This window comes from Aquarana catesbeiana, linkage group LG02, assembly GCF_042186555.1.
Source record: "Aquarana catesbeiana isolate 2022-GZ linkage group LG02, ASM4218655v1, whole genome shotgun sequence".
Lineage (NCBI taxonomy): Eukaryota > Metazoa > Chordata > Amphibia > Anura > Ranidae > Aquarana > Aquarana catesbeiana.
The window spans coordinates 70,450,057-70,738,414 of record NC_133325.1 but is presented as its reverse complement, the minus strand read 5'-3'; the positions used below and the strand labels follow the sequence as shown (position 1 = coordinate 70,738,414).

The following is a 288,358-nucleotide window of genomic DNA, read 5'->3' as shown; positions in this document are numbered from 1 at the left end:
GGTTACTGCACAATATTACCATTCAGTGATTGGTTGCTAGAGGTTACTGCACAGGTTTGGCATCTTAGGCTATCTTGATTGACTGGCATAGATAGAAGTTAATTCATCCTAACACACGGAAGGTGCTGGCATTGTAAACTGAGCTGTGCATGCACACCAAAGAAAATAGTGAAAAGAAATGTAAGAAGCTTTTATTGCAAAAGAAACATAATATGCATCTTCTGCAATAAGGTAAAAATCTAGACTCTAGATTTCTCAACATTTTCAACCTATAGCATGACATTTACCCGGGGTTCTTGTCTTCAGAATAAAGTCTGGTTTCTTTAAAATTCGCTGTTATTTATAAAAAGAACGATGTTACATTCCCCAACAGAATTTGCCCATTAACACCCAACCCCAGGGGTGCCATTTAGAATGAATAGCACTGCATCGCACACCACATAGAGCAGGTGCATTGCCATGCATTATGACAATGCATGTTAATGCGTAGAACACATTACCACAATACACAAATGTAAATGGGGCCTAAATGTTCTCTCTGTTGTGTGGATTTAGATCATTATCGCTCACCCACTGGTTGCTAGAGGTTACTGCACATGATTACCACTTACTCATTGGTTGCTAGAGGTTACTGCACATCATTACTGCTTACTGGTTGGTTGCTAGAGGTTATTGCACATTATTACAGCTCACTGATGGATTGCTAGAGGTTACTGTACATTATTACCGCTCACTGATGGGTTTCTAGAGGTTACTGCACATTATTATCGCTCACTGATTGGTTACTAAAGGTTACTGCACATCATTACGGCTTACTCATTGGTTGCTAGAGGTTACTGCACATCATTACCGCTCACTGATGGGTTGCTAGAGGTTACTGCGCATTATTACTGCTCACTGATAGGTTGCTAGAGGTTACTGCACATTATTACTTCTCACTAATTGGTTGCTATAGGTTACTGCTTATCATTATCACTCATTGATTGGTTGCTAGAGGTTACTGCACATTATTACCACTCACTGATTGGTTGCTATTGGTTACTGCTTATCATTATCGCTCACTGATTGTTTGCTCACTGGGTGGCAGAGCACTATTATGGTGTGTGATGCAACTATTAGGGTACAGTTGGTTGGACGACAGGATGCAGTTTGGGATGGCAGTATTGGGGAGAGGCTGAGATCATATCTCCCCTATAATGATAGGGGTTAGGGTGATAGGATGCCAGAGGTTGGGTAGGATGAGGATGACAGGGGGTAGGGTGGTAGGATGCCAGAGGTGGGGTAGAGAGGGATGATGGGGATGTTGATTACAATAGGTGCAGTGGTAGGATGTCAGCAGTGGGGTACGGGGGTGATGATAATGTGGGGTGGTAGGCAGCTGACAGTCGGGTATAGGGGGATGAAGATAAGGATGATGATAACAGGAGTAGGGTAGTGGATGCTAGAGGTGGGGTACGTGGGGATGATGATGACAGAAGGCAGGGTGGTAGGATGTCAGAGGTGGGGTATGGGGGGATGATTACAGGGGGTGAGGTGGTAGAATGCTGGCAGAGGGGTACAGGGGGATGGAGATGATAGGGGGTTGGGTGGTAGGAAACCAGGCACAGGGGGCACGGGGGGTAGGTTGGTAGGAAGCTGACAGTGGGGTACAGGGGGGATAAAGATAAGATAAGGTAGGGTGGTGGATGCTATAGGTGGGGTACATGGGGATGATGGGGATATTGATGACAGGAGGCAGGGTGGTAGGATGTCAGGGTTGGGGTACAGACAGGATGATGATGACAGGGGGTGGGGTGGTAGGAAGCTGGCAGTGGAGTACAAGGAGGGATTAAGATGAGGATGATGACAGCGGGTGGTAGGATGCCAGAGGTGGGATACTGAGGGATGATGGGGATGTTGATGACAATGGGTGAGGTGGCAGGATGTCAGCAGTGGGGTACAGGGGGGATGATGAAGTGGGGTGGTAGGCAGCTGACAGTGGGGTACAGGGGGGATGCTGATGACGTGGGGTGGTAGGCAGCTGACAGTGGGGTACAGGGGGGATGAAGATAAGGATGGTGATAACGGGGGTAGGGTGGTGGATGCTAGAGGTGGGATACATGGAGATGATGATGACAGGAGGCAGGGTGGTAGGATGTCAGAGGTGGGGTAGGGGATGATGATGACAGGGGGTGAGGTAGTAGGCAGCTGGAAGTGGGGTACAGCAGAGATGATGGTAGGGTGGTGGGATGCCAGGAACAGGGAGAATATAAGGATGGAGATGATGATGACGGGGGTAGGTTGGTAGGAAGATGACAGTGGGGTACAGGGGGGATAAAGATAAGGATGATAACAGGGGTAGGGTGGTGGATGCTAGAGGTGGGGTACATAGGGATGATGGGATTGTTGATGACAGGAGGTAGGGTGGTAGGATGTCAGGGTTGGGGTACAGGCTAGATGATGATGACGGGGGGTGGGGTGGTAGGAAGCTGGCAGTGGAGTACCAGGAGGGATTAAGATGAAGATGACAGGGGGGTGGTAGAATGCCAGAGGTGGGGTACAGAGGGATGATGGGGATGTTGATGACAATGGGTGAGGTGGTAGGATTTCAGCAGTGGGGTACAGAGGGGATGATGATGACGGGGGGTAGGCAGCTGACAGTGGGGTACAGGGGGGATGATGATGACATGGGGTGGTAGGCAGCTGACAGTGGGGTACAGGGGGGATGATGATGACGTGGGGTGGTAGGCAGCTGACAGTGGGGTACAGGGGGGATGATGATGACGTGGGGTGGTAGGCAGCTGACAGTGGGGTACAGGGGGATGAAAATAAGGAAGATGATAACATGGGTAGGGTGGTGGATGCTAGAGGTGGGATGCATGGGGATTATGATAACAGGAGGCAGGGTGGTTGGATGTCAGAGGTGGGGTAGGGGATGACGATGACAGCGGGTGAGGTGGTAGGCAGCTGGCAGTGGGGTACAGCAGAGATGATGGTAGGGTGGTGGGATACCAGGAACAGGTGGATTATGATAAGGATGGAGATGATTATGATGGGGGTAGGTTGGTGGGAAGCTGACAGTTGGAAGTATTACAGGAGGTAGGGTGGTAGGATGCCAGGAACCGGGAGACGATGAGGAGGATAATGATGATGGCATGGGATCAGTAGGTGGCATCATATGCCGGATAGCATGCATATCATCACTCAGGGCTGTGTGTGAGGTCACGGGCGGAAGTCAGCGGTGATTCTCCAGGCGCCCTCAGTCAGGAGGTTATGTCACGGGATGTGTCAGTGTCGGGTAGGGGCAGGACCGTCATGCTGTACCTTTGAGGCTGTTGCAGACTGGCTCCTGGATGATCGCCAGGCACCAGCTCTGGCAGGTCCTCAATTTCAGATCGTCCATCCTGCAGAGGAGATCAGGGAGCTGCTCAGCCGCTGCGGGCATTATCCAAGCTCTGCACATAGCCGGAGATCCGTGGTGCACGGCAGGAGGGGAGGAGCCGAGAGGAGTACATGGTGCCACCCACTGATCCTGGGATCTCGGGCAGTGGTCAGTGACAGTCCGCCCCTGGGCGGGGAAAACTAGTTGCAGCCCCGGAAGGGGACACCGACCGAGGGACATTCCCTGCAACTCCCACACACGTTAGACAAATTAGTCAGCCGCGAGGCTCCTGGGAGTAGGAGGCCTTAGGCGGCCGCCTAATTTGCCTAATTTGAGAGCTGCCTCTGGTTGACCATGGGTATATATAGGAGGCCTGCCCCCTGCCAATCCTAGTTGGGGGATTGGTCAGGGCTCCCAAATACACCCCATGTCACTCCAGCACTCTGCCCTGCCTCTTTTCCAGAACTTTCTCACTGGAAACAGAGGAGGCGCCCAAGAGCTGAGGCACATGTCAGTCACCTGCTGCTACACTAAACCACTCCCCTGCCCCCAGATCAAAAACAAACAGGCCTAGCTCACAGCCAGGCCTGCCTAAATTTACCTGCACTGGCAGAAAAAACACAAACACTACACTAGCACCTACCTACCTAAGGTAGAGCGTGCTACACATGCAAGACAAAAAAAAGAACAGGGCTTGTAACAGGAGATGAAGAGGAGTTCAGGAGAGAATGCTACCATGCTCTGCACTCCTGTGACCCATTTTCAGCTGATACCAGGTTAAAGTCCACTGTCTGCTGACATCACAGAGCAGGTCCAGGTACGGGCAAGATCGCGACAATAGGGTTGGAATCCACTCATATGCCTGGACCCGCCCATGGCTCAGCCTCTCAGTGAGCCGCTGAGAGCCTCAGCCGGCAACTCCAGCCCCCTCCACAGCCCAGCGCTCCAGTGAGCGAGGGGGGGCAGAGCAGAGAGTGGTGACTGACAGTCCGAACCTCTGTGCTCAGCAAGCTCTGAGAACCAAGTGATCCACCTAGGTAAGTACAATTATAAAATAAAACACATTCTCTTTTAAGCAAGCGTGCAAAGTGAACTGCAGTTAATTGCACGAGAGCTAGGCTCACTTCTAAGTTTGGAGTACCGCCTTAATGCAGATTTCTCATGACCACGGTCCTAGCCTGGTCATCTGGGCATTAGAGAGCATTGTTTTTCAGTGTCCCTGATTGGGTGTGTTAAGCCCTGCCCACAACTGTTCTGTGACCATTATTGTTCAAATGAAAAGGTTGAAAGCGCACACAAATCGCACAGGAATAGCAGAGGAGTGTAAGCGTGTTCCTGTGCAATACCTGGTGCAATACCTGGTGTGAACTGGTAAGAGAGCATCATACAATGCGTTTAAATTCAAGATGGTGCTGCTATAAGACCATTGGAGCAGTAGGTCTTATAGCAGCACCATCTTGAATTTAAACGCATTGTATGGTGTGCCCCCCAAATATGTTCTTTTATATTGTAATAGGCCCTGACCAGGCTTTTTGGGCTGGAGCACTCCTCCCCCTCCTCATTACCTCCTATTTAGTGGCCACCAGTGTTTAGGATGTATCCCCTTCAGTTCTCCCACATAGAGGAGTTTAGCTCCCATGGTTGAGACAAAGGATCTTCCATTCTATTACTAGTGTAGGACCCACTAATTCGGGGTACTTTGTCGCAGTAAGTGGGCTTAGCACTATATGAACATATAGTGTGACCAAACCCCCGTATTTTTGAATATGTTCAGGTGTTTTTAACTAGCCCTGCAAGAAAAGTCATTCTTGTATGTGTGCGCTGTAAAATATTTTGTAATGTCAGAAGCTACAGTCTGTCATAGGTATCAATTGTTTCCAACCACAAAGATGGTGGCGGTCGGCACGTACAGCGCTGTGACGTCAGAGCTCCACCCTACGTGGTGTTTCATCCAATAGGAACGTCGTCAGGGGCCTAGTCTTCAACATGTTCGGTCAGGCTGTCCGCCGATTCGCGATGAGGAGGGTCCCGGCAAGAACCTTCCCTTTTCTGTGGAAAACAAATGGAGGCTTCTAGCTTTAATGACTGCCCCTTCCTGATTGTCAGACACCAGTTTCTGAAAAAGTAAACCTTGAGAAGAAAACCTAAGGTTCAGTGGACCGTCTTGACAAAGAATTTCCTAGCCATGAATGGATTGTAAATAAATACGTACATATGATATTTGTCTCTGTTGATATGTTTCAACCATCCTATATAAATATATAATTTATAAAGAAGCAGCTGCTAAAACCATACATGGATACACAGATACACATAGAAAAGACACCCTAAAACAATGTAGCAGCGCTAATACACATGAAAAAATCAAAAATGAATAAGTCCAAAACAATAATTAAATGTGGCTAGCATGAATAGTAAAAAATCACAGCCCAGGGATGGCACATAAATGAGTGCTTAACCAAAACCTCTTGACAAATAGTGCACCACCACCACATAGATAATGCGCCTACCAGAGGCAAGCTTATAGAGAGCCTGCGGCTAACACCCAGCCAGGGCCTTTTCCACACAGAAGATGATATGCACACAGAAGATGATATCCCACCAATGGTAAAGGGAAGAGCTCGTACTCACTCCAAATTGCTCAAGGTTAACTGAGCATCAGCCACCGGGAATCAATAAGGATATTGCCCAGAAAATATAAAAGAGAACTCCATAGTGTATACTGTACCACAACGAAATTTATTGGAATAAAAGTAATGCACTTACAATTCAGAAGATAAAAGTAATCATATAAAACAGCCGGCCAGCAAGCGAACAGCCCGTCCACTGAGAAGCGCGATGACGTCAGTACGTCCACCTCCCTGCGCACGTTTCATCACATCAGATATCGTCTCGGGGATCAGGTGATGCACTGAATCATTGCGCTAAATAGTGTATAAATGGAACCAGGCCTCGATGTGAATCTTGGGAGGCAGGAACCCGGAAATCTAAAATTGTGGAAACCTCAACCTAAAAAAACTTTATTGTAAAATTTAAGATAAGCTAATGAAGGGACAGAGAGCAACATGTTAGTAGATGAGAAATCGTCAGATGGCGCCAATTAAAAAAATTACATAGTTAATATATAAAATTCCAAGCGCAAAAAGGAGATTGGTCATGAATGACCAAAAAAACTTTTATAAAAGTATCCATAACTCAACCCATAAAAAGCACATAGACAGTATTAAGACATAATGTATCCATATAATGACCAATGGAGGCATCAAAAATGGATTAAAAATAAACAAATTAATTAATTAGGAAAAAGTTCTTTAAGAAAAATTCCGCTATAAAAAGTGTAAAAAAGAGGATAACAAATAAATTAATAACTTGGGCAGATGAACAAATTAATTGTATAATTTCCCAAAAAGCAATTAATTGGCTCATACCATAGAGGAAAAGTTCAAAAAGAACTATCTGCCCAATGAGCATCAAATTTATAAATTCTAAGTGAAGAATAGGGTAGGCTCCCCAGGATTCACACCAAGTGTACAATATGGCTAAATACACATGAAATCAAGCATACATGTCTATAACCATACATAATATCATCAAGAGTTATCAATAAAAGCATTGACATCAATGTCAACATTGAGCCCAAATGGAGGGTAACATTTCATCTTATGTATCTACGCCATTTCTACCCTACTAATATCACGCACCAAAGAACTGCCTCGCCACTGGGGGCGAAATTTATCAATCCCCAAAAATATTGTTTTGGCTGGATTTCTATCATGAACTAATGAATAGTGTTTGGAGACTGAATGTTTTTGGAACCCATTTTTTATATTGGTGATATGCTTATTGAGGCGCACAGAGAGGGGGCGCTTAGTCCTGCCCACATACTGTAGGCCACAGGGGCATTGGAGCAGGTAAACAACCCCCTCGGTGCTGCAGTTAATAAATGGTTTGATTTCAAATTCAATGGAAGTACTGGTTGAGAAGAATTTCTGTGTTCTTCTTGGCTACAACCATTGAGTGAGCACACCCTACACCTCCTGCATTGATAGAAACCAGTGAGGTCTTGAAAGAAGCCCCTCCTAATGGGCGGAGGATCAAGAATGTTCGGTGCCACTCTTGCAGGGCAGGTGCTCCCTTATAAATGACCTGAGGCCTGTCCGGTAAAACTGATCTCAAAACCTGGTCATTGCCCAATATATGCCAGTGTTTAATGATAAGTTTTTTTAATGTTCATGTGTTGAACAGAGTAAGTTGTAATAAATGGTACTGAAGGTACCCTATCATTACGGGGGCTTTTGCTTGAATAAATCACCTCTACCTATCACCTAACCTGAGGGAGGAGGGGGAGGGGGACCTCCTATCACAATTCGGATTAGCAGCAAGGATGGGAAGTGTTATCATAATGGGGGATTTTAATTATCCAGGCATAGACTGGGCGGAGCGAACCACGTATTCGTCGAAGGCTCGCCAGTTCCTAAATGTCTTGCAGGACAATTTCATGGGTCAGATGGTAGATGCACCAACTAGAAACAAGGTGATACTAGATCTATTGATTACCAACAATACAGACCTGAGTCCAGAAAGAGTGTTATGCCCTGTACACACGATACGACTTTCTGACAACAACCGTGGATTTTTTTCCGAAGGATGTTGGCTCAAACTTGTCTTGCATACACACGGCCACACAAATGTTGTCGGAAATTCCGAACGTCAATTCCAATAGTCAGTGCGGCTCTTCTGCTTGATTCCAAGCATGTGTGGACTGTTGTGCGTCGGACTTATGTACACACGCTTGGAATTTCCGACAACAAGTTTTGTTGTCGGAAAATTTGAGAACCTGCTCTCAAACATTTGTTTACGGAAATTCCGACAAAAAATGTTCTATGGAGCATACACACGGTTGGACCTTCCAACAACAAGCTCACATCCAACATTTGTTGTGGGAAAATCCTATCGTGTGTACAGGGCATAACACCGCTCAGACTGTGGATAAATATTTCCCCATGGGTGCTGGCCCCGGCTCACCACTGTCAATAGTAATTGAAGAAAAAGAAAATTGGTTGCACGCCATGGAAGGAAGAACTTCTTTAGAATAGTTACTTTATTGTCAAGGTGCCAAAGGACGTAGACAGGATGTTACAGGAACATTGGTAGACCAGTTTCACATGGATAACTCGTGCTTGTTCACTTGTCTACATCCTTTGGCACCTTGACAATAAATTAACTATTCTACAGAAGTTCTTCCTTCCATGGTGTGCAACCAATTCTCTTTTTCTTCAAATACAGACCTGATCACGGATGTGGTAATATGGGACAATTTAGGAAACAGCGATCACAGGTCAATTGGCTTCAGTATAAATCACACAAATAGGAAACACTTAAGGGGAACAAAAAGACACTGAATTTCAAAAGAGCCAACTTCCCTAAACTAGGAACATTGCTAGAAGATATAAATTGGGATAAAATCTTAGAAACAAAGAACACAGAGGTGAGATGGGTTTGCTTCAAGAGCATATTAAATAAGGGCATTAGCCAGTGCATGCCTTTGGGAAATAAATGAAAAAGAGCGAACAAAAGTCCTGGATGGCTTAACTCCAATGTAAAAATGCATATAAAAGCAAAGAAGAAGGCCTTCAAAAATACAAGACTGAGGGATCAGCATTCAGACTTTACAAAGAATGCAACAAGATATGTAAGGGTGCAAGTAGGGTGGCTAAGATAGAACATTAAAAACACATAGCGGAGGAGAGCAAAAAAATCCCAAGAAATTCTTTAAGTATATAAACAGTAAAAAAAGGGAGGACAGACCATATTGGCCCCATAAAGAATGAAGAAGGACATCTGGTTACAAGGGATGGGGGAGATGGCGAAAGTATTGAATTTATTCTTCTCCTCAGTCTTCATTTGGGAATCAGGGGGCATCAGTAACCAAAATTGCAGTGTTTGTCCTCATGACACATCACAGGAAGCACCCAGAGGACAGAATTAGAAATAGACTTGGGAAACTTAACATTAATAAATCACCTGGACCAGATGGCTTGCACCCAAGGGTACTTAGGGAACTCAGTCAAGTAATTGCCAGACCATTGTTCCTAATTTTTATTGGCAGTCTACTGACTGGAATGGTACCAGCTGATTGGAGAAAAGCCAATGTAATATGTAAAATTAATAATAAGAAAGTCACGCTAAAAAATGTGAGAAATGGCAAAGAACAAGTGCCTATAACCTCATAGAGGGATATGAATAAAAGTGATAATCACTGTGCAATTTAATTTAGTGATAAAAAATTAAAGTCGTGCGACACAAGAATTATTCCTGTGTCTACAGAAAGTGAAACAGTATTGTGATGTGATACAGGCAGCAGATAGATGCCTCAAAACACCATGACAGAATATGTCAAACAAAAATCACTGTGACAAATGAATACCTCCAAAAACCATGACAGACATGAATAAAAAATATATATAGAAATTATTCAATATATAATGTGAACAAATCTTTAGAAGCGCAGATATTGTCCCTGGTTTGTATACATAGAACAATATTGGTGATAGTCCATATGCTATATATAACTCAAATACAGAAAAAATAAAAAATTAAAATTAAAATAAATGAAAAATATCCCCAGGTGACAAATGAATGTTGACAATCTTGCTGCAGTGAATAGGGTGCATTGGTAAACCTCCACCTTCAAAAACTGCTGCCTCTTACCAAAAAACGTTGGTCTCTTAGTTATAGGAGACCTTACTGGGCGGATGGCTGCAACCCCAGCCCGGGATCTGTGTGTCAGGCACTGGATGTCATCCGGTCTGCAAGAACCACCTCAACCGACCGCACCAGGATGGTTGGATATGTCACCATAAAAGAAATAAATTGAATAAAAAAAATCAGGAAATATACTTACAAACGTCAGTAGTATATAGGCGTACAAAGAAAGCCGACCACCTCCAAAACAACCCGTAATTTCCAGGTACTCGAATCGCGGTGTCGTCGGGACGTGGCTCCTCCTCCCTACGTTGTTTCGTCACATCAGGACGTGGTCATGGGATACGAGCCATGTCCCGACCCACCGCTTATATACACACAGCAGTATCATCTCATTCCTGCAAGAGAAATTGGCGCGCCATCTTGTCTGAGGGAAACAATGAGGGCAACCACATAAAGTTACGTCCATAATGGGCGTTCTAGGCATGATGACAGTATGCCATAGGTCACTATCCAAAGTGTTGTACCAAAGCCAGATACTTACAAACCAAAAGGTTGCTGTTGCAAAAAATTTGCTGCAAATAATAACCTATTAGGTGTAGTCCGATGGAAAATCAGTTATAACTGATAGAGGGTTATATATATAATACGGCAACGGCACCATTAGTATGCACTCCATGGCTGATCATTAAAAGGCATGGTTCAAGGGGCCCAGATAATTAAACCCAGAACCAGTTTTAAGTCCCGTGGGGATAAAAAAAATCAAAAATATAGATGATAAACACATTTTATTAATTATAAACATTTTCAATTTTCTAAATAATTGAAAAATATTGAAAAATATATAATAAATTAAATTAACTAAATAAAAATCATGACTGGAATGACATGGGTCACCAAAAATTTGGTGAACCCATATTTCCCAGCCTCCAAATGTCTAGAGTATGTGCATAAAAATCCATCCCAAGGGCAGCTCATATTCAAAAATAAATGAAAAATTAATAATCAAAAAAATAAATATGAAATTAATAAGTAAAATTGAAAAATATATAAAACATTATTAAAATCAATTATCTCCCTGAGACGAAAGGGCTCACCAAATACAGAGGTTCATATATGCACCTATAAACGCCAATAAATCAAATAATAATCATAATAACCTCACAAATAAGCAATATGATTCTCTACAGACTGAAAAAAATTAAAATTAAATTAATAAAGGGAAATATTATACATTTTTCCTTTATTTATTTAATTTGAATTTTTTCAGTCTGTAGAGAATCATATTGCTTATTTGTGAGGTTATTATGGTTTTTGACTATATAAGTTATTTTGATTTATTGGCGTTTATAGGTGCATATATGAACCTCTGTATTTGGTGAGCCCTTTTGTCTCAGGGAGATAATTGATTTTAATAATGTTTTATATATTTTTCAATTTTACTTATTAATTTCATATTTCGTTTTTTGATTATTCATTTTTCATTTATTTTTGAATATGAGCTGCCCTTGGGATGGATTTTTATGCACATACTCTAGACATTTGGAGGCTGGGAAATATGGGTTCACCAAATTTTTGGTGACCCATGTCATTCCAGTCATGATTTTTATTTAGTTAATTTAATTTATTATATATTTTTCAATTATTTAGAAAATTGAAAATGTTTCTAATTAATAACATTTGTTTATCATCTATATTTTTGATTTTTTATCCCCACGGGACTTAAAACTGGTTCTGGGTTTAATTATCTGGGCCCCTTGAACCATGCCTTTTAATGATCAGCCATGGAGTGCATACTAATGGTGTCGTGGCCGTATTATATATATAACCCTCTATCAGTTATAACTGATTTTCCATCGGACTACACCTAATAGGTTATTATTTGCAGCGAATTTTTTGCAACAGCAACCTTTTGGTTTGTAAGTATCTGGCTTTGGTACAACACTTTGGATAGTGACCTACGGCATACTGTCATCATGCCTAGAACGCCCATTATGGACGTAACTTTATGTGGTTGCCCTCATTGTTTCCCTCAGACAAGATGGCACGCCAATTTCTCTTGCAGGAATGAGATGATACTGCTGTGTGTATATAAGCGGTGGGTCGGGACATGGCTCGTATCCCGTGACCACGTCCTGATGTGACGAAATGACGTAGGGAGGAGGAGGCACGTCCCAACGACACCGCGATTCGAGTACCCGGAAGTTACGGGTTGTTTTGGAGCCGGCCGGCTTTCTTTGTACGCCTATATACTACTGACGTTTGTAAGTGTATTTCCTGATTTTTTTATTCAATAAATGTAAGGTTTTACGCTATGTTGAGCTGTTTATTTCTTTTATGGTGACATATCCAACCATCCTGGTGCGGTCGGTTGAGGTGGTTCTTGCAGACCGGATGACATCCAGTGCCTGTCACACAGATCCCGGGCTGAGGTTGCAGCCATCCGCCCAGTAAGGTCTCCTATAACTAAGAGACCAATGTTTTTTGGTAAGAGGCATTCACTTGTCACCTGGGGATATTTTTTATTTATTTTAATTTTAATTTTTTATTTTTTCTGTATTTGAGTTATATATAGCATATGGACTATCACCAATATTGTTCTATGTATACAAACCAGGGACAATATCTGCGCTTCTAAAGATTTGTTCACATTATATATTGAATAATTTCTATATATATTTTTTATTCATGTCTGTCATGGTTTTTGGAGGTATTCATTTGTCACAGTGATTTTTGTTTGACATATTCTGTCATGGTGTTTTGAGGCATCTATCTGCTGCCTGTATCACGTCACAATACTGTTTCACTTTCTGTAGACACAGGAATAATTCTTGTGTCGCAGGACTTTCATTTTTTATCACTAAATTAAATTGCACAGTGATTATCACTTTTATTCATATCCCTCTATGAGGTTATAGGCACTTGTTCTTTGCCATTTCTCACATTTTTTTAGCGCGACTTTCTTATTATTAATAGATTGTGTGGTTTACTACTTTTTAGTCGCAGCTCACGTAGGTTTAGTTTTTTGTTAGCGCAGTATTTTATTTTATACTTTTCCTAGCTTGTACATTCGCCTACTTCTTCCACCATCTACCCCACCTTCTCGGTCTCAATCACTTTCGTCTCATCTCCTTAATTCGAATTTAGGTAGTACACTTGGTGATCACAATGTATCTTCTCTTAATGAACCACGGATGTCCACAGGCTTCACAGCAATCAATGCAACTTCTTAGATACCACTTACCTCTCATGCATCAACAGGGCCTCTTTGACCTTCAATCAGTCACATGCCTCACTCGACCTCACACTATAATCCTTCTTACAAGGTTTCTTTTTCAGTTTTTCCTTCACATGATTTAAATACCATAAATTTATCCAAACACGATTTATCCTTGGAGGAAGTCCAGGTCCTACAAAACGGATTGAATTTCTGTCCAACTCACAATATAGCTAAATTTGAGGTGGTCAAGGATCTCCAACTTTTTGGACGTTAATTACTCCTGAAGACCATGTATGGTCCTAAAACTACCCCATTAGATAAATCTTCTTCTTTGGAGCAAGACGCCCTGGATAACCTTGTTAGACTTTTGGATGAAAATGAACCACCCGATCTTATTGACAATATTGACCTGGACTCCCTCCTTTCGGAAACTCATGCTACTTCAGCAGGTAAATCATTTTTGAAAAAAAAATCTGCCCCCAGTTCTAACTCTAATTTGGCAGCATTCCATAAACTTACCAGTAGAGACATCAGCGTCCTTAAAATTAACTCTCATGATGATAATTTATCATCAGAAGAAAGACAAGCTCTTATCAATCTAACCACTCAAATGGAAATTACAGTGCAACCATCCAACAAACGTTGTAACACCGTAATAATGGATAATGATCATAAATAAGAATGTGCATGAACATTCTCCGTAATAAAGACTGTTATCGCTTCTATTCCTGCTACTTATATCAAAAAATGCAATGTAAACTTTTATGAAATGGTGGATTTAGCCTACCTCAATAACATCATTCCCAAACATATCTGGGAATTCATACGCACCACCTATCCTGTCACCCCTAACTTTTATGCTCTTCCAAAAGTGCATAAAAACAAAAATAACCCTTCAGGCAGACCCATAATATCGGGCAACAACTCTCAAACTGAGAATGTCAGCCGATATGTTGACTAGCATCTTAGACCTTTTGTCTTGGCTCTCCCTAGCTATATCAGGGACACCCTACATCTTCTCCAGATCATTGCTGGACTACACATCTCCAAGCATGCATTTCTAGTCTCAATTGATGTGGAAGCCCTATATTGTTCTATTCCGCATGACAAAGATATTGCAGTCATTAAACATCTTTTTCAGCAAACAAATCAAAATGGAGACTCAATGAGTTCATCGTTGCGGCTTTGGAGTTTATACTTACTCACAATGCTTTTTTGTTTTAAGGATCCCACTTCCTCCAGGTGCAAGATGTGGCTATGGATACGTGCCGCGCACCCTTATATGCCAACCTGTACCTGGGGGAGTGGAATTTTTTATCGTCTGACAATTCACTTGAATTTTCAAGCTATATCAAGCTGTGCATAGAGCCAGTGAGGATTGCAATGTCATGGGCAGTGAAGTCAGGCAGCTGCAGCCAGGAGGGCTGGCGGGGCCTGAAGAGGGCTTACTGGGAGCAGTAGCCCACCTAGGACAGCTAGCACTAAAGACTTCCTATTTCTATTTTTGCTACATTAAAGGGGCCCGCAGTCCCTGCCTGCAAAGGGCAAGTTGCTTAGGCCTGGCTGAGTCAGTGTCGGGCATAAACATGTGCTAGCTGTGCCTGAAAAGTAAGTGATGTGCTGGAGAGAGAGAGTAACAGTCTGCAAGCAGTTATGTGCTGGAGGAGACTCTAGTAGTAACCAAATGAATATAATCATCCCAACTGATTGCTGTACAGTCAATCAATTGTTCATTCCACTGGGCATCCCATAAATTCCCTTACCCATCCAAGTTAAATTCCCTCAATAAAATACCAAAAAACAAACATATGGACTGTTCATTGTCTCCAAGGTATTGGGAAGTGAATGCCGGGCTGGGCAGAGTGACAGGTGGGCGACATCACTTAGCAGCCCCTACGGGGGGGGGTACCACTTCATATATATAGAGTTCGCCCACACAAAATAACTGATCCCGAGTCATAAAATAATCTGAAAATCAACTTTTACAAGTTCTCAAACAGGTAGTAACATATGCAAATAGGTGCCTATCATGATAACTGTAAATTATATTTTCACAATATGTTGTCCATCAGGTTTTGTCAAAGTGAACATAAACATATAAACAGTCTAAAATTCATAGTGTAGTAATCATAAGCCTGTGGTAAAAGTAAAAAAGAGAAGAAAAAAACAAACAAACTGTGAACGATTCATATAGTGCATGCTTTTACTCCGTATAGATGTGTAGACATCCATACGAGTATAAGTGTGTCCAATTCCTCCACCTCCCATGAATCTCTTTTGCATGCAAATCTTCAATTAATATCCTAATTGATCCTCTTGGTGACTTTTCTTGCATTTTTTTTCAAAGGGGATGTGGTTTATGTGTGTACACATGTGTATGAGCATAGCTGTGTGCAGCCTATAGCATTAAGGTGTGCACCCCAAAGCTCAAACACACATGCCTTTCTCTGCAACCTCAGCTGCACGGGGGAAGTGAATGAATGGGAAATGCCGAATGACTTCCTGTTCATTCACAAACTGAAGCACAGTAAATACAATTTACTATGCTTCAGTTATGAATGAACACAATGAGTGAGTGTGTTAACTGTGTTCATTTAGAAAGGGAAGGCACCAGTAAATGACATATGTACTAGCCTCTTCTCCCGCTCTCCATTACGGGAGAAAGCCCAGGCAGTAGGGGGAATCTTCACTGCATATAGTGATTGGGTGTGCCCACGCCTATGTGTATGAGTATTCAGGAGTGCACATGAAAAATACTGACCAGGATTTATTTATTTTTTATAGATCTGCATGCAGTGCTAGGAGATGGAGATCTGCACAGAAAGCGAGAGTCGTATCATATTAAGTGTGTAATCACCCGATTGTTAACTGCTTGCCAACAGCTGCTGTCATTATACTGCGGCAGCTCGGCACAATCCCGCGAGCCGTCGTAGCTATACATCGGCTCGCAGGATCAGGATAGCAGGCTCGCGCACGCGCCCGCTGCACTGCGGGGGTGCCAATGCTCATGGCCGATGGTCGCATTGACCACCGGCCACGAGCGATCGCGGGCATGAGAGGCAAAACCGGGATGTGTGTGTGTAAACACACAAATCGTTGTTCTGTGAGGAGTGACAGATCGTGAGTTCCTAATAGCTAGGAACCACGATCTGTCATTTCCTCTAGGTCCGTCCCCTCCGCCTACAGTTAGAAACACACACTAGGGAACACAGTTAATCCCTTGATCGCCCCCTAGGGTTATCCCCTTCCCTGCCAGTGAAATTTTTACAGTAATCAGTGCATTTTTATAGCACTGATAGCTTTATAAATGCCAATAGTCCCAAAAATGTGTCAAAAGTGTCCGATGTATCCGCCATAATGTCGCAGTCCTGATAAAAATCGCAGACCGCCGCCATTACTAGTAAAAAAAAAAAAAAAATAATAAAAATGCTATAAATCTATCCCCTATTTTGTAGACGCTATAACTTTTGCGCAAACCAATCAATATACGCGTATTGCGTTTTTTATACCAAAAATATGAAGAAGAATACATATCGGCCTAAACTGAGAAAAAATTTGCTTTTAAAAAAAATGGGGATATTTATTATAGCAAAAACGACAAAATATTGTGTTTTTTTCAAAATTGACGCTCTTTTTTTGTTTATAGCGCAAAAACTAAAAACCGCAAATACCACTAAGAGAAAGCTCTATTTGTGGGAAAAAAAGGACGTCAATTTTGTTTGGGTGCAACATCGCACGATCGCGCAATTGTCAGTTAAAGCGACAGTGTTGAATCGCAAAAAATGGCCCGGCCATTCAGCAGCCAAATCTTCTGGGGCTGAAGTGGTTAATATGATCCAGATCTGTAGCTCCCCCACCCCCCATTTTTTGGGGGTTAAAAGCACCCCGCTAGCGGCTGCTAGAACGAGCTGCGCTTTACCGCAAACGCATGGGCGGCCCCAGTGTGAAAGGGAACTAAAAGGGGGGGGGGTTGACTGCAAGGGGCACTGTGATGGGGGCTGTGATTGCTAGGGGCACTGTGATGGGGCTGTGATTGCTAGGGACACTGTGATGGGGGCTGTGATTGCTAAGAGCACTGTGATGGGGGCTGTGATTGCTAGGGGCACTGTGATGGGGTCTGTGATTGCTAGGGGCACTGTGATGGGGTCTGTGATTCCAAAGGGCACTGTGATGGGGTCTGTGATTGCTCGGGGCACCGTGATGGGGGCTGTGATTGCAAGGGGCATTGTGATGAGGGCTGTGATTGCTAGGGGCACTGTGATGGGGACTGTGATTGCTAGGGGCACTGTGATGGGGACTGTGTTTGCTAGGGGCACTGTGATGGGGTCTGTGATTGCTAGGGGCACTGTGATGGGACTATGAGTGCTAGGGGCACTGTGATGGGACTATGAGTGCTAGGGGCACTGTGATGGGGGCTGTGATTGCTAAGGGCACTGTGATGGGGGCTGTGATTGCTAGGGGCACTGTGATGGGTGCTGTGATTGCTCGGGGCACTGTGATGGGGGCTGTTATTGCTAGGGGCACTGTGATGGGGCTATGATTGCTAGGGCCACTGTGATGGGGGCTATGATTTCTAGGGGCACTGTGATGGGGCTATGATTGCTAGGGGCACTGTGATGGGGCTATGATTGCTAGAGGCACTGTGATGGGGGCTATGATTGCTAGGGGCACTGTGATGGGGGCTATGATTGCTAGGGGCACTGTGATGGGGGCTGTGATTGCTAGAGGCATTGTGATGGGGGCTGTGATTGCTAGGGGCACTGTGATGGGGGCTGTGATTTCTAGGGGTACTGTGATGGGGGCTGTGATTTCTAGGGGCACTGTGATGGGGGCTGTGATTTCTAGGGGGGCTGTGATTGCTAGAGGCATTGTGATGGGGGCTGTGATTGCTAGAGGCACTGTGATGGGGCTGTGATTTCTGGGGGATGTGATTTCTAGGGGCACTGTGATATAAGGGGGACTGCACTATAAAGGGGCACTGTAATCATTACAGTGACCTTTTACAGTGCAGTCCCCTTTGTATCACAGTGGCCCTTTACAATACAGTGCGGAGGACTAACTGCGCACTATCCATGTCACCAACCACTCCAGGAACGCCTGACCAAACCCCCCTTTAGTCCTTGCAAAAATTGGCTGCTCAGTCTAAAATGCCCGGGCCTATTTCTTGTCCCAGTCTAGGCCTGCTTCACAGTAAAGAGGTTCGTAATTATTTTGGTTGTGTGCACACAGCAGCTGTACCTACAAGGCATACAGGCAAGTATGCCATAAGTAAGAGACGTTCTTTATGGGCAAATGCATTTATCTTCTACAAACACACCTGCAGGTCAGATTCCAGCACCCACCTGTCTAGCTATCATCACTCCTCTCCTGTATAATATGGATGCAGTATCTTTATTAGAGTGAATCATTACCTGCAGAAAAATAGCAGACCTTCACATTAAACCCAGAAGGATTACATGCATGCTCTGAAAGAACAAAGCTCACACGATCGCTCTCGGTTGAACTTTTGTAAAAAAAACGACAAGCAGATTACTTGACAACCCAGGATTGTCATAGTCTATGCACTTCATACATAATAATAACACATTTTTATTACTTCTATCAGTGGTGTGGCTAGGCCATCATCGTGGGCACAAATAACTGATATTCACTAATGAAAGATGCTCAACCACAAAATATACAGTACAGTAAAACCTTGGATTGTGAGCATAATTCGTCCCAGAAACATGCTTGTAATCCAAGCACTTGTATATCAAAGCGAATTTCCCCATAAGAAATAATGGAAACTCAAATGATTCGTTCCACAACCATTTATTCAAAGGTCCTTCAGTTTATAGTCCATATAAAAAGATTATAGCAATGTAATAGGTTGTGTAACCATAAAATGTCCATCCACAAATGGAAACCTCCACTAGGGAATTAGAAGCAAAATCCAGCAGGAGCTACAGAGTATAAAAGAGAAGAGAGGCGCCTCCAAGTGTAGCAATATGTTGCTAAATGTTGTACTTTCATTAAATGTAACCAGGGGTGTTGATAGGTCTACAAAAGATCTGGGGCTAGAGCCCATAGCAGCAAAGTAAAGAAAGCCATATGCAAATATTTATTTACTTTTCTAACACACCTGGGTGGGGTCTGAGTGCAATGCTCTGCGCTCCGAGTCCACCTTATTTGAAACATATTAGAGCCTATGGTTCTAATCAGGTGCTTCAAAAAACACCCCCGCAACTGTAATTCAGGCGCCCGGCATCCGAAAAGGGGACGGACACCTGAATAGGGGGTGGCGAGAGAGAGAGAAAGAGAGAGAGAGATTTTCCAGAAGCATCCCCTGAGCACCTTAACTCTTCCGCCCCAGCCATGGTCATTCTCCTGCTGCCCTCAGCCATAATAACAGCGTGACTCTGGAGGCAGCAGACTATCGAGCATCGCCACCTCGGCTGGATGCAAGGAGAAATCCAGCATAATGGCCGTTCTCCCATTCTCCTGCTGCTGCCCTGCATATCACTCCGCAACCTGCAGGTAACAGTGCAGTGGACGACGCTGCGCTGGATCACACAGAAGGTAGAATGCGCCTGCAGCCACTGCTGACTGCAGCCACTGCTGACTGTCCTTTCGCTTTACTCAAAAAAGCTGCACCCGCTAAGACACTCAGAGCTATGGACCCCACATTCGGGGCTATAGCCCCAAAAGCCACCCCCTAGCGACGCCACTGAATGTAACCATAATGCTACACTTAGAGGCGCCTCTGTTCTCTTTTATACTCAGTTGTGTTATGACGCTACTTGTATATCAAGTCAAAATTTATTTAAAAACTTTGCTTGTCTTGCAAAGCACCCTCAAACCAAGATTTTAGTGTATATACAAATCAAAAATATCTTCTATGGGATGGAAGCACTAAATGGTGAAAACTGTGGCCAGGCTATGGACATTGAAGTATTTATTTAGCCAAGCAGTTATTATTATATGCAGCCTATTTACATCTAAGAGGTCAGTTCCAATGCGGCAATGAGCGTCACAATTTGCAAGTGTGTCATGTTAAGGTGGCCCATTCATAATGGATGGACCGCACTTCAACAGACCGATTAAATCCGGCCATAGATGCTGCGAATTTTGGCTGGTTCAGCAGGGACCAGCCGAGATTCGATCTATCTATGGGCAGGCTGATTGTACCCAAGTCCATCCATCGACAACCAGCATGTTGGATATCTAGCATGTGATTATTGCCAGTGGCTAGAGCCCTATATACAGTATAATTAAAGGCAACACTTTTTTAGTTTTGGATAGAGTGGAGTGGAGTTAGATTTGTATTGCTGTCTGTACCCCCTGAGGGAGATCCACCCTCTCTATCTGTCCTGTTTATTTGACATGTGTGGTTTGTTTCGTTCCGAATAAATATTCGGACCTGTTTTTCGTTATTCGGAGATTCTGATATATCCGAAAACCTGAATTACAGTATAAACAAAGTTTACTGAAATGAAACGAAATTCGTCCAAATTTCCAAAATTCGAAATGAATTTTGAATCAAATTTTACATCGATTTCCGGTCGAATTCGAACTGTAAACATATTTCTGAAATCAAAGACTGTGTGTGTTTTTAGAGTACCATTTCGAAATAATGCTGTTTTTGTTAAGCCAAAGGTGATTTAAAGAGTCCTTGTAATCATTTGATGAAGATTTTTCTTTTATTTGTTCACATTGCCACATTCGAATTGAAAAAAAAAAATATATATATATCGCTTTCGATTCGACCGATTCAAAATTTATCGATTCGAACGTTTTGAATCTAGAGAAAAAAAAAAATCGCTAAATTTGAAAAAAACATAAAACGAATTTCGAATTTGAATTCTGAATACGAAACCCGTATACAAATTGAACGAATCACATGAATTTAACAAAACTGAATTACTAGTTTAACCAATCGAAACGAAACAAAACAAATTTTTTCGTCATACACATGTCTACTCTTTTCCATTATGATTAAAAGTAAAAGAAAATCCCAAATTTCGGGTTGTTCCTAGTAAAGGAATAGTGGGGACATCTTCCAATAGGGACACTAGTTCTGGTGACCTGGGGGGCCCCCAAGGGATTTCCTTAACCACTTGCCCTCCAAAAAGGTTTTACCCCCTTCATGACCAGGCCATTTTTTGCTTTTTGACACTGTGTTTAACTGACATTTTCGCAGTCATGCAACACTGTACACCAATGACATTTATATCTTTTTCTTCCTCTCAAATAGAACTTTCTTTTGGTGGTATTTGATCACCACTGGGTTTTTATTTTTTACCCTATAAACAAAAAAACTACCAAAAATTTGAAATAAAAAATAAACTTTCTTTACTTTCTGCTATAAAACATCTCCAATAAAAAACAATTTAAAAATCAAACTTCTTCATAAATTTAGGCCAATATGTATTCTGCTACATATTTTTGGTAACATAAGATCCCAATAAGCGAATATTGATTGATTTGTGCAAAAGTTATAGCATCTACAAACAATGGTATATATACTAGATTTTTTTTTATACTAGTAATGGCGGCTTTTAGTGGGACCACAATAGTATGGCGGACAATCTGACACTTTTGACATTTTGTGGGAACCAGCAACACAATACATTAATACAGTGATCAGTGCTAAAAATATACACTGTCACTGTACTATTGACATGGGCTGGGTAGGGGTTAAACATCTAGGGTGATCAAAGGGTTACTGTGTGCCTAACCAGTGTTTATGTGTGTACTGAGGTGTTTTCTCTACGGGATGTGATGGTTTTTATTCCCTGCTCTCTAGGGAAACAAAAACCAGCACATCCCTGCTGACAGGACAGAGCTCTGTCTTGTTTACATACAGTAGACTGAGCTCTATCCCGTCTTCCCCTTGCCAGCGGTCATCCATTGGCTGGCACTCGCTGATCGGCTTGTGCTGTGACTAATCGCAGCGCAGCTGGCGTGCCGGTGGTGTGCCCGCTAGGCTCGCCACCTCATCCCTTTAAAACCGAACACATATTAATTACACAGGTTCTGTGGCTGATTAAGGTGATAATTAAACTCACTTAGTGCCTTACCTGCATTCAATTAGCTTCAGAATCTGTGTAATTCATATGTGTTCACTTTTAAAGGGATGAGGTGGAAACCCTAGTGCCCCCTACCCGGAAAATATACACGTGATTCTGCACAGCCGGCCCGCGCTGTAGCAGTAAACCTATAGTGCGCGGTCGGCAAGTGGTTAATTTGCAGGGATTTCCTCTCACTTCCTGTTTTGGCTATGGGACAGGAAGTGAAGTAAAAAACCCCAATGGGACACAGATGGCACAAAAAAAAAAAATCACAGGGGTTATAACCCTCCCTTACTCCATCCAAAATGAAAGAAAAAAGTTTTGCTTATAGTTCTATTTTAAGGGCCTTGGCATCTTGGTACATTTTTTTTTTTTTTCACATATTAATGTGCGTTACGTTAAAGTGGAAATAAATTTCCACTGTCACAAACTGCAAGCAGGCAGGATAGGGTTGCCACCTCATCCCTTTAAACCCAAACACATATGAATTACACAGGTTCTGTGCCTTTGGGGAGCGAGCGCCCGCCAAACGCCGCAGGAGCGTGCCCGCAGGTCTAGGGAACTTGATGTTCTCCGGCGGCCTGCGATTGCATTGTGGAGAGGTAGAACGGGGAGATGTAAATAAGGCATTTCCCCGTTCTGCCTTGTGTCATGACAGAGATCACTGCTTCCTGTCATCGAGAGCAGTGATCTCTGTCATGTTGTAGTGAGCCCATCCCCCCTACAGTTAGAATCACTCCCTAGTACACACTTAACCCCTTCATCGTCCCCTAGTGGTTAACCCCTTCCTTGCCAGTGTCATTTACACAGTAATCAGTGCATTTTTATAGCACTGATCACTGTATAACTGTGAATGGTCCCAAAATAGTGTCAAAAGTGTCCGATGTGTCCGCCATAATGTCGCAGTCACGATATAAATCGCAGATCACCGCCATTACTAATAAAAAAAATTAATAATAGAAATGCCATAAAACTATCCCCTATTTTGTAGAAGCTATAACTTTTGCGCAAACCAATCAATATACGCTTATTGCGATTTTTTTTTTTTTTTTGATCAAAAATATGTACAAGACTACATATCGGCCTAAACTGAGGAAAAAAAAATTATATATTTTTGGGGGATATTTATTATAGCAAAAAGTAAAAAATATTGCGTTTTTTTTCAAAATTGTCGCTCTTTTTTTGTTTATAGCGCAAAAAATAAAAAACGTAAAGTTGATCAAATACCACCAAAAGAAAGCTCTATTTGTGGGGGGAAAAAAAAGGACATCAATTTTGTTTGGGTACAACGTCGCACGACCGCGCAATTGTCAGTTAAAGCGACGCAGTGCTGAATCACAAAAAGTGCTCTGGTCAGGAAGGGGGTAAAATCTTCCGGGGCTGAAGCGGTTAAACTCACTTGGTGCCTTATCTGCATTTAATTAGCCTCAGAACCTGTGTAATTCACATGTGTTTGGATTTAAAGGGATGAGGTGGCAACCCTAAGGCAGGCCCTTTTTTGCAGAAGAAACATGCAATGTCTCTTCTGCAATAAAATACACCTACCTGTCTGCTCACAGTGTTCTCTGGCATGTACACTGAGCTCGGCTTACATCGCCGGCGCGGTGACATCATCCCACGCCAGCCAATTAGGGCTTCCACCTTTTCTTCCAGCCAAACCTGAACACTTTAGCGGCCTGGGACACTTTTGGGTGCCCCAAGGAGAGGAGTAATGCGGTGCGCATAGCGTGCCGCAGCTAACGTTTGGTGTGGCCAAATTCCTTTTGCTGACTTCATTGCCCTGCCCCCCCAGTGATGCCGAACCTGCCTCCAGACAGCCGCCTGCAGCTCCTGGACAGCAACAGGTTTGTGTGTGACTATCTTGGTTACTTGGGGTGCCACAGCCCGGTCTAAATAATGTGTCTGGGTTTCAGTCTGTCTGAAACCTGGACACATGATTCAAAACCCGAACTGTCCGGGTGAATCCCGGACAGGTGGCAACCCTAGAGCCAATGAAGACAGACGATGACCAGCACCCAGAAGAAGATGTGGGCACCAGTAAGGGACTGGGACTGTCGAAGAAAAGGTACGTTTGCCTCTGCTTTAACCGGATGTTTTGCTAATATGCTTCATACTTACTTTAAGTAAGCAGTCCTGATTTAGTTCCCTTCGGTGAAGTGAGGCTTTTCCCATTCTCTTCAGTGTTTCTTTATGACTGCCATTTCTGTCTGGAGCCCCCCTAGCATCCTATAGACTGCACAGAGACAGCAGATTTATGTTCTTATTTGTTCTGAGAATCCCAGTCTCCTCCACAAACCAAACAAGCAGTAACTTTTCCTCTTATTCAGTATGTCGTGTCATTTTCCCAGGCAAGGCTCAAATCTTTCCTCTAGAGCAGGGGTCTCCAAACTTTCCAGCTGGAAGGCCACATTGTATATTTTACAGATGTACAATGCCACAGCACCATGCGGTTCCACGTGACTGCGTTTTAAATAGGGGTCAGGGACTTTTTCTTCACATTACCCGCAGGTACAGCAGTCTGTTCAAATGAATGGGATGCTGTGCTCCTGCAAACACGGCATGCAGGTTCCTCCGTCAAATTCCCCCTTTAATTAGGGTCCCCTTCAGAGCCCCACCCCCTTTACATCTGCATTCCCCTTACATCTCGGGGTCCTGATCAGAGTCCCCATCAGAGCCCCCTTACATCACAGTACACCTGTTACATCAGGGTCCCCATCAGAGCCCCACCCCCTTTACATCTGCATTCCCCTTACATCTCGGGGTCCTGATCAGAGCCCCCTTACATCACAGTACACCTGTTACATCAGGGTCCCCATCAGAGTCCTGCCCCCTTTACATCTGAGCAACCCTAACATCGGGGTCCTGATCAGAGTCCTCATTAGGCCCCCCTTTGTAAAATCTATCGTTTTTACGGTAACAATAACGATATATCAATAATTCATATTGATGAGAAAAGTTCCAAGAAAATTCGGTCAGTTCTCGTGTAAAAACTCAAAAATTGATTTAATAATGAAAAAAGGCAAAATATTACAAAAACAATGTCAAAATATCATTAATAATGTATTCTATTCCTAAGATGAAGATGAAATCAGATATGTGTGTATGTAGATGTGTGAGAATAGCTGTATTAGCATCCTTCAATGTCTCATGGTGCTGGGGTGAGTGTCTGCTGCAGAATCTGCCTGTCTGCCCTTCTAGCTTTTTACTACTCAAATCAGCCCCCATCTTTCTAGATTGTACACCCTTACATCAGGGTGCCCATCAGAGCCCCCTTTTATCAGGGTCCCCATCAGAGCCCCCTTTTATCAGGGTCCCCATCAGAGTACCCGTTACATCAGGGTGCCCATCAGAGTACCCGTTACATCAGGGTGCCCATCAGAGTACCCGTTACATCAGGGTCCCCATCAGAGTTCCCCCCTCTACATCTAAGCAGCCCTAACATTAGGGTCCTGTTTAGAACCCCCATATATCAGAGTACACCTGTTACATCAGGGTCCCCATCAGAGTCCTGCCCCCTTTACATCTGAGCAACTCTAATATCAGGGTCCTGATCAGAGTCCCCATTAGGGCCTCCTTACATCAGGGTGCCCATCAGAGCTACCTTTTATCAGGGTCCCCATCAGAGCCCCCTTTTATCAGGGTCCCCATCAGAGCCCCCTTTTATCAGGGTGCCCATCAGAGTACCCGTTACATCAGGGTCCCCATCAGAGCCCCCTTTTATCAGGGTGCCCATCAGAGCCCCCTTTTATCAGGGTGCCCATCAGAGTACCCGTTACATCAGGGTCCCCATCAGAGCCCCCTTTTATCAGGGTGCCCATCAGAGCCCCCTTTTATCAGGGTCCCCATCAGAGCCCCCTTTTATCAGGGTGCCCATCAGAGTACCTGTTACATCAGGGTGCCCATCAGAGCCCCCTTTTATCAGGGTGCCCATCAGAGTACCCGTTACATCAGAGTTCCCCCCCTCTACATCTAAGCAGCCCTAACATTAGGGTCCTGATTAGAACCCCCATATATCAGAGTACACCTGTTACATCAGGGTCCCCATCAGAGTCCTGCCCCCTTTACATCTGAGCAACCCTAACATCAGGGTCCTGATCAGAGTCCCCATTAGGGCCCCCTTACATCAGGGTGCCTGTCAGAGCCTCCTTACATCAGGGTGCCTGTCAGAGCCCCCTTTTATCAGGGTGACCATCAGAGTACCCGTTACATTAGGGTCCCCATCAGAGTCCCTACCCCTTTACATCTAAGTAACCGTAACATTGCTTACATCAGGGTGCCCATAAGAGTCCCCATCAGAGCCCCTTACATCAGAATCTCCCTTCAATCGGAGCCCCCCTTACATTTGAGCTCACATTAACATGACAGTCCCCATCAGAGTCCCCTCTTACATCAGAGGTCCAGATGCAATCTTGCAGAGAGGTGGTAAATTCTTACCTAAGCACTTGCAGTGCTTACAATGCTGCTGGCTCCTGTTCTCTCAGCGCTGCTTCCCTGAACTCCCATTCCTAACAGAAATGAGTTAAAGTGTTTGCAAATGTTAAATTAAAAAATAAAAATAAAATTACAAAAATGCCTGTACTCACCTGCTCTGTGCGATGGTTTCGCACAGATCAGCCCCACTCCTCTTCTTCTGTGGTCCCCCGCAGGCGATCCAGGCCCCTCCACTTCATCGGGTGCCCCCACGGAAAACCGATTTCCCTTGGGGTGCCCATGCTCGATCGCTCTCTCGCAAGTCCTGCTGCTGCTCGGCCCTGCCCCCCCACCCCCCTCCACTCTCATGTCACAGGATTTGATTGACAATAGCAGGAGCCAATGGCTCCTGCTGCTATCAATCTGTCCAATGAGGAGAGCGACATCGGCTGGAGCTGCTGCACTTGAGCACATTGTTGGATCGGATCTGGCTCAGATAATAAAGAGGGGGGGGTCTGGGGGGTGCTGCAGCACAGAAGAATTTTCACCTTAATGCATAGAATGCATTAAAGCGGAGTTCCATCCAAAAATGGAATTTCCGCTTTTCGGATTCCTCCCCCTCTCCGGTGTCACATTTGGCACCTTTCAGGGGGGAGCAGATATCTGTATAATCCAAGTATTTGCTCCCACTTTCGGGCATAGATCGCCGCATTATCCGCGGCTATCTGGGTGAGGACATCGTGGGCGCCATTGGGCAGGTAAGTGTCCATATATTAAAAGTCAACAGCTGCAGTATTTGTAGCTGCTGACTTTTAATTTTTTTTTTTTTTCTGACGGAACTCCGCTTTAAGATGAAAAACCTTAAGGCTTTACAGCCACTTTAACAGTGGACTGTGCAGTCTTGAGTCGCTCTTTTAGGAAGGGGAAGAAGGGGAGTAAGGAGGAGCAGGGAAGTGCCTTGCCGTCCTAGGCTATGAGGTTGTGTGTTTCTACTGATGCACACAGTGTAAGGAGACATAAATCTAGTCCCTGCATGCAAGAGGGCTTCATAGGATGCTGCAAGAGAAAAGAGCCACTCTAAAACAGGAAACCTGGGACATCAGCCATGACACCAGCTAAAACTGGAACATAGGCAAGGATTAAAAGATAAAGACACTACATACTCAGTAAGTGAAAGTGTTGAAAGTGCATAAAAACTGGGGGTTAATACCACTGTAGTGTAGAAAATATGAATAATTCTAGGTTCATATTAAGGCGGAACTTCAGTCATTTTTTTTCTTTAATCATCACGGCACCATGGTTAATATGGTGTCAGGATGATTGAAGCGCATTATTTCTCTTATCACATTGTAATATAAAATGAAATAGTTCAACTCACCATAATGCAGAATCAGTGGGAGCCCTGAGTGTGTCACTTGCCACCGTCACCTGCCTTCAGATGGGGCTTGTTACTTGCTACGTCGCCTGTTATCAGATGCAGATTGTCACTGCCAGTGGCCAGTGCCAGTGTCCCTGTTGTCCCAAGGTGAGGCTTGCACAGTAATGGCAGTCTTTTAGATGCAGAAATGCGGCGATGCAGGGGGGCGGTGAGAGAAAGTGGCGTCTTCAGCTTTCATATTTAGGGGGGGGGCACATGGGGGGATAGGGACAAAAGTAGGGGGCCAACTATAAAATGCAATTATATATATACACACACATATAAATATACAATGGGGTTGATTTACTAAGGACAAATCCACTTTGCACTACAAGTGCACTTGAAAGTGCAATCGCTGTAGATCTGAGGGGGACATGCAAGGAAAATAAAAAACAGCATTTTAGCTTTGACATGATTGGATGATAAAATCAGCAGAGCTTCCCCTCATTTCATATCGTCCCCTCAGATCTACAGCGACTTCACTTTCAAGTGCACTTGTAGTGCAAAGTGGATTTGCCTTTAGTAAATCAACCCGAGTGTCTTGAAAAAGTATTGGTGGTTCCAGCCAGGTGGAGGGGAGGACAGAGTGGGAGCAGCCAGGTGGAGGGGAGGACAGAGTGGGAGCAGCCAGGTGGAGAGGAGGACAGGGTGGGTGCAGCCAGGTGGAGGGGAGGACAGGGTGGGAACAGCCAGGTGGAGGGGAGTAGAGGGTAGATGCAGCCAGGTGGAGGGGAGAAAAGGATGGATGCAGCCAGGTGGAGGGGAGGACAGGTTGGGTGCAGCCAGGTGGAGGGAAGGACAGGGTGGGAGCAGCCAGGTGGAGGGGAGGAAAGGGTGGATGCAGCCAGGTGGAGGGGAGGAAAGGGAGGATGCAGCCAAGTGGAGGGGAGGACAGGGTGAATGCAGCCAGGTGGAGGGGAGGACAGGGTGGGAGCAGCCAGATGGAGGGGGGGAAAGGGTGGATGCAGCCAGGTGGAGGGGAGGACAAGGTGGGAGCAGCCAGGTGGAGGGGAGGACAGGGTGGATGTAGCCAGGTGGAGGGGAGGACAGGGTGGGAGCAGCCAGGTGGAGGGGAGGAAAGGGTGGATGCAGCCAGGTGGAGGGGAGGACAGGGTGGGAGAATCCAGGTGGAGGGGAGGAAAGGGTGGATGTAGCCAGTGATAAGGTCCTGTAACTCTATGGAAGCCTGCATCCCGACCCCTCTCATCCCTCTCGCTCCCCCCACCTAGAGGTAAGTTCTTACCTTGGAGGATAATAATAGAATCACTGGCTCCCTCCACCCGACAGCCTCATGGTCCCTCTTCTCTTCTCTTCCTCTTCCCATTCAGCATGCTGGGGGCTGCAGTCCTCTCAGGGAATCATCCTGGGGCCTGTTGGTATCCGGGACTACATGTCCCATAATCCTCTAGCTGCTAGTTTCCCAGCTTTTGGCCCTGAATGTAGCCAATAGGAGGGCATTGCCAGGTGAATGCTCAAGGAGGAGAAGGAGGGGTGGAAATACCCCACAGCTGCGGCTCTGCCTGTGTCACTCCATTCACAGAGCCTGTCAGTTTCGGCACCACTGCCCTGTGTCAGCAACGGCTGATGGGGGTCGGCATCAGCACAGCCTGCTCACTATTTTCTCGGGGGGGAGGGGGGGCAGTTGACCCATTGCCCCCCCTGGAACTGCCCCTGGGTTTATTGCTGTTGTAGGCCTGTTGCATTCCATTGTGTTAATGTTAATGTTTTGGAAACAGTGTTGTCCAATTTTGCACAGATAATTTGTTGCACATTTAAAGCAGTGTACAATACAGAAGGCTTAATCCCAAAATAAAATAATTACTTTAACTACTTCAGCTCTGGAAGATTTACCCCCCCCCTTCATGACCAGGCCATTTTTTGCGATACAGCACTGCATTATTTTAACTGACAGTTGCGCTGTCGTGCAACGCTGTATCCAAATAAAATATATGTCCTTTTTTTCTCACAAATAAATCTTTCCCGGTGCATCATGGCAGCATACAATGGGTTGTGGCTTCGCCCCCACAACCTGATAGGACTGGTTAACTGTAAATCAAAGACAGACTCGGCTCACAGCATTCTCCTTTTTTTTTTTTCCCTCACCTGATCAGGACTGGAGTCACGAGGTATCCCTTACCGTTTGTCGCCCCAGCCAGGTTCAGCCTCTACTGGGTGGAAGTCCTTCCTGTACAGTCTATAAATTGGTTGGAGCCCCATTCTGGTGGTCCAGGCCTGTCAAAGAAAGCTTTAAACAAGCTTTGATGTAAGTGACAGCGTTTCCCTTTGCTTTCCATATGCTTTTTACTTATTATCTCTGTTTTATGGGTGTTTGCCATTTCCAAGATGGCGGCAGCAGTGCAAGTACAGTGCAAGTACACTCTGAGCATGAGGGGCAGGGCCCCTGTGTCCAGTTTCCTGGCTAGAGCTTTTCCGTGCTTTTTGCATGCTCAGGCACTGATACCATCACTAATGGCAAAATGTGACCAATTTAAATGGTTTCATGGCATTTTTGAGCAACAAATGGTGGAGCTCTCTACTCATGCATGCTGGATGCTTATGTGGTCATTGTTTGTAGGTATGTTTTTCCTTTTTATGGCATTCACTTGGGCTTTTCCTAACTCTTTCTCGGTGTTGCTCTGGGATCATTGAGCTCTTTATTGCATTTACCTGGGCTCTTCCTATCTCCTTCTCGATGCTTGCTCTGGGATCGCTGTGTTATGCTGTTTTTCATTTCAGTCTGCTGCTTTGCTCTGTTTCTATGGGGAACGCTGCTCAGTCAGACCACCCATTGCTTTTAAGGTATAGGGATTAGGTAAGTAGTGAAGACTGAGAAAAAGAGAGTCAATATCTATAGTCCTGTAAGGACCACAATATGGAGGGAGCCTTCTAAAGGTCAAGTCACCAACTAAGAACAGAGATCCAGGCAATGTTGATTAAGGTCATCATCTCACCCCTCATTGTAATTTCTCCCCGTTTACAAACATTACAGGTTACCAGCCCTAATTTTCACTGCATTTGTGGTGGAAAGTCATTGCTTGCCAAGCTAGTTTGTCAAATCTGCCTGGAACAAGCAGGATACAGCCCTGCAAGGACCTCAAAATGGAGGGAGCCTTCTAAAAGCCAAAACAGTCACCATTCAGGTAAAGAGATCTAGGCAACATTGATTAATGTCATCATCTCACTTCTCATTATTATTGCTCCCCGTTTACAAACACCACAGGTTACCAGCCCTAATGGTTGCTGCATTTGTGGTGGAAAGTCATTGCTTGACAAGCTAGTATGTCAAGTCCGCTTGGAGGAAGTGACAACTGACAAGGAGGATGTCTGGAAAGTAGCCGCCTTGATTAAAGAATCGGTCAAGAGTTGATACATGAAGCCTGTACTCCTCAGTCGGCTGAATTGCCTAGCACTTCCAACCAGAGCCAGTAGGTGGTGTCCAAATTGGAAAGCTTGCCATGGAAAGAGTGTTAAAGGGGCCACAAGCTTTGAAGATTGCCCAATAGAGCCTTTTTGCAAGGGCAGTTAAAGACGCAATTGCCTGGGGTGAAGTGGAGGAAACTCTCCACAAGGTTAGAAAGTACTCATTCCCTTCACTGAACAACTGGAGGAGTTAATCGAGGGAGAATGGAAAGGGTCAGAGAAAAATGCCCGCATAAACAGGCTGTCAAAGCTGTATACCCTAAAAAAGCTAAAGGTCAACCTGCTACAGTCTCCTCTGATGGTGCATGCATCATTAATGTAGCTGGCAAGACATGTCACCTTGCTGTTAAGTTCAAGGAAGCTCTAGTCTGAAAATTAGATGTAGCTCTGAAGTGCTCCTACATATTGTAGCATCTGCAGGTGCCGGCAGACCAACAATAACCAGCCCATGTGCTGAGTGAGTCTAATGGGAGTGGTTTCATAATTGTCAACCAGCTGCTGCACCTGCAAGAAAGCGTTAGGGTTTCCATCCCTTTAAAAGTGATTTCCTATTGGGAGTATTCTACCGAAAACGACATTTTTGTTGCAGTGGATGCCAAAAATCTGACTTGTATCTTGGTGCAAACTTCTGGTAAAATCAGTGAGCCAGTCATACAAGCAGGAAATTATGTTTCAGGGGGGTGTTCTGTGCACACTCTGTGTACAGAACACCTCCAGATAGTCATATTGCATTGCATTTTACAGAACATTACAGCCCTGCAGACTGAAAAAATAAAAATAAAAGTGGAGTAACCCTTTAAAGAAGCCCTTCTGGAAGAAGTGAAGCGACAAGGTGGTAACAGCTTTGTAAGAGCTGAAATTAGCAGCAGACTCTGTGGTGGATGTGTCAGTAGACGTCAATTGATTTTTTTCAAGAGCGGTCACGGCAAGCAGGACATTATGGCTTAAGCCATGGTTGACGGATCCCGCCTTTAAAAAAAAAAAAGAAAAAAGAAACTAGTGTAAGATACCAGACACCGGATCCAATCTATTTGGGAGTAGACGGGATATAGCCAAATCAAGGGTGACCACTAGCAGGGCAGGGCGAATATGATCTGACAAAAAAAACAGAAATGATAAAATTGATACAAGAAGGCAAAATCCTATGGACCTGGAAAAAGATTAGTAAAGGAACTGGAGAAGAAGTACCCAATCTTCATTTATTGAAGCCCTAAAAATCAAAGGCACCTGTCTTGGGAGAACAGCAGAAGTCCTTTTAGGGGTTCACTCATCCAGGGGGTGCCTGTGTGAAGCTTTGCGCACACACCTGGATGGAAAATATTTAGGATCAGTGGGCCATATCAGCTATATTGGCGTGACATTGGTGGAAGTTTAAGGGATGTCCACCTTTCTGGTACAATAATTTTTATTGAAAATGTATAACATGACAAACATTCACCTATGCAGGGGCATAATTTTATGAGCATAACGATCATATACCATTGATAGGTGGGAAGTCCACCTTTCAATCTCTTCCAGTCAGCCAGGCTACCAGAGTTGATGGAAAAGTAAAAAAATTCTGGTCCAGTTTGTAGCCGGATTAAATAAAAAAACAGGCAATCATGAAGGTTCCAGTTGCTCAGAGGAGATGAGAATTAGGTTCACCTCCGTTCCTAGCGAAAAAAAAAAAAAAATCTAAAATGGGTAATCTGTGCCCAGTGCTAAAGTTGAATAAAAAACTCAACAAGCACAGGAAGTTGGAGTTGTGCAAGATAGAAAACCTCCAATCAATTATATTATTGATAAATCTAAGAGACTGGATGCTCTGTAGGTTTATCACCTACTTCATCCTCAGGTTTATCACCTAATTCATCCTCAATTCCTCTACCAGTTTCAGTGCCTCCCCTTCGGTCTGTACATCTCCCCCAGGGCATTCACAAAGGTCTTACTGTCTGCAATAGTGACGGGAAAAATTCAGTATAACCTCCACAAGGGAATATCTGTCATCTGATAAAGAAAGTCAAAGGTGCTTTGGGAGTGAAGTCTCTTCCAGCAGAACAGTGCCAGAGTATGCTTGGTTCTTCGTAACTGATCAATTGTTTTCGAATGGAACATTATCACATCAGACCCCAGCTAGAAATGTTGGGGGATGCATTTAAAAGAACAGGCTGCTTAAGGTCATGGGAGGTTCAGTTTATGAGGCATAGTATTGAATGCTCTTGAACTGAGAGTAGTGTTCAAAGCACTTCTGTCATTCACTCCTTTAAGAAGAGAAGCAAGACTTGTACTGTGCCTAGCCAGCAGTGGAAGAGTAGAATTCTTAGGCTGTCAGGGGAACTTCCTGTATCAATAATTGCAAATATACCATTTTGGCTTAGACTCTAGTGTCTGTTTCTTCTATACTGCCTCTTCCAGTGATGACGGATTTGCTCCCTCGATCCAGATCCAAGAGATTATTTTGGCATGGCAGAATATGGCATGGAAGTTGAGAGGCGGAGGCTACAAAGTCAAGGGTGCTCAGTGCAGGTAGTGCCTACCTTGTGTCAAGCCAGAGAGCTCTTCATGAATAAGACTTACCAAAGAATATGGGAAAATTATGCAGATCTCATACAGCAAAAGTCTGGAGTCCTTTATCACCTAAACCAGCCAAGGTTCTACGGTTCTTACAACTAGGGCCGAACAGGGGCCTTGGTTCAAATATGTTTACCCTTTCATGACTAAGCCTATTTTTGAAATTTGGTGTTTACAAGTTAAAATCCATATTTTTTGCTAGAAAATTACTTAGAACCCCCAAACATTATATATATTTTTTTAGCAAAGAATCTAGAGAATAAAATGACGATTGTTGCAATACTTTTTATCACACGGTATTTGTGCAGCGGTGTTTTAAACGCAAATTTTTGGAAAAGTGACACTTTCATGAATTTTAAAAAATCCAAACAGTAAAGTTACCCCAATTTTTTTGTATAATGTGAAAGATGATGTTACGCCGAGTAAATAGATACCAAACATGTCACCCTTTATAATTGCACGCACTCGTGGAATGGCGACGAACTACGGTACCTTTGAATTTCCATAGGCGACGCTTTAAAAAAATTTTACGGTTACCAGGTTTGAGCTACAGAGGAGGTCTAGGGCTAGAATTATTGCTCTCGCTCTGACGATCGCGGCGATACCTCACATGTGTGGTTTGAACACCGTTTACATATGCGGGCGCGACTTCCGTATGCGTTTTCTTCGCTGCGCGAGCTCGCGGGGACAGGGGCACTTTAAAAAAATTTTTTTTTTTTTTTATTTAATTTATTTATTTTTGTACTTTATAAATTGTGTTTAAATTTTTTTTTTTTTTTTTTACTTTTATTGCTGTCACAAGCAATGTAAACATCCCTTGTGACAGTAATATGTGGTGACAGGTACTCTTTATGGAGGGATGGGGGGTCTAAAAGACCCCCCATCCCTCCTTTACACTTCAAAGTATTCAGATCGCCAAAAACGGCGATTCTGAATACTGTGTACTTTTTTAAATTCGGCGCCATTGGCAGCCGAGTAAACGGGAAGTGACGTCATGACGTCGCTTCCGCATTTACAAGAAGAAGGCTGGAACGAAGCCGCTCGCAGCTTCGTTCCAGTCCGCCCCCAGCCGCCAAAGGCAGCGGACCGGACACCGGGCCTCCCGATCGCACGGGAGGCCCGGTAACAGCGGCGGGAGGCGGCGGGAGGGGGGGGATGTCCCCTCCCGCTCCTCCGGTATAACAACCGAGCGGCTTTTAGCCGCATCGGTTGTTATATTCGGGTAGCCGATCGCCCGCTGAAAACAACGGTACCGGGATGATGCCTGCAGCTGCGGGCATCATCCCGGTATAACCCCGGAAAGCCAAGGACGCATATATGCGTTCGGTCGGCGGGAAGGGGTTAAAGTTCAGCCTTGTCTGCACTAACAAGGGTTTAAGGAGTACTTAACCCTTTTAGTGATGCAATTCTTAAAAGGCTTGCATGAAGTTATAGACCTGCCAGGAAACCATTGTTCCCTATGTGGGTCTTGCTTATAGTCCTCATCTCTATCAAGGCCTCATTTCTATCCAACAGAATTGGCTACACTCTGCAATCTAACCCTGGAGACCGTATTTCTGGTTGCTACAACCTTTGTGTAAAGGGTGTAAGAGCTGCAGGCTTTGTACTCTAGGAGCCTCCCCTAACGTTCTACCCAGACAGAATAGTCCTAAAACTCCAGACTGCTTTTATCCGTGGTGTGTCTTTCTCCTTCCACTTTGACCAGGAAGTCAATTTACCATCTGTCTTGGTTGAGAACCACATCCCCTGGATGTTGCTCTAACTCTGGTAACCTGCTTGACAGCTACCTTTTCATTCAGGAAAGCTGAAATCTGTACTTGGTTCTAGCGTGGCTTAAAGCAGGGTCAGTCAGCATCAACACGTACAGTCACCTCCTAGATTGTTAAGACCATTAAAAGAGCCTACTCTTCACAAGGCCTTCTTGTTTCAGAGGTCTTAAAGCGGGGTTCCACTCAAATTTTTTACTTAATCTTACCCCCTTCAGTTAATTGCATAGATGTTCAAATGCAAATTTCAAATGAAATTTTTTTTTATCGCTGTAATTACCTTTATATTGTACTTTGCACTATTGTGGCACTTCCTGTCTCTCCTTCCATGGGAGTAGGCGTGTTTATTGCCTTTCCCCAGCGCCGCACTGTCTCCTGGGAGCTTAGTGTCAGGCTTCCAAAGATTCAGTGCGGAAACAATGATCATGCGTTTGAACAAGCTGTGAATGAACAGCATTCACTGCATCCTGGAAATCAATGCTTGTGGGCTTCACATGCCCACAAGCAAGATGGAAACAGCCAGCATCACATTATTAGTATTATTTTGGGATTAGCAAAGTGTCTCAATGGCCTAAAAAAAAAAAAAAAAAAAAAAAAAAAAAGATTGGTCGCCTAGCACATTCAACTAGGGCAGTGCCAGCTCTGTGGACAGCTCAGTTCTGAGTCTCCTGAGGCTATTTTCAAGTCAGCATTATGGTCCTCCCCACGACACATTCATTACACTGTAATAGGTGAACCCAACTCATGACAGAAAAATCTGGAAAATTCATGGTGCATACTTACGTTACTGATTACAAAAAATTTCTTGCACCCTTCCATATGGCGAGTTAGTTCCCATTGTATGTTGCCATGATGCACCAGGAAAATGGAAAATTGTATACTCACCTTTTCGTAATTTTCCTTTCCTGGTGCATCTTCATGGCAGCATACAGATTCCCACCCAAATGGTGAAAGTTACAGAGAATGCTGTAAGCCGGCTCTGTCTTTGATTTATAGTTAACCAGTCCTATCAGGTTGTGGGGTCGGAACCACAAGCCATTGTACGCTGCCATGAAGAAGCACCAGGAAAGGAAAATTACAGAAAGTGAGTATACAATTTTCTGTTTTATTTTGGTGGTATTTAATCATCTCTGTGCTTGTTTTTTTTATTTTTTCGCTATAAACAAAGAAAAGTCTGCCAATTTTGAAAAAAAAAAATGTATTTTTTAACTTTGTACTAAAAAAAATATCCAATAAAAAAAAAAAGTGTAAAAAAATCTAATTTCTTCATCAATTTAGTCCAATATCTTTTCTTTTTTGGTAAAAAAAATCCCAATAAGCGTATATTGATTGGTTTGCACAAAAGTTATAGCGTCTACTAACTATGGGATATATTTATTTCTTTATTACTAGTAATGGCGGCTATCAGCGACTTATAGCGGGATTGTGATATTGGGGCGGACAATCGGACACAAACTGACACTTTTGACACTATTTTGGGAACCAGTGACACTAATACAGTCATCAGTGCTAAAAATATGCACTGTCACTGTATTAATGACACTGGCTGACAAGGAGTGAACAGGGGCAATCAAATGTGTGCCTAGCCTTTTTTTTTTTTTTTACTGTGGGGGAGGCACTTTTACTAGGGGAAGGCATAGATCCTAGTCCCTGCTTTGCAGAGACACAAGATCAACACCTTCCCTCCTGTCAGAACAGCAATCTGCCTTGTTTACATAGGCAGACTGCCGTTCTGCAACTCTGCAGAATGATTGGCGGGTGCCAGCAGACATCGAGTCTGCGGTACCCGCCAACCTGCTCCTGCTGTGTATATTCACAGCGGGAGTGCGCCGGCGGCGTAACGCATTTCGTGCCCCCCCCTTCCTGGAAGTGCGGGATAGCGTATATCTTGCGCACAGTGGCCGCTCTGTAGCAGTAAAACTGCTATAGGGCAGTCGGCAAGTGGTTAACAAACATAAAAATATATACCGTCCATAAACTATATCCTAATATATGTACATACCAGCACAAGGTTACTACTTGTAGCATTTGTTTGGCAATGATAGCAGGCCCGTTGCATTCTATATTATCTTTATACATACATACAGTGTAGCAGAGAAAAAAATGACTTTTTCTGTTGTACTACAATGTTATACCAGCTGTAGTCAGCTGTGTGTTGCAGAATTTATCCCTATGGTATTATTGCATACCTCAATGTCATCCTGCCCAACTGTAAGTGCTTATGTATGTGCGTCTCATGTGTTACTCTCAGTCTGGCCCTTTTCTGATCCTCTTAGTCTAACCCCCCTTGAGTCTCTTTAGTTTGGCCACCATGTCTCCCCTTCAATTTGGCCCCATGTGTTCCCCCATGTCTCCCTTTCAGTTTGGTCCCTTTGTGTCCCTCTCAATTTCACCTACATGTCCCCCTCAGACTGGTTACAATGTGTTCCTCAGAGTCTGGTCTCTGTGTGCCCCCCTCAGTTTGGCCCTCAAGTATCCCTCTCAGTTATGTCCCAGTATGTCTCTCACAGTCTGGTCTCTGTGTGCCCCTCTGTCTGCCCCCCTGTCTGCCCCCCATGTGTCCCTCTCAGTCTGGTCCCTGTGAATCTCCTTTAGTCTTGACTCTGTGGGCTCAATTCACAAAACAGTATTTACTGATTTAAGAACTGTGTTGAAATACCACTTATGCCCCGTACACACGGTCGGATTTTCCGACGGAAAATGTGTGATAGGACCTTGTTGTCGGAAATTCGGACCATGTGTAGGCTCCATCACACATTTTCCATCGGATTTTCAGACACACAAAGTTTGAGAGCAGGATATAAAATTTTCCGACAACAAAATCCGTTGTCGGAAATTCCGATCGTGTGTACACAAATCCGACGGACAAAGTGCCACACATGCTCAGAATAAATAAAGAGATGAAAGCTATTGGCCACTGCCCCGTTTATAGTCCCGACGTACGTGTTTTACGTCACCGCGTTTAGAACGATCGGATTTTCCGACAACTTTGTGTGACCGTGTGTATGCAAGACAAGTTTGAGCCAACATCCGTCGGCAAAAATCCTAGGATTTTGTTGTCGGAATGTCTGAACAAAGTCCGACCGTGTGTACGGGGCATTAGTGTTTTGCAAACATTTTAATGTTAGACAAGAAGGGGGGGAGGCATGACTGCAAGGGGTACTGTGATGGGGGACTGTGATTGCTAGGGGCCCTGTAATGTAAAGGGGCACTGTGATATAATGGGACTGCACTGTAATCATTACAGTGCCCCTTTGCAGTGCAGTCCCATTCGTATCACAGTGCCACTTTACACTGCAGTCAGTGTTACATAAATTTAAAGGGGACTGAACTGTAAAGGAGCACTGTGATGTGAAAGGGAACTCAGGACACTGGCACAACTGTGGACCGTGAATATTGGCTGCCACTAAACAGGTCCCTGGTGCTGAAAAGTTTGAGGACAGCTGCTTTAGTTAATTGAGCCCTATGTGTCCCCCTTCAGTCTGGCCCCTGTTTGTCTCTCTCATCCTGGACCCATGTGTCCTTCTCATTCTGACACCAGAGTGTCTCCCCTAGTCTAGCTCCCAAGTGTCCCCCTTTTTCTGACACCTGTGTATCCTCCTTAGTCTGGGTCCTAAGTGTCCCCCAAGTCTTGCACCCATGTGTCTCTCGTAGTCTGGCACCTGTGTGTCCCCTCAGTCCACCATCCTTTTTGTTCCCTTTAGTTTGGCTCCCAAGTGTCTCTCTCAGTTTTGCAACTGTGTCCCCCCCTCAGTCTGGTTCCTGTGTGTCCCCCTCAGTCTGGCTCCTGTGTGTCCCCCTCAATCTGGCTCCTGTGTGTCCCCCTCAGTCTGGCTCCTGTGTGTCCCCCTCAGTCTGGCTTCTGTGTGTCCCCCTCAGTCTGGCCCCTGTGTGTCCCCCTCAGTCTGGCCCCTGTGTGTCCCCCTCAGTCTGGCCCCTGTGTGTCCCCCTCAGTCTGCCCCCTGTGTGTCCCCCTCAGTCTGCCCCCTGTGTGTCCCCCTCAGTCTGTCCCCTGTGTGTTCCCTCCTCAGCCTGTCCCCTGTGTGTTCCCTCCTCAGCCTGTCCCCTGTGTGTTCCCTCCTCAGCCTGTCCCCTGTGTGTTCCCTCCTCAGTCTGTCCCCTGTGTGTTCCCTCCTCAGTCTGTCCCCTGTGTGTTCCCTCCTCAGTCTGTCCCCTGTGTGTTCCCTCCTCAGTCTGTCCCCTGTGTGTTCCCTCCTCAGCCTGTCCCCTGTGTGTTCCCTCCTCAGCCTGTCCCCTGTGTGTTCCCTCCTCAGCCTGTCCCCTGTGTGTTCCCTCCTCAGCCTGTCCCCTGTGTGTTCCCTCCTCAGCCTGTCCCCTGTGTGTTCCCTCCTCAGCCTGTCCCCTGTGTGTTCCCTCCTCAGCCTGTCCCCTGTGTGTTCCCTCCTCAGCCTGTCCCCTGTGTGTTCCCTCCTCAGCCTGTCCCCTATGTGTTCCCTCCTCAGCCTGTCCCCTGTGTGTTCCCTCCTCAGCCTGTCCCCTGTGTGTTCCCTCCTCAGCCTGTCCCCTGTGTGTTCCCTCCTCAGCCTGTCCCCTGTGTGTTCCCTCCTCAGCCTGTCCCCTGTGTGTTCCCTCCTCAGCCTGTCCCCTGTGTGTTCCCTCCTCAGCCTGTCCCCTGTGTGTTCCCTCCTCAGCCTGTCCCCTGTGTGTTCCCTCCTCAGCCTGTCCCCTGTGTGTTCCCTCCTCAGCCTGTCCCCTGTGTGTTCCCTCCTCAGCCTGTCCCCTGTGTGTTCCCTCCTCAGCCTGTCCCGTGTGTGTTCCCTCCTCAGCCTGGCCCCTGTGTGTTCCCTCCTCAGCCTGGCCCCTGTGTGTCCCCCCCTCTCAGTCTGTCCCCTTGTTGCTTTCTGCTGTAACGATGTGATCGCTGATGAAAACTTTGGACTAATTTTTGAAGATTTTGGTGTGCTGCTGACATTACTCTCTCCCCCTCAGTCTGTTCCCTGTGTGTTCCCCCTCAGTCTGTTCCCTGTGTGTCCCCCCTCAGTCTGTCCCCTGTGTGTGCCCCCCCCCTCAGTCTGTCCCCTGTGTGTGCCCCCCCCTCAGTCTGTCCTCTGTGTGCCCCCCCTCAGTCTGTCCCCTGTGTGCCCCCCTCTCAGTCTTTTCCCTGTGTGCCCCCCCTCAGTCTGTTCTCTGTGTGTCCCCCCTCAGTCTATCCCCTGTGTGTCCCCCCCTCAGTCTGTCCCCGGTGTGGCCCCCCTCAGTCTGTCCCCTGTGTGTCCCCCCCCCTCAGTCTGTCCCCTGTGCCCCCCCCCTCAGTCTGTCCCCTGTGTCCCCTCCCCTCAGTCTGGCCCCTGTGTGTCCCCTCCCTCAGTCTGTCCCCTGTGTGTCCCCTCCCTCAGTCTGTCCCCTGTGTGTCCCCCCCTCAGTCTGTCCCCTGTGTGTCCCCCCCAGTCTGTCCCCTGAGTGTACCCCCCTTAGTCTGTCCCCTGTGTGTCCCCCCCCCCTCAGTCTGTCCTCTGTGTGTCCCCCCGTCAATCTGTCCCCTGTGTGTCCCCCCTCAGTCTGTCCCCTGTGTGTCCCCCCCCTCAGTCTGTCCCCTGTGTGTCCCCCCCCTCAGTCTGTCCCCTGTGTGTCCCCCCCCTTAGTCTGTCCCCTGTGTGTCCTCCCCTCAGTCTGTCCCCTGTGTGTCCTCCCCTCAGTCTGTCCCCTGTGTGTCCTCCCCTCAGTCTGTCCCCTGTGTGTACCCCCCTCAGTCTGTCCCCTGTGTGTCCCCCCCTCAGTCTGTCCCCTGTGTGTGTCTCCCCCTCAGTCTGTCCCCTGTGTGTACCCCCCTCAGTCTGTCCCCTGTGTGTCCCCCCCCTCAGTCTGTCCCCTGTGTGCCCCCCTCAGTCTGTCCCCTGTGTGTCCTTATCTCAATCTGCCCCCCTGTGTGTCCTCCCCTCAGTCTGTCCCCTGTGTGTCCTCCCCTCAGTCTGTCCCCTGTGTGTCCTCCCCTCAGTCTGTCCCCTGTGTGTCCTCCCCTCAGTCTGTCCCCTGTGTGTCCTCCCCTCAGTCTGTCCCCTGTGTGTCCCCCCTCAGTCTGTCCCCTGTGTGTCCCCCACCTCAGACTGTCCCCTGTGTGTCCCCCCCTCAGTCTGTCCCCTGTGTGTCCCCCCCCCCCAGTCTGTCCCCTGTGTGTCCCCCCCTCAGTCTGTCCCCTGTGTGTCCCCCCCTCAGTCTGTCCCCTGTGTGTCCCCCCCTCAGTCTGTCCCCTGTGTGTCCCCCCCTCAGTCTGTCCCCTGTGTGTCCCCCCCTCAGTCTGTCCCCTGTGTGTCCCCCCCCCCTCAGTCTGTCCCCTGTGTGTCCCCCCCCTCAGTCTGTCCCCTGTGTGTCCCCCCCTCAGTCTGTCCCCTGTGTGTTCCCCCCCTCAGTCTGTCCCCTGTGTGTTCCCCCCCTCAGTCTGTCCCCTGTGTGTTCCCCCCCTCAGTCTGTCCCCTGTGTGTTCCCCCCCTCAGTCTGTCCCCTGTGTGTCCCCCCCCTCAGTCTGTCCCCTGTGTGTCATCCCCCCTCAGTCTGTCCCCTGTGTGTCATCCCCCCTCAGTCTGTCCCCTGTGTGTCATCCCCCCTCAGTCTGTCCCCTGTGTGTCCTCCCCTCAGTCTGTCCCCTGTGTGTCCTCCCCTCAGTCTGTCCCCTGTGTATCCCCCTCAGTCTGTCCCCTGTTTGTCCCCTGCGTGTCCTATTCTATGTCTATTTAAAATGCAAGATAAACTCCCTTGAAAGGTCTCGACTTCCCTATTACTCACTTTATAAAATAATGAAGGTGCTTGATTTTCAGCTTCCCCTATATCTGACATTTATAGGAGTGCTCATTGTTTCAGCCCTGTTTTAGTACATTTGCTGTGACCAAGCAAAAACATCCTGTCATTATTAGGCATGTATGAAGATGGGTTTAATTCCCCAACTTGGATTATCCAGATTTAGGACAATACAAGCTGTTGACGAGCACATATCACGTCAGTCCCCCCAGGGCAGAAATTGTTATTATGCACACATCGGCGTCTGTGGATTTCAGTGTCAGTGCGGAAAATAATCAGCATCAAAAAGACAGAAGTGATTTAATATCCAGTGAAGGAATTCGTACAAGTTTAATATTGTAGTAACACCTCTTATTAGCCTTTAAACAATCCCCAAACCAATGAAAAGTAGTAGTAGTCATCTTAATAGCACTTGAGCTAAGGGAGGTAATACTTTTGATTGATGAACTCTATTTTTATTTGCATTAGTTGTGAAACACAGCTAACCAACTAAAAACACTTAAAGTGGATCTAAAACCAAAAGCAAACATTTATTATATTGCAGATTACCAGTTCTTAGATATGATGGCTGCATTAGATGTCTTTTTTTAGGCTTTCTATCCCTTATTTTCTCCTGATGATCTGGCCAGTAATTTTGTTGTGTTTAAAAAAACAAGCTCTCTTGCAGATGTAACAGTTAGATGGATCAACCCCACCCCTATGTTTATCTGTCATTCAGAAAAAACACTCGCCCAATTTTTTTTTTTTTCGCTTGGGTCTGCATTTTTTTTTTTTAATAACTGGTGACTGGTGTTGTGTTTTTATTATGTGTTTTTATGAACCCTTTGAGTACTTTTTGGTAATTGAGTAAGGGTATGTACCCCCTACTCATTCACATGGGGGGGGCTGGGATCTGGGGTCCCCTTGTTAAAGAGTTTTAAAATAGAGGTATGGCGCTTCCTTATAAAGTGTGTACTAAATAATAATGTGACCGATATGAACTATACCATACACAAACAGTGATAAGTGATCATATAAGTGCCCCCATAACTGGTAAAATATATATGTGATACGAACCAGTTACCAGTTACCAGTTACCAGTTATGGGGGCACTTATATGATCACTTATCACTGTTTGTGTATGGTATAGTTCATATCGGTCACATTATTATTTAGTACACACTTTATAAGGAAGCGCCATACCTCTATTTTAAAATTTTATGTATATGTTAGTCCTCTTTGAGGGCTTAACTAAAGGTGGCAGCATACCTTTCTTTCTTTTTTCTTTTTCCTTCTCCCCCCTTTCCCCCTCCCCCCTCCCCACCCCCTTGGTCTTTTTCCTCCTCCCTCTTGTTTCCATATCTTGCCCCCCTTTTTCTGTCCTAAGCGCAGAGGTTTTGTGTTTTTTGCCCTTGTTAAAGAGGGCTTCCAGATTCTGATAAGCCCCCTGACTGCAGACCCCCACAACCACGTGCCAGGGTTGTGGGGAAGAGGTCCTTGTACCCATCATGGGGACAAGGTGCTTTGGTGGAGCAGAGGCTGGTATAGTTTAGGAGAGGGGGACGCTCGCTCCTCCCCCCCCCCCTGTTCCTGGCCTGCCAGGCTGAATGTTTGGATAAGGGTCTGGTATGGATTTTGGAGGGGGCCCCATGTTGAAGGGCCTGGTGTGGAAGGGCGGGGTACCCCTACGCTGTTTTTTTTTTTTTTTTTCAGAATTTTCTATTGCCGGCATTCTTTTGTTTACATTTCAGCTCTCAGTGGGGAAGCCCACTAACAGCTAATGACTCAACAGTTGTTAAGGACGTGGCGGCACACGATTTGGAGGACAAAATGATGATCCATACATAGTTGTGACTGTAGAATAAGATGAAATTGTTCTCAAAGGTTGGTGGAATGCCCACATCTATTTTATAAAGAGTAAACCTATCAATAACAACCATAATTGACACTAAACTCTGGTTTTAAAAAAAGAACATGTTATTTAAGTGTGTATTCTTAACTTACAAAAGTCCTTTCTATTGCTATCAGACTGCTCTAAATCTCCAAATACCTTTGTTATCTAACTTCCTGTTAGAGGGTGACTAGATTTGTTCTTCATGGTCCCACTGTATGTAGCCCCCATCTCTTGCTCATTCTGGAAATAGACTATTGACTATGGGATGTATATGTACTGTACATATAGCAATGCACATGGAATGCAATAAATCTTTTTTTAAGTAATAAACTTGCATGTAATTCTTATTACAAGTGCTTGTTTCAAACCAAAAAGATGGCCGCGCCGTCTGGTGTGCTGACGTCATACGTCGTAGGTCCCGACTTACGCATTTCATCACAATTTATATCATCAGAGGCGACATAATTTCATGAAACATACTGTAGATTATAGGGTCATTAAGTAGTGGAAGCATATGGATTAGACAACAAACCTTTTACTACAGTTACCGTTTACAGGGCTACCAAATAAAAGAAAAAATCTCTCAGGCAAACATAAACACAACCAGCTTTTCATATTACAATTTTTATTTAATGAAGTAGACATTTATTAAAAAAAAAAACAAAAAAAAAAGCAAGACAATACAACATTTGATATACCATCTAAAAACATGTTACAAATGTTAAAAAAATATGCTACCATTGGTCAGCCAATAAACACAGCTTCTTGTGGTCAGGCTGGTGCTCTGGCTAAAGTGTGTCCACGCTCAAACAACAGGAAAGATTGTTTGTTTCAGCCAGCTACTCTGCATCATCTAATAAGTATAAATCTTTCTTCGCTACATGGTAAAATGTAAACATGCTAACGCATTTCAGCTGTAGAAGCCTTTCCTCTGTGTGTTGTAGAGGGTCCCCTCCAGCACCCGAGCCAAAGGCCTAAGGGGCACCCTCAAGGGCCACCGACAGCCTCCTCAGCACTCCTCCTCCATCTTCCACCCAACTGCCCCTGCTGGCATGACCTATGAGTATTTGAGGTTATTTTGCTGGGGATTGGCTGGGGCCCTCATCACTACTCCAAGCAGCTCCTCCTAAACCCCAACCTCTATTTCCGGAAGCTTCTCCAAGGTTCCAGAGAGCTGGGGGAGTTACCAGAGGTGCTGCTTGCTGAGTCAACCAGCCTCCCTGAGTCACTCAGCCCTGACCCAGATTCAACCCAAGTTTTCCTACACTGCAACTACTGTATGTACACTAGTACCTAACTAGAGGGTGCTACATTGGTATACTCCAACAAATTATATTGCATATGCCAAGCACATGTACAATTTCTTATCTTTAGTACAGCTACAATGCTGCAGTACAGTTTACATGCTTCATACTTAGGAGACCAGTGATGGTTTGCTCTAAAAATGGGAAAGAAGGACAAAATAAATGCGCCTTGTTGAATGGCTGTTTTTACCATGAATCATATAATGCATTGCAGTAAGCTTTTACTCAGGGTTTCCGATTATTGAACCAAGACAGCAGAATATGTACGCTTCATATTCATTTTTATTTGAATAGATGCTTTTCATTTTAAAGTTAATTCCCGTATTGTGGTCCATTTTAAACATAACATTTGTCAGAAGTAATGGAATGCAACTAATGTCCATAGTAATTCAATTAAAACAACCATATATAACATAACAGAAGTTCTTTGTTATCAATGTGTAAACACTGGGGAGATCTGGCAAAGGCAGGGGCCATGTTACCTCCTTGTGAGTACAAAGCCTGAGGAGGATGAGATACAGGCCCATTTCCATAGACATACAGTAGCTCATAGCTGAGATAGGTTATTATTTGGTGATGGGTGGTGAATGAAGACACTTGCCCGTAAACAGGTTTCAGAGCTTGATCTACTACACTAGCAATCCATGCAGCTGCTATGGGGCCCAGGGTGGAGAAGAAAGGGGTGAGTGACAAAGTCCACCAAAATGCTGCTCTCCTTATCTGCCCAGCCTGAATTATAGTACCTTGACTAGCATGTAAGCAGGTTGGAACGGTTAGTGGGTGCTGTCCCAAGCTGGGAGGGTTAAAGTTAATGCTTTAGACGCTCTCCTGATGTTTTTTTTTTTTTGCTTGTTTTTCTGTCTAGGTCTGGGCTACTTGCTTGTGTGATATATTGTAAATATCAAGACAGTGGTCCAGTCTGAGGGAGTCCCCTGTGGAAGTTCGGGGCGTTGTCAGTGGTTCCACAGGAGACACTTTGCATGCATAGTACAGCCCTGGGTTGTGAGACCCGTAGGGGATGGATACAGAAGAAGAGCCCCGTAGGAGTAGGAGGAACACACTCGTTATGGCCCACAGCAGAGACTTTTAACTTGGGGTTCGCTTGACGATACCAGCTTTGGATTATGCCTCCAAAGGATCTACAATTGCGTGAGAGAGCCTGTAAAGGACTATGGACACAGGAATGCACTTTAACAGGTATGCCAGGGCAGCACATTAGCCTGTAGCTATAGTTAGAAGTAGGGAAGCATCATGTTTTGCCTGTTGGACTGTAAAATGTCTTCTTTTGCACCTTTATTAAGTAAAGCGTTCAAAACTTTGTCCTTGCCTGGTCTGAAGTTGTTATAGAGGTATATTGCAAGTAACCGGCACACATACAGTTAACACGTGGGTCTTTAACACATTTTGGTATGAAGACATTAGCGTGACGTAACGTGAAGGCATAAGTAGTTGACAAAAGTAATATAAGTGTAACAAGCAGCCTGTCGATAGCGTGTACTTGTTATAGGTGGCACGGCCTCTAGCAGCGAGGGAGATGTTGTCAGCACTCCTTCTGCCAGTGGTCTGTCTCCCATAGCAACGGGAACGGATTGCACCGCAGAGGTTCCCCATCCTGTATAGGGGTACAGAAGGTTCAAGAGTCAAGTTCAGGGCTGGTGCAAGGACTTTTGACACCCTAGGCAAAACCTCATTCTGCCGCTCCCTTGGCTACGCCAATGACTCCCGTCCTTTGCCCTGCTCTTGTAACATGTGACCTACCTGACCCATACACTGACCTACCTACCTGACACATACACTGACCTACCTACCTGACACATACACTGATCTACCTACCTGAGATATACACTGACCTACCTACCTGACACATACACTGACCCATACACTGGCCCACCTACCTGACACATACACTGGCCCACCTACCTGACACATACACTGACCCACCTATCTGACACATACACTGACCCACCTACCTGACACATACACTGACCCACCTACCTGACACATACACTGACCCACCTACCTGACACATACACTGACCCTCCTACCTGACACATACACTGACCCACACACTGGCCCACCTACCTGACACATTGACCTACCTACCTGACATACACTGACCCACCTACCTGACACATACACTGACCTACCTACCTGACACAGACACTGACCCACACACTGGCCCACTTATCTGACAGATACACTGACCCACCTACCTGACACATACACTGACCCACCTAGCTGACACATACACTGACCCATACACTGGCCCACCTACCTGACACATACACTGACCCACCTACCTGACACATACACTGACCCACCTACCTGACACATACACTGACTCACCTACCTGATACATACACTGACCTACCTGATTCCCATTTCCTGCATTATTCACCCCCCCATCCCCTACATACTTCTCGATGTAGATGAGGAAGATCCATCCTCCTCCTTACCTCTGCGCTTCATCGACCATCACATCAGGGCTCTCCTCAGCGCTGGGCAGGCAGTATTGCTTAGGTGTCCCTGAGATATACACTGACCTACCTACCTGACACATACACTGACCCATACACTGGCCCACCTACCTGACACATACACTGGCCCACCTACCTGACACATACACTGACCCACCTACCTGACACATACACTGACCCACCTACCTGACACATACACTGACCCACCTACCTGACACATACACTGACCCACCTACCTGACACATACACTGACCCTCCTACCTGACACATACACTGACCCACACACTGGCCCACCTACCTGACACATACACTGGCCCACCTACCTGACACATACACTGGCCCACCTACCTGACACATACACTGACCCTCCTACCTGACACATACACTGACCCACACACTGGCCCACCTACCTGACACATACACTGGCCCACCTACCTGACACATACACTGACCCTCCTACCTGACACATACACTGACCCACACACTGGCCCACCTACCTGACACATACACTGACCCACCTACCTGACACATACACTGACCCACCTACCTGACACATACACTGACCCTCCTACCTGACACATACACTGACCCACACACTGGCCCACCTACCTGACACATACACTGGCCCACCTACCTGACACATACACTGGCCCACCTACCTGACACATACACTGACCCACCTACCTGACACATACACTGACCCACCTACCTGACACATACACTGACCCACCTACCTGACACATACACTGACCCTCCTACCTGACACATACACTGACCCACACACTGGCCCACCTACCTGACACATTGACCTACCTACCTGACATACACTGACCCACCTACCTGACACATACACTGACCCACCTACCTGACACATACACTGACCTACCTACCTGACACAGACACTGACCCACACACTGGCCCACTTATCTGACAGATACACTGGCCCACCTACCTGACACATACACTGACCCACCTACCTGACACATACACTGACTCACCTACCTGATACATACACTGACCTACCTGATTCCCATTTCCTGCATTATTCACCCCCCCATCCCCTACATACTTCTCGATGTAGATGAGGAGGATCCATCCTCCTCCTTACCTCTACGCTTCATCGACCATCACATCAGGGCTCTCCTCAGCGCTGGGCAGGCAGTATTGCTTAGGTGTCCCCACCAGCACCGCCATCCACATCCAGCCGCTCTATGGTGTCCCCCCTGGCTGGGAGGTCAGCTAACAGACGCTGCGTCTTTCTCAAAGCTCCTATCTCCACCGAGCCCCGCCCCTCCGCTGCACTCACACAGACACACAGCGCCACACCAGAGGCACACGCTGGAGCAAAGTGAGATATTCCTGTGTGAGGAGATGTGACAGCAGACGCTCAGCGGGACATTGGCGGCATGCAGCGGATATTTTCCCGGGACAGCCGGCCTGGCATTGAACAGGGGCAAGCTCACACGCGCCTGGAGATTCACTGAGACAGAGGCCGTGGCTGCGCCCTGGGTGGTAGTGCGCCCTAGGCGGGTGCCTACTTCGCCTAGTGGTAGCACCTGCCCTGGTCAAGTCGAGTGCACGTGTGGAGCCCACGCAGAGTGCACAGCAGGGCCCATTCCGCCACTTGGGAGTAGTAGTGGAAAATGCTAGATAGGTGATTGTGGACATTGCCTCAACATGTCTCTCCAAAATGCAAGTTAATGTGAAGGTGTGCTTTGTCACAGGGAACCGAGAGTTAGCTGGAGAACAGTTGCATTGCAATGTACATGGTGTATGTTCATCTCTGAGGGGTAGAGGCCCATCTTAAGATTAAGTAGTCTCCCGCGGCAGCCTCAGCCTTGTCGCAAGGTATTGAGAAAATTACACAAAGTAAAGACACCCTTTGTGTGTCTACCCACGGGAGGTGGGCCTCACATAAGACCCAGTACTTGGCGCCCAACAAGTTAATGGGGAACATGGAGGACGTGACTAGTAACCACACAGCAGCTACCCCTGTAGGCCCTACCAGCCAACCTACAAGCGCTACTTTGAGTGTAGATGGATCTGATGCCTTACAGAGCCTGTTCTGGCAAAATGTCACTTGGCAGAGCCAACAGTAATACCAGAGTCTCTTCTCCTTCACCACAAGTAGGTTACCACTGATACCAATGGTCTTCTTTCAGTTGCCCAGTGCCCACCAATGTAAAGCAGCCCTTCTCTCTCACTGACCACCAAGGTAAGGGGATCCCTCCTTTTCCCATGTGCCACCAATTTATGGGAGCAGTGTCTTCTACAACGACCATCAAAATGAGGAAACCACCAAAGAAAGTGGATGGGCATCTACCCTGACTGGGGTGGGAGAGTATAGAAAGACAGAAAGCCTAAATGAGAAGAAAGAACTTAGAGTGGTTTCCTAATGAAGATCTAAAACTAAATATTGTTTGGGAGTACATCCAGTGATATGTATTCTTTTTATATTTAGAAAACTGCAAAAAGTTGGTAACTATCGACGCTGCTTTGCCTGAACACCACAAATTGGATGCAGCCAGAAAAAAAATATGCATTGCACCAAAATATTGCTCTTAATTAGGCCATGGCCGTCTATAACCAATTAGTGAACTGCTGCATATTCAAGAGTGGTTTTGTTATCACTTACATCCTTTGAAGTAGTATCCCCATGAATGACTAGTTAGATAAATTCCTCTACAGGAATGCAACACAGTTTTTAAAATAGTATTTGATGAGTCACGTGACCCATTCCTTTCCATGTTTCTCTATGTCTTCCAGCTTGCAAATTAACTGTTGAAAGGAGATGTCAAAGCATGCTATGGTACAACACAATTGAGTCTAAAATGAACAACTAAAAATAACTACTGTTTATCTCATGAGATGTCCAGATTATATACACCCGGAATATGTCGTCCTTGACCATAGAGATATCTATATATTTTATATTAAGCTTGTTTCTCTATACCATCTATGTCATAATTTAATCTGATAGGACACCTGTTTAATTTGTGAAGTTTGATTTCACCTGCTTGTCCATATATACACTATATTACCAAAAGTATTGGGCCGCCTGCCTTTACATGCACACAGGGGCGGACTGACAACTCATGGGGCCCCCGGGCAATAGGAGAAGATTATGGGGCCCCCGGGCAATAGGAGATTATGGGGCCCCCAGGCAATAGGAGATTATGGGGCCCCCAGGCAATAGATTATGGGGCCACACAGTATACACACACACACATACAGTATACACACACACAGACACACAATATGCACACACAGTATACACACACAGAATACACATACACACACTGAAAAGGTACTGGAGTGGCGGGGCAGCTATAATCTTGGGATTTTTAAAAAACACAGATTTTTACATACTGTCCCTGGTTTTATTGAGGCTGGCAACCCTGATGGGACCCCTTAGTGGCATGGGGCCCTCGGGCAGTGCCCGAGTGCCTGAACGGTCAGTCCGCCCCTGCATGCACATGAACTTTAATGGCATCCCAGGTTTAGTCCATAGGTATCAATATTGAGTTGGCCTACCCTTTGCAGCTATAACAACTTCAACTCTCCTGGAAAGGCTGTCCACAAGGTTTAGGAGTATGTCTATGGGAATATTACTAATCGATTGCTTCCTCTAACACTACACCAGAAGTACCGGTGTAGTGTTAGAGGAAGCTAGTGATAAGTGGCGTAAGAGCCAGCAGAAGAAACAAGGAGTCTGACGCTTTGTGAAGTATATTGGGTGAAGAGGATTCTCTGCTCTCTTCAAGAGTTGTGGTGCCCAATGATTGGTGGGGGGTACTGCTTCTTTTCTCATGTTGATTGCAGTCCCATTGGAGTATTATCTGGATAAGGAGTACAGCCTACACTTTTATCCAGAGCGGTGGGAGAGTCCTGTGATTACCCCAGTCAGGGTATTTTGCCATATGCGCATCTGACCTCTCTTTAGTTAGAGGGTCCACAGTTTTTGGTAAGCCTACATCCATATTAAGGTGGTGGTGTCACACTTTGAAGATCTACTGGTGATTGGATGTTTGAGCACTACATGTGAATATTCACGAAGAGTCACTTAATCTATATAAACCTTATGAATTTATATGTGAGCTATGTCACTGTATCAGTGTGCTGGTGATTTTGGCCTTTGATTTTGTTACATGTGGGTGTTTTTCTAATTATTAATATAGCATGTTGGCACATCTGGGTATAGATGGGAGAAAGATCCAGCTTCCAGATCCAGATTTATATTGCTGAGTAAAAAAACGAAACTGTGATTTCTATCTGCACCTTCAAGGGGTACCTATTCAGTTGCTGAAGTTGTTCTTGTTCAAGAGGCACCTTGGGTGCCATTTTAAGAAGTTACTTTGTGGAGGAAAGACTCCTGTTAATGTATTGTTGTTGCCAGTTTCAGGCCTTTAACAGGGGTAACCCCCTTAATCCCTAAAAAGAAAAAAAAACTTCTCCTTCTATCCTTGCAAAATTTGGAAGGCTGTTTCAAGGGGTCTGCTTCAATGCTCAGGAGAAAAGGCTTCTTAATAAGGACTATTCCAAGCAAGTTATCCGGGACTACAACCAGAAAGGGGTGAACCCCTTGCTCTAAATCCCTTTCTTTACTGTATACAAGGAGGGTGCTTTGGCACATATTCACATATGTTGTACTGGGGTAATGGAGACTTAAAGATTCACTTAAAAAAAAAAGGGACATTTTGCAAAGATTTGTTACATACAAGAACTGAACTGTTGCCCAACATAGGGGGCAACCTGATTTGTTCCTGCCAAACAGGGAAGGATTCCCTAGTAAGTTTGTTTCATGTTTGAGGTTCATGGACTTTGAATAGCAGTGCCTAGATCCTGAAGAATTCTTTGGGGACTTTTGTGTTATTGCCACTTTGTACTCAGTATGAGTCATGTTCTGCAGATACCTGGATAGTTGCAAGGTAGTTAGGATGTCTGCATGTGCTTTCTTTTCAAGAGGGATTGCAATATTCTTTGTGGCAAAATTCACTCTACGGTCACAATGTTCTTTTGCTAAATATTTTTATGCCCAGTAGGGGGAGCAATGGACTCTTAAGCCACTGACTAGGGGGAACTTTTAAGGAAAAAAAGTAGATTGCAGATTTTTGCTTAGTTTGGTCTGCATTGAAAGGTCTTTCTCAAGGGAATGGAATTTCAATGCTTTACTTATTTTATTTACTTTATTTATACTTTTTTTTTTTGCCTGTGTTATTTGTTTTCTTCCAGGTGAAGATTGCCAAAATTGACCAGAGTATTTAATTTGTTGCTATGTATATGTGTATGTATAGTTAGCAGCAGGAACTGGTTGTGTATATTTTGGCTGCCCCACCAGTTTTTTTTTTCTATGTTTTTTTTTTTTTTTGGGGGGGGGGGGGGTGCCATTCACATGTATATTGTACATACACTATATTAGTAAAGGTATGGGGACACAGGGCTGAATATTGAATTGTCCCACTCTTTGCAGCTATAACAGCTTCAACTCTTCTGGGAAGGCTGTCCACAAGGTTTAGGAGTGTCTATGAGAATGTTTCACCATTCATCCAGAAGCACATTTGTGAGGTCAGGCACTGATGTGGACAAGAAGGCCTGGCTCGCAGTCTCCGCTCTACTGCATCCCAAAGGTGTTCTATTGGGTTGAAATCAGGACTCTGCGCAGGCCAGTCAGGTTCCTCCACCCCAAACTCATTCATGTCTTTATGGACCTTGCTTTGTGCACTGGTCCAAATTATTTGCTGGAGGGGGGACTATGGGGTGGGGTTGCTTTTCAGGGGTTGGGCCTGGCCCCTTAGTTCCAGTGAAGGGAACTCTTAAGGTGTCAGCATACCAAAACATTTTGGACAATTTCATGGTCCCAACTTTGTGGGAACAATTTGGGGATGGCCCCTTCCTGTTCCAACATGACTGCACGCCAGTGCACAAAGCAGTGGAGGAACTTGACTGGCCTGCACAGAGGCCTGACCTCAACCCGATAGAACACCTTTGGGATGAATTAGAACATCAGTGCCAAACCTCACAAATGCACTTATGGAAAAATGGTCAAACATTCCCATAGACACTCCTAAACCTTGTGGACAGCCTTCCTAGAAGAGTTGAAGCTGTTATAGTTGCAAAGGGTGGGCCAACTTGATATTGAACCCTACGGACTAAGACTGGTATGCCATTAAAGTTCATGTGCGTGTAAAGGCAGGCATCACAATACTTTTGGTAATATAATGTATATCTTATACAGAGTCTATTTTTGCACTATTAATTTATTTGTACATATTAGGTCATATGCAGAATGCCACGTGGCCCTGTTCGTTTGTTAACCTTCCCCTTTTTTTTTTTGTAGGAGCTGTGCTCAGGCCAGTGAGGACGTGGCCGTTTTTGGTAGGGGGAGAATGTAGCACCCTCCTAGGTAGGTGCTAGGATTAGATAAGTTATTATTAGTTGTGTTTTTGATAGGTACATTTAGTTTCCCACACTGTATTCAGTGTGGCTGCATTTATTGGCTAGGCAAAAAGCATATTCTGCTCACTGGATCCAGTGAAGCTGTAATCTAATAGTAAGGTCTGCTCAATGTGTACAGCTGCTGCCAATCTGGCCTATAGATTCCTCTTGTATCCAGAAAACTTGAGAAGTTTCTGGATAATAGGTGTGAAGCTATGCAGATGGCAGCATAAATTCTGATACAGCCATGGCCGATCCCAGAGAGACAGGCTCTGATGGCATGCTGGGTAACTGTATGTACTCAGTAAGCACACTAAGCTGAGCCAGGACACAGTATAATATGGCAGAAACATCCCTTCAGGAGCAGAGCTCTAAGCTGGCATGTCTGCTCAGTCAAGCTCCACCCATGCACAAAAAATATCTGTTTCTTATGAGCATATTATTATGAAGGTGTTCTCCTCTAATTGGTTAAGATGGTGTTACAGTATAAGAGAGATGTAAAGCCCTTGGGAACAGTTCCATCTGTGCAAACAGTCTCAAAAAAGAAGCAGCTTCAATCAAAAAAATGTTTGAGAAGCCATCTCAGCGGGTGTTAGATATGTGGATATAGGTATAAACAGTGCAGCGCTAAACATAAATCATATAAATATAAATGAATATGAATCATTAAAGTGAAAAAAGTATATATAAATGAAAGAACTCATGAACAGCTCATATTTGAAAAAAGTGAGTCCATATATTCGTTATTCAAATAGTGGTAGTCAATCACCCAAGTGAAAAGAAATCATTGCTGTGTGAACCTTCTGCTACCAAATAGAGTATAAGGAGGCTTACAGGAACAATTGGACCCTATTTAGCATATACCAAATGGGTCAAGCGGGCATTGGTGATCTTCGCGAATGGACCTTGTGATGTTATGAAAATACAGACAGCCACCGTAGCCAATATAATGGTATGCAGACTTGTAGGGCCTTTCGGAGTCTGGAGTCTTCTCATCGATACCCTGTTAGGACATGAATCCAAAAAGAAAGGATAGAAGGCTCGACATAGTATAAAACCATAGATAAAATGTATTTAAAAAAAAAACGGTAAATCACTCACATTTCAGTAAAACATCAAAAGCATGGAAAGTCAAATTGTAGTGGGATAGACAGAACAGTAGACCCGACGCGTTTCGTCTCAGACATAATCTGGGGTGTCCTAATGTCTCTGCCACCATAAATTTATAAACTTATGTAACCCCTAAAACAAATAGCCACGCTGTCTAACGCAGTGTTTAATCTGACAAACGTTTCCGGGGTCGTCAGCAAAATGGCGCCGGAGCGTGCACATCAAGCCTCAATGTGAAAGTGAGGTGTGCACGTCAAGCCTTGATGTAAGAGCAAGGCGTGAAACCGGAAATGACGACATCGCTGAAGCTGGTCAAGCCTCTCTTAGAGACCGAGGCATAGACCGGCCGCCGTAACGTCAAAAGCGCCCCATTACACATCACTCTAGCCCCATGTGGAAAGACAAGATAATGCAACTGGCGGTATCAGATAAACAGGTCAAACCTCGTCTAGAAATCAGGGCAGAAACCAGTCAGAATGACGCCTCTGCTGCAAAATAAGCCTTTATAAGAAACAATCATACAAAATTTATATATAGAAACAGTTTTGAATATAAGTCCAAAGAGAAATCTAAACAATAATAATATTTTATTTTATGCTTGATTAATAAAGGCCTTAATACCCCACTCCACGTTCATCCCGAATGGGGAGTAAGAACGTAATTGATAAATCCAGAATGTCTCAAGTCTCGAAACACCCCTAGTATATGCCCCTTCACGCCAAGGTGGTATGTAGTGGTCGATAACCAAAAATTGTGTGCCACTGGAATCCTGGTTATGGTATTTATGTTAATGCTTGGGAACACTATGATTAGTTAATCCTTTTTTATATTGGCTATATGTTCAGTAACTCGTACAGAGAACGAACGGATGGTTCTGCCAGCGTATTGTTTGCCACATGGACAGGTGATTAACCCCTTCCTGCTGACCGTACGCAGATGTAACTCAAACCTGGTAACCGTAAAAAAAATTTAGTAACTTTACTGTTTGGATTTTTTAAAATTCATGAAAGTGTCCCTTTTCCAAAAATTTGCGTTTAAAACACCGCTGCACAAATACCGTGTGATATAAAATATTGCAACAATCTCCATTTTATTCTCTAGATTCTCTGCTAAAAAAATATATATAATGTTTGGGAACTCTAAGTAATTTTCTAGCAAAAAATACGGATTTTAACTTGTAAACACCAAATTTCAAAAATAGGCTTAGTCATGAAAGGGTTAAATATACAATATGTTTAGTGGCCCAAGTAAACTGCTTCATATCATAAACCCGATTGGTGGCTGTATATTTGAATTGTGTTTTCTTTTTACCACCTGTATTAGGTAGGCAAATGTTGCATTTTTTAAATCAGCAATAACCTACAAGTTTATGAAAAAATGTGGGCTTAACTGGAAGGGTGATAATATAAGGGGCAATTTTACTTTGTAATGATGGGGCACCTTTGTATATAATCTTGGCCCGATCTGGCAATAGGGGGCCCAAGATTTGGTCATTTTTTATAACATTACAGTGTTTATCTAGAATCTGTTTTATCTGTCTATGTTGAGTAGAAAATGTGGTAAACATAGACCATTTAAAGGTGTCATCCTTATTTTGGCAGGGTTTGACCTCTAAAAGTGAGCTTCGATCTACAGTGCAAATTCTATGTAGTTCTGAATCTATATCTGCCTTGACGTAGCCCTTATTAAGAAATCTCTGAGTACAGAGGCTTGTTGAATAAAGTCCTGTGTATCAGTACAATTCCGACGTAAACATAGGAATTGACTCAGAGGGATAGACCAGGGGTGTCCAAACTTTTTTCAAAGAGGGCCAGATTTGATGAAGTGAACATGTGTGAGGGCCGACCATTTTGCCTGACATTCTTTGAACCATTAAAATTCGGCCTAATGCCCTGTACACACGGTCGGATTTTCCGACGGAAAATATGTGATAGGACCTTGTTGTCGGAAATTCCGACCGTATGTGGGCTCCATCACACATTTTCCATCGGAATTTCCGGCACACAAAGTTTGAGAGCAGGCTATAAAATTTTCCATCAACAAAATCCGTTGTCGGAAATTCCGATCATGTGTACACAAATCCGACGCACAAAGTGCCACGCATGCTCAGAATAAATTAAGAGACAAAAGCTATTGGCTACTGCCCCATTTATAGACCTGATGTACGTGTTCTACGTCACCACTTTCAGAACGATCGGATTTTCCGACAACTTTGTGTGACCGTGTGTATGCAAAACAAGTTTGAGCCAACATCCGTCGGAAAAAAATCCATGGATTTTGTTGTCGGAATGTCCGATCAATGTCCGACCCTGTGTACGGGGCATAAGTGTGTTAGTTCGAGCACTAATACACTGCCCAACAAGAATTCTCTTTGTCGCGCTCGTTCCTGACACACAGACGAATGCTCTGCTCTTTAGGGGTACCGTTAATTCTTAATGGTACCCCACACATTGGAAAACGTGGGGTGCTTTTGATGCAGTGCAATTTAAAAAAAAAAAAGGTTGGGGACTTCTTTCCTTGCATTTTTGTGGGTAGGGAAGCCCATTGAAATGAATGGGCTGCCCTACATGCAGCCACACAGATGTGAACCAAGGGCTTGTTCATATGTCATGTTGGGGGGGCAGTAAAACCACATGGTTAAGCTGTTTTTACTACTCCCAACTTCTCCCCCTTTAGCTACAGAGTGAGCAGCTGTGGGTGTACACATGCTGTGGCTGCAGCTGGAGGTATACCCAGGCTGAATGGGGCTGCACTGCAACTATCCCGCAACTGTGTGCATTGCACGGTTGCGGTATAGTGATACTGCATTTACAGGCTTAAAACAGGTGGTGAGGAGGCAACATAATGCCTCTTTACCGCCTGTCAAATGCCTCTGAAAAGCGATCTGTGCATGGATTGCTTTTCAGAGGAGCAGCAGTCCTGGCTGCTATCACAATCAAGCCCTACAAAAGCAGTTCTGATGGTACAGGAATGGGGGGGGCAGATTAAAAGTAACATACACGCATACATACACACAGACACATGCACACACATGCAGACATATACACACATGCACACACACATACAGACAAATGCACACATACAGACACATGCATACACATACAGACACATGCACACACATACAGACAGACACATGCATACACATACATACAGACATACATACAGACACATGCACACGCACACACATACATACAGACACATGCACACACATACAGACACATGCACACACACACATACAGACACATGCACACACATACATACAGACATACAGACACATGCACACACACACACATACATACAGACATACAGACACATGTGCACACATACAGACACATGCACACGCACACGCACACACACACAGACACATGCACACACACATACATACAGACATACATACATACGGACACTTGCACACACATACAGACACATGCACTCACATACATACATACAGACATACATACAGACAGACACATGCACACACATACATACATAAAGACATACATACATACAGACACATGCACACACATACAGACACATGCGCACACACATACAGACACATGCACACATACAGACACATGCACACATACACACATACATACTTACATACAGGCACACGCACACACATACACACACACATACAGACACATGCACACACATACATACAGACATACATACAGACACATGCGCACACACACACACACACACACACACACACACATACAGACACATGCACACACACACACACATACAGACAGACACACATGCACAGATACATGAATAAAGCCCTTTTAAAACGAATCTAGCTTCTAGCACAGTACTGTACCTTTCCAGCTTCCTCATTCAGCCGGGTACTGCACTGTAGGGGGAAGCAGAGAGCACAGCACACTCCCCTGCACTTTACTTTAACTTTTGATGCTGACGGAGCTTCTCACAGTGCCGATGTACAGTTCGGCAGGGGATCGGGCTCATCTGACAGCCCTGAACCCGCGGCACACTGGCTGAGAAAGGCTGGTTTAGATAACCAGGCGGGCCGTTCAAAACCGGACCGCGGGCTGGACTTTGGACATGCCTGGGGTAGACTGTAGCCAAGACTTATAGTGACATCTAGAGATATAAGACCGTTGTGATTGGTCGGCTTAAAATAAGTCTTAAATTTAAATTCTCGGTTTAATTAAACCGATATCCAGATCTAAAAAGTGTATTTGCTCTCTACTAGATTTATGTGTAAGCACAATACCTCTATCTTTTCTATTCAATGACACAAAGAACTAATCAAGGCAGCCAGAGGTACCATCCCATAGGAGGAGGATGTCGTCTATATATCTGGCCCAAAGGACCAAATTTGAGCTCTTTGAAGCATAGACGACATCCTCCTCCCACTTGGCCATAGATAGGTTGGCCAACCTTGGGGCAAATTTAGCCCCCCATTGCCACACCTTTCTGTTGTAAATAATATTTGCTGTCAAACCAGAAAAAGTTATGCCTGGTAGCGAAATTAAAAAGTGCTATAATATATTTAGAGGGAGGCCATTATATAATCTCCTTGAATAATAATTTTCTAACAGTCTATTAGTGTCTTTAAGATAGGGCAGTTTTTTTTTAACAAGTGATTGCAAGTACCGCCCTATACGTGTGGTAATGGAGTCAATTCCACTTACTATAGGGCGGCCTGGTGTGTGTAAGGGATCCTTGTAGACTTTTGGTAAATAATACATGGTTGGTATTCTAGGAGCAAGTGGCACCAGAAATGCTTTTTATTTTCTATTCAATATATGTTCATTAAAACCTCTCTCAATAATGGCATTTAAATCCCTTTTATATAGAGAGGTGGGATTGTTAGCCAATTCTCTATAGGTATCTTGATCGCTCAAGATTTTGATCATCTCTTTCTGATAATCCTCTTTGTCAAGGACTACAATCCCATCCCCCTTATCGGCGGGGCAAAAAACTAGATCCTTCCTTTCACACAAGGATTTGAATCCAATATTCATTCTTGTTTGACCGAAAGTTTTCTTTAGAGGTAGTGAGTCTAAATCTTTGAGAACTAAATCCCTAAAGACATTGACTGCCGGAGCCAAAGGACCTGCAATGTTGGATAGACCGGAATGTATCGTTCTTGATGAAATGCCATGTGGACATGTCCCAGTTGGATTTTAAATTAGATAACGTTGGATGTTTAATTTGTGAATATATTTATGTATGTCTATAAAGGTACCAAATTTGTCCAACTTTTTAGGAGGGGCAAACCTAGGACCTCTATTTAGGAGTGATTGCTCTTGTTCATTAAGTTCCTTATTACTAAGATTAAATACTCCTTGGTTGATTACACTCTACTTTTTTTTCCCTCTGAAGTCGCCTCCCTCCTCGGAAGCCTCTCTTTGGTCTGGCCCACCTTTTTCTCTCCTGAGTATCCCTGGGAAAAACCTGATTGTCAATATTGGGATTGTGTTGGTTGTAATTATAGGGTGAGCGATCACAGCCATCAAAATCCCCTTCCATGTATGAATATTGTTCATCATGGTAAGTGTCTCTTAAAGGGGAGTATCTTTTATAAATATAGGTACATCGGGACAGTTAGAATAGTGTTGATTAGAGTTGTATGATGTTTGATGACTGTCATACCTTGTGGAGGAGTCTCTCCCACAGTGACCATTGTCCCTATAATGGCTACTGGGATTACATTGATGGCCCCTGTGGGAGCCCTCACCACCTCTCCTGTTGGAATAGGAACCTCTACCCCTCTGTTGGTTGTTGGGGGTTCAAAAACTGGGATGTCGTCCTCGTTGGAAGGAGGAACTATCCCTCTGATTGGGTCTTCCTCCTCCATGACCCTGTATAGGTCCATTGTTGGAAGGGGGGCCTGTGCTAATTCCAAGCATTGCAGCATCCAGAGGAATAATTTAGAATAGTTTCAGAAGAGATCTTTTTTGCCAGTTAAACACTATTCCCGATTTATAGTCTCCAACGTCCCTAGAATATTATTTCTGTTTTTCATTTCATATATATATATATATATATATATATATATACACAGTATTTAGCGCTGCACTGTCAACACCTATTCCTCTTGCACAAGCTGTCTCTTGTAATGCTGGCTGCTTTGTACTTATCACTATTTTATATGTTTGAACACTAAGCGCGGTTTAACACTATATCAGATATGTGGGTATAAAAATATATATTGGAACAGGGAAGCTTATACTTGGTACCGAGTTGTTGTTAACTAACAAATTTGACAGGTAGATTTCATTTGTGATTTCCAGTGATGCCATCTGGCAGATTCTAGGCCCTGGGGGAAATCCATAAGTCTAGAGGAAACAAATGACTCTTTAGTTAGTACTTGGTGAAGTGTATAGAAGGAGCTCTTAGGCACACTTAGTTTCTGTTGGCGTAAAGCTACAAGTGTGAGTTTATATCTGAGCAACCTAAATCTGAGCAACCTAGGACCAGTGCAATGAAAATCTGCTTCATCAGAAATTTAGCTGGCTACATAAATTAGCCATTAATCTGGAATTGCATTGCTCCATCAGTATGAGAGGTTTCCAAAATTTTAGATGTAGTTTAGAGGTTTATTTAAGAGACCAGACATAGGACACCATATTATTTTTGAACCTATTGACTTTGAGTGTAAGCAAGTGATTGGGAGTGTCTGGAAAAGGAATGTTAAATGGGGTAGTTGGCTTATTTTATTGGATTCTTCCAATCTAGTAAGCCATCAAGCACTTTTATCCCTCTTTTTGGGGAGGGAGATATGATATGACAAATAAACCTGCCCAAACAGGATGTTGTGCTAAACCTGTAGGTCAGGGGTATTGAATTAAAATTCATGGAGGTTCTGTCAGCAAATTTTATTCCAACAGAAGTCCGAATCACATGTTTGTTTCTTAATGGCACTTCCGGGTATTGGCAAACGAGACGTGTTTTCATGAACGCCAATCTGGTACCATGCTGTTCGGTTTGGCCCTATTTAAAAAAGGGACAGGGACTTCTTTGTGCGTTTCTGTGTATATGGCAGCCCACTGATATGAATGGGCTGCCTACACGCAGAACACAAGATGCAATGATGTGAACCTAGCCTCAGATCCTTCCAAACACAATCCCATTATTACATCACTGTTCACAGTCCCCCCTGCACATCACAACCTCCCTTCTTTTACATCACAGTCCCCCACTTCACATCAGTTCCCCTTCACAGCAGTGTCCTCACTCCCCTTTTCACATTACAGTCTTCAGCCCCCCTTCACATTCCTGTCCTTGGTCCCCCTTCATAAAATTCCCCTTCTTCACATTGCAGTCCCCAGCCCCCCTGAATATTACCCCCTTCACATTCGTGTCCTCACCCCAGGCTTTCTTCCCCCTATCCTTCATAGCAGTGACATAGCCTTTCCTTGTCCTACCTTACCTAGGGTGGAGGGTGAGAGGTACAGCAATTCTAGAGCTGACATCAGGGAGCAGGACAGTTCTGGTTGGAGGGCTGGAGTTGCACAACGTTACCTGTTAACCAGCTTGTGATTGGTTGCTAGGACCACCCTGCATCCTAGCATTCCAGCACTGTGCTGCCTTTCGATGTCAGCTCTGTGAAGGTAACAGCGCTAGCGGCAGCTGAGGGGAAGAACTGGCCGCTAAATGGTGCGACTGCGACAGATCAAGATGGAACAGTGACCTGGTGCAGATCCAGACTAAGGTCCCCCATTTAGTGATGCCTGCTACAGGTAAATAAAAGAACTAGAACCTTTATTAAGTGGAAGTGTGGGTCTGATAGTAAAGTTGGCAATGCCTCCACCTCGGACAGGGCTTCTGTAAACAATAGGGTTTCCCTTACTGGGAAATTAATCAGTAATCTAATCAAAGTAATTGAAAGCAGAAGAACTACTATGGTTATAACATTAACCATAAGCATAAAGATGCCAACCAGTATAGAAATAATAGAAGCTTTATGTAAGAAAAGATTAACAACAGTACATAGATTAACAACTTCAGCCTGGAAGGTTTTACCCCTTTAATGACCAGGCCATTTCTTGAGATACGGCACTGTGTTATTTTAACTGACAACTGTGCGCTCGTGCAACGCTGTACCCAAATAAAATGTATGTCCTTTTTTTCCCACAAATAGAGCTTTCTTTTAGTGGTATTTGATCACCTCTGCGTTTTATTATTTTTTTTATGCGCTATAAACAAAAAAAGAGCAACAATTTAGGAAAAAAAAACAATATTTTTTACTTTCTGCTATAAAACATATCCAATAAAATCTTAAAAAAAACTCGAATTTCTTCATCAATTTAGGCCAATATGTATTCTGCTACATATTTTTGGTAAAAAAAAATCCCAGTAAGCGTATATTGATTGGTTTGCGCAAAAGTTATCGCGACTACAAACTATGGCGGCAAGCAATATACATGGCGTATATATATTTATATATATATATATATATATATATATTTATTTACTATTAATGGTGGCGATCATTGGTTTTTAGCGGGACTGCGACATTGCGGCGGACAGATCAGACACCTAAGGACATTTTTGACACTTTTTTGGGGAACCAGTGACATTATTACAGTGATCCGTGCTAAAAATATACACTATTATTGTACTAATGCGACTAGCAGGGAAGGAGTGATCAAAGGGTTAAATGTGTTCCCTCACTGTGTGGGGGACTGTATGATTGGGGAAATGCACAGATCTGTCTTCATGCATAGCAGAAAGATGGGATCTGTGTGATCTCCCCTGTCAGAATGGAGATTTGCCTTGTTTACACAGGCAGATCCCCGTTCTGTCACTGCGGGGAACGATCGTGGGTGACTGGCAGACATCGAGTCCGGCGGACCCGCTGATTGGCTCCCCCCAGCTGGCCAATGAGAGCGCGCACCTCCAGCGAGTGCGCGCACGCCCACAAATCGCTGTGTACGAGCCGGCGTTCCCCCCTATGGCGATTTGCGGGATCAAGCCTCCTTGCCGCAGTATAATGATGGCGGCTGGAAGTGGTTAAAGAGGAACTTGTCAAAAAGCTCAGTCTACTTAGCCATAATGATTACTATTTGCCATAATAATGATTATTTTCAGCAATCTCCTTGAAATAATTATAGCAAATGACAAATGTGCTATATCTTACTGTTACGGAGTCATGAAGACCTTTGATCTGTAGGATTAGTTCTGCATGATCAGCTCTCTAAGTTGTCACTCACTTCTCCATGTGTCATAACTTGTTTTGTAGTGCCAAAATCCTGTCACTCTAGCAGTTAGAATTATTGATTGATTTTAATGCAGGAAAATTTAGGGTCACTCAGCATAATTGTTGTTTATGTAGGCTGTTTAGAGATGACAAAATTAATACATGCAAGTCGCAAATTGAAGCAAGTCCAGCCAGTTCCCTTTGAGCCAGGGTTTAATGGGAACACAACTTCTTCAATGTAACTAGTAAAATAGTCCAAGAGAACACTTACCAGGTCCATCGGCTTACATACTTCAAAGCGTGTTGCCCTAAACAGTCACCCTTTGTGACATCACTGACCTAGTTAGGAATACATCCTCATAAGGAAAGCAGTTAATAAGAAAATGCGCTACTGCTATCTTAGGTCGCAGAAAGAAGGGATTCCTACCTATTTTTTATTATTTATTTTATTTACTACAGGTACTTCTATAGCGCCGACAATTTGTGCAACACTTTACATATATAATGTACATTCACTACAGTCTCTCCCCTTAAAGGAAAACTTCACTCTCTCAATCTTCATTGACTATTTTTAATCCATATGCTGCTAGCATTAGCAAATAGAGTGGAAGGTGTGTTATATTTACTTGTTTTCATTTTTTTTTTATAATTCTTCAGTTACTTTCTGGTTTTTATGCCTAGGCAAATGATGCCATACATGCCAAGCGTCTTCAGGAGGGGAGGAGGGGATTTCTCAACTAAGCACACCCTCCTGCCTGCATGTCTGAGCTAAGGGCAGATGGATTCCCGGAAGTAAATGCTACATAAATCATCTGGCCTTACTAAAGATGGCTGCTGCCAAAAATGCTAGGGGGTGTTTTTGAAACTTATTTTCCCAGGAAAATAAAGCATGGATGGATGGATGGGTGGGTTTGCTTTGCTTTTTTACCTGCAAAAAAAATGTGCATTTATTTATTTTTTTAAGTTAACTTATCCTTTAACCACTTCCCGCCGAGCCTATAGCAGAATGACGGCCGGAAAGAGGTTCAGTTATCCTGACGTCCAGCAGGATAAGCCACGATCAAGGGCTCGTAGGGGCGCACAGCGCGGCGATCGGTGGTGTGGTGTGTTAGTTTGACACATCGCATCACCGATATCGGTAAAGAGCCTCTGACGGAGGCCCTTTACCACGTGATCAGCCATGTCCAATCACAGGAAGAGCCGTTTATTGGCTTTTCCTCACTCGCGTCTGACAAACGCTAGTAGAGGAGAGCCGATCGGCAGTTCCACTTACAGGGGTGGTTTGTGCTGATTGTTTAATGGTGATGCCCTGCCCAGAACCACCAGGGATGCTGTCAGGACCATCAGGGATTCCAACAAAGGAACCCCAACTGGTATGCCACACTAGACCACCAGGGATATGCCAATCAGTGCCCAGGCAGCTGCCAATTAGTGCCCATTAACCACTTGCCGACCGCCGCACGACTATATACGTCGGCAGAATGGCACGGGCAGGCAAAAGGACTTACAGGTACGTCCTTGCCTGCCCGCGGGTGGGGGGTCCGATCGGACCACCCCCCCCCCGGTGCCAGCGGCGGTCGGATTCAGGTCAGGGTCGATCGAAGGTGAGGGGGAGGCCACTCATTCGTGGCTCCCCCCTCGCGATCGCTCCTGGCCAATGATGGGCTTCCTCGGCTTCTGTGAATGTAAACAGAAGCGGAGGAAGTGATGTCATCTCTCCTCGAGCCGGTCTTTTTGATCCGGCGCCGAGGAGAGAAGACATCCAAGTAAGTGCACCAACACTACACTAACAGTAGAACACGCAGGCACACTTGTCACCCCCCTGTCACCCCCCAGTCACCCCCTGATCACCCCCCTGTACCCCCACACATACTGACACCAATAGCAGGTTTTTTTTTTTTCTGATTATTGCATTGGTGTCAGTTTGTGTCAGTTATAAGTGTTAGGGCAGTTAGGTTAGCCCCCTTTAGGTCTAGGGTACCCCCCCTTAGGTCCAGGGTACCCCCCTAACCCCCCCTAATAAAGTTTTAACCCCGTGATCACCCCCCGTCGCCAGTGTCACTAAGCGATCGATTTTCTGATCGCTGTATTAGTGACACAGGTGACGCTAGTTAGGGAGGTAAGTATATAGGTTCGCCGTCAGTGTTTTATAGCGACAGGGACCCCCATATACTACCTTCTAAAGGTTTTAACCCCTTGATTGCCCCCTAGTTAACCCTTTCACCAGTGATCACCATATAATTGTTACGGGTGACGCTGGTTAGTTGGTTTGTTTTTTGTAGTTTTTTATAGTTTATTATAGTTTTAGGGCACCCGCCGTTTATTACCTTATAAAGGTTTAACCCCCTAATTGCCCGGCGGTGATATAAGTTAAGTTTTTAGGGTCAGATAAGGTTTGCGTCGCCCCAGGCAGCGTCAGGTTAGCGCCAGTACCGCTAACACCCACGCACGCAGCATACACCTCCCTTAGTGCTATAGTATCTGAACGGATCGATATCTGATCCGATCAGATCTATACTCCCCAGCAGTTTAGGGTCCCCCAAAAAAACGCAGTGTTAGCGGGATCAGCCCAGATACCTGCTAGCACCTGCGTTTTGCTCCTCGGCCCAGCCCTGCCCAGCCCACCCAAGTGCAGTATCGATCGATAACTGTCACAAAACACTAAGCACACATGACTGCAGCGTTCGCAGAGTCAGGCCTGATCCCTGCGATCGCTAACAGTTTTTTGGTAGCGTTTTGAATCAGTTGCTGACAGTCAGGAGCTTTTTTGCCTGTGAGTCTCACTAGTGTACCCCTAAATTTAGAGCCCAAAATGGCAAATCGAAGGTACACTAGTGAAGAGGCCTACACGTTTCTGAGCATGACAGATAGTGAAGAGGAAGTCACTCATCTGTCAAGTTCAGGCTCAGAATACGATCCTGTAGAGGACAGCGGCTCCATGACAGATAGCTCTGACGACAGAGTTGTGGTCCCTGCTAGGGTCAGGCGTACCAGACCCCGAACTTCTTCTTCTGTCCTTGAAGTGCAAGAACCGCAGGTCCCTCGTATGGAGCAGAGCAGTACTAGTGCCGCTATTCCTTCTGGTGAACTGGCAAGCACCAGCGGCCTAGTACACCCTGGTCGTACATCCAGCACTGCAGTATCACGTGGTGACGTGGCGAGTCCCATAAGTGCAGTTCAAGCTGGTGAGGTGGCAAGCACTAGTAGGGTCCCGCTGCCACCAAGAAGACGAACACAGGCCCGTCGTGCCCATAGTGCCCTTCCTGCTGCATTCGCCAATCCGAATTGGGTACCCACCACTTCTGCAGCACCCGTATTGCCCCCATTCACTGGCCAACCCGGAATTCAGGTGGAAACAGTTGATTTTACGCCACTGGATTTTTATTCACTGTTTTTCACCAAAGATCTCTATAGATCTATTGTGGACCAAAGCAATTTATACGCTGGTCAACACGTCGCCTCTATTCCCAGTCCTCCCTTGCCAGAGATTGGAGACCAATTACGGTCTCCGAATTTAAGATCTTTCTGGGCCTTTCCCTCAACATGGGCATAACCAAAAAGAGTGAGTTGCGGTCATATTGGTCCACTGACCCAATTCACCATATGCCCGTGTTCTCTGCCTCCATGACCAGGGCACAATACGAGCAGATTTTGCGGTTCATGCACTTCAACGGCAATGAACTCTGTCGTCCTCGTGGAGACCCTGAATACGATCGGCTCTACAAAATTCGGCCCCTCGTAAACCACTTCAACCAAGGTTTTGCAGACTTGTTTACTCCCCATCAAGTTGTCTGCGTTGATGAGTCCCTGATTAAATTTTCTGGCCGCTTGTCATTCAAACAGTACCTTCCCAGCAAGCGTGCCAGATACGGGGTCAAGATGTATAAGCTCTGTGACAGGGCCACAGGCTATACATGTAGATTTATGGTTTACGAGGGCAAAGATAGTCACGTAGAGCCGACAAACTGCCCTGACTACATAGGAAGCGCTGGCAAGATAGTGTGGGACTTGGTGTCACCCTTATTCGGAAAGGGGTACCACTTGTACGTGGACAATTATTACACGAGCGTGCCACTTTTTAGTCACCTTTTTGATCATCAAATTGGAGCATGTGGCACCGTGCGACCTAATCGCCGGGGCTTTCCTCAGCGGCTTGTAGATTCCCGTCTTAGGTTGGGGGAGAGAGCCTGCTTGCAGTGTAATAACTTGCTCGCTATGAAGTGGAGGGACAATAAGAATGTTTTCGTTCTTACCTCCCTTCATGCAGACACGACGACCCAAATTACTACAGCGACTGGTGTTGTGGAGAAACCCCTCTGTGTCCACGACTATAACCAAAATATGGGAGGGGTGGACCTCAACAACCAGTTGTTGGCTCCGTACCTAATTGCCCGTAAGGCCAGACGCTGGTACAAAAAAGTGTCTGTATACTTATTTCAATTGGCTTTGCTGAACGCTCATGTGCTATACAGAGCTTCAGGACGGACTGGATCCTTCCTTAAATTCCAGGAAGAGATCGTCAGAGCCCTTCTGTTTCCAGACGGTGCTCCACCTCACCTTTCCCAACCAAATGCAGTAGGCCGGCTGCATAAGAGGCATTTTCCTTATGCCATCCCGAGTACCCCTACCCAACGAGCCCCCCAAAGAAAATGTCGTGTCTGCAGCAAGCGCGGATTTAGGCGTGACACCCGGTATTATTGTCCCTCCTGTCCTGGCAATCCTGGTCTTTGCATTGGTGAATGTTTTGAACGCTACCATACACTAGTTGAGTTTTAGCGTAGGGTACAGCACTGCACAGACTAGGACACACTTTCACAGGGTCTCCCAAGATGCCATCGCATTTTGAGAGACCCAAACCTGGAACCGTTACAGTTTTAAAAGTTACAGTTATAAAAAAAAATGTAAAAAAAAGTAAAAAAAAAAAAAAAAAAATACACAAAAAAAATATAAAATAAAAAAACCAAAAATAGTTGTCGTTTTATTGTTCTCTCTCTCTCTATTTTCTCTCTATTGTTCTGCTCTTTTTTACTGTATTCTATTCTGCAATGTTTTATTGTTATGTTTTATCATGTTTGCTTTTCAGGTATGTAATTTTTTTATAGTTTAATGTGTTTTAACCATTTTTTTGTTTTCAGGTACGCCATTCAGCTGCAGCGCGGATTTATTTATCTTGACAGCAACAGCGTTTGCTCCCACGATACATAAAGCCGTGACTCCAGCGCTGTCGGAGGTGATTTCACCACCACAGTTACATACTTCAGCATATATGCCGAAGCGTGGGGGCAGCAGTGGGTGGAGGAGCGATTTGCTCCTGCCTTTTGTGGGAGGATGCCCCCATGCTTCGGCATATATATATTTTAGGTAGGCACAGGTTGCGTTAAATGTTTTATTTTTTACTATGTTTTTTTTTTGTATTTGCTTTGCAGGTATGGTAAGTATTACTGTTATACTGTAATGTTACTTTGTTTTTTGTTAACCATCATTTGCTTAGCAGGTACGCCATTCAGTTGCAGCGCGGATTTATTTATCTTAACAGCAACAGCATTTGCTCCCACGATACATAAAGCCGTGACTCCAGCGCTGTTGGAGGTGATTTCACCACCACAGTTACATACTTCAGCATATATGCCGAAGCGTGGGGGCAGCAGTGGGTGGAGGAGCGATTTGCTCCTGCCTTTTGTGGGAGGATGCCCCCATGCTTCGGCATATATATATTTTAGGTAGGCACAGGTTGCGTTAAATGTTTTATTTTTTACTATGTTTTTTTTTTTGTATTTGCTTTGCAGGTATGGTAAGTATTACTGTTATACTGTAATGTTACTTTGTTTACCATCATTTGCTTAGCAGGTACGCCATTCAGTTGCAGCGCGGATTTATTTATCTTGACAGCAACAGCGTTTGCTCCCACGATACATAAAGCTGTGACTCCAGCGCTGTCGGAGGTGATTTCACCACCACAGTTACATACTTCAGCATATATGCCGAAGCGTGGGGGCAGCAGTGGGTGGAGGAGCGATTTGCTCCTGCCTTTTGTGGGAGGATGCCTCCATGCTTCGGCATATATAAAACGGTGCATGTATGCCCATCATTAGAAGTAGGTGGATGAAGGGAGGTATTCTAATGGTGGGCATACCCACCGATCAAGATCTTTTTTTCGTTCAGCCCACAGGCTGCATGAAAAAAAAGTTTACAATGTATGCCCAACAAGGACCAGCAATGTACTGGTATGTTGCTGGACTTTGAGTGGTTATACCAGAATGATGCCTGTAGGTTTAGGTATCATCTTGGTATCATTCATTTCAGCCAGCGGTCGGCTTTCATGTAAAAGCAATCCTAGCGGCTAATTAGCCTCTAGACTGCTTTTACAAGCAGTGGGAGGGAATGCCCCCCCCCCACCGTCTTCCATGTTTTTCTCTGGCTCTCCTGTCCCAACAGGGAACCTGAGAATGCAGCCGGTGATTCAGCCAGCTGACCATAGAGCTGATCAGAGACCAGAATGGCTCCAAACATCTCTATGGCCTAAGAAACCGGAAGCTACGAGGATTTCATGACTTGGATTTCGCCGGATGTAAACAGCGCCATTGGGAAATTGGGAAAGCATTTTATTACACCGATCTTGGTGTGGTCAGATGCTTTGAGGGCAGAGGAGAGATCTAGGGTCTAATAGACCCCAATTTTTTCAAAAAAGAGTACCTGTCACTACCTATTGCTATCATAGGGGATATTTACATTCCCTGAGATAACAATAAAAATGATTAAAAAAAAAAAAAAATGAAAGGAACAGTTTAAAAATAAGATAAAAAAGCAAAAAAATAATAAGGAAAAAAAAAAAAAAAAAAAGCACCCCTGTCCCCCCCTGCTCTCGCACAAAGGCGAACGCAAGCGTCGGTCTGGCGTCAAATGTAAACAGCAATTGCACCATGCATGTGAGTATCACCGCGAAGGTCAGATCGAGGGCAGTAATTTTAGCAGTAGACCTCCTCTGTAAATCTAAAGTGGTAACCTGTAAAGGCTTTTAAAGACTTTTAAAAATGTATTTAGTTTGTCGCCACTGCACGTTTGTGCGCAATTTTAAAGCATGTCATGTTTGGTATCCATATACTCGGCCTAAGATCATCTTTTTTATTTCATCAAACATTTGGGCAATATAGTGTGTTTTAGTGCATTCAAATGTTAAAAAGTGTGTTTTTTCCCCAAAAAATGCGTTTGAAAAATCGCTGCGCAAATACTGTGTGAAAAAAAAAAATGAAACACCCACCATTTTAATCTGTAGGGCATTTGCTTTAAAAAAATATATAATGTTTGGGGGTTCAAAGTAATTTTCTTGCAAAAAAAAATAATTTTTTCATGTAATCAAAAAGTGTCAGAAAGGGCTTTGTCTTCAAGTGGTTAGAAGAGTGGGTGATGTGTGACATAAGCTTCTAAATGTTGTGCATAAAATGCCAGGACAGTTCAAAACCCCCCCAAATGACCCCATTTTGGAAAGTAGACACCCCAAGCTATTTGCTGAGAGGCATGTCGAGTCCATGGAATATTTTATATTGTGACACAAGTTGCGGGAAAAAGACAAATTTTTTTTTTTTTGCACAAAGTTGTCACTAAATGATATATTGCTCAAACATGCCATGGGAATATGTGAAATTACACCCCAAAATACATTCTGTTGCTTCTCCTGAATACGGGGATACCCCATGTGTGAGACTTTTTGGGAGCCTAGCCGCGTACGGGACCCCGAAAACCAAGCACCGCCTTCAGGCTTTCTAAGGGCGTAAATTTTTGATTTCACTCTTCACTGCCTATCACAGTTTCGGAGGCCATGGAATGCCCAGATGGCACAAACCCCCCCCCCCCCAAATGACCCCATTTTGGAAAATAGACACCCAAAGCTATTTGCTGAGAGGTATAGTGAGTATTTTGCAGACCTCACTTTTTGTCACAAAGTTTTGAAAATTGAAAAAAGAAAAAAAAAAATGTTTTTTCTTGTCTTTCTTCATTTTCAAAAACAAATGAGAGCTGCAAAATACTCGCCATGCCTCTCAGCAAATAGCTTGGGGTGTCTACTTTCCAAAATGGGGTCATTTTGGGGGGTTTTGTGCTATCTTGGCATTTTATGGCCTTCGAAACTGTGATGGGTAGTGAGGAGTGAAATCAAAAATTAACGCCCTTAGAAATCCTGAAGGCGGTGATTGGATTTCGGGGCCCCGTATGAAGCTAGGCTCCCAAAAAGTGCCACTCATGTGGTATCCCCATACTCAGGAGAAGCAGCAGAATGTATTTTGGGGTGTAATTCCACATATGCCCATGGCCTGTGTGAGCAATATATCATTTAGTGACAACTTTGTGCAAAAAAAAAAAAAAAAAAATTGTCACTTTCCCGCAACTTGTGTCAAAATATAAAATATTCCATGGACTCAACATGCCTCTCGGCAAATAGCTTGGGGTGTCTACTTTCCAAAATGGGGTCATTTGGGGGGGTTTTGTGCCAACTTGGCATTTTATGGCCTTCAAAACTGTGATAGGTAGTGAGGAGTGAAATCAAAAATTTATGCCCTTAGAAATCCTGAAGGCGGTGCTTGGTTTTCGGGGCCCCGTACGCGGCTAGGCTCCCAAAAAGTCCCACACATGTGGTATCCCCGTACTCAGGAGAAGCAGCAGAATGTATTTTGGGGTGTAATTCCACATATGCCCATGGCATGTTTGAGCAATATATCATTTAGTGACAACTTTGTGCAAAAAAAAAAAAAAATGTCACTTTCCCGCAACTTGTGTCAAAATATAAAATATTCCATGGACTCAACATGCCTCTCAGCAAATAGCTTGGGGTGTCTACTTTCCAAAATGGGGTCATTTGGGGGGGTTTTGTGCCATCTTGGCATTTTATGGCCTTCAAAACTGTGATAGGTAGTGAGGAGTGAAATCAAAAATGTATGCCCTTAGAAATCCTGAAGGCGGTGCTTGGTTTTCGGGGCCCCGTACGCGGCTAGGCTCCCAAAAAGTCCCACACATGTGGTATCCCCGTACTCAGGAGAAGCAGCAGAATGTATTTTGGGGTGTAATTCCACATATGCCCATGGCCTGTGTGAGCAATATATCATTTAGTGACAACTTTGTGCAAAAAAAAAAAAATTTGTCACATTCCCGCAACTTGTTTAAAAAAATAAAATATTCCATGGACTCAACATGCCTCTCAGCAAATAGCTTGGGGTGTCTACTTTCCAAAATGGGGTCATTTGGGGGGGGTTTGTGCCATCTTGGCATTTTATGGCCTTCAAAACTGTGATAGGTAGTGAGGAGTGAAATCAAAAATGTATGCCCTTTGAAATCCTGAAGGCGGTGCTTGGTTTTCGGGGCCCCGTACGCGGCTAGGCTCCCAAAAAGTCCCACACATGTGGTATCCCCATACTCAGGAGAAGCAGCTGAATGTATTTTATTTATTTTTTTTTTTTTTGTCATTATTCATTCACTTGGGACAAAAAAATAAATATTTAATGAGTTCAACATGCCTCTCAGCAATTTCCTTGGGGTGTCTACTTTCCAAAATGGGGTCATTTGGGGGGGTTTTGTACTGCCCTGCCATTTTAGCACCTCATGAAATGACATAGGCAGTCAGAAACTAAAAGCTGTGTAAATTCCAGAAAATGTACCCTAGTTTGTAGACGCTATAACTTTTGCGCAAACCAATAAATATACGCTTATTGACATTTTTTTTACCAAAGACATGTGGCCGAATACATTTTGGCCTAAATGTATGACTAAAATTGAGTTTATTGGATTTTTTTTATAACAAAAAGTAGAAAATATCATTTTTTTTCAAAATTTTCGGCCTTTTTCCGTTTATAGCGCAAAAAATAAAAACAGCAGAGGTGATCAAATACCATCAAAAGAAAGCTCTATTTGTGGGAAGAAAAGGACGCAAATTTCGTTTGGGTACAGCATTGCATGACCGCGCAATTAGCAGTTAAAGCGACGCAGTGCCAAATTGTAAAAAGTGCTCTGGTCAGGAAGGGGGTAAATCCTTCCGGGGCTGAAGTGGTTAATATTGCCTGGCAGTGCCATCAGTGATGCCTATCAGTGCCACCCATCAGTGCCCAGTAGTGCTGCCTGTCAGTGCCCAGCAGTGCCGCCTATCAGTGCCACAAATAAGTACCCATCAGTACAGCCTTTCAGTGCCCATCGGTGTCGCCTATCAGTGTCCATCAGTGCCACCTATGAGTGCCCATTAGTGCTGCCTATCAATGCCCAACAGTGCTGCATCAGTGCCACCCATCAGTGCCATCTCATTGGTGCCACCTCATTGGTGCCACCTTATCCGTGCCCGTCAGTGAAGCTTATCAGTGCCCATCAGTGGAGAAAACTTTTTTTTTTTTTTTTTACAAAATTGTATAACAGAAACAAAGAAAAACGTTTTTTTTTTTTTCACAAAATTTTCGATATTTTTTTATTTGTTTAGCAAAAAATAAAAACTGCAGAGGTGATCAAATATGACCAAAAGAAAGCTCTATTTGTGGAAAGAAAATGATAAAAATTTTGTTTGATTACAGTGTAGCATGACCGCGCAATTGTCATTTAAAAAGTGACAGCGATGAAAGCTGAAAACTGGCCTGGGCAGGAAGGGGGGTAAGTGCCTGGTATTGAAGTGGTTAAAGTGGAACCAAAGTTCCACTGTAATGAGCAGCCAGCAATCAGCCTTTCATTGCAGAAGAGACATGCAATGTCTCCTCTGCAATAAAATGTCCCTAACTGCCAGCTTGCTGTCTTCTCTAGCGATGTGAACTGAGCTGTGCATACGCAGCTCAGTTTACAGCACCGAACAGTTCATTTTGTGCCGGGATGGGTCACTCCTGCACATGCACAGGAGAGAAGTCGGTCTGCGCCGGCTAATGAATATGGCTGAAGACTGGCACACAGAAGAAGATGCTGTCACCAGAAAGGGACTGTAGGAAAGGTGAGTAATAACCCCTTTAGTGCTGCTTTAATTTCATGGTAATGGTTGTTATATGTACTGTATAAGATATTTTTAATTATTCATGAATAAACTATTTTTAAAATTTAAAAAAAAAACAGTATTTTACAATATCTGTAAAGTTCACCAAATCTTCTAAATTGATATGTATTGGCCTAAATAGGGATGTTTATACAGATTTGTAAAGCACCTGGAGGGGACAGCGGTTCCTGCCAAGCTGGCCCAGGTCCTGCCCCGCTTCTCCAGGTAGGATAAGTACATACCTGTCTCTACGGAAGCGCACATACCTGTCTTTTGGAGAGACTCCACCATATTGTGTAACAGAAACTCTAGGCCCGAAGCCCATACTCTTCACAGCACCTACATGTTGCCGGCTGGAGGCCTGTTTCCAGAATAACGAATGTTCACACAAAATGCCTTTTCATAAATCTACTAAAAAGAACAGCTCACATTACACGCTGGTATAATGACATGTATTCCTCTTCACCGTGCATAGCACAACAGTTCCATTAAAACAACAGCAGCCACCTTCCCAAGCTTTTTATTATGAGTTCCTCAACCATGGGTCCTCCCTTGGGATTTACCACCGGGCCCAGGCGCTGAAAGCCTCCATACTCCAAACCTGCAGGATGTAGGTCAGGGATATCTGATTTCCTTCCGCTTTCTCCCTTGTGTGTCCCCCTAACATGGGTCCTCATCTCCAGCCTCCTGCCAGTCCTGCCCCATAGGAGGTCTCTTTCTGGCACAGATCACAGACCTATACTATGTTGATCAGGGGTGACCTATTCCCATGCTTCCTTCTGCCTGGACCCCCACTCACAGCAGATAATAAAGGGCACAGGCTCCACCCACTAACATCATCAGGGGAGTGGGGTGTCTAAAAAGGCACCACATCTGCCAACAGACTGATTATAATTAGAAACAACATTCTGCTGCAGTATATATATTTTGGATGTATACAATATCTTAACTTAGGCTTTAACATTATAACATTGTCCAAACACCAACCTTCACCATAAGATTCCGACAGACAGCCAACAACCAATACACTCTTATTGCTTACAAACCTGAAAGATTTACCACTGGCAAGGTAAGAAAGTGCCAATAAAGCTATGATGAAACTTGAAATCAGGAGGACAGATGGTAACTTACCCGAAGGATGGTTGTCTCCAAATTGACTCTCATGTGCATGTTCCTGACTTATGTCATTCCATCACCGGTCAACCAAGTTGACCAAAGACCCTGCACCCGGAAGAAGTCAGGGGAAAGATGTTGGTGCCAACGAAGGAGCTCAGTTAAGTATTTTCGGACTTTAGTACCTCTTTAACCCCTTCGCGCCTAAGGGTAGAACAAATTTCAATTTTGCAACTTTGACATGTGTTAGTAAAATCCTTCATATCATCACAACTACTTTGTGTATCCAGGTGGATTATACTGTTTTTTTTTTCAGGACAGATTGGGCTTTCATTTGCTGGTAATGATAATGGATTTCTCCTGATTTTTTTTTTTAATTATCATAGTAGGGTATTTTTTTATTTTTTATTAATATTATTATATTATTATTTACACACACTTTTTTTTTTTACTCTGCAAGGAGAGAGAGAGAGATACAATGTATCGCTCTCCTCCATTCACCTAGAAAAAACATGGAGGTGGGCTTCACAGTGACTGATCACTGTGATAGCCAATCAGAGGCTAGCACAGCGATCAGGTGAGCCAGAATCGGGAGTTCCAGGTCCCAAACTTTAGTATGGGGCTCTCCATGAGACCCCGGTCTCTGTGCTGGGAGCGTGCCATGCAGCGCGCTCACAGCACAAGGGGAGATATGCAAATATGCGGCCCCACGGAAAAAGCCCGTTCCAGTGGGGCCGCATATTTGTTTTAGGTCGGCGTGAAGCGGTTAATTTGTTTGTCTCCTACTTAAATTCCATTCAAAACGGCATGTCCATCAAAAAGACGACCCAGTCCACAGTACAACAACACTGTTGTGTGAATTCGCTGTAGAACAAACAACATTGTCACCCTGTCACAGGAAATAGAAAAATAACAGATCTGGTAATAAATATTGGACGGTCTCAGAACATATAAACATCTGTATTAAAGCTAGTAAAAGACTGCATTATATATGTCATACTTGTATTTTGTCTCTAGTTGCACTTTAAGACCAGGCCTTTTTCTGACATTTGTTGTTTACAAGTAAAAGTCTGTATTTTTTGCTACAAAAATTTCTTATAACCCCCTAATATTATACATATTTTTTTTAGCAGAGACCCTAGAGAATAAAATGGCGGTCGTTGCAATATTTTATGTCACACTGTATTTGCGCAGCGGTCATTCAAACACAATTTTTTGGGAAAAAATACACTTTAATGAATAAAAAAACCCCAAAAAAACAGTAAAGTTTGCCCAATTTTTTTGTCATGCTTTAAAATTGCGCACACTCGTGGAATGGCGACTAACTACGGTACAAAATCTCCAAAGGCAACGCTGTAAAAATTATTACATTTTACCTGTTTAGAGTTACAGACGAGGTCTTGTGCTAGAATTATTGCTCTCGCTCTAATGCCCCGTACACACGGTCGGACTTTGTTCGGACATTCCGACAACAAAATCCTCGGATTTTTTCCGATGGATGTTGGCTCAAACTTGTTTTGCCTACACACGGTCGCACAAAGTTGTCGGAATTTCCGATCGCCAACCACGCGGTCACGTACACCACGTACGACGAGACTAGAAAAGGCCAGTTCAGAACCAAGCACGGCACCCTTTGGGCTCCTTTTGCTAATCTCGTGTTAGTAAAAGTTTGGTGAGAGACGATTCGCGCTTTTTCAGACTCGTGGCTTTCAGATCGTTTTCTGCCGTTCAGTTTGTGCTTGTGGGTTTGTATTTGCTCTTCAGTGCGTGCAGTCAGTTCGTATCGGAGTTTTCTGTGCGATCTTGTCCGCTTGTTGCTGTTTTTCAGGTCGCTCTTCACAGGCCTTGCTGTTCTTCAGTGCGTTCTGTTACTTCGTTCTGAGCAGCCGACCGTTTTCTAGCCATGTTTCGTATGCGTACTCCTCATACAGTTCGTGCTGTGCGGGGGCTTGGTGTTGGGGTCCAGACCTTGACACAAGTCCAGTCCATGAACAGGGTGGGGAGGAGTTCATGGACCAAGAATTGGTTGCTTCAGCGTGACCAGTTCTCTCATATGCCTTTGCTCCGTGAGATCCGTGAGAATAATCCTGATGATTTCAGGAACTTTCTCAGGATGACGAACCCCGTATTTCACCGTTTGTTGGCTTCGCTGACCCCCTATATCAGCAGGCAGGATACCTGCATGAGGCAAGCCATCACTCCGGAGCAGAGGTTGGTCGCTACCTTGCGGTATTTGGCCACAGGGAGAAGCCTGCAGGACCTCAAGTTCTCGACAGGCATCTCCCCCCAGGCTCTTCTTTGTGGACATTTACTGCTTGTGTTTGTTTGAGCTGACCCTGACAGAAATGTGTGGAGTCCAGAAAATGTCGTGATTGTGTAACCTTATACAAAGCACTGTTGGCTGTTATTTACTAAATGCAAAGACACTTTTCACTACAAGTGCACTTGCAACTGCACTGAAACTGCACTTGTAGTGCAAAGTGGATTTTCCCTTAGGAAATTACCCCCATTTTCTCATAAAACAACAATTACATCACCCCAAAAGTGTTGTAGCGTTGAGACAATAATCCACACATTCTTGATGAACAATCTTTTTAATACCTGCACAATCACATGTGCATTTACCAAAGGTTTTTCTGACAAACCAACATGTTTGTTGTATAACAATTTTTGTGGTGTCATTATCCAAAATCAAAATGTGCATTTTATAGAAAACAGGCCTGTGTAAAACCAACAAGAAAGACACAAATCTTGATCTTACAAAGTTCACATTTGGTAGAACTGGAAGGCAATATCAGACATGAGTATTTAGGAACTGTGTTTGATATTGCGTTCAGATGGGGTGAAATCACCCCTGGAAAAGCCAAATTTGGAAGATGCACACAAATTTCCCAATGTCAACATGTGCTATCTGCCATCAGGGGGGATCAAGGGACGTGTTTTGGGGGAGAAAGCCCTTCCTCACCGCTACTTTATTATTGAGGAAGGGGTTGCACCCCCAAAACGCGTCCATTGATCTCCCGTGATGGCAGATAGCACATGTTGGCACACTGTGTGCATCCTCCAAATTTGGCTTTGGGAAAAATCACAAAAACATTTCGCACATTGTAGCAAACAAAAGAAGAAAGTGATTTGGAGGGGCTTTAAACTCGCCCCAAAACATCAATGATGTTTTTATATTTTGGAATAACATCATTGATGTTTTGCTTGATGATTTCCAATTGTAAATTACACCCCATGATCTCCCCGATCAGGATCTGGGCACTTTCGGATGTGAAAGGATCTTCATCCACAACCTCACGATCACCTAAAAAGAGAGGAAACACAAAATAAATTAGGTCTAAAAAAAATGCCGCCATCCATCTCTTATCTGAGCCTGTGGTCACAGACACTCACCTGTTGTGGTGACTACTTCCACCACGTCTTCTTCCTCCTGCTCATCTTGTGTTGGGGGGATTTCACCTTCTTCCAGAGGGGGGGGGGGTCTCTGGTCTCCTCGGATGAGGGGTGTCCTCCGAGTCTTTTCTCCCCTATGTAAAACAAAAATGGTATAATTAGCACACAGATATTTGATGGCAGAACTCTAAAGATGAAACATTGCTTGGAAGTGGGGTACAATTATCTATTTTAGCAGAGTTCCAAGATGTATATTTTTTATTGTCCTTTGTCAAGCTGCAATACTTTACCTGTTTAGTACAAGCTTCACCGATGGAGACCCCCCTATAGTATACACTGGAGCACCTGTGTGGCCCCCCTAATAAAAATGGTGTTCTTGTGTCCCACACTAGTACTCCAGTGTCCAGATGTGAAAACAGCTGCTGAGTGTCCTCTCCTTACACACAATCTAGTTTGCATTTCATTCTAGTAACAAAGCCATCTACACAACCCAATTCTTTGAAGACAAGTATAGGGCCTCAAAATGGTGGCCAAATGCATATGGGCTAAACAATGGTATTTTATAGTCCGAAAAAAAAATGTGTGATCCGAACGAATAATGTGCCCATGAACATGAAAGTTGCCATTTTAAACTGTACAACAGTCCCTAAAAGCACATGGAGCAGCACGAACGTAATAAACACAAAAAGAATAGGAACACAGCACAACTACTTACTTTTTTGCAGCACTCTCCGGATCTTTCTGTACTGCTCATGTTCTCGTAATTTCAGGTCCGACCACCGCTTCCTGAGCTGATCTTTCGATCGTCGTACCCCGAATTTCCGGTGCAGACTCCTGACCACTTTCGCCATGATCTTGGCCTTTCGGACATTGGGGTTGGGGTAAGGCCCATACTTTCCATCATAGTCGGCCTTCTTCAGGATGTCCACCATTTCCAACATCTCCCCAAAGGACATATTTGAGTCCTTTAATCTCCTTCTGGATCGGGACGTTTCAGGCTCCGGCCTTTCCTCCTCCTCCTCGTTGCTGTAATTAGCACGATCCTGCTGTCTATCCGCCATGTGCTCTTCCTCCACTGTGCCGAACGAAAAGGGGCGGGGAATAGAATAGAAAGAACGTCAGGGGCGGGCGGAGTTATACGCATGCGCAGTGTGTATAAATCGTAACGCGCGCGTCTTACGTACGATCTGTGAGCGGAGGAAGGAGCATCGGAGACGCCGATCGTGCTAACGAAGGTAGGATCTAAACTTGGGCCTATACTGCTTCGAAATGGAAGCCTATATTGTAACAAGATTAGGGGAGTTTGGCCTTACATTAGGGTTTGTCTTGTGTTGTGTCTTGCAGAGAAAATGGATGGGTTCAACGACCACAATTTCCTGCCCCTGTTTATTGACAAGTACAGGGAGCTGCCCTGTCTGTGGCAGGTGAGACACCCCCACTATAACCACAAACAGAAGAGGCAGGCAGCGCTGGAGAAACTGCTGGAGTTGGTGAAGCCGGTAGTCCCCACAGCAACCATCCCCTATTTGAAAGCTAAAATTGGTGGCCTGAGGAGCACTTATCTTAGGGAGCGCAAGAAGGTCACAGATTCCCAGAGGTCCGGAGCTGCAGCAGATGACGTTTATGTCCCCAGACTGTAGTACTATGAGAGACTGCGATTTCTGTCAGACCACACTGAAGTCAGGGAATCCCTCTCCACTCTTCCTTCCACGCTTCCTTCCACTCTTCCTTCCACCCCAGCTGAGGCTTCCGATATCCAACCTGGGCCTTCCAGCCAGGAAGAAGTGGAGGAGCCCAGCTTGAGTCAGGTATAGCATTCTTCTACAGATTTCTGGTCAATCAATAAATGATGTTTATTAGATGTTATTATTGATCACTAATTGCTGATTGAAAAAAGTGTTTTACATATCAATAGACAGTAGTGGGCACCCAAAATTGGGACAAGAATGCAAAATGCTGGGCTCAGAAGGATAGTCTGTTATATTTGTTAACATTGAATTTGCAGCAGTCAGGGGGTGAAAATTGTGTGTGATTGATGAAAACAATACTAAAACTATGTCCCTTTTTCATACACAGGAAGACCTCAGCCAGGAGGAGGCTGTGGAATGTGGCAGCCAGGAGGAGGCGGGGATTAGTGGCAGCCAGGAGGAGGCGGGGCTAAGTGTCAGCCAAGAGAAGCCAGGGACCAGTCGCAGCCTGACTGAGTCTCAGGTCCCTCCCCTCCGCCTGCCATATAAAAGGGCCAGGAAGGCCACTCCCAGTCCTGTGCAGGATTCAGCGTACAGGCTGATCCAGGAGGCTTCGGCGTCCCTCAGAGCCTTCCCCAGTCCTGAAGAGGCTTTGCCTGCATGGCTGCCACCAAATTGCAGGGCATGCAGGAGGGCCAACGCAAGATTTCTGAGGACCTGATTTATAAAGTCCTACGTAAGGGGGAGAGTGGGGAACTGACACACAAGACGGATGTCATGGAGAGGGACGATCCTCCTCCTCCTCCTCCTCCTCCTGCTGCCACAACTCCACCACCACAGCCAAAGCCTGTAAGGAAGCGTGGAAGGAAGACCAAAGAGTGATGACCCTGGGTTCAGTCTGGTCTGACAGAAGCTGCAGTCTCTCGTATGACCACAGCCTGGGGACACAGATGTCATCTGCTGCTTTCCGGATCTCTGGGACTTCTGGACCAGACTGCACTCCCTTAGATATGGACTCCTCAGGCCACCAATTTTGCTTTTAAATAATTGATGTCTGCCCCGGGGGTCCAAGGCTTCGCCCACTTCTGCAGTTTCTCCAGCGTTGCCTCCCTCTTTGTTTATAGTTGTGACCCCTTAATAAAATATTTTTAGGTAAATTCTACTCTCCTGTGTGTGTTTTCATCCAAAAAGGACAGTTTGTTGGTGAGTATTCAGGTACATTTCTAAAGTACAATGTGAAATTAACAAGGGACAACAACACCAAATAATCTCCTACAGATTAAATAGAACAACATATCAATGGTGTTGTGGGAACTTGTCACAAAAAACACACAAACATTTTCGGGAGTACAAATCAAAATCACCAAAAAAAATAAAAATAAAAAGAGAAACACAAAAAAAGATTCTACATTAAAGTAAAAAAAACAAAAAAAAAAAATATGTTGTCAGATGTGAGAAATCAAAATATATTGAGGGAATCCCGATAAATAGTAACGAAAAAAGTTTGTGAGAAGTGTGTGTGAATATGAGCATCAAAACGACTTAATTCTTGTCACATTATAAAGAAGAAGAGAGTGCGCTGTATTAAACCATTTTGAACATTGCAGCGTGACGAAAGTGCTTTATCCATTACGAACGCTAAGTTTACCAGAACGAGCTGTCCCGTGTCGGAATTTCTTCTGAGCATGCGTGGCACTTTGTGCGTCGGAACACGCCACACACGGTCGGAATTGACGCGATCGGATTTTGTTGTCGGAAAATTTTATCTCCTGCTGTCCAACTTTGTGTGTCGGAAAATCCGATGGAAAATGTCCGATGGCGCCCACACACGGTCGGAATTTCCGACAACACGCTCCGATCGGACATTGTCCATCGGAAAATCCGACCGTGTGTACGGGGCATAACGATTGTGGCGATACCTCACATGTGTGGTTTAACACTGTTTACATATGCGGGCATGACTTATGTATACGATCGCTTCTGCATGTAAGCTCGGAGGGATGGGGTGCTTTAATTTTTTTATTTTTTTTTTTCTTATTTATTTTACTTTTTATTTTTATTTTTACATTGTCCCTTTATTTTTCATTTTTTTGATCACTTTTATTCCTATTACAAGGAATGTAAACATCCCTTGTAATAGACATAAGCATGATAGGTCCTCTTTCTTTAGAGATCTGGGGTCAAAAAGACCCCAGATCTCTCATTTACCTTTGAAAGCAACAAAAGAAATCCTTTCTGTCTGCCTGAGAACAGGAAGTAACGTCAGACATCGCACTGGTCCTCCAAGGGCATGGAGCCAAGTGGGGACTATCCTTGCCCTCACTCTACTTCCTGCCTAGCCATCGGCTGGATCAGTTCCAGGTTTACTGACTGCTCTGGTAAGCTCAGAAACGACTGGGAAGCGGTGGGGGGAGGGGGCATCTCTCACCTATAAAAGTGATCCTGTGACAAATCTGCCGCTGGTATCACTTTTATAGGTAAGCTGGTCACCTAACAAAATTAAAAAAAAAATACCTAGCAGCCATAACCCCTGTAATGTCAAAGTAATGATGTACATTTACAGTTGGGTGGTCGGCAAGTGGTTAAGGGGTCCATTTATAAAGCAGTGAATGTGACTTTCACCAAACATTTACTAGCAGAGAATCTTTTAGGTCTATGTGTTTTAAATGAGAGTGATTGATTCTCCAATGGAAAAGGTACAAAAGCAGCGTTCAAGTATTTACGTCCATTATTTCGTTTACTCAGGGCTTTTTTTCTCGGAAAATAGGTACAAGAACTGAATCACGACCCCCCGTCCCTTACACACACTCTCCAAACCGCATCAAATAGTGGGTGTGGTCAAATTTCACTAACAGTGGGAGGGTCTTAACAGGGTCATTAAATACCAGGAGTGCAATATGCACAGACTGCAGAGTTCAGGGTGTTCTACGTAAATAGTGCAGAGTTCAGGGGTGCGCTGCATACAGACGGCAGAGTTTAGCGGTGCGCTACACACAGAGTGCAGAATTCAGCCTTCTTCCACAGCTGCTTCCCTCTGCACCCCACATCCACATCTCACAATGACCCCTCTTCAGCTCTGACCTCTGCATACAACCCCCCTCTAATGCCCCCATCTTCTTAAAAGATCCACCATCTTCCTCGTGCCTTATTTTTGTTGCTGTATTGAGCTGAAGCACCCAGCCAGCTCTAGTACCTCCCTGCATACTATAGTTGGCTCCACCTCTCTCACTTGCGGAGAGATCATCCAGTCCTAATGTTGGCATTTGCACTGCACCCCGTGTACCTGCATCTCCCTTGTCCCCATCCTTCACTCAGTGGGAGCCACTTGGGAGATCTGATCTGTGGGAGCTGTTGGGGAACAAGCTGTCACTTGTAAGCATAGAAGCTAGACTTTTGTGTTTTCAAGTTATAGTGGTGAGCAGGGAGCAGAGGGCCTGAGCCAGAGGTGGTGGAACTGAGTTCCACCAAGATCCAGCTGAAAAAAAGCCCTGAGTTTACTCAAGCACAGCTCTTACTCATACTCACAGCTAGCATACATCTACTCATTACTATGGGTGGCTCTCTATGCTGCTGCTGTCTATCCCAGGCACATAAATATGCAGGCAATTTACGTCTGATTTCTCAAACTGCCATTGTTCATGAGATCTTAGTGTCAAACTGATGTTCAATGATATGAAATAAAGAGATACCAAGATACAGAGACAAATGGGGGAAACAAGAGCTAAAACCAGATATGGGGACTTGAATAATTTTCTTTTCCAACCTTTGTCTCTGTTGCATTTTCTACCAACAACAGTTGTGCCTATCTAACCTACCTCTCCTGCAACCTAACCTCCTAACTCTGCAATGGCAACAAACAAAAAGCATGGAGGCAAACAAGATAAAAGTAGGCCTTAAAGAGTAACTCCCTTTGGTGGAGAAAAAAACATTCCCCTCTGGGTGAAATTAATGCCAATTGCAGGTATTTTAAAACACTTTGTAGCAGATCCCCACCTTTTTCTGCTCTAACGAAATAGTTGTTTGTTTCCGCGTGTCCTGTGCCGACTGAATCTGATTCAGAGGGTTCATTATAATTACCTAGTGCACTCTCAGTGCTCTGATGAGAAAAGTCAGTGAAATTTCTTTTGCAGAGGATGCCTACAATCTGACCTGTATCTTAGTGCAGACTTCTGCGAACATCAGTGAACCAATCGAACAAGCAGGAAACAACATTTTTGAAGGTGTCCTGTACATCAACAGTATACAGGATATCCTCACGCTGCTATATTACATTGAGTTTTATAAAAACAATTATAGTGGCTGCAGACTGAAAATGAAAGATAATTTACATCAACATTAAATTAAAAAAATATCTTATGTAGCTGTATTGTTTTCATGAAGATGGAGTTGCCCTTTAGACACTACCTAACTAAACCAGTAAATCACTAACTGTCTACCTTTCCTACACCTCTTCTTGGTAGCATTATGTGTACAACTAAATTACAGGTTCAATTTAAAGACTAAGTTCACCTTTTGAACATGTTACACCCCTATTTAGGGTGCCAGATTTGCTAGGTACATCACAGCAGATAACGCTTATGTAGCCCCATTTTAGGCAGTTGGTGAGTCAGGCACACACTTATGGTCCTACCAGTGCTCAGATCACAGCAAGGGCGGAGTGATGTGGTTTCATTCCTGCTTCTGATTGGCTGGAAGTGGGGCAAAGGGGGCAACCATACAACCCTTAGCTGTGATTTCCATAGTATTATGGTTTCTGTTGTGTGACGCAGGAAAGAAAAGGCACATGCACCCTCCAAGGTAAGCATTTGAACCCTTTGAGATAATCACTCCACTCCACTCTACAGACCTAGGGCATCTGCACATGGATCTCTATTAAGATAATCACTCACACTTCTCCTCCCTGGTTTAAGGTGGAACTCCTGAGAGAAAAGCCTCTATTCCTAGGTTCATTTTTTGCTGAGTAGCCAGACTTCATTATTAGTCTCAGCTGTGAAAAGACCTTTAACTATGCAAGCTGACTAGAGACATAGAAAAGTGACGGCGGAAAAAGACAGAGTAGTCCATCAAGTCTGCCCTTTTTCTTATTTTTTTGTAAACTTTTCTGTCTGAGTATATATCTATGTTTATCCCAAGCATGTTAGAAGCCATTTACTGTTGACTGTCACCCTACCTCTGCTGGAAGTTTTTTCCAAGCATCAACTACCCTTTCAGTAAAATAATACGTTCTAAGATTAGTTTTGAACTTCCCTCCACTTAGTTTGAGATCATGTCTCTGTGTATTTGATTTTGGTTTCATATTGAAAAAACTGCCCTCCTGAACCTTATTCACCACCTTGTTTTTCTTAAAGGTTTCATTCATCTCTTCCATTTCCCTTCTTTCCTCCAGACTGTACATATGAAGTTCCTGAAGTTTGCTCTCGATATGTTTTATCCCCCACACCCTTCACCATTTTTGTTACCCGTTTCTGGACTTGTTTTATCTTATCAATATCTATCTGTAAGTGAGGTCTCCAGAACTGGACACAGTATTCTAAATGAGATCTCACTAAAGATCTATATAGAAGAATCAGGACCTCCTTCCTCCCGCTGGTGATCCATCTAGGGAAATAAAGATCTATATAGAAGAATCAGGACCTCCTTCTTCCTGCTGGTTATCCCTCTAGTGATATAAAGATCTATATAGAAGAATCAGGACCTCCTTCTTCCTGCTGGTTATCCCTCTAGTGATATAAAGATCTATATAGAAGAATCAGGACCTCCTTCCTCCCGCTGGTGGTCCCTCTAGTGATATAAAGATCTATATAGAAGAAACAGGACCTCCTTCCTCCTGCTGGTGATCCATATAGAGATATAAAGATCTATATAGAAGAATCAGGACCTCCTTCTTCCTGCTGGTTATCCCTCTAGTGATATAAAGATCTATATAGAAGAATCAGGACCTCCTTCCTCCCGCTGGTGATCCCTCTAGTGATATAAAGATCTATATAGAAGAAACAGGACCTCCTTCTTCCTGCTGGTTATCCCTGTAGTGATATAAAGATCTATATAGAAGAAACAAGACCTCCTTCTTCCTGCTGGTGATCCATCTAGAGATATAAAGATCTATATAGAAGAAACAGGACCTCCTTCTTCCTGCTGGTTATCCCTCTAGTGATATAAAGATCTATATAGAAGAAACAAGACCTCCTTCTTCCTGCTGGTGATCCATCTAGAGATATAAAGATCTATATAGAAGAATCAGGACCTCCTTCCTCCCGCTGGTGATCCCTCTAGTGATATAAAGATCTATATAGAAGAATCAGGACCTCCTTCTTCCTGCTGGTTATCCCTCTAGTGATATAAAGATCTATATAGAAGAAACAAGACCTCCTTCTTCCTGCTGGTGATCCATCTAGAGATATAAAGATCTATATAGAAGAATCAGGACCTCCTTCCTCCTGCTGGTGATCCCTCTGTTGACATAAGGATCTATATAGAAGAGTGAGGACCTCCCTCTAGTGATATAAAGATATATATAGAAAAATCAGGACACCCTGATTAAAAAAAAAAAAAACCTTTGCACTCTAAAAACATGTTTTCCTGCAGCGGTACTAGTTTGCTGTGTTGGTTATGATTAAGCAGCACCTCGGGGCTCTGTAGTCACACCCGTTGTTTTGCTGAGGCATGCTTAACATGGCCCTTACATGTGCCTCTTTCATGTTTTGGAAACATAGGCGGTATGACAAAGCAGAGAGTTACAGACTGTCTGATTCAATGGCTTCAGTGCTAGGAGCTATAAATAAAGATGTCTAAACTGCCCCACATTTATGTAGTCACTTGAGAAAGAGATCATAAACTGCTGGAAGAAGGCAGCGCCTGCATACATTTTAGTAAGCCCATCTCATCTATCACCCTAGAAAGTAGAAAGCACATCTAAAGGAATCCCTGATACTTTCCTTATTCTCATTCCTGGTCTGAGGCGTGTTGCTGCTGTCTGCACTATACAATGCATACAGCAAACATGCTGGAAGTAAACAACGCAGTTTTTAACAAGAGGTCATAGAGGATTCCAGATCCTTTACTACGCCTGCTCAGCAGCAGGTTCAGGGATGAGTCCAAACTCATCTGAGCACTGGGAAACTGTCACTCCGGGGGGAGTGTATACAGTCAGGTCCATAAATATTGGGACATTGACACAATTCTAATCTTTTTGGCTCTATACACCACCACAATGGATTTGAAATTAAACAAACAAGATGTGCTTTAACTGCAGACTTCAGCTTTCATTTGAGGGTATTTACATCCAAATCAGGTGAACGGTGTAGGAGTTACAACAGTCTGTATATGTTCATCCCTGGTGATGTTCTGCCAGGCCTCTACTGCAACTGTCTTCAGTTCCTGCTTGTTCTTGGGGCATTTTCCCTTCAGTTTTGTCTTCAGCAAGTGGAATGCATGCTCAATCGGATTCAGGTCAGGTGATTGACTTGGCCATGGCATAACATTCCACTTCTTTCCCTTAAAAAACTCTTTGGTTGCTTTTGCAGTATGCTTCGGGTCATTGTCCATCTGCACTGTGAAGCGCCGTCCCATGAGTTCTGAAGCATTTTGCTGAATATGAGCAGATAATATTGCCCGAAACACTTCAGAATTCATCCTGCTGCTTTTGTCAGCAGTCACATCATCAATAAATACAAGAGAACCAGTTCCATTGGCAGCCATACATGCCCACGCCATGACAATACAACCACCACCATGCTTCACTGATGAGGTGGTATGCTTTGGATCATGAGCAGTTCCTTTCCTTCTCCATACTCTTCTCTTCCCATCACTCTGGTACAAGTTGATCTTGGTCTCATCTGTCCATAGGATGTTGTTCCAGAACTGTGAAGTCTTTTTTAGATGTTGTTTGGCAAACTCTAATCTGGCCTTCCTGTTTTTGAGGCTCACCAAAGGTTTACATCTTGTGGTGAACCCTCTGTATTCACTCGGGTGAAGTCTTCTCTTGATTGTTGACTTTCACACACATACACCTACCTCCTGGAGAGTGTTCTTGATCTGGCCAACTGTTGTGAAGGGTGTTTTCTTAACCAGGGAAAGAATTCTTCGGTCATCCACCACAGTTGTTTTCTGTGGTCTTCCGGGTCTTTTGGTGTTGCTGAGCTCACCGGTGCGTTCTTTCTTTTTAAGGATGTTCCAAACAGTTGATTTGGCCACACCTAATGTTTTTGCTATCTCTCTGATGGGTTTGTTTTTGTTTTTTCCGCCTAATGATGGCTTGCTTCACTGATAGTGACAGCTCTTTGGATCTCATATTGAGAGTTGACAGCAACAGATTCCAAATGCAAATAGCACACTTGAAATGAACTCTGGACCTTTTATCTGCTCCTTGTAAATGGGATAATGAGGGAATAACACACACCTAGCCATGGAACAGCTGAGCAGCCAATTGTCCCATTACTTTTGGTACCTTAAAAAGTGGGAGGCACATATAAAAACTGTTGTAATTCCTACACCGTTCACCTGATTTGGATCTAAATACCCTCAAATTAAAGCTGAAAGTCTGCAGTTAAAGCACATCTTGTTTGTTTCATTTCAAATCCATTGTGGTGGTGTATAGAGACAAAAAGATTAGAATTGTGTTGATGTCCCAATATTTATTGACCTGACTGTACGTGTGTCTGTGGGGCAGGGAATGGCTCGCCCGTTTATGACTGGCTGTCCACAGTGACAGTTTCTTGACTGGATAGCTTAGATGGCTTGTGGCCGAATCCACCTGAGCTCATAGTTGCCTAGCATCTAATAGACCTTTTGGAAAAGCCACTATGGGGTCTATTTATAAAACAATTGTTGGACAAATGTCACAAGAATTCATCCAAGTTGCAGGTACCCCCCCCCCCCCCCCCATATTTTTAGTAATACTTTGACTTCTTATGATTGTCAGCTCCATCCAGTGGCCCAAATGTGGTATATTTCAGACTGAAGTATTTAAAAAAAATATATACTGCATTCTGGCCACTAGATGGTGCTGACAATCATAGGAAATCATAATATTAGAGAGAATATGGGGAAAATGTTTGAAACCTAGATGAATTCTTGTGATATTTGTTCAATGAATGTTTTAAAAATAGCCCCCTAAGTTTTGCAAATGTGCATGCAGGCACTATTTCTAACTTGACTTTTTGTCCCCTATGTGATGAAAAAAAAAGTAAAGTAAAAAAAAAAAAAAATTTTTTTGAGGCCCCCCTACTCCAACATACACGCACGTACGAACGTAAATGCACATGTTGGGGATGCCTACGCAATAAAACGCAGATTGTGATGCACATATTACATATCACCAAGTACACCGGAGTGAGAGCAATTATTTCTAGCACCAGACCTCCTCTGTAACACTAAACTGATGGCCTCATAGGGTTTTTTTTTAAGCGTCGCCTATAGAAAATACAAGGGTACAGACGTTTTTTGCCATTTCACGGGCGCACGCAAATTTAAGGTTTGACATGTTGGGTATCTATTTATTCTGCGTAACCTAATCTTTTATATTCTGCCAACAAATTGGGTAATCTATTGTGCTTGTGGGCCCTAGAATAAATGTTTTACTGAAATTTTGCGCTTCCTAGACCTTTGAGGTAATATCGTGTGACATAAAAAATTGGAGCTACCACTTTTTTATTCACTAGGGTGTCTGCTTTCAGAAAATATATAATGTTTTGGGGGTTTTATGTTATCTTCAGGCCTGAAATGATTTTTTAAACTGCTTCCCGACCGCCTCACGCAGATATACATCAGCAGAAAGGCACGTACAGGCAGATTAACGTACCTGTACGTTGCCCTTTAAGAGGCGGCTAGCGGGTGCGCGGGTGCGCGGGCGCCAGCCGGGAGCTCCGTAAGGGTGATTGCGGGTCCCGCGGACTCGATGTGGCACACCCGCGATTGTCTCACGGAGAGGAAGAACGGGGAGATGCTAAAGTAAACAAGCATTTCCCTGTTCTGCCTAATGACACTGATCACAGCTCCCTGTGATCAGGAGTGGTGATCAGTGACGTGTCACACACAGCGCCCCCCCACAGTTAGAATCACTCCCTAGGACACACTTAACCCCTACAGCACCACCTAGTGGTTAACCCCTTCATTGCCAGTCACATTTACACAGTAATCAATGCATTTTTAATCGCACTGATCGCTGTATAAATGTGAATAGTCCCAAAATAGCGCCAAAAGTGTCCGATCTGTCCGCCATAATGTCGCAGTCACAATAAAAATCGCTGATCGCCGCCATTACTAGTAAAAAAAAAAATTATTAATAAAAATGCCATAACGCTATCTCCTATTTTGTAGACGCTATAACTTTTGCGCAAACCAATCAATAAACAAAAATATGTAGAAGAATACGTATCGGCCTAAACTGAGGAAAAAAAAATGTTTTTTTTATATATTTTTGGGGGATATTTGTTATAGAAAAAAGTAAAAAATATAGCTTTTTTTCAAAATTGTCGCTCTTTTTTTGTTTATAGCGCAAAAAGTAAAAACCGCAGAGGTGATCAAATACCATCAAAAGAAAGCTCTATTTGTGGGAAAAAAAAAAAGATGTCAATTTTGTTTGGGAGCCACGTTGCACGACCGCGCAATTGTCAGTTAAAGCGGCGCAGTGCCGAATCGCAAAAAGTGCTCTGGTCTTTTGGCCAGCAAAATGGTCCCGGGATTAAGTGATTAAGCTTGTGTGCAAAAAAACAGCTATGGCAGCGAAAGGGTTAAAAGAAAAAAAAAAAAAAAACCTAGAGTTTGGCTTTAAAAGACCAAATATGTTTTAAAGCAAACACGACCCCCCTTATTGCTCCCTCCACAGCATCACATACCTTCACTATCCCCCCCTCTTATTTTTCAGCTGCTAAGAAATAAGAAAATCCTTGGCATGTGACCTCTTGTGACAGCGCTGGTACTTGGCTCAGTGCTCTCACATGGGGTAGGGACATCATCAGCCTAGTGTAAGATTTTAAAGCTCCAGGCAAATAAAAAATGTATCCTTGCACTGGGGCTGCAATTTAATCACTTACAGAGTATGCAGCTTCTTCATCTGTTAATCCTTGCTATGTTCCGGTTTAAACTGGTGCCATGACCGTTCCCCTAGGTTTCCAATTTCAGGGGTGGCTCTTTTCTCCTGCAGCATCCTATGGAGCCACCATTGCATGCAGGGCTTAGAGTTGTGTCTCTCTACACTGTGTGCATCAATAGAAACACACAGCCTAGAATGGCAAGGCACTCACTTAGCCCTCTCTCTCTTCCTCCTACTCCAAGCTTACAGAATGACTGTCGACTGTTATCTCTTTCCTGTAAGGACTGGAAATTCAGGGAAGCAGCGCTGAGAGAACAGGAGCCAGCAGAATTGAAAGTCCTGGGATAAGAATTTTAACAAATAGTTTACTGTGAAATGTTTATTTTATTGTGCTCAATGTGTTAAACTAAAAAACTACTGAGTTTAATACTGCTGTAACCACTTGCCGACTGCGCTATAGCCGAATTCCGGCTACAGCAAGGTTGTCCAGTTCTGGGAGGGAGTCTATTGATGTCCTTCCAAAGCCACGCCTGCTGCGGCGCACACCCGGTGTGCTCTGTAATTGCTATGTTCTTTGGAGACAGCTGATCACAGATCGGGGTGAAGGGCCAATCACAGCGGCCCTCTACCATGTGATCAGCTGTGTCCAACCACAGCTGATCACAATGTGATCACACTTGCCAGTTATCGCCATTCTTTTCTGAACGCTGTCACAGCGTGAGAAGAGGAGAGCTGGTAACCGGCTTGTGTGAAAGGGGACATCTACACTGATGATCAGGGCATTGGTTATCAGTGTTCTGATTATCAGTGCAGCCCGAACGATGCTCATCAGTGCTGCCAATCAGTGCCGCATATCAGTGCTGGCATTAGTGCCTCCTCATCCGTGCCCATCGGTGCTGCCTATCAGTGCACTTTATTGCTGCCTCATCAGTGCCCTTCAGTGCCACATATCAGTGCAGTTTTATCAGTGCTGCCTATTGGCATAGATCCCAACTGTTCCTGATTTCGAGGGACTGTCCCCGATTTAGAACAAAGTCCCTCTGTACCTCTTTCCTCCTCAATTGTCCCTCATTTTGGTCTGCTCTATAAAGTTGTATATAAAATGCACTATATATCTTTCAAAAAGTGTTTCCCAATGCTAAGCCTTTCATCCAATTTCTAAATGACAGCATTTGTAACTTTCAGAAGCCAGTATAAAGGAATAGTAGGGGTAAAAGCACTTGTGGGTTTAATACATCCTTTTTTTGTATTATTCTCTTTTAAGAGGGCGTGGCAGGGGGTGTGTCCTATGCCTACATACTTTTGCTAATAGGTGTCCCTTGTTCCAGTCTCAAAAAGTTGGGAGGTATGCCCATCCGTGCCCATCAGTAAAGAAGAAAATTTACCTGTTTGGAAAATTTTATAACAGAAACTATGAAAAAATAAATTTGCCCAAAATTTTTGGCCTTTTTTCCTTTGTTCAGCAAAAAAAAAAACAGAGGTGATTAAAAAATGTAAACATTTCATATGGGTACAGTGTGTTAGGTAAGTGGTTAATATAGAACTAAAGGAAAAACTTTTTGTTTCATTTTAGATGTTTTGCCCTGTGTGCCCCAATAAGGGGAGATTTCCCTTGAGTTCTGGTCTCATAGCCTAAACAGGAAGTGAGAGGAAATCCCCAGTGAGGGGAACCCCTGGTTGTCACCAGAACTAGTATCCCCAAAGGAATGTTTCCCCTCTATTCCTTTTCTAAAGACAACCCAAAATTTCGGATTTTTTTTTTCCCCTTTCGGTGATGATGGTAAACAGGACAAATAGAGAGAGTGAATCAGTGAATCTCCCTAACAGGGAGACAGACAGCAATAAAAACTGACAGGGGGCCTAATTCTCTCCACTTTATCCTCTTACATGTCCTCTTATTGTCATGTAATGTGACATGGGACAGCAAAGGAACAACTCCATAGTGGTAGAGGAACTTTACCACCACATAAATCATCTCCCCTCGCCCCTCTACCTTCCAAAATCTGCTGTATGCAAAGAAGGGACATTGGTCTCTGACAGGTATTTGGGACCTGGCAGGGACTGGCGCTGCACCTGCGCACACTAATTCCTGTATGTGGACACTATAGGGACCCCACTGTGAGAACGGGCACTAGGGCACAGCACCATTTGTTTTTTAGGTTTGTCTGTGACCACTGCCCCCCCCCAGGTTACATTGTGCCCACTACAACCCCCTCTCCCCAGGCTACACTGTGCCCACTACAACCCCCTTTCCCCAGGCTACACTGTGCCCACTACAACCCCCTCTCCCCAGGCTACACTGTGCCCCATTACAACCCCCCCCAGGTTACACTGTGCCCACTAACCCCCCCCCCCCAGGTTACACTGTGCCCACTACAACCCCCCAGGTTACGCTGTGCCCCACTACAACCCCCCCAGGTTACACTGTGCCCACTACAACCCGCCCCCCAGGTTACACTGTGCCCACTAACCCCCCAAGGTTACACTGTGCCCACTACAACCCCCCCCAGGCTACACTGTGCCCACTACAACCCCCCCAGGTTACACTGTGCCCACTACAACCCCTCTCCCCAGGCTACTCTGTGCCCGCCACAACCCCCCCCCCTCCAGGATAGTCTGTGCCCACTACAACCCCCCCCCAGGTTACACTGTGCCCACTACAACCCCTCTCCCCGGGTTACACTGTGCCCACTACAACCTCCTCTCCCCAGGCTACACTGTGCCCCACTACAACCCCCCCCAGGCTACACTGTGCCCACTACAACCCACCCCCCCAGGTTACACTGTGCCCACTACAACCCCTCTCCCCAGGCTACTCTGTGCCCGCCACAACCCCCTCTCCCCAGGCTACACTGTGCCCCACTACAACCCCCCCCAGGTTACACTGTACCCACTACAACCCCCCCAGGTTACACTGTGCCCCACTACAACCCCCTCTCCCCAGGCTACACTGTGCCCACTAAACCCCCCCCCCAGGTTACACTGTGCCCACTACAACCCCCTCTCCCCAGGCTACACTGTGCCCACTACAACCCCCCCCCCCCCCCAGGTTACACTGTGACCACTACAACCCCTCTCCCCAGGCTACTCTGTGTCCACCACAACCCCCCTCCAAGATAGTCTGTGCCCACTACAACCCCCCCCGGGTTGTTATACTGTACCCACTACAACCTCCTCTCCCCAGGCTACACTGTGCCCACTACAACCCACCCCCAGGTTACACTGTGCCCACTACAACCCCTCTCCCCAGGCTACTCTGTGCCCGCCACACCCCCCCCCCCTCCAGGTTAGTCTATGCCCTCCACAACCCCCCTCCAGGATAGTTTGTGCCCACTACAACCCCCCCCCCCTCCAAGAGTAGAGTTGGGCCAAACTCCCACCCCCAGTTTGGTTCACGCCAGAACTCTCGAACATCGCAAAAGTTCGGACCCGAACTGCAAACCCTATTAAAGTCTATAGGAACCAAACTTGAAAAAATCAAAAGTCCCCATTTTGAAGGCTTCTATACAAGTAATTGCCCATACAAAGGGTATGGGGGCCTGGTACTATCCTGGGGGACATGTATCAATGGAAAAAAAAAGTATGTTTTTACAGGAGCAGTGATTTTAATGATGCTTAAAGTGAAACAATACAAATGAAAAATTCCTTTAACCACTTCAGCCCCAGAAGGATTTACCCCCTTAATGACCAGGCCATTTTTTGCGATACGGCACTGCGTCGAATTAACTGACAATTGCGCGGGCGTGCGACACTGTACCCAAATAAAATTGATGTCCTTTTTTTTCCCACAATAACAGCTTTCTTTTGGTGGTATTTGATCACCTCTGCGGTTTTTATTGTTTTGCGCTATAAACAAAAAAAGAGCAACAATTTTGAAAAAAAAAACAATATTTTTTACTTTCTGCTATAAAATATATCCAATAAAAATATATAAAAAACAAATGTATTCATCAGTTTATGTCAATATGTATTCTTCTACATATTTCTGGTAAAAAAAAATTGCAATAAGCATTAAGCATATATTGATTGGTTTGCGCAAAAGTTATAGCGTCTACAAAATAGAGGATAGATTTATGGACTTTTTTTTTATTGCTTTTACTGATACCGGGGGCGATCTGCGATTTTTAGTGGGACTGCAACATTGCGGCAGGCAAATCTGACCCCAAGTGACACTTTTTGGGGACCAGTGACATTATTACAGTGATCAGTGCTAAAAAAAAATGCCCCGATCAATGTATAAATGACATTGGCAGGGAATGGGTTAACACTAGGGGGCGATCAAAGGGTTAACTGTGTTCCCTGGGTGTGTTCTAACTGTGTGGGGGATGGGCACACTGGGGCAACACAGAGATCGCTGTTCCTGATCACTAGGAACAGCAGATCTCAGTATTGTCCCGTCAGAACGGGGATCTGCCTTGCTTACTATAATTGTACTTTCTCTGCCCCCAAGGCACCTTGTCTTCCTGTTGATGGGGACAAAAGGGCCTCTTCCTGACAACCCTGGGCGGTGGTTGTGGGTCCCCCCCCATGTGAATGAGTAGGGGAAAAAATAAAACATTTCTCCTCCGTCAACGAATGCTAACCGCTGAATACCTGCTCCGTTGTTTGACAGTTCTTAAATAGTTAAGGGGCGGGGCCACCTAATGGCACCACCACCTTGTGACGTTACCGCACCCTTACCTATTTAAGAATTGTCAAACGGCAAGCCAGGTTAGCTTTCGTTGCGGGCGGAGAATTTTTCTTTTTTTCGGGTCCGGTGGGCATCGTGAATGGCGATGGATCTACATGGGGGGGGGACATTGTTTATTTTTAATAAAGAAATTGTCAAAAACTGCCTCGTCTTTATTTTTGACACTTTTTTTGGTGAATGGGTACTATATACCCGATACTCATTCACATGGGGGGGGGGGGGGGGGCGGTTCTGGGGCCTCAGATTCCGATAAGCTCCTCACCCGAAGACCCCCACAACCACTGGCCAGGGTTGTGGGGATGAGGCCCTTGTCCCCATCAACACAGTGCTTTGGGGTGGGGGCAGAGCCCCCCTGCCCCAAAGCACTCCCCCCCATGTTGAGGGCATGTGGCCTGGTCTGGTTCAGGAGGGGGGGGCTCGCTCATCCCACCCCCCCCCTTTCCTGACCTTCCATGCTACATGCTCAGACAAGGGTCTAGTATGAATTCTGGGGGGGACCCCACGCCATTTTTTTTTTTTTTTACCAATTTTTCAGCTGTCAGCGGGGAAGCCCATTGACAGCTGATGACTCATCAGTTGTTAAGGACGCCACTGCCGGCTTCCCGGCCCCGCTCCTTAACAACCAGCTTTTACTGCGCCCTGATTGGGCAAGGCTTTATTGTCCAGGAATGAAGGTGCCCGGGACCGACCTGCAAAATGCGGGATTATCCCTGACAATCCGGGACATGTGGTCACATGTTTCTTAATGTGGGGGGGTTGTATTGGGGGTACAACACACTCCCCCCTCTCAGGTCACATCACACACCGGCCAGAGACATTTCCTTTCTCCCGGGCTTCTGATGACATCAGCGCTCCGCCCCCTCCAGAGAAGTCGGACCCGTCCCCTCCAGCCATAGGCTGTAATACTAGGACTGCAACAACAAGGGGCAGAGAGTGTACCATTCATGACTGGGGTTGGTGCCAGCCATCTGGGAAGCAATAACCCAATAACCGGCGAGCCCAATGGAGGGTATAGAGGGGGAGGTGGGTGACTGACACAAGTACTGTGAGGGAGAGCAGGGAAGTGAATGGTGAGTGATGGGTGGACAGGCACCACACAGCGGACACAAAGCCCGGCTCAGCACTTCTCCCATCCTCCTCTCCCTCACACAGCTGCACCCCTTGTTTATCACTGCTCCTTTTGTCCACCAACTAAGCCCTAAGCTCTGGTGGGCGTGGCGACTCCTGTTTTCGAGTTTTTCTCATTGGCCGAGCGGCCTTTCTCCTTCCTAACTCCGCGATTGGCTGGCACAAAGCAGTTACCGGGGGGCGTGACGTGACCAGCGGCTCAGCCGCCATTGGCCAGCACAAACGTGCAGGCGAGAGGAGGCAACGAGGGCGTGGCTATGCCTGCAAAGGGCCGGCATTGGGCAGGAGCAAGAGGGAAAGTTATAGGAGCGGGCGTGTAAGGGGCGGGGTGGTGGGTGGGACCGGCGGAGAGGTTATATATATTCCTCGGCTGTGTGGGCGTATCTGTGCGAGTCTAGCCCGCCCTGTGGTGCCTGTCACTCGTCGTCCGTCTCCTGTGGCCGGTCTGTGCTCTCGGGGCGGCCCGCAGTTCACAGCTCACCGGCCTCTCTCCCCCAGACAACCAGCAAACAGCCAGAGCACCGGCCGGGGAAGGGAGACACCATGAACAGCACGGAGAGCCTGAGCAACAGCAGGGACTACCTGATCTGCAGCAACTGCCACAAAGTGCTCAGAAAGGTGAGCAGACCCTTCAACATCTGACAACTATTAGTGCAACTGTCCAGGGGGGAGGAGGGCTACAGGTACCAGCATGCCCGGGCATGTCACACTCGGCACAAGTCTCAGCTTTGTAGAGATGGTGGTAGACCTGTCTCTGGAAATGGCTCACACTTCTGCCTTCTATTATCCCACATAGAGCCCCATTGCCTGAGAGATAGACCAGTGTTATCATTGCATTAACCATTGGAGCAGATGTGCTGTGCAGGGGGTTGTGAATTGGGTAGTACATGGAGCCTGGAAGGGGCGGTGCTTGGAGCGTGCAGGGGGTTGGCGCAAGGAGCGTGCAGGGGGTTGGTGCTTGGAGCGTGCATGGGGGTATTGAATGGAGAAGTACATGGAGCGTGCAGGGGGTAATGCATGAAGAAGTACATGGAGCGTGCAGGGGGTTGGTGCTTGGAGCGTGCAGGGGGTAATGCATGGAGAAGTACATGGAGCGTGCAGGGGGTTGGCGCTTGGAGCGTGCAGGGGGTTGGCGCTTGGAGCGTGCAGGGGGTATTGCATGGAGAAGCACATGGAGCGTGCAGGGGGTTGCGCAAGGAGCGTGCAGGGGGTTGCGCAAGGAGCGTGCAGGGGGTTGGCGCAAGGAGCGTGCAGGGGGTAATGCTTGTAGAAGTAAATGGAGCGTGCAGGGGGTAATGCATGGAGACGTACATGGAGCGTGCAGGGGGTAATGCATGGAGACATGCATGGAGACATACATGGAGACATACATGGAGCGTGCAGGGATTAATGCATGGAGAAGTACATGGAGCGTACAGGGGGTTGGCGCAAGGAGCGTGTAGACGGTTGGTGCATGGAGCGTGCAGGGGGTACTGCATGGAGAAGTACATGGAGCGTGCAGGGGGGTACTGCATGGAGAAGTACATGGAGCGTGCAGGGGGGTACTGCATGGAGAAGTACATGGAGCGTGCAGGGGGGTACTGCATGGAGAAGTACATGGAGCGTGCAGGGGGGTACTGCATGGAGAAGTACATGGAGCGTGCAGGGGGGTACTGCATGGAGAAGTACATGGAGCGTGCAGGGGGGTACTGCATGGAGAAGTACATGGAGCGTGCAGGGGGGTAATGCATGGACAAGTACATGGAGCGTGCAGGGGATAATGCATGGAGCGTGCAGGGGGTACTGCATGGAGAAGTACATGGAGCGTGCAGGGGGTTGGCGCAAGGAGCGTGCAGAGGGGTGGCACAAGGAGCGTGCAGGCGGTAGGGGCATGGAGCGTGCAGGGGGTAATGCATGGAGCGTGCAGGGGGTACTGCATGGAGAAGTACATGGAGCGTGCAGGGGGTACTGCATGGAGAAGTACATGGAGCGTGCAGGGGGTACTGCATGGAGAAGTACATGGAGCGTGCAGGGGGTACTGCATGGAGAAGTACATGGAGCGTGCAGGGGGTACTGCATGGAGAAGTACATGGAGCGTGCAGGGGGTAATGCATGGAGAAGTACATGGAGCGTGCAGGCGGTTGGCGCAAGGAGCGTGCAGGCGGTTGGCACAAGGAGCGTGCAGGCGGTTGGTGCATGGAGCGTGCAGGGGGTAATGCGTGCAGGGGGTAATGCATGAAGAAGTACATGGAGCGTGCAGGGGTAATGCATGAAGAAGTACATGGAGCGTGCAGGGATAATGCATGAAGAAGTACATGGAGCGTGCAGGGATAATGCATGAAGAAGTACATGGAGCGTGCAGGGATAATGCATGGAGAAGTACATGGAGCGTGCAGGGATAATGCATGGAGAAGTACATGGAGCGTGCAGGGGGTAATGCATGGAGAAGTACATGGAGCTTGCAGGGGGTAATGCATGGAGAAGTACATGGAGCGTGCAGGGGGTAATGCATGGAGAAGTACATGGAGCGTGCAGGGGGTAATGCATGGAGAAGTACATGGAGCGTGCAGGGGGTAATGCATGGAGAAGTACATGGAGCGTGCAGGGGTAATGCATGGAGAAGTACATGGAGCGTGCAGGGGGTAATGCATGGAGAAGTACATGGAGCGTGCAGGGGGTAATGCATGGAGAAGTACATGGAGCGTGCAGGGGGTAATGCATGGAGAAGTACATGGAGCGTGCAGGGGGTAATGCATGGAGAAGTACATGGAGCGTGCAGGGGGTAATGCATGGAGAAGTACATGGAGCGTGCAGGGGGTAATGCATGGAGAAGTACATGGAGCGTGCAGGGGGTAATGCATGGAGAAGTACATGGAGCGTGCAGGGGGTGGTGAATGGGACATTGCATGGAGCGTGCAGCATCATTGGACTAAGCAGCACAGTGACCCTGGAAATTCAATCAGAGTGTCTGCAGCAATGCTGGGTGTTGTAGAGGATCTCCATGGAGTTTTCTCTTTTTTTTGCTTTTGGTGATCTGATAACAGCGCAGTGTTGAGGTCGATGGAATATACCTGATGGTGGGCGGAGCCATGCTGGAACATGTTTTTAAGATCTCCACAAGGTCTGTTCTGCCAAACTGCGATGGCAATGAAGACAGTAAAGTGGTGGTAGGGGGGTTGGTGCCAGCGACTGCGGTGAGAGCGGGTAGCGCTCCTCACATCTAATGCAGGCGATGAACAGTATACATTCTTTGTATTGGCATAATCGTTTCCCCTTAGTTGAATGAGGGAGGGTGGCCCAAAAATGTTCTTGCACAGGGACCTTTGATATTTCGGGGGCCATTAACATGAATTAGCAGCTGCGCCCCGCCGTCCTGTAGATCTCAGTATGGTTTGGGCAGGTGGTGAGCGCTATATATCCTTCATAATACCCTAACCTTTGTAATTAAAGACGGAGGCCCCTTTTTTTGTTTAGGGGCCCATTTGTTTGCGACGGTAGCTGAGATTCCCTCCTCCACCATCCTGTAGACCTCAGCATATCCAGGTCAGTTTATAAGCAGCATTCATTCTTCATATTGACCAAATTGTTCTAAAAGAAGGGGGGTCCAAAAATGTTCTCGAATGGGGCCCCTCTGGGATTAAGGGGTCCTTTCCCATTGGATGGGAGCTAGGATTCCATCTTCCTCTGTTCTAAAGGGCTCAGAACTGCTCACTTTCAACTTGGCAAGTGATAAGGTACACATTCTTCATAATATCCTAATCGTTCCTCCTAACTGACTGAGGGAGGAGGGCCCCAAAATATTTTTGAGTAGGGGCCAATTTACTGTAGGTGAAATGTGGATCAGGGGGCAGCTGGGTCTCCCTCCTCCGCTTTCCTATAGACTTCAGCACTGCTCATGTCTGGGCCAGGTGATTTGTTGTATGCATTCTTTATAATGCCATAGTCATTTTCCTAATTGGCTGAGGGATGGAGGCCCCAAAATATTCCCGCATAGGGGCCCTCTGGGATTAAGAGACCTATTTACATGAGATGAGGGTCAGGTGGGACTCCCTCCAAATTACTTCTCACGTCTAGGGCAGGTGTTGATAAGGAATATGCATTCTTCATATTGCCCTAATCATTCCTTAGTAATGGAATTAAGCAGGGGGCCCAAAATGTTTTTGCATAGGGGCCCATTTACATGTGATGAGGGTTAGCTGACAGGTAGCACCCCCTCCTTTGCCATCCTGTAGACCTCAGCAATGCTCACCTCTAGGGTAGGAGATGAGTGGTATTGCAGGGGCCCATTTACATGAAATGAGGTTAGGTGACCGCAAAGGACTCCCTGCTCTGCCCTCCTAAATACCTTGGCACTGCTCACCTTTAGAGAAGCAGGTTAGCACTATGCATTCCTCATAATGCCCTAGTCACTGAACGAGGGGCCCAAAAATATTTTTGCATGGGTCCCATTTACATGAAATGAGGTTGGGTGACAGCTGAGGACCCCTGCCCTCCTGTAGACTTCGGCACTGCTAACCTCCAGAGTAGGAAGGTGAGCACTATGCTTTCTTCATAATGCCCTAGTCGTTGAATGAGGAAGGGGGCCTCAAAATGTTTTTGCACAGGGACCCTAGGGGAATGAGGGGCCCATTTACATCAAATGAGGCTGGGTGACAGTTGAGGACCCTCTCCTCAGCCATCCTGTAGACCTCGGCACTGCTCAGCTCTAGAGTAGGAGGTGAGCACTATGCCTTCATAATGCCCTAGTCATTGAACAAGGGAGGGGGGGGTCCAAAATATTTTTGCATGGGGCCCATTTACATAAAATGAGGTTAGGTGACAGGTGGGACCCTTCCTCTGCTGTCCTGTAGACCTTAGTACTGTTGACCTCTAGGGCAGGAGATGAGCGCTTTGCATTCTTCATAGTGCTCTAACAATTGAAAATGGTAGGAGAGCCCAAAAAATATTCTTACACAGGGGCCCTTTACTGTCTGTCCACCACTGGCTGCATCTGATACACATCTGCATAGATGTCCACCTATAGTCCTCTGCCGAGAAATAATCCAAGTGCAAAATGATCCATGTCACGTGCCAACTGCACATTTCCTATTGTGGTTTGATTGCGCTGGTGACATTAAATAGATTATACCCGCATATTGAGTATTCTGTCACAAACTGAATATTTTCACTTAGGAGGTCAATTGTTTGTCTTTTTTTTCTTTTTTTTTTTATCCTACACACCACACTATTGTCATACTGGATTGCGAGATCCTAAAAATAGACCCCCCCCCCCCCCGTAGACATAATGCATATCAGTATTTAATGGCCACCAGACTGAAATGTGAGGAGTACGCTCCTTCTCCCCCTGCTGTGACAACCAGCAAGCGCCATTCATCTGTCACGGTCATGAGTTGCCTTGTGTTTGCCACTTGTGTAGAAGTATTCTATAAGGGTACACCTGCTTCGGGACATGGAGGGACTGTGTCAGGGACTGGGGAACTCCAGATCCTAGGACATCCAGATTTCTGGGACTGAAGGTTCTACTAGGAAGGTCTTACTAGGTCCATCAAATTTTTAGCTATTATTGGCCTTGTAAGGATAGGATTTTTGACTTTTTGTGGGTATTTTAGGCATCTGAAAAGTTACGTCTTCTCTGGCAACAATTAAATTACATTCATGGGCAAAAGCAACAACAACAACATATATACTGATGATGTCTGTCTCTAAGATTGCCATGGCAGTTTTGGTGTTTCTGCCTTGTCCTTGTTTCACCCTTTCAGTAAATGAGTTGATTTCCCACTTCCTATAACCAGGTGACAACGTTGTTTGTTCTGCGGTAGAATCGCTGCAGCGTTGTCACCCTGTGCACATGTCATTTAAGTTTTGTAATTGCTCCAGCTAACACTTTCAAAGCCAAGGTTTTCTTAAGGAAAAACCATTTAATCTGTATGAATAAAACGTAAGCACTCCCAGCAGTGTAATGTGCTTTGTCTCAACATTTGTCACTTTTGCAGGACCGCTTGGTCTGCAAGTTAATTGTTAATGTGGAGAAAAATAGAAATAAAGGGGGTGTGTAATTTTTAAAAGGAATTTTATATTGTGAATACTGTCATTACAGGTATGAGCCCCATACAGCTACTAGATTATAGGTGACATTAGGCGGTCAGTCCTCCTAAACCAGGCTTTCTCTATCAAAGTTCCTCCAGAGGTTTCTAGTGGTTCCTTGAGCAACACGTAATGTCAAACTTTCAGAGAAGGGAAACTGACACACATCATTTTTTTAAAATTATCTATAAGGTAGAGCTGCACGATTCTGGCCAAAATGAGAATCACGATTTTTTTGCTTAGTATATAAAGATCACGATTCTCAAGGGGGGGGAAATCTTTCACGTTATACCAAAAAATTAACTTTACTGGTTATTTATTTTTTTTAATTCATTAAAGTGTAATTTTTTCCCAAAAAATTTTGAACGACTGCTGTGCAAATACAGTGGGGGTTATTTACTAAAGGAAAATCCACTTTGCACTGCAAGTGCACTTGAAAGTAAAGTAGCTGTAGATCTGAGGGGAACATGCAAGGAAAATAAAAAACAGCATTTTAGCTTGCACATGATCGGATGATAAAATCAGCAGAGCTTCCCCTCATTTCAGATCTACCCCTTAGATTTAGAGCGACTGCACTTCCAAGTGCACTTGCAGTGCAAAGCGGAATTGCCTTTCATAAATAACCCCCAGTGTGACATAAAATATTGCAACAACCACCATTTTATTCTCTAGGGTCTCTACTAAAAAATATATATAATGTTTGGGGGTTCTAAGTAATTTTCTAGCAAAAAAAAAATGATTTTAACTTGAAACCAACAAATGTCAGAAAAAGGTTTAGTGTTTAAACTTCCCGCATTTACACACCAAAGTGTATTCCTTTGATCTAAAGGACACATTGTTACAATGTTTATACTTAAGTTCCACTGCTAAAGAATGTTGTGATTGTTGACAGACTGCCCGTTTTTTTTTTTTCCTTTCTTTTGATGGCTGTCGGGTTTAGCAGAGAAGAGAGAATTCTCTGCATAGAAAGAATCGGGAAATACTTTGTCAAGATCGCAAGGGGGAAAAAAATCATGATAACGATTGTTAACGATTAAACGTGCAGCTCTACTATAAGGGGGGATTCTTCCCACTGACCACCGATGTAAGGAACATTCTTCCCACTTACCAATGTAAGGAGCATTCTTCTCACTGACAACCAATGTAGTTCTTACTACTGACCACCAATGTAAGGAATGTTCTTCCCACTAACCACCAATGTAAGGAGCATTCTTCCCACTGACCACCAGTGTAAGGAATGTCATGTCAACTCTTCAGATAAGTTCCCACTGACACCAATCATCTTTTAATTTATAAGGAAGGAATTCTTCCCACTGACCACCAGTTTAAGGAGCATTCTTCCCACTGACCACCAGTGTGAGGAACATTCTGCCCACTGACCACCAGTGTGAGGAACATTCTGCCCACTGACCACCAGTGTGAGGAACATTCTGCCCACTGACCACCAGTGTGAGGAACATTCTGCCCACTGACCACCAATGTGAGGGGCATTCTGCCCACTGACCACCAATGTGAGGGGCATTCTGACCACCAATGTGAGGGGCATTCTGACCACTGACCACCAATGTGAGGGGCATTCTGCCCACTGACCACCAATGTGAGGGGAATTCTGACCACCAATGTGAGGGGCATTCTGCCCACTGACCACCAATGTAAGGAATGTCATGTCAACCCTTCAGATAAGTTCCCACTGATACCAATCATCTTTTAAATTATAAGGGGGGTATTCTTCCCACTGACCACCAGTATAAGGCGCATTCTTCCCACTGACCAGCAATGTAAGGAGCATTCTTCCCACTGACGACCGGTGTAAGGAACGTTCTGACCACCAATGTGAGGGGCATTCTGCCCATTGACCACCAATGTGAGGGGCATTCTGCCCATTGACCACCAATGTGAGGGGCATTCTGCCCACTTATCTATGGTCCTGCTTGCTGGAAGATGGAGCTAGACAAGGCATCTGCAGTACAATATCATAGAAATCTATGGTGCTGCTTGCTAGGAGATGGAGGTAAAAAGCACCATGGGAGTCAGTGGGGTTCCACTGCGGAGACGCGGCCAGGATGGTGAGACTTACGGCGTGGGTTGTAAACAATCCCTGGGAGTTGCGGGCACAGGAACTTGGAACGTACACTTGCTTTTTGGCTATTAACTGTATTCACTCCAAATCCTAAAGTGAAAAACTTATTGAAAATGTGCCTCAACACATATAAAAAATGCACATTAATGCATCACACTGCAACTGCCTGACGATACAAAAAATACACCTCTACTCACATGTATAGATAAATGGGTCCTAAAGATTAGTGTTGTGTGGATTGATTTTTTTTAAGTGATTTGTTCAAGGTCATAAAAAGCTGACGGCGTGATTCGAACCAACGGGTCTGACTGCATCTTTATTTGAATGTACCTGTACCGTGACGCTCGGCGGTTACTGACAAGCCTCCTTCATGCATTGAAGACTTAGATTCGGCATGTTGTTATAAGACTGTATGCATTCATGTCACACTGTATGACTTGTGTATAAAGCAGTGCTCTGCACATAATCTAGCCCTCGGGCAGAAGTATACATTGAAATGTGCACTGTTATTTCTTGATTAGTGGTTTATTACCTTGAGGCTCGCTCTTGTTTCTCTCTTTTTTTCACACACTTACCATAGAGCTCAATAAATTACACGCCTTTCATGTTGCAGAGCGAGAGACGTCCGGACCTGCCTTGTTTGCGCATTTGACATGTTTTGCTGCCTGGGTCTTACTCATTCTCTGCTCACAAGCCCTATTAATTCATATTGGATTGTAATTGATATGCTGTTGTCAAAGCTTTAACTCTCTTGAGATCTTGGCGGGTTCTTATTTCTTGTTTACTGAAACTGCGATTCCTTTGTTGCACGTTATAAGGTACCAGGATCGAGTCATGCTCATTTCTACAATGCTGCATTTAGATGCTGATTTACTGTTCAGCTATCTTCTTTTTTTTTTTTTTTTTTACTTTTTATAAACTCTTTATTTTTAATCGAAACAATATCTCCATTCCTGATTATTGTTCAGCTCTTGATCGGCCATACAGAGTCAGATTTTAATCTGTCAGAATAGCAGAATTTACTACCAACTGTGCGAGTGTGAGAGGTTATGGAGTTATGTGTTGGAAATTCTAGAAGTAAAAGGTTGATGTCATCTTACAGAGATTAAAGGGTAACTAAAGGTGTTTTTTTTTTTTTTTTTTTTTTTTTGTTTTTAAACAAACATGTCATACTTACCTCCTCTGTGCAGTTGGTTTTGCACAGAGTGGCCCCGATCCTCCTCTTCCTGGGTTCCTAAGCGGCGCTCCTGGCTCCTCCTCTTCTCGAGTGCCCCGTAGAGAGCCGCTCTCCCTCAGGGCACTCCCATGTCCTGCTGCATCTATTGATACGGACAGCAGGACTCGGTCCCACTCCGCGTCATTGGATTTGATTGACAGCTGCGGGAGCCAATGGCTGCGCTGCTGTCAGTCTATCCAAATAGACTCAAGACACCGGCTGGAGCTGGTGTGCTCGTCCCCGGAAAGCCCGGGAGAGGTAAGTAAAAGAGGGGCTCTGGGGGGCTGCTGCATCACAGGTTTTTCACCTTAATGCATAGAATGCATTAAGGTGAAAACCCACAAGGGTTTACAACCCCTTTAACATACTATGAAGTAAAGTATAATACACAAGACTAACACTTGAAAGTGATGGATTGCCTTGGAGGGGTAAAAAGGTATTGGGGTATGGACGGAGATCCGGAGAGGAGGGGCTACATGGTAAGAAATTAGACCACTCTGAGAGTCCTGGAAGGGACATTGACTTTTGCTTTATAGTGGAAATGACAGAATGGGAAGGAGGCAGATAGGTGGTCTTTAGGGTTAGGTAGGGGCAGGGGTTAGAGGTATTAGGGAAGGGGGGTAAGGATTAAAGTGTTGCTAAACCCAGGACCCAGCATTCACTATATCTGGTCTCCCCCAGTACACAGAACATGGAAATGCAATTATTTTAGTAAATATAAACTGCTAAATTACCTTTCTCATCAGAAGTATATGGCAGTCTTGTGACTTCTATCAGTGTCTGGTTAAAGCTTGTAGGAGGAATTTTCATTTTCCTCTCATTGTCCAATGAGGTGGCAGGGCCCCCGATCCTCTGTTTGGACAGTGCTGATTGACCCTGTGCTGATCACATGCACCCTCACAAACAAAAACCAAAGAAAAATCTAGCAATACACACCAAACTGAGCATGTGCCCCCAAGGCTCTGTACTATCAGGAGATGGATTGAGGACAGTGGAAGAAGGGTAGGATCAGAGAAGACAGGATCAAACAGCCTGTTTACCCAATGTGCAGGAATAACCCCTTAGGTTCCACAGTGAGTATAACAAGCATGCTTTACGGCATAAGCAAACTGATTGTACTGTTGTGGGTTTAGTAACACTTTAAGGAATAAGAGGTATTGAGAGGGGGGAGGTGGAGGGGAAAAGAAAAAAAAAAAAAGAGGAAGGGGTTGCAAGAAGATAGGGAAGAGGGGGGTGTATGAGAATGCAAAGGTCATGTACCATTCAAATTTTTAGTAAGATATAAGAGGCAGTTGGATGTTTATAGGAAATCCAAGGCTGTCATACAGGAATCTTTTGTGTGTGTCCTTGGGCACTTGATTGCTGATTGATTATAATGCCACTTATGCAATTTTTAAAGTAGAACTATAAGCAAAACTTTTTTTATTTTGCATAGCATAAGGGAGGGTTAGAACCCCTGTAAAGATTTTTGTTTTCACTATCTGTGTCCCAGTGCAGAGATTTTCCTTCACTTCCTGTCCCATAGCTAAACAGGAAGTGAGAGGAAATCAGTTCTGGTCACCAGAACTAGTGTCCCCATTTTCAAGGTTTCCCCTCTATTACTTTTCTCAGGACAACCCAAAATTTGGGATTTTCTTTTAATTTCATTGATAATGGTAAACAGGATAGAGCGAGGAGGAATCACCTTAACAGGGGCACAGACCTAAACCTGACAGGTGTTCTAATCCCTCTCCACTCTATCCAAAACGAAAAAAAAGTTGCCTTTAATTATACTTTTAACTTCATCAAAGTTCAAAGGAAGGGGTCATCCAAACTCTAGTGATGGTTAGTCTGGTGGCCATAGATATTGATAATTAAACATCTCTGCTCAGAAGATACCTGGAATGGGTTTGTTGAGAATAGCTTCTCATGGATTCTTACATAGGTTAGCATTCCTGCCCTGCAGACCCCCCTTTTTGCTTACATGAGTTGCGGGGCCCACATGGCCCAGTCCAGAGCTCATTGGAGTAAATAATAAGAGCATGAGTTTGGCGTTTGGCTAGAGATGAGTTTGGAGGATGCCCAGGCTCATCTCTTGTGGCTTTGTTGTATCCTTGATGCCATAATTGCCTCTCAGGCTGGACTTCAACATGTCTGCCTTTTTTCGGGACCATTACATGGGGGATGCTGGTATTAGTAGTTTACACAACTGTTTATGGTCAGCTTACAGGAAGTGACAAGGACACTGCATTTCTTGCAAGATCAGCAGCTATTAATAGAGAACTCATAGGGCAGGATCCCTCAGGTTTGATGGTTGGAAAATACAGATTGACTGCTCAAAGGCAGCTAAGCGGTGCCTGAATCTCACACAGAGGCACAGCAAAGATGTTAAAGTGAAGATAATGGCTGTCCCAACTTGTGGGTTTCCTGTGGTACCAGTTTGTGGTCTTGAACTTTGGCCTCTTATCTGCACCTTGGGTATTCACCATTCTTCAACACAACAGTGGGCAGCGCTGCAACCCAATTAGTACAATCTTATGTAGTGTTCCATATATCAGTATGAATCGATCAGGAGAGCCGGCAACACAATAATCTGCAGTCTCTTCTCTTTTTTTTCAAGCAATACAGTACAGGGTTAAAAAAATCCAGGAAAAGTTGACTCCTTTCAGCCTCAATGGGCCTTACTCATAACTTATTAAAACTTGTTGTGAGTCTGAAACGCATCAAATTTTTACTGGATTTGTCAACCTTGTACTACATTGCTTGAATAAAGACAAGGGACTGCAGTTTATTGTGCTGCTGCCTTTTTTTTGGTTGGTCCGTACCTTGAGTATTCACCAAGGTGCTGGCCCCAGTACTACCCTGCTGTGCTCCCCTGGCATTCCCATTGTGGGATACGTAGACGACCTCCTGTTGAGGGAACAGGCAGTGTGGGCTCTGTTGGACAACTTGGCATTGACTTTCCAGACGCTACAGTGATTTAGCTTGGATCCTGAACCTTCAGAAGTTGTTGATGGAACAGAATCATCATTTGGAGTATTTGGGTCTAGACCTTGACATAGATCAGGCTGGAGTGTTCATTCCACAGGAGAAACTTTAGATGCTTCGGTCTCAGATTGCTGTTGAGTTCATTGGCAGGCTAGCTTGTTAAAAAAAAAAAAAAAAAAAAGAATAATACTTTTATATTAGCCTCCTTTTTATTAATCACGTTGGTGGAGCTGTCACAAAGGATACAGATGAATGTCTATTATTGAGAACTGGGTTTTAACCCTCATTACGCAGGATTGAGGCCACAGGGATAGAGATATATAGAAGTCATTACTAGGCATGTGGCCTTGGAGGACCAACTCCAACCCTGACTCAAAGGTTGCTGTTCTCTTTCTAATTGCGTGAAAGGAACATTTTTATGATGTATACAGTAGCTAAACTAAAAGAGGCTTTTCATGTTCACAGGATTATTTTACGAGGCGTTTGCGTGTGGTGTAGGTGTTTTTAATAATGAGGATATGTTGCGTTCTGTGTGATTTCATAATGCCTTTGCTATTAAAGTAGAACAAAGTTCTCACAAAAGAATACTGACTTTTGTAAAGCTCTGAAAAAAAAAAAAATAGAACTTGATTATTTTTTGTTAAAAAAAAGTCAGTTTTCCCCTTACTTTATTTATGGTTTTCTCTCTCTGCATTGTGCATATCCTGTAGATTCTTTGTACGAACTTCCTGTAGATAAATACATGCTTCAGCAGTGGGTTTTACTCTGGTGACTATGGCAGAATGCGTCAGCGCATTCATGGCCGCTTGTAGTCCAACTTAGGAGTGTGTAGGAAAAAGGTGACAACATTGTAGCCGAACGGAGTAAGTGTTGTCACCTTAGGAAAGGCTGTGTCTGGATACACCTTCATGGTGTGGTATTATAGATTTAGGCCTAACTAAAAAAAAGCCTGCATTTTAAACATTACACGAACATCCAAGAGCGAGGAGGGAGGGATTATTGCGGTGCCAAAAAAGCAAGTTATTACAATATACGTAAAAAAATTAAAAAATATATCTTTATTACAGTTCATTAAAAAAGAAAGAAATTAATAAAAAACATACAATTAGGGGGAGCATAATACAGTAATACATGGATCAAATTGTGAGGTGGTAATATGTATTATGCTCCCCCTAATTGTATGTTTTTAATGAATTTCTTTCTTTTTTAATGAACTGTAATAAAGATAATATTTTTTTACGTATATTGTACTAACTTGCTTTTTTGGCACCGCAATAATCCCTCCCTCCTCGCTCTTGATTGTACTCTATTATGTGGATGAGGTGCCTTATCTATTAAGGACATACCAACCACCTCCTTTCTCTTTTTTATTACAGGAACATGTGAAGCAACTTATTTGGTTTTAGTATTTGCGTTTAGATACCCTTTAAGCCGTGTACACACAACCGGAATTTTTGACCGGACGTGTCCGTCGGACAATCTGACCGTGTGTGGGCTTCATCGGACCCTCAGCGGACTTTTTCCTGTTGAAAATCAGACAGACTTTAGATTTGGAACATGTTTCAAATGTTTCCGACTAACTCGATTCCGGTCGAAAAATCCGCTCGTCTGTATGCTAGTTCGACGGACAAAAAAGGACGCAAGGGCAGCTATTGGCTACTGGTTATGAACTTCCTTATTCTAGTCCATTCGTACGTCATCACGTTCAAACCAACGGACTTTCGACCGTTCGTGTGTGGGCAAGTCCGGTCGTTCGAAAGTCCGTCGTAACGCCGTTGAAAGTCCGTCGGAAAGACCGTCGGACCTTTGATACTGAAAAGTCCGCTCGTGTGTACACGGCATTAGGCTCCATGCACACTGAAGCTCATAAACGGCCGTTTTTTTAAACAGCCTATAAACTTCCCTCTATGTTTATCCTATGTGTCCATGCACACATCAAAGTTTTTGGATGTTTATCAGCAGTGGAGTTTATGGACTGTTTCCTGAACGCCAAAAAATCGCGTTCAGGAGTAGTTTTTCTGACCACAAAAAACGCCAAACGCTCATAAACACTGATAAACTTCGATGAACACTCAAAAATGTGGCTCACCAGCGTTTTTTTAACATTTTTGATTCATTGAAAGAAAAAAAAAAAACCCGCTAAAAAACGATAACGTGGAAAAACGCTAATAAACGATATTGCAAAAATGTTAAAAAACTTTGAAAGACTCACTGCAAAGCTACTGGCGTTTATATATAACGTTATTTTAATGTCCAGTGTGCATGGAGCCTTAAAGACATAAGCATGAAATACAATTTAGAATGTTATTAAACCCAAACATTTCAGTAGCTGACCCCAGTACTGACATTGTGTGCTCCTTCTTCCTCTTCAAAAGCCTGCACCCTGTTATGTAAAAAAAAAAAAAAAAAAAAAATCTGCTTTTTGATTTGCAGTGCTACACAGTGTTTGCGCTTTACTGCGCTTTTTTACACTGTAAGTATATGGGTCAGCCGGTTCACTGAGTGGTAAAGGAAAACCTTTAACGGTTTTGGGGCGAGTTTAATTTTTTTATCTACGTTTTTGAAATTATTTTTTTTAGAACCTTTTTTTTTTGCTATATATAATCTTGGTTATACAATTAAATCTGTAATACAAGTCACTTCTCTGCCTTATTCACTTGCGTATGTGAATTTCATATTAACAACTGGCTTTTTTTCAACAAAGAAGCTAAGCAAATAGAGCTAAATGTGAAAGGCAGACTCAGGCTCCATTTGCTCCCTGGATAGTAGACTTGATAATATTCATATGCTATATTTAATATTTACCTGACTAATGTTTATTTTTTTTTTTAGTCCTTACCATCATAAAGAAAGAAAAGCTATACAAAACCACTGTACATTATCTTTAATGCAGACATGGCAATTGCACTAAACTAAACCAGTGGTCTCCAAACTGCGGCCCTTTGCTTGCTTTTATCTGGCACCCGGGGCACTATTTTATCCACTGATGCCAACTATTATTTATTAATTACAGGTGCTTGTATAATGCCAAAGATTTACGCAGCCCTTTTTCATATATATTGTATATTCACATTAGTCCCTGCCCTCAAGGTCCATAACTCACATTCATAAATACCTAACTGGGGCAGAAGTGCTCCCACTGACCCCAACAATGGGGCACAATTCCTCCCACTGACACCAATGATGTGGCACAATTCTTCCCATTGACACCAACAATAAGACCCAATGACGCCAACGATGAGGCCCAATTCCTCCCAATGACGCCGGCGATGAGGCCCAATTCCTCCCAATGACGCCGGCGATGAGGCCCAATTCCTCCCAATGACGCCGGCGATGAGGCCCAATTCCTCCCAATGACGCCGGCGATGAGGCCCAATTCCTCCCAATAAGGCCGACGATGAGGCCCAATTCCTGCCAATGACGCCGACGGTGGGGTGCCCAATTCCTGCCAATGACGCCGACGGTGGGGTGCCCAATTCCTGCCAATGACGCCGACGGTGGGGTGCCCAATTCCTGCCAATGACGCCGACGGTGGGGTGCCCAATTCCTGCCAATGACGCCGACGGTGGGGTGCCCAATTCCTGCCAATGACGCCGACGGTGGGGTGCCCAATTCCTGCCAATGACGCCGACGGTGGGGTGCCCAATTCCTGCCAATGACGCCGACGGTGGGGTGCCCAATTCCTGCCAATGACGCCGACGGTGGGGTGCCCAATTCCTGCCAATGACGCCGACGGTGGGGTGCCCAATTCCTGCCAATGACGCCGACGGTGGGGTGCCCAATTCCTGCCAATGACGCCGACGGTGGGGTGCCCAATTCCTGCCAATGACGCCGACGGTGGGGTGCCCAATTCCTGCCAATGACGCCGACGGTGGGGTGCCCAATTCCTGCCAATGACGCCGACGGTGGGGTGCCCAATTCCTGCCAATGACGCCGACGGTGGGGTGCCCAATTCCTGCCAATGACGGTGGGGTGCCCAATTCCTGCCAATGACGGTGGGGTGCCCAATTCCTGCCAATGACGGTGGGGTGCCCAATTCCTGCCAATGACGCCGACGGTGGGGTGCCCAATTCCTGGCAATGACGCCGACGGTGGGGTGCCCAATTCCTGCCAATGACGCCGACGGTGGGGTGCCCAATTCCTGCCAATGACGCAGACGGTGGGGTGCCCAATTCCTGCCAATGACGCAGACGGTGGGGTGCCCAATTCCTGCCAATGACGCCGACGGTGGGGTGCCCAATTCCTGCCAATGACGCCGACGGTGGGGTGCCCAATTCCTGCCAATGACGCCGACGGTGGGGTGCCCAATTCCTGCCAATGACGCCGACGGTGGGGTGCCCAATTCCTGCCAATGACGCCGACGGTGGGGTGCCCAACTCCTGCCAATGACGCCGACGGTGGGGTGCCCAACTCCTGCCAATGACGCCGACGGTGGGGTGCCCAACTCCTGCCAATGACGCCGACGGTGGGGTGCCCAATTCCTGCCAATGACGCCGACGGTGGGGTGCCCAATTCCTGCCAATGACGCCGACGATGGGGGGCCCAATTCCTCCCAATGACGCCGACTATGGGGGGCCCAATGCCTCCCAATGACGCCGACGATGGGGGGGCCTAATGACGCCGACGATGGGGGGCCCAATTCCTCCCAATGACGCCGACGATGGAGGGCCCAATTCCTCCCAATGACGCCGACGATGGGGGGCCCCAATTCCTCCCAATGACGCCGACGATGGGGGGCCCAATTCCTCCCAATGACGCCGACTATGGGGGGCCCAATTCCTCCCAATGACGCCGACGATGGGGGGGCCTAATGACGCCGACGATGGGGGGCCCAATTCCTCCCAATGATGCTGACGATGGGGGGCCCAATTCCTCCCAATGACGCCGACGATGGGGGGCCCAATTCCTCCCAATGACGCCGACGATGGGGGGCCCAATTCCTCCCAATGACGCCGACGATGGGGGGGCCCAATTCCTCCCAATGACGCCGACGATGGGGGGGCCCAATTCCTCCCAATGACGCCGACGATGAGGGGCCCAATTCCTCCCAATGACGCCGACGATGGGGGGCCCAATTCCTCCCAATGACGCCGACGATGGGGGGCCCAATTCCTCCCAGTGTTTGGAGATTCCTGCACTACATCAATATAACCACCCTCTAGCTGCTAACCTACAATTCTGTAAAGTTATAGCGTCTAATCACTAAAATCTTATATACTGTAGTGCAGCCAGGGTTCCTCCAGAGGCTGCTAGGGATTCCTTGATTTGTGGCTGATTGACTTCCCATTGCGTGGTACCAGAATAGTTCTGCAGCTTTCATTAACCCTAGGTTCACAGCTATGTGCTTCAGCGGGGAGCGTTTGCGCGGGCACGGCAGGTCACTCATTTTAGTGGGCTGCCGCGCCTGCATTTCCCGCAGAAAAAGGTGCATGCACCTTTTTCAAAGTGTCCTGCAGGGAAATCACATGGTCATTTTGACCTGCGGTTCTTGCACCCAGACTGCAATTTTACCTGCGTGGGGGTGCCATTCAGAATGCAGAGCAGTGCGTTTTCACTGCGGGTTGTTGCGGGTAAGGGAATCGCTATGATTCCTGCACCCACAGCCACATGCATAGGTGTGAACCAAGCCTTAAATATTATCTTGGGATGCTGCCAAAATAAAAAATCCTTGTTTAGGCACTTCCTGTTATAGGGTGACACCGCTCTGTCTCCTAATGGTGCTCCATTGTTGCCACCCTAACCCACGGGCTTATGATACTAATGATCATTTCAGTGCACACATTCAGACATGGTCCACCGTTGTCACCATCAGAAAGCCCACCCTGAGTAATGCCATTCATCCATCACTGAAGTGCATGTAGACAGGAAGTGACAGCAAAGAATCTGCAGGAGATTCAGCTACACTGAGATACCACAAAGGATGAAAAAAGGGGAAAACTATTTTATTAATTCTAAAAAGCCAATTGTTTATGATATGCAGTGTTTAACACAATATCATTTAGTTGGGGTTGACATCTACTTTCATACAATAGCAAAAATAAAGGAGAGACATGCATGAACGTCACATAAGAAAATAAATAAAAAAATAATGCTTAATAATTTCAATTGTGTACTCAAAAAATACATTCTAGTTTCCCTACTGAGGCAGCAGGCAATGGACAGTAACCCATAGCGACCAGCTCATCTGTGACCGTCACAATAAGCAAAAATAATGGAGCTGGTTGCTGTTGAATATTTCTTCTAGAATATTTCTGTTGCCCTTCTTAATTGCTGATTGAATATGCTTGACAGAGTCTGTTATTAAAATTAAAATTCCTACCTGGGCAGGTTAGTATGAGCTAGTTGATACGTGCTTAGACACATCCCTATTATGTTAATCATTTGTTTTCCTTTCTGGACGGAGAAAAATTGTATGCCAAGAAGAAAAGAATTAAAATTCAACCATGGGTATGGAAGGTAAATGATAATGTAACCTGCATCTGCATTCTGTTTACGAGCCTTGTTGGAAACAATGAAGGTTCACTGAGGGCCCGTTCAACACCATGTTTTAGCTGTTATATGCACGTTAGGTGCGCTGGTGCAATGTGGTGCCATTTATTCTGAATAGCCGTCCAAATTGCATTGCAATAGTCATGTGTTGCTAATAGGCGGTGCTCTGTCAAGAAATAGTTATGTATAGTTACAAAGTCGATAAGATTAAAAGAACACATAAGTCCATGTAGTTCAGCCTTTCTCAGCTGGGGTTCTGTGAAACCCTAGGGCTCCTGCTGGGGTTGCTAGGGGTTCCTTGAGCTGTGGCTGATTAACCTCCCATTTGCTGATGCCTGCACAGTTCCAAAGCCAACACCACTTGGCAGAGCCAGCTGCCTGACAGTGACACTAAAGATTTTGTAGACGCCTGTATCTAACCACCATGGTTAGGAGTGACCCACTGGCCACCAATCTAATTCCCAATAAATTAGTTTTAGCAGGGGTTCCCTAAAACCTAAAAATTATTTCAAGGGTTCCTCTGGGGCTGATTCAGTTCAACGCTTGTGTATCCTTCCTGGCCCCATATTGGCAATCAGGTAAAACCCTAGGTCAGTAGCTATCACTTTAGTAATTCCCATAGCCATCTATATTATGCTGACTGAGGATGACGAAACATGCACTCTTTTTCGGAAGAACAACACAAAGTGCGTTAGTTGGCAAGCGCATAGGGGTGACTTTTCAAAAGTTTCAGCGCCCCGGTCCAAGCAAGAGTATAATATGGTGTGGTTCCCCGCTGGTGCTCAAGAAAGAGAGGGTTCTGGAGTCCAGTTTCACACATGCAGAGTTTCAGTAAAAAAAAAATGTATGAGACGCTGCTCAACCAACCCGATCCATGTTAGGTGTGAATGACTTCTTCAGGCAGACCTGCGAGACTCCCACTGATGCGTTTTGCCCCACCCATTTGGGCTTAGTCATAGAGCTCTATGACTATAACATGGATCGAGTTGGTTGAGCGTCTTACTGGCACTCTGTAAGTGCATAGGGGTGCCATTCAGTTTTAGCGCAGTGTTATATGTTACTGCAAATGCATGGTATTACTAAGTCATTTATTTAATTTTTTTTCTACTGTAGACAGCAGCAGTTGCTGAGCTCTGCTTTTAAGAAAGCCAGTTGCCCGGCTGTCTAATTTTTCAGTCTTCGCTGGCTTGGAAAATTTATCACAAGGTAGACCACCTCAACTCCCACGTGCTCGATTCGGCTTGGCACTGGCATGCAAAATGTGATAACATGCAAGCACAGTGAGAACATGCAAACTCCTTGTCTTGACCAAGATTCCAACCAAGTATCTCCATTCCTGTATTGACTTCAGTGGGTGCCTTTGGTAAGCGTAATGCCTGCCAAACGAAACATGGCTAGTTAAAGTAAGCGTACTGTGAACATCATGACAATGTGAAGGTCACAGATGTGCCGACAGCATCTGTCTCAAGGAGCAGAATGTGGCCAGGTCGGTCCATATCTAAGTGGGGAGGCTTCCAGGTAGAATAGCATGTTCCCTACTCCTCTGGAACCTATCCTTGATGGTAAGCACTGTCCCTGACAGACAGGTGACTTGTCTCTACTCTAGCCACATGTGAAATGTGCGCCAAGCCTGGGAGCAGGGATCTTAGACTGCCAGACTGCTTCACCTAAGATGGCCACCAGAGTCACATGGGACGCCAGTATCGGCACATGTGCACTGTGCTCTCAATAGATGGCGTGCCATCCATTGAGAGTGCCGTGCCGCAGCTGTGACTTCCACGCTCATGTGTGGCAGTGACATCATCTTAACTCAGCCAGTCAAACAGCTGAAGCCCGTGAACCTGGAAGGAAGACCAGGTGAAGATGGAATCCCTGCTGGAGGGCTTTGTTCTAAGGCTGGGTTCACATCTAAGCCAGATGCGGCTCGCAGCAGGGGTCAGGTGCGTCCCTGTTCTCTGTTTCAGGGATGAATCGGGCCCTGAATTTGGCCCTGAAGCTGAGCCAAAGACGCACAGGACACTTGTGCAAGCCACTCCGTAGCTGCCACAGAGATATTTGAATCAACTCTATAGAGAGGCGGTCACAATCTCCTGTCATGTGAATTCATGGGAAATTCACACTAGTGTGAACCCAGCCTAAGGCAAGTCTTTCATAATGTGCTAGAATGCAATGCATACTAGCTTATTATGCTATTATCCTACAGGGGACCATTTAAAAAAAAGCAACTTACTACTGCTTTAAGGTACACACACACACACACACACACACACACACACACACACACACACACACACACACACACACACACACACACACACACACACACACACACACACACACACACACACACACACACATATTTGTGTGTGTATACACACACCTTACTTGAGTTGTTTTTTCTTTAAAGGTTGGGAATCCGCCAGTATATTATATTTGCATGTTCACGTACATTGTCCTCCTACATGTTTATGGATCTTCTCAGAGGCAGGAGGTGGATTTCAGAAGGAAGAGGAGCCCTCTAAACTAGAAAGGCAGATCTTTAAAAAGCGGGCTAAGAAGGCAATTATTACAGCCCCGAAGAACGCATCAAATTGAATACGGATCGTTTATCATTTTAAAAGCTGTGCGAAGAACCCCCTTATGTGTATATGGACAGACTGTTGATCAGGATGTCCCTTCCCAACGCATTCTATAATAAATTTGATGAACTGTTCATTCCAATGTTCTTTCTCTTGGGGAGACTCTGCTGTTGAGTTCTGCGATACGGAGACTGACGCGCGCCGTGTATAGCTATACACTTGGGGTGAGGGGCTTGTCGTGTGTTGGATGAATGCGCAAACTCTCAAGTGGTCCTTTGGTGGATATTAATAAAGTATCAGGTTTCAGGCTTGACAAACACTTGTGGGGAGGGAGTCTTGGAGCCTTAACAATGCCGCTACACTCCTTCCTATACCAGTATATTCCTCCAGACTAGCTACACTTATGTCTTTTATCAAAATGTATTAAAGCTGAAGATCAGGCACAAATTTTTTTTAAGGAACTTTTTTTTTTTTTTTTTTTCTTAAGAGAGAAAAAAAAAAGGAATTTCTTCTTGATTGCATGCAAAGGCACAGAGAAACCAAGACTTTTGCAGGCCATACATGATGCGATTTTTCTTTTCTGCCGGGAGAGCACAGTGTTTATTGCTAGCAGCTTTAGCCACTGGCAACAATCGCATGTAAAATTCAGACATGCTGGTTGTACCTAGTGGTGCACCAAAATGAAAATCTTGGTCCCAAAACTGAAATATACATTTAAAAAAAATATATAACGTATCTCACAAAAGTGAGTACACCCCTCACATTTTTGTAAATATTTTATTATATGTTTTCATGTGACAACGCTGAAGAAATGACACTTTGCTACAATGTAAAGTAGTGAGTGTACAGCTTGTATAACAGTGTAAATTTGCTGTCCCCTCAAAATAACTCAACTCACAGCCAATTTGGTGTTATCGCTCTCGCTCTCTCATACTGGTCACTGGAAGTTCAACATGGCACCTCATGGCAAAGAATCTGAGGATCTGAAAAAAAGAATTGTTGCTCTACATAGAGATGGCCTAGGCTATAAGAAGATTGCCAAGACCCTGAAACTGAGCTGCAGATGGCCAAGACCATACAGAGATTTAACAGGACAGGTTCCACTCAGAACAGGCCTCAACGTGGTCGACCAAAGAAGTTGAGTGCACGTGCTCAGCGTCATATCCAGAGGTTGTCTTTGGGAAATAGACGTATGAGTGCTGCCAGCATTGCTGCAGAGGTTGAAGGGGGGGGGGGTCAACCTGTCAGTACTCAGACCATATGCCGCACACTGCATCAAATTGGTCTGCATGGCAGTCGTCCCAGAAGGAAACCTCTTCTAAAGATGATGCACAAGAAAGCTCACAAACAGTTTGCTGAAGACAAGCAGACTAAGGACATGGATTACTGGAACCATGTCCTGTGGTCTGATGAGACCAAGATAAACTTATTTGGTTCAGATGGTGTCAAGCGTGTGTGGCGGCAACCAGGTGAGGAGTACAAAGGCAAGTATGTTTTGCCTACAGTCAAGCATGGTGGTGGGAGTGTCATGGTCTGGGGCTGCATGAGTGCTGCCGGCACTGGGGAGCTACAGTTCATTGAGGGAACCATGAATGCCAACATGTACTGTGACATACTGAAGCAGAGCATGATCCCCTCAATTAGAAGACTGGGCCGTGGGGCAGTATTCCAACATAACGACCCCAAACCCACCTCCCAAGATGAGTGGTGCCTTGCATCATGGGAACTACAACATGCTCAGCAGGAAGTTTGGCACACTAAAGTTTATTCTCCCCTATATTTGCCTTTCCTTCTTTCTCCTTTCCCCCCCGTCGACATACTAATGAATTTTTAAATTAAAAGACCAGTTTTTTACCTACAATGAAAAAAAGAGGATTGTACTTACCAGCTCTGTGCAAGGATGTTGCACCAAACGAACCCTTATTTCCTCCTCTGGGTCCCCCATCGGCACTCTCGACTCCTCCTTCCCTGCTCCCTCAGAAACCTGTGTGCTATGGGGGCACATATGTGTGCTCGCTCATGAGCTGGGCTGTGTACCTCCATAGACATGCACGGCTCAGCCCTGCCTCCCCCCCCCTCCCCACGCTCTCTGCTCACAGGAATTGACTGACCATGGCAGAACCCCTGTAAAAAGAAGGAGAAAGACTAGCGCTGCTGCAGACAGGCACAGTGTCTCACTTGATCTAGCGCTGTGCCCAAGTATTTAGGGAGGGGAGGATATCAGCTAGTGGAAGATTTTTTTTTTAAATTTTTACTGGTGATATAATGGGCTGGTTCCTGGGAAGAGTTATTTATTAGGCTAGCTCCTGGGAGGAGTTGTGTAAAAGGATGGCTCCTCGGGGGAGTTATGTAATGGGCTGGCTCCTGGGAGGAGGTATAGTAATGGTCTGGCTCCTAGGAGGAGTTATGTGTCTTGGACTTTGATGGACTTGTGTCTTTTTTCGACCTCGCCTATTATGTAACTATGTGGTGGGCTGACTCCTGGGAGGAGTTATGTGATGGGCTGACTCCTGGGAGGAGTTATGTGATGGGCTGACTCCTGGGAGGAGTTATGTGATGGGCTGACTCCTGGGAGGAGTTATGTGATGGGCTGACTCCTGGGAGGAGTTATGTGATGGGCTGACTCCTGGGAGGAGTTATGTGATGGGCTGACTCCTGGGAGGAGTTATGTGATGGGCTGACTCCTGGGAGGAGTTATGTGATGGGCTGACTCCTGGGAGGAGTTATGTGATGGGCTGACTCCTGGGAGGAGTTATGTGATGGGCTGACTCCTGGGAGGAGTTATGTGATGGGCTGACTCCTGGGAGGAGTTATGCGATGGGCTGACTCCTGGGTGGAGTTATGCGATGGGTTTACACCTGGGAGGAGTTATGTGTTGGGCTGACTCCTGGGAGGAGTTATGTAATAGGCATGCTCCTGGGAGGAGTTATGTGATGGGCTGACGCCTGGGAGGAGTTATGTGATGGGCTGACGCCTGGGAGGAGTTATGTGATGGGCTGACTCCTGGGAGGAGTTACGTGATGGGCTGACTCCTGGGAGGAGTTATGTGATGGGCATGCTCCTAGGAGGAGTTATGTAATGGGCATGCTCCTAGGAGGAATTACGTGATGGGTTGACTCCTGGGAGGAGGTATGTAATGGTCTGGCTCCTGGGAAGAGGTATGTAAATAATAACATGCCTTGATTTGTGGGGAGTGGGAGTTCCTTGGAAGACCGTATTTGTATGCATACCACCCTAGGTAACATCGGCATGAAATGCTGAGTCTCCATGATTGACAGAACTGAAGTCCAATGAATGAAGTCAGGCTGTGGAGGAAAGAGCTAGGTGATGATTAATGTCTTCCAAGCCAGGAAATAAAGCAGGCTTTTTCTGCAGAGTGTGCAGTGAAATCCAAAGTAAGCAATACAGTAAAGCAAGCAATGACTATACAGCTGTGCAAGACTAAAGGTAAAGCTGGGATTCAGTTTTACCTTCTTCCACTTGTGTCTGACTCTTAGATATATAATATAATGACACGATTCAACAAATAGACTAAGGGGTTCTCTGTATTAAGAATGAGAGGAGTCTTTTTAGGACCCAGCGAGCAGCATTGTCTGGAGCCTGGTTGGATAGTCCTTTGAATTGCTGCGGTATTTTCTGTCCCGGTGATTGTAGACAGATCTTTACAGTCCTGTGTTAAACATTAGCCTCTCAAAGTCCACACTGAAGAGTCCAAGTATGAAGCCAAGGCCATGGCTCACGTTGTAGGACTCGGGTCTCTTGCGCAACTCCTAATGCACTGTGCGGTTGTGGTACTGAAGGTTGCTGGGAGGACCTAGATGCGGTCTTTTATTGTTAAACCTACACTGCAATCAATCATGACTAGTTTTAGGTCAACAGACTGATACTCAAACATTATCATAGAGCCACGTTGACAGTCTTGCATCCGTCCCGGAAGCCCCTACAAAAAAAGAGAAGAGCGGGAATTTTCAAATTCAGGGTCTGCTGTATGGGCAATGACAGCTCATCACCCACAGAGGTAAGTACAGTGGGAACTGGAGGGAGTTGGGGATGCATCATCCCGTCCTGCCTTGTTGCTAGGACGTTGCTAAGACACACCCAGCTGTAAGGCTGCATTCACTCCTGAGCGTTGCGTCTTGAGCGTTTTTTTTTTTTTTTTTCAAGTGTTTTTTTAAGTACGTTTTTTTGAACGTTTGTGTACAGCATTTTTAAAGCGCTTTTGAGCTTTGGCATTTTTTAATTAGCCAACACAGAAAAATATCATCTGTTTCATCATTTATTGCTATGTTTGTAAGCTTTTTCATCCTCTTATTTATTATTTAATAATTTTTTTAAACTTTTTTTTGTAAGGGGTTAAGGTTTAAAGGTCAGGGGTTTATTTATGTATTTAGGATTAAGGGTTGGGTTTTTTGTTTACTTTCTATTTATTATTTTTTATTATTTATTTATTTTCACTTAATTATTGCATTTGAGCAGAAAACCTTTCAAAAATGTGCAACAAAACCCCACAAAATGCTCAAAACGCTCGAATTAAGCGTTTCCATTAGCGGTACACCGAAATTTAAATTTTGGTACCAGAAATTCGGGATGCACTTTGCCAAAAACCGAAATCAGCAGTTTTTAATATTATATATATATATGTATATGTGTGTGTGTGTGTGTGTGTGTGTGTGTATATATATATATATATATGTATATGTACTATATTTGACTTTTTAATTTATATCATGCATTTAAATAAGTTTATTGTCGGCTATTATTGGTACCTTTAGCGCCAAAAAAGTTCATGAAAAATGTATCCCTTTAAATTCTATGTATGTCTTCACGATGGTCCGTTGCGCCTCTGTTGTGGTGTTAAAAATTCCGCTTGCTGAATTTTTGGTCAGTTAAAAAAAAAAAACTGCACTAAAAGCGCACCTCCCTATTGAAATGCATTGAAAATGAAGCAAGAACGCATCAACGCACCCATGTTATGTTTTTGATGCGGTTTTTGAGTCACATGACCTATGAAAAACACACCCACAAATAAGCACAGTAAAATCGTGTTTGCTTTTGGCGCCATTATCGGCACCTTATTCTCTTATTGGCAAAATGCATTTTCGGGCGATATGTTTCGGTCCATCTCTAGTTTCCATGCATTTCTATGGAACAAAAACGCTTCAAAAGCACACCAATCTGCCCGATTCGAGCTACAAAAAAAGCTCCAGAACTTTTTTGAGTTTCAGTCGTTTGGCTTCAGATGACTTGTAGTGGAGATGTGAACCTTCTCCATAGAGTATAATTGTTTGTTTTTTTTTTTTTTTCTCCAACTTTTTGGAGCTTCAAGCTGAGGTGAATGGGGCCTTTACTGTTCACCCCCACCATCCTAGGAGTGAGCTTCCAAAAGCTGAGCTACTTCGCCAAGAGGGAGAGCGCATGTGAGGGGGTTTGAACAACAGAGAGGGCTCACTCCTGTGATGGTGAACAGTTAACAGTTGGGTGTGTCTTATGCCGTGTACACACGGGCGGACTTTTTGGCATCAAAGGTCCGACGGTCTTTCCGACAGACTTCCGACGGACTTTCGAACAAACGGATCTGCTTACACACGATCACACCAAAGTCCGATGGATTTGTACGTGATGACATACGATTGGACTAAAATAAGGAAGTTGATAGCCAGTAGCCAATAGCTGCCCTAGCTTCGGTTTTCGTCCTTCGGACTAGCATACAGACGAGCGGATTTTTCGACCGGACTCGAATCCGTCGGAAAGATTTGAAACATGTTTCAAATCTAAAGTCCGTCAGATTTTCGCCCGAAAAAGTCCGCTGCAGGTCCGATGAAGCCCACACACGGATTCGTCCCGTCGGACCAGTCCAGTCGGGAAGTCCGCCCGTGTGTACATGGCATTAGCAACGTCCTAGCAACACGGCAGGGTGGGATGATATGATCTCTGGGAGGTTTTCAGACAGACTTCATGAGGTAAGTAAATGGCCTACACCTAAAGCTAGGACATTATTCAACTTTAGTCAGACCTGCACAGTTTGTTTTTATCTGCATAGGTAAAGGTGAACTAACCCTTTATGCCTCAGACCATCGGCATTCATGAGGCCTTAACTTCATCTTGGTCTCATGTGGTGGAGCAGACATTTTTGTATGATGAAGAGGATGACCAGGCTTGTCAGGGAGGTCAAGTGACAGGTGGGGTGAGGGGAATGCAGTGCAGCTCTGGTGCCCTGAGTAGACTTTTCCAAGAGTTTACATAGCGGCCTTTGAAAAGGTTAATTCAGCATTGGCCTCCACATTCCAGTGCTGCTCATAATCTTATTGGAAACGTAAAAGATTATCCCTTTGGTGCTTGGAGGACCAGCTGTGTCATGTATTTATTGCAGCTTCTTATAACAAACAGTTTCTGCCTGGCAAAGCCATTTCATAGTTTGCTGTACCTTTAAGTCATTCTTGGCAAGCAGTCGGCATTATATAATGTGTTTGCTCTGCTTTGCCTTTTGTTCCCTATTTTAAAAATGCAGCATTTTGCAGTTTTGATCCTGCTGGTTTCTATCAGGCCTCATGGACACGGGCACTTTTGGTTATTTCAGCGCCCAAGGGGCACAGGTGAATAAAGCCTCATGCTAGAGCTGCACCATTCTGGGAAAAATGAGAATCACAATTTTTTTGCTTAGAATAAAGATCACGATTCTCGCGGCGTAACATTTTTCACATTGTACAAAAAAACTGGGCTAACTTTACTCTTTAGTTTTTTTTTTTTTTTTAATTCATTAAGGCTGGGTTCACACCTCCGGTGGATGCGGCTTGCAGCAGGGGTCCGGTGCGTCCCTGTTCTCCATTTCAGGGACGAATCAGGACAGACATTTTTGCCTGATATCGGCCCTGAAACTAAGCCAAAAACACACAGGACCCCTGTGCAAGCCGCTCTGCAACCACAACGCAGATATGTGAACCGTCTCCATAGAGAGCTAGTCACAATCTCCTGTCATGCGAACTGAATGGCGGGAAAACCGCATCCAATTCGCTTAGGTGTGGACCCAGCCTAAAGTGTAATTTTTTATTATTATTTGCAAAAAATTGCATTTGAAAGACCGCTGTGCAAATACAGTGTGATATAAAATATTGCAACAACTACCATTTTATTCTCTAGGGTCTCTGCTATATATATATATATATATATATATATATATATATATATATATATATATATATATATATATATATACATATATACATATATATATATATATATATATATATATATATATATCTACATCACTAACCTTGTCTCCAAATAAACGCAACGCTTTACATATACATTGTACATTCACATCAGTCCCTGCCCTCAAGGAGCTTACAATCTAAGGTCCCTAGCTCACATTCATACATATGCTAGGGACAATTTAGACAGGATCCAATTAACCTACCAGCATGTCTTTGGAGTGTGGGAGGAAACCGGAGTACCCGGAGGAAACCCACGCAGTCACAGGGAGAACATGCAAACTCCAGGCAGGTAGTCGTGGTTGGGATTCAAACCAGCGACCCTTACTGCTAGGCGAAAGTGCTATCCACTACACCACTGTGCTGTCCATACATATATATATATATATATATATATATATATATATATATATATATATGTGTGTGTGTTTGGAGGTTATAAGTAATTTTCTGGCAAAAAATACAGATTTTAACCAACAAGTGTCAGAAAAAGGTTTAGTCTTTAACATTTACAGACCGAAGTTCATTCCTTTGAACTAAAGAACAAAACGTTACAATGTTTATAGTTGACTAAGCAGCTGAGGAATGTTGTGAAACTTGGCAGACTTACTGTTTTTTTTGAGAGCTCTCGTTTTGAGCAGAGAACTCTGCATAGAATCTGGAAAATGCTTTGTTAAAGTGGAGTTCCACCCAAAAATGGAACTTCCACTTTTTGGATTCCTCTCCCCCTTCGGTGTCACATTTGGCACCTTTCAGGGGGGAGGAGGGAGAAGATACCTGTATAATACAGGTATTTGCGCCTACTTCCTGGCATAGATCACCGCGGCGCTTGCGGTGACCTACGCCACTTCCGGCACCTACACTCTCCTCCACCGCTGTATTCTGTGAGACACAGAACACAGCAGGGACCAGAGAGGGCATGCAGCGCAACTCGCGCATGCGCAGTAGGGAACCAGGAAGTGAAGCCGCACGGCTTCATTTCCTTATTCCCTTACCGAGGATGGCGGCGGCAGCAGCCGAGAGCCGAAGGACAGATCAGCTTCGGCTGCCGACACCGCGGGCTCCCTGGACAGGTAAGTGTCCATATATTAAAAGTCAGCAGCTGCAGTATTTGTAGCTGCTGGCTTTTAATATTTTTTTTTTCAGCGGACCTTCGCTTTAAGATTGGGGGGAAAGAATCGCAATCTATTTCGATTTTTAACGATTACTCGTGCAGCTCTACCTCATGCACGTGGTCACTTTTGGGAATTTCAGCACCCAAGGGGCACAGGTAAATAGGGCCTCATGGACATGGGCTGTATGCATATAAAACATATGCCCCAAATGGGGAATATCTGTGTTCAGAACCCAGGGATAAGAAACAGAGAGATTGTTCCCTCTGTTCACAGGGCTCTGGGCTGTGATTGCACACAGCTGATCAACAGGTACCAGCCACAAATCATTGTACACAGCAGGGTGGGGGGGGCACTCTAAACCCAGCAGCAGGCAGCGATGTGCCTGCGTGGGCCGCTCCTCCGTAGGATATTGCAAGTGGGCAGCCCTTAAAGTGATACTAAAGACCAGTTTTTGTTAAAAATAACAAACATGTTATACTTACCTGCTCTATGCAGTTGGTTTTGCACAGAGCAGCCCGAATCCTCCTCTTCTCGGGTCCCTTTTTCGGTGCTCCTGGTCCCTCCCTCCTGTCAAGTGCCCCCACAGCAGGCAGCTTGCTATGGGGGCACACAGGCCGAGCTGCAGCTCTGTGTGTCCATGCAGACACGAAGCCGCAGTTCGGCCCTGCCCCTTCTCCCTCCTGATTGGCTAACTAATTTTGACAGCAGCGGGAACCAGTAGCACCGCTGCTGTGTCTGAACCAATCAAGAGGGCGAGTCCCTGATGGCCGAGACACTCGTGTAAAATTGCTGGATAGAGATGGGGCTCAGGTAAGTATTTGGGGGGGGGGCTGCTGCACACAGAAGGTTTTTATCTTAATGCATAACCACTTTCCAACCAGCTGCCGTCATACTGCTTCTCCATAGCTGTACATCGGCCGCTTTAAGAGCAATAGGAGATGCCCGCGTAGCATCCCCGGAGTCCGCCGGCCACCCGCGATCGCTTCACATAGAGCCAGAATGGGGCTCTGTCAATGTAAACAAACAGATCCTTGTTCTGTCAGGGGAGTACAGAGTGATCATCTGTTCCTAGTAATCAGGAACAGCGATCTCTCTGTATTCCCAGTCAGTCCCCTCCCCCCACAGTTAGAAACACCTCCCTAGGGAACACTTAACCCCTTGATCGTGCACTAGTGTTAACCCCTTCCCTACCAGTGACATTTATACAGTAATCGGTGGCTATTTTTAGCTCTGATCGCTGTATAAATGTCACTGGTCCCAAAAAAGTGTCCGATCTGTCCGCCGCAATGTCGCAGTCCCGCTAAAAATCACTGACCACCGCCATTACTAGTAAAAAAACAAAAAAAACAAAAAAAAAACAAAAAAATTATAATAAAAATGCCATAAATATATCCCATATTTTGTAGACGCTATAACTTTTGCGCAAACAAATCAACATACGCGTATTTTTACCAAAAATATGTAGAATACATATTGGCCTAAACTGATAAGGAAATTTTTTTTTTTTTTTTTTGGAGGATATTTAATATAGCAAAAAGAGAATACATATTGTTTTTCTAAAAAATCATCAGCCTTTTTATGTTTTATAGCGCCAAAAATAAAAACCGCAGCGGTGATCAAATACAACCAAAAGGAAGCTCTATTTGTGGGAAAAAAAGGACGTCAATTTTGTTTTGTGTACAATGTTGCACGACCGCGCAATTGTCAGTTAAAGTGACGCAGTGCCGTATAGCAAAAAAAAAAAAAATGGCCTGGTCATTAAGGGGGCAAATCCTTCCGGGGCTGAAGTGGTTAAGGTGAAAAAAACCTTCTGCCTTTACAATCACTTTAAGTGGATAACTAGATACTAACATTTATAGGTGAAGTTGATCCAGGGAATATCCGATTGCCTCTCGGGGGATCAGGAAGGAATTTTTTTTTTCCCCTGCTGGAGCTATTTGATTCATGCTTTTATTTGGGGTTTTTTTTTTTTTTTTTTTTTTTTTTTTTTGCCTTCCTCTGGATCAACAGCGGGTTTAAGTTTTGTATATATGAAAGTTTCGATTTGTGTGTTATTTTTCTTTTTTATTCAAATTTTTTTTTTTTTTTTTTTTTTTTTTTTTTTTTTTTTTTTATGGGTTGAACTAGATGGAATTGTTTTTTTTTTTTTAACCAGATTAACTATGTAACCATGTTACAGAGTAAAGGGGGAAATTGTTTTTCTTGTCGGCCCTGGCCCACAGCCAGCACCAGTTGTTTGTCAAGCCTTCCCCGGCCTTTGGCAGCTGGATCCGATGTAAAAGGATCTTGTTGTTGAAGCGAACAGTTGCAGATAGAAGGGATTTGGCGAATTGCGGATGGGGATTTTTTTTTTTCTGAAGTCGGACTGGACACTGCAGGAGAAAAACACAAACAAACACCTAATAAGAATGTTTTTATCTGCTTATGAAAGAAGAGTGTGTGCAGTTATTTTTTTCCCTCGCCACTCGGGATCAGATTACATAGAAGGCGTTGAGCGACCCTCATTGGACCGGAGGAATGAGCCTCAGCAGAGAAGGGGGGGATTGTCCAGATTACTGGCGGAGTTAACCCCTCATCCGCTGGCTCCCGAGACTTACACAGCATATTTTTATTTTTTTTTTTTTTTAGTTGTTTTTCTCGAAAAGGAATGCTCCATATTCATAGCGCTGGGGGCGTTTCTGCTCCGCGCCTTACAGGAATACGCTCCAGGCACGTCTCTGGCACAGTTGAAGTGTGTCAAGGAAAAAAATTATAATTTGCGCAGGAGTTTTTTTTTTTGCTATAAACAGGAGGGTGGGTTATTACATCTGTGTAGTATAAAGCCATTGCCTGTACACACTGATCAGCCATAACTTTATGACCACTGACAGAATAAGTGAACATTAATTTTCTTGTTACAACGCTATCTGACAGTGGGATACCGTATTTTTTGCTCCATAAGAAGCACCTAGGTTTTAGAGGAGGAAAACAAGAAAAAAATATTCTGAACCAAATGGTGTACTAAAATATTTACCACTGCCAATGAAATGCAGCCTGGCCAGTGCCCACGAAATGCAGCTTGGCCAGTGCCCACGAAATGCAGCCTGGCCAGTGCCCACGAAATGCAGCCTGGCCAGTGCCCACGAAATGCAGCCTGGCCAGTGCCCACGAAATGCAGCCTGGCCAGTGCCCACGAAATGCAGCCTGGCCAGTGCCCACGAAATGCAGCCTGGCCAGTGCCCACGAAATGCAGCCTGGCCAGTGCCCACGAAATGCAGCCTGGCCAGTGCCCACGAAATGCAGCCTGGCCAGTGCCCACGAAATGCAGCCTGGCCAGTGCCCACGAAATGCAGCCTGGCCAGTGCCCACGAAATGCAGCCTGGCCAGTGCCCACGAAATGCAGCCTGGCCAGTGCCCACGAAATGCAGCCTGGCCAGTGCCCACGAAATGCAGCCTGGCCAGTGCCCACGAAATGCAGCCTGGCCAGTGCCCACGAAATGCAGCCTGGCCAGTGCCCACGAAATGCAGCCTGGCCAGTGCCCACGAAATGCAGCCTGGCCAGTGCCCACGAAATGCAGCCTGGCCAGTGGCCACGAAATGCAGCCCGGCCAGTGGCCACGAAATGCAGCCCGGCCAGTGGCCACGAAATGCAGCCCGGCCAGTGGCCACGAAATGCAGCCCGGCCAGTGGCCACGAAATGCAGCCCGGCCAGTGGCCACGAAATGCAGCCCGGCCAGTGGCCACGAAATGCAGCCCGGCCAGTGGCCACGAAATGCAGCCCGGCCAGTGGCCACGAAATGCAGCCTTACCACACAGAGCTTTGTCACGGATTTAAATATCCTGGTGCCCACTGTAACAAAGTCCTGCCTCCTATGATACACGTCACACTGATTCAATGTATCATTGGATCAGTGTTCCATCTATCTAGGAGGCTGGACTTTGTTACAGTCCTCCACCTCGCACAGATTGGCATTCCCTGGCGAGGACGTCATCACATCTGCCTGTCACTCAAATAGAAGACAGAGCAGCCCGAGTGGCCGTCGCAGTCGCACTCCATTTGAGGCTCGGGCTGCTCTGAGTGACAGACCTAGCTAGGAGTTCGTCCGGTGCTCGCGCGCGTTGGGGGGGGGTCAATATTCGCTCCCTAAGACGCACAGACATTTCCTCCAATTTTTTGGGAGAAAAAAAGTGCATCTTTATGAAGGGAAAAATATGATAAATTAGGCAGAAAGTAAACATGTTGTCCTTGAAGTTGTTGAATCTGCTGAAAGCAGATACTGACCCGTGTCCACAACCAAAAGCACCTACAATGGGCACGTGAGCTTCAGAACTGGACCACAGAGCAATGAAATAAGGTGGTCTGATCTGATAAATCACATTTTCTTTTACATCATCTTGGTAACAGCTGAAAGATAAACAAACAGAAAAGAAAGTAATGAATTCCCATGAAATAAACCTGTTTATCTGGTCTTCTGTTATTTGCCATGCGGGTTTTCGGCACATACAACTTAAAAGGGGAAAACCCTGGACGAGTCTCTATACAGGATCCTGCTGAGGTCAGCTGTTTTTTTCACCAGAGATCTGACATCTCTAAGCCGGTTATATCCTACGACAAGCCATAGCATAAAACACGTCTGCTATACGTTCAACTCCAATCACAGTGTTACGTTTTTTATAAAACCAGAAGTGCAATTTTGCTGACTCAGCTAGTTGAGCAAAAATTATTCAAGTGGGAAAAATATTCCCTGACTGCAAAAAAAGAAAAAAAGTTTTTTAAGTCTGAGCTGGTTTTACACAATGTACATACCAGCGACTCCCAGAGCTGTGTTGCGGATCTGGAAATGGGAATTGTTATTTTTAAACTAAGACTTGTGTGTGACCTTTTGACCTATAGGACTAAGAAAAATGACGCCGCCGTATACTGTGTCTACCCAGGCAGAACTGCCATTAGGCCTTAGTGCCGTCATTGGGTCCCTGTCTTGTGCATGGGTGACAGGTGCACTTTAAACAAGCTTCTATTTGTATCTGAAACGGCCACATCGCTTCCAGGCAAATCGATCCATAGAACATTTTGTATGTGCTTCCCTTTTTTTTTTTTTCAGGACTAAAAAATAAATACATTTAAAAGTGTTCGTAAACCCTAATAACGAACTTCTCTTTTTTTGCTTCCTGTTGGTTTGATAAATATGCCATTCAAAGCTTTTTGTTATATCTTTTCCACAAGTGCAAAAAAAAAAAAAGAAAAAAAAATTCTCTAGATCCTGCCAGAAAGTAATTGTACTTGTAACTTGCATTGTGCATCTGCGGCATTGAAATCTCAACCCTGCCCAATTCCCCTATGTGAACTACAAACACCTCCCCCTAATGCAATGATCGAAAGATTGGGGGGGGTGTTCGATAGATAAAACAAGGATGACAACACTGCTCCACTGTAGATTGAGGGAAGCTTGTGTCACCCTAAGGGCGGCTTCACACTGCTCCACTGTGCTTTGGACGCAGATCAGTGTACCTGTGGGTTAGCTGCTCTTTGCCATAGACTTCTATTCTGTCCTGTGGTTCTGGTGCGATTTCAGAAAATGCATCAAAACCACAGGACATAATAGAAGTCTGTGACAAAGTGCAGTTAGCCTGCACCAAACCCGCGGGGACACTGCTGCAGCAAAAGCACAAAGGCTGAATGTGAAGCTGCCCCGAGGCTAAGGTTGGACTTATGTTTACCGCTGTACCTGCGCTGTGTTCGGAGGCGTTTGATAGGCGGTAAGAAGGCGTCTGTTTTAATCTTTAATTGCCACACCAATGCGCCTCCACCGTGTGTATTGCACATTGTTGTTGGTCATTTATGGGGCTTCTCCATTCACTTCGGTGCTTACCATCTGCCAGACGCTATAGGAGCTGGCGAATTGGCACAGGGAGCCTTTGAGGTTTAAAAGAGAAGTATTGGTTTACAAAAAAAAAAAACCCTGTACTCATCTACGTGACTGGAGCATCGATCCGATGCTACATCTGTCCCCCGCCTTCTCTGCACTGAGAACTGAGCGATCAAACACCGCTGATCACTCAGTTCTCCCCTCCGCTCTGAGCAGAGCAGCGACTGTCAGTCACCGGCTCTGTGTTCTGCCGCTTAAGTGCTCACTGAAACGCTGGGCTGAGGAGGGGAGGGAGCGGCTGGCTTAGGCTCCAGCACAGCTGAGAGGCTGAGACAGCTGCCGGTCCAGTCATCTGGCTGGGTCCCAATTGTCAGGACAGGATCTTACCAAGCTTTAGCCCACTGTCCTGGTCACAGGAGTCCAGAATGAACTGCACAACTGTGGTCCATTGGAGAAGTATAGGCAAAAATGTTTTGGCCATAATTCTTCTTTGGGGGGGGGGGGGGGGGTGCGAGGTGCTAAAAATGCAGCCCAACCATGCATTCTATCCCTCCTCACTTGTCTAAACAAGCCCTTAGACAGGAAATATGTTACTGGAAGGATCACCAGGTGAAAATAAGGGGGGGGGACGAAAAAAGAAAACGAATACAGCCGTGACATCTAGGGACTGATCAGCTGTAATACAGCTTATGTCACCTTTTTGGTTCTGGATCACATTTCATTATTATGTATTATTTTTAGAAATAAAAAAATTTGTTCACACGGTTCTATGTGACCAGATCAGATGTATCCGTTAAGGAGAACCCTGAAGCACACTAGCAGGTTAGATGGATTTAAATACAGATCTCATGAAATAGGTATGGCCTCTGCTTATGCCGACCTCTTTCTTCTTTATTAGGACTTGTTCACACTTGCTAAATTACTGACGCTCAACAAACGCTCCCATAGCGCTTGTAAAGCGTTGGTATAGGCGTCAATGAGCTTTAGAATGGGGCGTTTTACAAGCGTTAAAACGCTCCCTAAATGCCCTATGTGTGGTTTCATGACGTTTGATGAGCGTTAAAACTGCTCCACAATGGAAAGTGACAGATTTTAACGCTTCGCAACCGCCACAAAACTTCACCGAAAATGCCTGCCAAGCGTTTTCAGAGAGTTAACATAGACTTGAATGGGAGGTGTTGAAAAGCTTCAACGCCTCCTGACTCGACATGAAGCTTCAATTTTGAAGCCAAGCGACTCTAACGCTTCATATTTTTGTAATGTGAACCGCACAATGTGCTGTCTATTGAATCTTGTGCATAGGCATTTGAGGGGCGTTTTTAACGCCTGTCAAACGCCTGTTCTTAAGCCAGGGTGAACTCAGCCTTAGAATGCTAGTGGCCTGGCTTCAATACTTTTGAGCCGCAGTCTTGGTTTAAGCTTGCTGTAAACGAGCGCCAGAAAAGTGTTGCCATTCCTCATTTCTATAGGTGATCCATGACCGTAACTCAAAGTGTCAAAGCTAAAGCGGCCCAACAATGGCAACCTACGTAATTTTATTGATAGATCTACTTTAAAGCTGATGTGTACTGTGGGAAAAAAAGATCAAGCAGAGAACATAGGGACTAGTCACATTCAGTCACAGTCAAATTCAAACATACAGTTCGGTCCCTAAATATATTTGGACACAGGCACATAATTGTAGTTTTTTTCAGGTATTTACCAAAACATATTCAAGCTATAGTTAAATAATGGATAAGGGCTGAAAGTGCACACTCTCAGGTTTAATTTGAGGGTATGTACATCCAAATCAGAGGAAGGGTTTAACAATTACAGCTCTTAATAGCCACCCCCCTTTTTCAAGGGACCAAAAGTAACTGGACAATTGAATCAAAAGCTGTTTCATGGCCAGGTGTGGGCTACTCCTTCGTTATTTCTTCTTCAATTAGGTATGTAAAAGGTCTGGAGTTGAGTCTAATGCCATGTACACACGACCAGACTTTTCGGCCGGACTGGTCCGTCGGAACGAATCTGTCGGACAATCCAACCGTGTGTGGGCTTCATCGGACCTTCAGCAGACTTTTTCTGTCGAAAATCAGACGGACTTTAGATTTGGAACATGTTTCAAATCTTTCCGACGGACTCGAGTCTGGTCGATTAATCCGTTCGTCTGTATGCTAGTCCGACGGACAAAAAAGGGTGCAAGGGCAGCTACTGGCTATGAACTTCCTTATTCTAGTTCCTTCGTACTTCTTTACGTTCAAACCAACGGACTTTCGAACTGACTTTAGTCCGTACGTGTGTGGGCAAGTCCGGTCGTTCAAAAGTCCGTCGTAACTCCGTCGTAACTCCGTCGAAAGTCCGTCGGAAAGACCGTCGGACCTTTGATGCTGAAAAGTCTGCTCGTCTGTACGCGGTATAAGTGTGGTATTTGCATTTGGACTCCGTTCCTGTGAAACCTACATCATGCTTTCAAAGGAGATGTCCATGCAATTGAAACAGGTCATTGTAAGGCTTCAAAATCCAAACAAATCCATCAGAGAGATAGCAGAGATTAGGAATGGCCAAATCAACAGTTTGGTACATTCTGAGGAAAGAAGGACGCACTGGTGAGCTCAGCGACATAAAAAGGCCTGGACGTCCACGGAAGACAATAGTGGTGGATGATCGCCGGATCCTCTCTATGGTAAAGAAAAACCCATTAACAACATCCAGAGAAGTGAAGGACACTCTCCAGGAGGTGGGCGTATCATTGCCAAAGTCTACAATTAAGAGAAGACTTCACAAGAGCAAATACAGAGGGTTCACCACAAGGTGTAAACCATTCATAAGTATGAAGAATAGAAAAGCCAGATTAGATTTTGCCAAAAAACATCTAAAAAAAAGCCAGATCAGTTCTGGAAAAGCATTCTTTGGACGGATGAAACTAAGATTAATCTGTACCAAAATTTCGGGAAGAAAAAGTGTGGAGAAGGCTTGGAACAGCTTATGATCCAAAGCACACAACATCATCTGTAAAACATGGTGATGGATGTGATGGCATGGGCATGCATGGCTCCCAGTGGCACTGGGTCATTGGTGTTTATTGATGATGTGACAGGACAGAAGCAGCCGGTTGAATTCTGCAGTGTTTAGTGGTATACTGTCAGGCCAGATTCAGCCAAATGCAGCAAAGGTGATTGGACGGCGCTTCACAGTACAGATGAACAGTGATCCAAAACACACTGCAAAAGCAACCCAGGAGTTTCTGAAGGAAAAGAAGTACAATATTCTGCAAAGGCCGAGTCAATCACCTGATCTCAACCCAATTGAGCATGCATTTCACTTGCTGAAGGCAAAACTAAAGGCAGAAAGACCCACAAACAACAACTGACAGCTGCAGTTAGAACCTGGCAAAGCATCAGAAAGGAGGAAACCCAGTCTTTGGTAATGTCCATGGGTTCCAGACTTCAGACAGTCATTGCCAGTAAAGAATTCTCAACAAAATATAAAAAATTAACATTTTATTTATGATTATATAAATTTCTCTAATTACATTTGAGCCCCTGAAAATGGGGGGGGGGACTGTATATAAAAATGGTTGCAGTTCCTAAAACATGTACTTGATATTTATGTTCAACCTCTTGAATTGAATTAAAGCTGAAAGTCTGCACTTCAAACTCAATTGGATTGTCTCGTTTTAATTTTATTCTGATGGCATACAGAGCCAAAAGTATGAAAATTGTGCCTGTGTCCAAATATAGATGGACCCAACTGCCACAAGCAGCCACCCATTAGAAATCAGTTTTAGGAAGCGGGTTTACACTGGTGCCTAAACATGGGTATGCATATGGATGGACGCAGTCTGTCTGTCGCTATTTTTACGTGTATAGACCAGTGCCGGCCTATACCTGCGTATGGCTGCATTCTGTAACTAATTTTATGGGTAGCTGTATGCAGTAGCTGTGGCTCCTGGGTGGGGAAATTCCCCTGAATTTTATGTCACTTGGACCTAGGCACTTGTGTGTATGAGGCCTACAAGGAACTGAAGATGCACAGCAAATATGTCACAGGAGGATAACGTAAGCTATAGAAATCACAAATTTCGTATCGGGTCAAGTCTGTGTTTGCAGCATCTGTTCGCATTCTCAGAACACCAGATAACCTGAGTGGACAGACACAACAACAATTTTTTATTTGAAGTAACACCTATAAAGCACCTCAATGGTGCCAATAAAACAACAGGTGATGTGGTTCAGAGTCCTTTTCTAGAAGGTATATTGGTCATATTTATTTGTTTTGTATGACTGTATTTGTGTGCATAGTTATAAAACTCTCTAAATAAAATCTGATCAAACCAGAAGATACTGTACATTGGCACAAAATCTGCAGTATTGGCTCTGGTACTTTTTTGCCTGTTCTCGGAGTTAAGACACTAGGAAGATAATTTACCATCTTCAAGTAAGCTGTATGATAGAGATCCTTTATGTGGTGGTGACCTCTGTCCTTATTAAACAGGCATGATAAGAGACTTGTGAATATGCAAATGTGGCAATACAAGCCTAAGTGACTGACTGGAGACATTCAGTCAGGTTTGGCAGTGCTCCATTTTTGCCAGCTTCGACTCCCTGGTGCCATCAGAATTGATCTCAAAGTTCAGGCTCTCTACAGCCAAACACAGTGGATAAGGGTGTGCACACTCTAGGCGTTATAACTGTGCCAGGGGCACGGCTCATCCCCTTGGTCCAACTGATTTGTGTAGTGTGAGCATTCTGAATTGTTCTTCAGCATGGTCACACGTTCTGGGAGCACTTGAAAGAGGTGGCCTTGGGCATGGTTTACTTTTCTACAATTTTAAATTGAAGTTGATTTAATTAGTGTTTTTACCATTTGAATGGCCCGATATAGTCAGGAATTAGTGCAGGGTTTCTCAGCTAGGGTTCCACCAAAAGTTGCTAGGGGTTCCTTGAGCAATTTCTGCCTCTCGGATAAGTTCCCACTGATACCATTGATCTTTTTAGCTATCTGTAAGGGGATAATTCTTCTCAATGACTACAACTGTAAGGAGCATTCTTCCCACTGACCATAACTCTAATCTGTCATGAGTTGTAGTTATAGTACTTTTTAGCAGGGGTTCCCTGAGACCATAAAATTATTTCAAGGGTTCCTCTGTGTTGAAAAGGTTAAGAGAGGCTGATTCAGAAGGTGCAAAAGGTTTTTCTATTATGATACAAAAGTTAATCAAACAAAAAAAAATTGCATTTGTTGCATGTCCCCCCCCCCCCTGGATTCATTGCGTGGTAGAACCACCTTTGACCACATGTCTTTTGGGGAGTGCTTCTCTACCAGATGTGCACATCTGGTCCCTGTTCCTTTTTATACAAGCTTTTTGGAAAAAATACACAATCTCAAGTTGGAAAGGGACTGAACAGAACTGCCACAGATTCTCTTTTGGATTGAAGTCTGGGCTTTTCGGGAATTCTAAGGCATTCGGGTTCTTGGTTTCAGATGCGTTCTTAGTTTTGTCTGTGTGCTCGGGGTCATTGTCAATCAGATGATAAACCTCCATTATTGTCTCTTTTTTCTTGAACACAGAAGCAGATTTCCTCTAGAATTATCCTTCAAGCTGACAAGTAAACAGGTTTTTTGTTTTTGGAGCCAGTTCATAGAAAATAATGGCAAGCCCAAGGCAGGCCCCACCCACTTAATGACCGCTCGCAGGCATAGCAGAGTCTGTTCATGGGCCTGAGGATGCTGTAAACATAATGTAGAGGGTGGCCTTTAGAGAAATACATGTTTAAAGAACAGAGGACAGCAGTTCCCCACATACAATTGCTTTCCAAATCTTGCCACCTTTAACCTCCCTAACCTCTCTGACATATCTCTTGCCTCGACTATCGCAACTCCCTTCTCCTTAGCCTACCTTTACACAGGCTATGCCCCCTTTAGTGTATCATGAATGCTGCTACTAGACTCTTCCACTATACCAACTGTCCAGTATTCCCCACTCTGTCAATCTTTCCCTGGCTTTTATTCGCCCAATGAATACAATTTAAAATACTAACAACATACAAAGCCCATCCACAACTCTTCACCGAGCTACATCACCAACCTCCTCTAAAAATATCACCCCAACCATCCTCTCCACTCCTCCCAAGACCTCCTGCTCATTAGCTCCCTCCTCCTCCTATGTTCACTTCCAGGACTTCTCCAGAGCCTCATCCATCCTCTGGAACGCCTTACCCCAATCTGTCCAACTATCACCTATTCTCTCCACCTGATGATCCCCGAGAACTCTTATCTTTAGGAAATCCTATCCTGACTCCAGTTAATAAATGTAACTTTTACTTTCTCCGTCAGCTTATCCCTCACAGTTGCTACCTTTTGTATCACTTGACCATCCCTATTGCTTGTAAGCTCTCATAAGCATGGCCCATTGATATCTCTTTTACTGATTTGTATGGGGAGTGTTTTGCCTCCCTTATTTTTTATAAAGTGCTGTACAAACTGCTACATGTGTATTAATAAAAGAAATAATAGCGCAGCTTTGCACAAAGCCAGCTCTTCTAATATTTTGGCGGAACTTTATAGCAATCATGTGTTTTTCTCCTTTATACAGCTACAAGCTTGCAACCGCTCTGTATGATACCAGTTCAGTAACAAATAAGTGACATTGATCTGGTCTGCCCTCAGCCTGTTTGACATTACGCTATGGCAAAAACATGCACTGTAAGCATTGCTGTAACTGTAAGTTAATCAGCTACTCCTATTGATTTCATAAGCTTCCCAGGTGTTCCAATCCCAAAGTCCCAGGATTTGCTAAACCCAGGGTGACCGCAATTGTTCAAACCTGACCTCAACAGAAAGGGACCAGTACGAAAATGTATAAATAAGGGAAGCAAACCAGAATAAATATAACACAATATTAGTACAAGTTTTGGTGGTGAAACACAGTAATGTGTTTTGAGTGCATTTATCATTAAATCATTTTCAAAAAAAGAACTTTACGTCCTCTTTACATTTTTTTTCCCCCTCTCAGCTGTACTGTTGGTTGGCTCCAAAAAAACATATTCAAATGCTCAGCCAATTCAGCGTTTGTCTGGTGAAACCCGCCGCACGCCAAGCCCCACGCTGCTATCTTTTATATTCTTCCAGGTTATTACACCCGGCCCCCTGATGTGTGCCCGAGAAAGGCTGGTGCAGTGTGCTGGACGTTGCTTCAAAGCCTCCTGAGATAGATGACATGGGTATCTCAGAAAGCTTGTGGAAGAAGGGAGAGGCTTCAATTTTGTCTAGAAAATGTAGGGCCGGGACCCAGACAAAAATAATCCTCTCTGATTGTGTGACAAGGAGAGGGAGGAAAATTACGTAAAGTAACTAATGAGGGTGAAGGTCTGCTTTAAAACAGTCCTAATGTAGGTTAATGCCTAACAGATAAACCTAATAGCCTACAGATACTTACTTGCTACCTCTGGTGCATCACACAGATTCTTATATTAAAGTGGAAGTAAAGTCTTTTAATAACAGACTGCGAGTAGTCACGCTAATATTGCAGAAGATAAAAAACACCTACTTCAGCCATACCTGGTGGCTTGGGAAAGGGACCTTAATGCCAAAGTTGACCTGGATTCCTGGTCATCTAGACTCCAGGTCTCCTATAAAGGGGTCCTGAATCTTTCACTGATAGAAGCTAGTCTTAAAGTTCTGACCAGAAGGTATTTGGTCCCTGCTCGCCTAGCCAGGATGTATGCTACAACTCCCGCAGAATGTTTCCGAAATTGCAAACTAAGAGGTTCTATGCTGCATATATGGTGGGAATGCCCTCAGCTTGGAATTGGGTGTTTTCGATGCTCCGGAATTTGACTGGGTTGTCTATTGACCAACAGCCCAGTTTAGCGCTGCTTAAAGTGGTGTTCCGGCCGAAATTATACTTTTTAAATAAAAATACCCCTATAATAAACAAGCTTAATGTATTCTAGTAAAGTTAGTCTGTAAACTAAGGTCTGTTTTGTTAGTTTATAGCAGTAGTTTGTTATTTTATAAACTTGCAGCAGGCCGTGGCCATCTTAAGTCTGGGCAGCTGAAGCCAGACTGTATTTCTTCCTGGATCTCATCCTTGCAGATCTCGCACATGCTCAGTGCAGCACAAGCAGTGTAATAGGTTTCAGGTCGGGTTTCCATAGCAACGGCAGTGTCAGAGGAAGTTGCCGCCCCTTCCCAGAAGGCATTGCAAACAGGAAATGATGCGATGGGCCGCGGCCAGGGAGGAGGAAGTGAAAAATGAATACAGCAGATATACAGTAGCTGCTGAGAAAAAAAATTTAAAAAATCCAATTTGTTTACAGTGCACAGTTTAGTGAGGGATGCTGAAGAGTTGTAAAAGTGGGTGGAACTCCACTTTAATGACTTCCCACCCGGGTTGCTCCATCTACTAAAGCTCCTGGTGTACTTTGTTTTTATTAGCTGCTAAGATCATTATAGCTGGAGCATAGAAGACACCCTCAGTGAAGACTAGGGGACACACTAGACAGGCCAAGGATAAAGTTGTGGAGAAGTTTAAAGCAGGGTTAGGATATAATAAAAAATATCCCAAGCTTTGAACATCTCACAGAGCACTGTTCAATCCATCATCCGAAAATGGAAAGAATATGGCACAACCGCAAACCTACCAAGACCTGGCCGTCCACCTAAACTGACAGGCCGGGCAAGAAGAGCATTAATCGGAGAAGTAGTCAAGAGGTCCATGGTAACTCTGGAGGAGCTTCAGAGATTCACACCTCAGGTGGGAGAATCTGTCCACAGGACAACTATTAGTCATACACTCCACAAGTCTGGCCTTTTATAGAAGAGTGGCAAGAAGAAAGCCATTGTTGAAAGAGAGCCATAAGAAGTCCCGTTTGCGAAAAGCCATGTGGGGCACACAACAAACATGTGGAAGGAGGTGCTCTAGTCAGATGAGACCAGAATTAAACTTTTTGGCCTAAAAGCTATGTGTGGCAGAAAACTAACACTGCACATCACCCTGAACACACCATCCCCACCGTGAAACATTGTGGTGTCGGCAGCAATATGTTGTGGGGATGCTTTTATTTAGCAGGGACAGGGAAGCTGGTCAGAGTTGATGGAAATATGGATGGAGCCAAATACAGGGCAATCTTAGACGAAAACCTGTTAGAGTCTACAAAAGATTTGAGACTGGGGTGGAGATTCATCTTCCAGCAGGGCAAGTACCCTAAACATACAGCCAGAGCTACAATAGAATGGTTTAGATCAAAGCATATTCATGTGTTAGAATAGCCCAGTCAAAGTCCAGGCCTAAATCCAATTGAGTATCTGTAGCAAAACTTAAAAATTGCTGTTAACAGACGCTCTCCATCCAATCTGGCAGAGTTTGAGCTATTTTACAAAGAAGAATGGGCGAAAATGTCCCTCTCTAGATGTGCAAAGCTTGGGAGAGACATCCCAAATAGACCTACAGCTGTAATTAAAGCGAAAGGTGGTTCTACAAAGTATTGACTCAGGGGGGCTGAAGACAAATGTACACCACACTTTGCAAATATTTATTTGTAAAAAATGTAGAAAACTTTTATCATTTTTCCTTCCACTTCACAAGTATGTACCTCTTTGTGTTAGTCTATCACATAAAATCCCAATAAAATACATTTAAGTTTTTGGTTGTAACATGACAAAATGTGGAAAATTTCAAGGGGTATGAATGCTTTTTCAAGGCACTGTACCTCCACATTCCTCTCTCTGACTACTAATGTAGTAAGGTCTCTGGGCTCCTCTCTCCCGGCCTCACCCCCTCATTTAACCTAGATCTCCCTTTTTTCTGACTTCTCTCTCTTTCTTTTTCTCTTCTTTCTTTCTTTCTTTCATCTGCTGTGTTTTTTTTTTTTTTTTCTTTTTTTCCTTTTATGTGATTTTGGATCGCAAGTGCTGCTTATTTTATTTTGGCGTAACTCTTGGTACGTACTAGGCCTGCCTACATGTGCTGGTATTACTAAGATGATCCTTTCTTTTGATACGTTTCTGTTAATATTTAGTTACAGTTCTGCTATTTTATATGTTACCACGTTTAATTTTAGTGGTACGTCTTACATAATGTGATTACTGGATTGATTTAAGTATTGAAGGTTCATCCTCTTGAATTACATATTTGCATTTTGTGTTGTCTTACTTGGCACTGTGAGGCATATATGTTGTTAAAATTCTGCTCTACCATAAATAAAAAAAACTTTTGCAAGTTAAAAAACGCCTACCTGACTGTCTTCTGCAGGATGTAAACTGAGCTGCTTAGTTAGCAGTATCTTGTTAAATTAGCATGGTTTTGTGATATGCAGAGCTTTGCCATTACACAAAGTATAGGAAGGGTTACAGGGGAAGTCCTTCACGTGTCGGTTCCCTCTAGATAAATAAACAACTGGCCAAGAAATGCAGCAGACTAAAGCAAACCACTGGTCTTGCAAACTTGGAGTTTAATATGTAACATTTTATACTGCACATGTTTTGATGTTTTTAGACATAATAGAAAAAAAGGAAAATCAAGTCTTGAAATGCACAGAGGAAGTATAGCCCAGGGCCTGTGTTTCATCCAGACATAGGTGCTGTGCACCTGCTCATCCTGCTTGTAACAGCCATCTGTGTTCTGGGAACACCACCTTGTCAAGGGTTGGAACCTGCACGGTTTAGGAGATATTTACCATATACGCTTGCATGCCCACTGAAGAGAGGGCACAATCATGCCGTTTCTAAAGGGCCCATTACACCCAAAAGTGGAAGTTCCACTCGTTGTACTCCTCCCCCTCTCCGGTGCCACATTTGGCACCTTTCGGGAGGGGACAGGTTACCTGTCTTTCACAGGTATCCTGTTCCCACTTCTGGGAGCCTCAGCTGCGCGTATTGACATCACCACCCGGGTTCCCTCCTCCTCCTTCCCCGGCCGCCGGGCCAGTAGGAGAGAGGAGCGAAGCCTCCTGTATGCACAGTACAGTTACCGGCGTGAAGCCGTTAAGGCTTCACTGCCGGGTTTCCTTACTCGCAATGGAGGTGGCATGCACCCGACAGCTAAAGGAAACATCAGCTGCGGTGCTGACATCGCTGGACCCCAGGTAAGTGTCCGATTATTAAAAGTCAGACAGCTTTAAGTTATGTGTAATAAAATGGAATGACACAGGGATTGCGAACCGAGCATTCTAACACTGCTGATCGCTCGGTTCTCAAAGCTCCGTGAGCAGAGAGCTGGTGACTGTCAGTCAGCAGCTCTCTGCTTTGCCCCCCCCCCACACACACACACACACACACACACACACACACACACACACACACGCTCACTGGAGCTCTGGGCTGTGGAGGGGACAGGAGTGCCCGGCTCAGGCTCTCAGCGGTCTGCTGAGAGGCTGAGCCAGCTGACAGTCCAGGCATGTGGGCACCTTCCGACTATATGGTGGAGATCCTTCCCAAGCCTAAAGTCCGCTGTCTACTGACGTCACAGAGCCGGTCCAGGCTTGGGCAAGATCATGACACTGGAGTCTGGATCCGCCCACGTGCCTGAACCGGCACCTGGCACAGCCTCTCAGCGAGCCGCCTAGGTAAGTGTAAATCTGCAAAAACACCAAACCCCATACTACTTCTCTTTTAATGAGTGCGGTGTTTTATGTTTTTTGTCTGTTGGCAGTTCAGAGCCCCAAATTGATACAGTTAGGTTACTTTACGTGAAAGTGTAGCTCACAAAGTTCCCACTCCTGCACAGAAAATCAACAAACAAACAAACAAAAAACCCTCCTGTGGTGCAGTCTATTGCTTTATGTGAAGAGTCAGTTTAGTCTAAAGGAGCCCCAGGGATATATTAGGCAGTTTTATGGCAAGCAAGTTGCACTGCTATTTTGGGGCCACATCAGGGCTTGTGTTTTTTTGTTTTTGTTTTTTTTTGTTATTTTTTTGCAGCTGAGCTTATCATTTAAAGCATCCCTAAGTGACCTTTTCCATTCCCTAAGCATATAAACATAGTGATATCTTCATAATCTGCTTTATCTGCTGTTCCATATGAACTCCTCTGTTCTCCAAAACAAGTCATCTGAGCAGACTGCACTAAGAGCAGATTCAGACTGTAGACACCTATAGATGGTCAGCACGTAGCTTAAGCTGCTCTGGTATGCAAATAATTCAGTTCTTGAAGACAAGCAAATGGCCCCCTCTGCAATTGATCAATGAGGCTGCCTGTCATAACTGTGGGATAGCAATTAGGTTACATAGTTACATAGTAGGTGAGGTTGAAAAAAGACACAAGCCCATCAAGTCCAACCTATGTGGGTGATTATATGTCAGTATTACATTGTATATCCCTGTATGTTGCGGTTCTTCAGGTGCTTATCTAATAGTTTTTTTGAAGTGATCGATGCCCCCCGCTGAGACCACCCCCTGTGGAAGGGAATTCCACATCCTTGCCGCTCTTACAGTAAAGAACCCTCTACGCAGTTTAAGGTTAAACCTCTTTTCTTCTAATTTTAATGAGTGGCCACGTGTCTTATTAAACTCTCTTCCGCAAAAATGTTTTATCTCTATTGTGGGGTCACCAGTACAGTATTTGTAAATTGAAATCATATCCCCTCTCAAGCGTCTCTTCTCCAGAGAGAATAAGTTCAGTGCTTGCAACCTTTCCTCATAACTAAGATCATCCAGACCCTTTATTAGCTTTGTTACCCTTCTTTGTACTCGCTCCATTTCCAGTACATCCTTCCTGAGGACTGGTGCCCAGAACTGGACAGCATACTCTAGGTGCGGCCGGACCAGAGTCTTGTAGAGCGGGAGAATTATCGTTTTATCTCTGGAGTTGATCCCCTTTTTAATGCATGCCAATATTCTGTTTGCTTTGTTAGCAGGCTCAGCAATAGCATGCAATGCCAAGCTATCATCTACTAGGACCCCCAGGTCCTTTTCCATCCCAGATTCCCCCAGAGGTTCTCCCCCCAGTGTATAGATTGCATTCACATTTTTGCCACCCAAATGCATTATTTTGCATTTTTCTACATTAAACCTCATCTGCCATGTAGTTGCCCATCCAGTTTGTTCAGATCTTTTTGCAAGGTTTCCACATCCTGCAGAGAAGTTATTGCACTGCTTAGCTTAGTATCATCCGCAAATGCAGAGATTGAACTGTTTACCCCATCCTCCAGGTCGTTTATGAGTAAAATAAATAGGATTGGTCCCAGCACAGAACCCTGGGGAACCCCACTACCCACCCCTGACCATTCCGAGTACTCCCTATTTATCACCACCCCTTATCACTTTTGTAATTTAGGCAGCCATCCCAGACAGCACAGCAAGTGCAGTTTGATTAAGAGTCTTATAGCGACCCCAGCTTGCTGATTGGACAGTGCAGCAGCACACAGAGATCATTTTCTTTTCTCCCTGCTTCCCCCTCCTGTCAGTGTGTTTACTGTGAACGTGTGTGCAGCAGAGCTTGCCTAGAGTTCCACTGTACAGGTGATTGATTTTAAGACAAATTCAGGTACCTATACTAGTTGCATGCATTTAAATGTAAATTTTATATGTTTTTAATTTAACAGCTGCTTTTTTTGTAATCTCTGCACACTGTCTCGCTTTAAAGTAGACTAAGTGAGCTTTTATCACAGCTGCATTATTTGATTGGATAACTTTAGTAGCTTTGTTGTTTGGCATCTTACTGAGGTGTAAAAATCATTTTTTTGTGCCCTTGGGGCCAGTTCTGCATGCAGAACTACTAGAATATAGCTCCAATACAGTATAAAGTATAGAATGTATGCATCTTACAAACAACAGTGCAAGATAAAGACACCATGGCACTTCAGTGGACTAAGCTCAAGCTTTTAGACCAGTTCATTCACAGTTGTGAGTATAGCCTTAGGTTTAAGACCAGTTCATCCCCAGTACCCAGGAAGTAGGATTTAAGGTAAAAACAAATTCATCCCCAGTTCCCTGTGAGTAGGGGTTGAGGTTAAGAACCAGTTCATCCCCAGCACTCAGGAAGTGGGGCTTGAGATTAAAGACCAATTAATCCCCAGCTCCTTGGGAGTAGGGTTGAGGTTTAGAACCAGTTCATCCTCAGTAGCCAGGAAGTAGAGATCAAAATTAAAATGCAGTTTATCTTCAGTTTCCTGGGAGTAGGACTCAGGGTTATAGACCAGCTAATCACCAGTTCCCTTGGAGTGCACATGTGCTTGGAAGAAGAGGTTAAGAACCAGTTCATCCCCAGCACCCAGGAAATAGGGCTTGAGGTAAAGACTAATTCATCCCCAGTTCCTTGGGAGTAGGGATTGAGGTTAAGAACCATTCATCCCCAGCACTCAGAAGGTAGGGCTCAAGGTTAAAGACCAATTCATCCCAGTTCTCTGGGAGTAGGGTTGAGGTTGAGAACCAGTTCATCCTCAGTAGCCAGGAAGTAGAGATCAAGGTTAAAATTTATCTTCAGTTTCCTGGGAGTAGGACTCGGGGTTATAGACCAAATAATCCCCCGTTCATTGGGAGTATGGCTTGAGGTTATAGACTAGTTCATCCCCAGTTCCCTTGGAGTGGACATGGGCTTAGGAGTTGAGGTTAAGTGCCAGTTCATCCCCGGCACCCAGGAAGTAGGGCTCGAGGTTAAAGAGCAGTTCATCCTCAGTTTCCTGGGAGTAGGATTTAAGGTTCTAGACCGGTTAATCCCCAGTTCCCCTGAAGTATAGCTTCAGGTTATAGACCCCACATGGGCTTGTGCAGTCTCATGCTTTTATCTCTTCAGCACTCTGGAACTATTACTGCAGATTAGATTGTTCTCCCACTTGCCGCAACCTTTCCCTCAGAGTGGCAGACTCCCTCAGATTGATCATGCTTGAAAACGACAAGTGATAAGATGCTTAATTATGTTTTTCTTGCCATGCTTAGACAGCATCAGGCAGATAGCATGACTCACCCCGCCAGCTGGAAAAGAATATCAAAGGTTAACCAGTGGAGAAGAGAAACATTCACAGGCTTTATGTTTATATATTTATATGTCTGGTATCTATTGCGTTTAAAGATACTTACAGATTTAATGTCCCTTCTCAACTAAAGGCAAGCTTTGTTCTTCTTGGTTTGGTGCTTAAAAAAGGTGCTTGGTGTGGTTGTAATATGAACGAATACTTGTCTTCTGCTGCTTGGCTTCCCTCCTAGTTAAAGTGATTACCCCGGTTGAGGGATGAGGCCTAAACCTTTATAATTGCTCATTCTGCCACCGACGTGTTGGGGTGGACCACTAGAAACAGGAAGGGGGGGGCTGTTGGTTCAGATGCCATTTGATTACTAGGATAGCGAGTGGACAGGACACTGCCAGTGTGGGTTGGGTGCTGTTTTTTATCCAGCACAACGTGAATGAGGTTTTAAAGGGGGGTTTCAGTCAGCTCTATGGCTACTAGTTGAATTATTTTGCCGGGTAGGTGTACCTGGGCAATTTAGTCTACCGTATGGTGGAAAAAATAAGTAAATTGCATGTCCAGGATCAGTAGATCCAAAAATTTGTGCAAATTTCATCTTTACGCCACAATTTCAGCGTTACTGATGTGGTTTTGCACCCATGCTGGAAAGAAAGAAAAATGCATAGTCTATGGTCTGCTTTAGAATCAAGCTTGCCTTCACCACCCCTCAAGCACGCTATTGGTCAGCAAGACTTCCCATCAAATCAAAGGACCAGTAGGGAGGCTTGGGATGTAAAAGGAGATTCATCTTTCAGTGGAGGTTCCTCAGTCACCCTTGTCCTTGTAGCTGGTGCAAAAATAAATTGGTTGACATACCATGGCTAATGGCCTCCTAGCATGTGCCTGCAGTGGTGCTGAGGAAGCCAGTCTTGGCCTCCACTTGAGGGAAGATGGGCTAAGTATTGGAATCAATGAGTAGGACATCTACCAGTGGTGTAAGCTATGGTGGTCAGTTGAATTAAAGGTGAAAAAATACATTTTTGTGAAATGCCACTTAAAACACTTCTGTTTTTAAGTAATCAAAGTGAACCAAACATCTTGTTTTCTCCTGATCTGACGGGGAGGCTAGACAATTCATACTTGATCATTCTTATTTTTTCATTGTCATTTGATTTGTGACTGGTTGCCTTGATAATTACATGGCCAGAAAGCACACAGCTTGTCATAAAGACCACATCTGCTTAGTGACCTCCATGATCACATTCCCCAGTTGCACTCTTGGAGCTCTTCTCTCTTTCCAGCCACCCCAAAATCCAAAGCAGTCAACTAGATCTAAAACTTCTACGTGTTTTTTTACTTCGATCTACAGTGGCAGTCATGATTAGTCAGTCCAGCCAAACTGAAATTTCAGCAAACTGTTCATCTAGTGATTTATGAGTTTCCGAAGGTATTTCTGATGAGATTTATTGCCTAATGTGCCAACAGGCAAGATATAAATTCAGTTTGGGCATAAGCCGCCACTTCTTCAGCCCCTGGGGTCCTACTTCACATGCATACATAAGGCAGTTTACACTGACTTTTCAAGATACTTTTTTGGAATCAGACATGTCCCTTTTACTGCTCGTGTAGTTGCATTAGTTAACCGTTAAATCATGACAAACCTGTAACTTAATGTACCATCCAATCCCTACCTCATTTTGACTGTCAAATGACACGTTGAAAGGACTGGTCCATTTTTTTATTTTTTTTTTGGACCTCCTGAACTATGACTCCTCACCTAGCTTTTAATATTACTTTATGTGTGAGGACTAAAGCCTCGTACACACGGTACGATTGTTGGCAGGGGATTGTCTGTTGATCGACCGTTGTCCTAAAATCTTACCGACAGTATGCTCCTTTTGACAATTGTTGTCCAACTTTCGGGCAACAAATGTTGGATGGCAGGCTAGTAAATTTTCAGCAGACAACGGTTTGACGTCAGATGATCGTATAGTCGGTACACAAATACGTCACACAAAAGTCGGAAGTACAAACACGCATGCTCGGAATCAATGCTCACTGAACATGAAATTAGCAGAAGGGGCCCAAAGGGTGGCGCTCAAGTAGGGCTGGGCGATTTTCTGAAAAAAAAAACTCTGATTCACGATTTGAATCGAGTTTTTTTTTTTTTTTGGACACCGCGCCGATCCTGAAGAGCTGCGGGTAGGAGTATTTTGGCGAGGCCGCAGCTTCGGCCTAGTCCGCGGCGTCCGGCCTCGCGGACTAGGCCGAAGCCACGGCCTCACCTAAAAACTCCTGCCCGCAGCTCCTCAGGACCGGCGTGGTGAAAATAAAAATCTAAAAAAAATTGATTTGCCTAAATTTTGAATCGATTTGACCTCTCAACTCGATTCAAGATTTAAATTGATTTTTTTCCCCAGCCCTACGCTCCAGAGTTGAAATTCCCCGTAGTATGTTACTACGTTCGTGTTTGTGGCATGACAATTGTGTACCGTTAGTATGCAAGACAAGATCCTGGCACACGCCCTTTGGACAAAAATCAGATGCTCGGTTGGTCAACAATCGTACCGTGTGTACGAGGCTTTAGGCTCAGTTCAAATATATGAGAATTTGGATGCGTTTTGAACCGCATCCGATTCGCATAACATGTGAACTGGAATGGCTTGCAATGGGCCCGGAAGTGACGACACCCGGCTCCTCCTGATGCGTTGCGTCACTGAACATATGAGCCAGGTGTAGTCACTTCCGGTCACGGCTGAGACCGTAAGTCTCTTTGTTTGCACGTTGTATCGCGTGATTTTAAACTGTAAGTTACTACTGTGTTTTTTAAAATAAACTACATTGGATTACTGCTCTATGGAGCCCCCCTTCTTTATTGCATGTAAACTGCATTGGACGAGCCTGGAAATCTACCATCTTATCAGCAAATGGTGTGGATATTTTTGGGAATTGATCGATCGTTGAGGATCCATCTCCTTATTCATATAAGGGCTTGACTTGACCTGTAGGGGTCGTATTATGAGGTGAGAGGCTGGGGCAAATGAGTGGCGCACAGCGGATGGTGGAAACATTTGGATGAAGTTGTCTTTTCTGCTGATTGCACATGCACTTTCTTCTATGAATTGTCCATCTGGATCTTCTTTAATCGGACACTATTTTTTGCACTATTATCACTTTGAAGTATCTTTGCACTTTATTTCTGAAGATCATTTGCACTTTGAAAGACGTTATTGCGATGTGATTGCTACTTTTTGCACATGTTGATGGAATTTTTTTCTGAATATTGCACTTTATTATTCTAGTCAGCACTGTTATTGAGGTGTGTTCTTTGAAATGTGATTATTGCACTTGTAGATTCATCATCATTTATATATATTTTATATTTTTTTTTTCCATAGATTTGTATATATATTTATTTGGTTGAGATAGCGCTACATTACCTTCACTTTATATGCTGGAGAGTTTATTGACTGCAGAAAAAAACATCTGAAGCCAAAAACAGCAGCTGTAAAAACATCCAGTGTGCATGAAGCCTTAATCTAAATCAGCTAGAGGTGGCATGGTTCTTTTGTTTCTAATGCAGGAGATTGTTTAGAGGTTTTTCTCTGGAATTAATCCCATGTGGTTTACTTAAATGGGGGAAAAAATAACCCAATATTCTCCTAAATGAGCAATTGTTGACCATTTAATCTCCAATCACCATAAAAGTCTACAGAGTAGAAGAATGGAGATTAATTGCTAATCGTCCCGGCCACACAATTAAGGGCATTGTGTGGTCGTGGGAGATCAGTCACTTAATGCCACTACTGCACCGCTCACATTGAAAGTAATGTGATAAAAATAAAGGGATCAATCTCATCAGATCGCATAATAGCGCAGTTAAAGCATATCTAAACCCAAAGACATAAAATGTAATATACCGCTGTTTACCAATCCTAGGATATAGTGGTTGCATTCGTTTTCTTTTTTTTTTTTTTCTTTATTCTTACCTGGTAGTCAGGCAAACAACACACTTCCTGTCTTCTGTTGGCTATGCTTACTCCACTGTATCCTCGGGGGAGCAGTGTAGCCACCCTTGGACAGCAGCACTGTCAACCTCTGGAGAGGATGGTGTTAGCTGGTCATTTGTTAGTCACTTATGTAAAGTGCACCTAAATCTGTTAGTCTAACACTCAACGCAGTATTAAACCTGAAATCAAACATTTATTATATTGCAATTATTAGATTTGATGGCTGTATTTGTTTTCTTTTTTAGGCTTTCTTTCTTCTATTTCCATCTGTTTGTCTGGCCAATAAGTCTGTTTTTCAAAAGAACAAGCTCCTGGATGTGGCCCTTTGCTTGCCTTTATCCGGCCCTTGGGGCACTATTCCTCCCCATGATATGAGGCACTATTCCGCCCACGGACACCAACAATGGGGCACCATTTCTTCCACTGATACCAATGATAGGGAGGTCATGTCTACTCTCACTGATGCTGGCCTCGGGACATTTTCTACCGTAAACTGGCCCTTTGAAAAATTTGGAGACCCCTGATTTGGAGGAACGAGACAAACAATTCAACACTGACAGTTATGTTTATTTATAGAAAACCTTTATCCAAAAAGGAAAAAAAACTGGTGCTGTAACTATTCATAAGGTGTGAGCTGGGGTTCGGCTTCAATTTTTTTGGTGTATCTAAATCTGCTAGTGCATCAAACCCTCCCCCCAGACTGACAATGCTGCTGTCCAAAAGGTGTCTCTGTTGCTCCTTCATCTGGAGCGAGAGGACTAAAATACAGGTGTGTTACTGGCCAGATCAGCAGATAAAAACAGAGGGGAAAAAGCCTAAAAAGAAAGCTTAAGCAGCCACCACATTAAAGGATTGGTTACATTTTTGGTTTGGGGTTTAATATCACTTTAAAGAGGAGCTCCAGGCTCCCCTCCAAAAATGAAAACTACAACTACTGTAGCTGCTGACCTTTTACTATAAGGACTTACCTGTCCAGGGATCCAGCCATGTCCTCACCGGAGCTGATTCTTCAGTCGACCTAAGTTTGAAGAGGAATATCGTTGTTATATAAGGCAGCAGGTAGCTGCCACAACCCTGGTATCCTTTTTTTTTCGGCTACCGTCCGGTTTCCGATAATAGTGGTCTCTGCGGCGGATTCGCACCCCCACCGCCGCTTACTGGAGCCGTGGGCAGAGGCGATCAGATGTTCATCCATGCTGGGTATGGAGAAGAGTGAGGGGAAGATGGCCCCCACCCATCTCCATACCATTGCTGGGCGGAAGTGACGTCAAATCACTTCTGCCCATAGCTCTTAAAGGGCCATTTTGTTTTTTGTTTTTTTTTTAAATTGCATTTTAGTGTAAATATGAGATTTGAGGTCTTTTTGACCCCAGATCTCATATTTAAGAGTTCCTGTCATGCTTTTTTTCTATTACAAGGGATGTTTACATTCCTTGTAGTAGGAATAAAAGTGACACATTTTTTTTTTTTTTTTTAAAGAACAGTGTAAAAATAAAAGGTAAATAATAAAAAAAAAAAATCTAAACATTTTTTTAAGCGCCTCATCCCGCCAAGCTCGCGTGCAGAAGCGAACGCATACTTGAGTAGCGCCCGCATATGAAAATGGTGTTCAAACCACACGTGAGGTATTGCTGCGATCGTTAGAGCGAGAGCAATAATTCTAGCTCTAGATTAGACCTCCTCTGTTACTCAAAACATGCAACCTGTAGAATTTTTTAAACGTCGCCTATGGAGATTTTTAAGGGTAAAAGTTTGGCGCCATTCCACGAGCGGGCGCAATTTTTAAGCGTGACATGTTGGGTATCAATTTACTCGGTATAACATTATCCTTCAAAATATAAAAAAAATTGGGCTAACTTTACTGTTGTCTTATTTTTTTAATTTAAAAAAAAGTGTATTTTTTCCAAAAAAAGTGCGCTTGTAAGACAGCTGCACAAATATGTTGTGACAGAAAGTATTGCAACGACCACCATTTTTATTCTCTAGGGTGTTAGAAAAAATAAAAAGTATAATTTTGGGGGTTCTAAGTAATTTTCTAGCAAAAAAAAACTGTTTTTAACTTGTAAACAACAAATCTCAGAAAGAGGCTCGGTCCTTAAGTGGTTAAGCAGTTACAGAAGCAATTTATTTTCTTATTTGGGATAAAGGATTTAAACAAATTTAATAAAATCTGACCATTGTAAGCACCCCTGTCGGTGTTAAATGGTTTGTCTCAACCCTCTGCCACCTTTGGTCTGCTAAAAGGAAGTTGAAAAATAACAGACTTTGGCTCCGTTCACATTTGTGCGATTTGTTGTGCGATTTTGTCAAAGTGGCATGGCAAGTCGCACCCCATTCTTTTTTTCAACGGCATCTGTTCAAATCTCTGCAACTTTAAGACGCAGCAACTTTGAAAAGGTGCCTGTGCTACTTTGGTGCAACTGATTACTTATGTGAATGGAGCCTTACTGGCAGGATCGACAGGTAATACTGCTCTGTTACAGGGGAACTGCTGTGTTAATGCTAGTGACAGATTGCATCATAAATGCCTTTTTTATTTATTTTTATTTTTGTCTATAGGTCCACTTTCATCTACTAAAAAATTTGCCTATGTTTGCCAAAGGGTCCATTGATTTAGGTTTATGGTACATGGCAGGGGCGGACTGACCATTAAGCCACTCGGGCACTGCCCGAGGGCCCTGGGCCACTAGGGGGCCCCATCAAGGTGGCCAGCCTCAGTAAAACCAGGGATAGTATGTATAAATCTGTGTTTTTTTTTACATCTGTCTGTGTACATGTATGTGTATACTGTGTGATTGTATACTGTGTGTGTGTATACTGTGTGGCCCCATAATTTCTGATTGCCCGGGGGCCCCATAATCTCCTATTGCCCGGGGGCCCCATAATCTCCTATTGCCCGGGGGCCCCATGAGTTATCAGTCCGCCCCTGGTACATGGTCATTTTAGATGCAGATATTACTTTGCGGAGTTCTTTAAATGGAAACTGCAATAAACACACACAACTGCAATAAAGTGTTCTCGTTTTGCTTAATCGGCAGTTTGGAGACGGAGAAGATTGTAAAGGCATGAAGCGTTCTTATCTGTTTCATACATAGCATGGGGAACGACAACACGTGTCACAGTGAAACACTATACTGTACGTGCACACAAACACACACCGCATCATTCAGGATGTAATACAAATCTTCCTATAACATCTGCTGCTTGGGGCACACTGCGCTCAACCCAATCTCATCTGAAACATTCTTCAGCAAGGGAGAGTCTGACATTGGCCCATTTGTTCACATAACAAATTGTATACTACGTTACGGGGAAATAATCGCTCTTCAAAAAACAAAAGATCTCTGGTCTAAGCAAAAAAAAAAAAAAAATCTTCTAGCTGTTACTATTTTTTATTAACTGCTTAAAGCGGACCTTCAGTCATTTTTTTCATTTTTCCCATCTATTAGGCCCGGTTCACACTGATGCGAGTTCATAACGAATGCGATGCGTCAAAAACAATTTAAATTTGCATGTCATCCCTAAAGTCATTGTTTTCAATGACGGTCGTTCACATACATGCGTTGCGATTCCTCTACTAATGCGATGCAATTAAAAAAAAGGGTCTTGTGCGAGTTTACTGCGTTGTGAATTTAGTCTCAATAGACATCAATGTAAATCGTTCTTGAATCGCATTGAGGGTTCACATATGTGCGAATTCGTCACCTCCAGCTCCTCCTCCATACTCTCCACACACTCTACAAAAACCTGGAAGAGAACAGGAAGTTTGGGCTCCATTGGCCAGACTGAAATCGCAGTCACCTCCCAAAATGACAACTCATTCCAGTAGAATCGCAGTAAAATCGCAACAAACACGTAATGAATTTGCAAAGAAGATTCGCAATGCAATAGGGTCAAAATCGCGCTAAATTCACAACGCATCAGTGTGAACCGGGCCTTAAATCTTCTGCCCTTGTTGTGTTAACTTTGGATAGTAAAACTTTTTTTTTTTTGCTAGTAATTACCTTATACAGCCCACTTCCTATCTCTTGTCTGGTAAAAAGCCTAGGCTTATGACGTGGAGATGAGTTATAAGAGAGCCAATGAGAGCTGGAGGTTTGCCTCTGTGTAAATCCAGGAAGTGAACAGGCAGCAGCTTCAGCTGCCCACAGTTAAAGTGGTGTTCCGGCCGAAATTATACTTTTTAAATAAAAATACCCCTATAATACACAAGCTTAATGTATTCTAGTAAAGTTAGTCTGTAAACTAAGGTCTGTTTTGTTAGTTGATAGCAGTAGTTTGTTATGTTATAAACTTCCAGCCGGCCGTGGCCATCTTAGGTGTGGGCATCTGAAGCCAGACTGTATTTTTTCCTGGATCTCATCCTTGCAGATCTCGCACATGCTCAGTGCAGCACAAGCAGTGTAATAGGTTTCAGGTCAGCTTTCCATAGCAACGGCAGTGTCAGAGGAAGATGCCGCCCCTTCCCAGAAGGCATTGCAAACAGGAAATGATGCGATGGGCCACGGCCAGGGAGGAGGAAGTGAAAAATTAATACAGCCGATATACAGGAGGTGCTGAGAAAAAAAAAAAAAAAAAATCCAATTCGTTTACAGTGCGCAGTTTAGTGAGGGATATTGAAGAGTTGTAAAAGTGGGTGGAACTCCACTTTAAAATGGATGCAGCCAGACTCAGTGGAGGAAGATTTCTGCAGCATGTTTGGCAAATACAGAATCACAGTATATATAAAATAATATGCAAAGTGGTTGGAGGGAAGCTTCAGACTGGCAAAGATGTTTTTATTACAAATTATGTGAGCAGACTGCAGTTTTTTTTTTTAAGGACCAGAAGGTTTTATCCCCTTCCTGACCAGGCAATTTTTTTTACGATATGGCGCTGAGTTAGGTTAAGTGACAATTGCGTGGTCGTGCGACGCTGTACCCAAAAAAATGTCTTTTTCTTCCCACAAATTGAGCTTTCTTTTGGTGGTATTTGATCACCTCTGCAGTTTTTTGCGCTATAAACACAAACAGACTGACAATTTAAAAAAATAAAAATAAAAAACAATATTTTTTACTTTGTTATAATACATATTCAATAAAAAAAATGTAAAAAATCGAATTTTTTCATCAATTTAGGCCAGAGGTCTCAAACTGGCGGATCTCCAGCTGTTGAGAAACTACAAGTCCCATGAGGCATTGCAAGGCTGACAGTTACAAGCATGACTCCCACAGGCAGAGGCATGATGGGACTTGTAGTTTCGCAACAGCTGGAGGGCCGCCAGTTTGAGACCCCTGATTTAAGCCAATATGTTTTCTGCTACATATATGGACTTGCTCCAGTGACATCTGTCTAAGAGGGGACTTCCCCTCACTATGGAAGATATCTTCACATTTCCTGCTGTGTCTCAGGCCCCTTTCACACGATAAGCCCGCTCGGATCGGGCCTGTCCGTCTTTCACTCCTACGGGCAGGCGGATGTCAGCGGAGATATGTCCGCTGACACCCACCCGCCATCCGAACAGACGTATGGTGATACGTTCAGCCATCCGTCTGGCGGATCTGATGAAAACGGACGTGCTGTCCGATCTCCCCATAGGAATCAGCAGAGCTCTGACAGGCCCCTCCCCGCTCAGTGGTGCACCGAAATCGAAAATTCAGGATGCACTTGGCCGAGACCAAAATTTAAGTTTAAAAAAAAAATACTGTATTTATTGGCGTAAAACACGCACCTTTTCACCCTGAAAGTTGGGTTCAAATAGTGTGCGTGTTATACGCCGATACTGCAATTTGGGCTGCCTAGGAGGGAACCGGGAGGGGGGGGGGCGGGATGAGCGCCGTCCGATTACATACATCTAGAATCTCCTGTATGGAGTCCGTCTCCTGGTCCGGCATTGGATCAGTGTTCTGGCTATCATAGAAGCCGGTCCAGGAGGCGGGACTCTGTAATAAAGAGGCCGCTGATTAAACAGGAGATTCTTGCTGTATGTAATCTGATGGTGCTCGTCCCACCCCCTCCCTGCCCCCTCTTAGGCAGCAGTAATCTGAGTTGAGGCTGCAGATGGGCATCGATCAGGCTACATTCATGGCAATGGTGAGATTGCAGATGGGCATTGATCAAGCTGCATTGATGGGCAATTGTCAGGCTGTAGATGGGCACTGATCAGACTGCATTGATGGGCAATGGTGAGGCTGCAGATGGGCAATGACCCTTATTTTGCTTCAAAGTTCTTTATTTAAAATGTAAGTTTTTTTCCTGAAGCTTCCCTCCTAAAATGAAGGTGCGTATTATACGCCTGTGAGTGTTATATGCCGATAAATGTGGTATATATTTTTATAAATAATTGCATTATATTCAATTTTTTAATTAATAATATGAATTTAGCCATTATCGGTACCTTTTGAAGCGGTGTTAAAAATCCTGCTTGCTGCTTTTTTGGTGCCTATTTGGCAAACCGCACCAAACCGCACATTCCCATTGAAATGCATTGAAAATGCCGCAAGAACGCATCAAAAATGCACGTGTTGCATCTTTTGATGCATTTTTTGAATCACATGACTTATGAAAAACACACCATAAGCAAGGTAAAATTGCGTCAAAATCACGGGTGTTTTTGGCAGCCATTATCGGCATTTGTTTTTTTTTTTTTTTGTGGCACAACGATGAAAACCCTATTTTCGCCCGATATTTCTGTGCATCGCTATTTTCTACCCTACCCAAAAACTACGGGGGAAAAAGTTATGGCTTTAGATAGATATACCCTTAAAGTAAAATCATGTTGCTTTTAAAGTAGACCTTCCAAAACATATGCAGCTGTTAACACACAAATCTGTTTTTGGATAGAGCAGGTAAGCAATAGAACCTCGGTCAGGTGCTTATTGCTGTCTGTGAGACTATTTTGGAGGTTGCTCCTCAATTTCTGTGTACCCAAGACTGAACTGAAGAGTATTTCTCTTGTGGGAACATAAACCACAAAAAAAAAAAAAAACCTTTATTTTTATTGAGAGTGGTGAAAGGTCAGAATCTTTGAGGGATCTCCCCAAAGGGACCAGTGCCCATGATCTCACATGGAGTTGCATTAGAAGGCCATCTAAAGCCAGGAAGATCCGGTCTTCATACATCAGATACCGTCTGGAAGGACCTTTTTATATGTCCCAGGTACCGTAGAAAATCTAAACACAGAGGAGCCGGTGCGAATGTGGCCTAAGAATGAATCCCTTTAACATAGGAGACCTGCAAGGCAAACTCGCTCTAAGCTCTGCTGCTCCCGAGCACAGAAGTGTTAATGGGCCCTATGGACACCTGCGTTCTAGTTTTTCATAAGCTTCGGTTACAGGAGCATTGTTACATCCCCACAGCAGAAGTGAAGCAGAAGGCAGGCCTGACGGATCACTTCTGACAATTCCCGTGGTTCTTATTTATTTGGCAGTCCGGGGCCGGCTTTAAGCAGAGCTGTGGATTGAATCCTTGCCCAGAAAAGATTGTGATCTCCTGCTGTAGTCAGCATTTGTGAGATAAGGAAACGCCACTACATAATACTGCACCGTACAGGAGTTTGGGAATAGCCAGAAACTTGAACAGCCGATCGCCAGAGACTTAAACAGCGTAATGTCCATGACCCAAAGTCTTCTCTCTTGTGGCTTCTGCTTTTTTAATTAACCACTTCCTTATCTTGGTTGAACTTGAAGTGTAACTGCAGGCAGTGTAAAGGACCGCAGTTAAATGGAATTTAGCACAGTTTGATGGAATTTTACAGATCTTTTTTTGAAATGTAATGAAAATATGGAAGAGCAGGTATGTTTAAATTTAAGTAAGGCCTCTTGCACACTGCTACCTAAAAACTCAGCATTTTTAGGCATTCAGGCTTATATTTATTTTTTTACTGATCTAAATGCAGCACATTGTTTTCAGTGTGTCTATACACAGAAGCGCGTATAGATGAGTGAAAAAAATAAAAGACAGAAATTTGAGTTGCCAGTCAGTAATGTACGCGTGTATAGAGGTAATTTAAAGGGCTTAAAGCGGAGTTCCACCCATAAATGGAACTTCCACTTTAAGATTAGGTGACCCCCTAACATGCCAAATTTGGCATGTCATTTTTTTGGGGGGAACGGATACCCTCTTTTTTAGAGACATCCAGCTCCCACTTCCTCCTGGGCTCTGCGGCGCCGGAAGGAAGTTCATCTCTTCCCCCCTCCCTCCCTGCATCGCTGGACCATGGGACAGGTGAGTGAGTGGTTATTAAAACAACAACAAAAAAATTTGGCAGAACTCCGCTTTAAAGAAGAAGTACAGCCAAAGCTTGTTTGGCTGTACTTCTGAGGAATGCAGTCCGTTTTTAGCAGACAGCGGGCTGACATCACAGGCTCGGGTAACATTGCGATCATATGGTTGGGATCCACCCACATGCCTGGACAGCGAGCCGCTGAGAGCTTGAGGCAGCTGCTCCCCTCCCCAGCGCTCCAGTGAGCATGGGTGCTCAGGGAGCTCTGAGAACAAGCGATCAGCTGTGTTTGATCGCTCGGTTCTCAGTCTTAGAGCCGGCTTTAGATGCAGCATCGGACTGATGCTGCATCCACCTAGGTAAGTATGATTCAAGAAAAAAGAAAACATTCCTATACTTCTTTTTTTTTTTTTTTTTTTTTTTTATTCCATTCTGAGAGCTAGAGTTTATTTTATGCATGTACATGCAAATACTCACAAAGTTAGCACAAGGAATTTTGGCCAGGAATACTGATGTTCAAGCATCAGTACCGTGTGCAAGTATAGGTAAATGATCCAATGAAAAACTTGCAAAAAGTTTCTCTTTATAGTGAGTTGTCAACAGAATAAATGTAATTTTATAAAGCACTCTGCCTACAAAGGCAAATTGACACCACTGGTTGGTTCCAAATCTGGGACACCACAGCCCACTCAACTGTGATAGAAACCATCTACAAACTAATGCTAAAATAGTAACATAGCCCTCTAAAGCAGAGCTCTCCAACCCCCAGGACGCGGACCGTTGCCGCTCCATGGCCTGATAGGGGCAGGGCCACGCGGCGGGGGGGTTGGGTGTGATTGTCAAGAGAGCGAGGCTTGATTGGTATTTGCTGTATAGCAGAGCAATAGTCAAAGAATCTTCAACATCCAACACATTTTGGGGCATGTCAAAGGCCTGTGCCATGGCATGGTACTGAATTTCTCCATTTATAATAAGCAGGCCGCCATGTTTTTTTTTTCTGTGGTCGGGTTTAAAAGTAAGTGCTTCTGAACATCCATACTTTCTGCCATGAAAGGTAACTTCTGTGGTCATTCTGATTTTTAGAAAAGGAAACTTTTGTCTTGCAGCACATGTAGAAGCTTTTGCCAACTATAGGCAGACTCATGACCTTCTATAAGTGGCATAAAACTTGTTTCTATTGCAAAGAGGGAACAATGGCAGAATGACCACATTCATGGTAGAAAACAAGGATGTTCAGAAGCACTTTTAAACCTGACCACTGAAAAAAATGTTTGTTATATATAGAATGACAGGTATGGAAACCTCTAACTGTACAGTATAGCATCAGGACTTGCTGCTGTTTCTTGTCCAGTGGACAGATGTTGCAGACGGTTGTAGTATAGCTCCAAACTTTTCAAAGACCCGGTTTATTGTCCTTCAAATTTTAGGAGGGCCAGCTTATGGCCAGCAGGGGCAGAAAATGCATCAGTGAGAATAAATATAGTCTCAGGGTTGGTGGTCAGTAGGAGGAGGAGTGGTGCCCCTATTAGTAAGAGGAATAGTATCCCATCATTGGTATCGGTGGAAGAAATGGTGCCCCATTGTTTGTGTCAGTGGCAGGAATAATGCTTCACATCAGTGGGGGGAATAGTGCCCCAAGGGCCAGATAAAGGCTAGTAAAGGGCCACATCTTGCCCTCAGGCCACAGTTTGGAGACCCCTGCCTCTGGATGAACAAAGTTCAGGTTTGTGTTTAGTCATGTATTTGAACTACCAATTAGAGATGTACCGAAATTTTGGTGAACAAAACATATCGGGCGAAAATGGTGTTTCCGGTTTTCGGCAAAGTGCATCCTGCATTTTTGATTTTGGCACCAACATTTCCATTCGGTTCACCTCTACTACCAGTGTATATTGCAATCATTGTGATACTCATTCTGAGCTCTCTCCCTCTGTTTACCCAGCCAAGTACATTCCTCTCCTACCCATCGGCTTACCGTGCCAGACTCCCGTTGCAAGCCTGATTTAAGCTTTCCACTGGCTGCTGGCATTTTGGTACAAAGATAACCTGGTGGTTTAGTATTAGGCTGCTTGGTTCTAAAAAGTGCCTTCTTATGCCCTGCTGAAAAGTATGTGCAGCACTTTATAGGCATAGAATAGTACATATAGTGTTTTTATTCTGTTTATCTAGGTGGATCCGCCCTTTAACTTGAGTACAGAGACATCTGCTTCAGGTTTACATATAACACAGACTGACATCACCTGCTTAGCAGCTAAAGTGATGCAAGCAGAGTCATGGTGACACTTTGCCAAAGGCTTTAGTTCAAAGGACATGTGTGTCATTGGTAGCGCACAAATGCCATATCATGGTTGTGCTTCAAAAATACAGGTAAGGTGAATGGCTCTTTTAAGAGGACTCAGCTTCTCATCTAATAGCAACCCAGCAAAGAAGACACCACAGTGTGCCTATATATACAGTATCTCACAAAAGTGAGTACACCCCTCACATTTTTGTAAATATTTTATTATATCTTTTCATGTGACAACACTGAATAAATGACACTTTGCTACAATGTAAAGTAGTGAGTGTACAGCTTGTATAACAGTGTAAATTTGCTGTCCCCTCAAAATAACTTAACACACAGCCATTAATGTCTAAACCGCTGGCAACAAAAGTGAGTACACCCCCCCTAAGTGAAAATGTTTAAATTGGGCCCAAAGTGTAAAATTTTTTGTGTGGCCACCATTATTTTCCAGCACTGCCTTAACCCTCTTCGGCATGAAGTTCACCAGAGCTTCACGGTTTGCCACTGGAGTCCTCTTCCACTCCTCCATGACGACATCACGGAGCTGATGGATTTTAGAGACCTTGCGCTTCTCTACCTTGCGTTGGAGAATGCCCCACAGATGCTCAATGGGGTTTAGGTCTGGAGACATGCTTGGCCAGTCAATCACCTTTACCCTCAGCTTCTTTAGCAAGGCAGTGGTCGTCTTGGAGTTGTGTTTGGGGTCGTTATCATGTTGGAATACTGCCCTGCGGCCCAGTCACTGAAGGGAGGGGATCATGCTCTGCTTCAGTAGGTCACAGTACATGTTGGTATTCATGGTTCCCTCAATGAACTGTAGCTCCCCAGTGCCGGCAGCACTCATGCAGCCCCAGACCATGACACTCCCACCACCATACTTGACTGTAGGCAAGACACACTTGCCTTTTGTACTCCTCACCTGGTTGCCGCCACACACGCTTGACACCATCTAAACCAAATAAGTTTATCTTGGTCTCATCAGACCACAGGACATGGTTCCAGTAATCCATGCCCTTAGTCTGCTTGTCTTCATCAAACTGTTTGCAGGCTTTCTTGTGCATCATCTTTAGAAGAGGCTTCCTTCTGGGACGACAGCCATGCAGACCAATTTGATACAGTGTGCGGTGTATGGTATGAGCACTGACAGACTGACCCCCCCACCCCTTCAACCTCTGCAGCAATACTGGCAGCACTCATACGTCTATTTCCCAAAAACCTCTAGATCTGACGCTAAGCATGTCCACTCAACTTCTTTGGTCGACCATAGCGAGGCCTGTTCTGAGTGGAACCTGTCCTGTTAAAATGCTGTATGGTCTTGGCCACAATGCTGCAGCTCAGTTTCAGGGTCTTGGCAATCTTCTTATAGCCCAGACCATCTTTATGTAGAGCAACATTTCTTTTTTTTCAGATCCTCAGAGAGTTCTTTGCCATGAGGTGCCATGTTGAACTTCCATTGACCAGTATGAGAGAGTGAGAGCGATAACGCCATATTTAACACACCTGCTCCCCATTCACACCTGAGACCTTGTAACACGAGTCGCATGACACCTGGGAGAGAAAATGGCTAATTGGGCCCAATTTGGACATTTTCACTTGGGTGTACTTACTTTTGTTGCCAACGGTTTAGACATTAATGTCTGTGTGTTGAGTTATTTTGAGGGGACAGCACATTTACACGGTTATACAAGCTGTGCACTCACTACTTTACATTGTAGCAAAGTGTCATTTCTTCAGTGTTGTCACATGAAAAGATGGAATTAAATATTTACAAAATATGTCAGGGGTGTACTAACTTTTGTGAGACACTGTATATACATTTTTAACTTGTATAAAAACTTCTGAACCAGGGATCACACTTTTGAAATCCTAGAATTTGCTCTGACCTGGACCTCTGCCCCCTTCCAAGTTGAGGTTCCTGCATTGATAAGCACTTGCCAGGGTTTGAGGGCTTTCCTTACCCACACAAGGAGGGCACCTTATCGAGCCAGCTTTCCTGGGCTGCTGTTTTATCGGATTTGAAATATTCAAAATCTAAAATAGTGTAAGTCCTTTTAAGGGGGGGGGGTTCTAGTTTAGTTTGCCATTTAACATGCTTGTGGTCCTTTCGCATTATAATAGAAAGGGACAACCCCTTTTAAGCCTAGTATGCCGGGTGGCCTCAGCCAGTCCGATAGAAACTGTCTGAAATTTTGGCTTGTGTATACAGGAGCTGGTCCGACAGAAATCGGTGGGCTTCTGTCCAAGGGTCATGACCGAAAAAGCCAATGGCTGAGAGTGCTGACCGGAGCGTTGAACGGAAAAAAAACTAGTAGTGTGTACCACGCTTTAGTAGCCAGTTTTAATTAGGTCATAGGAGTTTGTATTTTTTTTTTTTTCTGTAATGGCACCTGGTGGTGAAATCTGGTAGTGATATGCGGCCAGACAAATAAAGTGATTCTCTATGAGAAACATTTTGTCAGGGGGTGGAAGGGACGTTCTTGTTGATGTCATTCTCTTGTGGAGTCAGAGTCCTACCAGAGATTTTACTTTATGGTGGAAATCTCTTTCGTGCTTCCACTGACAATAGAAGAGCATCACGAAGTTGGGCACTAACCGTTAATTTAGCCACATCAGCTTAGTGCGATTGACATATAACATGAGCGTCAGGCTCACGTTCATTTTATGTGGTGTTGTAGCAGGGAGGAAGCTTGATGCTGTCAATTTCAAGAACGTATATCTTGTTTTGTCAAGTATAAGTGAAAACCAAATGTCACATTGCTGTATATTGTGATTGCATTCCATGGTTTAACAAACCACAGGAAGATGTAATGTTGTAAATTGCTGTGCTAGCATTCTCTGCTCGGGACTTGCTTTATGATGTGCTGGCTGATAAGATAGTTTGTCATAGGCAGCTATAATGTATTTGTATATGCACACTTTATATATTGTACTGTAACTTTAGGCCTCATGCACACTGCTGCTGTTAAACTTTTTGTGAGTTTAGGTGGTATTTTTTTCCTGCCCTTGAACTTCCCTTTACGTTATCCTAGGTGTCCATGCACACATGGACTTTTTTTGGAAGTTTAGTAGCAGGGGAGTTTAGAGGATGTGTTATGAACTCCCTAAAATCACTTTCAGGAGAGGGAATTTTGACCACAAAAACGGCTGAACGCTGTTAAAAGCGTGTAAACGCTAGGTGGGTTTGGCACTTCTGTGTTTATTTCAATGCCCAGAATAAATTAAAATCTGGGCAATGAAATCAATAAACACCCAAACTCCAAACTGTGTTTAATTCCCCTAAACTGGTTTGAAAAAAATGCAGCTTAGGTGAGTTTATAATACTGAGTTTCTCCTGTAGGGATAAACAATCTTTACAAGAAACTCAGTGTGCATGAGGCCTAATCCAGAAGTTATTTTTCCCACTTGCTTTTTCATATTTTGATGATTGCATCAGTATATCAAGAAATATGATTGCCATAAGTGCCAGTAATAATAGGTCTGCTCAGAAAAGGTCAGTTAACTGCATGGTGGGTATGCCCCCCCCCCCCCCCCCCCAGACTGTCAGACCTGACCTGTAGGCTTTCAGGTCCCCCACCGACTATACCGAGAACTGAGCGATGAAAGTCTGCCGTCTGCTCCGTTCTCAGGTCGGCTCTAAGCACAGAGCGATGACTGTCAGTCGTTGCTCTGTGCTCTTCCCCTCCAGCACTCACTGAACTGCCCGGCTGTGCAGGGGGCAGGAGCAGCTGGCTCAGGCTCTCAGCAGTGCGCTGAGAGGCTGAGCCAGCTGCTGGTCAGGCATCTGAGCAGAACCTGATTATAGAGACCGCTCAGACTGATATATACAGTGCTTGCATGGGATCTGAACGCTGCAAGTATTAACAGACAACCTGCACCCACCTTTCTGCTGTGGCACATTAAAAAAAATAGTGAAGCCCAGGGCAGTCAAAAGCTGATCTATTGGAACAAAATGTGTCTTATGCCAACCGATGAAGCATATAAGGTGCTTTATAGCTCATTCTATGGGGTTGATTTACTAAAGCTGGAGAGTGCAAAATCAATTGCAGCTCTGCATAGAAGCCAATCAGCTTCCAGGGTTTTTTGCCAAAGCTTAATTGAACTAGCCGAAGTTAAAAGCTGATTGGCTACCATGCACAGCTGCACCAGATTTAGCATTCTCCAATTTTAGTAAATCAACCCCTGTGTGTTTTTAGCTTCAGCTCTCCATTTCAATATCAGGGATTTAGAAATAGCAAAGCCAGAAGACCTACAGTACATAATAGCTAGATATCTTGCATCTTATGATTGGCAGCATTTCTTCAAGTATAACCCAGAAGGGTTGTGGTGAGAAGAGGCTAAAGGGACCACGATTCTTCTAAAGGATGCACCATAAGCGGTAATGGCAGATAGCTCAGTTGCCTTTTTAATGGCTTGGGAGATGTATGTGGTAGGGGCTTTGCATTGCAAGTACTTGCTTTTTAAGTAGAAACATGGAATCTGAAACCATGTTACAACCTTTAAAATGCCGCACACAGAGCTGCAAAATAAAATTCTTCCTTTAAATAGCCAGCAGAAACAAGTTCCATCCCGACATGTTTGGTGCTAGGCACAACGCTTTCTCAAACAAAGATCTTTAACATTCTCATATTTAATACATCACCCTGTCCAGTTGTCATACAGAGCTGCTGGAATTGTTCAGCGTAGTGCACTTGGTGGTCTTCAAACATGGCTAATGCTGTGCTTTGTAGAGGTGGTGCCATTCTTTAGAAAGGCCATTTACCAGAAATGGGAACATGTTAGAAAATTCTGAAAGAGAAAGAAAAGTTTCAAAGGTATGTGTGCTGATTGGCTCAGTTTTACACTGAAAACGTCCAGGTTGACAATACTATAGGATCTTGGTAGAATTTCCCTCATTTACGTTGATGGAGTTCCCCATCTCCTTGATAGGGTTGGGTGGTTTCCAGTGTGACAAGGACTAAAGTTAGCAAATTTGTTGGCAGGTTCTTGTACAGACAGCATAGGACAAGCTTGTTCCAACATGGAGAATAAGGAGACACCTACATCTTCTACCGAGGTTAGTGATATCCACTTGTCCTTTTCATGGGAACTTCTGGGAATGGCAGCTTGTGGCCTTGCACTTTTTCCTAAATTTTTCTCTTCAGAACACAAATGGTATATACCTACATAAATGTACGTGTTTAGGTGATGATTATATCTGTCAATAGGTAAACCTTGCCCTAGTGCCCTTTGTTTCAGTCCTTCCTCTAATTTTAAGTGCATTTCTCAATCTTTCACATTCTATGTTATATTTTTTACAAATATTTTTGTGTATTTCGGGGCATTAAACCTCATTTATAGTAGGGATGCACCGATACCATTTTTTTTACAATGAGTACAAGTACCGATACTTTTATTTTAGTACTCGCCGATACCAATTACCGATACCTACCACAACTGTTTTGTTTTAACTTCAGCTGTCAGCAATGGTACAAAGCATTGAAAAGTTATTTGCAAATGAAATAAATAGGTTTTTTTTTTTTTTTAATTTAGCGCTTTTTCAATGTGAAATGTGTAAATATATGTTAATATATATGTGTAAAAATTTTCACTAACAAAGCAAACAAAAAAAAGTTTTAGTTGTTTATCGTTTATAAAATAGACGTGAACAAAAGAAAAAAAAAAGCAGGAAAATAATAATTAAATGGAGGAGAATAGGGAGTTAATTAAGGCTGATTAGAGTAAATTAAGGGTTATTAAGGGGTTAAACAGAGGAACATTTGTGCATCCCTTTGGTCTGCAGATGAAGAAACAGAAATATACAAAAATAAACAATGTTTCTTTTTTTTTAGCGTTTCAGGGCTGAGCAATGTTGGTAATAATATTGCCGGCTGCTTTTTTTACTCTACTAGCAATGGCCATTACTTCTGTTAACCAAAACTCATCTGGTAATACCCATTGCAGATAACTGACCAGTATACAGTTATGCCAATTCTTGATGCTGCTACCTGCCCCCACCAGCATGCCTCAATGACTATAGGGGCATTTAGGAACCATTAGTCTCCATCCAGGGCCCAACCAGTCTAAGAATTCTAGTTTTGTCTTAAAAGGTCACTTAACTGTACTTCTAAAGCAAGATTAATGTTATTTAGAGAGACCAAAAAAAAAATTGTAAATTTAGCAGAGGCTGGGGTGGGTGATAAAGGCATTTTTTTTGCAAATTGAAGCTAAGCATTAAGTTAGCCAAGTGGTTAGCACGTATCGCCCTGCAGTTCAGGGGCATTATCTATTTAAAGCGGAGTTCCGCCTAATTTTTATTTTTTTAAAGTCAGCAGCTACAAATTCTGCATCTGCTGACTTTTAAAATATGGACACTTACCTGCCCAGGGCGCCCACGATATCGGCACCCGAAGCCAACCCGTCCCTCGTCTCTCGGGAGGAGGCGCCGCTATCTTCGGTAAGGGATTCAGAAAGTGAAGCCTTCCGGCGTCACTTCCTGGTTCCCTATGCGCATGCGTGACTCACGCTGCATGATCCCACTGGTCCCTGCTGTCTTCTGGGACCTGTGTGTCTCCTAGAAGACAGCGGGGGGGACGGAGAAGGCCTTGGAAGTGGCGTAGATACCCGCGAGTGTCTCAGCTATCTATGCCCGGAAGTGGGAGCAAAATACCTGTATTAGACAGGTATCTGCTCCCCCCTCCCCCCTGAAAGGTGCCAAATGTGACACCAGAGGGGGGGAGGTTTACGAAAAGTGGAAGTTCCATTTCTGGGTGGAACTCTGCTTTAAAGTTCCTAGTATTTGTGTGGAATACCTCCGTTGTCCTTTAAAAAACCTGATGGATTAATACATCTTCATTAAAGCTTAACTCCAGTCAGCTGATAAATAAATCCCCTTGAGGTAGCTCTATTGGTCCTGCATTGTATGTGATGACATCACGAGGGGGCTGCCACACGGTTAGCAAAGAGTTATGCTTTGTGGGACCAGTTGTCCAACAAGAAGGAAGCCTACAGGAGCACGTATTAGGTAAGTAACTGTGTCTGTTATAGGAGTTTCCAAACATAGGGCCTGTTTACTGTCCTTCAAACTTTAGGGGGCCACAGCGTGGCCACTGGGAGAAGAAAATGTCCTTGTGTCACTGGGAGTAAACAATGATTGGTATTAAGGGGAGTAATAGTGCCCCATTGTTGGTATCAATGGAAGGAATAGTACATCATCATTGGTGTCAATGGAAGGAATAGTGCACCACTATTGGTGTCAATGGGAGGAATAGTGCCCCATCATTGGTGTCAATGGGAGGAATAGTACCCCATCATTGGTGTCAGTAGCAGGAACTATGTCAGCAACAGTGGATGGAATAATGCTCCAAGGGCCCGATAAAAGCAAACAAAGGGCTGCAGTTTGGAGGCCACTGGTCTATTACATGCCCTCGGACTAAACCAGCATTAGAACTATATGAGGGGCGGGGGTAGGGCAAGCTACCAAAAAGGGATTTTTATTAGCTGACCCGAGTTTAGCTTGAAGATGGCCACTTGTGTGTGCCTGTAAAAGTTTGCACTTATTTGTTTTTGCGCCCTTTGTGCCCTTTGATGTGTTTGATGCGCTTAAGCGCATAAGTGCCCGTATGTGGACGGCTACGCTGAGTACTTCTGGGTCCTCTTTAAGTGCCAGTTGGAGACAATACTGTGCTTTGTCCTCACTGTGAAGGACATGATTGTTGAATTGTATGATGGTGTTTGCTTTCACTGCTATTCTGAAAGACTCCCACTCAACCCCCTCCATTTATTTCCATTATAATACTCTGCTATAATCTTGCTTTCTGTGTGGCTAATTAACGTGACCTTGTTTGATTTTTTCGAAGACTAACGAGCTCAGAGTGGGCACAATAAGCCAAGGTTCGCTAATCACTGGAATATAGCTTTTTTTTTTTTCTCTCTAAATTAGTTTAGATCGAACATTCCTCATGTTGGGCCTCTTTTCTCAAACAAAAAAAGATCTGTTCTTGGTACCTGTGTCGGCCAATCAGATTCCTTCTTTAATTCTTACTGTCCAGTAAGATAAGACCGGGCCAGTCAGGTTTCGGTAGAGTTGGCAGTATTCCAAGTACAAAACAAAGGACAAGAGTTGTTGTGGTTTAATGGTTGGTTAGTTCATAACTTGAAGTGTGCCAGTGGGCATGAAGTAGAAAGTTAAAGGGGTTGTAAAGGTAAAAATTTTTTCACCTTAATGCATTCTATGCATTAAGGTGAAAAAACTTCTGACAGAACCGCCGCCCCCAGCCCCCCCGTTTTACTTACCTGACGCCTCGAAAGTCAGCTTCGCGTTCCCGACATCTGTTCCTCCGCTCACCCTGGCCGCTGATTGGCTGCAGTGGATGGATTGAAAGCAGCGCAGCCATTGGCTCGCGCTGCTGTCAATCACATCCGATGACGCGGCGCGCCGGGGGGCGGGGCCGAGTGATACAGCGAGCGGCTATAGCCGCCGGCTGTATCACGGGAGCGCGCCCGCAAGCACTCACCACCGTGCGAGGGAGCTCGCATTAAGGTGGTGAATGCTTGCGGGGAGGAGCTGAAACAGCCGCCGAGGGACCCCAGAAGACGAGGTTCGGGGCCACTCTGTGCAGAACGAGCTGCACAGTGAAGGTAAGTATAACATGTTTGTTATTTTTTAAAAAAAAAAAAAAACACCTTTACAAACGCTTTAAGCGAATTGGTTCATGGAACATGGTGACTGTGGTACAGCACAGTTTTATCTGCATGTGCTATATAAGGGAGGCCTTAAATAGGAACTCCAGCCGACCTCTCCATTTTTTCCCCCCACTTACCTGATGGTGGTATCGGCACATTTCAGATATTCACCCATCCAATGGATCCAGCATTGACCCTCTGGGATCATCTCATTCCCAGCCACAGCTCCATACCGCGTCGCCATGTTCATTCGAGAGACCCACCGGCTCTTCCGGGTTCAGCGGGTGGGCATCTCGATGACATGCCAATAGGCCCGCCCCATCTTCCTGTTCTTCAATTAAAGCCTATGCCTCCCAGAATATTTGAAGTACATATCACAGGAGGCACCATGGGCCTAAGGCAAAAGACATGCATAGGAAGTGGGGGGAGGCAAACATTCCATACAAAAAAAATGTAAATAAAAGAAAACAAATTGCCCTATTTTGCCTGAGCAAGGGTGGAGAGGTGGGATCTTCCTCGGGAGGGGGAAAGTCCACTTTAAAGTAGTTGTAAACGCTTACATATACCCAGTGAAATGACTGGCCTCAGGTGATATACAGAGATGACACAAATCCTCCTACATTAGTTGTACCTGTTTAACTGAGGTCTCCTCTACATCCTTTCAAAGTCCAGAATTTATACTTCTTGTCTGAGGTGTCAGAAAAAAGTGGGTGGAGAGCTGAAACTACACACTGCAGAGTTCAGTGAGGAGAGCTCTGGGAGCTGATTGGAGGGAAGTGACACACCTCCCTGCACACAGGAACAGAGCTGTGGCTGTCAATCACAGGCTGTGTGCTGGAGATCTCCTTGTCACCTTTTTTCTCTTGGAGTCCTGGAAACTTGTCAGAAGTAATTTATGCTGATGACAGAGGAATGAAGCAGCAGACATACATGACACTTGGTGCTCTGGATAGAGACAAGTACACACTATAGAGGGATATTCTTTGTTCATATTTCATGTCTGAGGTTTGCAGGGGTTTAGTACTTTGCAATGGTTCCTATATATTGCAACCTTTGAATTATTTGCAGCCTGCTCGGTGGACTTTGCTCATTGTATAGCTGTAATTCTGAAAGTGAGCAACCACAGAGACTATACAACCCCCACAGAAGTCTCCGCAGTTGATTTTCTGTAGTCTTTGCACATATAGTATCTTGCAAAAGTGAGTACACCACTCATATTTTTGTTATTTTTGTAAACATTTTATTTTATCTTTTCATGTGACAGCACTGAAGAAATGACACTTTGCTACAATGTAAAAAGTAGTGAGTGTACAGTATAACAGTGTAAATTTGCTGTCCCCTCAAAATAACTCAACACAAAGCCATTAATGTCTAAACCGCTGGCAACAAAAGTCAGTACACCCCTAAGTGAAAATGTCCAAATTGGGCCCAAAAGTGTCAATATTTTGTGTGGCCACCATTATTTTCCAGCACTTCCTTAACCCTCTTGGGCATGGAGTTCTCCAGAGCTTCACAGGTTGCCACTGGAGTTCTCTTCCACTCCTCCATGATGACATCACAGAGCTGGTGGATGTTAGAGACCTTGCGATCCTCCTCCTACCATTTGAGGATGCCCCACAGATGCTCAATAGGGTTTAGGTCTGGAGACATGCTTGGCCAGTCCATCACCTTTACCCTCAGCTTCTTTAGTAAGGCAGCGGTTGTCTTGAAGGTGTGTTTGGGGTCGATATCATGTTGGAATACTGCCCTGCGGCCCAGTCTCTGAAGGGAGGGAATCATGCTCTGCTTCAGTATGTCACAGTACATGTTGGCATTCATGGTTCCCTCAATGAACTGTAGCTCCCCAGTGCCGGCAGCAATCATGCAGCCCCAGACCATGACACTCCCACCACAATGCTTGACTGTAGGCATGTAATCCATGTCCTTAGTCTGCTTGTCTTCAGCAAACTGTTTGCGGGCTTTCTTGTGCATCATCTTTAGAAGAGGCTTCCTTCTGGGACAACAGCCATGCAGACCAATCTGATGCAGTGTGCGCCGTATGGTTTGAGCACTAACAGGCTGACCCCCCACCCTTTCAACCTCTGCAGCAATGCTGGCAGCACTCATATATCTATTTCCCAAAGACAACCTCTGGATATGACGCTGAGCACGTGCACTCAACTTCTTTGGTCGACCATGGTGAGGACTGTTCTGCATGGATCCTGTCCTGGTAAACCGATGTATGGTCTTGGCCACCTTGCTGCAGCTCAGTTTCAGGGTCTTGGCAATCCTCTTATAGCCTAGGTCATCTTTATGTAGAGCAACAATTCTTTTTTTCAGATCCTCCGAAAGTTCTTTGCCATGAGATGCCATGTTGAACTTCCAGTGACCAGTATGAGAGAGTGAAAGCGATAACACCAAATTTAACACACCTGCTCCCCATTCACACCTGAGACCTTGTAACACTAACGAGTCATATGACATCGGGGAGGAAAAATGGCTAATTGGGCATAATTGGGGTGTACTCACTTTTGTTGTCAGCGGTTTAGACATTAATGGCTGTGTGTTGAGTTATTTTGAGGGGACAGCAAATTTACACTGTTATACAAGCTGTACACTCACTACTTTACATTGTAGCAAAGTCTCATTTCTTCAGTGTTGTCACATGAAAAGTTATAATAAAATATTTACAAAAATGTGAGGGGTGTACTCACTTTTGTGAGATACTGTATCTGTCTTCCTAAATGCTGAGCAAGGTGTTTTACAATTGTTTTTATCTTATGTATTTATGATCTGACACAGCAAATGCAGGTAATCAAACCAATCTGAGAGCTGCACCCAGGGTTTGTGAGAATATAGCCTGTCAAGCCTATGGTGGGGTAGGGCTGATGTTACTGGAGAGCTCTCGTTCATGGCATATAGAAGTATTTGTCTTGTTTGCCCACTGCTGAAGTACACCAGATAGCTTTTTCATCAGGTACCCAGACCAACAGTGGGCCTGGAAGAGAATGTGCTATTTTGAAAAAAGTGACAGGTTCTCTTGACATGCCAACCCTCTACCCACTGAAACCCCCCTTTGCAAGCTCCCTGAAATACATGGTACTTCTGAGTATGGGGAGAATATGACCACCTCCCAGGATACAGTGCTTGACTTGGAGTGACCATTGCCAGGCCTGTATATAGTCACTTTAAGGTGATAGTAAACTCCAGTTTTGAAGTACTTTCAGCAGTTGATTTAACCACTTGCCAACCGCCCGCACGCATGTACTACGGGTGAGCGGCAGCTGTGGGCAAAGCAACGTACTCGTGTGTGGCTACCAACTTCCAGGGCGTACCACACACCCTGCGCCTGCTATGATTGTACGCAGCGGGAGCCAGCCAATGATTCACAGCCAGGACTTGCTGATCAGCTGCGTGCAATCACTGCCCAGAGCTGTGTGTTGGTAAACAACACAGAGCTCTGTACAAAGGGAGAGATCTGTCCGTTTCTCATCCCTGTGAAGCAGGCTCCTTACAGTGATCGGGGCTGCGCCGCGTCCTAGAGGGTGTGTGATCACGGTGAGACCGCACGACGTTATATGACGTCGCCCCAGAACAAGAGCACATCCCGCCCGCTGTCATTTTGTTTATACGGCGGGCGGGAGGAGGTTGAATGCAATGTATAGGTCAACCTGAAAATACACGCTTTTGATTGAAACATTAGGTTTTCAAAAGACAAAAAAATTGTATCACTGAGTCTAAAGCTGCTTATTGCCCTTTACTGTAGAGTGATTGGTGTGGGCCCCTCAGATCTACTCAAAGGAAAATGAGAAAGGTAATTCATGGCCATTCGTTCGGTATCTAGTCTTAGACTGCTGCCCTAAAAAAAAAAAAAATAGAAAATAAAAATCTTCAGTTCACCATTACATTTCTGCAGCTCTTAGTAGTCAAGTAGATAATATGCCAAATGCCAAGAGTTCAAATAGCGGAACAAAAGACTGAGCAATATTAAAATCTGGCATGCTGGGACAGCTTGGATAATCCTAAAAAGCAAAATCCCTGTGGAGCTCAGCTAGTCTGCCTCTTCAGAGGGTCAGGTGGTGGTTGGGTTGTGGGGGGGGCCCTGGCACTTTACACATGGTGAGATTTTCTTTAAGGTAATGGGTATTATCAGTGTGTGCTAATGTAATCTTGTTTCTGTGTGTAGTTTGTTGCTATTTACATTCTATATACATAGTGTAAGCCATAGTTACACATAGCATAATACTTAAAGTGGTTCTAAAGCCTAATTTTTTACTTTTATGCATTCCTTGTATTAATATAAAAAATGTTTAGGCTTCAGCATCTCCCCTTACCCCCGTTTTTACTTACCCGAGTCCTCATTTGATCCAGTGCGGTGCACATCTGCAGCTCTTCTCTCCCCTCACTTCCGCATCTCGCTGGCTTTGCTGGGGCACCAGGAGCTATTGGCTCCCAGTGCTGTCAAAAGGCAGTGATGAGGGAGTGGGGCTTAGTCCGCTGTCTGTGTCAGCGGCGGGACTCGGGAGTGCCTCTATCGGAAGAGGCTTCCTATGGGGGCACTGGACAGAGAAGGGGACAGGAGTGTTGGCGGGGGACCAACAGGAAGGGCAAAGGTGGGGGGGGGGGGGGGGGTGCCACTTAACATTAATGCGCAGTTATCTGGGATAATCCTTGGTTCTTAAGCTCCAGGAATCTTGCATTGTCCTTTTCTCTCCTGCTATTCTGCTGCATGTCCTGTCCCATGCCGCCATCTTTGTTTTCTTCATCATCGGAAGCTGGCCTTACCTTCCTTGTTCTTGCAGTCGGCCCCCTGATGATGCAGCCCCAGACGTTTTTCCTGTGCTGTGGGGAAGCTGATGCCTCAAGAGATATGTAGCGTCTGTACATCAGGAGGAGGCTGACATGCCATTCTTACCTAGATCAACGCATGGGGTGGGTCAAATTGAAAAAACAATTATTTTAAAAAAAATAAATAAAATTGATTTTGTGTGTATATATAGTGGAGGGGGGTATATTAGAATGGGGCATAATGTATTTTAAATCTAATTTGAAATTGCAGAATGGCCAATAGCTTGACCTATATCCACCCATGACAGTTATTTAAGAGTCCTTGCTACCATCAATACATCCTAATTGTACAGGAGAAACCCTCCAGTCTCCTCCATCGAATTTTGTTTTAATGACCATTCCTTGTTGTGTTCAATGTTTTGGACAGCTGACGCCGTGACTCTTTAACTGTATGTTGTAAGCGATGTTAGGGCTGATAATTTATGCATATGCGCCGCATTTCAAGATAACCCACAGGAGGCTTAAAACAGCAAAACCGTGTTCTTGAAAGGAGATGTGGTCGTGAGAATGGGGAAGTTGAACAGCACAGATGGGATTTTCAGGGTATAAATAGCAATTTACAACATATATTGGTTGTATGTATAAATTTAGCTTGTAAACATGACAGAAGGAGCAAAACCAACCTTGGCGACAGTTCCAAAATGCAAAATTTTTGGTTAACACAAAAGCAGGAGGCTTTAGTGTTTTATTAGGCGAACATCAAACTTTCATAACTGCACATTAAAGCAAACCTGGCCTGTGGTTTTTTTTAAGAACAAATAACAGCGCTATTACCTCCCAAATAACAGCGCTATTACCTCCCAAATTATGCATTCGTGACTGGACGACCAGGGCTCAGGCACAGATTGTGGTCCACTAAAGAACTGTAGAGAAGAAAGATCACCGGCACCTTGGTCTAATGCAGGAGGACATCAGCTTTATTAAAACATCAGTGCATGCAGCAATCAACACGTTTCTACCATTCAGCCTTACTCATGGCTGATTAAGGCCGCTATGGCGGAAACACGTTGACTGTTTGTGCTGCACACCCGATGTCTTAATAAAGCTGATGTCCTGCTGCATTTGACCAAGGTGTCGGTGATCTATTGTCTCTACTGGTCTCTATTTTAACCTGTTGCCGCCCACGTAACACAAATGTGATTTTTCTAGTGCCCTAGCTGCGTGCCCCTAGCACAGAAACCACTGTCGAAGACAGCTCTCGGTCCCAACTAATGATTGGTAGCTGGCAGAACTGGCTCCAGATCGTGTGACCATTGTGACAGCCAATCCAGTCCACATGATCAGCGATCTTTCCCGCCACCACGGACGTTCAGAACTATTTAAAGGGACGCCGGGCAGGCAGGCAGGGTTTAAAAAGTTCATACCAAAGTAAAGTTAATATTTCACTGTTTATCCCTTATGGGAATAAAACTATTGTGGCCGAACCGCTTGGCACCCTGCTTAGGTGTTTCAGCCAAATGGTGCCTCCTGCCCTCCAAAGCGTTCAAGCAGACTGAGAGCTAATACCAGCCCTTTACCAGTCAAAAGGAATGACTGTTTGTTGAACAAAAATACAGGTTATTATACACTTCAAAAGTAGGTCAGTCACCACATGAACAATAAAACCACATATTTACCCAAAACCTCACACAATGGTTAGATAACGAGGTAGAACTGACACAAGGCTAATCCCATCACAAGAACCTCCAAAAATTAGCCAACAGACAGAAACGATAGGTTACTCAATTAAAGTGGTTGTAAACTGTTACACCACTTTTACCTACAGGTAAGCCTAAAATAAGGCTTACCTGTAGGTACTATGAATATCTCCTAAACTTGCACGGTTTAGGAGATATTCAGCGTGCATGCAGCTGATGACATCATCGGCACATTCGCTCTAAGGCAGTGGTTCTCAACTCCGGTCCTCGGGACCCACTAACATGCCAGGTTTGCAAGATAACTGAAATACATCACAGGTGATATCATTTGCTGCTCAGTGATTGCAGTATTCTAGTCTGCATCTTCCCAAGGTAATACATAAAACCTGGCCTGTTAGTGGGTCCTGAGGACCGGAGTTGAGAACCACTGCTCTAAGGGTTCAGCTTACAGTGCTGGACCTTCAGAGCCCGTGCTGAAAACGGCAGCTCCCGACGCTGTGAGAACCCTGAAGAAACACCGGATGTCACCTGTCTCAGCGGTGAGCAGGTGCCGCTGGAGGGCTTTGTTCTAAGGTAAGTATTTCATAATCTGCTAGTATGCGATGTATACCATTATGCCATTGTCTTACATGTTTTCTTGGGGTTTTTTGTATTCTTCAGCGATTTACAACTGCTTTAACTCAAATAACAATGGGAATTCACACCTAGAAGACACACAGTGGGAGAGACACACATAACAAACAGTGATCCCACCCCACCTCAGACTGGCCGGCAACAGCCCACAACAGTCTATGAGACAAATTCATACAATGTTCCGGTAAAATGAGTAGATCTCTTGAGGGATATGGTTGATAAATATTTCTGTTCCAAGTGAAGGAGCTTCTCCAGCCCAGTTTGCAGGAGTGCCACCATATTTCCTCTGACCAATAATCTGTACAAGATTACTATTACACCTTTCCATCCACTCCAGAAGGGAAGCCTTTATTGTCCTTTATTCAGAGAAGTAATCCAAGCCTCGCTCTTAGCATTCATCACGTGGTTGTCCATCATTACAGAATGATCTGCTCTCTACATGGGCCATAATCAGTGGGTAGGAGGCTTGCCCCTAGTCCTCTCCAAAAGCCCCTGTCCTGATTGGGTCTGTCAACGATCAAATTGGATATCAATCAAGAAAAAAATGGCATGGCCGAGCGATACGTGACCGATGATGAGGGTTTTGATCGACCCAAGTTCGGTTGTGGCGGGAAAAAAAATCGGCCATACAAGGTAGTAGATCGACCATTCAGAGTGTAAAGCGCCATCAGTTGATCCTCAGTCAATATTTTTTCTGCCACAACCAAATGACTAAGGCTGATTGAAACCGTCATTGTCTGTTGCTCATCGCTCTGAAATAACATTTTTGCTGCGCTCAATCGATGTCCGATTTTAAATATACATAAAAACACCTCTAATGGGTCATTTTTAGATCTATCTGTTGTATTATCCTCCTGTTATGGGCACACTATCCAGGAGGAAAAAAAGCTATAAAACTAGTGAGCCTTGCATATGATTACTGCTCTCCTGTGAATTGGTGTGGGGTGGATTTTCTCATCGGTATGACAGCTTCCATTGCAGAGCTATGTGAAATGATGTCCTAAGTAAACAGGCCCATTTCGCACCCAAGTGAAGGTTCACGCAGATACGCATCTTTGAACGTGCGGGGAAGAGAGGGGGGGGTCGCCATCTTGCAGCCATCGCACTGATCCGGCATTATACAATCTGGAAAGTGGTTGATACGACCTAATCTCATTGCTGATAACAAGGCTTGGCTCCCGCTTTAATGGAAGGGCTAGAGTTTACTTTATAACTGTGTGCAAGCGCAGAGTACACACAGAGCGAGATATTAATGTGCTTGTTTTATAGTGTGCTTAATCCTGTCATTAGTCTGTCGGTAATGATGCCATTAAATGTGGCTTCCTAGCGGGGAGGTTTGCAAAAAGTAATGACAGTTCTAAGAATTCTGCAGCTTTCTGAGGATCTCGGTAGAATCTCAAAATGGATTTTGCATCCATGACGCCTTTGTGGCATTGATAAGAAGTTGTTGCTTAGCAATGGCCGGCCAGAACCTTTATCGCCAAGCATTCACAAAAGAACGAACGAGGTTCACTTATGAGACCCAGGGCACAAAAAAAGAAAAAGCGTTAAACAGCTATACAGATCCTGCCATTCTTTAATAAAGGGCAAGAGAAATGCTTGCAACCTGTAATTCCTATAACTGAATTTCTGAATGTCATTTTCTTAGTGAAGCTATATAATTCAGTAGTTTATCGGAAACTTGGGCCCATATTAGTAGAAGGGGACACATACTCCCCAACGCTGCTGTGCATAAATACAATGCTCAAAAAGATTAAAGGAAGACTTTGAAAACATTTTTGATCTCAATGGGGAAAAATATGCTGGGTATCTATACTAATATGGACTGGATAATGTGTTAGGAAGGAAAGGGTGCCACATCGTTTGATGGAAATGAAAATGATCAACCTACAGAGGGCTGAATTCAAAGATACCCCGAAAATCAAAGTGAAAAAATTATGCAGCAGGCTGGTCCATTTTGCTAAAATTTCACTGCAGCAGCTCAAAATGGTTCTCAGTAGTTTGTATGACCCCCGTGTGCTTGTACAACGTCGGGGCATGCTCCTAATGAGACGACAGTTGGTGTCCTGGGGTATTTCCTCCCAGATTTAGACCAGGGCATCACTGAGCTCCTGAACATACTGAGGTGCAACCTGGTCATCAGGCAAGCGTGGGGGCCATTCAATGGTATAATTTCCTTCATCCTCCAGGAACTGGCTGCATACTCTCACTACATGGGGCCACGCATTGTCATGCACCAGGAGGAACCCAGGACCCACTGCACCAGCATAGGGTCTGACAATGGGTCCAAGGATTTCATTCCGATACCTAATGGTAGTCAGAGTGCCATTGTCTAGCCTGTAGAGGTTTGTGTCCCTCCATGTATATGCCTCCCCAGACTATCACTGACCCACCACCAAACCGGTCATGTTAAACGATGTTACAGGCAGCATAACGTTCTCCACAACTTCTCCAGACCCTTTCATGTCTGTCACATGTGCTCAGGGTCAACCTGCTTTCATTTGAAAATCACAGGGCACCAGTGGCGGACCTGCCCATTCTGATTTTCAATGGCAAATGTCAATTGAGCTCCACGGTGCCAGGCAATGAGCACAGGGCCCATTAGAGGACGCCGCGCCCTCAGGTCACCCTTATGAAGTCTGTTTCTGATTGTTTGGTCAGAGACATTCACACCAGTGTCCTGCTGGAGGTCATTTTGTAGGGCTCTGTCAGTGCTCATCCTGTTCCTCCTTGCACAAAGGAGCAGATACCGGTCCTGCTGATGGGTTAAGGACCTTCTACGGCCCTGTCCAGCTCTCCTAGAGACTGCCTGTCTCCTGGAATCTCCTCCATGCTCTTGAGACTGTGCTGGGAGACACAGCAAACCTGGCAATGGAACGTATTGATGTGCTATCTTGGAGGAGTTGGACTGCCTGGGCAACCTCTGCAGTGATGGCGATTCTTGGCACCCCAGATTTTTTGGAACTACATTTCCCTACACTGCAGAGTGCATGAGCATCATTGGAAATGTAGTTCCAAAACATCTGGGGTGCCAAGGTTCGCCATCATTGCTCTATGGGGTTTAAGTATTGCTTTATGCTACCAGTAGTGACACTGACACTAGCCAAATGCAAAACCTAGTGAAAAACAGTCAGAAAAGATGAGTAGGGAAAAAAAATGTCAGTGGCCTCCACCTGTAAAACCATTCCTGTTTTGGAGGTCATCTCATTGTTGCCCATCTACTATACCTGTTAATTTAATTAACCCCAAAGCAGCTGAAATTGACTTGACGCTATACTCTGATTAAGAAGTGTTTCTTTAATTTTTTTTTCAACAGTGTATAATGAGGCCTCGTGAACACTGGGATCTGGGCAGAAGACACAGCCCTGCTGCTGGTAGCCTGCATGAAACTCTGAGAGATTGAAAGCATGCAGAGTGCAGAAGTCAGATGTATGTAGTACACACAGTGCAGAGCATGGAGTGCAGAGGTCAGGCGGCGGTAGCGTGCAGAGGTCAGGCGGCAGTAGCGTGCAGAGGTCAGGCGGCGGTAGCGTGCAGAGGTCAGGCGGCGGTAGCGTGCAGAGGTCAGGAGGCGGTAGCGTGCAGAGGTCAGGCGGCGGTAGCGTGCAGAGGTCAGGCGGCGGTAGCGTGCAGAGGTCAGGCGGCGGTAGCGTGCAGAGGTCAGGCGGCGGTAGCGTGCAGAGGTCAGGCGGCGGTAGCGTGCAGAGGTCATGCGGCGGTAGCGGTCAGGGGTCTGATACCTGTAGCGTGCAGAGTGCAGAAGGATGTAGCACACAGAGGTCAGGAGTATTTAAATCGCTGAGGTCAGGACAGCACCACTAAAGCACACAGTAGTGATGTAAAGGTCGGTGAGAGCATTCAATCCATGCAGCAGAAGACACAGGAGATCAGAGAGCAGATTTCAGGGATTGATTTTTTTCTTAAGGGAACAGACAGTGGAGAGGCGATTGTTTACTTTCTCCTTTACAGGGATGTCTTTTTAGCCAATTTTCTTTAGCTAACAGGGCTGCTTTGCTTTGAGCTGCTTTGGTAACTGAGGTACCTAATTGCTTCTGTCCAGATAATGTTTAGTTGGTTTATGACTTCTGTCTGCAGTACAAGAACTAAGACCAAGGTTTATCATAATGAGGCCGCAGGTCCAGCTTTTTATCCTCTGAGATTTTTAGATTTTGCAGTTCTGTGTTGTACAATGTAGATTCGAGCTAATGAGCTCTTCAGGGAAAGCTGACCAAAACCACTATTGTAGGAGCAGTGAAGTTCAAGGCCACCATGACATGCTGCTGGACTATAGGCAGTTACTGAATCATGTTTACGGAGTTGCAGCATTTTCTTCAGTGCACCACTATGTACGCTTTGTTGTGCTATGCTGCAGGCACATTGACATCTACTGTAATATATATATATATATATATATATATACATATACACAGAGCATTTTTTCAGCTGGAACGCAGTCCCGGCACCTCCAGCACTTATTGTTTGTAATGGCAAGGGGTGCTGGGGTGGGCTGGAGGGTCCGTTGTTACTGGAGCGGATCTATTTTTGAGTGGCAGTCTATTGTTGCTTGTGGGTCAATTATTGCTGGAAGAGATATACTATTGATTTTTTTTTTTTTTATTTATTTATGGTACTTATATAGCGCCATCAATTTACGCAGCGCTTTACATATACATTGTACATTCACATCAGACCCTGCCCTCAAGGAGCTTACAATCTAAGGTCCCTAACTCACATTCATACATACTAGGGACAATTTAGACAGGATCCAGTTAACCTACCAGCATGTCTTTGGAGTGTGGGAGGAAACCGGAGTACCCGGAGGAAACCCACGCAGGCACAGGGAGAACATGCAAACTCCAGGCAGGTAGTGTTGTGGTTGGGATTCGAACCAGCGACCCTTCTTATTGCTAGGCGAAAGTGCTATCCACTACACCACTGTGCCGCCCGTTGATGGAGGGGGTCTATTGTTGCTGGCTGCTGGATAGTCTATTGATGCTGGCTGCTGGGAGATCTGTTGTTGATGCTGGGTGGTATTTTGTTGTGGGGGTCCATTATTGCTAGGGGGGGGGGTTCTATTGTCCCTGAGTGAATCTATTGCTGCTGGCTGTGGGTAATCTATTTTACTACTTTTCTTGCTATCATTAACACATTTTATACAAATTACTTAGCACCACAAAATTATACTTGGCTCTGTACTCTCTAAAAGGGGAAGTACTGAGAGGTGGATAGGGTATAAAACCAAGGAACGGTGCTCAGAGGTGGGTAGGGGGCGGAGTTGAGAAGTGACTCAGAAGGGGGCAGCTGTGTGTGTGTATGTGTGTGTGTGTATGTATATATATATATATATATATATATATATATATATATATATATATATATATATATATATATATATATATATATATATACATACCGTGTATATATAGGCTTTGGGTTGCTATTGTAAATGATTGGCACTACAGCACATTGGGGTGCATTTCTAATAAAAAATATTGCATAACAATTTGCCCAGTGAACGTGCATGTACAGTCGTTCCGTGGTAAGGCAGCAAAAAACAAAACAAAAAATGAATCTTATTAGGCTATCCTGTGCTGGTTGAATACTTTTCATTGATTTAAATAGCAAAATATCTGATTTGACCACTAAATAGCGCAATATAGCCATCTTTGTGGTATTTACTCTTTTTAAGGCGGTTGTATAGTCTTTTTTTTTACTTTTACCTACAGGTAAGCCTATAATAAGGCTTACCTGTAGGTAAAAAAAATATCTCCTAAACCTTTACGGTTTAGGAGATATTCCCCTTGCTATGCGCCGCTGACTGCAGCGGCGCATGCGCACAGGGGATTCTCGGCTGAAGCCTGGCAGCTGCCGGACCTTGCCGAGTAAGAAATCTCCCACGCGCATGCGCGGGAGTGATGACATTGCGGCTCCAGCCACTCACAGCGCTGGAACTGCGATACCCGGAAGACACGCCGAGGCAACATGACAGCTCCCTCGGCGTGGACCAGGTAAGATACCGACGCCTCGTTCTAAGGTAAGTATTTCATAATGAGCTAGTATGCGGTGCATACTAGCTCATTATGCCTTTTGCTTTACAGGGTTAAAAAAAAAAAAAAAAATTGCGGGTATACAACCGCTTTAAACAATCAACTAGCACAGATAATAGCCTAAGAGCAGTCCTTTTTTTTTTTTTTTTTGCCCTATTTGCACAGAATTGTGGTAACGCAGTAAAACATACATTTTTGTAAAGCTTTACCACATAATTTCAGTGTGAATGGGCTTGGATGGATTAATAAGGAACTGAAATTTTTCCTGGGAGGGGGAGGAACAATTCTGGGCTGCCTTCTGCTTTGGTCATGTGACTTGCAGCGTAGGCATTTGGTCATATTATCTCTGCTGAAGAGGAGCATCAGCCTTATTCACTCCACTCCAATAGGGACACATTGTGTGGGGGGTGGGGTGGCCTTATTCTATGAAGTCAAAGGCTCAGTTGTATTATGAACTTTCATAAATCTCAAGCTTACAGGTTTTTAGGCATACACTCTTGAAGGGGTTAAGCCGTTACAGTAGATCTGCAGCTCTCAGAAGCATTGGGCTTTATCTGTACATTGTGACAAGGCCAAGGTCATGGAACTCGTGCTATTGAGCCTCCGGTTTGTGCAATGATATCATTTTGTCAAGTGATGAGGCCAAATCGCAGCTTGTTTCATTTTATTGTGAAAGCTCGCTTTAGCGAGAACCCACTCCCGTCCCAGGAAAATGCAGCCTTTTTTGTAGAGATAAATAAGTTACTTGTCACAACCTCTGTAATCTGATCTGACTGTAAAGTTGCACTGGCATTTCTCCCACTCCCAGAATCCTTTGTGCTCTTGTACAAGCAACATTTTTATAAGTTGTTTTTTTTTTTTTTCGTTTTTTTTTTTTCCTTTTAAATTAATATTCTGTGTTGCAAATCAAGATGAAACCAGATCTAGGCTTTGACTTATCAATGAACCCTAAACTTTTCTATAATAACATTGCATGACAAGTAGATTGGCCTACATAAGAGTTGATTTTGTTAGTAGGCATAAGTGTAAGATTACCTTCAGGACTTTTTTTTTTTTTTTTTTAACCACCTGACCTCTGGAAAGTTTTATCCCCTTCATGACCAGGCCATTATTTGCTATTCAGCACTGCACTACTTCAACTGGCAATTGCACTGGGAGGGTTACTATCTGACACTGATTGTTGCTAGTGACACTAATACATTGATAAGTATTAATAATTTACACTGACACTGTACTATTGACACTGCCTGGGAAGGGGTTAACTGTCTGCCAAACAGTGTATAATGTGTGCTGCCTTTGCTTTCGGGGCTGGCTGTTTTTTTTCCCCCTGCTTTCCAAGGGAGAAGAAACCGCTAGATCGCTGTTAACTGTACATAGAGCTGTTTTTGTAAGCACGTAACTCTGCATGATTGGACACAGCCAATCAGGTGATTTCAGCCCAAATCATTGGCTGAAATTGGCTGCCAAACTCGTGCTATGTCCAATTACAGCATGAGTCAGTAGGGGGGCCCCAAACCCGGAGGAAGGTCTTCACGTACATGAACTCGCCTATGCTCATGTGTATGTTCTAATTCATCCCAAAGGTGTTCTATCAAGGTAAGGTCAGGAGTCGAGTTCCTCCACCCCAAACTCGCTCATCCATGTCTTTATGGACCTTGCTTTGTGCACTGGTCCAAATCATTTGGTGGAGGGGGGATTATGATGTGGGGTTATTTTTCAGGGGTTGGGCTTGGCACCTTAGTTCCAGTGAAGGGAACTCTTAAGGTGTCAGCATACCAAGACTTTATGGACAATTTCATGCTCCCAACTTTGTGGGAACAGTTTGGGGATGGCCTCTTCCTGTTCCAACATGGCTGCGCACCAGAGCACAAAACAAGGTCCATAAAGACATGGATGGGCGAGTTTGGGGTGGAGGAACTTGACTGGGCTGCAGAGAGTCCTGACCTCAACCCGATAGAACACCTTTGGGATGAATTAGAGCAGAGACTGTGGGCCAGGCTTTCTCGTCCAACATCAGTGCCTGACCTCACAAACGCGCTTCTGGAAGAATGGTCAAACATTCCCATAGACACACTCCTAAACCTTGTGGACAACCTTCCCAGAAGAGTTGAAGCTGTTATAGATGCAAAGGGTGGGCCAACTCAATATTGAACCCTACAGACTAAGACTGGGATGCCATTAAAGTTCATGTGCGTGTAAAGGCAGGTGTCCCAATACTTTTGGTAAGTGTGTGTGATATACATTTTTTTTTTCATTTTATTGGAATGCTGGTGACTTCATATCTCCCCATCCTGTTAATCAGTAGATCACCAGCTGAAGGTGTATCACAGGCCCATATGCCATTGGACGGCTCAGACACACCTTTCTGTGGTTAAAAAGAGAGAATAAAGTACAGCGACCTGGAATGACACGCAATTTGCAGCTTCTTAATCTGAGATAACATCTTGTGGGTTTGTGGTATGTGAGCACCTGTTACAAATATTCAGCAGACACAGAACTCTAGCATTGTGACTTGCAGAATTCCCTGTAGACACAACAGATATCACAGTAAGGAGGAACAGGAAGCTTTGCATGGTGGGCCTTCTGATACACACATTGAAATAAAACGTCTCTTCGCTATGACCCCCATGTTACAATCTATCCCAGTACATCGCCTTGTTGGAAGTCATGATGGCAACTGAGTTGATGGAGACTACATTATATGACAGCTGGCAATGCATTGTTAAAGAGGATCTTCACTCTAGAAAAAAAAAATAAAAGTAATAAGCTACAAATACAGTAACTGCTGACTTTTAATAAAAGGACGCTTACCCACCCAGGGATTCAGTGCTGTCTCCACCTAGGCTGGTTCTCCACCAGTCTTCAGGTCCCTGGCGCCGGCATGTTTACTAAGGGAAGCTTGCTGTGACTCCTTGCAGCTTCACAGCCGGCTTTCTACTCTGCATGCCCGAGCTGTGCTGTACTTTGTGGATGGTCCTTCAGCCTACTAGGATCTGTGACCTGTCCCAAAAGCCTGTGGGCACAGAGAGGTGTGGGCCAAACTAGGGGAGTGGGTACCTGTCAAAACTAGCTACCTGCTTCCCAAAAAAAAAAATTTTATTGTGCCAAATATGGTAGAAGGGGACAATAAGGACATGAAACTGATGTCTCTTTTAGGGTGAAGTTCTCCTTTGATCTGGCCATACAGGGGTTGAAATCAGCGGGTTTACCAAGGACTGGTCGAATTTCAATACACTGTGGTTGAACGGAAGTCGATTGTTCAACTGCCCTGCCCTGCCCTCTCTCTATTATCTTGCTTGATCAGCACGGCAGCCTATAGACTTTATAGCAAGGAATCCTTGCAACTTCTGGAGGAACCCTAGGGTTTCATGGAACCCTGGTTGAGAATGGCTGAATTAGGTTGTGGAGGTATTCTGCAGAACATTGTAAATTTTAAAGAACACAGTGGGACACAAAAAAAAAAGCAGAGGGACCAGAAAAAAACAGTACAAAATACTCAATAAAGAAATGTAATAAATACCAGTAAGAAAAGCTCATCCAGATCTAAATTTAAAATTGACTATACAAGCAGTAAAAAGAAAACAAATTTAAGGAAGAAGGTTCTCCAGTCTCAATTTTATTATTTCTGAACAACATCTAATAATAGTTTATTCAAACCCAGAACCAGAATAGAATTTAGAAATCCAAAATGAGAACAATGCCAATGACTGGCTCATTATGAAGTTGATGATTTCAATATCGAAAATTTCAGCTCGAGTAAGTGTAAACCTAACCACTAAAATCTCAGATAAGCTTTAACATGTCAATGTCATTTTAAAATTGGTGTTCAATATTTTTTAAAATCTGCATCAGTCATTAAAATAATAGTTGCTGGTCCTGCCATAAAGGTCCTTGCAAGGCACTTCCTGTTACAGGGTGACAACGCTTTGTCCTTGTCTCCAAACTGTACTCCTGCATTGTTATCCCTTCAGTCAGGCTCCTAGTGGCGACTTCAAGTGGCTTTTTTCCGTATATGTTGCTTAGGGCCTGCTGTTGTCACCATCAGGAAATCTGCCCTGCAATGCAACCGTCACTTGAGTGCATGCAGACAGGAAGTGGTTGCAAGTGGGCTGCAGAAAGTCAGCATAAGAAAGTGAAAACAGCTTGTATTTTATAAAAAGACATCTTATTTATGATGTACAATGGTTTAGCAACCTAAGTGTTAATCAGTAAGGAATTACCTCTGCTTTTAAAGAGATTTGACATCAGATGTAGAAGGCAGAGAGTTTTTAATGTAACGTGTTAGAATGATTTACTTTTATAATTATATAATCAAATAAAGTTGGTCAATTACATCTGTATATATAACAATAAGCTACTGAAACTATTGCATGTTCATAAATGAAATATTTTTAAAGGTTTATCTTTATATTGATATTTTGGTTATGGAAAAATTGTGGCGAGTTGGATCATCCCCCTGGCCTCTCGTGTTTTTTGGGGACTACAATTATAAATTTTATCTCCAAGTGATTCTGACTCACAGATGTGGAATCTCACTCCCCTTGTTGCAGGAAGATAAAGTAACAATAAAGATAATCTGTCCCTTTGCCTCCTGGAGAGAAAATCACTGGTTCTCTTGAATACACAACCATACACACACATTGCTTCCCTTTGCAGCAAGGGCCACACGTATAACGGGGCCCTAACAGGGCCATAGGCTATGGTTTTGGAGATCTAGTTGCAGGAGTACCCAAGAGTTATAAGCCAGCTGGTGAGTCAGACCACCAAACTCCACCTGTAACCCAAATCACTTTTTGGTCGGAGCCCTTCTCTATTTTGAATACACAACCACACACACACACATTGCTTCCCCTTGCAGCAAGGGCCACACGTATATCCGGGCCCTAACAGGGCCATAGGCTATGTTTTTGGAGATGTAGTTGCAGGAATACCCGAGAGTTATAAGCCACCTGGTGAGTCAGACCACCAAACTCCACCTGTAACTCAAGTCTCTTTTTGGTCAGAGCCCTTCTCTATTTTGCTAGTTGTAAAATTACATTGTCATTTATATGTTCTATGCACACACATTCATTATGATCGTAAACATGTTTCAGTATCTGATTATAGTGGTCAGTAAAGATATTTACCTTTTATTCAGTATATTATAAGCCCTTTTGTCCATTCTATTTTAGGATAAGAAAATCATAACCTCTCAACCATCAAGAGGACCAAGTGCCTTTATACCTGAAAAAGAGGTAACACTGAGCGGTGTAACGTGATAGTGGTGAAGGGATAGGATCAAGCTTTATGCACAAAATATTTGTCACAGCTTTGTGCTCTTAAATTATATTATATAAGATTAATTTCATTCTGTTGAAAAAAAAAAAAAAAAAAGGATTAATCCCAGGCAACTTTAAAACCCAACCTTTAATACACTAATGTGCTCATTCACATATTGTGAAGTAGTAGTTAAGTAAAGCTTCAGAATATAAGAAAATACACAAACTAATTCAGCTCTGTATTCATTAACCACGTAAGGACCGGAAGGATTTGCCCCCTTAATGACCAGGTCATTTTTTGCTATACGGTACTGCGTCGCTTTAACTGACAATTGCGTGGTTGTGCGACACTATACCCAAACAAAATTGACGCCCTCATTTTCCCACAAATAGAGCTTTCTTTTGGTAGTATTTGATCACCTCTGCGTTCTTTATTTTTTGTGCTATAAACAAAGAGCGACAGTTTTGAAAAAAAAAAAAAAATGTTACTTTTTGCTATAATACATATCCAAAAAAATATATAAAAAATTTTATTCATCAGTTTAGGCTGATATTATTATTATTATTATACAGGATTTATATAGCGCCAACAGTTTACGTAGTTTACAACTTGAGGGTAGACAGTACAAATACAATACACTTTAATACAGTAGGAATCAGAGGGCCTTGCTCCTTAGAGCTTACAATCTAAGAGGGAAGGTCAAGAGATACAAGAGATAATAACTGTGGGTGATGTGCTGATTGAGAAGATAAATGTACAGTTGTTAGGTGGGGGCCAGATAGGCTTCTCTGAAGAGATGAGTTTTCAGGGATCGTCTGAAAGTGGATAAAGTAGGAGAAAATCGGACGGATTGGGGTAGAGCATTCCAGAGGATGGGAGAGGCTCTGGAGAAGTCCTGAAGGCGAGCATGGGATGAGGTGACAAGGGAGTTTGGGAGCAGGAAGTCTTGGGAGGAGCGAAGAGAACGATTAAGTTGGTAGAGTTGGTAGAGACTAGGCTAGTGATGTAGCTGGGGGCCAGGTTGTGGATGGCTTTGTAAGTTCTAGTTAGTATCTTGAATTTAATTCGGTGACTGAGTGGCAGCCAATGGAGGGATTGGCAGAGGGGTATAGCAGACTCTGAGCGCTTTGTGAGGTGGATGACCCTGGCAGCAGCGTTCATGATGGACTGAAGTGGGGATAGCCTATTTAGAGGTAAGCCAATGAGGAGGGAGTTGCAGTAGTGGAGACGGGAGATGACCAGGGAGTGGATTAGAAGCTTTGTGGTGAGGAAGGGGCGTATTTTGGAGATGTTGCGGAAGTTGAGGCGGCAAATTTTGGATAGTCATAGTATGTGGGGCCGAAAGGTTAGTTCAGAATTACACCTAGGACTTTGGCGTGGGGAGATGGAATGATAGTTGAGCCATTGATATTGACAGAGAAATCAGGGGAAGTGGCACCTGAGGGAGGAAATATCATGAGTTCGGTTTTGGATAGGTTGAGTTTGAGGAAGTGATGTGACATCCAGGCTGATATGTCTGCTAGTAAGTTGGTAATGCGTGAGGAGACAGATGGAGAGAGCTGGGGGGTGGAGAGATAGATTTAAGTGTCATCAGCGTAGAGATGATATTTAAAGCCATTTTAAATGATATATATTCTTCTACATGTTTTTGGTTAAAAAAAACGCAATAGGCATTTATTGATTGGTTATCGCGTCTACAAACTATGGGATAGATTTAAGGACTTTTTAATTTTTTTCTTTATTGTTTTTACTAGTAATGGCGGCGATCTGCGATTTTTAGTGGGACTGTGATATTGCTGCGAGCAAATCTGACCCCAAACGACAGTTTTTGGGGACCAGTGACATTATTACATTGATCAGTGCTATAAAACTGCACTGATCAATGTAAAAATGACACTGGCAGGGAAAGGGTTAACACTAGGGGGCGATTAAGGGGGTAAGTGTGTTCCCTGGGTGTGTTCTAACTGTGTGGGGGATGGGCTCACTGGGACATGACAGAGATGGCTGTTCTGGATCACTGGGAACAGCAGATCTCTGAGATGTCCCCTGTCAGAATGGGGATCCGCTTGTTTACACTGGCAGATCCCCATTCTGCCTCTGTACTAGGCGATCGCGGGAGCAAGTACAGCGATTCGCGCAGGAGAGCCGACCTGCCGCCGTATAACGACGGCGGAGAGAAAAAGGAGATGGAAGGCGCGTGATCTAACGTATGAATCAAAAAATGATTAAGTTTATTCTTAAAGTGGATGAGTACAAAGAAATTACTGCGTATTCATAAAAACTAGGTTACAAAATGTTCATAAAGAATTAATCATGCCCATGCAAGGGCAAATGCTCAATGGTAGGCTTTATAACGATGATGGCTGGTCAGCAAGTGGTTAAAGGAGAAGTCCAGCCTGGGCTCGTTTGGCTGGGCTTCTCCTATGGGTCACAGGAGTGCAATTAGTTTTACACTCCTGTGACCCGGTTTCAGCAGAGAGCGGTCTGAAGTCTGATCTCTGCTGACATCACTGGAATCAGTCCAGGCACCCTGTCATCCCGACAGTAAAGTCTGGATCCGCCAGGTGCCTGGACTGATGGTCGTCTCAGCCTCTCAGCGAGCCGCTGATACCCTGAGACGGCCGCTCCCCGCCCCTCCACAGCTCAGCGCTCCAGTCAGCAAGGAGGAAGCAGAGTGGAGAGATGCTGATTGACAGTCAGCAGCTCTCTGCTCGAGCTGTGAGAACTGAGCCATCGGCGATATTTGATAGCTCGGTTCTCAGTGGAGAGGCGCCGGGGGTACAGATAGGGAAGTATAATGGAAGAAAAAAAAACAAACCCATACTTCTCTTTTAACACTTCTTTAATTCTTTTTTTTTTTTTTTAAACTGGTATCAGTCCCTGTACAGTATTGCTTCCTTTGGTGGGGGAAAAAGCAGCACAAGCAGCTAATCAAGTGTGCCACAGTGCTCATGTGCTAACAAGGGGCATGCTGATAAGAGGAGAGAGAGCAGAGAGATGAGCTCATCAGTTGCTTCTCCTTTAAGGCCTCTTGCAGCTTTAAAAAGCTCAGTACAGCTTATTTTTTTTACTGAGCTAAAATACGGCCAATTAATTGTAATGTGCCAATGCACTCAGGCGCGTAAACACTTGTAATGTGCATAGGCACATTACAATTAATGGGCTGTATTTTAGCTCAGTAGAAAAAAAAAATAAGCTGTACTGAGCTTTTTCAAGCTGCAGTGTGCAAGAGGCCTAGTCCAGTCACAGGCTGGCAGAGGGACAAGACCTTTAAATGTTATCTACATCTAAAAGATGCTGTGTGGCAGAGCTGTATAAACCTCTAGACAGGCTGGACAGAATTTTTAAACACATTGCTACGTAGGTAAAGTAGTTCCCTGATAGGTATTTCATCTCTGCATTTTTTTTTGCTTGGAGTCCAGGTTTAATGCTATATGCCAGGTGAAAGTACAATATTACATTCCAGATAGATTAAAAAAAAAAAAAAAAAACACAATTAAACCTAGTTATGTATTCAATAAAATGTAATTTATTGCTATATAAAGTTATAAATATCTGAATCTGTCTTGATGTCCTCTCTTTGTAACGCTATACATAGCACTTACACAGGGAGTGGGCGGCTCAGCAGAGTAAATCTGGGTGCTATTACTTTACATAGTGCTGCCAGACAAAAGCCCAAACATACTTGTAGTAGGAAAGTAAAGCTGGTCACACGCGGCTCACATTTTGGATGGTTCATTTGAAAATTTGAGCCGTGGGTGGCCTTCTGACACCATCCAGCTGGACAAACTGCAACTGGAATATCGAAGTAGCCGGATGGAAAAAGAGTCGTCCAAACAACGGCTGCATCCAATGAGCTGCAGTCAGTGTTGGAGTGTTCTGACAGCCGCAGGTGAAGGCTGTCAGAATACATCAGCTGGCAGCAGGAGATTCTCTCTATGTGTGGATAAACTATCCCAACATAGAAAGCAAAAAACATTTGGTTCTCTGCCACTAATGAGAACCCAAATATAAATATAAATAATTCTGCGTCTTGAGTGAGATGAGCAAAAGGAGAAGATCCCTTTTATAGATGGAACGATATAACCTTGAGAAGCTTACAAAGCCATATACGAAAACATATTTTATTTTTTATTTCATTTTCTCACTTCAAATATATTCTAAAAATCCTCTTTGTTACCCTCCTAGTGGCAAACAACTATGTTATGTGATCGTTCGACAGCCGACCAACGAAACAGCGTCCGTTGGTGGAAATCGTTGCCAACATTAACACATTGAAAAAAATGGTTAAAAGAGCAATCGATTTAATACGTAGTTTTGACGTTTCACTTACAAGTGGAAGTGATGTAGTGTGCGTGTGACCTTGTAGCCTTCCGCTCATGCGTGCTAATGTTCGAGAGATTTTTTTTACTGACGACTGTCACACCAACGAATAGAATATCGTTCCTTATCAAACGATACAACACAATTTTTCCATTTTTTTCCATCCAAACTTTTTCGTTCACAATATTGGGTATTACTTGTTGGGAATCAATGAGTAGAAAATCAGCCGATCATTCGCAGAACGGAAATTTTCGGCCGATACTCTTATCATGTGTTGCTGCTATAAGGCAGGGTCGAGTTTCGAATTTTCTTTCGAAAATCTTATCTAAGAATTTTCGTTCGTATTTCGCGCCATTAGTGGGCTGCAGCAACAGCCGATTTTTGTTCAGCCATCGAATTTGAGTAATCGGACATGTTGGAAATTTTTTTAAAAAACTAACGATTTTCTAATCCAATGATGGGAGAATTGTGCGAGAAATGTAATCAAAAAAGAAATGCGCATGTGCAAGAAAAGAAGATTCCCAGCCACGAAAATTATTTTCTGTAGCAACAGGAGGTGAAATTGAAGGCTTGGTTGGTCGAATTTCGAAATCAATGGTGGTACCATCGGATCACAAAACGCACAAATTGTCTGATTTTCAAAAGAAAATTCTTTCGAAGTTCGAACCATGTATGACCAGCCTAAATGTAGCAATAGGTGAATAAAAAGCAAACTATGTAAGTAGCAAATCACAGAAGGGTTAAGAGCCTTATAGAATGTGGATCTTCCACCTCACGTTGGTCCGATCGTCCATTTTTCATCCAGATGTTGCTGGAGCCTATGGATGTGGATGGGAATCCTGGGTAGCACTGGGAGACCCCAAGATGGCCGATGGTGGAGAGCACATGGCTCAGGAAGTGTCGTGTGTGGCCGTGGTTATACCTTTCAAGGAGGGGCTGCCTCTTTCTCAAACCAATATAGGTACAATAAAATACAATATAGCGCAGCACAGACTGGTGGATCAAATGAGGATGTTTATCATATGTAAAGACTTGATACCTAAGGTCCCTTTCACACGGCCTGTCTGATCAGGTCCGCCTGTCAGTTCTTCAGGCGGACCTGATCGGTCTTTGCACTCTCCCCTATGGAGCGGCGGATGTCAGCAGTGACATGTCCGCTGACATCCACCGCTATCCCATCCTGCCTGCAAAATTCTGACGGATGGTGGTCCTACTTTCCGTCCGTCTGGTGGATCGGATGAAAACAGACTGGCGGCCCATTTTCACCCGATTTCCCCATAGGGGAGAGCGGGACTGTGTCCGTCTCTGCACTGCACAGTGAGTGAAGACAGACCTGTCATCCACCTGCTCAACGGGCATCAACGGATCGACCCCCGCTAAGCAAGCGGAGTCCGCCAAATGGTGGTACCCGTGTGAAAAGGGCCTAAAGGATTTCCTCTATGCATGCTTCATCTATGTTTAGTTTAAATCCCAAAAGTTGCATAGCCAAAATGGCACCCTGAGAGCATAAAAAAATTTGTTCTACTATTTCCCTTCTGTATCCAAAACCAGAAAAAAAAAGTTTTGGCTGGACATACCCTTTAAATTAGAGGCAGGAGCTGCCTTTGATATACAGCATTCTCCCTTCTGTCTCAGTCATGGCGCTCTGTAATTCTCTGGTTTCTGTGTGATCGGGGTTACTGGGTTTGTCTAGTAAAGTGAGAGGCCTGCTGAGCTTGCAGATCCAGTCAGTTGGAAAATATAGGCTCTGTGTGTATATTCTAACTAAAAATACTCCCAGAAGGGCTGTAAAGGGACAAGGATTACAATTAATGTGTGCTATGATAAATCTCTTTTCATTTTCAATGTCAGGGAGCACAGTATTAAGGCTAAACATCAGATCGATGTTTAAGAATCACTCTTTAATGCTATGTGCTTAATAAAATGTATTTTGAAGTAAAGCTGTATTAAGTACCTGAGTTTGTTCTTATATCTGCTGCATGTAGCTCTACTACATTGCACAGTGCAACCAATCTAACACTTCGAGATTACTAAGTGTAATGCCCCGTACACACGGTCGGATTTTCCAACGGAAAATGTGTGATAGGACCTTGTTGTTGGAAGTTCCGACCGTGTGTAGGCTCCATCACACATTTTCCATCGGATTTTCCGACACACAAAGTTTGAGAGCAGGATATAAAATTTTCCGACAACAAAATCCATTGTCGGAAATTCCAATCGTGTGTACACAAATCCGACGGACAAAGTGCCACGCATGCTCAGAATAAATAAAGAGATGAAAGCTATTGGCCACTGCCCCGTTTATAGTCCCGACGTACGTGTTTTACGTCACCGCGTTCAGAACTATTGGATTTTCCGACAACTTTGTGTGACCGTGTGTATGCAAGACAAGTTTGAGCCAACATTCGTTGGAAAAAATCCTAGGATTTTGTTGTCGGAATGTCCGAACAAAGTCCGACCGTGTGTACAGGGCATAAGAGCAGCAGTGGCGACCCATCCATAAGGGGCGCCGCCCCCCTAATCCATGCACCCTTAATCTACATGCAGGGTGCATGACGCATGGATTTCAATGGGGTTTTTTTTTTTTTTTTGGAAGCGCATGATTAGAACCCGAGGCTCTAATTGGTGTAAAAAGAGGGTGGGGTCGTGGGCGCAGAGCACTGCACCCTGAGCCCACCCAGTCGTGTGACAATAGCGAATTAATATTCGCTGTTGTCTTCCTGATTTTCCTCCCGGCCAATCAGGAAGCGGGTCTTAAGACCCGATTTTCCAAGAGGAGAAGCGACCGTATTGGCCGCTGAGGAAGAGACTCAGGGGAAGCCGTTGTGAAGCCGCCGAGGAGGAGGAGACGCAGGAAAGAGCCGAAGCTGCCCGCGACCTAGATGGGGTAAGTGCTGGGGTGGTGGGCAGGCAAGCGAGCAAGTGACGGGGTGGTAGGGGGATCGACCGATTGGGGGGTTCCCACCCCCTCCCCCCCCACAAAAAAATGGAGCACCAGCCACCACTGGTGAGCAGGTGCGATGCCTTCATCAGTGTGGCTTTGCACTTTCCTTGACCACTTAGCTTGGGGGTTTGGTTCAGCTGTACTGCTTCAGTGATATGGAGATCCAGACCTAGCTATGCTATTTCGCAGGGCTGCTGGCTAACTTGTACATATGATTTATTCTATGCAATACATGGCCATAATACTTAAATGAGCTTGTTGGTCATCTAATTCCAAAGCCATGGGAACTGATATGGAATTGGCTCCCTTTGTGGCTATAACAGCCTTTTGGTAAGGCTCCTTACACAAGACTTTGGAATGTGTGTCTCTGGGAATTTGTGTGCATTCCGCCAAAAGAACATTTGTGAGGTCAGGTACTGATTGTTGTATGAGAGGACCTGTATCGCAATCGGCATTTTGGTTAATCCCAAACATATTTAATTAAGTGGAGGAAAAGAATCTGTGCAGGTCACTTGAGTTCCTCAACACCAGACTCCCCAGACCCCGTCTTTAATGTGCTGGCTTTGTGTTCAAGGGTACAGTCATGCTGGAACAGAAAAGAGCCTTCTCCAAGCTGTTTCATCAGGGTTGGAAGTGCACAAATGTCTAAGATGTCTTTGTTTGTTGTAGCATTAACAGTACCCTTCAATTGAAACACCTAAACTGAATAATTGGCAGACATGTCCACATAAGTTTGGTAAAGTAGTCTAGTTTAGGGATCTCCAAACCTTCTAAACAAAGGGCCAGTTTACTATCCTTCAGACTTCATAGGGGCCAGACTGTGGCCAATGGGAGTAGAAAATTTCCTGGCGTCAGTAACGATGCCCCATTATTGGTGTCCATGAGAGGACTAGTACCCCATTATTGGAGTCAGTGGAAGGAATAGTGCCCCATCATTGGTGTCCATAGGAGGAATAGTGCCCCATCTTTGGTGTCAGTTGCAAGAATTATGCTCCATTGTTAATGTCAGTGGGAGGAATAGTGCCCCAAGGGCCAGATAAAGGCAAGCAAAGGGCTGCAGTTTGGAGACCACTGGTCTACCTCATGGACAGTTTAAAAGATTAAAAGTTACGAACTTTGGTTTTCATTTACGAAGTGGAAAACCCATGGGTCCCCTGTGCTCTTTTGCCGATTGGCAGGGATGTCCGGTTCTGAACCCCAAAACTCAAGCAAGGCTGATAACACTTAATGGCTGTATCTTACCATGTTCAAAAAAACTTTGTTTCTGGGTATAGTTTGGATTATTATATACTGTATGTATGCATTCATGGGAATCTTTTTTGCTTATTATATAAAGAAGTTTTATTTCTGGCTTGTGAGTACTGTACAGTACTTGTGCGTTGCTGATTCTTTTACCTCACAGCACCTCTACCAGACAGGGTCTGTCTAATTGAAAACAATACCCTCCCTGCAGTCGCACCACTTTTGTGAACATAATAGGTTCACTTTTATCCCCAATAGAAGAAAAAAAAATTCTGTTTTTTTGAAAAGGAAAACCAGCAAACCACATTTAGAAAACTGTGTGTTAATCAATAGCAACATTTAAAATATGCTTTTTCAAAACATACAGACACTCCTTTGGCCTCATTCCTGACACTTGGATGCTTAGGGAAAGTAATGCTGTTTACAAAGGAGACATGACTCATAACTGATATTTTAATGTTTCAAATAAAAAAGAAAAGTCTATTTTTCTTGTCCATGCAGGACACAGAGTGTCTTAATCTTGGGGTTATACTGCTGCCAACAGGAGGCTTGGACACTCGCAAACCACAAAACCTGGAGGCCAGCCCAGGGTATTGCCCCCTTCCACTACAAGTTTGCTTCAATTGTTTGCTAATGTCCCAGAAGGATGAATGTCCTTTCTTCATCTCTGTTCTTTATAGTCAAGACTATTCTCTACATTCCTGCTGGAGGTTTCCCCTCCAGTCAGAAGCTATTCAGCATGGTCGTTCCCAGCCAGCCTAGCCTGGAAATGACCTTCTGGCACAGGATTCCACCTGGGGCTCTTCACAGGCTTAGTTCTGGTTAGGTTAGAGGTGCCTCTGTACTTGCCCCGACTTGGCTGGTTAGGCCAAGAACTGGAAGCTCCCTCATTTTTATTGGTTGCTAGGTGCCAATGTTCATCATTTGCCATGATAGGGGTTAACACTGTGGTACTGAGTGCTGATGCCATCCGCTGAGTGAAGTGTCACGCCCACTCGCTTTGTGCTCCAGTTGCTGTCATACAATGTTGAAGCATCTCCTTGCGGCAGCTCCTGTTGCCGCATGGACCTCTCTTTTTTGATTTATTCCTACTGCCTGTCTATAGTGACTTTGGCCACCTCAAGCCTCCTGACCCTCGGGTAACTGACCCATACCAGGGTTTCTCAAGTACTTGAGTCCTTGCCTCTTACCTTGAGCCTGTAAGTTGCCTAACTGCTTTGCCACTGCATCATGTCTGATTCTAGACATGGGGACAGTCCTCGTCGTCCTGGGTGCCCCCAGATCACTTTTTACTAACAAGTTGGCGGCTGCTTGCAGGGCAGCTACTGATTTCTGAATCATGGAGTCATGTTGCTCTCTCCTGTTAGTCTCTCTCTCTTATCTTTGAAGTCCTCTTAGGCTCTCTGAAGTGTAGCTGGGTCCTCTGCCATCTCAGCTGAGTTTTTTACTGTGGTTATGAAGGATTTTTTGACACAATTTACCCAGGTATGTGCAAACTCTGATATTAGAGGCCAAAATCGCACTCCTGTGCTATCTCCAGCAACACTCAAGCTCTTGTCAGAAGAGCTTACCCTTGATGAGTCAGTCTACTGCTATTACTCCCAGGTAAAAAGACAGCGTTTTGGCCCTAACTGATGGTGGGTGCACCAATCTGAAACTAGAGGATGAGTTCATTGCATCTTCTAGTGCTGTTTTTCAGCCTTGGGTCATATAGGACCCCTTAGGAGCGAAAGCCATTCCCTTTGAATCTGCTTTTACAACTGTTTCTATACGAAGATTGGAAGTGCCCTAATAGATTGGTTGCTCCCCCTTAGTGGTTGATGGCCTTATATCCATTTGAGAAGTGGTCTATCCTTTCTGTGGATCTAGCCATATCTCTTGCCCCATTATCAAGGTGACTACTATTCCAGTTGAGAATGCATTTGCTTTCCTGGAAATCAGAACTTTGTTTTTATTGGCAGGCCTGGCCCTGCACCTAGTGTAGGTTGTGATGTTACTTTTTCAGACATTGTTTGACTGAAAAATCTTTAAAAATGATTTAACCATTGATCCTGTGCTCGTGAAAGCGTGGAGCAGGTGGCTGGGGCATTGAGCTTCAGTTGAAACCTCTCACATGAGTTTCCTATCAGTACATACATACAGGGCACTTCGACTGAAATCCTGGAATGTGGAGCTAATTTGTAACAAGCATTTGATCCACATGCCCTTCAAGGGGCAACACCTCTCTGGACCAGCCCTAGATGTTCTGATTAAGGATGTTACTGGTGGTAAGAGCTCTCCTAAGGAGCCGACTGTGAAGTTGTCTCCCTCTCTGACTGTCAAGAAGAGAACCTTTCGTTTCTCCACTTCCTCAACTTCAGCAATGTGGACCTCTAACCCATCCAGCACTCCAAGTCTGCCAAATACCTTACTTTTCTTGTAGGTGTGTTTCCACTTTTCAGACTGAAGAGATGACTTTTTACCTTGGGCATATTGCAGTACATATGCTTGGGTCCGAGAGAGGGCTGTTCCAGGGCTACAAAAAAGTTTTATTCATTGCCCCCTCCCCTCAAACCTTCCTGTGTCTCCTCACATACTAAAAGGCACTTCTGGGCCCTATGTACATGGTGTCATAACGCCAGTCTTTGCCATGGAGCGGTTCCAGTGATTTTAGTCAAAGCTGTTCACTGTTCCCAAACCTATCCTGGACCTCAAAGCTTTGAATGTCTTTATTCTGGTCCACAGATTCTGGATGGAATCGACCAAATCTGTGTGTGTCAGTACAAGTCTGATCATTGGAGGACAGGAAGGCTGTTCTCCCAGCACAGCCAGAAAATAACCACACTGTGATGAATATGCTCTTATGCCTAGCATGGTCAGTTTGAAATAGTAGAGCAGGGGGACTGGTAGGATCACCAGGTATTTCACACCAAGGAAAGAATTACAAAGAGAACAGGATACTCTTTAACAAAAGTACATGCTACCACAGACACACATCAGGAATATGAAATGTTGGGGTAACATGTTCTTTACCAGCATGGCTATTAAAAACCAGGTTGCAAGGGATAGGAGCATCTCGGAATCTGGGATTCTAGCTCAAGGCTAGGAAGTCTGCCTCCCTCAATTTCTATCATGGATGTGAAAGACTTACTATACTTGTGGTTCATTTGGGAGCTTTATTGCATGAGTTTCTCTTTGGAAAGTTGCGTCTGCACCAGCATCTGGCCTTCGGCACCAACTAAGGTCAAGTCTCTGCTTTTTTCATACTGTTTAGGATACTGCTGAGACCAGATCCAATGGACACCCAAGGCGAGGATGCCAAAGTGCATTCCTATCAAGCTGTTAAATTCAGAACTACAAAAAAAAAAAATGATGCAAATTTACAGCCATGAAAGAAAGCTAAGGAAAGGGAAGAATAATAAGGGTTAACTAAAATATTAACTACAAATTTTAGGGTAAAAAAAAATATACTAATTTTATTCTACAATTTGGCCCTTTTGTAAATCATTTTAGGGACAAAGAATTTTTAGAAATGTGGTGCTAGATACATGAATGAATGCTAATTTTAAAACATTTACACTGAAACAATAAAAAATCAAAACAACACTAGGGGAATAAAGATGTAGAAAATAACTAATTGGGGTTCAAACGCTGAGGATTAATAAGGGCAAAAATGTTTAAAGGGGTGTTTGTTTTTTTCCTTTTAATGCACACATAACAGTAATTCATGAATGAAAGCTCCAATAGTGCAGAGCAGGAATGGAGCTGTTAAACGAATTGCTCAGTCCTGCAGATTCCACAGGGAAAAAACATCACTCTCTGTGTCAGCTATGTGCTCTGCTTTGTTTTTCAGGAGCATCCATCCCCTCCTCTCCCCCCCCCCCCCTTCCCTTCATGCCTTATGTCCCCATATGCCATCCCTAGCTACTGGGAGATATGGTACACTGTACCGATGTTATACAAGTGTTGATGGCATATTGTTGCACATACATGTGTACATAGTGGGGTTTGCTTTGGTTGGCTAGCCAATATGTCCATATGCATTGGCTGGTTGGATTTGGCTTCCTCCAAAAATAGGGGGTCAAACTATTCCTGTAGTGCTACCATATATATGTATATGTTTATGTCTATGTACATGATTTATACGTTTATTACATATTTTCCATACATATATTTTGGGTTCTGTGATATTTGTTGCTCTTGGTCCCCCCATGTTTTTCTTCTTCTTTTTCCTCCTTTCCTCCACTTTCCTTTTATTTCTTCACTCCCTTTTTTTGCACTGTGTAATTTTACCAGTACAAATTAGGTTGGTTCCAGGGTACATACACGGCTTCTTTGGTTGTTTTTCCTCAAAGCCGTGTACAAAGTTAAGTGGTAATGATACAATGTGCTATTATAGCACATATAGCTATTTTCATACAAGAACTTTGTGTTCTAGGGGGATCCATTTTTGAGCTGCATGCACCGTCACCTATGCTCTTGGAGGGAGGGCTATGTTCCCCTCCCTGTCCTTTAGCGGTTACGTCCGTGCATGCATAGGTTTTTAACCTAATGCATACATATTTTATATATTACATATAGATGTGTTTTGATTTATGTATCATACTTCAAGATTCTAGTATGTGTTTTTTTTTTTTTTTTTACTTCACATACATTTAAATGCTGACCTTTATGTCAGAATGGTATTAACACTTTCATTGATTAATGATTGATGACATCTGTGGGTAACGGGTGTTTTTCATCACAAATCGGTGTTTCACATGATCTAGTGCATTTGTCTTGATTATTCTGATGCATATGTGTGTGTATATGTATGTATGTGTGTGTGTATGTGTATATATATATATATATATATATATATATACATATACCAGTATGTATGCGTAACTCTTTAGCTATGACTAAGCACCTGTTGGTGTGAAACGCGTCAGTTATACGTGGTTGGTACATTTGTACGTGGATGGTTTGGACCTCTATCTTTTTTATTAAATAAAAGGTGAATTTTTTTTGGAGTGCGGCTGTCCAGCATACTTTTTGTTTTGAAGTTACTACTGCAAACAGAGCCGACACCCATCTTAAACCAGAGACAGCTGATACAAGGAGAGGTAATTGCATTAGAGCGGTGAATTTTTGTTTTCCTGATACAGAGAGGACGGCAGTGCAGCGCCATTGGATACACTTGGAGAAATGCAATCTCTCTGTGTAATCTACAGGACTGAGCTGTCAGTTTGACAGCTCAGTTTTTCACCACGCAGGACATAGCTGGACGATACAACAGCAAAAGATGCTCCTGCCACCACTGCGCCCACCACCGCACAGCACCCAAAGCAGGTGCCTCTCCTGTATCATATCAACCCTTGTTTCAGAGACCATTGGTCTTATTCTTAGATGAGGACCTTAATACAGTAGGTTGACTTCTATAGACATGTGTATGCAACATTTGTTGGCTCCCTGATGGGGAATATGGCCAAATTTATGTTAGGGAAAGGAAGCACAAGGCGCCACTTTAAGTGCGGTAAGTTATTCAATTTTAATAAGTAAATGATGCATATATACTCAAAAGAGTAGGTGAAAAGCAAGCATGCGTGAGTACATATGCACCATTTGCTTATTAAAATTGAATAACTTACCGCACTTAGAGTGGCGCCTTGTGCTTCCTTTCCCAGCCTTTTCCAGAGTTTGCTTCTCATCTCCACTGGGCTGCCTTCAAGTGCCATTCTATGGACTTTTATTGACTTCATACATTCATTTAGTTGCAACTGTTTTCCCCATTAGTCCCCTTTTATATTTAGGTGTGTAATAGTCAGGTGGATCCCCACCAAGGTAGATGCAAGCGCCAACTTTTTCTTTATGAGCCAAATTTATATTACACTGCTAAATATGGCAGTCATGTGCTGGAGCCCTAAAAGCTCTGAATTCAGGTTTCGGGTGGTCTCTAACAGCATATAACGCCTGCCATTTGTTTACATTAGTCATCTGGCCAAGATGCAGCTCTCTATAGAAAGAGGAAAGGAGCTGTGATTTCAGTGCCTCTGTTGTGATATTTAAGAGATTAATTTCTCCACACTACCTAAGGCTACAGAGGTGAATGTGGCCTTGTTTTAAAGTGTTTGTTTAGAATTTGTTAATACTTTATTGTACGTAGACTGGGCATAAGTTCACTTTAACATACTGTATATCTAAAACCAAAAATTCTCTTTTAGGCTTTGGATAGACTGTGGATGAGCTTTTATTTCAGTCAGTGTGCCTCTCTAGTTATCCTTGTGACCATAATCATGAGGACAGGAAAAACAAATCAAAAAATGTACAGTTGCCACTGGAACAGGAACAAAAGAGGAATCTTCTAATATGGACACATGTTCTGGTGACACTCAAAGTTAATTTCCCTTCACTTTGAAGAGATTTCCTCTAACTTCCTGTTGTATCTCTGGAACAGGAAGTGAATGCAAAAACAACAGGAAATAAAGGCTGAAAGCTGTTTTAATTCTGTGATACTCTATCCAAAGCTAAAAAAAAAGCAAGTTTTAGCTTTAGATGTACTTTCAGGAAGGAGAGATACAAACAGGAAATTATTCTGAGTAAATACTGTAATAGATCAGCTCATTTACATTTAAGCAACCCTCTAGGTTTTAGAAACACACATTGCTGTAACTGGTAATGTCAGAATTTCCGGATCAGTGGTATATTTGAAAACGTGATCAGAATTATCAGGATTTGATAAGGTTCATTTTCAGTTTTTCCATGATTCTGTTATATCGTACACAAGGGTTTGGATAGTTGTCCACTGGCAGCATAGACCTCGGGAAGGAATCTGCTGAATGTGACTGTTTTTTTTTTTTTTTTTTCCCTTTCTATGTAGTTCTGGAGGTTATGGGGACTGCTTGTGTAAAGAAATGTCTTAAGTGTTCTTCTCTCTCATTCAGTTTGGCCAAAGCAATGATGTGGTTACGCTCGTTAACCGATTGGTGGAAGAGTACAGCACGTCCGGCCGCCTGGATAACATCACACGAGTCATGAGCCTCCACCCACAATATCTGGAATCATTCCTCCGCACGCAGTTTTATATGCTACGTATGGACGGACCCCTGCCTTATCATTACAGACACTACATTGCTATCATGGCAAGTATTTATTTTACGTTTTTTTTGCTTTATTAAAATATAAATGTTTACATCCTTTAATAAAGTTGAATTTTGTAAATGATTTATTGCATTTCAAGTTGCTGTATAATAAACAAAATATGTTGCACGGTAACAATCTACTGTTAACTACTTGGACCCTTAACCCTTTGAAAAAGCGAACTTGTTTATTAAAACTCTTGTCGACAACATAACACATATGTGCACACCATATGTGCATATATGTGTCCATGGGAGCTGAGGTATCTGTGCAGATATCATGCTAACGGTGCACTCCCAGCACAGCGACCGAGCTGTCATGCACAGTTCCTAGTCTCTGTTTACGATTGGGAGCCTGCAAGAATAGGCCATGTGACCACTGATGGCCAATTACAGCATTCATAGGATCAAGAAATCCAAATCCGCCTTCTTGCTTTAGGATCCACATAGGAAGGGTTTAAAGAACCCCACTATGATTTATTATGTAAAATTGTCATATAATGAAATATTTGTGTTTATAATTTTACAATTACCACTTAAAGCTCTTTTTTTTAAATTAAACAGAATCGGCTAAAATCATTCTAGGTGTATGAAAACAAGATGTGAAAAGTCTTACAGTTCATATTCTTAAGAAAGCAGCCAGAGCTGCCGTAGAAAAGCCTGTCCCCTGCCAGCATGCTGTAGAGAAGGAAGCAGTGATCTATCGGTGGAGGTCGGCAATCCCCCTACTGAGTCAGACCTAGCACTGCAGTCAGAAAAGCTCATGCTTCCTCCTTATTGGAAAGCTCTGATTCACCAGGGGGCACAGGTCGGATTTCTGTAGAGAGACCACTGCTTCCACACAGCAAAGGTCATTCTCTCTGCTCAGGTTGTGGCTGCTTTCTAGAAAAAAAAAAGACTTTGCACACCTTTTTTCATGACCCTGGAAAGCATTTAGCTGCTTTAAGCTAAAAGTTCATGTAAGATTTAATAGTCAAGCGGAATCACACTCTCCTTTCCATTACAGCTGAGCACGATGCAATCTTGGCATCTGTTTAGACCTGCCGTTGCAATGGTGCCCCACGTGATCAGCTATGACACCAGCCATTTGGCGGCCTAAATTTTTGGTTAAGAGCTGACATAAGCACACTGGTAACTGTGGCAGTTATCACCAAAGATGTGCCTTGAATGTAACTGCTAATTCAGTGGGGTTGGTTCTGCTTTAAGGAAAAAACATCCTGTTCCTCTGCATTGTACCATGGCAGATATTGGGCGTTTAGGTTGTTATGTGGATAGGGGATAGTACTGCGCTATCTTCTATCTAGATTGTAAGCTCTAACGAGCAGGGCCATCTGATCCCTCCTGCATTGAATTGTATCGTAATTCTACTTTCTTCCCAGATGTAGTAAAGCGCTGCGCAAACTGTTGGCGCTGTATAAATCCTGTAATATAATAATAATAACTCAATTAGTGAAGAAAAATGAACAGTTGCTACATAAGAATGTGACAAAAATTCAGTGCAAAAGATCAGTGAAAAATGTAGCGCTAAAAATTTAAAACAATAAACATTGAACAATATATCAAGTATTGTGTGTAATATAAAAAGTCAATCCCAAATATAATGAATATAAAACCGAACATGTATATAATGAGTGGAAACAAAGGTGAGAAAGTCCCAAAGGTGAAACAATCCTATGGTAAACATATATGGAGTCCACCACGAAAACTTGTTGCTCAGAAGTGGGGTACAAAGACCTCAGCATGTAGAGCATCAGGGATAGTGTGTCCTCCATCCGAGATAAGGGGTATACACTCCTACCGGAAATAGTGGACTCGAATGTCAGCGACAAGAAGTCAATCAAGCGAGTATAGCCCGATCAGCAGATTTCCAAAATGATCCAGGGAATCCAAAGAGCTCCAAGAACAAATCCAAGGAATTGTGCAGGTAACCGTGAGGCTGGAACTCGGATGTTAAGCAGCCAGACTGGAAAGCCAAAAACTGATTACAAGATCACATTGTTGAGTCTTCAAAAAGTTCACATTCTTCATTATATTGGAGATTGATTTTTATCACAAAGTTTTTATTATTTACACACAATACTTTAATATATTGTTCAATGTTTAGGTTGTTATAAATAAAAAAAAAAACTGGAATCACAGGTAGAGATTAGCTATGGATAGCAAAGTTTATACACACCGTCACACTTTTCCTTTTCTTTTTTCCTTTTTTTTCCTTTTCCTTCCTTCCTTCCTTTATATTCCTTCCATCTCCAGTTCTCGCTTTCTAGTTCTTTCTTCCCCCTCTCCAGTTCTCTTTTTCGGTCTGTCCAGTCCTCTCACAATCTAACTCATACCCGAGGTTCTCTCTCTTCCCACCAGTTTCTCTCTCTTCCCACCAGTTTCTCTCTCTTCCCACCAGTTTCTCTCTCTTCTCACCAGTTTCTCTCTCTTCTTTCCAGTTCCTCTCTCTTCTTTCCAGTTCCTCTCTCTTCTTTCCAGTTCCTCTCTCTTCTTTCCAGTTCCTCTCTCTTCTTTCCAGTTCCTCTCTCTTCTTTCCAGTTCCTCTCTCATCCAGCCATCTCCTCTTTCGTCCCTCCAGTTTTCCCCTGTTTCCTGTTCTTTTTAATTTTTCCAGTTCCCCTCTCATCCTGCCAGCCCCTCTCTCATCTCACCAGTTTACCTGTCAGGTGGTTGGTTCTTTCTCATGTTTCCAGTTCTTTTCTCATCTTTCCAGATCCTCTCTCATCCCTCCAGGTCCTCTGTCATCCTGCCAGCTCCTCTGTCGTCCTGCCAGCTCCTCTGTCGCCCTGCCAGCTCCTCTGTCGTCCTGCCAGCTCCTCTGTCGTCCTGCCAGCTCCTCTGTCGTCCTGCCAGCTCCTCTGTCATCCTGCCAGCTCCTCTCCCATTCCACCAGTTTCCCTCATCTTTCCAGCTCCTCCATCGTCCCCCCAGCTCCGCTGTTGCCCTGCCAAGTCATCAGTCAACCTGCCAGCTCCTCTCTCTTCCTGCCAGCTCCTCTCTCGTCTCCAGTTTCCCTCTCATATTTCCAGCTCCACTCTTATCTTTCCAGCTCTCTTTCATGTTTCCAGTTCTCTCTCAACTCCCCAGCTCCTCTCTCTTCAGTCCAATTCTCTCTCTCTCATCTCTCCAGTTCTCTCTGGTCGCTCCAGTTCCTTTTCCCTCTCCCCAGTTCCTCTCTCATCTCTCCAGTTTCTCTCTCACCTCTCTCTCTCCAATTTCTCTTTGCTCTTTCCGGTTCCCTCTCCCCCTCTCCAGTTCTCTTACAATCTATCATACCCCAGTTTCTTTCCTGCTTCTCCCTCTTCTCTTTAGTTCTCTCTTGCCTCTCTCTCCAATTCCTCCTTTCCCTCATTTTCTACAATTTATCTCTGTTGCTAGCACCAACTGGGTCTGACTCTCCCACAGCCTAACCTACCTGCATAGGAGCATACAGCCAGTCCCTTGATTGGGCTTCTCTGTAAACATGAATCTCTGTTGCTCAGACTGATCCCAGGTTTTTAAAAAAAAAATTACGCTGACTTGAATGTGCTATTATGTATGCCTTATGTAAGCTTTGCATGATAACAAACAGTCTTTCTGGAAAGAGCACATGTAGAGAAAGATAAAGTCACAGTTTTCATAGCCTTTGGTAGGGATGGTTAAAACAAGAGTAGAAATAGTGATGACACATAACAGCTAGGAAATGTTCAGAGTTTTTCTTATGTAAGATTAATTTGTTATTTTGTTCCTTGCTATATATCTTTTACAGTTTGTTACAAAATGACTGTTAGTAAAGTGTGGCTCTGATAGATAACTTAAAGCACATTAGAAACACCAAGGGACTTTACAGATACACTATATTGTCAAAAGTATTGGGATGACTGCCTTTACACACATGAACATTAATGGCATCCCAGTCTAAGTCGGTAGGGTTTACTATTGAGTTGGTCCACCCTTTGCAGCTATAACATCATCAACTCTTCTGGGAAGGCTGTCCACAAGGTTTAGGAGAGTGTCTATGGGAATGTTTGACCATTCTTCCAGAAACGCAAGGGAGTGAGGGGCAATTTTTGTGGCCCCACATCCACCACCTCCAAAGCCAAGCCACCCACCACAGCAGCATGGCGGTCAGAGGCAATACTAGCCACAAGACCCCCAACAAGGCCGCTGGTCTGGGGATTTGCACCCCTACCACCTTTATTCTTTTTTTTTTTTTTTTTTCAAAAATGATTTTATTTGTTATATTTTCTATATTTTTGTATGCAAATAATGCACTTTTTTGGTTAAGTTCTTTATATTTGGATGGCAGATAGCATCTCTAATTTTTCTTCTTTCTTTCTTCCTTCTCTTTAAAGTTTTCTTTTTTTAATGCACAATAAAAACATTGTGTAGAATAATACTTGGCTATGTGTTTTACTTCACATGACAGTTTGGGAGTAGGCAGTTACATTTTAAAAAATACAATGTAAAATTAACAAGGGACACCAACATAGTTGTATCTTTGATCTTAAAAACTACGGGATAATGGTGTTGTGGTAACTTGCCCAAAAAATAAAACAACAAGCATATTAATATTATTCTTGATGTCACTAGAAAAAAAAAAAACCTTTGAAAATTAGTTTGCAATAACTCCATCAGTATCACCAGCAAAGCAGCTTCATTATTATCCCATTAAAGAAGAAGAGAATTGTGCGCTGCAATTGGAGATTTCATAATTTGCTGCGTCACGAATGTTAATTCTCCATTATGAACTAGTTTACAAGACCGACTGCTTCTGGCTCGTCCTTGCTTCCGAGCATGCGTGTTTGTACCTTGGACTTTTGCGTGACGGACTTGTGTACAGACAATACGAAAATCTGACAACAGACCGTTGTCCGCCCGAAATTTACTAGCCTGCCATCCAACATTTGTTGGCTGAAAGTTGGACAACAATTGTTTGAAGGAGTGTACTAACGGTCGGATTTTAGGCCAACAGTCTGTCATCGCACAATCCCCTGCCAACAATCAGATCGTATATACCAGCCTTTAGACTGGGATGTCATTAAAGTTCATGTGTGTAAAGGCAGGTGTCACAATACTTTTGACAATATAGTGTAAACCTCCAGTGCCGTAAGAGCCATAATCAGACCTATGCTATGGAAGCAATGTGTTGTCATTTAGCCTGTCTGCAATGTGCGCTCTAAACCAATGTCTTGTAAAAGTACAGTGATTGTTTTAAAAATACCATTGTACTTTGAACGGTGGATGTTGTCTGGTGTGATCACAGTGGTTTCATTTGAATGCACATTCATTGTCTTGTTTGTCAATTATTTACACTGATCAGCCATACCTATATGACCAATGATAAGTTTACGTGAATAACATTGATTATCTCATTACAATAGCATCTGAAAGTTGGTTGGGATATATTAGGCAGCAAGTAAACATGTTGTCCCTGAAGTTGATATGTTGGAAGTAGAAAAAAAACACCCCACCTTGCAACTTACAGGACCTAAAAGATCTGCTACTGACAGCTTGATGCCTGATAACCACAGCACACCTTCAGAGGTCTACAGGAGGTCATGCCTCCATGAGTCAGGCCTGTTCTGGCAGCAAAAGGGGGACCTACTAAATATTAGTTGGATGGTCATAAAGGTATAGCTGATCGGTGTGTATTTACTTTAATAGTGAGTGGGAGGGTTCCTTTTATTTCATTCTCATTATCATATGTTTGTATATAAATCTATAAAGCTTTAACTGTCATGGTTGTATTTTTCCTTGGTAGGCTGCAGCACGACATCAGTGTTCGTACTTGATAAATATGCACGTGGACGAGTTCTTGAACACAGGGGGATCATCGGAATGGCTGAATGGCCTGGAGTATGTGCCTCAGCGGCTGAAAAACCTTAACGAAATCAACAAGCTTCTTGCACACAGGCCTTGGCTAATCACAAAAGAGCACATACAGGTGTGTGAACGTGCCAGGGACCTCAGGCTTTCATATCTGCTACAATTTGCATGGGCCAAAAGTGTGCGAAGTGTAACACACAGAAGTTGATTAAGCCTCCATTCACACTTGTGGATATCAAAGTTGCATAATAAGTCGTTCCCCATGCTTTCCAATGATAACCATTCATATATGTGCGACTTAAAGCTGCAGCAACTATATTAGGGAAAAGTTGGCAGTATGGAAGAAACTACCTATATCAGTAGCAGTAAGAGTTGGATTCATTAAAATGATTATATTGCCCGAGTGTTTATGTATTTTTTTGCATTCCCCAGTAACCCTTCCAAAACTTCTATTTCCAATTCATCTGGGCTAAGGGCAGATGCAAACTCAAGTTAACGACATTACAAAGACCAAAGATGGATGCTGGATTTGCACTTCTGGATATCTATCTATATTTAGAAGGACAACTGAAATATCTAAGGACATGGGTGACGCAAGAGCATAGGAATGGGGTGGAAAGATATTTATTAGAGATACTACAGGTCTAGGACCTAATAATTAGATTGGAAACCAAGGCTGCCAGCTTGCCTAGAGTAAAGATACCTATAGTCACATTGGCCAGAGCAGTATGGAGAGAGGTTAAAAAAAATAATGGGCTTTGGAGATACCACCCAAGAGACCCCCATGTGGAATAACCCCTCTATAGAACATCCAAGGGCATTTCCTGATAGGGAACATTTGAAAACTTGAGACAACAATATGGTATACCTCATACATTTTTCTATAAATATTTACAGTTAAGACACGTGGTTCAGGCCCAGTTTTGACGTCAAGACCCTAAAGCAGTGGTCATCAACCCTGTCCTCAGGGCCCACTAACAGGCCAGATTTGCAAGATAACTGAAATACATCACAGGTGATATCATTTTCTGCTCAGTGATTGCAGTATTCTAGTCTGCATCTCCCCAAGGTAATACATAAAACCTGGCCTGTTAGTGGGCCTTGAGGACAGGGTTGATGACCACTGCCCTAAAGTATCTAAATATCCATTGATAGGTATATTGCGGTCGCAGGGACCAAAAGGTTTAATGTCTGTTTTATATTCCCAGCTGTTGAGGGCTAAGCTAAGTGGTATACCACTTAAAGTAAGAGATAGATGGCAGGATGTGCTCCCTGGTGTGACGGAGTAGAAATGGGGGAGGATATGCTCCTCACACATGGGAGTTTCTCCCGCTATTAATAATAAGCTAATTCAACTGTATATTATTCATCAAACATATCTTACTCCTCAAAAAATTTATAGAATTGCAAAAATGACCTCATCTGACTGTATACGATGTCATGCCCTGAAATAGCTGAATATTGGAAACAAGTTGTAGACAAGCTATCTAATATTACCAGTAGACAAGTACCATACACAAAAAAATGAAGATGGAGATAAAACACTCTCTAATAAAATGGGATTTTAAAGGGCAGATAGTGTGTCTGTTAACAGTGAGCCAATCCAGCGAAGGTTAATATAAAAGTATAAATTTTATTGGACATATTTAAAAAATACATTACAGAATTAGCACTCAAACGTCAGGATGACCATGCAATAGCTTGCGTTCATAAAACAATAATGATCAGCCAGCCAACATGTTTCGCATATACTTTGCTTCGTCAGGGCATTAGGGACATCACTGATTTTCTTTAGATTGCATACAAAATATAAATAATTATTATAATTGTAAATACATTTCGGCCATAAATAAATAAATACAGACCATGATAAAGAATACATGATAAGAAAAATAGTTGTGCAGATCCCAATGGGTAGTATCTGGCACCCATGGGTGATGTACTAAGGGGGCACTTTGTTTTGGAGGTGGCTACTCTTTTTTGTCTTTCCGCCTTGCAATAGATTAGGTGAGCACAACTATTTTTCTTATCATGTATTCTTTATCATGGTCTGTATTTATTTATTTATGGCCGAAATGTATTTACAATTATAATAATTATTTATATTTTGTATGCAATCTAAAGAAAATCAGTGATGTCCCTAATGCCCTGACGAAGCAAAGTATATGCGAAACATGTTGGCTGGCTGATCATTATTGTTTTCTGAACGCAAGCTATTGCATGGTCATCCTGACCTTTGATTGCTAATTCTGTAATGTATTTTTTAAATATGTCCAATAAAAATGTATACTTTTATATTAACCTTCGCTGGATTGGCTCACTGTTAACAGACACACTATCTCCCTTTTAAAATCCCATTTTATTAGAGTTTTATCTCCCTCTTCATTTTTTTGGTTTGCTATTTAGGGATTGGGAGTTCTGTCTCTGTTTTCCCTGCAAACAAGTCCAACTAATTACTTTCTTAATCGCAAGTACCATACACATTGGGAGTATGTGTACTGGGACTATTGGAGGTAGAAGACTGGCCGCAGTGTAATAGGATTGGGAGTATGTGTACTGGGACTATTGGAGGTAGAAGACTGGCCGCAGTGTAATAGGATTGGGAGTATGTGTACTGGGACTATTGGAGGTAGAAGACTGGCCGCAGTGTAATAGGATTGGGAGTATGTGTACTGGGACTATTGGAGGTAGAAGACTGGCCGCAGTGTAATAGGATTGGGAGTATGTGTACTGGGACTATTGGAGGTAGAAGACTGGCCGCAGTGTAATAGGATTGGGAGTATGTGTACTGGGACTATTGGAGGTAGAAGACTGGCCGCAGTGTAATAGGATTGGGAGTATGTGTACTGGGACTATTGGAGGTAGAAGACTGGCCGCAGTGTAATAGGATTGGGAGTATGTGTACTGGGACTATTGGAGGTAGAAGACTGGCCGCAGTGTAATAGGATTGGGAGTATGTGTACTGGGACTATTGGAGGTAGAAGACTGGCCGCAGTGTAATAGGATTGGGAGTATGTGTACTGGGACTATTGGAGGTAGAAGACTGGCCGCAGTGTAATAGGATTGGGAGTATGTGTACTGGGACTATTGGAGGTAGAAGACTGGCCGCAGTGTAATAGGATTGGGAGTATGTGTACTGGGACTATTGGAGGTAGAAGACTGGCCGCAGTGTAATAGGATTGGGAGTATGTGTACTGGGACTATTGGAGGTAGAAGACTGGCCGCAGTGTAATAGGATTGGGAGTATGTGTACTGGGACTATTGGAGGTAGAAGACTGGCCGGAGTGTAAAAGGATTGGGAGTATGTGTACTGGGACTATTGGAGGTAGAAGACTGGCCGGAGTGTAAAAGGATTGGGAGTATGTGTACTGGGACTATTGGAGGTAGAAGACTGGCCGGAGTGTAAAAGGATTGGGAGTATGTGTACTGGGACTATTGGAGGTAGAAGACTGGCCGGAGTGTAATAGGATTATGCTACAAGAAACACTATTTATCGTGAGTAAACAGATAGCATTAGGATGGATGCAACCGCTAGCCCCAACTATAAATCAATGGATCAGAACAGTTAACCAGATAATACCATATGAGAAGATTATGTATGAACAGAGAAGGGTACCCAAGAAGTATTATGAAATATGGGATATGTGGTGTAACTCTCCAATGGCCTTAGATAGAAAAGATATATAAACTAGATTGAGGGGTTATAAGGAAAAAAATATTTCATTTAAAATAAAATTTAAGGAACGTGATGTTATCTGTAGATGTTAAGGTAATATTGTGGGAACAATATTAAGGTCATATTGAATGAGTAGGTAATAATTACTGATATTGAATTACTGTATTGGACATTATGTATATGTTTTCGATGTTAATCTATGCAATAAAGAGTTTGGAAAAAAAAAAAAAAGTTGCAGCAACTTCAAAGTAGTTCATGCACTACTTTGGTCCGACTTTCATGCAACTTGAGGGCCATAGACTTCAATGTTAACCCTCAGAAGTTGCATGAAAGTCCGACCTGAATGTTATACAATGCAACAGTTGTCCATTATTACTGGTCAAAGCCAAAGTCGTATCCAAGTTTCACCAATCCAAAGTTGCATTCCAAAGTCAGTGCAACTTTGGAGTCGTACAAGTGTGAATGGAGCCCAGCGCTGAGCTGCAGGCAGATATACAATATAATTCAGATGTCTATTATTTAAGTAACCAATGAAAGTACATTTTTTGTAAATGCAACTAGTGCAAGTATGTGAACTTAGCTTGGTTATCAACCCCTTGCTATCCACTTTACAGCATAGTTAAGACTGAGGGTGAGAGAGGCAAGACTGGGTGCCAATCAGGTGTGCTGCGTGCAAATATGCTGACAAGGTACATGCTGATAGGTAGCGAGAGTAGAGTGAGGAATAGCTTTCTAAAGAAGCCCATAGATGAGTGTTTTTTTTATTTATTTTTTACGAAGAAAAGTCTCAATTCTCCCATCCAGACATTTGATGTGGATGGGGAAATCCTCCCCGCTAAGATGTTGTATTCTGACAGCGGGGAAACTTTCCTCCCTTAGAATACACTGATCAGCGTTGCCAACTGTAGCCGGCGGTGCTGATCAAGCAGGGAAAATTTGACAGGCTGGTTGTACAGCAGTCGATCAGTATATCAACTTCTGTACAACCAGCCTGCCCATACATGGATCGAAATTCAGCTGATCCCTGCTGAACTGCCCAAATTTCAATCCATGTATGGCTGACGTAACTGCCAAACAGGCTGGGGGTGGGGAGGTGACACCAACGTAACAGATAAAGTAATAGTATTCTCCTGGATGACCTGTGCAATGGGGCTGTGCAAATCTCAGGACTGGATGAACAGAACTGCAAATCATTTTTCAAGTAAAACCGCCTCCTTAAGTGTGTAATCTGTGTATTTAGATGCTTGATCAGAGGTCATCTTTAAAGCCAAGCTTCAGATATTGCACAAAATCTATGCTGTGGTGGAGCCTCCCCACACTGAAAGGGTTAAATGTTCGTTAGATTTAGGGAGAGCTGAATAGGCAGTGTTGCTTACCTTACCCCCACGCCAGCTGGCTCCCAGTGCTTTCCTTTTCAGTGTTTTAAAAAACATTTCATTTTGCCCCTTTTTCTAATGTGTCTAAAGCAGGGGTCTCCAAACTGCGGCCCGGGCTGGATGTGACTTTTTGCTGGTCTTTATCCGGCCCTTGGGGCACCATTCCTCCCACTCACACCAATGATGAAGCACTATTCCTCCCACTGACACCAATGGTGGAGCACTATTCCTCCCACTGACCCCAATGATGGAGCACTATTCCTCCCACTGACATCAATGATGGAGCACTATTCCTCCCACTGACCCCAATGATGGGGCACTATTCCTCCCACTGACATCAATGATGGGGCACTATTCCTCCCACTGACATCAATGATAGAGCACTATTCCTCCCACTGACATCAATGATGGAGCACTATTCCTCCCACTGACATCAATGATGGAGCACTATTCCTCCCACTGACCCCAATGATGGGGCACTATTCCTCCCACTGACATCAATGATGGGGCACTATTCTTCCCACTGACACCAATGATGGAGCACTATTCTTCCCACTGACACCAATGATGGAGCACTATTCCTCCCACTGACACCAATGATGGAGCACTATTCCTCCCACTGACACCAGTGATGGGGCACTATTCCTCCCACTGACGCCAATGATGGGGCACTATTCCTCCCACTGACACCAATGATGGGGCACTCTTCCTTCCACTGATACCAATGGCGGAGCACCATTCCTTCCACTGATACCAATGGTGGAGCACTATTCCTCCCACTGACACCAATGATGGAGCACTATTCCTCCCACTGACACCAATGATGGAGCACTATTCCTCCCACTGACACCAATGATGGAGCACTATTCCTCCCACTGACACCAATGATGGAGCACTATTCCTCCCACTGACACCAATGATGGAGCACTATTCCTCCCACTGACACCAGTGATGGGGCACTATTCCTCCCACTGACACCAGTGATGGGGCACTATTCCTCCCACTGACACCAATGATGGGGCACTATTCCTCCCACTGACACCAATGATGGGGCACTATTCCTCCCACTGACACCAATGATGGGGCACTATTCCTCCCACTGACACCAATGATGGGGCACTATTCCTCCCACTGACACCAATGATGGGGCACTATTCCTGCCACTGACACCAATGATGGGGCACTATTCCTCTCACTGACACCAATGATGGGGCACTATTCCTCCCATTGACACCAACAATAGGGTTCTATTCCTCCCACTGACACCAATGATGGGGCACTATTCCTCCCACTCACACCAATGATGGGGCACTATTCCTCCCATTGACACCAACAATAGGGTTCTATTCCTCCCACTGACACCAATGATGGGGCACTATTCCTCCCACTCACACCAATGATGAAGCACTATTCCTCCCACTGATACCAATAATGGAGCACTATTCCTCCCACTGACCCCAATGATGGAGCACTATTCCTTCCACTGATATTAATGGTGGAGCACTATTCCTCCCACTGACATCAATGATGGAGCACTATTCTTCCCACTGACACCAATGATGGAGCACTATTCCTCCCACTGACACCAGTGATGGGGCACTATTCCTCCCACTGACGCCAATGATGGGGCACTATTCCTCCCACTGACACCAATGATGGGGCACTATTCCTTCCACTGATACCAATGGCGGAGCACCATTCCTTCCACTGATACCAATGGTGGAGCACTATTCCTCCCACTGACACCAATGATGGAGCACTATTCCTCCCACTGACACCAGTGATGGGGCACTATTCCTCCCACTGACACCAATGATGGGGCACTATTCCTCCCACTGACACCAATGATGGGGCACTATTCCTCCCACTGACACCAATGATGGGGCACTATTCCTCCCACTGACACCAATGATGGGGCACTATTCCTCCCACTGACACCAATGATGGGGCACTATTCCTCCCACTGACACCAATGATGGCGCACTATTCCTGCCACTGACACCAATGATGGGGCACTATTCCTCTCACTGACACCAATGATGGGGCACTATTCCTCCCATTGACACCAACAATAGGGTTCTATTCCTCCCACTGACACCAATGATGGGGCACTATTCCTCCCACTCACACCAATGATGAAGCACTATTCCTCCCACTGACACCAATGATGGGGCACTATTCCTCCCACTGACATCAATGATGGAGCACTATTCCTCCCACTGACCCCAATGATGGGGCACTATTCCTTCCACTGATACCAATGGCGGAGCACCATTCCTTCCACTGATACCAATGGTGGAGCACTATTCCTCCCACTGACACCAATGATGGGGCACTATTCCTCCCACTGACACCAGTGATGGGGCACTATTCCTCCCACTGACACCAATGATGGGGCACTATTCCTCCCACTGACACCAATGATGGGGCACTATTCCTCCTACTGACACCAATGATGGGGCACTATTCCTCTCACTGACACCAATGATGGGGCACTATTCCTCCCATTGACACCAACAATAGGGTTCTATTCCTCCCACTGACACCAATGATGGGGCACTATTCCTCCCACTGACACCAATGATGGGGCACTATTCCTCCCACTGACACCAATGATGGGGCACTATTCCTCCTACTGACACCAATGATGGGGCACTATTCCTCTCACTGACACCAATGATGGGGCACTATTCCTCCCATTGACACCAACAATAGGGTTCTATTCCTCCCACTGACAACAATGATGGGGCACTATTCCTCCCACTGACAACAATGATGGGGCACTATTCCTCCCACTGACACCAATGATGGGGCACTATTCCTCCCATTGACACCAACAATAGGGTTTCTATTCCTCCCACTGACACCAGAAACGGGGAACTAATGCTCTCACTGATGCCAATGTTGGGGCACTGTATCTCCCACTGACACCAATAATGTAATTTTTTTTTTACTCACACTGACCACCAAGCCTATGACATTGTTTACTCCCACCGATGCCAGGGCTTTTTCTACCTCCACTGGCCACAGTCCGGCCCTCCTAATATTTGAAGGGAAGTAAACTAGCCCTTTGTTTTAAAAGTTTGGAGACCCCTGGGCTAAAACATTGTTCTTTGTTGCCCATAGCAGCTACTTTCTTTTCTGCTTTATACACTAATGATTCAGATTGTTCCAAATGGAGAAAGAGTAAGTTCAGCTGCCACCTGATTGGCCAGTTTTCTTTGTTATACATCATTATATTATGCTTGGTTGTAAATCTAATTGCTTCCCAAACCCTAGGCATGCCGTGGTATCCATATCTTGGAGGACAAACAAGCCCAAAATGGTTGTTTACCTGTAGGATAATCAGCTTGACGGCCAGTTCACACCAAATGCACTCTAGCGCGTTTTTTTTCTGCACCAAAAGCGCATGGACAGTAGATTATAGGGGTTCCAATGGCATAATTCACACAGTACAGTCAGTTTCAGTGCAGGAAAAAAAGTAGAACATGCAGCATGCACAGAACTGTACTGGAACGCAGCAAAAACGCACCAAAAACCAGAACACATCTGAGGGCCAGTTCATACCAAATGTAGCCCAGTGCGTTTTTTCTTCATCAGAAACACATGGACAGTAGATTATATGGGTTCCAATGGCATAGTTACATCAGTGCAGTCAGTTCCAGTGCAGAAAAAAAGTAGAACATGCAGCATTCTTTCTGCACAGAACCGTACTGGAACGCACTGGAACATATCTAAATGCAACAACAAAAAGCACCGGAATGCATTACATAAAAAAAGTCCCAGAAAAGCTTGGAAAAAAAGAAAAAGCAAGAGGAAAAAAAATGCACTGAAATGCATAAAAATATATACATGGAGTGAGTTTTTATGGTGTGAACTGCCCCCTAGGTTGTAGATGTGTTTTAACTTTGCAGTCCTTGGTGCAGATCTGCAAGGAACGATCTTCATGGAGGCTACCCCCCTTAGCCAAGTAGCCCCATAGTCTGTACAGCATACAGTATATTACCAAAAGTATTGGGACGCCTGCCTTTACATGCACATGAAATGTAATTTGCATCCCAGTCTTAGTCCGTAGGGTTCAGTATTGAGTTGGCCCACCCTTTGCAGCTATAACAGCTTCAACTCTTCTGGGAAGGCTGTCCACAAGGTCTAAGAGTGTGTCTATAGTAATGTTTGACTATTCTTCCAGAATCACATTTGTTAGGTCAGGCACTGATGTGGACAAGAAGGCCTGGCTCGCTGTCTCCACTCTAATTCATCCCAAAGGTGTTCTATCGGGTTGAGGTCAGGACTGTACAGGCCAGTCAATTTCCTCCACCCCAAACTTGCTGCTTCATGTCTTTATGGACCTTGCTTAGTGCACTGATCCAAATCATTTGGTGGAGGGGGGATTATGGTGTGGGGTTGTTTTTCAGGGGTTGGGTTTGGCCCCTTAGTTCCAGTGAAGGGAACTCCTGAGGCGTCAGCATACCGAGACATTTTGGACAATTTCATGCTCCTAACTTTGTGGGAACAGTTTGGAGATGGCCCCTTTCTGTTCTAACATGACTGCGCACCAGTGTACAAAGCAAGGTCCATAAAGACATGGATGAGTGAGTTTGGGGTGGAGGAACTTGACTGGCCTGCACAGAGTCCTGACCTCAACCCGATAAAACACCTTTGGGATGAATTAGAGCGGAGACTGTGGGCCAGGCCTTCTCGTCCATATCCGTGCCTAACCTCACAAATGTGCTTCTGGAAGAATGGTCAAACATTCCCATAGACCCTACGGACTAAGACTGAGATGTCATTAAAGTTCATGTGTGTGTAAAGCCAGGCGTTCCAATACTTTTGCTAATATAGCGTGTGTCTCAATTAGGCCACGATCATTACTTTAGTTAACTATTCACAAGAGTCTCAACACATTTCACACATCAAGCTTCTTCAGGAGAACTATTATTTTTGGTTCGTAAATTTAAGCACCTTTAAAAAGCCAACTAAGTCCGCCTGGGTATTTACTTTGGGATACTGTGTATAAAGAGGGTGGCAGCACTATAAAATTGGGATATATATGACATGTATTTACTCCAGTTTCATTCCATCTTTCACAGAAATTGGTGAAGACGGGAGAGAACAATTGGTCGCTGGCTGAGCTGGTGCATGCGGTGGTACTGCTGGCTCACTACCACGCATTGGCAAGTTTCGTGTTCGGCAGTGGTATCAACCCCGACAGAGGCCCCGATCCTCCAAATGGGCTCCACTTGGTGGTGAAAAACAAGCTTTGCGTTTGTGATTTTGCCAACGACAACAGTATAGAGAACACAAGCCTGACAAGTAACAGCACTGAGGTCAGTAGGGGAATGGATGAGCTGTGTTTGCTTTCCTTATCACCAAATCCTTCTATTATATCTGCTGTCCTCCAAGAAACAATAGCAGGAAGGATCAGATCCTCTGCTATAAACAAAACTTGGAACATCAGCTCGAGTATTCTGGATGTTTTATTTACTCTACATCCAGCAGAGAAGCTATTTAGGAAAATTCCTAGAGGCCGAGTATAAAAGTGTTTGAGGGCTAAGGCCTGCACATTATGATCATATTTTAAAGTGTATGTGTGGGTAGGAATAAAATAAATGACATATATATATATATATATATATATATAGATAGATATATATCTATATCTATATATCGATATAGATATAGATATCTATCTATATATATATATATATATATATATATATATATATCTTGGCTCTTAGCCGTGGGATTTTTTGTTGTCCCACCCCTCATGTTTGGTACTGCTTAGGAACGTCCGTATGGGTCTGAATAATGGAGCGCTGTGTCTGTCAATGAACCAAAGAGAAAATGGGATTTTTGTCTTATCGTAAAATCCATTTCTCTGAGTTCATTTATAGACACAGCACCCACCCCTCTAAGGAGTTTTGATGCTTCTGACACTGCTTGTTACTAAACTGAAGGCCTATGGCAGAGAGGGGGGTGTATACCACCTTGGACTGCCCATAGGCATAGCCAAGTCTTTTTTCTGCCTAGTGTCCTACTCCTGTAGGGGGCGATATAACCCTATGGTTCTGAATAATGGAACGCTGTGTCTGTCAATCTGTCAATGAACTCAGAGAATTGGATTTTACGGTAAGTCAAAAAAACTTTTTCATGTGTTGTACCATGCATATTTGCACAAATGTAAGCAATCAACCTAAAGTGTGTGGGCAAAATAAAAAATATTGTTAGTACTAGTGGTGCACCAAAATGAAAATTTCTGTAGCAAAACCGACAATTCAGGATGAACTTGGCCGAAACCAAAATTGACGGTTTAAAAAAAAAAATTGTATTGTATTCAACTTTTTAATTAATATTAATTTAAATGAATAGGAATGTATTGTTGGCCATTATCGGCACTTTTTAAAAGGGTGTTAAACATCCTGCTTGCTGCATATTTGGCAAACCGCACCTAAAACAAACGCAGCAAGAATGCATAAAAAATGCACCTGTGTTGCATTCTTTATGCATTTTTTGAGTCACGTGACCTATGGAAGAACACACCATAAGCAAGGTAATATCGCAGGCGGTTTTGGCAGGCATTAGCGGCACTTTTTTTTTTTTTTTTCAGCACAACACTGAAAACTCTATAATTGGCCGATAATTTTCAGCACATCACTAGTTAGTACAGCTCTGCAAGTCATGTATATTTCCTCATGTCTTGTCTCTTTAAAACGCTGAAAGTACAGAAAATTACCTGGTGATCTGCCACAAATCCAGTGTGCTCTCTGAGATCCCAAGCAGTGTTGTTAGCTGTGCCCAGTTTTATTGTACTGAACTGCAGAGCAATTTCCCCCTTCTCATCTCCATAGCATAGGGGGAGGTATTCTGTAATATTCTGTAGTCTAGTGAGGAGAAACTGGGCAGGACTCATAATAGTCTTTAGGATTTCAGTGCAGCAAAGGCAGAGTGCACAGGATGCCAGGGGCTCACTGGATTTATGCCCGGATCAACAGATATTTTTATGTCCTTGCAGTGTTTTAAAAGGATAATTCATGGGGAAATTTGCTTGTATTGCAGGGATGTACTGACTATTTCTTTCCAACATATACTTTAAGAGGGTAACTCCACTTTGGTGGAGTAAAAAAAAAAAAGCAAATAAAAAAAATAATGTAGCATATACAATTGCTACACAAATCATATTGTAATTGAATGTTATTAAAAATTACCTTTGCTTTTTAATCTGCAGCTCTGTAATTTTCTGTAACGTGCAATGCAATATGGCTACCTGGAGGTGTAATATACACAGAACTTGTACAGAGCACCCTCCAGAAACGTAATTTTCCTGTTTGTGTGATTGGCTCACTGATTTTCCCAGAAGTCTGCACTAAGGTACAAATCAGATTTCAGGCATCCCCTGCAAGAAAAATGTCATTTTTACTGAGATATTCCCAATAGGAAATCACTTCTAAATAGATGCAGACCCTGCAATTTTCCTCATTAGAGCTCTGCAGGTGCAGCAGCTGATTGAGAATTATGAAACCAGTCCCATTAGACTAATTTTTCATATGGACACAGAGAAACACACAGGGATTTCTTCGGAATAACAAAAGGTAGGAATCTGCAACAAAGTTTGATAAAATCACTGCAATGTACATAGATCACCCAGAGGGGAATGTTTTTTTTTTTTTTTTTTCCGCAACAAAAGTGGCGTTACTCTTTAACCGCTTGCCGACCAGCTCACGCTGATATACGTCGGCAGAATGGCACGTACAGGTAGATTAACATACCGGTCGCCATATGGTCCTGCACTGACGCGTTTCGTCATTACGGCTTCGTCTGAGGGTGTGGCCACAAAGCATGGTGCCCTGGTATTTGTAAGCCACCTAACCCTTAATTGCCCATAGATTCCTATTGATCTGACTCGCCGCAACCAGCAGGAAACCAGGCAATTTCAACGTATATTTTAAACATCGTTAGATTTTACATCTGAAGATTTCCTTCTTAAAGTAAAAGTTTATCACAAAACTAAATCCACAAAACTAAAACTAAAAAAAATTATTAAAAATGACCATCATAATTCATATATATAATATATATAACACAAAACATGAAAAAAATGCCATAGTGGTGCTGATTTTATATAGATAGACATGATAGACATCTGTTATACTCTCTGACTTGCAGAATGCCGACTATGAAAGTGAAATAGAAGTTTTGATGGAGAGAATGAAGAAACTCCAAGAAGAAAGAGAAGAGGAAGAAGCATCGCAGGAAGAGATGGCCACACGTTTTGAGAAAGAAAAGAAGGAAAGTCTGTTGGTTGTCTCCGGAGGTAATTTGAGATCTGTCATTTTCCAAGTGCTGAGCAAGGATATAACATTGACTCAGGCTATATTGCTATGAATGCTGGCTATCAGGGGGCTGGCATGATTACAGACAATGGAGCTCACTATTTCTCTAGAAAATACTGGCTTTAATGAGACCACAGCTGGTCAGTTTTGTAGATTGCAGATAAATTACTGAGGATTCTTCCAATACATTTCTTAACCCCTTCCCGCCGACCGAACGCATATATGCGTACTCGGCTTTCCGGGGTTATACCGGGATGATGCCCGCAGCTGCAGGCATCATCCCGGTACCGTTGTTTTCAGCGGGCGATCGGCTACCCGAGTATAACAACCGATGCGGCTAAAAGCCGCTCGGTTGTTATACCGGAGGAGCGGGAGGGGACATCCCCCCCCTCCCGCCGCCTCCCGCCGCTGTTACCGGGCCTCCCGTGCGATCGGGAGGCCCGGTGTCCGTTCCGCTGCCTTCGGCGGCTGGGGGCGGACTGGAACGAAGCTGCGAGCGGCTTCGTTCCAGCCTTCTTGCTGTAAACGCGGAAGCGACGTCATGACGTCACTTCCCGTTTACTCGGCTGCCAATGGCGCCGAATTTAAAAAAGTACACAGTATTCAGAATCGCCGTTTTCGGCGATCTGAATACTTTGAAGTGTAAAGGAGGGATCGGGGGTCTTTTAGACCCCCGATCCCTCCATAAAGAGTACCTGTCACCACATATTACTGTCACAAGGGATGTTTACATTGCTTGTGACAGCAATAAAAGTAAAAAAAAAAAAAAAAAAAATTTAAACACAATTTATAAAGTACAAAAATAAATAAAATAAATAAAAAAAAAAAAAAAAAGGAAGTCGCGCCCGCATATGTAAACGGTGTTCAAACCACACATGTGAGGTATCGCCGCGATCGTCAGAGCGAGAGCAATAATTCTAGCCCTAGACCTCCTCTGTAGCTCAAACCTGGTAACCGTAAAAATTTTTTAAAGCGTCGCCTATGGAAATTCAAAGGTACCGTAGTTCGTCGCCATTCCACGAGTGCGTGCAATTATAAAGGGTGACATGTTTGGTATCTATTTACTCGGCGTAACATCATCTTTCACATTATACAAAAAAATTGGGGTAACTTTACTGTTTGGATTTTTTAAAATTCATGAAAGTGTCACTTTTCCAAAAATTTGCGTTTAAAACACCGCTGCACAAATACCGTGTGATAAAAAATATTGCAACAATCGTCATTTTATTCTCTAGATTCTCTGCTAAAAAAATATATATAATGTTTGGGGGTTCTAAGTAATTTTCTAGCAAAAAATATGGATTTTAACTTGTAAACACCAAATTTCAAAAATAGGCTTAGTCATGAAAGGGTTAAAAGACCAGTGACCTCACAGACAATGCAACCTGTAAGCTCTCTAGGAAGCAGTGACATCAATGAGCCTATACGTTCTCTAGGAAGTGGTGACATCAATGAGCCTATACATTCTCTAGGAAATAGTGACATCAATGAGTCTGTGAATGTTCTAGAGAGCAGGAACATCAATGAGTCTATGTTCTCTAGTACATGCTAACACCATTGAACCTATGAATTTTCTAGGGAACAGTGACATCAGTGAGTCTGAGTTCTCTAGGATGCGGTTACCTGCAAAAGTCTACTAAGCTCTCTAGGGAGTGGTAACCTCTGCAAGCCTAAAAGAAGGGGTCACATCAATGAGCCTGTGAGTTCTCTAGGAAGCGGTGACCATAGTGAGCCTATGATTTATGTATGAAGCAGTGACTTCAATGAGCCTATAGGTTCTTTAGGAAGCCGTGACCTCCACAAGTCTATACATTCTATAACTTCCCTGGGAAGTGGTGACATCAATGAGTCTATAAGTTCTCTAGGAAGCACTGACCTCATCAAGCCTATAAGTTCCCTAGAAAGTGGTGACGACAAAGTCTGTCAGTTCTCTAGGAAGCAGCGACCTCAACAAGTCTATAGGTTCTGTTGGAAATGGTGATGACAAAGCCTATAAGTTCTCTAGGAAGTGATGACATTATTGAGCCTGTGAAATTTCTAGGAAGTAGTGATCTCATGCCTGTGAAATCACTAGCAAGTGGTGGTGTCAATATGCCTATAAGCTCTCCAAGGAAGTGGTGACAACAATGAGCCTATAGGCTCTCCAAGGAAGTGGTGACAACAGCGAGCATATAAGTTCTCTAGGAAGCAGTGCGAGTTCTCTAGAAACCACTGGCCTCAAAGAGACTGTGGCTAGTAAATCCTCTAGTTGTCTGTAACCGATTCCTTCATCCATGCTAACAGTGCCATTAGTTGAATGCCCCCTGCCAGGCTATTGTATTCTGACCACCAGCAGTTCCGGCTGACAGTACTTGAATAGTGCCTGCATCTGATTGGATGCAGGCGTTGTTGGGCTGACAATTTTCCAGCAGGGTCATTTCTTAAATTTCAGCCGTGCCAGCAGGAATCCGCTTACATTTGAGCAGTATATGGCCAGCTTTAGTTCTCTTTGAAATATTGACCTTGGAGACCTCACTTAGCCTATTTGTGTCTAGCTGATTTCCTTTTTCTTTAGAAGGCAGTGACATCAGTAAAAGTGCAACCTACAAGTTCTCTAGAAGAAAATGACATTACTGAGGATACTTCCTCAGAATTCTCTGACAACAAATAATATCAGATCATGGAGGCTGACCATGTTGTAGTACCATTTTTATCTTTGAGAATACAGCTTATCTATGTCCTGAAAACCTGTGATAAAACTGAGAAGGTCGTAGTCAGTGGAAATTTACAGCAAACCAACCAAAGGATACATGTAAAAGCAGCAAGTTGTTTGTCCAATATGTATGATACAGCAGGGGTCATATAGTGTGTGTGTGTGTGTGTGTGTGTATATATATATATATATATATATATATATATATATATATATATATATATATATATATACACACACACACACACTCTATATTACCACAAGTATTGGGACGTCTGCCTTTACACATAAATGAACTTTAATGGCTTCCCAGTCTTAGTCCGTAGGGTTCAATATTGCGTTGGCCCACCCTTTGCAGCTATAACCGCTTCAATTCTTCTGGGAAGGCTGTCCACAAGGTTTAGGAGTGTGTCTATGGGAATGTTTGACCATTCTTCCAGAAGCGCATTTGTGAGGTCAGGCACTGATGTGGACAAGAAGGCCTGGCTCGCAGTCTTCGCTCTAATTCATCCTAAAGGTTTTATATTGGTTTGAGGTCAGCACTCCACCCCAAACTCACTCATCCATGTCTTATAGACCTTGCTTTGTGCACTGGTCCAAATAATTTGATGGAGGGGGATTATGGTGTGGGGTTGTTTTTCAGGGGTTGGGCTTGGCCCCTTAGTTTCAGTGAAGGGAACTCTTAAGGTGTCAGCATACCAAGACATTTTGGACAATTGCATGCTCCCAACTTTGTGGGAACAGTTTGGGGATGGCCCCTTCCTGTTCCAACATGACTGCACACCAGTGCACAAAGTAAGATCCATAAAGACATATGAGCGAGTTTGGGGTTTGTTGCCTTGCCAAGTCTTTCTTGCGATTCATGACCATAGCAAAGACAACTGCTGTCATCATTCTTGGTATTACAGCCAGTGCCCAAATTTTGGTGAGCTCGCTGGTTCTCTAATCTCCAGTGCCTTCTCCATATACTCCCGTTGAGGATCTGCTTGCGCAGTGCTTTCCAAAACTGTGGACCTCAGGCTGGATCTTTGTCTGTCTCTGGCCCTTGGGGCAGTATTCTTCCCACTAATAAGAGGCACTAATCCTTCCAGTGACATCAACAATGAGGCATTATTCCTTCCACTGACACCAACAGGGATGCACCATTCCTACTGACACCAATAAGAGACCATGATTCCTTCCACTGTTACCAACAATGGGGCATCATTTCTCTCACTGATATAAACAATGTGTAAGGGATACTGAATGCTGGTATCCAGCAGCAGGGATGACCAGATCACTATAACTGTACTTAAGAAACTAGAATTAGAATTGGTATTATTAAAGTAAAATGTATTAATAGTGAAGCAAAAACCCATCCAATAATAGCAAACCGTATACAAGGCAAACGTGAAAATATATGGGAACAGTATATATGACCGAAGTGGCAGAGAACCTAACTAGCACAATAACTATACCTACAATATATACAAGAAAGGGGAAGCCCCAGATAAACAGGGCATAACCAGGATTGGGACTGGGAACATAGGGGAGCAGAGATGGGGTTACATGATACTGTATAAGGCAGGGATCAGGATAATCAGCAAGCAGGTATGTGGCAAACAGGCAAAATACTGAAGCAAGGATTAAAATCAAGGGAGGTGTTATATAGCTTCCCAGCAGCCAGCATCAGGTGGAGCCTAATTACCGTGATGGGAGACACTTGCTGGTGGCCACAAGTACTGCGCCCTTCAGCTCTAGAAACCATAGTGCCACCAGCAGGTCTTCCAGGTCCTGATGCAATGAAACACTATTCTCCTACTGACACCAAAGATGGGGAACTATTCCTTCCACTGACACCAACAACGGGGCCTAATTTTTCCCACTGATATAAACAATGATACAAAATTCCTACCACTGGCACCAAAGATGGGGCACTATTCTTCCCACTGATTCTAACGACGGGGGAGGACTACTTTTCCCACTGACACTAACGATGGGGCACTTTTTTCTCCACTAACACTAACAACAGGGAACTATTCCTCCCACTGACACCAACAACGGCACTTTTCCTCCCACTGACAGCAATGGTAGGGCACTGTTCCTCCTCTTCCTGACACCAACGACGGAGCACTATTCCTTCTGCTGACACCAACAACAGGGCACTATTGCTCCCACTAATACCAACAATGGGCACTATTCCCCCTCCTACTGACCACAAGTGCCATGTAATTTTATATTGTCTCCCTCTAACCACCAAGCCTTAGACATTTTCTACTCCCACTGACACTGGCCCATTTTGTACTTCCACTGGCCATAGCCCAGTCTCCCTAAAATCTAAAGAACAGAAAACTAGCCCTTCGTTTAGAATATTTGGAGACCCCAGCACTAGTGGATTGGAGCGGTACAATATTGAGTGTCTGCAGGCAACTGTGAGGCATGGTGGAGGTTCCTTGCAAGTTTGGGGTTCATTTCTGCAAATAGAGTTGGAGATTTGGTCAGGATCAGTGGTGTCCTTAATGCTGAGAAATACAGGCAGATAATTGTCCATCCTTCCATGCCACCAGGGAGGCGTGTGATTGGTCCCAAATCTAGTGTGCAGCAGGACAACAACCCCAAACATACAGCCAATGTCATTAAGAACTATCTTCAGCGTAAAGAAGAACAAGGAGTCCTGGAAGTGATAATTTGGGCCCTACAGAGCCCTGATCTCAACATTATCGAGTCTTCCTGGGATTACATGAAAGGACAGAAGGATTTGAGGCAGTCTACAGCCACAGAAGATCTCTGGCTAGTTCTCCAAGATGTTTGGAACAACCTACCAGCTGAGTTCCTTCAAAATCTGTGTGCAAGTGTACCTAGAAGATTTGATGCTGTTTTGAAAGCAAAGGGTGGTCATACCAAATATTGATTTGATTTGGACTTCTCTTCTCTTCATTTACTTTCCATTATTTAGTTTTTTGGTAAAAAAATCACCATTAACACTTCTATTTCAGGAAGCTTTCTTAATTTACAGCATTTTTTTTTACACCTGCCAAAAACTGTTGCACAACACTGTACATAGAGCATACTCCAGAGAGGGAAACCAGAAAGTTAGAGCTCAGCCCTGATTTTTATGTCTGCACAACACGTTAAGAGCAGTTTTCATGTTGGAGTCATGAACAGCAATATAGTGCAGGTGAGGGATTCCGAGTCCGCTCTGTACACCAAAAAAAAGGTTGGGTTAAGTTTGACTATAAGATACAGATCTGTGTCCCTAACCCCAGCCACAGTTGCATTTAACCTTGAGCTGGTTATACATTAAGTTATGTAAGAATGTGTCAGAATAATACACATTATATAATTAAAATGGGAAAAAAATGAACACTGCACACTGAGCTCATTCAAGAGAGGAGGCGGCTCTGCAGCCTAGTGTATTGACTGTAAAAACAAATTGAAAACATTTCTGCAGAACCTGGTGCTAGTCCAGGCCTCTTGATAGATTATGACCTTGAATTAGTCACTGTGACCTACTCTGCAAATTAGGCTAAGTGCTCTCCTATGTACCACATGTATATTTTATATCTGCATTATACAAATCACTGTAACTGTATTTGAGCTGGGGATATGCATTAAATTACCCAGGGCCTCCCGTGTGAAGGCATGGAAAAAAGGAAGCGCTGCTCAGATCAACCAATCACATTCCAGAGCAGGTGGTATTAAAGTGCATTGACAGTTATCAGGAGGTCCATTCATTAGGACTCATGTTTGTATGAGGTTTTTAAAAAAATTTTTTGTATTTTTGTATTTTTTTTTCCAAGCACATGATTTAGAGCCTGAGGCTCTAATTGGCTTGAAAAAGGTTGGGCCCTGTGACTATAGCGAATCAATATTCACTATTGTATTCCAGCTTCTCCTCCCGGCCCATCAGGACAGGAGGTGGATCGAGTTGGCCAGGAGGAGAAGCTGAGGAAGCCGTGGAGGGAATGTGCCATGGCACGATCAGTGTGGGAGGGCCCGTGGCGCGGTGGGGGGGGGGTGCCGTGGCGCGGTGAGTGCGAGGGACTGTGGTGCGGTGAGTCCGGGGACCGTGCCGTAGAGCAGTGAGTGCGTGGCACGGTGAGTGCGGGGACCGTGCCATAGAGCGGTGAGTGTGGAGGGGGGACCGTGGAGCAGTGAGTAAGGACATGGTGGGGTTTGTTTGCCCCCCCAAAAAAAGTTTATCACCGGACGCCACTGACCGCTACTTTTTATTGTTGCAAGAAGGTAAAGCTGGCCATACACAGGGTGACTTTTATCAGGAAGCGGACAACATGTGAGACGTGGGTGGCCCTGACAGAATCCTGCAGCCTGACATACTTTTCTGTGAGAATAGAAGGAGCTGATTGCAAAATTGTCGGTTGAAAAGCAGCTGCGTGCAATCATATGCAGTCACTGTTCCAGCATTCTGATAGCTGCAATGTTGGCTGTCAGAGGTACAATAGCTGGCAAAAGACAATCGTCCACCCACGCTGTTTAGTCCAAAGTTAAAGTGATTGTAAACGATCACCTTGTAAAATAACCCATTCCGTTTAAAATACAAATGAGGTGCAAAACATTTTTGTATACAGCCGTGGCCAAAAGTTTTGAGAATTACACAAATCTTAATTTTCACAAAGTCTGCTTTCTCCATTTTTATGATGGCAATTTGCATATACTCCAGAATTTTATGAAGAGTGATCAGATGGATTGCAATTAATTGCAAAGTCCCTTTTTGCCATGAAAATGAACTTAATCTCATAAAAAACATTTCCACTGCATTTGTGACAAACGCTTCAGGGTGCCCAAGAAAGTCCAGCGAGCCCCATGAACATTTTCCACAGTTGATTTAGCTGCGGGATCAGGGCACCACCAGTGCAGAGCTTGCTCAGGAATGGCAGCAGGCAGGTATATGTACATCTGCATGCATAGTGAGGAAAAGACTTTTGGAGGATGGCCTGGTGTCAAGAAGGGCAGCAAAGAAGCCACTTTTCTCCAGGAAAAACATCAGGGAGGGCAGACTGATATTCTGCAAAAGGTACAGGAATTGGACTTCTGAGGACTGGGGTAAAGTCATTTTCTCTGATGAATCCCCTTTCTAAAGTTTTGGAGAATCCAAAAAAAAAAACCTTGCCCGGAGAAGAAAAGGTGGGTGCTACCATCAGTCCTGTGTCATGCGAACAGTAAAGCATCCTGAGACCATACATGTGTGAGGTTGCTTCTCAGCCAAGGGAGTGGGCTCACTCACCATTTTGCCTAAGAACACAGCTATGAATAAAGAATAGTACAAAAACATCCTCCCAGAGCAACTTCTCCCAACCATCCAAGAACAGTTTGGTGATGAACAATGCCTTTTCCAGCATGATGGAGCACCTTGCCATAAGGCAAAAGTGATAACTAAGTGGCATAGGGAACAAAACATCACAATGTTAGGCCCATGGCCAGGAAACTCCCCAGACCTTAATCCAGGGGTCTTAAACTGGTGGCCCTCCAGCTGTTGCTAAACTACAAGTCCCATCATGCATCTGCCTGTGGGAGTCATGCTTGTAACTGTCAGCCTTGCAATGCCTCATGGGACTTGTAGTTTTGCAACAGCTGGAGGGCCACCAGTTTGAGACCAATGCCTTAATCCCTTTGAGAACTTGTGGTCAATCCTTAAGAGGCGGGTGAACAAAAAAACCCCACAAATTCTGACCAACTCTGAGCAGTGATTTTGCAAGAATGGGCTGCCATCAGTCAGGATGTGGCCCAGAAGTTGATCGACAGCATGCCAGTGAAAATTGCAGAGGTCTTGGAAAAGAAGGGTCAATGTGCATGGATCCATAAAAGGAATTCAGGTGGTTCTAAATGCTAAAGGTTTTTTTTTTTTTTTTTTTTTTTTTTTTTTTTTTACCTTAATGCATTCTCAGCATTAAGGTAAAAAAAACTTCTGGATATAGCTCTCCCCACCCCCCAAGACCAAAACCATTGCGCAGAGCAGATAGATATGACATGTTTGTTATTTTAAAAAAAAATGGCTGCAGGTGCTGATCAAATGAAAAATTTCAAGCAATCCTGTTAAACAGAAGTTGTCGACTTCTCTCGAGTGGGAACGGCCATGGATGGATTGAATTGCGGCCGGTTCCTGCTGAACTGGCAAAATTTTGATCCATCTATGACTAGCAAAATTTTGATCCATCTATGATTAGCACTAGCAAATTTTTTTATTACTTTATTAGATATCTTAAAACATGGTATTTGTAATATACCCTTTTTTAATTTTACATACATCTGGGAATGTGGAATTCTCTAGTGCTGAAGGGGGTAAGCGGAACTAGGCAGGGTTAATTCATCATTTCCCTAAGTTCCTGCAGATATAGAAATGCTCTTTTCTTCTAATCAGACTGGTGACAGTGATATGTGTGGCGATTCACTGATAGGTGCCCACATCTAAGCAGCAGCAAGGGTGACAATAATGTCCTGATTTCACTGCAGATGAAAAAGCGTTGTCACCCCATCAAAGAATGGGCCTATCCAATAGTTCTGCTAGCAATAACAACAGGGGTTTGCAGACTATTCCAGGGATCACTTAGTTGTGTGGACAGCCTACTTCACATATGTGGTTTTATAGTTTGTAAAAGGAAAAATTTGAAGACTAGACCGCGCTCATACAAATACAGAAATATTTTCAATAAACAATAAAGCAAATGCATAAAAAAAGTCCAAATCAAATGCTCAGTGCAAATAAATACATCCAAAGTGGATGAAAAAAGTGTTGAAAAGGGGAGAGTGACACCCAGGAAATAATACAGTGCTTTTCCTGAATGCACCCAGCACACTCGGCAGAAATACATGACCTTTTTTTTTCTCAAAGAAGGTCAAAGATCGCTTAGGGTATCTCCAGCAGGTGTACTTGACCAACCAGCGATATCCTGAACACATGGACAACTGAACACCACCATCTGCTATAAAGTGTTCCTGTGCCTCTAAAAGATCCTGTGCATACCTCACATGCATAGGGAAGATGTAAAGGAACTTCTCATAGTGTAGTCAATTAGAAATTTATTAAAAATCATTTAAACATGCACTTATATCAATATCAATATACTTAGGCGTAGAAATGGAAACTGGAAGCACCAGATTGAGCTCCACCTGCGCTCCAGCTACCAGAAATGATGTGTTCTGGAAGCCCCGTCCAACGCATTTCGCCAGCAACGTCTGAGGCCATCAGGGGTCGCACCACAAGGAAACTGGCAGGCTATGCCTTTGTGATGTCACCAGACCGACATCCACTTTCAAGAGTGACACCATAATTTATCTTGATTGAACTCAATTCATTCAATCAAGATGAATTATGGTGTCACTCTTGAACTTTATTACACATTTGCTTTATTGTTTATTGAATAATATCTGTATTTGTATGAGCACGGTTTGGTCTTCAAATTTTGCTTCTACATCTTTGGCTTTTTTAAGCTGGAAGATGTGCAGCTCTACAATATTTTTCCAAATTTTTTACATTTATTTGACAGTATTGGTTTTGTGATGAGTATATTTTGTTACACTTAAGTGCATTTTATGTGGTGTTTTGCATGAGTGTAAATTATTATTTTGAGTGACTTTATATTTTGCATATAATTTGGTCCTTATGGGTAAGGCTTGTACAGATGAAGCAACATTTTGCTTTGCTTTTCCACTTTAATTTTTCTTTGCAATGTAGTTTTAAACTCCGATATGAACACTTCAACTTCTGCAAAGTAGCTGTATGTGTAACAATGGGCCTCACCGCCCTGCAGAGCACAGATGACTGGGGTAAAGGTTTCACTTCACATAGGTAACATTTGCATTTCTTTAAAACAGAGCCCCTAGGTAATGTTTGATAACAAGAGACAGCCTTTAGCTTGTTATGTTTACATGGTACGTCATGTTTTTTTTTTTAGCTACTTTATTTACTGAAGAAAACCTGTAATTCTAGATATTCTATATTGGCTTGGATTCTGTATTGGCTTGACAACATTTCCATGTTTTGGGGCACCCTGCAGCTGATGCTGCTTCGAGGGAAATAACGATTAAACTAGAAAACCTTGACCAATTTTTTTTTTAGTTGCCACCCTAAGATGAGCTGGCATGAGGGGGTGCCTGTATGTGCCTCTCCATAGACTGGACATTTGTGGTTATGCTGTAAACTGGTAAAAAAAAAAATTGCTAATCATTTGGATTGTACCTGCAAATCTAGTCATTGTCTGAGAACAGTCCCACACGTGGAAGAATTTAAATAGGCTCTGTGTGTGGCCATTTCATATTACCATAGCTGTGCAGGCCTGGACCATCTGTTCTCATAATGCAGGAGCTATATATAATAATAAATCCAAAAATGAAATCGCACTGAAAAGCATATAAGCAGCTGGCAAGACAAATAAATTGTGTACAAGTGAAATAAAAAAAGTAATGCCGCACTAATATACTCCTAAACAGCAATAAACAAAAATTGTTCAATATAAATATATATTAAATAAAAATAGTCCCAAAAGGATGATCAGTAGTTCCAAAGATGATAGCAGTGATATAAAATGTCCCAAAAAGAAAGTGAATCAGTGAAGAAGATCCTGGTGTACACCATGAATTCTCCAAGTTCTCTAATCAAAAATACATTTATACTTTAATAGATAGACCCTATTAAAAGGGATAAGCATTCTACTGATCACCACCACATCCTCATGAGTACCTTATCGGTAGACGGAATTAACCAGCATGAAAAGAAAGCCGGAAGAGCCACATAGTCTAAAACCGTATGGGCATTTTATTAAAACAAGTACAGACTACTTACGATATCGTAAAGACAAATAATCCTGGGAATTGGAAGACCACTTCCTGGTTTTGGAGTGCGTGATGACATCTCGAGCAGTAGCTTCACCCTACGCGTTTTGTCGCATTCGACAAAATGCAGGAGCCGTATATGGCTACAATATGGCTTACTCTAGGCAAGGTTAGTAAAAGGTGATAGGTGATACTGCATAATAGAAGAGGGACAGCAGAAAAAAAAAAGAACAAGTGGTCCATTGAATCTGCCCCGTATTTCTTTTTTCTTTTTTTTTTTTTTTTTTTTTAGTATAAATCTTTGATTGTCCCAAGCATGTTTCAATCCACTTACTGTTGACATTCTCTCTACCTCTGCTCGAAGTCTATTCCAAGCGTCAACTAACCTTTCGGTAAAATAATACTTTCTAAGTAGTTCTTACTTTTGAACTTTCCTTCTGCTAGTTTGAGGTCATGTTCCCGTGTTCTTGCTCTTGGCTTCATATTGAGAATACTGCCAGTTGATTGACTTTTGAAAAGTTCTTAGACTTCAAAACAGTTTGCTCTAAACTGGATAAGCTGGCCTCCTGAATGAAGGAATTGTGTAGCTTTGAATAGGTTGGAGAGCAAAATTTAAGAGAAGAAAAGTCAAGATGTTTATTTCTATTCTTTTATTTATTCAGATTTTTTAAGGAAAATGTTCCAACGCATTTCGGGGGCTTATGAGTCTGCCGAGGACTTCTGAGATGAAAACAGAACAGACCGTGCATGACTTTTCCAGCACGCTTTCCAGCTAGAAAAAAAATTGAATTACAATTTGCATTAAAAAAAGAATTTTTAGTTGAGAAACAAAACCCTGCAGGACTCTGCTGGACTTGACAGGTTGGCTTTTTGGCATTTCATTCCAAAACACCCTCTTTTAACATTATGCTAACAGAGATCACGGCATATCCTAGCCCATTGTCAAGATTGAACTGGTTCTTGTTAACGCATTTCAGTTCAAACCTCTGTTTACTAATCACATTGATGCAATGTGTTATAAACACGAAATGTCAACATTTCGCAGAACATGGACTTCCACTTTCCGAGGACAATGTAAATCTTCCCCACTGTAATTATTCTGTTAAAGAATAAGTATAGCGTGATTCCAGGGCTGGGGTGATTATTGCAGTTTACCTTCAAAACAATGTTAATGCTGCTTTCTCATTTTACAAGCTTCCATACAGTAAAACCTTGGTTTGAGAGTAACGTGGTTTGAGAGCACTTTGCAAGACAAGCAAAATTTTTAAATAAAATTTAACCTGATATACAAGCGATGTCTTGATATACAAGTAGCGTCATGTCACCAGAGTATAAAAGAGAAGAGAGGCGCCTCTAAGTGTAGCAATGTGGTTACATTTAGCAACATATTACTACGCTTAGAGGCGCTTCGCTTCCTATTAATACTCTTTAGCTCCTGCTGGATTTAGATTCTCATCACCTTGTGGAGGCTTCTATTTGTTGATGGACCTTTTATAGTTGCACAACTTGGTCACATTGTTATAATCTTTTTATATGGACTATAAACTGAAGGACCTATGAATAAATGGTTGTGGAACAAATCATTTGAGTTTCCATTATTTCTTATGGGGAAATTTGTTTTGATATACAAGTGCTTTATATTACAAGCATGTTTCTGGAACGAATTAAACTCGCAGTCCAAGGTTTTACTGTATTTTGTTACTGTATTAGATATAAATATTTGGAGATCACCTAGAAGGACCTCTTAGTGGGTCGGTGCAATTACTTTAGTCTGCTCATAAGTGGCGGCTGGTGATAAAAATTTTTGGAGGGACACAAACAAACTCCTCCAGGTCCTTACCTGCAAAAAGAGCCTCCAGCCTGGGCTGTCATGGCTCTCCTGATACCCAACAGCTTCCGTGTTCCAAATCTTCAGCCTTCTGATTGGCCAGGATGAAAATCCAGAAACCGTAAGTTGATGCAATGTCAAATTTTTATTCACTAAAATCAAAAGGGGGGGAGGGGGGGTTCGGAGTGTAGAGGACAACAAAAAACAAGCCAATTAGAGCCTCAGGCTGTAATCACATGCTTGTTAAAATTTTATAGACCTAATAAACACCTATTTGTTCGGCGCCTCGCACAGTGCACTGCACACACATAGAACAATTTATTTTTAAATAAGTGATAATATGACTAACTTTTTTTTAACATTAAGACTAGGGCTGAAACAACTAATCGATTAATCGACAACTAATCGATTATGAAAATAATCGATTACTATTTTCATAATCGATTAATCGGCCAGTAACATAATGGGGTTAAAAAAAATTAAATTGAGCCTTTTATAGTACAAAAAGAGCAAATAATCGCTACTGTAAATGTTACTTTCACAGTTCTACAGTACAAAAAATGAACCCCTTACAATAGAGATTATCTGCTTTTTTTGTACTATAAAAGGCTAATTTTAGGGGTTTTTTTAACCCCATTATGTTACTAAACGTCTTAGACTGGTTCACATCTATGTGTTTTTTGGTGCTTTTTGCAGAAACGCACTGCAGTTCATTTACATGGTTTCCTATGGGACACGTTCATATCTATGCTTTTTTTTAGCCGCTGCTTATTTGGAAAGGTTCAGGGACTTTTTTTATGCAAAACTGTGCTTTTTTGGTTCAATACACTTCAATGGAAAAGCTGCAGAAAAGCATGTAATGCGTTTTTGTAGCAATTTGTGTTTTTTAATCTGCCCAACAACAAATTGGCCAAAAAATGCAAAAAAATGCAAATTGCAGCAAAATCACGTGTGCAAAAAGCACTGCAGAAACATATCAAAAGCAAACTGCATAGGTGTGCACCGAGCCTTATGCTGGTCACATAGATACATTTTCAGAAGAGAATATTCAGACGAAAAATCTTTGTACGTTCGCTGAATGAAAGAATGTTTGAAATTTTCACTTGTTTTTAAAATAAAAAAAAAATTGATCTCTGAGTCTGATGATATTTACCAGATTCATCCTTCTTTAATAGTATATATCCTCTAATAGCATACACAGTATATCTCTCCTCTAATAGTATATACAGTACATCTTCTCTGTCTGTTATTCTCAGAGTGGATTAGATATTTTGCTCCTAACCATATAGTTATTTTTATTTACCACTGCATAGAGATATTTAAGAATAAATTGCCTTTTTTTAAAACTTTACATATTAACTAAATTATACACAACTCTTTTTTTTTTTTTTTGCTTATCAACCGATTAATCGAAACAATAATTGGCCAACTAATCGATTATGAAAATAATCGTTAGTTGCAGCCCTATTTAAGATGCCCCTTATGGACCGGCCGCCACTGCTGCTCATGTTTCTTTAGTAAGATAAAGTATCTGCCATACAGGCACTGCAATGTTTTCAATGAGTCGGCTGACTCAGGGACTTGTGTTGTGGGAAGAAGCTGTAAAGCATGACCATAGTGTAGTTCTTCTGGAGCTGTGATTTTTAAAAGCAGACCATTCCAACAACAAAAAAAATGAAAGAAAGATCATATGTGAATTTAACATAATTATTATTATAATACAGGATTTATATAGTGCCAACAGTTTGTGTAGAGCTTTGGAGCATGAGGGCAATCAGTACAGTTACAATACAATTCAATACAGGAGGAATCAGAGAGCACTGCTCATTAGAGCTTACAATCTAAAGGGAGGTTTAAGGGATACAAAAGGGGGGGGGGGTGAGATCATGGAGAAAGTGAAAGTACAGATCTTAAGTGGAAGCAGGATAGGCTCCTCTAAATAGAAGGATTTTCAGGGATCTTCTAAAAGTGGACAGAGTAGGAGATAGTCGGACAGATTGGGGTAGGGAGTCCCAGAAGATAGGAGAGGCTCGGAAGAAGTGCCAGATAGGAGGAGGTGACAAGGGACCTAGAGAGCATAAGGACTTGGGAAGAACAAAGAATGTTTTGGTTGTTATTTTGATACTAGGTTAGTGATGTAGCATTAAAAACAGAGTTGTGGATGGCTTTATTACTTATTGTTAGTATTTCAAATTGAACTTGTTGCGTGGTCAGAAGCCAGTGGAGGGGCTGGCAGAGAGGGTTACCTGTAAAAGCCTTTCTTGGATTTCCCAGCTGCTCCATAAAAGCAGGGAAAGAGGTGTGGAAGCTGGGCCAGCACAGAGAGTTTTTAGACATTCCCAGGTGTGTACTGCTGTCTTTCACAAAACGACTTATATTTATTTTTTTCAAACAAGAAATTCTCTGATTGATCGAGGTAGAGAGATACTACAGCAACGCCACAATCTTCGCCACCAAACGGCCTTGTATTCTTTAAAAAAAAACAAAGAGTTCTATAAATGGTGGCAGTGCCGAGCAAGCAACTCCCTGTGGTCAGTGTGCAGAGAGATAGGTGCTCGGCACAGGACCCAGAAGATTGTGGTTATCACTATAGGGGCACCAACTACTACAGGGATTCTCAGCTTCCTCAGCAGCCCCTCAAATCTGAGGTATACATACTTACATTGGTCCAAGCTGGATGGCTACAGTTGTGTTACAAAGTAATCTTGGAAAGCTTAGATAGGAGAAGCGTTCTAGAACATAGGTTTAAAAATCAAGTTTGCCTCTAATCTTGTTTAATGTGATTTATACTTTTTGCACATATCTCTTCCCCTTCCCAAACGATGTTTTGATTGGTTAATGAAGCAGTGTCCATGAAGCATCCCTCGTGACGGTTAGCAAATGCTCATTAACAGCTAGCAAAGGCCATATGTCGCAGCACTGTGGACAGCTTGTGAGGAGCTGTCTGAGAATCACCACCAAGGTCACATTCAGTCAGCCAGTCGGTAATTAGCTCCATGGAAGTTGGTTACGCAATGTAGCCACCTGCCTCTGCAGGAATAGAGGACACTTTCTACAGATAGAGGAACGCTATTTGCTTAGTAAAACATTGTTAGAGCTGTAGAGAATTGCTTGGCTACGGTAAACACGGACCATGGACTGGCTACAATTACCCATAGCCTACCTAGATGCTGAACAATAAAACTGACATTTATGTACTATCTTAAAAAGGAATTGAGTCCATGAATGAGTGCAGAAGCCACATACTGAACGGCACTATACCAAGAACCTTCCGCACTAAGCCAAGAAATCTTGAGCACTATACCAAGAAATCTTGAGCATTATACCAAGAAATCTTGAGCACTAAACCAAGAAATCTTGAGCACTATACCAAGAAATCTTGAGCACTAAACCAAGAAATCTTGAGCACTAAACCAAGAAATCTTGAGCACTAAACCAAGAAATCTTGAGCACTAAACCAAGAAATCTTGAGCACTAAACCAAGAAATCTTGAGCACTATACCAAGAAATCTTGAGCACTAAGCCAAGAACCTTGAGCACTAAACCAAGAATCTTCTGTACTATTGCTTTAGCATTTTTACTTTAAATCTAAACTCCAGCCAAACCGCTAAATACATATAAGGGATCCATAAAAAACTGCACCGCTTCAGACCCTTAACGTTGTCCTTCATGGTGGTATTTTGTGCTAGCCAGGGAGCCTGTCTCCAATACTAGTACTGTAACTGTGATGAAGGTTGTACACCAAAAACTACACTGGGTAAAACATAATTCAAGCACAATCGACCAGCAGTGAGTTCCTGACCAGGAGCTGCACATCTGATGCTTTGCATCCCAATGGACTTAGTCATAGTGGTCGGCCCATAGGGGTAAAATGCATCAGCCATATATAAGGGATCTCTTTTGTGTGCAAAAAGATTTATATCTCTACACCGTGTTCTGATATTTTACAAAGCCTTGCAAGACAGCACAGCCATGTTTTTGCAGGCTGTGGCTGGACAGCCCTGAACGCTGTACTGAGTGGTACTCGTGTTTAGGGCCCTATGCGTTCACAGACAAATACCCGGAATGCAGATCCTCTTCATTCTGGGCATTCATCCCCGAACACACAGAGCCCTTAAAACAAGTACTACTCATTACAGCATTCAACCCCATCCAGCCTCAACCTGCCAAAGTCATTGACAGGCTGCAGACAGTGGGGCTGGATGCTGCACCTGTCCCACCCAGGAGAGGGATGCACAGCAGCTAGAGGCCCCTATTTGTAAGGGGCCTAAGGGGTGGAAATGTGAGATACCATTGCATCATGTCATTTAATTGACAGGCTGTATCCTTATGAATTTTGCATATTTAGGAGAACGTGGCTATTTCTTTTTTTTTTTTTTTTTTTTTTTTAACTTTTTTTATCTACTTTTTTACACAGCATTTGAAGATGACGTGGTTTCGATGTCCAACGCCTCCCGCTATATTGAAGACCCTGGATTTGGATATAAAGATTTTGCAAGAAGGGGAGAGGAACATCTGCCTACATTCCGAGCACATGTATGTGTCTGTAGTTTTGTTTACATACTTTATTTATTTATATTATTTATTTTATTTAAGCGCATTTGTGAGGTCAGGCACGGATGTTGGACAGAAGGCCTTTCTCGCAGCTTCCGCTCTAATTCATCAGGACTGCACAGGTCAGGACTCTGCGCAGGACAGTCAAGTTCCTCCACCCCAAACTCGCTTATCCATGTCTTTATGGAGCTTGCTTTGTGCACTGGTCCAAATCATTTGGTGGAGGAGAGATTAAGGTGTGGGGTTGTTTTTCAGGGGTCTGGCTTGGCCCCTTAGTTCCAGTGAAGGGAAGTCTTAAGGCGTCAGCATACCAAGACATTTTGGACAATTTCACGCTCCCAACTTTGTGGGAACAGTTTGTGCATGGCTCCTTCCTTTTCCAACATGACTGCACACCAGTGCACAAAGAAAGGTCTATAAAGACATGGATGGGCGAGTTTGGGGTGGAGGAACTTGACTGGTCTGCACAGAATCCTGACCTCAACCGCATAGAACATGAATTGGGATGGGATGAATTGGAGCGGAAACTGCAAGCCAGGCCATCTCGTCCAACATCCATGCCTAACCCAAAAATTAATTTCTGAATCTCTCGCTCTTTTTTCTTTCTCTCTTTCTCTCTCTTGGGTCTGTTGCAAAATTTCATACCTGGAGATCCTGCCACTGAAATTCCTTCCTATTTCATCCTGCCAACACTAAGTTATTGCCTTGCAATTAGCCTGCTGTGCAAGCGTCTTCTGTTGGTTTTTGGACTACCTATCTGACTGGTGTGATAGGCAACCCGACAGCCAACTGAATGAGTGCACATGGCAGGCTGACAACGCTAACAAAATTTGCTAAATGAGATAAGGCAATCAATTGCCCTAGAATGAAATTCATATATACACAGCGCTGCTCACTACCCAAATTCTTCTCGTACACAAAAACACAAATTAACAAAAGTCCATATATAACCAAGTGCATATTAAATCAACTTGTGTAGATTAAAATTAAAAAAAAAACAAAAAAAAAAAAAAACAAGAAATACTTGAAAAACATAAAAAAAAAAAACAAAAACAAAAAACAGTCTTGCTGATTGCGAGGTTGCAACTTAGTATTGTCAGCATCAAACAGAAAGTGCTGCTACTGCAAGGTTCCCCGGGTAGGAGACTTTGCAACAGTATCACAAAAATTAGTTTTCTAAAGAACATGGTATACATTGAGGCATAGCACCAAACATACTGAAAAATCAAATTTTGCATCGATCGTAAGAACCATCCCTTGCGCTTATTGTTTATTTAAAGTACTTTTCCCTTATCGTCTTTCAGGACAGCACATGAGAGAGAGGCTCCACCCACTAGGAAACACAAACTCCACCACATTTTAAAAGGAGGCTCCTCTCCACAGCTCGTCAGTTTTTGTGTTTCCTCCGGCAAGGGAACACCTAGTAGGGGCCGGGGTCTCTTATGGTGCTATCCTGAGAGGCCAGGCTGCCTACCCCACCATACCTATCTTTTTCCTCCAGAGAGTCCGATTCTCCCACACCGCGCCACAGGGTTGCTGGTAAGTGGGCTCCTTTTTTCTCTTCATTTGCTCATGATGAGCTGGACCGTTCTTGGAGCCGCTCCTTAGGCGGCGGCAGCCGTTCGCGGGCTTTTTTGAAACCGCGTGTCGGCGTTACTGGCCGCCGCCATCTTGGAAGAGTACAGACTCGACCGGTCGGAAGTGAGGTATCCGACGAGGGGAAGGCGCTAGGAACGGGCGCATCATTTCCGATCGGAAGTGGCGCAGAGGAAGAAGGGAGGAGCGGTCCTGGTGCCTATATTCCGGTTCCGGTCGGGCGCAACGGCGTTTTTTGACTCCGGAACCGACGTTCGTAAGAGCCACCGATCGGTGCAGCACCACTATGGATTCTGTGGCAGCTGCATGTGGGACAGGCACAGGCACCAGCAAGGCCCAGGTAAGAGGCTATAGTGAATATCCTGGTTACTTTGGTGCCCCTCTCACAAATGTTTTTTTCCCCCTTGGTGGCTGGGGCCTGTCTGGGCACATGGGGTTAACTGTTGTTCCTCCTGTGCACCTGTGGTGAGTCCGTTAGGAGGAAGCTTTGGCTTAATGAATGCTGGTGTTTTTTCTCTTTTGTCATTTTTTTCTGGCAGGCTAAGAGCTCTGAACCAGCCATTAAAAAGAGATGCCCCTCATGTAAAGCAAAGTTACTGGAGGGTTGGAAGAAGACTTTATGCCAAATTTGCATTGACTCCTTAGTCAAGGAAGAGGCTTCTTCTGCGTGCAGCGACATAATCGCATCAGTTAAGAAAGAGCTAGATGCTACTATACAGGCTTTTCGCTCTTCTCTTGTAACACCAGCATTAAGTCAGGCAACTACCTCAGACCCCTCTCAGGACTCACACTTAACCCCAACGGTAGAGGCTGAGGCTGGCCCAACTACCCAAAAGGGGTATTCCCCCTCATACTCTGGAGAAGAGGAGGAGGAGGATGAGGAAGAGGCAGATGCACCTTCTAGATACAAACTGTCCTTGGAACAAGTAGACAGTCTGTTGAAAGCAATTTATGCAACATTGGGAATGGAGGAAGAAAAAAGAGAATTATCGCTGCACGATAGAATGTATGAAGGGCTTGGTGAAGCATCAGGTCGCACTTTCCCTGTACATTCGGTAATCTCGGAGACCATTAAGAAAGAATGGGCTGACCCAGAGAGAAAACCCTTTTTCCCAAGAGCTCACAAGAGGCGTTTTCCATTTAATGATAATCCTGAGTCACTTTGGAATAAAGTCCCGAAGTTGGATGCAGCTTTTTCCCAAGTATCTAGATCAACAGATCTGGCATTCGAGGACATGGGTACTTTGAAGGATCCTATGGATAAGAAGGCGGACCAACAGCTTAAAAAAGCCTGGCAGTCCATTGTAGGGAATCTCAAGACTGCTATGGCTATGACCTGTGTCTCCAGAAACATGGAGTTCTGGCTGAATCAGCTAAAAGCACATATTATAGCTGATTCACCCAAACAGGAGATTCTAGATTCCTTCCCAACCCTTATAGCAGCTGTAGCATATATTTCTGACGCCTCTGCAGATTCTATAAGAATGTCAGCTAGGTCAGGGGCCCTGACCATTGCAGCCAGGAGAGCGTTGTGGTTAAAGACATGGCCTGGGGACGCAGCTTCCAAAAATAAGTTATGCGGAGTGCCATTTTTGGGAGATCAGCTTTTTGGTCCTGATCTAGAATCTATTTTGGATAGAACAGCTGATAAAAAGAAGTCCTTTCCGGTTAAAAAGAAAAAGCAGCCAGTTAGGCGGTTTTTTCGACCTCAAAAAAATCAGGAAAGGAGTAACAGGCCCCAAGAAAAAAGAAGGAGTTGGGCGGCGCAGAGAGGAAAAGGCAAAGGGAATGTCCTTTTCAATCCTCCTACGCAGGCCAATAAGACACAATGACTTGGTGGTGCCTGTGGGAGGAAGGCTTCAAGAATTCCTTCCTCTCTGGGCAAACATAACAAAAAAACCCGTTTGTTTTGGATTCAATAGCCCAGGGTTACAGGATAGAGCTGTTGAACCTTCCTCCAGAGAGGTACTGCGTAACAAATTTGCCAAAAGACACAACAAAAGCCCTAGCCATGAAGAACCTGTTAGGGGATCTGATAAAACAGGGGGTTGTGGTTCAGGTGCCTCCGGAGGAAGTTTGCCAAGGGTTCTACTCCCATATTTTTCTGATAAAGAAACCATCAGGAAGCTTTCGGCTCATCCTCAATTTAAAACTGCTAAACAGGTCAGTCCAATACGGGCGATTCCGCATGGACTCCATCTTTTCGGTAAGAAATCTCTTAGTCAGAGGATGCTTTATGGCATCAATCGACTTAAGGGATGCGTACCTGCATGTACCTATAGCTGTTCAGTCCCAGAGATATCTGAGGCTGGCAGTAAATATGGGGAGGGAGGTTTTGCACCTTCAATTCAGGGCCCTCCCGTTTGGTCTATCTTCCGCCCCTCGAATATTTACCAAAATTATGGCGGAGGCCCTAGCTCCCCTCCGGCTACAGGGGATTGCGGTTATCCCTTACCTGGACGACCTCCTTTTCTTTGCCCCTTCCAGGGAAAGGTTACAGGAGGATCTGATCAAGGCTCGCAGTCATCTGGAGGCCTTAGGTTGGATTATAAACATCCAAAAATCAAATTTCAATCCAGCACAAAGAGTCCAATTTCTGGGGTATCTGATAGACTCAGTGGATCAAAAGTTTTTTCTTCCAGAAGAGAAGAAAGTGAAGGTATTGCAGGCAGTATCCAGCCTTCAGACGAACCTGGAGGTATCAGTCAGAAGGATTATGTCAGTACTAGGAACCTTGTCCTCAACCATGCCGGCCATTCAATGGGCCAGACTCCATTTCAGACCCCTTCAGAGTTTTCTCTTAAAGATCTGGGATCACAGTCCAGAAGCTTTAGACTCAAAGGTAAGGCTTCCCACCAGGGTAAAAAGGACCCTTTGGTGGTGGAGAAATCAGGCAGTGCTGTCAAGGGGTTTACTCTGGTCCTTCCCAACAGAGAGAAGGATAACGACAGACGCCAGCAGTTGGGGATGGGGAGCACACTGGGGTCAAGACATAGCTCAGGGAGTTTGGTCCCCAGTGGAAGCAGGAAGGTCATCAAATTGGAGGGAGGTAAAGGCAGTCGCTTTAGCCTTGGTTGCCTTCTCTCCAAACCTTCGGGGGTCCCATGTGCAGATATTGTCAGACAACGCCACCACGGTGGCATACCTGAACAAACAAGGGGGCACAAGGAGCGGGACTCTTCTATTGCTATCTTCAGAGATCCTAGAATGGGCAGAGAGTCATCTACTTTCCCTGTCAGCTGTACATCTCAAGGGCACGCTAAATGGAGTAGCAGATTTCTTGAGCAGACAAAGGATTCAGGAGGCAGAGTGGAGTTTGAATCCAGAAATATTCACTCTAATAACCCAGAAGTGGGGATGCCCGCAGGTGGATCTATTCGCATCAAGAGAAAATGCTCAGCTCCCTCAGTTCTTCTCCCTGCACCGAGACAACGGATCGATAGGGATAGATGCCCTGGCACATCCTTGGAATTTCCAGCTGGGTTATGCCTTCCCCCCTTTTCAGCTAATTCCTTTAGTATTGAGGAAGATACAGAAGGAGAAGGTGTCGGTAATCTTGATCACCCCGTACTGGCCAAAAAGGGCCTGGTTTTCCTCCATTCTACTAATGTCAGTCAAACCTTTCTGGCAGCTTCCCCTCAGACAGGACTTACTACTTCAAGGTCCAGTGTATCATCCGGATATAGCAAGACTAAGTCTCACTGCTTGGTATCTGAGGAACAGCTGTTGAAAAACAAGGGTTTGTCAGAGCCTCTAGTATCTACTTTACTGGCTAGTAGAAAGAAGGTGACTAGAGATATCTACGCTAAGGTTTGGAAAATCTACAACTCCTGGTGTCGCTCGGCAAACCGAAATTTAGAAGATATTGTGTCGGTTCTGGAATTTCTGCAGAAGGGGGTGGACAAAGGGCTGGCAATCAGCACTCTTAAAGTACAAGTGGCTGCCCTAGGAGTATACCTGGATCAACCTATTTCCTCAGTTCCGTTGGTCACGAGGTTCTTTAGGTCACTTACTAGATCCAGACCAGTTCCCAATAGACACTTTCCAAAATGGGACTTGACAGTGGTTTTACAAGTACTCACAAAAGATCCTTTTGAACCATTACAGTCAATCTCGTTAAAGAATTTAACTCTAAAGACGATATTCTTAGTTGCAGTTACGACTGCGAGAAGAATTGGAGAACTTCAGGCTCTTTCAGTTAAGGAGCCCTTTATGTCAATTTACCCAGACAGGATTGTGCTTAGAACAGATCCTGCGTTTTTACCAAAAGTGGCATCAGTCCATAATAGGTCGCAGGAAATCATCCTGCCAACTTTTTGTTCAGATCCTTCAGGAAGTAAGGAAGAATTATTTCATAAGTTAGATGTAAGAAGAACCTTATTACATTACTTAGAGAAAACAAGGGACTTCAGGTCTTCGGACTCTTTATTTGTTCTGTTTTCCGGCAACAGAAAAGGAAGGAAAGCTTCAAAGGGATCAATTGCCAGATGGTTAAGAATGGCTATTTCAGAAGCTTATGTCCAGTCGGGGTTGTCTCCTCCTCAGGGAGTACGAGCACATTCTACCAGAGCTCTAGCCACTACATGGGCAGAAAAAGCTGGTGCCACCCCAGACCAAATTTGTAAGGCGGCTACGTGGTCAAGTTATCTTACGTTTGTCCGTCACTACAGATTGGATCTTCTGTCGGCTGGTGATCAGGCATTTGGCAGAAAGGTCCTGCAGGCTGTTGTCCCTCCCTAGTTGGTAAGTCTCGATTATCCTCTCATGTGCTGTCCTGAAAGACGATAAGGGAAAATTCAAGTTAGACTTACCGGTAACTTGTTTTCCATGAGTCTTTCAGGACAGCAGCAACCCGCCCTTCATGTTTATATATACATATTTATACGTATATGGAAGTGTGTGTGTGTATATATATATATATGCTGTGAATTAACCGTATTATGCTTATGTGTTCCAGCTTGGGCCGGAGGTACTCTACTACAACTGACGAGCTGTGGAGAGGAGCCTCCTTTTAAAATGTGGTGGAGTTTGTGTTTCCTGTTTCCTAGTGGGTGGAGCCTCTCTCTCATGTGCTGTCCTGAAAGACTCATGGAAAACAAGTTACCGGTAAGTCTAACTTGAATTTTCATTTGCAAACTGCAACCAACCACCGTTTTCTTTAGTTGTCAGAAAAAAATATAGATTTCCTTCCTTGTTTTGTGCAGGACTACTCGTGGGAAGACCATGGATTCTCGCTGGTAAACAGGCTTTATTCTGACATCGGCCACCTTCTAGATGACAAGTTCCGGATGGTCTACAATCTCACCTACAACACCATGGCCACGCACGAAGATGTCGACACCACCATGTTAAGAAGAGCCTTGTTTAACTATGTCCACTGTATGTTTGGAATCAGGTATGTATAGGAAGTTCTGCTTTGGCGGAGAGCTAAAGAAAATATTGTATGTGTTGTAAATAAAGACTCCATTAAAGCTGAACTGAAGCCACATTTTTCTTTTGTTTTGAATAGAGTGGAGAAGAGACAAAATTTACTGTCTGTGACTCCACTGGGGAGATTTTTTTCACTTCCTGTCCCTGTGACACCCATACAAGAAATTGGGGGGAAGGGGTTTTCACCAGAACGGGGAAGCGCAACTTTCTCATCGCAAGAGGTTCATAGAGCCACTGTCGCTCACCGTTGTGGAGGTGGAGGAGAGGCTTTTGCTTTGTGTCTCTCTTGCACATACAGTTGGGGGTGGGGGTGCTAATAAGTATTGAGCCTTACCCAGAAAAAAATTGAGCTAGGAAGCTGTAACTGCCACACTATTCTATATATTCCCCCAGGGAGTCAATGCACTTGCCACATCTGTCCTGCAGCTTTTTAAAGTGGTTGTAAACCCTAGGACAGTGATGGCAAACCTTGGCACCCCAGATGTTTTGGAACTATATTTTCCATGATGCTCATGCACTCTGCAGTGTAATTGAGCACTAGGGCTGAAACAACGAATCGATTAATCGGCAACTAATCGATTATGAAATTAATCGATTACTATTTTCATAATCGATTAATCAGCCAGTAACATAATGGGGTTGAAAAAAAACTAAAATGAGCCCTTTATAGTACAAAAAGAGCAAATAATCGCTACTGCAAATATTACTTTCACAGTTCTACACAAAAAAAAAATTAACCCCTTACAGTAGTGATTATCTGCTTTTTTTTGTACTATAAAGGGCTAATTTTAGTTTTTTTCACCCCATTATGTTACTAAACGTCTTAGACCTGGTTCACATCTATGTGTTTTTTGGTGCTTTTTGCAGAAACGCACTACAGTTCATGCACACGGTTTCCTATGGGACACGTTCACGCAAAACGGTGATTTTTTGGTTCAATATACTTCAATAGAGAAGCTGCAGAAAAGCATGTAATGCGTTTTTGCAGCAATATGTGTTTTTTAATCTGCCTAACAACAAATTGGCCAAAAAAATGCAAAAACGCAAATCGCTGCAAAATCACATGCACAAAAATCAAAACGCACAGCAAAAAGCACTGCAGAAACAGATAAAAAGCAAACTGCATAGGTGTGTACTGAGCCTTATGCTGGCCACAAGGATCAATTTTCAGATGAGAATATTCAGACGAAAAATCTTTGTACATTCGCTGAATGAAAGAACGAACGTTCTTAAAATGAAATTTTTTTTGAAGGAAGACATTATTTTTGTTTTTAATAAAAAAAATTTGATTACTGAGTCTGATGATATTTACCAGATTCACCCTTTAATAGTATATACAGTATATCTCCTCTAATAGTATATACAGTATATCTCCTCTAATAGTTTATACAGTATATCTCTTCTAATAGTATATACAGTATATCTCCTCTAATAGTATATACAGTATATATCTCCTCTAATAGTATATACAGTATATGTCTTCTGTCTGTTATGCTCAGAGTGGATTTGATATTTTGCTCCCTAACCATACAGTTGGTTATTTATATTTACCACTGCATAGAGATATTTAAGAATAAATTACCTTTTTTTAAAACTGTACACATTAACTAAATTATACACCACACTCTTTTTTAAGGTTATTAACCGAATAATCGATTAATTGAAACAATAATCGGCCAGCTAATCGATTATGAAAATAATCGTTAGTTGCAGCCCTATTGAGCACCATATGAAATGTAGTTCCAAAACACCTGGAGTGCCAAGGTTCGCCATCACTGCCCTAGGACAAAAAAAAAAACCTGCAAGACAAAGGCATAATAAGCAGGAGCCGCCGGTAACGGCACCGTTGCTTCAGTGCAAGTGCCGATAACTTTGGCACATGCAAATACAGGGGATATCTCCTAAACCGTTCAGGTTTAGGAGATATCCTGGGTAGCTACAGGTAAGCCTATAATAAGTGTGTTGTAAGGGTTTATATCCACTTTAAGTCCCTGCAAATTAAATTCTTCCGACTGCTGGTGTAATCACTGTTTTGCAGCATTAGTTGCCTCCGGAACAATCCCAAATCATTGTCCGTTTTTAGGTGTTTTTTGAGATTGGGGAACAGATGATAGTCAGAAGGAGCCAGGTCGGGCGAATAGGGTGGATGGGGCATCACTTGAAAGCCTAAGAAGGTCTGTTTTGCCATTGTTTCACCTGCAGTGTGTGACAAGGCATTGTCATGCAACAGGATGACACCTTTGTAGAGCTTTCCTCTACATTTTTCCTTGATATTTTGCCTCAACTTAGTCTATAAAGCACAGTAATATGTTGCATTGATGGTTGAACCCTTTTGGAGGTAGTCCACCAGTTCCACCAGTAGAACTTCCTTCTTATCCCAAGAAACTGTTGCCATTTGCTTCTGCACTGACCTTTTACCAACAGAACTTCTTTGACCTGGGGGAACCACTGTTCCTCCATTCCTTAGACTGTTCCTTTGTCTCAGGATCATAACAGTAGATCCATATCTCATCCATATCTCATCACAAGTTTGTCCAGGAAATCTGGTTAATTTCTTGCAAAATGTTCCAAAACAGCCATCGATGTCTCCACACTTTTCCTTTTGTTTGGTTTGTCAAAAGTTTTGGGATCCACTTTGCTGCAAGCTTTCTCATTTCCAAGTCGTTGTGGATAATGGCACCAACTCTCACCTGATATTCCCAGATATGTAGCAATACTTTTGGCTGATATTCGGTGGTCCTCCATGATCATGTCATGGGTGGCTTTCACATTTGAAGGCACAGAGACAGAAACGGGCCTTCCACTGGGTTTCTCACTTTCAACACTGAAATGGCCAGTTTTAAAATTGACAACCCAACATTTAACTGTTGCAGATGAAGGGCCACTGTCACCCAAAGTTTGTGACGTTTCATCTTGGATCTACTTCGCACCTTTCCCTTGGAAAAACAGGAACTTGATTATGGTCCTATGCTCTTCCACGTAGAATTTTTCTGGAGGTGCTGCCATGTTCACTTTGGACCTGATAAAGAAAGAAAAGTTAAAATCATAGGTAGTTGATTTTTGCACCATTGAATGTAGACAAATCGGCCAGTACACCCTGCAATTTACAGCTTCCTAGCTTAATGTTTTCTGGGTAAGGCTCAATACTTATCAGCACGCCCCGTAGTTCAAAGTGGGAGCAGCACATAGAGGAGACTCCTACAGAACTGCATAAGTCCCTGCATTTTTTTTAAATTCAAATAACGTAATTCCCTAATTTGACTTGGCATCATCCTCTCATAGACCCTGTATCAGGGCTCAGACTGAGAGGGGGGGAAGCCACACAATGGGCCAATCAGGTGTGTTGCAGTGCAAGGACAATGCTAATAGAAGGAGAGAGCAGGGAGACAAGCTCATCTTTGGTGCTCCCTCTCCTTTTACTGTCCAGCCACATGGTGGGGAGGGGACTTGTAAGTGAAACTGCTGCAAGGAAAAAAAATCAAGACCCTTCCACTGCCAGGTAGGACTTTACTGAGTGGCAGAGCTGTAGAACTGAGTGGCCAGACATACAAATGCCTCTGGCAGATAAATCCTCTCTCATATATGTATGTCAATTGTATATTTGGCGGTTTGCTTGGCCTTTAGATGCTTCATTCAGATGGACATTAAGCCCCGGTTCACACAGGGGCGGCACGACTTGCAGGTCGCCTCACCGAGGCGACCTGCACACGACTTCCACGGCGACTTGCAAAGCGACTTCTGTATAGAAGTCTATGCAAGTCGCCCCCAAAGTAGTACAGGAACCTTTTTCTAAGTCGGAACGACTTGCGTCGCTCCTATTAGAACGGTTCCATTGTACAGAACGGGAGGCGACTTGTCAGGCGGCTAGGTCGCCTGACAAGTCGCCCCTGTGTGAACCGGCACTAACACCCATTCTGCATGCAGGCTGTGTTTCTTATTGCGCCTGCATCCACCCCAAGCTGTGCACAGGCAGCCTATAGAGGTGGATACAGACGGACAAAAGTTGACGTTTGCAGTAGCGGGTGCACAGATTCCGATCACACACTGCCAGCGTTCAGATCCCTGCTCCCACTCCAGCACACATGTTACATTTTCAGAGGTGGCCATGTCTGTGCAGCCGCTGCGTTGCCATCTATCTCTATAGGCTGCCTGCACACAGAATGGGTGTCAGAGCCCGTCTGAACAAAGCCTAACCCTATCATAATGAAATAGAGTGACTGCCATTGATGGCCTCCAAGTGGATTGGTTGTTATGCTGACCCTCTATCTTGGGTCATAGTCACTAGGACACATAGAGAGGGCGAATCTCCCCAGCAGGGACACAGACAGGAATATAATCTTATTAACCTGAGATACTTATGAACTTTGCTGCATGAATTTCTTTGCATGAACTTTTTACAGTTATTTCTGCACGAATATTGCATGATTTGAAATATATTGTATGTTATAAAATATGTACAAAAATTCATATATCCATATGTATTTTGCACATTGCATGCAGCAATTTGTATGTTTGTATTTTTGGAATTTAATTGCAATACTGTTTGTATTTTTGCACATTTTAGCACTTTGCAATTTTGATCTACACTATATTGGCAAAAGTATTGGGACGCCTGCCTTTACACACAGATGAACTTTAATGGAATCCCAGTCTTAGTCTGTAGGGTTCAATATTGTGTTGGCCCACCCTTTGCAGCTATAACAGCTTCAACTCTTCTGGGAAGGCTGTCCACAAGGTTTGGGAGTGTGTCTATCGGAAGGTTTGACCATTCTTCCAGAAGTGCATTTGTGAGGTCAGGTACTGATGTGGAGGAGAAGGGCTGGCTTGCAGTCTCCGCTCTAATTCATCCCAAAGGTGTTCTGTCGGGTTGAGGTCAGGACTGTGCAGGCCAGTCAAGTTCCTCCACCCCAAACTCGCACATCCATGTCTTTATGGACCTTGCTTTGTGCACTGGTCCAAATCATTTGGTGGAGGGGGGATTATGATGTGGAGTTGTTTTTCAGGGGTTGGGTTTGGCCTCTTAGTTCCAGTGAAGGGAACTCCTAAGACGTCAGCATACCAAGACAATTTGGACAATTTCATACTCCCAACATTGTGGGAACAGTTTGGGGATGGCACATTCCTGTTCCAACATGACTGCACACCAGTGCACAAAGCAAGGTCCATAAAGACATGGATGAGTGAGTTTGGGGTGGAGGAACTTGACTGACCTCAAATGCTCTTCTGGAAGAATGGTCAAACATTCCCATAGACACACGCCTGTACCTTGTGGACAGCCTTAGTATTGGTTTCGGGGGCATTTTCCGATACTGGTATCGCTGCTTCCCTAGTTCTAACCCTTCCAAATTCGGAATTGAACAGAAAGTTTTGGCTTAAGTTTCAACTTAAAATATGGATCTCTTTTAAGTCACAGCTTTATCTTTTGATTAATGAGATTGTATTGTACTGTTTTTCCTAGCATTGTTCTTTTTTTTCCTAGCAGATCTGTGATCAATGTTGCTTCCATCTAGGGACTCCGTATATAGTCAGACAAAGGCTGTGTAATGATTAATCTCTCTCTGCTAGCCATGGTACAGTACGGGTGAAATTGGCTGTGCACTTAATTTCCTCTGTCTGACCTGATTTTCCCCAGGTACGATGACTACGATTATGGGGAAGTTAATCAATTACTTGAGAGAAGCCTCAAGGTTTACATTAAAACTCTGACCTGTTACCCGGAGCGAGCCACAAAACGCATGTATGACAGCTATTGGCGTCAGTTCAAGCACTCTGAAAAGGTGAGCCAAACCAAACGCCGAACCCCACTGCACAGCAGCACTGAACAGTGATAATAATTTAAGCAGCAGAAGTCTGTATCAATGAATTGGGTTCTTTTTCTTACCCTTTCCTAACCAGAGGTCATTGAAGCCGGGATGCACAGAACAAAGGTAGCAGTATCAGTATGCATCACTTAAACTACTATTAACCGCTTCAGCCCCGGAAGATTTTACCCCCTTCCCTGACCAGAGCACTTTTTGCGATTCGGCACTGTGTCGCTTTAACTGACATTTGCACGGTCGTGCGACGATGCACCCAAACAAAATTGATGTGCTTTTTTCCCACAAATAGAGCTTTCTTTTAGTGATATTTGATCACCTCTGCGATTTTTATTTCTTGCGCTATAAACAAAAAAGGAGCGACAATTTTGAAAAAAAAACACATTATTTTTTACTTTTTGCTATAATAAATATCCCCCAAAAATATATAATAAACATTTTTCCCCTCAGTTTAGGCCGATATGTATTCTTCTACATAATTTTGGTAAAAGAAAATCGCAATAAGCATATATTGATTGGTTTGTGCAAAAGTTATAGTGTCTACAAATTAGGGGATAGATTTATGGAATTTTTATTATTAATTTTTTTTTATTAGTAATGGCAGCGATCTGCAATTTTTATCGGGACTGCAACATTATGGCGGACACATCGGACACTTTTGACACATTGGACACTTTTGACACATTTTTGGGACCATTGGCATTTATACAGCGATCAGTGCTATAAAAATGCACTGATTACTGTGTAAATGACACTGGCAGGGAAGGGGTTAACCACTAAGGGGCGATGAAGGGGTTAAGTGTGTCCTACGGAGTGATTCTAACTGTGGGGGGGAATGTGCTTTAAGTCACATGACAGTAGGGCTGAAACAACTAATCGATTAATCGACAACTAATCGATTATGTAATTAATTGATTACTATTTTCATAATCGATTAATCGGCCAGTAACATAATGGGGTTAAAAAAGCTAAAATTAGCCCTATATAGTACAAAAAGAGCAAATAATCTCTACTGTAAATATTACTTTCACTGTTGCACAGTAAAAAAACATAATTTTTTTTTTTTTTAAACTCCATTATGTTACTAAATGTCTTAGGCCTGGTTCCCACCTATGTGTGTTTTGGTGCTTTTTGCAGAAATGCACTACAGTTCATTTAACGTTCACATATATGCTTTTTTCAGCTGTTGTGTATTTGGAAAGGGTCAAGGACCTTTTTCAATGCAAAACGGTGCTTTTTTGGTTCAATATACTTCAATGGAGAAGCTGCAGAAAAGCATGTAATATTACAGTTCTGTTTGAAAATCTGAAAAACAGTCTAGAATTTTTTTTTTCTTTATATACTATTAGAGGTTGAATCTGGACTCAGATCAATTTTTTTATTTAGAGTATATCTCTTCTGTCTATCATTCTCAGAGAGGATTAAAGATTTTACTCCCTAACCGTATAGTTGGTCATTTATATTTACCCCTGCGTATAAAGATATTTAGGAATAAATTGCCTTTTTTTAAACTTTACATATTAACTAAATTATACACCACATTTTTTTTTAAGGTGATTAATCGAAACAATAATCGGCCAACTAATCGATTATGAAAATAATCGTTAGTTGCAGCCCTACATGACAGTGATCACAGGGAGCAGTGATCTCTGTCATGTCACAAGGCATAACAGGGAAATGCCTTGTTTACATTATTCATAGGCACTTCCCCATCCTGCGGCTCCATAACACGATCGCCGGGAGACCGGCAGACATTGAGTTTGCCAGTCTCACGGGCACGGTCCCGCTGTACACGGCACGCCCGCTAACCCCGCCATTTAAAGGGGACGCCCATTTGCCCACCGCTGCCATTGTGCCAACGTATATTGGCGTGCAGCGGTCGGTAAGTGGTTAAACTCTGTTTTTTCTTTCTTGGTTTAACACATTGAGCATAATAAAATAAACATGCCCCAGTAAACTTTTTGTTACAGTTCTTATCCTATAACTTGCCATGTACAAGTTTCAATGCTGCTGGCTCCTGCTCTCAAAGTGCGGCTTCCCTGAACTTCTGGTTTTCACATGAAAGCGATAACAGTGGGCAGTGCACTCTAGGGTCAGTTTTTTTTAGCTTGGAGAAGGGAGTGGGGAGGAGCAGGAGAGTGCTTTGCATTCCTAGGATATGGGGCTGTGTGTTTCTATGATGTGCACAGTGTAGGGAGACACAACTCTACTCCCTGCATACAAGGGTGACTGCAAGAGAAAGGTTAAAGACTAGAAAAAGAAAATGAATGCAGCCATTTAAATTAAAGTGGAAGGCAAGTCAAAAACTAAGCTTACAAGTCAAGTTCACCTTTTTTTTCCCTCTAAATTCCAGCTCCCCTATGTACCAGTATAGCATTAATGTACTTCTTTTGTAAAAATAAAACTGCTTTCCATTTATTCTACACATTCGCCCCATTGTCATCATGGATGTTTAACCACTTCAATACCAGGCACTTTCCCCCCTTCCTGCCCAGGACAGCTTTCAGCACTGTCACATTTTGAATGACAATTGCGCGGTCATACAACACTGTACCAAACTAAATTTGTTATCATTTTCTTCCCACAAATAGAGCTTTCTTTTGGTGGTATTTGATCACCTCCGGGGTTTTTATTTTTTGCTAAACAAACTAAAAAAGACTGACATTTTGGGGGGAAAAAGTTTTTCTTAGTTTCTGTTATAAAATTTTGTTCTCTCCTTCACGGACGGGCACTGATGAGGCGGCACTGATGGGCATCGATAAGGTGGCACTGATATGCAGAATTGATGGGCACTGATAGGCTACACTGATATGCAGCACTGATGGGCACTAATAGGTGGCACTGGTAGGTGGCACTGATGGGCACTGATAGATGGCACTGGATGGCACTGGATAGGCAGAACTGATGAGGAGCTACTGACAGGCATTACTAATTGGCATCTGAAGGGCACTGACAGGCATTACTGATGGGGCACTGATTGGCACTGACAGGCGTTTTTGATGGGGCACAGACTGGCAGCATGTGGGCACTGATTGGCAGCTGATGGGCACATCTGATGGGGGCTGTACTGATGTTCAATGTGCCGATTATCAGCACAGACCCTCCCTCTGACAGACCCTCCCTCCTGGTTCACGCGATGATCAGCTGTGATTGGTCACAGCTGATCACATGGTACGGATCCTCCGTCAGAGGCTGACATGGACAGACTGACACACAGCACCACTGATCGCCGCGGTGCGCGCCCCCGTGGACGCGCGCTGGCATGCTATCCTGCTGGACGTCATATGACGCCCAGTCAGGATAACAGAACCACTTCCCATTACTTCTGCCTTACTTCCCGGACAGACTTGAGGTCATGACACAGGAAGGAGTTGACCAGCTGACCTCATTAGCACACACCCTGCATCATCCACCCTCAACTGGTCAACTCCTTCCTGTGTCATGACCTAAAGTCTGCCCAGAAAGTAAAGCAGAAGTAATCAAGCAGTGTTTTTAAACAGCTATGAAGAGAGTGAGGTAAGCCTGTGCAGAATAAATGCAAAGCTATTTTATTTTTGCAAAAGTACATTAAATGCTGTATTGGTACATAGGGGAGCTGTCTTTTTAGAAAAAAAAAGGTGAACTTGGCCTTTAAAGTGTTAGTAAACCCAGGACCCTGCATTCACTATATCTGGTCTTCCACAGTACACAGAACATGGAAATGCAATTATTTTAGTAAATATAAACTGCTAAATACCTTTCCTCATCAGCAGTATATAGCAGTCGTATAACTTCTATCAGTGTCTGATTAAAGCTTGTAGGAGGAGATTTCATTCTGCTCTGATTGACTTATGAGGCTACAATACCCCTGACCCTCTGTCTGGACAGTACTGATTGGCCCTGTGCTGATCACATGCACTCTCCCAATGCATCAAAAAACTCTCTAGCAATACACACCAAACTGAGCATGTGCAGAGTGCCCCAAAGGCTCTGTTCCATCAGGAGATGTATTGGGGACTGTGGAAGAAGGGGAGGATCAGAGAAGACAGTATCAAACAGCCTGTATATGCAATGCACAGGATTAACCCCTTAGGTTCCACAGTGAGTATAACAAGCACGCTTTGCTGCATATACAGACTGATTTTACTGTTGTGGGTTTAGTAACACTTTAAATCGTGTCCCATCCCCATTCTAAGCCTATTCTATCTACACTGTAAAAGGAAAGATGTTTATGCTTACCTATTCGGAAGTTGCTCCGGTTCAGTCACATGATCTCTCCAGCGCCGGCTTCGGTGGAGAGTAGTGATTGGCAACAACGGCTGCAGAGCCTGTGCCATGACGTCACCCATAGGCTTACTATGGGACATCCGTTGTCAGCTGCCTCTCCTCTACGCTGAAGCCAATCATGTAACCCGACTGAAGCGACTTTAGAATGGGTAAGTATACAGATCTTCCCTTTTACAGGGTAGATAGAATAGATTTAGAATGAGAGTGGGAGTAGATTTTAAGTGTTTGTAAACCTCAGACATGAAAAATGAACGAAGCATATCCATCTATAGTGTGTACTTGTCTCAATCAAGAGCACTAAGTGTCATTTCTGTCTGCTGCTTCGTTCCTTTACTATCAGCATGAATCACTTCTGACAAGTTTTCCTGACACCGAGAGAAAAATGGTGACAGGGGAGGGAGCTCCATCTGATTGACATCATCAGCACTGTTTCTGTGTGCTATGTGAAGGGGGTGTGTCCCTTTCCTTCCAATTAGCTCTCAGAGCTCTTATAGCTGGCCTCTGCAGAGTGTAACTTCAGCTCTCTGCCCCCTTTTTTCTGAACTCTCAAGAGAAGAAAAGACTGCAGATAAACAGATACAAATAATGTAGGAGGATTTGTGTCATCTCTGTGTATCTCCTGAGACCAGTCACTTCACTGGGTACAAGTGAGAGTTTACAACCACTTTAAGCATAGTTAGGTTTTGGCTTCCCTTCCACACAAGAATTAGTAAGATGCAATGTATATATATATATTTTTTTGGGGGGGGGTTGATGCTGCTTCAAGTTTAACTCTCACCCCTTTCACACTTACACGACTTGTCCCACGATTTTGTACTCCATGATTTTCAATGACTACCATTCATATTGGCACGACTTTAAGTCGTGCCGACTTGAAAGTAGTCCCTGCACTACTTTGGTCCAACTTCTATGCGAGTTGTACTCCATAGACCTCAATGTTAAACCCTGAAGTAGCATGCAAGTCGTGCCTGAATAATATAGACACGACTTCAGTACGACTTTGTAAGCACAAGCCTGGCCTCGCTATTCGGGAAAGGAAAACTTTTCTTTCCTTTCCCGATGAGCGACAGGCAGTGCTGACAGCTGTCTGGTATGAATCCAGAGGGGGAACACCGCGCCAAGTTTTAAATGAAAAAAACGGCGTGGGTTCCCCCCCGGGGGCATACCAGGCCCTTAGGTCTGGTATGGATCTAAGGGGAACCCCCTACGCCGAAAAATCGGCGTGGGGTCCCCCCCAAAATCCATACCAGACCCTTATCCGAGCACGCAGCCCGGCCGGTCAGGAATGGGGGTGGGGACGAGCGAGCGCCCCCCCCCCCCTCCTGGACCGTACCAGGCCGCATGCCCTCAACATGGGGGGGTGGGTGCTTTAGGGCATGGGGGCACCCTGCCGGCCCCCCCCCCCACCCCAAAGCACCTTGTCCCCATGTTGATGAGGACAAGGACCTCTTCCCGACAACCCTAGCCGTTGGTTGTCGGGGTCTGCGGGCGGGGGGCTTATCGGAATCCGGGAGCCCCCTTTAATAAGGGAGCCCCCAGATCCCGCCCCCCACCCTATGTGAATGAGTATGGGGTACATGGTACCCCTACCCATTCACCTAGGGAAAAAAGTGTCAATAAAAAACACAGTACACAGGTTTTTAAAATAATTTATTAGGCAGCTCCGGGATCTTCTTCCGACTTCGGGGGTCCTCTTCCGACTTCGGGGGTCTCTCCGCCGTCTCCTCCCGGTGTCCGCATCTTCTGCCGGCTCCTCCGCTATCTTCTGCAGCTCAATTGCTAGCGGTGGTCCGGACTTCTGCCTTTGTCTTTTCTTCCAGAGATGTTGACACGACGCTCTCTCCAGCCAGAATGGTCTCTGTGCGCTCCGCAAGGGACTTATATAGGCGGTGGCCCCGCCCCCTTATGAGGTCACTGTCCCGGGGCATGCTGGGACTGTGCCGTCATAAGGGGGCGTGGTCATCACCCGGTGACCACGCCTCCTAAAACGTCACAGACCCAGCATGCCCAGGGACTGTGACGGCATAAGGGGGCGGGGTCACCGCCTATATAAGTCCCTTGCGGAGCGCACAGAGACCATTCTGGCTGGAGAGAGCGTCGTGTCAACATCTCTGGAAGAAAAGAAGAAAGCAGAAGTCCGGACCACCGCTAGCAATTGAGCTGCAGAGGATAGCGGAGGAGCCGGCAGAAGATGCGGACACCGGGAGGAGACGGCGGAGAGACCCCCGAAGTCGGAAGAGGACCCCTGAAGTCGGAAGAAGATCCCGGAGCTGCCTAATAAATTATTTTAAAAACCTGTGTACTGTGTTTTTTATTGACGCTTTTTTCCCTAGGTGAATGGGTAGGGGTACCATGTACCCCATACTCATTCACATAGGGCGGGGGGCCGGGATCTGGGGGCCCCCTTATTAAAGGGGGCTCCCAGATTCCGATAAGCCCCCCGCCCGCAGACCCTGACAACCAACGGCCAGGGTTGTCGGGAAGAGGCCCTTGTCCTCATCAACATGGGGACAAGGTGCTTTGGGGTGGGGGGCCGCACTGCGCCCCCCATGCCCTAAAGCACCCACCCCCCATGTTGAGGGCATGCGGCCAGGTACGGTCCAGGAGGGGGGGGCCGCCAGCTCGTCCCCACCCCCATTCCTGACCGGCCGGGCTGCGTGCTCGGATAAGGGTCTGGTATGGATTTTGGGGGGACCCCCACGCCGATTTTTCGGCGTAGGGGGTTCCCCTTACAATCCAGACCTAAGGGCCTGGTATGCCCCTGGGGGGAACCCACGCCAGTTTTTTTATTTAAAACTTGGCATGGAGTTCCCCCTTATGATTCATACCAACTACTGTATGTTTTCATTTGTTAATGCCAAAAACGTGGCAAAGTAGTACTGCTCCCAAATCGCGGCAAAATCGCGGCCGCGAAATCGCGGTAAAATCGTGCGACTTTGAAGTCGTATAAGTGTGAAAGGGGCCTAATGTAAACACCTAGCAGTTTTGACATTGTTTAAAGGATGTTTTAATTAATGTTCTGCTTATGTTTTTTTATTATAAGATGACAAAGTGACAGATTTTTTTAAAGCATTTTTTAGTTGACACACAGTTACACGAAAACAATTTTAACTTTTACTGATTTTTTTTTTTTTTAACTTGCTGTACTGCACAATGATGGCTGAAGAAGGAATAGGAGTTCACACCTTGTGTGATTACCATGATTGGCTGTTATGTTGATCACCTGATTGGGACCAAGGCAAATGGTTTCCGTTCATTAGTGTAGGCCAGCGGCTGACATTGACAGCGGCTCTCAGAACTAGGAGCATGCACAGATGGGTGCTCCTAGTTCTAAAATGTTATGTAGATTAAGGCCCCTTTCACACTGAAGCGCTGGTCGTTTTTGCGGTACTTTAGCAGTGTTTTAGTGGCGCTTTTGTGGAGCTTTTTGGGCGCTAGCGGACCGTTTTTTTTTAAGGTCACGTGACATTGTGACCTTAAAAAAAAAAGACCCGTTTTGCGGCACTTTTAAGGCACTCTGGAAGCACTGCCCATTCATTTCAATGGGCAGGGGCTTTTTTGGAGCGCTATTTATAGTGCTCCAAAGATGCTGCTTGCAGGACTTTTTTTTTTACCATTCTGAAAGGGCACCACCCCAGTGTGAAAGAACACATTGAAGTGAATGGGAGGCATTTTTCAGGCACTATTTCTAGCGCTAAAACGCCTGAAAACTGCCTCGGTGTGAAGGGGGTCTAAAGGATAAGTTCACTTTTCAAAAAATTTAATAAATTCACATTTTTTTTCCGGCAAAAAAATGAGCATTTATTATTTTTTTGTAGTAGAAGCCTGTATGAATGAATGAATGATTTGTAAAGCGCTGCAAATGCGAACTGAATCGCCTCAAGGCGCTGGATGTATTCTCTGTTGTCAGCTTCTTAGAAAAGGAAGGTCTTTAGTTTTTTCCTGAAGGCCTTGTGGTTTTCTTCCATGCGGATGTTGGTTGGAAGAGCATTCCATAGTCGAGGTCCTTGGACTGCGAATCTTCGTTCTCCCTTTGCTTTGTAGCGGTATTTGGGAATGATGAGGAGGTTTTGGTTAGCTGATCGAAGACTGCAATTCGGCGTGTAGTGTTTTATTTTCTCGCGGAGATATAGCGGAGCGTTTCGTATGCATTTGTGGGTGAGGCAGAGGGTCTTGAATGTGATCCGATTCTTCACGCTTAGCCAGTGTAGGCTCTTTAGTGATGGGGAAATGGATTCCCAGGGTTTTTTCCTGTTAACAGTCTTGCCGCCGTGCTTTGGATGAGTTGCAGGCGCGCAAGCTGATATTGGGGTAGTCCTACGTAGAGCGAATTTGCATAGTCGAGTCGGGAATTGATGATTGTTCCCACAACTGCCGCTTTGTCCTCTTCTGGGATGAAGGGGATGAGTCTGCGTAGCAGGCGGAGGAGATGGTGGGATCCGCTAACTACTGATCCTATTTGTGCATCCATTGTCATTCCTGAGTCAAAGATGACTCAGAGAATCTTGGCTTTGGTGCTTGGAGAGATGGTCTGTCCGAGGATGGTGGGAGGTGTCCACGAAGTCTTTATTTTGGAATTTTTGTTAGCATGTAGGAGAAGAAGTTCTGTATAGCATTTGCACCAACAGATCACTGATGCCATGCAGGTCTCCTGCATACTGTCAGTGTATCTGCTTTGCCCATACATCCCGTGTGGGTAAGCCAATACTCCCTGACAGGAAGACTTAATGAACTACCACAGTGCCGTGGTAGTTCATTGAGAACTACAAGCCAATAGCCGCTAAGGATGTCTGGCCTTGTTGTGCATTCAGACACAAAGCTGTGTGCATAAATGACACGACTGAGTGGGCGGAGCCCCGCATGGCCGCGCTGTTTTCAAACAATGACAGCTGGTGTGGGGAGCTTCTCCCTGTACTGCTGTCACAGGGAGGGAGGCAGTGGGCGGCGGCTGCAGCACTGGGAACATGTAACATGTTCCCAAAGGTGAACTTCTCCTTTAGACCCCTTTCACACTGAGGCAGTTTTCAGGCGTTTTAGTGCCTGAAAACTGCCTCCCATTCTCTGCAATGGGTGCTTTCACACCCGGCGGTGCACTTGCGGGACGTTAGAAAAAGTCCTGCAAGCAGCATCTTTTGGCGTTTTGGGAGCGCTCTATACAGTGCTCCCAAAATGCTCCTGCCCATTGCAATGAATGGGCAGTACTTCCAAAGCGCCTGAAAATCCATTCGGAAAGTGCCACAACACGGGAGTTTTTAACCCCTTCTTTGGGGTTAAAAGCACCCCGCTAGCGGCTAAAACGAGCGGCGCTTTCAGTGTGAAGGCAGCCTTAATTTTCTCACAGCACATGGAACTACACCTGAAAATAGTCAATTCCCTCCATGGGCGTGAGTTATTTTTCACCTAAATCATTACCCTGTATTCTCAAGCCAGGGCAATGCTAGCAGCACTATGCTGTCAATCAGCGTTTTTGGGGCGAGGATCCCCCTGCTGTCAGGCGATGAGAAGAAGGTTTACCATTGGTTTACAATCCTTCTTCCTTCCCATGATCAAGCACACTACCCTGGGGCACAGGGTGGCAACCCAGCATTATTTTAGCTGAATTAGCGTTGTCACCCTGTCAGAGTACATAACCCCCCTCACTGACAGGATCATCAGGTATTTTTTTTTTCTATTATTATGGGGCTAGTTTTTGTTTTTAAATGCAAACTTATAGCATGAAAGTGTATCTATCTACTTTAATATATAGATTGCAGATGTGCACAGTTGTAAGAACCATTTGTGAATGCATTACACAAAATATCATTTTAGATCTTGTGTGGCTAACATGTCATTGGCCGACTCTCTTGTCTTCTCTCACTCATTTCTCTTCTGTGTTTCTAGGTCCACGTCAATCTGCTCCTAATGGAGGCCCGCATGCAGGCTGAGCTCCTCTACGCTCTGCGAGCAATCACCAGACACTTGACCTGAGGTTCGTCACATCGCCCGGGACGTGCCGGCAACATCATCATTCAGTTCAGCAGCAAGAGAGGCCCCTGTCATGTAGCATCAAACATATGCATTTCTCGTGTCAGTGCTGGCCCACTCAATGTGGCAGTAATGTGCAATCATCTGTGTTCTATTTTCTACGATGCTTTATCTTTACTAATGTTAGCAAAACGGCACTACTATAAAATATATATTGTTTTCTTTTTTTCTTTTTCTTTTTTTTTTTTTTTTTTTTACATTTTGGCAGTAACTAATCCACACTGCTTTTCCAGAGAGTTCTTTGTTTAGACACAGGATTTATTTTGTTGGATTTTTTTTTTTTTCTTTTTGTACATAGATATGTAAATGTAGCAATTCTGGTTTGCCTTGTTCCAGTTAAGTGTAGTGCTTTGTTTATATAAGAGAGAAAAAAAGAAAAAAAAAAACAGGAATATAAGCTGTACTGTCTAACTGATACACAAAAAGGGCTTATACGGTGAGGCAATGCAGAGTACTGAGAGTCTACACAGTGCAGTATCAACCAATCAAAAATGGTGACATGGTTCGATCCCCTACTGCTTCTTTCTTTCTGTCTTGGTTCTCCTCAATATGGAGCTACTCTGTGTGCTGGCCATCATGTTCTTCATTCATGGGGTGTTCATTAGAGAGCACATAATCTAATATTTCTATGTCTGAGCTACTTTGTGTGCTGGCCGTCCTGTTCGCCTTCCTTGGGGTATTCATTAGAGGGCACATAATACAAGATTTTCATGTCCTGCCCCTATATTGTTGACTGTATAAAAGAATGTAGTCCTCTTTTAAAAGGTTGTCTGATGTAGGTCGCCCAATCTCAAGTACCCCTTTGACATGGGTTCAGTTATTATCAAAAACCGTTGATTACTATAAAACAGTAAAATCATAGATGATTCATGGGACCCATTGGTTGTGATCAGAGGATTTTTTTAAATTAGTAGAAAACATTCAACAGATCTCAGCAGACGCCTTGAAGCACTTGGCAGTCAAGAGTGAATATTCATAGGACCTTCATTAACTTCAAAAAATTCTCTGATTACTGCAAATGGTCCATCTTCTTGTTCCTTAAATGCAGTCACAGACAAAGCTGGGGCACCATGAAGCAAACAACAAAGGGTAGTTCTAGAAATCCAGATATCTCCTGAGAATGACATCTGGAGAGATAACCACCCATGCTTAAATTGGTCACCTGATCTCCAGCTCTTGCTCTTGACTGCAGCTGATGCATGGATCTGTGGACCTTTCTTCTTCTACAGAAGAGTGAAGGATGTAAATACTCCCTGTGTGCCAATGAGCTCTACCTTATACCAGAGACCCTTCTTGTTGCCTCCTCGGAGTTCAGAAATAATAATAAGTTCTCCAAATCAATTCTTGAAATTTATCAGGACACCTAGGGCCACCTTGAAAAGACCTTTCGAGTTATTTGCTAAAACTCTAAGCAGATATGAGTTTGATGTAGAAATATGCCCCTCATCTCTGGAACCCACCAGTAGCACACCCTGAGGTACACAAACCAACCATTCGGGACCACATCTCAAGTGGATTCTAAGTAGGAATATCTGGAGAACGTAGAACAGTGACAACAGTATCCTGTTGCTACACCATGCTGGTGGTTGAGAGATGCCCCTAACAGGGACTCAAGCAGCAGTGAAGAAGCAGCAGGAGATCAAACCTTAACTCCATTCACAAAGGGCACATTTCTGTAAAGTTGCTCTTTCCCTCATCTGTAATGAACTGAAGGTGCTTCCTGCACTGTCTTATCAAATTAGCCCGAGAAGGTTTTTTCTGACCAATCTGCCAGTAAATTGGTCGGAAAAGCTGAATCTGTGCCATAAGTTTAAGTTCTATATCCTTATGTATTACGATAGCAGCGTCTGCGTCCATGTTACAAAGAGGTGGATTTGGACATGGACGGGGGTCGCCAGCGTGAAAAAAATGTGAACGTTCTCTTTATACCATGGCATATTCTGCAGCATGCTACTGATGTGTAAAGCTCTGCATTGTAGTTATACTCTCTAACGGCTCTGTCCACCCAGAACATATTCCTCAGTAATGGGAGAATACAGATGAGCTGAATCCATTGGCTTCTTATATCTTAGTGTTTCCAGGGGCAAAACTTCCTTTCCGGTCTTCTCTGTAATTGTGAAATACACAATAAAACAAAATTGACCTTGCCTCCTCATAGCTGACACAGGCAGACAGGTCTGTGCACAGTACAGCAAATATCCACACTGAAAGGCATAAAGAGCCATTGACTAATTAAGGCAACAAACCTGAAATGGTAGTTTTGGGTGGACTGACCCTTTAAAACAGAAGATTTTTATTGATTTTATTTTATTTCATCATGCAGGCATAGCTGAGGAAGTGTGTTTTGTTTTGTTTTTTTTTATACTTTTATTTTTGATACCAAAGTGTGCCCAGAAAACATAGAAACCAGTCAGAGGCACCTGGTTCAAGAACCGTTCAAATAAGCATTAGTCTGCTGTTAAAGCCTGGAAGACAGTGGGGTTGATTTACTAAAACTGGAGCATGCAAAATCTGGTGCAGTTGTGCATGGTAGCCAATCAGCTTCTAACTTCAGCTTGTTGGATTAAGCTTTGACAATAAATCCTTGAAGCTGATTGGTTTCTAAGCAGATACCAGATTGCGCATGATCCAGTTTTAGTAAATTCAACCCCTGTGTGTTTAAAGGACCACTAATACTAAAGCAAGAAGTTACTTTATGTGAAGGGGTTACAGATAACATTCACAAATCTGTATGTTAAAGGGCCCAGATCTACACAGAAACTTGATATGTATGCAAGTTTGCTGTTGCCTAGGTAGTTGCGATTTAGAGTGACCCTGTCTCCAGAAAATAAAAAGCAATCCTGCAATAACAGTTATAATACTTATCGGTCCTGATAAGTATTATTGTGACTCTGATCTTCACTCTTACATCCCACTCACACTTGTGCGACTTGTCGTACAACTTTGGACATCATAGTTGCATGACAAGTCGTACCCTATGTTGTCCAATGATGACCATTCATATATGTGTGGCCTAAAGTCGCAGCGAATTCAGAGAAGTTCATTGATTACTTTGGTCTGACTTTCATGCAACTTGAGGGCCATAGACTTCAATGTTAACCCTCAAAAGCTGCATCAAAGTCGTACCGGAATGTTTGTTTTACATTAAACAGTGGGTCTGACTTTGCAGAGGGGCAATCAGTCACATCCAAGTTGCACTCCCAAGTCGTGCAACTTTGGAGTAGTACAAGTGTGAATGGGGCCTTATAAAGAGCTATGCCAGCTGAAACAAATCGGCATAATCCAACACGTTTCTGGAAGTGTTAAGTGCCTGCATCAGTCAAAAGCCAACTTCTATGTCACTATAGCTGTGCATGGTCAGAGTAGCTATAAAGCGGATGGCGTGTGGAATCACAGCTCGTGAGGGGGGCTGCAAGTATCCAATACACCCCAGAAGTGTGTTGGATGCTGAAGATTTTTCAGCCCGTATGAGTCAAGAGAGTGAGGAGCAGAGTCACCGTCTGGTGATAGAATTATTTTAAGGCTAGAAGAGTTCTTGAAGGTTGCTGGACAAGGACGATAGATGGTTATGGGGAAATAGCACTCATTTTTAGACCAGCTTCAATTTCCATATATTCAGATTTGATGGCCTATAAATTTTATCTGGTTCTCTACATAGAATAACTGCTTGCTTGCGTTTACTGGCTCCCAGCATTGAATAACCTTAAAATGTGCCATGTTGGTGGCCTTTAAAGGCCACTGTTAAAATACAAGCTACTTGATGGAGCTTCCAAACTATTGTATAGAGTCAAACAGAATTTCAATATACTATTCATCTTTGAAAGATGTACTGGTAACTTTCATGTAGTTGTTAGAAACAACAACCATGCCTTGTTCCTTGGGGAATGTGTTTTCCACTGCTCACTGGATTTCCTGTCTAGAATATCTTAGTTTCTGTAAATGAAACATTTGCCGTTTTAAACTCTGAACTGCGTCGAACATGTCTACGCCTCCCAAACAATGGCGGGAGGACCCTGATTGTCAATCTACTTGGAGAAGATGGAGCTTGGTGACACTGCTGTGGATTTGTCCAAATAAAGTGAATTGGGTGGTGATTTTAGAGCAGATTAGCCTAGGCTGAATTGTCCTATGTAAAAATGTTGGGAGTGTGATTATTATCTCTATTGTTGCCAGTTGCCTTTTCAGCTTTTGGTTGTCTGATGATCAAAATGTTTTTCTCAAATAATTTCACAATAAAAGTCAGCTCCACCAAAAACAGATATTTCGGACTTTATATAGCAAGGAAACATTACAGTAGTTTGGGTCTATGCCCACTTTCCTCACTATGACTGTGAAGGTCCCACTGTCCTATACCCAACCATTTGTTTATAATGCATTAAAGCCTCATGTGGCTTTATACTGGGCAGAACTTGAAAATCTTGTAAAGATCCTAGGAAGATAGCAGGTGATTCACACTGAAATCTCAGGTTTGGGTGGAGTTGCCCTTTAACCCTCAAGGTTATTTTTTTGCATTTAGACAGAAAAAAGGGGGCCATGTTGATGGTACCGTATATTAACTGGCATTGTCAAGGGTAAAATTATTAAAGGGTTTTTATTACAAAAGATATATATAAAGAACATATTCACAGAATAAAAAGCAGACCATGACAATCAAGAAAAAATCAAAAGTTGCATCTCATCAGGACAACTTAAATATAGATACCATCTGTATATTGTTTGCTCTACATGTTTTGCGGGTTTATATTGACCGCTTCTTCAGGAGCTTTCTATATTTAGACGGTGTAAAGAATGGATTGTCTTATAGCTATGGAAATAGAAAAATATACAAAACACTCACAAAATACATTTGGTGGATATATACACTAGTAACATTTACATGTACATATAGAGCATCTGTTGCAGAAATTCCCCCCATCGTCATCCATGTGTCTTACCAGGGGTGACAGATAACCGGGGGCTCGGAAAAGAGGTGACCCACCCTGGAGGGCATGGGAGCCCGTTTCAGAGGCACAAGATATACCCAATGTTAATCTAGTTTAGAAAGAAAAGGAAGTTGTCAAGTATACTTGAGGGCCATCCCTCAGGAATAACAAATGTATGTTAATTTCAGGTAGAATTGCATTTCTTATATAGAAAATACGAATGGAGTTACATACCTGAGTGGGGGTATGTATGCAATTTATGCAGGCTCAGATGAGTGATGTGGTTAGTTCTTATAAAGGGGATTGTATCTACAGGGCAAGGGCACACATGTTAGTTGTGGATGTAATATGGCATATGAGCAAAATGCATGTATACATGTGTGTATGGACCCCGCCACACACGCACATACATATATAGACTAAATGAAACTGTACCTAAGATTTTTGAAGGACATCAAAATATGAAATTGACTTGTCCCATCTACAACATCGCATCAGTCATAAACATCCTCTGCACCTATAGAGAGTGTAATAAGATATAGGCACCAATGACTTTATTATATCTTATTGTCATGGTCTGCTTTTTATTCTGTGAATATGTTCTTTATCTATATCTTTTGTAATAAAAAAAAGTCCAAACACGGCCCCTTTTTATTCTGTTTATATCTTGATGGGTCGAAGGTACCATAAATAAATTTCTCTATTCTTATAGAACTTCTTTATAATCCTTTTGCATTTGTTAAAACTGAAAGTTTTTATAAGGGTTGAATGAGCAAGAGAAAAGTTGATTTTTTTTTTTGGAATGTGAATTGAGGAAGTGGCGATGTCTCTGAAGCACTTTTTAATTGATAGCTGCCTTTTTGTGAATGTCTGGTCACCTGACGGAATCAGTCAGCTGATCTTAAAGAGCACAATTTGCCATTTTGTATGCTGAGGCAGTAATTTGTCCATCAGTGTTTTATAATCCGTGCCATCATAGAGGCATGGCCGAGTTTTGTTTCTCAGTGGTATAAGTAGCATTAAGGCCAGTTACCATTTGTGATAGGCCAGTTACTGTTTTCGGTCAACAGCATGGCTTCCTCCACTATGTTCAGGTGTAGCACAATTATCTCTGACAAAGCAACTGTCAGGACAAAGTGACATGGATGTGCCTGTTTTGAATTGACTAGTGGCTAAATCCCTCATACTAAGAGCAATAAGATTAGCGCATTGATTGGTTATACGTTTTTGTGTGCTTAGTGTGTTTGTATGGGATAATGTGTTTGGATCGTGCTGTTATAAAGCTATAGTCTATTGACCGCTGACGTTTCAGTTGGCCACTGGCTTCTCATTGTTGGTAGGACTTCAGTATGTGAAGGAGCAGTCTGTACTGCAGGCTCTTACTAAATATTTGCAAAGATTTTAAAAAAGCTTCAATCTTTGGTGAATCCTTTGAATAAAACTTCAGTTCCAGTATTGAGATGTTAAACACAAATCTGCTTAAAGCTTTGTTAGGGCCAACTTACAAACTGCTCTTATACAAGCTGAAGCCTGTATGTACAAGGCCTTAGGAAGTCAGGAGATCTCCTTGTCTGCTTTCCCAATTCCTATATCCCCTTCCCTGCACTGATAGACTCCCTTGTGGGTGGGAACTTGGGTGTTGGCTGGAGCCTTCAATCCACTAACTAACCTTCCATTGTGCCCCAGCTATGGCAAGTCCATTGGAAACTTGTGTTCTTAATGGGCTGATCCTTTCAATCTATACTAATGGCAGTTGTCATTTGGAGCCTAGTGGATTGCGTTCAGCTTGCTTGGACTACTCAATCTCACCAAGACTGCAGTGGTGACAGGAAACACGATTACAAGTTTGCTTAGTAAATCATGACCAATCTCAGCTGAGGTTGACCATAAACATGGGAAACATAGAGCAAAACCAAAACAGCATTAGCGAGAGTTTGTCATTTTGGGACAGTTGTAACTACTGCAGCAGCCAGACACGTATTCGAATAGATTGCTAGCTAAATAACTTTACATTTAAATATCACTTGACAAATGAGAGAGCTCTCATTTTACCTCTAGACTGCTTTTCTGTATAAATCTTCATAGACAATGGGGTCCCACTCCCTCTACTGCACTTTTTACCTATGTACTGATTTAGAAAAACCAATGTTCATCAAGTGCTACTTGGTGTCAGTTTATATCAAATACCCCTCAAAGTATTTCAACGTATATGCCTATACCACCTGATTGCATTTTTTGTCTTTCAATTCATTCCTTGGGGCTTAAAGTGATTTCTGCTATTCCTCCTGGTATTCTATCTAACAGTATCTCCTGCAAGCTGTTTATTCCTCCCTCTCTTATGTTACATCTTTCTAGCAATATTTATATAGCAACTGTGCAAACTGTGTAAAAAATCCACTTGCTTTCACTTTAACGTTCTTTAAAGTTTTATTTTCCCATTGGCTAGAATTTATAAAGATAAGTAATTCAAGCCAATCGGTAAAGAGGAATGCCATTGTATCCTAATGCTTTGTAGAAGGCAACATTGCCTTTCAGTCTGAGTTTTCACAGCTGCTATCTAGGAATTGCTAGAGAGCTTTAAATGAGAGAAGGAACAAAAAGAGCTTTTGATAGTTTCTAAACACAGGTACTATAAGATTAGATAGCAAGATGAATGTAAAAATAAATACTTCCACAGATCTATCTTAAATAGGACGTCCTATCCAATAAAATGATAAAGTCCACAGGCAGAAGTACCCCATAATAATATACACGTGCTACTGATTGAGAAACATTGCTTTTCTGCATTCTACATAATACAAAGTAAAATAGTGAAAAAAATGAGTAAGGTTCCTAATGACTCTTGACAGCTGGCTGGAGCTGACATCTTAATTGTTGAGATTTTACCTCAAGGTTGTAAGAATGCTCGATCTCAGTCCCTGCCTACCCACTTGAAATACAAGTTTTTTTGTGGACTGACCCTTAAATTAGAATTGGATATAACAAAGTTAGGGAATAAACTATAACACCTACCATATGTGTGAACCCGTATGTATCACTACCCGTTCCTATAACAAGAATTTGTCACAATGCTATATGCCTTGCATACACTATATGGCCAAAAGCTTGTAGAAAACTGACAATCACATTATTTGAGCTTGTTGGACATCCCATTCCAAAACTGTAGGTGCCATTATGAAGTTGCCCCTATTCTTTTGCAACTGCAATAGACTCCATTCCTCTGGAAAGGCCTTCTACAAGATTTTGAAGAGTCATTTGTATTAGGTACTGATGCTGGATAAGAGGACTTGGCTCTAGCATTTCAATTCATCCAGAAGGTGTTCAGTGAGTGAGGTTGAGGTCAGGACTCTGTGCAGTTCACTCCATTTCCTCCACACAAAAATCATCAAACCATGTCTTCATGGAGTTGGCTTTGTTCACAGGGGACAGTCTTGATGGAACAGAAAAGGGCATTCTCCAAACTATTGGCACAAGGTTGGAAGCACACAGTTATCTTAACTATCTTTGTATGTTGTAGTATTAACAATATTAAAAATACCTCAACTCAATAATTTGGAGGGGTGTCCACATAGTAGCTAAAGTCTCCACAAACATTGGCCATATATTGTAGGTTTTGTGACAGTCGTCCTTCGTACATTTGGACTCCAGGTGCCTCCTGTGTTTTCAAAGTATTACATATCCTCCCAGCAAAAAGTTTCAAACCCATCTCCGGCTGGCTGCAGGATGCCAAGCTACATCATATGCAGCTCCCTCGGTCAGTGAAAGGGTTGGGTTGAAAGAAGCTGACCAAAAGTGACATTTTGCACATAGTTTTCTGCACCCCTTCCTCTTCCTATTCAGAGAGCAGGGTGTCTTTTGTACTTGACCTTCTAATTGTATTTTTTTTTTTCTTTCAAATGTTTGAAATGTTTACTTCAAATTCATTTTACCTTCATTCATCAGTGTACTAATGATGGCACCAAGCTGTGATATTTTGTGTGCAATGTTGTAAGTGAACAAAGGTAAAGTGCAATATATCATTGAAATAGCCACCGAAGAATCTGAAGTGTCCTTTGTAATCTTTTCTTGAAATCTTTTTCTTTGTTCTGACGAGAAATTTTCATTGTTGTAGTATTTTTTATTTTATTTTTTGTTTTTTTGTTTATTTCAGCAAATAAAAAAAGGAGGTTGGTTAGTCCAAAGCAATAGTGAGTGGAATTTGCTTTTAGCATTAACAATCCAGTTTTTTTTTTATAGGACATGAAACCCATGACAGATTGCCCACCTCACATACTATGCCAATGGCAGGCTTAGGTTTAAAGGTCTTTTCTGGAGTCTAAGATGGATATTTTCTATCTGTGGTAAAAATTGGCATGCTGCATGTGCCTGGCTGCTATTGATACATTTTGTTAAGAGATTATGCTCATTCTATTGATGGTATTTCATGCCCTAGAGCAGGGTTTCTCAACTAGGGTTCCTCCAGAGGTTGCTAGGCGTTCCTTGAGCAATGAGCAATTTCTGCCTCTCAGATATGTTCCCACTCACATTGTTGATCTTTTTAGCTATTTGTAAGGGGGTAATTCTTCTCAATGACCAGAAGTGTAAGGAGCATTCTTCCTACTGACCATCACGCTAATGTATCATGAGTTGTGGATATCAGTAAGTCATTTTTAGCAGGGGTACCCTGACTGTGGAAAGTTATTTCAAGGGTTCCTCTTTGTTGAATAGGTTGAAAAAGGCTGCCCTAGAGAGCAGCATGATGAGTAACTTGATAAGACTCTGTATTTGTGGTCAGTCTCCTCTCTTAACAGTCTGAAGAGCATCCCAAGCCTTTATGTAGCATTTTGGTGGCTTTCATGCAGCCCTTAAAGTTGCTTTAGCTCAAGTCTGGAAGTGCTTTAAACAATCATGTCGACTTACAAAAAACACATCAAGATGGTAGTGTCCTGCAAATGAAGAAATGTTATAATTACCTCTCTGGCAGCTCATGTCCCCTAGCTTCCCTTCATCGCAATGATGCAGCCTCTGTCAATGTCTTTGGCATTTACCACTCCCAGTAGTGTCCGATGCCTGTGTCCACCACCACCACCACCATGCGCATTGGTTTTATCCTCTAAACCCCTACATCACTACAAGATTCAGAAGTGGCCTAGGGATTGGTGGAAGGAACCAAGGCACGCAGCAGGGTGACACAAGCTGAAGAGATTAATGAAGGGTGCAGAGCTGGAACAGTGGGGCAATAGAAGTCACAGGCCACCGGAGAGGTGAGTATAAGGGCTCTTCTTTTGCAGGACCCCTTTATCTTGGTCACATTAATAAAGATATTTGTGGAACTGCTAGTTGTAGCTTTAAACTTGCACTAAGCATGCGTTTAGAAAATAAAGCTTACAAAAGGCTTGCTTGAAGCTACAGCCAGTGCTCCCATATAAACTCGTTATTACTGGAACCGGAGATTGTTGTAATAGTTTTTAGAAAGCAGCTCAGCTCTTTATAAATGCTTCATCATATGTTTTATAAATGAATGGTGACTGTGACATTCTTCAGGCAACAGTTAAACAGCTAAGATTTCAAAAATGCTATTGTGTACAGACATTTCTACTGAGAGTCTCTCTTACCAAAAAAAAAAACAAAAAACTAGTAATTAACATACCAATTATAAAAATTCCAATGTTTCTTAAATTTTACATTTAGTTTGTACTTTGCATTTTACAAATTGTACATGTAATTTTTCATAAAGATGCAGAAACAAAAAGGTTTTCTGAAGTTTTTAACAAACCATAAAACAATTGAAGAAAAATAATCATTGTGAGCTACAGAGCTGTTTAAGAGCCTTGGGTTTTGTAAACACTGCCAAAAAAATTAGTTATACGTGACCCTAAAGGTTTCCCCACACACTACAATTTCATTGTGTGATCCTTTTAATGGACTCTTAGCTGCTATCCAGAGGTGGGTGCCCCTTGTGCTCCTTCATCCAGAGTGGGGACACTAATACAGGAGGTGTGTTACTGGCCAGATCACCAGGTTAAAACAGGGGGGGGGGGGGGGCAAATGAAAGAAAATGAATGCAGCCACATCTAATGATTGGTAAACTGCAACATTTTAAACCCCAAAACCAAAAATTTAATACCGCTTATACTAGCCTCAAAGCTGGCAATATGAGAAATATGAAAATGGCAGGTTGAGAGCTGACTGCTGCACTGAAGCCTATTGTGTTGGTAAATGTTTTTATCCCTATTGCCACATTAAAGCTGGAATCCAGGAAAACCTCTAAATACACAGAAAAAATACTTATAGAGCAGCTGTTTACTTGTCAAAGAATTTGAATTTCTGTCCATCCAATCCTGACATTTAGAAAGCTCTGTCATCTTTTCAGAACAAAAAAAAAAAACAAAAACGAAAATGTGAACTAACACCCTACTTCCTCTCCACTATCCCAGTCCCTCTGTATTTGCTTCTGTGGATGATGAGCTGTTAGTGACTACATAGCTTCCTGGAATTTGAAATCCCCCCTGGCACTGACCAATCAGAAGCACTCTGATCCATCCTGGAATCCCAGCAGAGAGAAGATGGAGAAGAGTGGGGATTTCGAAGCTTGATGAGCACTTGACAGCTCATTAACCCCCCCAGGGGTAAGTACAGAGGGGCCCAGGTGGGTGAGGAGGGTTTAGGGTGTTTGGTTCATTCAAATTTTCTGAAAATATTAAAAGACACTTATGGTTCCCTTTCCAAGCCTGTGCCTGAATAGTGAAAGGAGAAGCAGCATGCTGATGTGCTTTAGAGTTTTCAGCGCAGCCCATAGAGTTCATTAAATGTTATGAAACAGCACCGTCGCCATGTTTGAGATGACAGACGGCTGCTTGAGAACAGAAGACCATGCAAGTGAATAAGAGCAACTTTGGGAAATATCAAAAAGTCTACTCTGTTTCCCTTAATTTGAGTTATATGTGACCCAATAGAGCCAGATTTTAAAAAGCTCCTACAAGTGGTACTCGGCATTGATAGTTTTTTTTGCTGTGTAATGTCTCATTCTTTTATAGTGGGTTGAGATGTGAATTCCCAGCCTGTTCACATTACTTAGCGGTCAGTTTTCCCTAAGCACCAGACTACTAACCTGCCAAGACAATGAAGCATGTATAGGACAGTGACTTTTCAGCCAAGCTACTTCTGTCAAATCCTTTGAGAGGAATTCACAAGAGGATGCCTGATACAGTAATCTGTCTGATGGTCCCTCTAGTGGATTACTAGCTATCCCTTTAATAAATTGCTATAGATAGATGGAGGAATCATTGGAAGCAGAGGATTCACTGGGGCACCAAACACTAATCGATATTATTTCATTTGAATTGATTTTTTGTTTAAGGTCCTCCATATTTTCACAAGGAAATATGAATTACATTTAAGTAGACCAGAACCTCGTTTTTACATTTAGGAGAAAGTCACCCATGCAGGAGACGATGACAGTGTCTCTAGAATCTACATCCTTAGACCCTCCCCCCCCCATATACTTAGCTTACCTGTGCTCTATTGCAGCTACTCGTTTCTTTGCAGCTAGCACTGGGTTAGAATGTGTCAGCGATCTATGAGAGGGGTGTAGCCATTCCTTTCAGCCATGTGATAGTGATTGACTGCTAAGCCTTGGCACCATCCATCACGGGAGTAGGTCACATGCTCCTTCATAGCCAAAACTGCCAGGTATTCTTGCTGGGTATAGAGGAGCATTGAGCTGTGAGGGAGTACAGTCAATGTGCATATTAGAGGGGCAGACGATGCCCTTTCCAGGAGCACCTTCCCTTTCCCTGCATGAGCAACATGGCATTGCCTCTCTGACCTCTTGCCGCTCATGTAACGAATATATGCGATGGCAAAGATGGTGGGCTTTAATGCTCACATGCTGCACATATGTGCCCATGGGTGGCCGAGGTTTCTGCGCTGAGAGAGCATTCCCAGTACACTGAGCAAGCTGTCATATCTCCTGGTCTCTAGTAATGATTGGGGACCGGTTCTCAATAACGTGACTACTGACAACCAATCCAAATGTAAATGTAAAGACCCTGTTAGAGGGACATAGGGGCTGGGCAGGTAGGGGTAAAAACTGGTGACTTTATTCTAACAATCCAGCTACCAACACTAGATTATGTCATTTACACTGCAAACTATCTGATGACCATGCTATGACAATCCCCCACCCCTTGTGATATAGTTGGAATTTTACAAAAATGTTTATTTAGTAACAGTAAAAATATAGGTGGAGCCCATTAACCTGCAGAATCCAATCGTAAATTGGCTTTCATATAGTTTTATTTTTCTGTAAGCTGCTTGCATCCTGACTGGCTGCTGTATGTCATGCCTCTTTGATGTTAATAAAATGGTAAGGCATGGAGAAATAGAACAAGTGTTGCGTGAGAAGTGGGAATACTGAAAACTGTAGATAATAGTAAATTGTGTTCATTTTCAACAATTCACTGGCAGGCTCAACAGTGATGATCTGGCACTGTGGATGCACACTGTCACATGAGGAGTTTAAATATCAAAACTGGCAGTTGTAGACATCCCGAAAATTCTCAAAGCTGAAGTTTCTTTGTGACTTCTCAGTTCCCAGATGAACCATGATTATTGTATTGCAATACATTTTATACAGGATTTCTGTATTATTGTAAATAAAGAGCATTTTTGGAATGCCATGCTTGCCTATTTGATTGACAACCTTCAGTGATTCGTTCCAAAGCCAAAAGCATTTTTAGTATTGGAATCTCTATTGCTGTCTGTGTCCGTGCTGGGGAGATTCACTCTTTTCCATGTGTCCTGGAGATAATTGTCCCCAGGACTAAAAGTGAGGCAAAGTCTGAAATTCTGAGTAGTCACTGGAACAGAGAGTGGAAAACCTCCAAAGAAAACCCTTGTTCGGGGACTACAACTGGCCATACACACAGAGAATTGTTTTTTTCAGTTTGCAGGCTGAAAGAAATCTAAGCCTTTCATCTATGAAATCTTAGAGAGCCCTCCATGAAATTTAAGAGGTTCTCCCCATCTATGAAATCTAAAGCTTGATACACTTTATCAATTTTTTTTCGTTCAATCTAGTGGGCTTAATTAAACAAAAACTGAAGGCCTTTGGAGGAGATACTGTACTAACTAACCAATGCCCCCCTGCCAGAACACACCGGTCAGCACTCTCAGCCATTTGCTGAGAGCGCTGATTGGATGCTGATCAGCAGACCTTTTTCAGTCATACTCCTTCGACAGAAGCCGGACATTAAGCCGGCTTCTGACGGTCCGGCTGCTGTACACACAGGCCAAATTTTGTCCAGTTTCTATTAACCCGGCTGATGCTGCATGATTATTGACGCGTGTGTAAGGCCTCAAGAGAGCCCTCCATCCATGAAATCTAAGCGAGCCCTCAATCCATGAAATCTAAGAGAACCATCCATTTATGAAATGCAAGAGATCACTCTAAACCGCATGGATAGTTGAATCACCTCTACTTGCTTTTGTATTCTGACAGCCGTCTCCAGCCTAAACAGTGTTTGCATCAGAATTGAAACAGGAACTTTTTGGCCAACAGTTTTCCATCTGGCTCCTTTGACAAACAATTGCACAACTGACTTTTCTCAAGCTGGGTGATGTTAATAGGGGCACCCACAGCCTGAATTTCGACCGATTCAACATGAATCATCTGAAATTCGAGGGTGTATGGCACCCTTAAGAGGGGGTTTCCTACCACTTCTTGTTGTGACTACAGGACAAGGAAATAAAGGGAAATCTGTTGAATAAGAGACAAATGGTAAAAAAAACTGACAGGTGGTTTTAGTCATTTCTTATTCTGGCCAAAATGGGGGAAAAAATAGTATAAGAACACTTACCTGTCCAAGGATCCAACGACGCCCTTACCTGAGGCGATTCCTCAATCAGCTTTGGGTGCAGGAGCCGGCATCAGAAGTAAGGGAAACAGGAAGTGAAGCCTTGCGGCTTCACAGCCGGTTTCCTACTGCACATGCACGAGTCATGCTGCCCTTTGTGAATGGTCCCAGTAGTCTTCTGGGACATGTGAAGTGTCCCAGAAGACTGCGGGGGAAGGAGGGCTCAGCTCTCTATGGCATTCTGAGCCGTAAGTGGGAGCAAGTACCTGTCAAAACCAGGTGCCCCCTCCCCCTCCCAAAAAAGTTCCAAATGTGGCAGGGGGGGGGGGGGTGTGTGCAAACAAGCAGAACTTCCCCTTTTGGGTGGAACTACACTTTAAGAATACTTAAAATTACTTATTAGAATCCAGTTTTTTTTTCTCTCCAAAACTCAGAATTGGCTGCTGCTCCTGCAATCTCTTAGGGCACTTTCACATTGAGGCAGTGGGGGCGGTAGTGGTAAAGCGCTGCTAGTTTTAGTGGCTCTTTAGTGCTGTTTAAGCAGCGATTTGCCGCCGTAAGCGGTGTGCTTTTAATCCCCCCCCCCCTCGAGGGGGTTAAAAACACCTGCAAAGTGCCACTGCCAAAGCACTTTGCAGGCGCTTCGTCAGCGCTGCCCATTGATTTCAATGGGCAGGGCGCAAAGATGCTGCTTGCAGGACTTTTTTTTTAACGACCCGCAAGCGCACCGCTCCCGTGTGAAATGCTAAAATGCCTGTAAAGCGCCTCAGTGTGAAAGTGGCCTAAATTTGACTATGCAGAAGCAGTGCTGTCACCCTAGGATGGGTGGACTGCTGGTTGGGAGTGCACTGGCACCTATAGAACAGCCTACAGGCACAGCTTCCAGCTTTTGTACCATCCACCATTATGGTGTGTGTGCTCATGGTGGAGGGCAGACAACAAATAGGGGGATTTGCCTGTATCGCAGAGTAAATAGTATTAATTGTAATAAACAATTAAGCAATCGCAGTTCTAATCGCCCTATTGGCCTACAGAACAAAAAAAAAGGGAATAAAGTTCTCTTAAGAGGGCAAAATTAGACCACTAAATATGATACAAACAAGCTTTATTAAGTAGAAATAGTCACAACAAAATAATAAGAAAAAGAGAGGCAGATTGATTTAAAAAAAGACAATGTTGTCAAGTAATTAAAAACAGGGGGAACCGCAGCTGCACATATCACATACACACCCCAATCACCACTTTCAAGCATTAATGTTGTTTAGGCATGTTCGTTCAGCAACAGAGTCAGAATCAGACTGAAGATATCTGGAGGGAACTCCTGTTAATAAATATGCTCAGTCAAATGGCAAAGGTGGAATAGACTGGGTGGATGTAGGGGTGAATTTCTGTTCTGGTCTACCCTGTTTCCCCGAAAATAAGACCTAGCGTGATTGTCGTGATGGCTGCAATATAAGCCCTGCCCCCCAAATAAGCCCTAGTTAAAGTCCTTGTAGGTCTTCTTTTCAGGGTAGGGCTTATTTTCAGGGAAACAGGGTAGGGCTTATATTGCAGCCATCACTGACAATCACACTAGGTCTTATTTTCGGGGGAAACAGGGTAGCTGAGGGTATTAAATTAAGGATAGGAAGTCAATGAATTAGATTAGTAAAGAAAGCCCTCAGAATGTCCAGTTCGTAGCCAGAAAGGATTGCACTAGAGCCAAACAATGTAATGAAACATGATACGAACATTTCCAAATCATAGACGGTAGACACTGCAGACAAGTCTCCTGGAAATATCAGCAGGGGAGGTAATACAGGAACATACTGGGCGCATCCGTATATAAGTAAAACAGGTGGGTTAAAGATACTTTCACCACATTGACGGTTGCGGTCGTTCTTCTGATCACTCTCTACCCCCAGTGTCTTCAGCTAGGAGACCGGCTCGGTATTAGTCTATTGCTGTGTGATAGGGATGAGGCTCCACGCTCGTGTAGTTGTTGCAACGCCGAAAGAACGGATACCGGCTGTAACTAACGAACGGCTTGTGGAATCCTGTGCAGTTCACTCAGTGGTCGGGGTGAGGCTTCACGTTCATAGAGTCGCTACCACACCGAAGGGACCGGTACCGGCCGGAAGTAACGAACGTCTTGTGAAATCCAGAGCAATTTACTCAGACAGCTAACAAACGGTTCCCCATTGACGTACTGACGTCACATTGACGCATTTCACCCAGAGCACAGAGCCAGAGGGTCGTTCATGTCAAGCCCAAAAGGATTTTTAAAAAATTTAAATGCACATTCTGTCCCTATAACATAATTCTGATCGTAAATTCTTAATTAGGTTTTAATTATACTTTAATACACTAGACCCTAGTCCTCTTGATATTATGTTCCATATTACCCTTTAAAACCAATTGATCAAAAGATTACTTAGACATAGAATTAACAGAGCAAATCAATGTATGACTCCTGGCTGCTCTACTGGGTTACACTGATAGGACAGCTTAAAAATCCAACTATTTCCTTCTGAGATACTTGGAAGTGCTTTCCTCTCACCTTCAATTTCCATCGACTGGTGATGATTGAAATTAGGAGTTCTCATTTCTCAGAAATATCCATAAAATATCCCAATTTCTGCAGTATACATTGAACTCAATGGGGGGACTGAAATTAAAGCAGTATTAAACCCAAACGCAAATAATTCTTTTTTTTTGCAGCTTACTAATTCCTACATATGATGATTGCATTTGTTTTCTTTTTAAGGCTTTCTTTGCTTCGTTTTCACCTGGTGATCCAACAGAACAAGCTTTCCTGCATATGTAGAGCATTGACACGGGCCATTTACCACTTACACAGATGCTTACAATGATCAGCTTTTATATATTCACATAAAACCTTTATTCCAAAAGAAAAAAAACCCGTTGCTGTAACTACTTGTGGAACTGCAGTGTGAGCTGGAGTTTGGCTTCAAATTGTTAGTGTATCTAAATATGCTAATACACCGAACTCTCTCCTCCCCCCCCCCCCCAGATTATCTTACAGTTTGGGGTTTAATACTGCTTTAAGGTGATTTTTGCTGTTTTTGTAGGATGCAAGGGGATTTTAATGGCTTGTGAGGGTTACAGAAGCTCCTTTTATTGATCTTGGACCTGTTCTTGTGCCAAAATGGGCCCCTTGTTAGCTTTGATTTTAGTTTTTTTTTAAGAGAAAGTGGGGAAAAAACATTAAAAGGAATTAAATCAACAGGACACACATAAATGCATGAAAAAAAGGACCCCCCCCCCCCCACACAAACACACACACACACACACAAAACGCTAAATGATATAAGCAACCCTAAAAAAGAAACAAAAAAAAAAGAACCTTTGTTCAAGTAAAGATTTACACTCTTACATTTTACCACAGACAGGGCTGAAATTAATTCTGTGGAGGCCCCTGGACAGCCAAAGTCTTGGGGACCCCCCTGCAGTTTTTCTGGAGGTTTCTTGTATCTTTGTTTTAGTGGGGTACCATTGAACTATGTAGTATGCACGTTTGCCACTAGATGGCGCTGATCATCACATCATCACATACGTTATACTGATGTAGGCTGCTCCAACATTTATTACAAACTGACTGCTGAAAGAAGATGCGCTTTTAAGAGACAACCTGATGTCTATGAATTATGTACTTTAAGTTGTTATATTGTGTATATGTTGTACATTACTACAGTACTTTCTCTATAGCGTCTTTAATGTAAAATTTTCTTTTCTTTGAGTCGATTCATTTTTTTCTAGCAACAATTTAGGAAAGTTCATTGTAATTTTCTTTCAGGAACAAATCAATATTATTTTGACCCGTTGTTGCAGGGCCCTTAAACAGCGCGGTGCCCATAGGCCGGTGCCTACTTTGCCTATTTGATAATCCGGCACTGACCACAGACTACCACAATGCACAGTAATGCGTTAGCTAGGTTGCAGTCCCATCAGTCACGGACCGTCCATAAGGGGCGCACGGGCGCCGCCCCCCCGTCCATGCGTCTGACCCCCTCATCTACATGCAGGGCGCTGGATGCATGGATTCCAATGGGGAAGGGTAGTTTAAAGCACGTGATTAGAGCCCAGGGGCTCTAATAGGCTTCAAAAAGGGGTGGGCTTGGGGTGCAGAGTACTGCTGTCCGAGCCCACCCAGTTGTATGACAACAGCGAATGAATAATCGCTAATGTAACACTGATTCTGCCTCCCAGCCAATCAGGAAGCGGGTCCTAAAATCCTGTTTCCCGATTGGCCAAAAGGAGAAGCTACCCTATTAGGGAAGGGTTAACACTCATGTAACATTTGTTTTGCTGTCTGTGCTCTGGTTCATAAGATGTCATCGGGACAGAAAGTGAGATGAAAATTGGATTTTGAAAATTTTGGGTTGTTGTGGAAATAAGGATTGGTGATAAAGCATCAGTGGAGACATCTTTTTGCCATAATAACTCTTACAGGAGTGAATTTCCCTTCCCTAGGGGGAGATTTCCTCTCACTTCCTGTTGTCTCCCTCCGTTTGTAAGTCGGATGTTTGTAACCCAGGGACCCTCTGTACTGGGAAAAAGGAAAAGGTGCATGTGTATTAGATGAATCGCTGAGTTCATTGGAAAACCATATAAAAAGGATCAGCTGTCTTACTGCAATGCAACTAGACGTGCCCCATAATGCACGTTACCTAATACACAATAAAATATTATAGGTAATTGCATAATGCCCCCTAAACAGCTTAGTGAGTGTAACATAGATATTCTACAAAATCAAAGGGTACCTAAACACAGCACCAAAAATGTTATATATTGCAGATTACTAGTCCTTGGTGTGGTGGCTGCAGTTGTTTTCTTTTGCTTTATTTTCACCTGGTAATCCAGCAAATAATACACTTGCTGTCCCTGGGTGGCTATGTGACTCCTTCACTGTATCTATGGAGGGAGCCAAGGTTGTCACCCTAATGCCGGCCATACACGGTTCGAATTCCGAAAGAATTTTCTTTTTTCGAAAATCGTATCAAAGAATTTTCGTACGAATTTCGCACCATTAGTGGGCTGCAGCAACGGCCGATTTTCGTGCGGCAATCAAATTTGAGGAATCGGACATGATGGAAATTTTTAGAAAAACAAACGATTTTTTTAATCAATGATGGGAGAATTGTGCGAGAAATGTAATAAGAAAAGAACATTTACGGAGAGAAAAGAAGATTGAAAGTCAACCATGTATGACCTGCTTAAGTTGCTCTCCTACTATGCACTCTGAACATGGCCATATCTCTTCATCTCCATTATTTGGGGGCAGGGAAATGAGTGGTTTACAGAAGATAGCTAGATATTGTTCTGCCCGGCTCACAGGAAGTGACAAGGACACGGCATTTCTTGCAAGATTATTATTATTATTATTTTCTGTACTTGTTGAAAATGTTTTAGCTTGAATAAATAAAGAATACTAATGCAGCCATCATATCTAAAGACTGCAAGCTACGACATATTCCATTTTTGTTCTTGGGCTTAGATATCCTAGAACCACAGTTCTCATCCCTACTTTTGACATAATGGTGAACCCGAACAAAGTGCCCCCATGTCTGAGGGGATCCAACTATGAGCAAATCGAAACATTTCAATACCGGGCACTTAGACACCTTCCAGCCCAGACCAATGTTCAGCTTTCAGCGCTGTCGCAGTTTGAATGACAATTGCGTGGTCATCCAACACTGTACCCAAACTAAATTTGTATCATTTTGTTCCCATAAATAGAGCTTTCTTTTGGTGGTATTTGATCACCTCTGGGATTTTTATTTTCTGCTAAACAAATAAAAAAAAGACCGAAAATTTTGAAAAAATTTTTTTTTTGTTTCTGTTACAAAACTTTGTGAATAAGTACGTTTTCTCCTTCACTGACGGGCACTGATAAGGCTGCACTGATTGGCACCAATGAGGTGGCACTAATATGCAGCACTGATGGGTACACATAGGCGGCATTGATGGGCACTGAAAGGCGGCACTGCTGGGAACTGATAGGCAGCACGGATGGGCACTGATAGGTGGCATGTATGGGCACTGATAGGTGGCCCTGATGTACACTAATGGATGGTAGTGCTGGGCATCACTGATTGGCAGGCATTATTTTTTGGCACTGATTGGCATCCTTTGTGGGCACTGATTGGCATCCCTGGTGGCCATGGGTGGCATACATGGTGGTGACTAGTGGTGGGCATCCTCAGGGGGGGCGGCTGCGCTGACTATCAGCACAGACCCCCCCGTCATAGGAGCAGCTGATCGGCTCTCCTCTACTCGCGTCTGACAGATGCGAGTAAAAATCGATCAACGGCTCTTCCTGTTTACACTGTGATCAGCGGTGATTGGACGCGGCTGATCACGTGGTAAAGAGTCTCCGTCAGAGACTCTTTACCCAGATTGGAGTTTCGGTGTGTCAGACTGACACACCGTAACAACAATCGCTGTGATGCACGCCCCCGGGGGGCGTGCAGCGGCTTGTTATCCTGAAAAACGTCATAGGACGTCCGGTCAGGATATTGAAACCACTTTGCCGACGTCATTTTGCTATATGGTGGGCGGCAAGTGGCTAAACATTTCCCACTGGAAACAATCACTTACATCGAGATCCCGTACAACCCTTAGAGAACATGCAGGGCAATTAATACATTTCCTAACTCAGATTATGTCATTGATCTGCCTTGTAATTATGTTTAATTATGCGTAAGGCTGATCATAGACGGACAATGGGTTGCAGGAAAGAAAACCGCTCAATTCTTAAATCAATACAGTGTTGATGGGGGAA

At 43.8% G+C, this 288,358-nt stretch overlaps 1 protein-coding gene across 3 annotated transcripts; it reads left to right on the top strand.

The window, feature by feature from the left end:
* The first annotated feature begins 99,418 nt into the window (after window positions 1–99,418).
* SESN3 (sestrin 3) lies at window positions 99,419–280,398 on the top strand. Of its 3 annotated transcripts, XM_073613027.1 has the most exons (11): window positions 99,419–99,672; window positions 168,961–169,034; window positions 190,958–191,020; window positions 206,457–206,654; window positions 212,395–212,577; window positions 222,602–222,838; window positions 225,675–225,822; window positions 243,548–243,666; window positions 250,485–250,675; window positions 256,343–256,487; window positions 266,673–280,398. In XM_073613027.1, exons 2-11 carry the CDS (start codon window positions 168,999–169,001, stop codon window positions 266,757–266,759), a joined length of 1,407 nt encoding a protein of 468 aa, XP_073469128.1. In that variant the 5' UTR covers window positions 99,419–99,672; window positions 168,961–168,998; the 3' UTR covers window positions 266,760–280,398. The 3 variants fall into 3 exon arrangements, with proteins under 3 accessions (XP_073469128.1, XP_073469127.1, XP_073469129.1); XM_073613026.1 differs by lacking the exon at window positions 168,961–169,034; XM_073613028.1 differs by lacking the exons at window positions 168,961–169,034; window positions 190,958–191,020.
* Window positions 280,399–288,358: the final 7,960 nt, after the last annotated feature.

Bases quoted from the DNA above. Each gene is read 5' to 3' on its own strand.
- SESN3 (XM_073613026.1), top strand. From the start codon at position 99,598: ATGAACAGCACGGAGAGCCTGAGCAACAGCAGGGACTACCTGATCTGC. The intron at 99,673-190,957 runs GTGAGCAGACCC...ATTCTATTTTAG, and splicing joins GCCACAAAGTGCTCAGAAAG to GATAAGAAAATCATAACCTC. The intron at 225,823-243,547 runs GTAATTTGAGAT...TTTTTTACACAG, and splicing joins TCTGTTGGTTGTCTCCGGAG to CATTTGAAGATGACGTGGTT.